Source organism: Xenopus tropicalis, chromosome 1 (assembly GCF_000004195.4).
Source record: "Xenopus tropicalis strain Nigerian chromosome 1, UCB_Xtro_10.0, whole genome shotgun sequence".
NCBI classification, from domain to species: Eukaryota; Metazoa; Chordata; class Amphibia; order Anura; family Pipidae; genus Xenopus; species Xenopus tropicalis.
This window is the reverse complement of record NC_030677.2, coordinates 70,266,159-70,516,788: the sequence shown is the minus strand read 5'-3', so window position 1 is coordinate 70,516,788 and position 250,630 is coordinate 70,266,159. Positions and strand designations below refer to the sequence as shown.

General features: G+C 37.4%; 2 protein-coding genes, 1 long non-coding RNA gene and 2 other non-coding genes across 5 annotated transcripts; 1 reads left to right on the top strand and 4 right to left on the bottom strand.

Annotated features, from left to right (window-relative positions):
• Positions 1-24,323: 24,323 nt before the first annotated feature.
• Positions 24,324-102,534, top strand: prss12 (serine protease 12). Its single transcript, XM_002934254.5, has 13 exons — positions 24,324-25,849; positions 36,857-36,998; positions 38,963-39,141; positions 45,884-46,040; positions 50,053-50,231; positions 51,271-51,412; positions 56,534-56,730; positions 70,194-70,335; positions 74,363-74,568; positions 79,966-80,044; positions 81,827-81,949; positions 98,735-99,015; positions 100,540-102,534. Exons 1-13 carry the CDS (start codon positions 25,429-25,431, stop codon positions 100,845-100,847), a joined length of 2,556 nt encoding a protein of 851 aa, XP_002934300.3. The 5' UTR covers positions 24,324-25,428; the 3' UTR covers positions 100,848-102,534.
• An 8,600-nt stretch (positions 102,535-111,134) lies between these two features.
• Positions 111,135-115,097, bottom strand: LOC101732926. Its single transcript, XR_001169740.3, has 4 exons — positions 114,757-115,097; positions 114,469-114,535; positions 112,460-112,579; positions 111,135-111,480 (listed from the first exon to the last, which is right to left on the bottom strand). It is a non-coding gene; the product is annotated as an uncharacterized LOC101732926 (long non-coding RNA).
• LOC116408501 lies at positions 111,899-112,021 on the bottom strand. The gene has a single exon (XR_004221004.1). It is a non-coding gene; the product is annotated as a small nucleolar RNA SNORA24 (small nucleolar RNA).
• LOC116408502 lies at positions 114,078-114,151 on the bottom strand. The gene has a single exon (XR_004221005.1). It is a non-coding gene; the product is annotated as a small nucleolar RNA SNORA24 (small nucleolar RNA).
• Positions 115,098-123,345: 8,248 nt separating the features above from the next.
• Positions 123,346-243,088, bottom strand: ndst3 (N-deacetylase/N-sulfotransferase (heparan glucosaminyl) 3). Its single transcript, NM_001127047.1, is given in 14 exon segments — positions 123,346-123,760; positions 124,083-124,185; positions 125,574-125,683; positions 129,306-129,476; positions 138,881-139,055; positions 140,383-140,506; positions 143,256-143,352; positions 152,962-153,144; positions 174,043-174,171; positions 181,396-181,581; positions 184,963-185,117; positions 186,569-186,656; positions 218,362-219,476; positions 242,698-243,088. Coding segments are annotated over 13 exon segments (2,622 nt in total). The 5' UTR covers positions 219,343-219,476; positions 242,698-243,088; the 3' UTR covers positions 123,346-123,640.
• Positions 243,089-250,630: the final 7,542 nt, after the last annotated feature.

Below are 250,630 nucleotides of genomic sequence, written 5' to 3'. Positions count from 1 at the left end.
ATGATGAAGGAAAAGTACCAGTAGAAAGTGTATCAGAAATTGGGTGAAGGAGGTGAGCAGGTTGTGGGGTTCGAGCAGGCTAGAAGTTTGCTGACTTCATCTAATGTTGCAGGGCTGAAAGAATATAGAGGGAATGTGAGTGAACAACAAACTCACAATTTAAATAAAAAGTGGTAATCATGCCTCAGTTTTGTCTATTACTCAATACACATGTTCACAAGGGCAAGGCAGGGTTTTTGTTTTTAATAATGGTGTATAATGTTTTTTGCTTGGGGCAAGTAGGGGGCATAATGGAAAAACTACCTACTTTAGCCAAAATGTTCTGTATTTGATTGGTTGGTATGGGCAATTCACGCCATATCCACAGAAGCCTTAGCAAAAGTAGATGGCCATCCTGATAACTGTAGGAGGATCTAATCATATTTGGACACTAGGGATACGGTATACCTTGCTTACCTACAGAACAAACACACTCATGCAGTAAAGCTTTTAACTTCTATAATGAAAGCATTAAGGGTATAGTGTTGCCACCAGTAAGAGTTGTATGGGTGCAGAATTTTGTGATTGTGGCAATTAATTAGTTATAGGGAGAGAGATTTCTAGTAAATGTTTGTGCACCCTGTGAATCCTAAATGTCTAGAATTCATATATTCTTGTTAGGGATACTTAGACGATATTATAACTTCCTCCTGTATCAACTTTAGATTTTCTGGCCATGGCACTTACTGACCAAAGCAGTGTCATGTAGCAGTACAGCTGCTAAAACTTCCTGACTGGACTCACATAGGTTTCTTTCTTAGTTTGCCTTGTGATTATATAGGGGAATCCTGGCATCGTCTCTGATTTCATAATGTCAAAGTGAGTCAGACCTGTTAATCTGGGCAGCTGCTCTACTGGAAAACCATTGATGTTAGCATGAAAATCATAAACCCTAGAAAAGCTATCCATAGGGATTTCATATATTATATTTAATACTAAGTTAGTATAACTTAAAGACCTGCTCCTTAAATAAGCTTGCACTTTGCTTGTACACTGTACTTACTGACAGGCTCACATTGAAGATTTTTTTTTTTAAAAAGGTGAACTAAAATCTTTGTAGTAGAAAGTAGACTTCTGTACAGAGTATGCTATTTTTAAGTAGCATGCTGTTTTTTGGTATTCTACTAGTGGAACTATTTAATTATCAACCAAGGGGTTGGTGGGACCCTAAATTAGCATTGCGTGAACAGGGGTCTGTCTTAAGCTTTAGCGACAAAGGGGTCCTAATATGATGATATAGCATTAAAAGTAGAAGTAAACCCTAAAAAAGAGAGATGAATAGAAATGCCTTATTTTATATACTTACCGTACTTAGGTCTTCAAACTTGTGCACGGGCCTTGGATCTTGGATTCAGTTAGGAGTGTCAGGGACACTGCACATGCTCAGTGGGCTCTGGGCAGCTGTCGTGAAGCTAAGCTTAGGGGTTGTCACAAGTTATCATGCAGAAAATGAGGTTCGCATGTTCTAGAAGCTCATAGCCCCTAACTGTCCTGATTTTTGCAGGACAGTCCCTCTTTTAACAGCTCAACCCACTGTCCCGGATTCTTACTGAAAAATCCCTCATTTTCCTTTGAATCTCCTGCACTGAATCCTAAAAAAGATACAAAGTTTCTCAATATTAATTAAAAAGTAGCTTTTGGAAGAGAGCCCAGAAATCTTAATGAGCTTCACCTGCACTTTGAAACATTGTTTCTCGCATTTAAATACGTAGCTTTTGGTAGAGAGCCCAGAACGTTAATAAGCCACACCTGCACTGAGATACAATTGTAACTAATAAGCTAAACAGGTCTCTAGGGGGAACTGAGACTTGCAGCTTAAAGGAGAACTAAACCCTAAAAATGAATATTGCTAGACATGCCATATTTTATATAATGAACTTATTGAACCAGTCTAAAGGTTCAACATCTCTCTAGTAGTAATAATCCAGTCCTTTAAAGCTGTCACAGGGGGTGACCATAATGGACACTTTTGTTAGAAGTGTCTGCAACACTTACATGCTCAGTGCGCTCTGAGCAGTTGTCGAGAAGCGGAGCATAGAGGTCGTCGGAAATTATCAAGCAAAGAAAATGATGTTTGTCTGTCATATAAGCTGATCCTAACGGGCTGATGATTAAAGTATGATGCTAATAGCACTGGTTTGGAGCTGCCATGCAGTAATTATCTGTGTTAATTACTAATCAGCCTTATATTGTAACATTTATATACAATATATTGTGAGTCAGTCCCTAAGCTCAGTAACTGACAGCAGCACTGAGCATGTGCAGTGAATCAGCAGAAGATGGGGAGCTACTGGGGCATCTTTGGGGTCACAGATCTTCATTGCTATAGGTCTGTGGTTGCATTGGGCTGGTACAGAAGCACAAAACATAATTTACAAAATTTCTAGCCTACGTCTTTACTTAGGCTTTAGTTCTCCTTTAAAGGGCAACCTCAGCTTTTTTTAACAAAACTGTAAAAACACATAAAACAAGACCCCAAAACCCCCAGAAATGTGTTCAAACTTTAAATAACCTGCCAAATTCAGTCAAATTGGAGTGGTATTTAGGGGGTGTGGTCAAAATTTTGTTGCCGCACTACGCACGCCATTTTTTTTTCTTTTTGTCCCTCTTTCCATTTTTAAAATGGAGGTATGGAAGTTGATGGTACAGGGCTGATTATTACATTCTTATGCTAACTGCACTGGTTTCAGAGCAGTCATGTAATGAGAATCTGCATTAATTACTAATCAGCCTTATATTGAGATAATTATATTCTATATATACAGTATTTTGTGAGTGAGTCCCTAAGCTCAGTAACTGACAGCAGCAGAGAGCATGGGCAGGGAATCAGCAGAAAATAAGATGGTAAGCTACTGGGGAGGCACAGATTGGAGGCACAGATCTTCCCTGCTAAACAGCTGTGGATGCCTTGGGCTGGTACAGAAGCACAAAACATATTGTGCATAATTTCAACTCCTTTGTTAGGCTTTAGTTCTCCTTTAGGCTTCTGTAAACTATACAGGGCCATTAGGTTGTATGCAGCTGGTAGTGTTGGTTAGTGCCAGGCAGGCTGCTTACTTGGGGTTTTTCAGTGCATCACTTGTTTCAGTTTTGGCCATTGACATTTTATATTATTTTGTGAAATTCCCCTGAGTTATATCTCTCATGGTTAAAAAATACTGGTAATTAAAGATTTCAAAACAATCCAATCCAACGGTTTAGTATTACATTGCTAACTATCTGGCAAAGATAATAACAAGACTACATTATCTCCGTGAAATTTTCAGCAGATAATTAAGTTGAGTCTATTACAAATGCAATGGCCAGAAGTTTAGGTTTCACATTACTGTCTCTGAAAAATGATCATATGTTTTGTATTGGCGTCCCTCCTCTGGTGCTTCTGGTATTCAATTTATTAACTTCCTTAAGATTATGTGTTAAATAAACATATGCATTATAAGAATACTTTTTTTTTTTAATATGAAGCATAAACTATCTTGCAGGGTAATTTACCACCTGAATAAACAGTGACATAGGGGACTGTTATTTGCCAGTGAGTTCCTTATGGCTTGGAATGTATTTATTGTTCTTACTAGACTTTTCTTTTCATATAATTTTGGCTAATTGTGAACATTAGACACACAAGTCCATCTTTTGGTTAGCTCACCGTGGAGCAAGTGAATGACAGACGTGTTTTCAAGGCCCTGGATTTCGAAGATGACATCCCATGATGTTTGACTGATGATTCGAAAGATGAAAGGACATTGCTGCTCCGGTCTCTGTTATACTCGCCCTGGGTGCATAACAGCACAAGCAGCTGTAGTCAGAAGGAATGCTGCTCTACCACAAGATAAATCACAACTGCGAATGGAAAGGCCTTTGTATTGTTATTTCAGTGATACTGCAGGGAGCTTTGTGGGCGATTATTCTTGAGATAGTGTCTAGGAAACAGATGTGGCAATTTTATATGGCTCTAGCAGAAAATAGTGATAACTACCAGTAGAGGAAATAAGGTCTCAAAAATATGCAAGTGCTCACTAATGGTATTTCAGTTTCTTCTTGGATTGATTAACTGTATATAGAGGGTAGTTTTTTAAAGGAGAACTCGACCCAAACACACCTTAAGCGTTTTGAAAAGTACACAATTTCAAGCAACTTTGCAATATACAGCAATAAAGAAAAAATATGCAGCCTTGTCATGATTTTAATATAATATATAATAATAATAATGGGGTTTAAAGCAGTTACCTAAGCCAAAATGTTAGGCACCCCCCAGTGATTGTTACCTTTCCTTCTCCTTTAAAAAGACAATGGTAATGTGACACTGAAAATTAAGGGATTCCTTGGGTCCAAGAACCGCACAACATTTAGAATATGTATGGAGGAAATTACTGTACTTACAGCTCAGCTTACTGATTGGATCTAAAAATCCATCCACCCTCTGTTCTACCAACATTTAAATGCCCCTTTTTAAAATATGTAAAGTAACATTATTTGACATTTTTTCAGCACAATCCTGAATGATTCCCAGCAGTTACAATGTTATCACATATAGGGGCACATTCATCAATGTATGATTGAGTCCGAATACAAAAAAATCGTTTTAGAACTGTGTGTATATTTCTGCGATTTTTTTCATTAATTTGCACTACTTTTTCGTACTTTGCGTCAATTTGTGCAACAAAATCGTATTTGTCGCAATGAGTACGAAGGTTTCGGAATTCATTCAAGCTCCGGTATCATGACTTTCCTTGGGCCAGGTTGGAGCTGCCATTGAGTCCTATGGGAGGCTTGCAAAAACATGCATAGAAGTTTCAAAGTCAGAAAGTTTTTTGTGCCGTTTACGATTGTTCGGATATGAAAACTTTGTGACTTATGGATTGGACCACAATATTTTCGTACAAGCATGACGTGACTTTTCGCAAAATTAACGCACATCAGAAATTTTTGTATTTAATGCGAATTGTCGCAAATCATACTCATTATTCGTACTTTAATGAATCGGCCCCATAGTGTGTCAAGCCAGTTGCCTGGAAGTTTTTCCTGAGAGCTCGGAGAGTGTTTTAATTAAATGACACATTTATCAAAGCAGACCAGGGTGTCCATTCATCAGAATGTATTTGACTGTTTTTCAGCTTTTACTGTTATGTTCTATGGGGTGTTAGAGGTCCGTGGCAGTACTGAGCTCTTACACTCCCCACTGAAACTTACATTTCATTCCATTACAGAAAAGAACTTGTTAAATGAACAGTAACACAAAAAAAAGTGTTTTAAAGTAATTAAAACATTTCTCTGTATTTTTCATCTTGACCTTTGATTAATTAGTCTTTAAAATATTCTTATTCCAATTCTGCTATAATGGAACTGTTTTATTACCTCAACAGTATACTAAAGAGGAAAACAATACTTTTATGTTTCACTGTGGGTTTTAAAAAAAAATCTGTTGGAAACTACGACTGAAATACTGGGGAGGGCATTTACTAACGTTCATATTTTTTTTTCACAATTCATATTTTTGTGAGAAAAAACAGTTTTCTAGTGGAGAAAAACAATTTTTTTGCCATTTATTATGTGTCAGAACTGACAAATGGAAGTAAAAATAAATCTATATCACTTGTGCGACAATACGAAAAATTCTTGTTTTTGCTTTGTATTTCGTGCTTTTTTTTTTTAAAAAAGGCTGTTTTAGTAAATCACTTGACATTTGTCGTTTTAGAGAAAATGTGTTTTTTTTGTGGTTTCAAAGACCTAATCCATGAGGATAAGAACGTTGATAAATGGACCTCCCCATCTTCCCAGTTTTCTGTAGCATAAACATTACGGGGGTGATTTATCAACCGGTGAGTTTAATTTTTTTTCTCGATTCAAGTTTTTTGTGCTTAAAAAAACTTGAATTTGAGCTATAGTTCGATAACTCGAATGTGCAAAAACCCGAACTCAAATGTAAAAATTCGCCATGAAAAAGCTTGCCAGTTTCTATAGTCAAAGGGAATTTACTCCCAGTGGCTAATTGCTGCCTGGCTGTAATCAGCTTCTCAGTTACATTATTGAAATGGTTTCTGCCTGTGTTACTGCACAAGCCTTGTGGGTGCCTGTAACTTCCTGTTCTGCAGAACATGCATTTCTTTCTGGCTCCTATTTTTACATTAATGTTAAACACAGCAGGGCATTAGTCACAATGCAGTAGAAGGCAGCATTAAATAGAGCACCTGTATTTCAAATATATTTTGTTTCAAAGGCACACATTTTTGTAAATGATAACAATGTTACAAAACCATCCCCAGCTAACCAATGTTTCACTTTAATACTATTTACCGGCAGCTGTTTTTACTTTTTTGTTCTACATTTTACCATTATTTTTGGCCTATGATGTAACTCAGATGAGCATTCGCTTCAGCACTTAAGTTTAAATTAACTGCTTGCTTTTTCCTGTACCATGTGTAGGCTTCGGTGTGACAAGTGTTAAAGGCAATGTATTTAAAGCCACTTTACTACCTGTGCTTGATGCTAGGTTTCAGTGGAAATTAACTGATTTGCCTTTAGGGTTTCAGGTTTTCATCACTATTGTGCAGTACAGAAATAACAAAACTATGCTGAATTGTATCTCAGTGGCATAACTATAGGGCAGACCCACACAAAACACGCAAAATCATGGGTGAGAACAAATTTTGCTGGGGGCCACAAGGTCATGCCACTGGTAAAACTCCCAGCACCTTAACATGTTTTGTGCCTATCCGGCTATCATCAAAAGAATGTAAGTAGTAGCAAATTACTTATTTTTATAGGGCCCCTTAATCCTATAGTGTCATTGCATACAGTAAATATAAAAAAAAAAATCTGTATTACAATACAACAGTTAATAGCCATGATGATCCACAGTTTCAGGTCCCTATATATAACCTTGTTACTGCCACAGTATATATGGGACATGTAGCCTTGGCAATGGCAATTTTATTATTATTTTTATTATCTCATATATGGAAATATAAACCTTTTGGCCACTGTTAAATCTGCCTAAAACTTGGTTTTGGTACCATTACATTTTTTTCATGCATCTGAGCAGTCAAAAATGTGACTAGCATTAATGTTCAGTAAGACTTTATGTACTCAAACTACCCTGAAAACTAGAGTGGCCCATTTAGCAAGGGTTGAGTTTGATTTTTTTTTCTCAATGCCAATCCTTTTGCACTTAAAATAATAAAATTTCAGTTATGGTTCGAAAAACTTGAATGTCTTGTATGTATTAAGTGCAAAAAACCTGAAAACTTGAATGTAAAACTTTGCCATCTAAAAGCTTGTGAGTTTCTATTGAAGTCAAAGGAAATTTTCCTACACGAAGTTAAGCAAACTTTAATTTTTTGAGTTTTTCAAGTTTGTAAACTCAAAATATTTGAGATATTTGAGTTTTCTTATTAATAAATAAGCAAGCATAAGCGAGAACTTGAAAATTGATAAATAAGCCCATTGGAGTGTCAGTTCTGTTTGCAACCCCCAATACAGGATGCAGTGATATTCCCCATTGGGCCATGCCACAGAACCTACTTAAAGTGCTGGAAAGAATGCAGGTGCCTTTAAAGTGTAAAGTGGTAAACATGTTACTTACCGTATATACTCGAGAATAAGCCGATCCGAATATAAGCCGAGGTACCTAATTTTACCTAAGAAAACTGGAAAAACTGATTGACTCGAGTATAAGCCCCTCAATGGTGCAGCATGAAAAGCATCCATATACCGGTATAAAAAAATCTTTAATCCCATAACTAAATATGGCATACACAATGAGATAGCAGACATGGATACATACAATACTATAGGGGTAATTTACCAAAAAGTATAAAAAACAGGTATAAGCCCTGAGCACATACAAATGCAGGTCTTTTACACAGTAGCCATGTTTCCCAATTATAATTTCACAGTATTAATCTTTAGTTTATATTTTTTAATCTTTAGTTTATATTGTTCAGTAGAAGCATTACAGTCCCTTCCTTTTTTTTTTTTTTTTATAAAACATAACATAACCTCATTATTTTCAACTGTAAAATACACAGCTTTCCAACTGATACTCCTCAAGCACATTGTATTGTACAAGACTTGTAAATAACATAAACAGAAGTCCATGTGACATTCTGCAATTACTCACTGTGTCCCGTATCAACATGCTGCTTAGGGAGGGTGGGGGCTTGGGGGTGCTCCTCATGGCCGCGCCGCTCCCTATGTGCAGCGGCGCCGCACACTCTATACTGCTGCTCAAGGCCGACGAATGGTCATCCAGGAGGGGGGCTAGGGGGTGCTCCTCATGGCCGCGCAGCTCCCTAATGTCGCGCGCACGCTGCGTATACATGCCGCTCAAGTCGCGCGCAAGACCGTATTACCTGTAGTTTGAGTGCAATTACCGTATATACCCAAGTATAAGCCGAGGGTGACTTTTTAAGCACATTTTTAGGGCTGAAAAACTCGGCTTATACTCGAGTATATACGGTACACTTCTGTATTGCTGTGCTAAGCTACAGACTAGACACTAAGGCATTTTTGACTTGTATGCTGGAAGTAATGCAATACCCATTTTGAACCTGATTCATGAAAATGCACAAGAGTGTTCGTTTTAACTGCATGCAATTAGAGCAGATGCAATTATAAATGCTGGAATTCATGAAAAAAAATCTGCATTTTGGGAAAAAAACATTGCAAATTGTGTCTGAAAATTGTGTTTCGTACACTACGGGGCCCATTTATCTGAATTTCAGATATTTAAAAGTACAATTGAAAAAATTTAATTAAATCTGATAATTTCTGATGTGCATTAAAATAGTTGCAAAGTACAAAAAAGTTGCGGAAATTAACGAAAAAATCCCTGAAAATACACACAGTTCTACAACTTAGAAAGAATACAAATTTTTAGTATTCAGACTCAATCGTACTTTAATGAATAGGCCACTACATCTTGTAAGTAAATGTGCCTTTGTGTCTTTGGGAGGCATGACTGCAGCTTTCAGATGGCTTTTCTCATGACAATTTCACATAAGGGCAGATTTATCAAAATGTGAGTTTAGAGTTTTTATATATAAAAACTCACCCACATTTTATTTATTACTATGGGATTTTTAGAAGCACATTTATCAAATGTTGAGTTATAACCCATTGGTAAATATGCTTTAAAAAATCCCATAGGAAGTGGGTGAGTTTTCATGTATTGAGCTCTAAATTCACATGATCTGCCCCTAGGTGTTGGTGAAAAAGAGCCACAAGGAGCTTCTATATGTCAATGGGAGGCATGATTTTTTTTATGCAGTTGATTTGTAAAAATGATCAGAACAATATGATCGGACTTATATGAATATAAAAATAATTGAATAATGATGTAATGATCCGGATATTTGATGCCACATTTGAGTTGTGTTTCTTGAGAAAGGTCTGAATATGGGACCAAAACATTGATCTTACCATTACTTACCACCAGAGTAATATGTATATATATATATATACTCATGTAGAAGTGCCAGTTTTTATATAGGTCTCACAATGTGTTCACTCCTGGCTTTCATTATCAGTGCCTTAGTTGGGTTTAAAACTGCACAGTGTCTGATTAACAGAAATTAGCCAGGAAGTCTGAATTCTGGATTTAGACTCTAATTACTCTGAAATGTAAAATGCTGTGAATGATTATCCTGTTCTATATGATCAAAATGTGTTCTTCATTTTAAAAAGCATACTTTTTCTTACTTTCTCTAAAGCCAACAGTTGTTATATCCTCATAAAATAAAATGATTGACTGCATGGCAATTAGTTCAGTTGGTCTGGATAAAGAATTTATTAAAAACACCAGAAAGTGGTTTAAATATCCTCAGTGAACCTTGGATAGATGCTTACAGACACCGGAGGAGAAATTAGGCAAAGACTAATTCATCTTACTTTATATTAAGTTAGCAAAGGAGATTTTCCTCCAGTGCTAACTGATTAATCTGCCATTGCAATTAGTGAAAGGCATCATGGTTAAAGAAAAATAAGCCATATTGCGTATGTTTTGAGAAAATCCAGACCAGGCCTTTTAAAATAAATAGGAAAATAGGAAGAAAGCAGGATACCTCAAAACATGTTGTTCCAGCTGCTGGCCAGATACAGTTTACTCTATCTTAAACTCCTGGCTTTCCGATAAGTGAGACACCATATGTGTCTTTATTTTGCCTAGAGCCTAAGCTCTTTATTTGTCTAACTATAGTTTAGAAAAGGTCCTACTTATAAGGTGGCAGATTACTGTCTGTTATTCTTCCTTTCCTGCAAGGCTTCTTAGTCCTCTACATATACTGAGAAAATAACCTGCCAAATATTAATACGAGGTGTTACTAGATGACAATAGTCCTCTGTTGGAACAATGTCCACATTTATGGACCCAAAGCGGGAAACACTAGTGAAACACAGCCATATAGCTGGCTTCAGCTGCAGCAGTAAACGGCTCTTCAGATTTTTATCCTTTCAGGCATTTCACTGTTTTGCAGAAGCTGTGTTCTATGCCATAAATCAATATAATCCTTACAGCTGTGCTACTAGATGTAGTTCAGCTGCTGGAAAGTTTCAGGTTGTACTCAGCCTATTTACCTGTAAACACAAATATGAAAAATGTATTTCAGTTACAAAACAAAGAATTGCAAAGCAAAATCTATGGCACAGAATGGGTTAGGCAGTTCAAAGTGCAAAAATGGATGTGGTGCTCCTGTTTTATGCACTTTGCACTCTGCCTTCTGCTATAGCAATATTGCAGGGAACTGGCAATGACCATTGGTAGATATCACTTTGAATAGGTATAGCTGCTGGGTTTGCAACTTCAGGCCAAAATTATAATATAAAATGGAACTGAAAAGCTCCATGTGCCAATATTTACCATCCTAAATACTGGTAATATGTAATAACAGTCAACAATCGGTAGAATTATGTATTATGTATTTACATTTTTAGCAGTCATCCTCAGTAGTGAAGTTTTAACCCTGCAATTTAAAAAAGGCCTGAAATCCCCATGAATTTACCTCCGATAAAGGTAGCGTAGGTTATAGCTGGGAGTATGATGGTGGGCATGTATAGGATGTGGCCAAAATACTCCACAAACAAAGGTTCAACTGGGTCTCTGTGTTAGAAGGCACAACAACAGATAGTGTGAGCAGGCTACCATGCAGGCCGCTGCTTTCCTCTGTGTAGAAATGACAGAAATTGGGTTAAGGATTTTTAGTGATGAGATATACATCAAATTCAACATCAAAAGATAAGTAAGTAGAAAGGAGCTGGTGTGAGCTGAGTGATATGGGTCAACTACTGTATTCTGTGCTAATGTTCTGTTACTGATACTTTTGAAATGTTTTGTTCTCCATAGAAATGAATGAACTGCTGCGTTTTCTTGATTCATCTACAGTATGTCAAAAGTCCACATTGCTGGACTGCGTTAACCTTTCGTAAGTCAAGAATCTTTAAAGGCTGAAATGTTTAGCCCTACTTATTAAAAAGTAACTGCCACTTACCAACGACTGTGACCATTGTCACTGCTGAATTATGTTATCTTTTTTACTTAGCTATGTGTCATACTGCGATTATGTGCTAATCAAGTGTTCATTCTGCTTTGCTGTCGGAGTCATTTGTGCCAATAGCACACCAGTGCACACAGCTAAGGGTTTATTTATCATTTTTTAATTTTTTTGTTGTTGCTATAAATTGAAAATCCTATGTGATTATTTGTTTCTCTGTTTCCAAGCTGCTCAGCATTGCAAGGTCAAAAGCAAGACTCACTGTAGCTGGGGAGTCAAGCCTGGAAGAAAAATTAGTCTGGAGAACTGTGTTGTGTTTGAGTAGGATAGATTACAGAGAGTGCTAAGGTTTTATCTGACCGTAGCAGGCATTTTCCTGCTGTCCTGCTAAATGGAAGGTTGATATTTCCACTGTTCTAGAAAAGCTTTAAACTTTGTGTAAATGCAGATATTTTATCCTCTCTGCCTTAGGGCTCTGGCACACGGGGAGATTAGTCGCCCGCGACAAAACTCCCTGTTCGCGGGCGACTAATCTCCCCGGATTGCCATCCCACAGGCGAAAATGTAAATCGCCGGTGGGATGGCATACGCGGTGGCGCGATTTCAATGAAGTACAATAATATGCAAAATAAAGCCACAATAGCAGGTGATACATACAGAGAATAATAGGCGGCGCTTTATACAGGCTATACATTATCATTATCACATATTTATAAAGCGCTAACAATGGCATAAAATAAAATGGGTATTATCATAGAACACACAGATTTACATACAAAACAGCCAGCCATTCACATCAGTCCCTGTCCAGTGAAGCTTGCAATCTAAGTTACTACATTTATTCAACACACAGACACAAGGGTCAGTTTCATCAGGAGTCAAATAACCTGCCTGTATGTTTTTGCAATGTAAAAGAAAACCCATGGCAGACAAGGTGAAAACACTGCGGCTGAGTGGTTGGACTGATGCCTTGCAGCTCCGAATCCTAATTCCAATCCCTGGGCACTATGTGAAAGGAGTTTGTATATACTTCATGTGTCTGTGTGGGTTTCCTCTCACACTCTAAAACCATAAAGGTAGGTTATTGGACTCCTTATAAAACTGGCCCTAGCATATAATAAGGAACTTAGGGGGAGTTAAATCTGAAAAAAAATTTGCAGTGCAAAAATGTATTCCTTTCAGAATTTAATATAGATTTGCAATTCTGGAAAGTGACAATATGTAAAAAAAAAAAAAAAAAAGGTCATTTTGGCCACCATTAAACAGTGTTTAAAAATGGTCTATGTGCAGTTAAAGTTTGCAGTACAATAATTGTCTAATGAAAATATTTACAAAATGCTAATTTGTGCTCTTATATGTGTCCATTGTTTTTCCAATAATCACTTCAACTAATAATCTTTGTATCCTAAATAGATGAATCTGCTCCTATGAGTAGGAAGTAAGATTCGATTGTTGGTGTCTTTAGGCCAGATATAGCCTTGCCGATGTAATAACCATTATTCTCACAAGTTCCATGTCAATTTATTAAATACATTGTCATATTTTAAACCTAGGTATAAACATAATATATATACAGTATATATATATATATATATATGCATAGGTCCCACAAAGTCATAAATTATAATTGATTATTTTTGTTTTACTCTATTTTTTACATTTTCTTAGCTTATTTCTTGTTATAGTTCGAGGAGGGATATTGCTGAGAAGGTGTTGCCTTCTTCCTACATTATATCATGGAGGGTTTTAATGGCTAAACATTTGCATAAGAACATTTGCATTGCAAATGTATGCTCCTCACTTGGATTGTTAGTGCGTACAGGATTCACACGGACTATTTATGTATCTGGAATGTGACTTGATCTTAAGTTACAGTGAAAGCTTGTGGCACATATCCTACCGGATGTCTGCATGACCTTATGTCACTGTTTCCAGTAGCATGAGTGTAACCCAAGCCTTTCCTTGATATGAGACTGGAAGTGGCTCTTTAGGACTTCCTTCTAAACACTTGTGTAGGTAAGGAATGAATGAGTTTATAGCTAATTCTGTACAGTGTGTGACATTACAAAATGTTTACAGTAAGTAAATTATATAAAAAAAAATTTATTAGTGGCAATCTAGAAGAGTAAGACCCTTGCACAATATCAGGGTGGACAGTGTTATATAAATTTTGTTACAAATGAGCTAATTTTTCTGTTTTAATAACCAAAATGCCAGAGATTTTGAACAGACATTTTGCAGTACAGGTACGAAATGTGAATACGTACCATAAATACTGACTGGACTTACAGGCTAAGCAAATCCTTTCATGTTTTAGTAATGCAGTCTCCCAAATTAACAAGTTCCCCATCATTAGAGGTAGTTTGTACACTTACGTATCTTCTGCCTCTACATGTCATATGCCTGCATTTTAGAGAGGTTTGCCATAGAAAATGTAAAACATATATTCTATCTCTGCAGTGGGTAAAGAGTCAGGTGTTTGCAATTCCAAAACAAATGGCAAGATTATAAGATGCTTTCATCTGATACATGCTGGTTGTAAGATGTCATGGATACTCAGCAAAATTTAAATTTTATTGGTTTTCTAAACCTGCGCAAGCAGCAAAAGAACTTATAGAATCTTTAGGGAAGATTACTGCTCCTTGGCACCAGTTACTGAGCTATATCCATTCTTTTTGTAGTTATTCAAAAGTGAAATTCTACTTACCTACTACAGTGGTTCAAATAAAAAATAGATTTCCTACTTATCTTAAAATGTAATGCAAAATGGTAGTCATAGAACTCAAAAGGCAAAGTCCATATTTCAGTCTTTATTTCTTTTTTTAGCAGTCTATCTAGAGGTTAGCTATCCAGTGTGAACCGTTAATTGCAGAGTATGATGAATTAATGGAAATCAAGCTTATTCAGAAAGGTTACAAGAAAAAAGACAGATTTCTTTGTGCTGTTACTAGACACTGGGCAGGTTGAAAAGTTGGCTTTGAAATTCCTAAGTGGTGCTTGAACAAACTAGGAATGATATATGGATTGTTCTGCTTTTAGGTCGCTTTTACTATTTCTTTATTTTGTTTTACCCAGTGATAAAAAGGTAATGTGCTGCATAACACATATACAACATTCCCTGCCTCTAGTACTTGCACCCCATGAACATGAGCACAAATAGATTTCTAAAATGTAAATTAGGGCAATGAAGCACTAGGGTTGATTCACTAAAGTGCGATAAAACGAGCGCTATTTATAGCATGCGTTAAAAATTTTATTGCGTCTTATTTTTTTGCGTATTAACGAACGATTCACAAAAAGGATATTTGCGTTAATTTAGAGGCGATGCTGTTTGCGTTATTTAAGTCGCAAAGACTATTTTCGTGCGGTATTTGACACAAGGTGCGCTAATTTAACGTAGCACGCTACTTGTCACGCACGCTAATTAACACACGTGCGCTACTTATCGCGCGCACGCCATATTAGCCATACACACCATTACATTTGTAAAACTACTTTTTTTGAAAGTGACCATTTCCCTGCAAACTGGAGGCTACATCACTCTAGGGCCAACACAGACTTGAATAAACCACACTGCAAAGTCCATATTGTGTTGCCAAAAGCTCATGAACTGTACTTTTCTATAATTACCGCCTGCCCCAAGTAGGTGTTAATTTTCGCATAGACTAATGCGATATTTATTGCATCCAAGTGTTTGTGAATCATGCGTTAGTATTATTTCTGTGCGAGAATTAACGCAATGCGGTTGCGCGCTATTTAATGCACTCGATATGTGACTTAACGCATGCGATAATACTTTAGCAAATCACGCGTTTTTCTTCACGTCAATTTTAATGCAAAAAAGCATGCGATAAGCGTTATTGCACCTTAGTGAATCAACCCTACTTTGTTTTATTTAGGGATGCACCGAATCCAGCATTCAAGATTCGTCAGGATTCGAATTCAGCCAAATCCTTGGTCCTGGCCGACTGAACTCAAATCCTTAGAATCTTTTTAACGCTTCTGTGACTTGATTTGCATATGCGAATTAGGATTCAATTCGATATTTCCCAAATATTTCACAAAGGATTTGGGGTTCGGCCGAATTCCAAAATAGTGGATTCCGTGCATCCCTAGTTTTATTTGCCCTTTGTCAGTTGCATTTTTTAGCAGTTACGTGATTTGAGCATTTTAGCAGAGGCAATTGTCAGTATACCCTTTAGCAAAGTATTTTCAGTTTTTAGACGTGACAGTACATCCACCATGTTGCCTTTATGTAACCCATGTAAACAGAGCCCACTATATTACATACTGACCACATGAAGATGTAGTTGTGGCTTTATTTTAAAGCAACAGTCACATCATGTGTTTGAGATCTTTATGCCTACTTGATATATTTGGCCAGTACAGGCATTGGCTTCCCATTTTCCCCTTCTCAACCCCATCATTTATATGCCAGCAGAGCACAGTGCAAGGAAGCCTTATCCTTCCAATCTGCTCTGTTGCAGGGGGAAAAGGACAGGGCTACACCAGATTGTTATTTCAGACACAAGTACAGGTTTAATAAGCACAAAGAGACTTTTTTTTAAAATGCATATATGATTTCCTCCATAAATACTTCTTCTCCAGCTTCTTCTATTTATCAAACTTTTCAGATTTTTTCAGAATATTTGCTGACACATGCAAGCACTTATCTGTACTAAGAATTCACTGGAGAGTACACTTAAATCCACCAGACTTCTCATATGAAGGGGAAAGTTGGATAGGTTTTGACTTTGGTTTCCTTCAATGTCTGGAGCACGAAACCCACAGTTTGTTCTGTCTTTCAGTATTTTAAACCACCTCACTGTGCTTTAGCTCCAGGGGGATTTGTGGGTTTCCTACATCCTTGAAACTTGTGAATTATTCCCTAGGGTGAACAAGGGCAAATTGGGTCAGACTGTACTTATAACAACAGCTCTCTGCTTAAATAGCTTCCACTAATATGTTATACTTATTCTAACACAGTACATGCTGTTTAATAAAATGACAAGGTTGTGTAGGGTGCACACATAGACCTACATGCTTAAAAACTTTGCACGGGTCTTGCACTCAAGATACCGTACCAGTAGATATCGAAATTACCACAGATTGGGAACCTATGATGCTGTATATTTAAATTTGTTTTTTTTTTTGTAAGAGCAGGAACAACAAAGTCAAATAAATGTTCAAAATCCTTAGTAGTAGATGGGTTAACACATAGGAATGTAATGATTTAATGAACTGCATTATCAGTTGTCTTGCCAGATCTTGCTTTTCCACTTACTTAACATTCTAAAGCAATTTGCACTGGTAAAGATTATTTTTTAATGAGGTCCAATCCATCTTCACATTAGAATGGAAACAATACAGAGAGACATGTACTCTTTTTCCCATCATATTTGCAATACAAATTTAGCAGTTTAGCAGTATGTTTGGTCTTTGTTTAAGAAATGACAGCTGATTAATTTTATAGATTAAGTTACTGCAACTACCATTACGAGTATTGTGTAAGTTAAATAGCAGTAGAGTTGTGCTTTACAAGGAGCCATTACTTCCACTGGGCACCAGGGGCTCCATAAAACAATTGGGCCCTTAATAATGGGACTGTAGGTGGTTCAGTCACTGCTTTGCAAAATATATAGAAGAAACTGATTGCTATAATTAACTGGAATTGAGCACATAAATGTATTTGGGTATAGTTTTCGAGATACATAGTTACATAATTAATTTGGGTTAAAAAAAAGTTCATCAACGTCCATCAAGTTTAACCCCTCCAGCCACACCTGTCGATACACTCACATATATAAACGATATATACAGATACCTATACTAACTAGCTGTAGATCCTAAGATCACAATAACATTTATATTACACAAATGATTTAATCCCCCTTTAAAGACATTAACAGAATCTGCTATTACAACATCACTAGCAAGGTCATTCCCCAACCTCACTGCCCTCACCGTGAAAAACCACCTACGCTGCTTCAAATGGAAGTTCTGCTCCTATAATCCAAAGGGGTGGCCTCTGGTGCATTGATCGTTCTTATGGGGAAAAAAGATCCCTGCTATCTATCTAAAAAGTTTTCTATTATACTTGTAAAGAGTAATATCCCCTCGCAAGTGCTTTTTTTCCAGAGAAAACAACTCCAACCCTGACAGTCTAACCTCATACCTTAAAGCTTCCATCCCCTTAACCAGTTTAGTTGCAGTCTCTGTACTCCCTCCAGCTCATTAATCTCCTTCTTAAGGACTGAAGCCCAAAACTGCATACTTAAGGTGAGTAATTCTTTATTAAGTTTCAACATTTAACAGGAGAAATGAGATAATATACTCTCAGGGGAAAAGATGAGAAAAAGGAAAATAGAAAAGTTAAAGAAAAGAAAGAAACACAAATATAGAAAGGAAAAATAGAATTTTAGAAAAGGGAAAAAGAGGAAAGGGGTAGATGTGTTATTTCAGTAAAGCAAGTCAGGAAATGTACCATTTTGCTTTGACATTAAACATACAACATACCAGCTTACAAACAAAATGCCAGAGGCAGTTATACGACTTCTAGAGAGATTTAAGGCAATAGGTTAGTCAGGTGTAGAGTGCAGGGGAAAAAGGAGCTCCATGGCTGATTCAATGCCCTTTCAAACAAGACATTACTTTATTTGCTTTAGTAGCCATTGAGTGATGCTGCCTACAGCTTGTCTGCAAAAATCCCCAAAACTTTCTAAAGTGAAGGGCACCTTTTTAGCTCTGTGTTAAAGGTAAAGTTTACCTTAATATTAGAATTAAGTATGATATGATAGAATTCTAAAATAATTTACATTTGGGGCAGATTTATCAAAAATTGAGTTTAGAGCTCAATACATAAAAACTCACCAACGTTTTATTAATTCCTATGGGATTTTCAGAAGCGTTATTATCAATGTGTGAAAGTTAGAACTCATCATTTGACAAGTACCCTCCTAAAAATCCTATAGGAATGTATAGAATGTGGGTTTTTATGTATTAAGCTCTAAAAATCACATTTTCTAATTTTTTTTTTGTTTTAAAATTAGAATAAACTTGTTTCCACAAATACATTTACTAAAAAGTCTGGACTGAAAAAAGCAGCACCGGAAAAGTTGTGAAAACTCCGAAGGAAAGGGATATCCACTGACTTCTTCATGATCTAGGCAAGTTGTAGCTGGCGAATTGTTGGATTCAGCTTTTTAGCCATTTGGACGCACAGTAAATCTAGGACTTTTAGCGCTAAAAATCAGGGAAAGAAAAAATCAGACCGTAAATGGCCCCCTTAGTCCCCCTTTATTTTTTTAAATGATTTACACTCTCAAACTTTGAACTTTATTGTTATTTATTTATTAGCAACAGGCAGCAATTTGGAAGTCAGAATGGAATATAAATAGAAAAGGGCCTTAACAGAAAGTTATGTAATGTCACAGTTAAGGTTTTTTGTTTTTTTTAGTTGCTGAGGACAGTAACCCTGACAACAAAAGAGCATTTTCCAGTTGCAGGCTGTAATGAATAAGAATATAAAAAAAACAAACTAACTAATGAGGATCCACTGAAAAGTTGCTTAAAACACATCTATCTAGAACATACTAAAACTTAATTTAATGGTTAACTGTCTCTTTTAAGATTTAATTAAAAAATGGTTTCTGTCCTATAATTTCTGAAACAATGATTTGAGTATTTTTCTCTGTTTACTGCTGAATCTGCAGATGGTTCATGAAGGTGTCATTACTTACCTGGCATCTAGTTAAGCATGTTGGCCTGTTGGACGGGGAGGTATTCGCATACTTTTGGCCATGATGTATTTTAGAGAGCCATGGGTACCCAGGGCAGGCAGGATTTGCACTGTAGAATTCTTTTAGATCACATGGGTTTGGAAAATTTATACCCTAGCATCATTAGGTGTTGAAGTATTATTGTCTGATATAAGTCTCAGTAACAGAAAACAGGGCTCCTTTTTAGCACATGCGAAATCCGGGTGTGTGTACTGAAAACAAAGAGCCATCTCTGTAGATGTTAAAACCAGTATTATTCAGTAAATGGACATCTGAGCAGGGGTACTATATTCTACAGTCTATTGAGTGAGTGATTAAATTAGTCATGTGGTGAAAACGTTGCATTCCAACGTGTTTTAATGGAAAAGCCTAGTTAATAATTAAACTTATTAAATCTGCAGTATGGCCATGCCTTCTACAGCATCTCTATAAGATGTCCAGTGCCAGATATAAATGTTTTTTATCCCGTGCCGCCTTGAGGAAGGATATTCTCCCCTAAGCCTTCTTGATCTCCTTGCCAACCCAATCTATGAGCATTAATTACCTCATAGGAAGGCTTGCATTTCTAAATAATTTGGTAAGCATCATTTAAATATTGTAGCATAAGCATTTGCTACACTTTGTACAAGATTGCATTTAGCTGTTTAGCTCAACATTCAGTGCCTCAGTGACTCCAAAACACCCAGAGGCGAGATGGTTTAAGTTTAAAGCCCAAACCACCATTTTGATGCTAATATGCAAAACTATTACTTCCATGTGAATTACTTGTGTTCAAATAAATTCTAAAATACCCAAAGTCATTTATATCAGAACTTCATTTGACTTACATTTACCTGACCCCATAATATTGGTAAAATATAAAATAAAGTAGCTTGATCATAATATATATTTATTTTTACATAATTTGTAAAAATATTTGCAAGAGAACAATTGTTCTTTTGCCATGACGGCCTATACCTGCATATTTGTGTTTTGTTTCAATGTGTGGTGAAACGAAGAGTACTGTATAAATCTCCATTTATTAGTATGTTCATTTAGATGCTGCAAGGGTCATTCTCAAATGGCATAATGCCATTTTTTATATATTGCACACTGCTTTTCCCTGTTGCTGAATTTCCCCCCTTACCCCCTACCTGTAATTCAGACATGCAAGTTAGGGTAAACTGGCATATATAAACACATATATAAACGCTACCTTCTGCACTGATCTGGTGTGAGGTACAGACCACAGCCTGACCCGGGAAAAAGTTCCCCCCTGAAAAAGCACCAAGGGGCACATTCTTGCAGGATAGGAGGGGGAGCATTCAAATAGGAGCAGGTCATTGGGGCTGGACTGCAACCGCCAGTGCTGTACCTCTTGTCAGATTTTTTTTATCCAGTGAGGTGCAGAGCGCAGCCAGACCCCTTCCCTACAATAAACTCCATAACTTTCTGATCATGTTAGGGTAGGATGTACCTTTTCATTGCAGCATTATTATCCACAGTGAATCCACATATACTGTTAATGAACATAGCAAAGACCTCAAACTTGACCTCAAACAGACTAGAACAGGTATGGGAAACCAATTGCTCTCCAGATGTGGCAGGACCAGACCTGTCCATGCTCACAGATTTTTCAGAAGGCATCTGTTTAAATATCCCCAGTAAGGTGGAGCATTGGCATAGTCTGGAGGTAATGGGGTGTGAATGGGGCATAATGTGACACAGTCTGGTGTGACATAGGCATGGCAAAAAAAAAGATTTGGTTCCCCGGAGGTTGATGTCTCTGCTGCACTACAACAAACATATCTGGAATTTCTTCTGGTATGTACTTAAAAGAAGTCATGCTGTTTTCTAGCATCAAACTGAAGTATGACCATATGAATGTTGTTAGAACTGCAACACACACCAATATTATTATAACAGTTTAATATTGAATTGCTAAATTATTCAGTGGTACTGTTAGATGCATTAAGGGTAAATCCATGCTATGAGACACAGAAACAACAAAGCAAGCAATACAAACATGCTCTGAGGAGTCTGCTATTAGACAATCTAGGCCAAAGCTGACTGGCACTTTGTCTTACTGTGGGATCATTTTCTACTATACTACATGCTGAGAAATATATTAATACAAACTAATAATGTTATGCAAATATGTTAATGGAACTTGGAGGCAATAAAACCTCCTGAATGGCCACATATCACCAGCAACCCTTCTGATTTAGGGTGATGGGGATGAAGTGATAAATAAGCTGTTTGTTTATGTCATTGTGTGGGGGCAGAATGGAAACCAGTTTTAGTCAGTGGAGGGCAGAGATGGGCAATATTGTGCTATAAATGGGTAAGTGTATTAAAAACAAAAAAATATGTACAATGCAAAAATGGTTACTCTAGGTAAGGTTTTCTTTTACACATATTAATTGTTAATGTAGTACACGTAATGATATCTAACAACTCATCTGCAAGTAGAGAAAAAGATTGCACATTTTATAGTTTGTGCTGTGTAGTATGTACAATAAATCTTACTGAAAAATCCCTTGTTTGTAGGAAAATAACAGTTTAAAGGCTCTATGTTCCAAAAATCTGCTATTCAGAAAATGACACAAAGTTTTTGTTCCCATAGTGTGCGCTTTAAAAAAATACCTCTTTTTTTTCCTGTTTATTTTTCTTTCTTTGTATTTGATGGTAAGTAAGGCATGGAGCTTCACATTACAGAGACCCCAACAGAGGGTTTAATAAGTTTGTGGGTGTGTATTGATTTATTAGGCCAAAATAATACGTTAAGCAAATATTGTGATGAAGATTTTTTTTTAAAAATTACTCCAAATGAGTTAATGCTCTCAACATTGCCTTCCAGTTTGCATCTGTGAAGAACTATGTCTGATCAATGCTCCTCATGGAAGATGTAAACATATAAAAATTAAGAAAATATTGGGCTTTTATAAATATATTGTAAAGATCTATGTTTTATTTTAAGTAATGCTTGTTGCTTTTCAAAAGCTACTAAACCACAACTTTTATTATTACAACATCTTTAGCCTTTGTGACACTTAGGGGCTGATTTACTAAGACACGAATTCGAATCCGAATTGGAAAAATTCCATTTTGCGACTTTTTCGTATTTTTTGCGATTTTTTCGGCGCCTTTACGACTTTTCGAAAATTATTGCGACTTTTTCGTTACCAATACGATTTGCGCAAAAAAACGCGAGTTTTTCGTAGCCATTACGACTTGCGCGAAAAAACGCTAGTTTTTCGTAGCCATTCCGAAAGTTGCGCAAAATCTGGCGATTTTTCGTAGCGTTAAAACTTGCGCGAAAAGTCGCCCCTTTTTCGTAGCGTTAAAACTTAAAAGGCGCAACGTTTTAACTCTACAAAAAAATCGCGACTTTTCGCGCAAGTTTTAACGCTACGAAAAAATCGCCAGATTTTGCGCAACTTTCGGAATGGCTACGAAAAACTCGCGTTTTTTCGCAAAAATCGTATTGGTAACGAAAAAGTCGCAATAATTTCAGAAAAAATCGCAAAATACCGATCATTACGAAAAAAACGCAATCGGACGCATTCGGCCCGTTCGTGGGTTAGTAAATGTGCCCCTAAAAGTGGCATCAGGTCTCAATTCTGGCCCCTCACTCACTGCATTTAATAAACATTTATGCACTCAGGCTGGGTGAGACCTGCGCTGCTTTGGGTTATAGTTTCCCCTCTAACTGTAAGTAGAATTTGCTTTTGCCACTGGTGTAACTACTGTATGGTGGAAGCAGGGGGATACTGGGAATGCCATGGGGGAAGCAGGCAGGGGACGGGGAGTTGGTTGGTGGGCAGGTTGGGGGGTGGCACAGACTGGTTACACCACTGGCTAATACTTTATTTTCCCTTAAGTGTTGGAATAAAATATTTAGTAAAGTGAGACTATGCAGTATTACTTAGGATAAGCATCTCTCAGGCATGATATTGCATAGTATAGTGTATTTTCAGGTTTAGTCCAGTGGATTTTTGTGACACTCTCTGCTCGTCCATTCACAATAAGCTCTTAATTGACATTGATTTATTTTGCTTATTTTGGGGAATACCTCTTTTCAATATGGTTTTATTGCACCAAGACTCTTGACAGATATAGGATTTTGTTCATGCTGATGCTTTGCTTGCTATTTTTGGATATTGTCCCATCTATGTCTCTAAGATGCCAGGCCATGCCCTCAGCAGCATTTTAATAATCACGCTTATAGGAAGGAAGGCAACAAGACATAAATCTTTTGAACTTTACAGTAAGGAACTATCTGTAACAACAAGTGGTAACCCAAAGAAGCAGTATGATGGTGCTTTATCTTTTACATTTTCCATTAGGCATACTTAGTGGAAATTTTAAAAAATAATTTCAATAAAACCTGGAAATTCAACCAATGGCTTATAGACTTATAGCTGCCCTTTTATTATAGCCACTGAAGAGAGAGAAAACATGGTTGTACTACATTTTCACTGAAACATCTCTGGCCAGCATGGATCTTACCATCACAGTCTGTGTCCAGTGTATAAATACGGTCTCCGTAATGCATGTCTGTGACTGACAGGCAAAAGTGATTTTTGACACTAGTTTGTCCATGATAGACTTTAACCCCTTATGAAGGCTTAAGCTATCTGTAGTTAGTGTGTCAGCCTTGACCTGCCTGCTAAAAATTAAAAACATTTTTCTTACAGCTCTCATATGAATAGGGCAATTTCAGTGAGCTATGGAATTTAAGATTTGAAAAGAAATTACCTAAAAGGCACAAAAGGGAAAGAAGGCGAGATAAGGTGAGACACTAAAAATGAATGTATGGGCTTCATGAATTGAGTAGAAAAATAGACTACTACGGTATGTAAAGCTTGTTTAGCATAAGAAAACCAGAAGCTGTGACTAAGGATTCAGCTTTATTTTTGTCACTTGCAGCACATTAGGAGCTGATTGAAATCCTATCTCCATTGCCAGCAGCAGGATCATCTGACCGACTGACAAGCTGTGCGAAGCCTGGGTGCATGCTCTTTAAAACAGCTGGCAATGGCAGACCCAGAGGAAAGGCATAGTCCTCTTGCTTTATTCCAGTAAATGGACTAAAATCCCCTCAATCAATAAACTCAGAAGAGGCACGTTCTTTAGAAACGGCCACATTAGCAGCAGGAGGAGCACGTATGAACAGGACGCAGACTTCATCTTCAGCTTACTTGGATATTTAAACCGTTTTGACAGCTTTCCCCACCTGCGGCTATTTCACTGACATTTCTTCTGGGCTTCATGTGAGCAGGGAATGCATAGACATGAATAGGTAATGTGCATTTTGTCTGTGTTTCTTGGAGCACTGCAGCAAAGAAAATACTGCTCAGAAATTGCTCACACGACTTCTTTTTCTCTCTTCTAGTTTTATAGGTGACATACTTTTTGCAGGCAGTTCAGCTGTCACCCTTCAGGAAACTTGGTTGATCAAATTTTTTCTGCATTGAGGCTTTATTCCCTGGAATGCTAGACTTTGACTGAGAATAGTTAGTGTGACTGATAGTCCCTCTCTTCTGTTGCTGAAGGTTCTTTAAAAAAACACACACGTTTGGGCCATCTGTCTCTAATTCTCATTCTTACAGGCTGACGTCTAAAAGTGCATCCAAAAATGCAAGGATTTAAGTGTATAATTGGTGCACCGTAACATTCAGATACTACGAGTTGGCAGTCAGTCTCTTGGGATGCTATCAAACTGATCTATTGACAAAATCCAAAAATAAAACTTGTAACAGAAAAGGAATTTAGGAAAGAGAAGATATTTATCTGTAAAAAAGCCTTAGCGCATAAACTTGAGTAAACAGAGTTTGTGTCTTCAGGGGAATTACTTTGGCCATCTCAAAGAACTTGTTTCTCTTTCAATAAGTAACCAAGCCCACAGATTTCCCTCCTCCTTCCTCTGCTTTTCCCTTTGCCTTAGCTGTCGATTGGTCTCTCCCTCTCTTTTTCACAATTGTTTTACTCAGCCGACTTATGCACTGAAGAGCTGCATTTCTGCCTGCATAAATATGAAATGGGCTGGATGGGATTAGGGGGAAGTGGCAACTCCGCCTCTCCCATCAGACACAGGACTAGATTAGTGGTGGAGATGGAACAAAACACAGAGTACTGGCAGCATGACAATAACCAACTTTGCTGTGGCCCTAATGCTAGGGAGCATCCTTATCGTGGGTTGCTTTGACAAGTCATCCAGTACATCTATTTACCATCGTATCCATCATCAGCAATCTCTTCACCTGCCTCTACCCACCTCCCAGAATCATCAGCCTCACCATCCTTTGCCCGCTCATGGCCATCACACAGGTTGCCCAAAATACGCAGGCAAAAGTGGCTCTATTGGAGACTTTGTGAATGTCACTGAGTTTGGTGCGGATTGTTTAAACTGGGTGGAAGTGCCCACTTTTTTGGAGAGGACCCCAGGTAAAGGGCTTGGTGATCACAACTTCTGCAGAAACCCAGATGGGAGGAGTAAACCCTGGTGCTTCTTCAGGAACAACCATGGGAGGATAGACTGGGGCTACTGTGACTGCAAACAAGGTGGGTGAATACAAACTGAATCCATCAAATTCTAGTGTATGTAAATAACAATGTGCATTTAACTAGCACTGGCATTGCCGCTCAATCTAAAAAACATGGCGGCAATATTAAAAAGAAATGCACTTCAGTCTCTCTTGCAGCTGATGTTGTACTGGTTCTATCAAGTTTTTTGAATAGAAATAAAAATTTGAGATGTTACAAAATTTTTGCTGAACTTTTTTAAAAGTAGGATAGTATCAAAATATATCCATTTCTATATACGAAGTTATACCCATTTCTATAATGACAATTACCAAAATTGTATTAAAAAACATGCAAGGGTTAAGTTTAAGCAGTGCTTTATAAAAAAGAAGAATATCCTATTAAATTACAGGATTTGTGTATTCACAACTTTTGCCTCATAAAATCTGGCAATAGGATTTATTTAGAGTGGGAGTGTCCTACCTGCACCATCCAGCTGTTAGGGGATGCTGGGCTTTGTAGTTTAAGAGCAGCTGCAAGGACACAGGCAGGGCATTTGTGAGTTATAGCCTAGTTACTTTACTGTATGCACTCAGGCACTAGCATGCTCCCACCAGGTGGTTAATGCCCTACACAGCATCTTCTTTTCCTCTTCTGAGTTAGCTTCAAGCCCCCACAAGATTTATTAACTGGCTACATTTTCTCTGTCCGAAATGGAATCCACTTTAACCTTCACAACACAACATTAAAAATCTAGAATTGTCAGTTTCTCAGCATATTATGCAATGCTTCATTTGGTTTCATGGTGTGGACTGGGATTGCTAACACCATCTGCATCACATTAAGGGCTACGTTTGTGTTCTAAACATATGTAAAAGACAGCTATGGAATTTCAGAACACAAGACATTAAGCAATTTTTTTAAAATAGGCAAATTAAATAAGCTTTATATCAAAATAAACTGTCTAACAGTGGCATAACTAGATGTTACTGGGCCCACAGCAAATTCAATTTGGGGTCCCTATAGTTGACCTTTTCTATCAAGGTATGTTGAAATTACTCTATAAATATATATATATACTCTATAATTATTGGACCCCCTACACTCATGCCCCCCCTGCAACTGCAGGTTCTGCTTCCTCTGTAGTTAATGTGTAAGCACATTAAAGAGGCAGAACTATTTTGACCCAGCATATTCTATATAATATAATGCATTCTAGTAATACATCCGCTTGCACCTTTTAAGCTGGCTGGTTTCTGCATTGGTTTCCATTTCTATTTTCCATTTTTCCATTTTATATATACCAGTCCTATTAATGTTTCACAATATAATTAGTTCATTTCACTTGTATATTTAGATCAACAAACGCTGATTATCAATTTTATAAACACTTGTTATACTGGCATCTTAATATAACATTAAAATTTAGATGCTATTTTCCTATAAGCAATATAACATTTAAATAATAGCAATAATATGAGGGCAATTGCTAATGAGGACTTCTGGTATAATAAAAGTCAATCCTTTGACAAGCATTTGCAAAATAATGCTTGATTGGTAGTTTATGAACCAATCACTGGAAAGTTGCTGGCATTATAGGTCCTAAAGATCAACATAGTATAGCAATACTTTCATAGCATTACATTTATTAGTTGCATTATGCCGCTACAGCTTCAATATCTTTTGTGATACCCAATGCTACATTCAGTTAGCAGTTACTTTTTCTATTTATACTATTTTGTTACTAGGGACCTATACAGAGATATAACCTAATCATGTGAACTTTTCTGTGCAGGACCCAATTAGCACTGGGGCTGCACCAAATTCATAATTTTTTGTGATTGACTTAAAACTCAATTTCCAGCAGTCTTATTGTTTTGGAATAAATATGTGTGAATGTAGAGAATATGAAGCAAAATAATAAGTATCATTTAGCTACAGTATCCTGTATTGCAATTTGCCTTCTTATAGGCAAGGCAGCTTTCTAAACTGACATTTTTCTTTGCTGAGTCCTATTAGACATCTCCCTGGAGGCTTTCTCATTGCAAAGTGAGGAGGACTTGTTTAAACTTCTTTCTGTCAACTAAGTTTGTGCCAGTGAAATACGAAATGCTTGAAATTTCTGACATGAAGCCTAAAGCACACAAAATGGTCAGTGTATATGTTTTATAACATTTTTTTATACTGTTTGTAGAACTGTATATAATCACATAAAGACACACATTTTATATGTATACATATTTGTGTGTATAGCTTTTTTTTCATGGTACAAAGAAATGTATGTGTTATATTATATGTGTTTTATATTCAAGTTAACTTTAGAAAATACGTTATAGACCATATACACTGACAATTTTGTTTGCTTAAGGTTGCTGGTAAAAAATGTCAATCATTTTTTATATATATATATTGTGGGAATTTAGTCAAATGGCAGAATTGGTAGAATATTTTCCATAATCAAAGAGGGTGACAGGTAAACAGAAATGTGCCTGTTTTATTCACAGCAGGTTTCTTTTTCACAAAGTTAGTGATGCATACAACATATGCAACAACCAACTCACAGTAAATCGTCTGCCTATATAGGACTCTCAACTCTTAACTTTGTCAATTCTCCCGGTTTATTCTTTCTTTACTCGATTCAGACATCAACCCTGGCATAGTTTCAACTCCAGTGGCTTAACTACCATACAGCGGGGGGGGGGGGGGGGGCTGGGTATAAGGGGGCCTAGATTGCGGGGTCTGCTGTTTCGTAGTTTCCCCTCCTCAGACTTCAAACCTGCCTTCCACTTGCTCTCTTACTGCAGTTTGTGGGCAGCAGATGGCAATGACGATGAAAGAGGGATAGTGGTAGGGGGTCCAGGGCAACCAGCTTCTTGTAACTGTATTGCAGCCCCCAGTTTTTTAAACATTCCCTGTCTTAAGTGAAACGTCTATCTATCTATCTATCTATCTATCTATCTATCTATCATCTATCTATCATCTATCATCTATCTATCTATCTATCTATCTATCTATCGATTGATCGATCTATCTATCATCTATCTGTCTGTCTGTCTATCATCTATCTATCTATCTATCATCTATCCGACTATAAGCAATATGACATTATTCATGTTTTTTTTGTTATGCCCAGTGAATTTTTTTTCTTTTATAAATTCCATAGTCACATTCCAGGACCAATATGTTTTCATTCAGGTAGAAGAGTATACTGTATTTTCTAACCTCCTGTGGGGGCAAGACTTTTTGATGTGGATTTGCATGGTCTATTTTTTCACACAGTGGCAGAATGTTATATGAGTCTCACAAAGTACAAGGTTTGTAACTGACTTCCCCACACACACACTTGGGACTGACTCCTTTCCCACGTTTCATATGCTACAGTAAATTTTCCATCTGTGATGACTGATAAAGCTGGTAATGGCAGAGTTTTCTGCTATCTTATAGTCCAAGCTCAGTAAACATATAAGTTAGCAAGGCATGTTTCTGAACATAACATTAGCAAGCATGTTTCTGAACATAACATGGCAGATGTAGAATTTGTTATTCTCCTCATCTATATACACACTTGCTCCTGTCTCTTGTATGCTCAGCCCTTTCCCTTTTTGGGATATCTGGATAATCCTTTTCTTAATTTCTGTAAGAGTGTCCCATGTAGGGTTTCATAGAACACTGAGCATTACCAGGTACATACCATCTTCTCTGTGTGGATATATTTATTGCAGAGAATGGTTAGTAGTGGAGCCAGAAAGACAGTTGTTTCTAATGATCTGCATATCTTTTTGATTAATACTCAGATAAACACAATGGATTCTTCATGTGTCTATTCCAGCAATCTCTGTCTGTTACTGATACTAGAAAAGATTGAAGTAACAAGCATGAAGTTTTATATATGAAATAAAACAACAATTTGTTCAGCCAACTGACCACTCATTTACAAATCAGAAACTAGGTGTCGGGGGCGCATATTTATTCTGCCTACCTATCCCAAGAACCACCCAACTAGTCACCGCTCCACCCTGCTTTTCCCCCACGTGCTGGTATTTGAGCAGTAGGGGAAATTTCAGAAACAAGGGAGATGGAGAGGGAAGGGTAAGAAGCAGGGGTCCTGCCTTTTGGCCCAGCACTGCATATTATGAAAAGTTTAAGTATGCTGGCAGCTTTAGTCAAGCAATATTAAGGAATATAAGAAATATTGCTTAATAAAACTTCAGCTGGACTGGGCAAATGACCAGAGAAATTCAATGAATGATTTTCTGATGATCTGTTCACAGTCAGCTACTTGTTATTTTTAATTTTTTTAAACAGTCCTATAAGTGCCCTTTTAGGCAACCCGGTCGGCCAACTCCGCCCACCTCCCCGCCCCCCCGAATGGCGCATGCGCGCCAATGCACAGGAGGAGGTGCAGGGGGGGCGGGGCGGTTAGATCGGTCATTGCCTCTGCCGCTAATGACAAGCTAATGCCTCCTGCCTTTGTCCCCCCATCATTGTGCTCTAGGCAGGTGCCTCTTCTGCCTACCCCTAGTTTTGGCCCTGCATGCTTCTGTTTTGCAAGGGGGGAGCTGTTTCCTTTTCCAGGTCAGGTGGTACCTGGCAAATCTGTAGTTGGCCAGGGGTGTCAGGTTACCCTAGTCTTTTTGGACCCCATCTGTTGGAGGTTGTGGTTGGTGGAGGTAGGCTAAAGTATCCATAGTCATTGTCAGGAAAGTCCTGTAATGACTGTGAGAGACAGGATAATAGTAGTTAGTAGAGTAGCCTGAGGCTTTAGTGAGAAACACAGAAGAGTTAGTACCCTGCAGTGTGAAGACAAATGATATTCATCACCACACTTGGCAGCAGCATCTTGTTTAGTTTGCTAGACCTGGGAAGACACATAGAAAGCCAAGTACTGTTCTTAAAAAGAAACATTGCCTACAAAAGTAACCAGTTTCCACAGAATGCATTGGAAGTGTTCCTCTGAGCCTATTTATAGCTGTAAAACTAACACTGCAATAGTTATGACACACAAACCTCAGAAAGCCTTAAATAAGACTCAGTGAAAACAGTTTCTTCAATAGTATAGTGTAGGCAAAGTTTGTTGTTTGAGAGGGGTGCTCAACCTGCAGGAATGACCCCTGCAGGAATGACCCCTGCAGCCCAGCCAGCTACTCATGTGCAGTGTTAATATGGAAAATATGTTATACTTATAACAGGTATGAGATTCCTTATCTGGAAATCCATTATCCATAAAGTTCCAAATTACAGAAAAGCCATCTCCCATAGAGTCAATGTTCAGCCAATATTAATTTTTAAAATGTTTTCCTTTTTCTCTATAATAATAAAGTTTCAAGTTTCAAGTTTTATTGTCATATACAAATAACAATGAAGCATCATTACCGTAATGAAAATTTTTTGACCCATGTTCCTCCCAACTTTACATAGACAAAAAAAAATACAAATATTAAATATAATAAAAGTGTGCAATAAAGGTACAAGTATTTACAATAAAAAATGGGCAATGAAATATTTGAAATTGGGCAGTGAGGATTTAAAGTGGCTTTGCTTAAAGTGACACTGCGAAGAGTCCAGTAGTTATAGGGAGTGTGTGTTGGTTTGTGCAGAATGTCAGCAGTTCAGAAGCCTGATGGCTTGTGGGTAGAAACTGTCTCTGTATCTGCTGGTGCGGGTCTGGATGCTCCTGTACCGCCTGCCTGATGGTAGGAGCGTGAAAAGTCTGTGGCTGGGGTGGCTGGGGTCAGAGAGGATCCGCTGCATCTTCCTCCTACAGCGCTGTCTGTACAGGTCCTGCATGGCCGGCAGTTCAGTCCTAGTGATGCGCTTTGCTGATCTCACCACCCTCTGCAGAGCTTTGTGCTCCAAAGCATTACAGCTGCCATACCAGGGGGAGATACAGCCGGACAGAATACTCTCAATGGTGCATCGATAGAAGTTTGTGAGTATTCTGGAGTCCATGCAAAACAACTTATCTGCGTGAATCCATATTGCTGGCAATACAATCCTGTTGGGTTTATTTCTTGTTTTATCTTTAGCAGACTTAAGGAATATGAATTAATAATAATAAATAATAAAACAGTAACTTGTACCTTATGGTAACTTATCTGCAGAATCCATATTGGTTGCAATAACATCCTGTTGGGTTCATTTCTCATGTAAGTAATCTTAAGCTTAAGGAATTCTGATCCAATTTACAAAAAGATCCCTTTTCTAGAAAAACCCAGGTCCCAAGCATTTCAGATAATTGATCCTAGACTACTTTTAAATGCTGCATAGTTATTTCAAATGCCAGGGTCACTTTAGTCATAGCTGAGTAGATCAATATGCAGACTGCAGTTAAGCTTTTCCCGAAAAATGCTGGATGAAGCAGTTTTACTTTTGAATTTCCAGCTTTGTTGGTTCAGACCTTGACTGTGGTTTCCCAGAAAGCTTATTGCTTCCTCCGTAATGCTCACGGTCTGTAAGTGAGTGATTTGAAGCGCCACAGCTTTCCATGCCTAGGATATCACATGCTCTTTCATTTTCAATAGTAAATTGGAATCTCTGCTACACTTTCATGCTTTAATAGTACTGTTCTGGCCAAGGAGAACCTAAAATGCTGTTTTCTTAAAAGCACAATTGGAAACCATCTTGCTTTTATCCTTGTGCTTTAACATCTCACAACATTTTTATTTTAAGTGAATGTTATGCTTGCATTTCCATCGAGAATCATGTATGGCCAGGCATTCAGCCAGATACATTGTCAAACATTCAATAATTCTGTTTTAAAACATATTAAATCATTGTAAAATTGTTGTGCAATATCTTACTGACCCCTTACAAGTTGGAGTTTCCTTATGCTTTAGGCACAAAATACCTTGCAACATGCAGATGCAGCATGCCATGCCATCATGTAGTGTCAATTATCTCCTGTCAGATTTGGACTTTACCCTAAGTTATTGCCCACAGTGCCAAAGGCCAGATAGACTTGCCCCTTACTGATTTATTTACATTCCAGCAATTCATCTCAGCAGTGTGGTCTCACTAGACAAACCTGTTGCCAAGCCCCCTATGCATCTATTTCCTAGAATGCCTTGCTTGTCTTTCTATTATCTCTATGCTCCGTTAATGTGGTGAGTTCAAATGTTGTTGTTTTTTCCTGATTAAATTGCCCATAGGAACTTCATGCACTTCATATGCATCTACATTTTTAGTATTGGAAAACTGTGTTTTTGTGTATTGTTTCCTTGAAAGTGTTCCAGGCCACAGGCTTGTAAAAGTAATTCAGGGTGGGTTTGTCCCCACTAATGGGATAGTTTAATATGTGTTATTAAAACAGGAAAAAGAGCACCCATGTTTTAAATTATTTCATATAATCATGCCAAAACATGACAGGCTGCCCAAAAGCTATCAGTACAGCTATGTACAGTCCTGAGCCTGGTGTGACAGCCTCATATTTAGTTTAGCAGTGTGGGGAGAAAAAAAATCTGTCACTGTCAGATGCCAGGGGGCTAGGAGAGGGCAAGGGCTTTTAAAATTTAATATGCAGAGAATGCAATTGGTTCAAATAATCAGAATGTAAATAATAGGAAAAAACCTAAATCATGTCTAAGAAGTATTGCCACACCTAGGGGGCCATTTACTAACCGACATATTTTTTCCCCTCGATTCTGATTTTTAGTAAAGAAAAAAAAAAGTTTTGACTTTTTTGAGATTCACTTTTGTGGAAATGAGTTTTATCGAATTTTTCAAAAGAAATAAATGAGAAATGTTAGAGTTTTAGTTAATCGGCCCTCATATCTTAATCTATTCCTCCCATCTCATCAGTTCCTTCACTTCAGTTTCTTTCCCAAGTGTGTCCCACTGAACTATCTATTTGTATCCCCTTATATAAATAATACAAATAAAAGCCACATGCATGGCAGTCTCTTTCGTCTTGGCTTTGTATTAAACACATTCTTGGCTCCCAAAGACTTTTTCTCACATTACCTCTTATAACCTTGTAGGTTTCCACAGAGCTATATTTATCAACAAACAACATACTGATGAGGGTGCCATGCCTTACACATCAAAAACCAAATGTACCCAATCTCCAGACTAATTGTTCTATTTCTTCTTACACAGGAAGTGAACCTACCTTTTCAATAACTTACAATGGTGGTCCTTTCATAACTACCATCCGATTCGTGGTCTGTGTCTGTAACTTTGCTGTAAAGCACCAAAACAGTGTTGTGAGCTATACAGCACCTTTTCATATACAGTTGTAAATGAAAAGTGACATTTCTAGGGTGGTTGCTGTTTAACTACCATACATCAGTATGCAACACTGTATCAATACTTATATTTAAGTCTATTTAAATACCTTTGCCTTTTTATAGTACCTCTCACATGAATCATACAGTTTCATGCGGTGCATTTCTTTCATTATAGGAGTTGAGTTTCAATATATATTAAGGGTTCATGACTATATTATGGTTTCCCACCATGTTGGTGGATGCTGTCTTAATATCTGTTAATATCTCTCTCTCTGTCTAAACTACTAATGGCTAACTATAACCATGGTTGCCTCTGGATTAGTCTTCTGATGTTTGTGTAAATGATAACCTATAGGCATGTACTAATAAAGTTTTGCTTTTTAATAGACAGAGTTCTAGTAATATAGCTACTGATGCATGGGTCACTTAGGAGGAAATTCAAAAGATACTTGAACATGTAAAGGTAAACAAAGGTCCAGGACAGCATGGTATTCATCCCAGGGTATTAAATGAGCTTAGCGCTGTGATTACCAAACCTCTTCACTTAATTTCTCAGGATTCTCGGAGGTCTGGCATGGTGCCGAGAGACTGGTGAATTGCTAATATGGTACCGTTATTCAAAAAGGGATCCCGTTCTCAGCCTGAAAACTATAGGCCTGTTAGCAGGACAGCTTTTGGAAGGGTTAATAAGAGATAGTATTCTTTAATACATTACGAATCGCAATACTGTGAGTTTGTGCCAGCATACGAAATTGTGCAAAACTATAAGTTCCATGCGGGATGCTGCCACTTTGAGCGATTTGACAAAATTGGAAAACAATTGGATAGCAAAATGGAAAATGAGGTTCCGTGTTGAACAGGGCAAAGTTATACACTTTGGTAGAAATAATATAAATGTGAGTTATTCACTAAACGGTAGTGTGTTGGGGGGATCCTTAAAGGGGAAGGAAAGGCTAAGTCACTTGGGGGTGCTAAAATGTTAGGCACCCCCAAGTGACTTGAATCGCTTACCTCGTACCCCGGGCTGGTGCCCCTATTAGGAGAAAACCGCACCAGCCTGGGGCACCTGGGGCGATTCGCTTCCTCCTTCCGCCTGTTTTAGACTTAATTCTACTAGATACTGTATATCATGACCTGGATGAATGAGAATCTTCATAGACCTTCCGCCTTCCTTTCCCCTAGACTCCGAGTCCGGCGCATGCGCAGTAGAGTGAAAAAGCCGACCTCTCTGTTAAAGTTCGGCTTTTCACTCTACTGAGCATGCGCGCGCAGCGAGAGAGGAAGGAGGAAGCGATCGCTGCTACCCCGGGCTGGTGCTGTTTTCTCCTAACAGGGGCACCAGCCCGGGGTAGAAGGTAAGCGATCTAAGTCACTTGGGGGTACCTAACATTTTGGCACCCCCAAGTGACTTAGCCTTTCCTTCTTCTTTAATTGAGAAGGATCTGGGGATTTTTGTAGATAACAAGTTGTCTAATTCCAGGCAGTGTCATTCTGTGGCTACTAAAGCAAATAAAGTGCTGTCTTGTATAAAAACGGCATTGACTCAAGGAATGAAAACAAAATGTTTTTATAGGTCCTTAAGAAGGATATTAATGAGCTGGAAAGTCTGCAACTAAACTGGTAAAGGAGCTGGAAGATTTAAACTATGAGGTTAGACAGGGTTGGGGTTGTTTTGTCACATGATGGGGCATGATTACCCTGTACAAGTACATTAGAGGGGATTATAGACAGATAGAGGGTGTTCTTTTTTTCCATAAAAATGATAAGTGCACAAGAGGCCACCCCTTTAGATTAGAGGAACGGAGCTTCCATTTGAAGCAGCGTAGGTGGTTTTTCACGGTGAGGGCAGTGAGGTTGTGGAATGCCCTTCCTAGAGATGTGGTAATGGCAGATTCTGTTAATGCCTTTAAGAGGGGCCTGGATGAGTTCTTGAACAATCAGAATATCCAAGGCTATTGTGATACTAATATCTACAGTTAGTATTAATGTTGGTATATAAGGTTTATGTATGTGAGTGTATAAATAGCTCAGTATGGGTCTATGTGTGCACGTTGGGGTTTGCTTGGAAGGGTTGAACTTGATGGACTTTGGTCTTATTTCAACCCAACTTAACTTAAATGTAATTATGTTTTTAATCTTTAGGCATAATAAGCCAGATTCAATCTGATGAGAAAAACGTATTCCCTACTTCAGTCCCACATTTTCTCATACACTTTAATGCACTTTTTAAATAATAAACCACAAGATAAGTTTTTCTCATCAAATTGAATCTGACTCAATATTTCTTAATTAGAAAATTACAGAAGGAAATCTTTCCAGCTGTAGATAGTTCATACAGTGGGAAAATGAACTCTATATACACTTCAACATAAATTACAAGCATTCTCAATTTTCAATAATGACTTCCTTTTAGTTTCAGAATTAGGTGGGCAGTTTATAGGGCAAAGGTACAATAAAATGAATTGCATTAATTTGCTCATTAGTATAACTGACCTAATGTTTACTTCAGATGTGATGCTAATGTCTACAGAGATATATTAGCAAAAGGTTAAGGGCCCAGGCTTTGATGTTGCAATGGATAAAGAATACAAATGTTGCCTCAGACGAGGAGAAAGACAAAATCATTGATTGCTATCATTCTGCACTTTCTAGGCTAGAATGTAATTCTTGCTGAAATAAGTGTCATGAACTTACATTTATGACTTTGCCTTTGAAGATAATTGTTAGCAAAATATTTGCCTTCAAGCAGAGCATTGATATCTAGGGAATAGCATGAGTCCACACAGCTATGAGCTAAAATGCATTTTCCAACAATTAACAGGGTCAGTGCGTCTTCGAGGGAGCAAAAGCAAGTCAGAGGGAAGTGTTGTAGAAGTATATGTAAATGGTGCCTGGGGAACAATCTGTAGTGGCCAATGGGATGATAATGATGCTTCAGTTATATGCCGTCAACTTGAGCTTGGGTAAGTTATTATTTATTTATTATCTTTCATTTGAACAGCATTTACAGAGATTGCTCATCATTTCTATCAGTCCCTGCTTCTGAGCTTTAGGCACAATCAATATGTTCATAGCGAACACTTCTAAATCGATACATTATTAGTAACATTTACATACAAGACAGCTGACAAAGATATTTCAAACCCAAAATTGGGCTATAGAACAAAAACACTGACTCCATGGTCGGGTGGCACAGTGGCCCTAATGCTGCTGCAAAGACAATAAGCTGCTAACATGGTATTTAAACAGAGTAAACATATGTTACCATAGGAGACAAAGTGCATCACGTATTCACCTGAAGAAGTAACTGCATATCTAAACCAGGCATTTGTAGCATCAGTTATACAGAATTCCTCCCAGCATTGTTTACCAGCCAAAGGTTGCAGGTGCAGCCAGAGGGCTACAGTTTTGACATCCCTGTCATAGGTTTTTATCTTGTTTGTCATTTCCTTTGAGGTATCACATTGGTGGAACTGTTCACAAGAAGCCTTAGCACATGCTATTACAGAACAAGACAACTCTTTGTATTGTTACAGATACAGTACTTGTGCGATGAGCACAGTAATAAACTAGGCTGTCTGTTGCTAGCTTCTTGGCATATTTTCAATGACCCCTTCAAAGTTCTCAGTTTCATGACACGATAAAGATGTCAAAATAATGCTTACTTTATCTAGTAATTTATAGCCATGTCCTAAAGTATAAATCTCACCCAATAAATGGTCTCTGTGGGACTAAGCTAAGCAGTTTGTACGCTGTATCCTATTGCGTTACACAGTTGAAAAAAACATGCAAATGCCTTGTTTTATTATTACAGAAAAGCAATAATAATATCTTAATAACTTAGTCTTTGGCTGCAGTGTGGGTCCCCCCTTGTCCTTTTTTCCTATCCACAGGGCAGGATATGATCATACAGAATTCCATAGGAACATTGAATTCACAGAAAGACTGTAAGACACCATCCTTGCAGTGTGTAGTATTAGTATTAATTTCCATAGTTTCCATCAGTTGGTTGGCTGCACTAAAACATTTATCCAATTTCCCCTGTTTGTGATTTTGCTGTATCTCTATCTTAAGACAATCTGGCCATTTCAATAAACATCAAATCTGCTTGTCATTCATACATAAATGTGTTTCAATTTTTTTTATTTGTTCTGTTCAATTTTAGCTACATTGTACTTAATTATGAAAAGTGTTTTGTGCTGACACAAATGAACTTCCAGTACAATATAGCCTAGTAGTGCCTGTAGCCTTTCAGTTTTTGAGAATGGCTTTGAGCTTCTGAATAGCATAATTTGTATAATTTCAGACTGCAATTCAATTTAAATACCTGATAATTGGGGCATGCCACTAATGTTCACTTATTTCTTTAAAGTTCCATTCCCCTTCTTCTTACTGCAGGTGGCAAAATACAGATGACCTTGAAATCCTATGAATCATTGTGGATTGCGAACTTTGTTAATTATTAATCCAATATGAACAGTATATTTTGATGTTGTGCTTACAGTCTAATATAAAAGATGTCTTCAAGGCTACATCATTGAACTTCAAAGGCACAACTAAAATTGAAATAAAAATATAGGCATTTTGTCATCAAGCAAATTATATTAGGGTTAAGAGTACTTGTACGAATTGGCGGGATATCATGTTGCAGAATAAGTAGTTCATAAAAGTCATAGAGCCAGTCATAAAAAGGGCAATTAAGCAGTCTCTCCAGTGATCCTCAGGCTCCACTGAACTTCTACCCTTTTTGTTAGCACTAACAAATGGACTGCGCTGCTGCACAGCAACATACTGTACATAAGTGTGCAACAAGGGCAAAGCTTTTCTATTCATTCTAGTTTAAAAATCAAACTACTGGTACTAACACAAAATAAAACTCTGTAGTGTAACACATTTAAGTTTTACAATGTACTGTATCATTTAACAGAGATAAAGGAACGGCTAAGAAAATTGTATTATCTGGAGTGGGCCAAATTTCTGCTTTCTGGACTGATGTGCAATGTCGTGGCAATGAAGAAAATATACTTCAGTGTGCAAAAGACATCTGGCGCAGTGGTGCATGCCCACAGGATACAGCAGCAGCAATCACATGTAGCGTTATACAAGGTAAAACATTATATATATATCGTATGGTATGCACTGCACCTACCAAATATATTCCTTAAACTTAAACAACCAAAGAACTGTCACTAATAAGATTCATCAAGAGTCACATCTTACTACGTTGCCCTGATACTATAACCTATATCACAGACAGCAATTTGATTAGCCGGCCTGGTCACCAGACCTCACTATAAAGGCCATGGTAAAGCTTTTACATAAAGCTCTGAGATGCACAGTGGTGAACCGTTGCTTTTTCTCTGTGGCCTGTAGATTGTACAGTGGAGACGATTTTAAAATGGAAGCAAACCTAAAACCATAAACTCCATAGCTAAACGATGTGGCTTTTGCTGTGGGTCGTGTTAAATGGTAAATAGTTTAATATTCTGGAACTGAAAAGCCTCACCCACAACTCATTTGTAACACAAAGTGGAATAAATCCCAAAACATACTTTATGAATAAGTATTTAGGCACAGTTGTAGGCACAGTTTCTGTTTATTCAGTAATCCATGATTACCAGTTGGTCTGCTTTTATAATTCACTGTTGGGTAATATAATAAAATTTGCAAAGTTGGCACCAGGTATCATAAATCATTGCAACCAATCAGTAGGAAACATGTACTGGTCACTGCTTTGAAAGCCAACATATGATTGGTATCAGTGGGTTACTGGACCTGCTTTAAAGGCAACTTTAACCAACTGTATTGTTTTTAAACTGTGGAGAGCATCTTTTTTATTTTTTGCATTTGTTTCTATTTCCAGATACAACCTTATGTGGCTGGAAAACATACTTTTTGTCTGAAATTGATTCAAACCAATAAAAATCTATCATTTATACTGAGTTACATTCTTTGGCAGAACAGAGCAGACAGAAAATGTGGTAAAATGATTTCCTTAACATTTGAAAAACAACTTGCAGTAGTGCAATCATTTCTTAAGATGAACCTAATTACACATTTAAGCATTGTTTGTTTTAAATAGAAACATGTTTTGCAAAATATTAAAGGTAGAATATACTCCTCTATTTGACATTTGCTCATTCAGTCTGGATTTTTTTATGCAGACATATCTGATTCTACAGATTGAAAGGAAACAATAAAAGTCCATCAAGTTCTACCCTTCCAAGTAACCCAGCACCCACAACCTATACTGATCTATCTATACACTCACATACATAAACTATATATACCAACATCAATACTAACTGTAGATTTTAGTATCACAATAGCCTTGGATGCTATGCTTGTTCAAGAACTCATCCAGGCCCCTCTTAAAGGCATTAACAGAATCTGCCATTACCACATCACTAGGAAGGGCATTCCACAACCTCACTGCCCTCACCGTGAAAAAAACACCTACGCTGCTTCAAATGAAAGTTCCATTCCTCTAATCTAAAGGGGTGACCTCTGGTGCATTGATCGTTTTTATAGGAAAAAAGAACATCCCCTATCTGCCTATAATCCCCTCTAATGTACTTGTACAGAGTAATCATGTCCCCTCGCAAGCGCCTCTTTTCCAGAGAAAACAACCCCAACCATGACAGTCTCACCTCATAGCTTAAATCTTCCATCCCATTTACCAGTTTAGTTGCAGTCTCTGCACTCTCTCCAGCTCATTAATATCCTTCTTAAGGACTGGAGCCCAAAACTGCATTGCATACTCAAGGTGAGTATCTATCATCTAGTCCCTCTGTTTCCAAAGACTCTGAGCACCACCACTTATTAAAAGCAGAGGGACTTCAAGTCCCTGAATAGATCACTTTGCAATGGAACAATGTGAACAGGGTCGGACTGGGGGGTGCAGGGCCCACCGGGGCTGCCGCCCCATGGGCCCAACACCCCCCTAGGGTGCCCTGGCTGTGTCTCCCCACTCCCCCCAGGGGCCCCTACTGTTTCCCCCTAGCCACCTGCCCGATGTCCTCCCCTGAGTGCGATTAAGTGACGCATCACGGCAGGGACACTGGCAGCCGGGGGAGCACTGACAGGGATCAGGTCTGGGCTGCTGGGGTCCACAAGGGCCGGAGCCCACCAGGTTTTTTCCTGGTGCCCCAGCGGACTAGTCCCACCTTGAATGTGAAGGAGGGTTTGCACTATCCAAGGGGTCCAAGGGGGTTGAAAACCAGTGTCCCAGTGAGCACACAGATTATGATGATTTCCTTTCAATCCGTGGAAACATTAGCACGAGTATGAGGCATGAGTATCCTGAGAGACAACTTTTTACTCATTTTCTTTTTCTGTAGTCTCTGAGCGAGAGTAGCCATTATTTGTTTGGTGATTGAATCTCATCTGCAAACTCTAACAAATCATTGCTCTCTTCTGGCTAAATATCATATTAAAATTATGAAATTATATATTATGTATATAATCATTTGCAGTTATTTATGATGCTTTAACATGTCCACAGCTCTATAGAATACAAGGGTACATGCATTAAACATATAGATTACATACATAAAAATGACCACTGCAAGAGGTAAAGAGGACCTTGTTGATTGTAGATTAGATCTAAAATCAATTTTTTTGGGGAAAAAAAAATCTTGCCTACATTCTCCCCACAACAAAATGTAATTTAATTGCTACAGTATATTGGCACAGCAAGGCCTCTGGCATACTACTATTATTGATTGCTTGCTGTGTGTTACTTGATCTGAAAATAGAAAATTCACTTCAGAAAGCCCTTTTTTATGGTATCCAAGCAAATGTGTGCGTATATTTTTTTATTTTTATAATCAGTTATATACAACATATTTTGTTTGTGGGTTAGTACATTAACCCTTACTGTAAAGTTTACATTAAGGGGTCCAGTCTCCATATAATAAAGAACTCCTTTAGTGCAGAACATCATGAATGTTGGTTATGTGTAATCCTAAAGCACCAAACATAAGGTTTCTACATATTTATATTTCTGTATTGTACAAGGCATCATAGAAATTTATACTGGAAGAATATTAGAGGTTAGCGGAATTCTCTGACCATATAAAGTCAAGAGGCTACAGATACAAGGTGTGCATATAGAAGTTGAATGGATATATTATACAATTGTTGTGCATCTGTGGTTTATAACAGCCCATTAGTAGTAGTTCTCCCATGACACCAGTAGGACATCTGTTAAGAACTATCTAACCAGTCAGAACATGGTATATTCCTTGTCCAGTTGACATAGATTGAAGGGTTATGTGTCATGTATATCTCTCCATCAATTACATCACTGGTTAAGTACTATAAGGCTATATTTCAGCTGTTTTCTCATTGTATGCACTTTTATGTGGATTTTACGGACACCGTAAAAATGTGATTACACAGAGAACTAATCAAAACAATGTGTTTTATTAACGCTAACATGTGTTATAAATCATCAACAATGTAAAAAAACTGAGGATAAACTACAACAATGGTCATAATATAAACCAATATACCCACAGGGGTATGACAAGAGAGACTAGAATGTCTATTAATCCTCCGTGATTAAAAAAAAGCAAAAAAAAAATATTTTTTTTACATGATTTGCCAAAGAAAAATAAGAAGACTGGAATTTCAGCACAAAAACATGTCAAATGGAGAATGATATATTAAGGACATGAAGCTTAGGGTGAGACAGTAATGCATATGGTCTTATTTTATTTGCATATTTGTAAGATGGTAAAGTTTCTCCTAGTAATAGTCTCATTCATACTTACACCTGGAAATCCAGCCATTAAATTCTCTGCTTTGCGCTATATGTGCATTCTCTATGTGACATGATTTTGTTAGTTTTCTTCTATGTATCTTCAGTGGTAGAAAAGATCTGTGCATTTCTTTTGTTTATTTAAACATTCTTCTTTAATATATTTTCTGTGCCTACTGTAGCAGCACGGAGGAAAGTTAAACCACCACAGGGATACTCAACTGTCACAGGAGGCAGTGAAAAAGAAAGATGTTTTGTCCCAGCAAGCTACTTGCTAATGCATCAAACAGATCAATTAGGCACGGGGAGTGGAAGCCAGTTTTGCCCATGACAAGTGCTATGCTGCAATCTCATTTATAATTCAGCACTTAAAGCAAAGCTTCAGGTTTATGCCATTAAGTAACACATCACAAGGGGAAGACTAAGAGGGTTCTAACACTTAGATTTCTGCTGCTGCTTCTTTAGAAGTATTAGATGAAATGATTACAGGTAATGTCCCACTTATACCCTGCTGTGCTGCTGCGCTTGCTTACGATGCAGCAACATTAAAAGCAGAGATTTTGCTCAGAAGATCTACAGTTTGGGACAATGTGGCTTTGGTAATGCAGGGGCCTTAAACTGAGAGAGAAGAAATACATTTCCAATGTTGTTGGACCCAGAACCTTAAGGAGGCAACTATTGCAGATTGGAATAATATACATTTCTAAGATATAGTGAATCCTGGTTTCTCTTCAGAAAAAAAATAATTAAACATAACAGGGCTTATTTCCATCTGTAAGTGCAGTGAGCAACTTGCATTTTTCCCTACAGTCAGTAAGGGTTCTGGCATCAAAATGTGCTTCTTGTGCCTTCCTATAGTTGCATTTGGCACTGCTCAGTCCTTGACAAGGGGACTCCTCAACTGACCCTTTGCCTTGAAGCATCCCACTGAACCCCCTTGTTACATACCTTAATGAAACACCAGGAGACAGAGGTGGAGAAAATGGCCACAGCATTTATTCACATTTTATCAAATAAATTGGACCTTGCCAGCCTAACCCAAGGCAATATTCTAAAGCCATAATTCCATAGGAGGTCGCTAATATGCTCTGCCGTTCCTCGCTGCAGACTTGAATAAGTATTAGACTGCCTCTACCTACAGAGAGGATGGCCCCAAACTGGCCGGTCCTGGGTCTGCAGTGTCGCGATGATAGGAAATCCAAGCAGGCTGTCATCTAGCATAAGCAGTAGTAGCGTCTGTATCTATCAATCCACCGTGCAGTCACAGGAAAGAACCTCCTTTCTCTCTCTGCTAAAATTACCTGTGCAGTACTCTGGCAAGGTCCTACCGCTGCTGTAACAAATAAAACTTATTATTTATCATATATCCACGGTTTTGATCCAGAGGAAGGCAAAAAGCCCAACCTGAAGCTAGTGCCAATTATGCCTCAAAAGGTCCTTCCTGACCCCCATGGAAATTGGAAACATTCCCTGGATCAAGCAATCGTAGTTAACATGAATTCCCTGGATCAAGCAATCGTAGTTAACATGAATTAAATACAATACTGACTCTCAAGTTTATATTGTATAAAGATACAGAAAGCACAATATACAGCATTCAGGAAAACATTCACATTCAGGTATTAATAGATAATATATGAACAAAAAGAAGAGATACTCCTGACATTTTGCAAAATTTACAAAAAGGGGGATGGAGGGTGGGATGTTTCTACCTGCTCAGAAGATAAGGAAGCGAGTGCTTCTTTTTCTGACATTACATCCCTCTCTTTCTCCGCCCCCCAAGACAGCTTTCTCCTGGCTTAACACTTTTCTTCTCACCTAATCACAGTTCAGCCAATCTCTAAACATAAATCAGTGTAATCTGGCTGCTAGTCATTTGGATCCCTTGTCATGCAGCCCCTGCACTTATAGCACCTGGAGCTACCTCCACCTTCGGACCAGGTAGTAGTTTCAGGGTTCATTCAGCACCCTGTGTGCACATTTGCGCCAAAAGACAGAATAGGGTGCACACATCACTAGCATGCCAAACATTGGAAATGATGCCAGACTGACTGAAAACTATTCAGTGCTATGGCACCAGATTTGCAACTGATTTCACTTAATTTTTTATCTAATTCAAAATAAAAATCAAATTAAAAGTAATAATTTATTATTGTTAATGCTAACAGATTGTAATGCATTTATTCAAAAACTATCAAGGAAAGACATTTTTGTAGCAATAGAAAACAGCAAGGAAGGGGAAATTATAAAAAAGGAACACAACACAGGTCAAAGATAATAATGGGGACACCTCCTGTGTTCATACAGAGAATACGTATAAACTTTGGGGTAAAGGCTAACCTAATCGCACCTTGAAGCATCCACTGCTTTTCCAGTTCATAAATGGCACTCTCACCCCTAAAACTTGGCCCCTTTCCCAATAGAAAGCTCTGCTTTTAAAGCAGCAGGCCATATGCTGTAATCCATTTAAATTTAAGGGCCTGTATTTAAATGTGGCAGAGTAATGACTACTGCTTCACCAAGCCACTTTGGTTTCCAGGGTAGTCATAAAGCTTCCAAATTTCTAGCAAAATCAATTGGCAGCGAAGACATCAAAGCAGTCAAAGAAATGTCAACAGTAGTAAACTGTCTTAAAAATCCTATTATTTGAGCGGCATTTTAATTACTTCACTCAGACTATTGCTAGGTAGTAAAACATAGATGAGTTATTTCAGTTTTTCACTTAGAAGTGCTTCATCGTCCAGTGGAGAATATGGCAAAGGGATCAGAAGTGTGAAGTACAATTTAATAGAACATGAATGGAAGTTTGTTTTTTACTTATGAATAAGTGTGAGACACGAAATGCATCAAGATGAATTTGAACCCATGATCTGATAAAAATCATCATTTTAATTTGATATTACTGATCAGCTGTATTAAGCAGCATGGGAAAGGAGTAAAATGGGAGATAAAGCTCATATAACATTTTCATGTTTGTTTCCCTTTAACTATGACTAAGTAAAACCTGCCTAACTACCAGTAGTTAATGAAGCAATTTAATGATTTTCACAACTAAATCTATTAAATTGCTATTTTCTTTTATAGCAAAAGACTCTGTTTTCATCCCTGCACGTTTGGTTGGTGGGAGCTCTCCCTATGAGGGACGGATAGAGGTCTATCATTCGGGCCACTGGGGCACAGTGTGTGATGATCAGTGGGATGATGCTGATGCCGAAGTTGTTTGCAGACAGTTGGGTTATGGGTAAGTTTATGTATTAATTCATTTGTTTTCATTAATGTATTTGTGTTTATAGAAAACCATGCAATAGAATGATGAGCACCACAAGGTGGAAACATTTTTTGTATTTTGTAAGTGTGTCTGGAGCACTGGGATTGATGTTTAAAGTACAGCAAATGTGCTAGTGTTGACAGAGTTGGGCTTTAAAGGGGACCTGTAACCCTAAGTAGGGTGCATGGGAATCCAGTTGGGTCTCTGGTAAAATGTATACACTAATAAAGGATAAAAGAGATAAAGAGAAAGGAAGTTAAAGTAAAGCTTTTTTAATGAACAGTGTCAATTTATGCAATGAAGTTTTGCACATCTACAACTGTGATTGTGGCTTGTAAATGAGCCCTATAATCATTCAAAATGTTTGAAGGTGCTACTACTAACACAACTTTTTTTGGTGTTGCTGGGAGGTATAATAGATTATTATTTTACATCCCAACACCTCTTTGTTGAATGTTGCTTTATCAAAAAAACTGTATAGGCACAATATAAAAAGTAAGAGATGGAAAGAACTGGTTAATAAAAGGAAAAAAGAGCTATAATGAAACTGAAGCAGCCATTCTGCTATATCCTTTTACATTTCTCTACAGAGGAAAGGTTTTTTTCCCTGAATTCTGGGCCAAAATGTATACTCTGTGTGGCCCTGTCCCACTTACACCTCAGCCATCACCCTGCCAGTAGAGTTGTCACCTGGCCAGTAAAAATGTTGCCTGATGCCAATGTTATTAATAGGGGAAAAAACATAGGATAAAAAAATATAGGAAGACCATTTAACCTACCTGTCAGCTGCACCCCTTGTGCCTCTCACACCCTTTATATATACACACACACACACAGTATGTATATATAATTATATAACTTGATTGCTGATTTCTGTGTGCTAGCCTGGGCTACTAACCTTAGTATTCATAACTTTAATGGTAATACTCTCTGCTAGCCTGGGCTAATGAGCTATGTTATCATAACTTTCTATTTTATAGTCAGTGCTTAATGCTAATCTGGGCTAATAAGTTAGGTTTTCATAACTTAATAGCTGACTCCCTTTGCAATCTGGGCTAATAAGCTAAGACATCATACATTTTGTGGCTGATACTCTCTGCTAGCATGGACTAGCACTTACTAATTTCAGACTGCTTATTCAGATAAATTAAAATTCTGGTGTATTCTCAGGGGTACGTTTATTCTAACCTAATTGCTACAAAATCTAAAAATTGCCAGTGAATACCCCAAGCAACTAAAATCATATTTTATTAAATTGAAATTATAGTCATGGATATTTTCTTTGAATGTCTTTTTTCAGTCCAATACAAAGAAAATAAAAAGCTCGAAGGTATACAGCGAGCTTGACTGTTTCCGAAGATATTACTGCGCATCCCATAAACATGCTTACATTTCCTTGTCACATTTTCTTCACTATAACAAGGGCTAATGTGACCTGAATTATTTTAGCAGTTCTAAAAAAGAATGTAGCTTTCCCACACAGCAGCTTTTATCACAGCCGCTGTCACAAATGGCTGTAAATGTGATGTGCTAAGTGCTAAGTGTCCTAGTTCGCATGCAGCAGCCCTTTTCAAGTTTTGGCAGATGAGCGCTACTGTCTGACAGGATCTGTCTGTAATTAATGCCTTCTTAGAAGGTTTGCAAGCAGAGACACAAGGAGGGTTAGCTTTTTAAAGGGAAATTATTATAAATATAGAAGATGGCTGCACTGTAAAAGTAAACAAGATTACTATACACTTACAAAACACATACACATGTATACAAATATGTGCAAAAGTTACTGTGCTTCTATATTTGGAAGTAAAACTCTGGAGCCCAATTGGTTACACATAAGTCTATTCCCAGTAGTACATCTCCTATCTCCCATAAGCAGCAATTCCCATTTTACAGCTTTCACAGTTATAGAATAAAAGCACAACTTGGCATCATGTCCAAAACCCTGCAGCACCTTCTTCATTTTTATCTTCTTCCAATAAAAACCAACAGTTAAGGGATCATTTATAAACACAGCCACAAGTGCAGTCACAGTAAAAAAGACCCTGGAGCTAATGCACCCATGAACATGCTGGTAATTGCTGTAGTTTCCTCCTACAATAGGTGCAGCCGACTTGCATCAAAATACCACTTAAATGCCAAGTGCCAAAAAACTTGAACTGAATGAAAAAAAATGTTTTCTCCTCAAATTAAAACTTTTTCTTACTGAATTGAATCTGGCCAATGGGTGAATTTGCAGAAAGGGAAAATCTTTTCAGTTTATAATGTAAAACCCATCTTATAAAGGACCTTGTCAGGCTTCCCTGATAGAGGAATTGGCCTATAATACTCAAACTCTCATGCCTCTCTGGTCTGAACTGAGAGTTTTCAAATAGCATTATATCCATTAGTAAGGCACACAATAGTATTCACTTAAAGGAACAGTAACACCAAAAAATGAAAGTGTTTTAAAGTAATTAAAATATAATGTACAGTTGCCCTGCACTGGTAAAACTGGTAAGTTTGCAACAGAACACTACTATAGTTTATATAAAATGAGCTGCTATGTCTACACGGGGGCAGCCATTGAAGCTGGGAAAAAGGAGAAAAGGCACAGGCACATAGCAGATAACAGATAAGCTTCGAATATAATGGGGTTTTATCTGTTATCTGCTAGGTAACCTGTGCCTTTTCTCCTGTATATGGCTGCCCCCGTGGCTACACAGAAGCTTCATTATATGAACTATAGTAGTCTTTCTAAGGGACACACACCAGTTGTACCAGTGCAGGGCAGCATTACATTATATAGTAATTACTTTTATACGCTTTCATTTTTTGGTGTTACTGTCCCTTTAATACTTTGGGCTAATGAAGCTATGTAACACATTGGGCTAATTAGGAGTATATATACAAATGATAACTAAATACAATATGTAGCCCTAGATACAATATTTTTCACCTTATTGGCTAACTCTAAAGTGTACTATACACAAGACAATCTGTTGCCACAGTTTGTATGTATGTTTACCAAAATGTATTAGGTTTAGTGGTTTCCTCCGGTGCATATTAACTGAACTAAGTTTGATTCAGTCATCTATAAGCCCTTCATTTGTTTCTTATCCTATTTGTCATATTTTTATTCAAATTAGGGTGTAATTTGGCTCGTGTATACCTACTTTTTGTTTCTAATTTATGCAAACCTTCATTGTTAATTATACATATCTTGTCCCATACGTAACCTCCTTCAAGCATTCAAGTCTATGCTGAAACTCAGCCAACCTGAACATGTGTCTCCACCTTTACCTCTGTAATATTTTGCCTAATTTTGTACTTTACAAAACCAGCATTTGCTGGTCTGTGCCTAGGGCTCTGGTCATATAACACAAAAGGGGCAGCTCCTAGAGAAGGGTTAGCAACTGATTATAACTTTTACTAGGTTTGATGATCTGACCTGAAATGGATCTTACTGCATAAAATAAAAAGTATGGGCAAGGTTTAATCTGAGGAGAAATAACTTTTCTCCCTATTCAGTTCCAGTCTTTCTCATAGACTTGGGGTTTTCAAGTGATAAGCAGCAAGATACGTTTTCTCACTGAATTGCATTGCAATCTGAAATTGAATTAGATATAAACTTATCTCATCACATTGAATCTGGCCCATACTTAGAAAGCGTTTAGAAGAAAATCTTAAATACTCTAATACTAAAAGCTTCCTGTTCCTGTCCAACAAAAACCAGCATAAAAAAAATCCAAAAGTTTTGAGTCAAAAGAAGGATCTTTCAGGAAAGGGAAGGGACATCTACCACTGACTTCTACATGATTCGGATTTTTAGCCATTTGGACGGATAGTAAATCTCAAAAAAGTTGCAAACTTTTTTTGCACCTACATAATATGCACAATATGGGGCTTAGGGTATTACAGAGCCTTGAGGCACAAAGCTTAGGAGCTATAATTATATATTATATACAGTACAAATGCAAATAAAAATAAATACTTTGTTTTTCTCTGGCAGTGGTGTTGCAAAGGCATGGAGTCAAGCTCACTTCGGAGAAGGAGTGGGCTTTATTTTACTGGATGAGGTACAATGCACGGGGAATGAACTTTCTATAGAAGAATGTCAGAGAAGCCCGTGGGGTGAACATAACTGTGGCCACAAGGAGGACGCAGGAGTATCCTGTACCCCACTGGCAGGTATCCAGCCCAAGTTCATATAAAAAAGTATACAACATAGAAATAACTGCTATGCATTTTACAGTAAGCAACTGTGTTCTGTAGTCTCATATATGAGCAGTTATTTACCAATTGGGCTAAAAAGTTGCTTCCAGGAGTAACTCTTTGCATCTCTGGTATGGAGCACAGAGAGTTATTAACACCTGCCATGTAAGGTGAGCAGCTCAATGGCATCCAAATGTATGCCTTAATGTGTCCATCATGATATTGCTTGGGTGACAAAATGCCCTAAACTACCCACCATTGTTGTCTTTAGAATAATGGTACACTGGAAGATTTTTCACCAGCGGTCAAATCAGGGCTACTGGGAGCTTCATTTTCTAAAGTCAGAAGAAGTTTCAAGGAGATTTGTCAAATGTGGTAACCCAAAATTAACCGTGGGTGACAAATCTCCCCATGTACCATTCGCCTTACCAACCTCCCAAAAAATTAGGAGGATAACTGATTAGAACATAAAACAGTAAAAAACAAATTTAACCAAAATATTGTTTAAAAAAACGTATAATATAAACATATAAATCAATGAAAACATTACAGTGTAAGGTTTTAAATCACATATTCATTGGGCTAATGTACCAAAGAAAAGTGGGATTGTTTTATTCTAAAGTTTCTGCCAGTTTAAAAAGTTACAAACATGTGCAAAGTTTACTTTAGTTCCAGTAACCCACTGCAAAGCTTTGGTATCTGAAAGCAATATTCTGCATTGATACTAGGGGTTATTTGACCTTTAACGTACCCTTGGCTTGAATTTCTGTAAATGTAATTTTACTTTACTACATACCCTCAAATAGCTTTTATTGGTTTACACAAATTTGCATGGATTAAGCAATTTATAAAAAGTATGCCATACATACTACATCATATATTATTATATCAATAAGTACATGGATAGTAATATAGCTGCCTGATTGAGGGATTTCACCATAATGTGCATTTTTATAAAATTACCAGTGGAAGAGAAATGTCATTCTGATGGAATGCTTTAATCTTATTCATCCAGATGGTGCAATTAGACTAGCAGGTGGGAAAGGTAGCCATGAAGGGCGTCTGGAAGTGTTCCACAAGGCACGGTGGGGAACTGTGTGTGATGATGGCTGGACAGATCTGAATACACAGGTGGTGTGTCGCCAACTTGGATACAAGTAAGATTAATTTTCTGTTAATCATGCAAAACATTATAATGAATGCATTTAAATACTATAATCTGGCCTTTCATAGTTCTTTGTCCTGTGTTCTCCCAAGGTATTTCTGTATTGATCAGAAATTGATGGGAAAATGAAGAATGCCTACCATGCTTATCATGCAGTAAATTTGTTTTAAATAATAATGAACAAATATGACTCATTTTGCAAAACAACAACAATCAAGGAAACACATCAAAGTCTATGGGCATTTTTTACCAGCAATTTCTGCACAAAATACGGGGATGTTTTTCCACACTGACTTTATCCGTGCAGAATACTTCACTGATGATTAAAAGCTTAACATGGCCACGAATCCATGCCTGGTGAAACCTTTCGCCCATCACTAGTTTTAAATGAAATGGTAAAAAAAAAGTCATTGAACATTACTGGGTTCCTTACAGTAATGGCACAATGGGCAATTTTTTGCAGTTTATCATCCCAGGTTTTTTGTTGCTCCAGGATTTTGTTTCTTCATGAGAAAGGGACAAAATACTAGATACTTTTCCCACAGAATGACTCTGCCTGGAATTAGACAACTTATCTACAAAAATCCCCAGATCCTTCTCAATTAAGGATACCCCCAACACACTACCATTCAGTAGATAGTTCGCGCTTATATTATTTCTACCAAAGTACATAACTTTGCACTTGTCAACATTGAACCTCATTTTCCATTTTGCTGCCCAATATTCCAATTTTGTCATATCGCTCTGCAAAGTGGCAGCATCCTGCATGGAACTTATAGTTTGGCACAATTTAGTATCATCATTTTTTTTAAAATTCAAGTTAATTTGATTTAGAAGAAAACTCTCGAAATCACAAACTCAGAAATTAATAAATAAGCCCATTAAAGACCATGAGGAGGGCGGGGGAAATGTGAGAAGTACAGAGACATCTAGGAAGTGCTGAATGGAAAGTATAGGTGTAGAGGTATAGAGATGGGGCAGGTAATACAGTATATGATTGACAGCTAAGATTTTTAAATAAACAGGTATTGATGCTTTTATAAAAAAATAAAATAAAAGGGGTTCATGTTTTATATGCAGAGGACTTTTATTATACGGCTTTTTACGTCTATGTGACAGGTCCCCTTTAAAGTTTACTACATCTTTGGCTTATTTTGTTTGCAGTAGTGTTGCCAGATTTCACACAGAGATCCACAGTGCAAGACAGAATATATTGGACTGCAACTCTGTGCTCCCTTAAAAGTACACTTTATTCAGTCCATTTAAAATCGCACAAAACTAGTACAATTAGCCTGCAGGAAGAAAAAGGGAGTTCATGGGCATTACCATTTAAAGATGAATAATTTTCTACATTTTTTGTTGTGCAGAATATTTTACTTCAATGCAGCACATCAGTAAGGCTGAAACCAAAGCAACTATCCTGCATGGCTCGCTAAAGTGTTATTGCTCTTGCATAGTATGAAGGAATGATATACAGTACAGGTATAGGATCCCTAATCCAGAAAGCTCAGAATTACAAAAAGCCCATCTGCTAAAAATTAATTTAAACATTAAATACACCCAATAGGTTTGTTTTGCCTCCAATAAGGATTAATTATATCTTAGTTTGGATCAAGTACAAGGTACTGTTTTATTATTACAGAGAAAAGGGAATCATTTTTAAAAATGTGATTTGCATAAAATAGAGTCTATGGGAGATGGACTTTCTGTAATTCTGAGTTTTCTGAGTAACAGGTTTCTGGATTACTGATCCTATACCTGTATATGTACAGTATATGATTACCATCATACTATGCAAAACTATGCATCATACTATGCAAGTAAGAGAGAGGCTTTCTGTTAATACTATGGTTTAATTGTCTCATTTCTAGAAACCCCATGCTTCCTTTATGGGGAACACATTTCTATATTGCTTGCACTACACATGGTCAATGAATAATAATCTCTGGAATGCTCCTGTTTGTTTGGGCAGAGAATTGCAGTAATAATAGAGAATTCTATTTTACTGGCAGCTTTCCTGGTGCTAATAAAGCAGGAGAACAACCAGATCAAATCAGAAATGTGTAATATGAATCTGATGATTGTTTGTGGATTGAATGGTACAGAATTCCTTTAGCTTATAAAACAATCAATTGTAAAGAAATCAAAGTACAGATGTTAGGTTTGTTATACATAGCATTTTAGTATTTACTGTATATGAATATGCACATTAATCTTTATATAGTACTTGCATACACAAAGCTGTATATATCTAACAATACATAATTACAACAGCTCAGAGGGACAGTCAGATAAATGATAAATATCTATAAACTATCTATTAATAACTATTAAGTACCAAGAGGCACAGGAAAGGCATCTGGTCCATGTTAGGCATAAAAGAAATAAGACCAAACTCACACACCCTGGCGCTTCAGGGTTAAAGTGCTTTGGTGCACAGTAATGGAGGGATCAGCACCCTCCTAATCCAAGTACAAAGCAACAGAATGCTGGCACATGAAGTACAAGCAGGGCAAGCCCTTGCAATTTATAGCAAAAGTGCAATGTTTCAGGGTGGACAATTGCTTGACAAAGGGGGTCCATCCTGAAACATTGTACTTCAGCATTAAATTGTAAGGGCTTGCCCTGCTTGTACTTCATGTGCCAGCGTTCTGTTCCCATGTAAAGCATATACATAACTGTAAGTTTGGTAGGTTACCCTCACGATTCTAATAATCAGTACCATTTCTAATAAAGCAAAATTATCACAAGGTAAATGAAGAAAAAATGGTTATCAATTAAGCAAACACCACTCACTTCTTTGGATCTAATTTAAATGGACACAATCACTTTTTATTTAAGAGCTGAAAGGTATATCATTCATTTAACATTATGGGGGGAATTTAATAAACCTCATTTTTTTCGGATTTAAATTTGTTTGAAACCACAAAAAACTAATTTCCACGAAAAATCTGAACTGAAAAAGCAACCACAACTTTTTCGACTTCTTTCAGATTTTCTTTCCTCAATGAAAGCAACATGTCAGTTTTTATCTTTTATGCTTTACTGATCTTTCAGTTCACTATCATAATAACATATTTCTCTCTAGCTAGCCATCTCCTTTCCTTTGATATTATGCTGTAGTTGGTATGATCCAAAAACACAACTTTAAAAATCACCAGTATCTCATTTACTATTATATGAATGGAAGAGATGTGGCGTTATAAAGAATAAGAATATTTTCCTTACCCTTACACACCCCCTTTCACAGAAACATCCTTATTGTGAATATCAGCTGCTTCTTTGAAAATCACTATTTTTTTTTCCTTTACTCCCTCCATAATGAATGAAACTGTGGAGGTTTTCAGGTCCTTTGCCGTATGCCTTAAAACGACACCACCCACGTTGTCTTCTTGTATATTCATCATAAACAATGTTGCCTTCACATCTCACATTCCTAGATTGGTGTCTGGAAGCCCACACTCGTAGACTTGTACATTCCCTGCATCTCTTGCCTTTCTATTTTATCTTATGTGTTAATTCATAGCTGAAGTATTTTTTACACCATAAACTGGATCTTTCCAACTGTTCCTGAACCATAAAAACCTCTTTGTTTTGCCAGGAAATGAATCACACAATGCAGGTCAGGCACCACAAATATACATACTACATGCCAGCAAGAGCCATAGACCAACTTATCCTATTAACTGAGGGGATCCCATATAAGATGTTGTTATTGAAATTATAAGTTTAACACTGTTTAAATATAGTTCAAATAAAGATTGTCTTGGAATATTCTTCCGCTATCTTTTGGAAAGGCTCCGGCTATCACAACCATCATGGGCTGTCTCAAAATACAGTTTTTTATCAGTATTTCTTAACATTAATATACTTTAACCTTAGCCAATTCATTAGTTAAGACTGAAAAAGAGATAGATAAGATAGAAAAAGAGATAAATAGATGATAGACAGACAAACAAACAAACAGGCAAATAGGAGTTGCAAAGGATTAAATGCATAAACACAAGGTTTCACACTTCATCTATAGTAGATAGATAGATTAGATAGCTAGATAGACAGACAGATAGATAGACAAATAGATAAGATAGAAAAACAGATAGGTGATAGACAGATAGATAGATAGACAGAGAGGAGTTACAAAGGATTCAATGCATAAACACAAGGCTTCAAACTTCAGCTTTTGTGGTTAAGACAGTAATTGTATTTAAAATATGCCGGGGCTGTAACACACTTTGTGGCCATAGTGTTTGTTTTAACATGGGGGAAATCCCCTACTGACAACTCATTTTAAAGATGTTGTCAATATAATAACTTACACAAGTGAAATGTTTAGGAGAAATAAGGAATAAACAGATTCCACAGCTTGCAAGCAAACTGAATCATAAACATTTTAGCATCTGGGAAAATATACAAAATGGCTTTCATCACGTAGGGAAAACTGGCAGACATGAAAAGTAACCCACAGAGCTTGCAACAAACAGGAAATAAACAAGAGCATGTGTTTTCAGACCGGTGGGTGACATAAGCAAACGACAACATAAACACTTCAGAAACTACATGCAGATACAAGGGATGGTTCTGGACATCTCAGTTGTGGTCAGATAAATTCGTTCAATACTATTTTTGTCTTTTCTGATAAACTGGAAAATATATATACATTGCAAAGTAATCTGGCTGTTGGTCGGTGATGTTTGCTCAGTATGTTACTGAAACTTTAATTGGCCCATAACTAAAACCAACCAATTCCTACTTAGGCTTTCCTCTCTTCTAATAAAGGCCCCTCTCCATGCTGTTTTGCAGTGCAGGATAGGATGGAGACTGGCAAAGAAACTCTGCTGTACATAACATCATATGGCTTATTTACCTCCGCAGCACTACTGGGCAACTTGTGATTCTCCCCTCAATGAGTTTTGCGTAAAACCACTTTCATTGAAGGTACTTGTGTCAAAATATAGTATAGTTGCACCTTTTGATCTGGTGGTAGTTCCAGGGTTCCCTTTGTGCACTGCGTCAATAAGTGTAATGCACTTGTGCCTAAATAATCAGGAGCAGATGTAACTCGCACACCAAACACTGGAAATGAATATACATTTATCTCTAATTCATTTCTTAGGAATGGAAAAATTCTGTTGGAAAACCACTATGCAGGCAGTGCTGGTGTGATCTGGTTGGATGACATAAGCTGCACAGGAAAGGAGTCCATGATAAGCCAGTGCTCTAGGAGAGACTGGGGGAAACATGACTGCAGCCACCAAGAGGATGTCCACATAGCTTGTCACCCAGACAATGAGACTCATCGGCCTCTTAGTGGTAAGTACATGAAAAACATTGTTTTGAGTAATTTAAGAAAGATCTAAGCCCTTTTGGAACTTGACCAAAAACACTACACTATTTAAACTATTTTTCATAATATCAGAAGTTGTTCACTGCACTGCGGAATATGTTGGCGCTTTATAAATAAATATTAATAATAATAATTATAATAACTGCTAATACACATTTATGAACGTGAGATGGGGGCACCCTCTGCGGTTCTGTTTGAGAAGAGGCTGGAGAAAATAGCAAAAGCTTAATTGACTGAGGCAGTAAGCATCTCCTGATATCTCTATGTACATAATATGACAAAAGCATTGAATTTAGCAGAGAAACATCCTGAGATGCTTCCTGCATCAGTACATGAAGCATTTGCAGTTCTGTCCAGTCCCTGTCCCAAAGGACCAGCAGGGGGAACTCTTGTTACACATTTATGCACAGCTGAACTCATGAAATCCAGAAGAAAACGAATAATATATTATGTAATCTGAAATAGCACTCTTAAAGTTTCAAAATTGTAAATAATGAACTATTTCAATAGAAATATAATTTTGTCTAAGTTTCGTGCAATTTTTTATTCTAAGGATGATAATTATTATTAAAGGAAGCATTACCACTAATGTTAAAAAATTACTGGTACTCACACTGCATTGTAATAGAAACAATGTATCGTCAATAACCATTTTATCTAAATTGATTATTAATTGCTATTTGTTATTACACAAACATATGCTCAAACATGATTTAGTTACTGTATAATGCCCGGTCTGACTTCACTGTTCTATATTGCACAAGACAACTTCAGTTAAAAACTACACAGCATGAAAACTGCTTAGCAATGTCTAAATATGGAATAAATAGAGAAATCAGATCTACTGGAATGTTTATTTATTTTTTTGCTTTCGCAACTGGTCTGGAGACTGACAGCCTTTTGTAAATAGTTGTGTTTATTAGATTTTAACTTCTGTGCTCTGTATATACATTGCTGCACAGTTGGACTGGTTTGTGGAGAGTAAATACATGCATTGCTGCAGTTTTGCTTAAATGCCAATCACTCTACACCAGGGCCAGAACTAGGGGTAGGCAGAAGAGGCACTTGGCTAGGGTGCAACGATTAGGGGAGCCAGGCAGGAACCTCTCGTTCCTACCCGTAGTCCACGCACCCCTGTTACTGCTTCCGCCGCTTGTCATTACGCGGTGGGGGCAATGACCCCCCCGCGCTTGACGGAACTGCGCATATGCGCTGAAGCACACACGAGGGGGGAAAGGTGCAGGGGTGAGGTAGCCGACCTGGTTGCCTAGGGCGCCTGGATGGCTTGGCCTGCCCCTGCTCTACACCCTGAATTACAGTCACTGTTTATTGCTTAGACCCATCCAATTTGATCAAGTCTCCCTAATGTAGGTCTCCCTAATGTATGCCTGAGTCTACAGATTCCCACGACTGAATATTCTACACTTTTAGATATAACCATATTCTGATTATGACTCTTGTTCTTTTCAAAAGAGCTGAGGGAACTGGTTATGTCTTGGTTTGTAGGACAGTTAGTAAATGTAAAAACGAATTTAAACAATTCCATTCCAGCACATAAAACAGACACATAACCAACAAAAACTTGCTTCAATTACAGGATGCCAGTTTGTCAAGTGCTACTTAAATGGGAACTTAAATGGGAAAACGTATTCAGGTTGTGTCTATGAGCACTTTTGCAATTTATATTCATTTTTTTTTTAAATATAATATATTTTTTCTGAGATATTCACATTTATAGACTAATAGCAGGCTTGAAGGGGTGGTTCGCCTATCGGTTAAATTTTAGAGTATCATAGGCCAGTTATATGCAACTTTTCAATTGGTCTTTGTTATTTATTTTTGATTTTTAAATTATTTGCTTTCTCCTTCTGACTCTTTCCAACTTTCAAATGGGGGTCACTGACACCAGCAGCCAAACAACAATTGCCCTGTTAGTTTTCATTATTTTTCTTTCTGTTTAGGTCCTCTCCTATACATATTGCTGTCTCTTATTCAAACTAATGCCTGGTTGCTAAGGTAATTTGTACCTTAGCAACCAGATAACTGCTGAACAAAAAGTGAAATAATAACAAAACCATAAATAATAAAAAATGATGACCAATTGCAAATTGTTTCAGTATATCACTCTCTACATTATACTAAAAGTTATGGAAGTCAGCAACTCTAGGGTTGAATCCAAGAAGTGCATAGACAGTTAGGGGCCTATTTGTTATGCTATGTAAAAAAAATTCATGGAAAAAAACGGTGTAAATATCTGTGTAAAATAAATGCCAAATTTATCAAGGAGTGTTTTATTTTACACGATTCAAATGCCCTATTTGACATAGTTATTTTATGCCGCTTTAGACTTTGTGTAAGCAAGTTGTGGTGGAAGTCAGTCTAAGAAAAAATGCATAAACATTTGTATAGACATTCTAGAGTGAAAAATATTTGGTTAGACTCAAGTCAGACAAACGATAAATGTATATATAGGTGGCCCATTTCATAAAGATGTTGCTCAAGCATTTACACAGTCACTTGGCCAAAGTGAGTGAATTAGGACAGATTATATATCATTGCAAGAAAACATTTATAATGCTGTTCTGACCTTTAACGTTTATGCTGAGCTCTAACCATCATAAAAATCATGCCATTGACATTTGCTTCAATAATGAATCTAGCAAAGTTTGCCTCATTAAGACAAAGCGGCCATTGCACGCAGATCTGGCTTGTGATAAGAATATAATTATGTTTGTTTAGCATCTGCACAGGCAGTGCCTAGGGATTTCTGTTAAACTACAACAGGGTAACCTAATGCTTTCCTGAAATTCTAAAGCAGGGTTCCTCAAGCTTTTTAAACAGGGGGCCAGTTCATGGTCCCTCAGACTTTTGGGGGGGGGGGCGGACTATAGTTTGAAAAAAAACAATACAAAAACATCAACGATTTCCCAAGGACACTGCACATATCTTATTTGTAGTGCAAAAAAAAACATTAAAGAGAGAAGTGTAAAGCACAGGGTCCAACCATACTGCAGAGCAGACACTAAGGGCCACAGATTTAGGTTTTAATTCATTAAATATATGACCACAATGTTGTTAGTAAATCAGCCCCAAATTATCAGACCTATGGATTACTCTAAGCTCTTTGCCAAGGGGTTTTTTTTCTAAACAAAGTTTTGTCCCAAGATCGTGAACATGATCCATGAATACCACAGGAGAAATAAGGCTCCGGTATTTTGAGACTTTATTATTGTAAACTTTAGGGAAGACCGATACTTGGCCATAGCCCAGAAATGGAGCAAATTCTAAATCTTAACAAAATCATTTTAGCTCTTTCTGGCTGTTCCTCATTGATGATGAGCGAATCTGTCCCATTTCGCTTTGCCATAAAATTTGCGAAACGGCAAGAAAATTCGTTTAACAGTGAAAAATTTGCTTAATGCATTTGTTGCACAATTTTTTTTTTTTGTCACCCGCGTCTTATTTGTCGCTCGCTTTTTTTGTCGTCTGGCGTTTTTTGACATGGCCGCGCCAATTTGAAGTGCGACAAATTTTTCACGGAAGTGTAGCGAAACAATTCACCAATGGCGAAATGTGGAAATTCGCTGCAAATCCATGCCTGGCGAAAAAATTCATTCATCACTATTCCTCATGACTAATCATAGTTCATGAGTAACAGCCAAAAAAAGAGCTAAAACACTGCAGTGCAATTAGTTAATTTGACTTTCTGTACCCACATCAGTGTTCTGCTCTGCCCCAGTCCTTGCTTAACATGATGACGTCACCACATTACGCAGCGTTACGTGGTCAATTCAGATTTTGGACTGGTGATGGATTGTATGTCTGAATTGCAATTTAGTATGATGACTATTATTCTGGTGTATAACTGGTTTTTACTTTTTGTGTTTTTTTTTAATTATTTGACTTTTAGCTGAGCTGCTCTCTAGTTTGGAATTTCAGCAATCTGGCCACTGGGGTAAAATGTAAGCTTGCAACCAGACAGTAGTCTGGATTAGAAAATGAAATATGTATAGGAGAGGGCTGAATAGAAAGATAAGTAATAAAAAGTAACAGTAAAATTACAGCCTCACACACACAGCAATTGTTATTTAGTTTCTGGGGTCAAGCGACCCCCACTTGAAGGCTGGAAAGAGGCAGAAAAGGAAGGCGAAGTATTCAAAAATGATAAAAACCAGAAAAGTTGCTAAGAACAAAACATTCTATAACAAACTAAAAGTTAACTTACAGTTGAACTACCTCTCTAGATTTAATTAAGTTACTACAGGTATGGATCCTGTCATCCAGATTGCTCAGAACCTGGGGTTTTCCTGATAAAGGATCTTTCCTAGTGATAAGTGAAAAAATTCACAGCGGAAAATAAAAAAATTACAGAAAAAAAAGCTTATTAGCTTCAATCAGGGTCGGACTGGGGGGTGCAGGGCCCACCGGGGCTCCCACCCCAGGGGCCCTGCAGGTGCCCCAGCCGCGTCCCCTAACCCCCCCAAGGGCCCCCCTAACCCCCCCGAAGGGCCCCCGCCTGACGTCCTCCCCGAGCGCGTATAAATTGAACGCGTCGGGGAGGAACAGTCAGTAGCGGGGAGCGCCGGCAAAGGTCGGACTGGGCCGCTGGGGCCCACCGGGATTTTTCCCGGTGTCCCGGCGGCCCAGTCCGACCCTGGCTTCAATGCATTTGCAGTGAGAAACATACTTGACAAAAATGTCCGTTGACTTTAATGCATTTGGAATGAGAACGACTTCAGTGCATTTTGCTAATGTTTTACTGTTTCACAAATTTTTTGCCAAAGTGAAACAGGATACATTTGCTCATCACTAGTCTTTCCATAATTTGGATCTCAATATCTTAGGCCTACTAAAAAAAAATCATTAAAATTTTATATAAACCCAATAGGGTTGTTTTGCCTCCAATAAAGATTAATTATATCTTAGTTAGGATCAAGTACTACTGTTCTATTGTTAATATTATCATTTTTAAAAATTCTATGGGAGATGGCTTTCCCATAATTTGGAGCTTTCTGGGAAACAGGTTTCTGAATAACAGATCCAATACTTGGAGGTGTTGTCAGAAACCTTATCATTTGGTTCCTTCTGAAACCACTCTTTGGTGCATTGAACCATGTTTTGGACAACAACCTTGGTGGGAGGATGTAAAAATAGATTGTCAGCTTTGCAGCATTGTATTGTATTTGAATATATATATATATTGTATTGAATTTCTTTATTTTGTTGTGATTGGATAGTTCTATAACATTCACTTTTGTTCACTTCTTTCAATTGCTCCAGAGAAGTTGAATTGCGTGTATATTAATTTCATTTGGCTTTCATTTAGGAAACCTAATCATGGGTGGATGGATTTGAAAGCTTACTTTACTAATGATGGTAGTTACGTGGGAGTAGGCTAGAAAGGCTGAAGGTAATAAAACATCTGTTAGGAGTTTAAGGAACCACAGTTCCCAAATGATTGACATCTCGTCATCAGACCCACAGGATTTACTGCCTGCCAGTTCTCTGCCTGACTGAGCATCTTCGATTGATTTACACAATTCAAGAACGCTGTCAAGCTTAACATAGTCAAAAACTGCCAGAAATCAGGGCACAATAAATATCATGCTTCATTTTTTTATTTATAGGCAGATATTCTTTATTTTGACATAGAAATTAATAGCATATACTGAACCAAACAGCATTACTTAACAGAAGACTGCATGTGCTCTTATTCCATATATGTTGATGCCATAACCAATAGATCTCAAAAAGTTTCCTATTTCCTGATTTTCAATTAAATTAGCTGTATAAGGACAACTAGCTGGATTCCTATTTTGCAGCAGACTGCAGCTGGCTCCGTAAAATAGAACAGTATTCCATTAGTGCAACAGATAAAAAATGCAGATGTCTTTTTTTTTAACATGTCTGCATTACTAGCGGTTTTGATTCAAGCAGGAATAATATCTTTAGCCCAGGGAATAATATAGGCAATAATTATGTGTGACTCTGATTGATAAGTCTCACTTGCTGAACCCGTCTATTCAATCAAAAAAAAAAAAATGCCTAATAATACAGTACATGAACTGGCTACAAAGATACAAACCATCTGTGCTACCCAAACCAGGTTCCTGTAATACGCACTATTTAATGTCCTTGAAAAACCAAAAGCCCTCATATTTCACAATTTCATTACCTCAATTTTCCTAGGACTGGTATCAGTTACAGAAGTTGGAGAATTAACTTCAACTGCAGGGTATTAGAAAACATATGTTTTTCCTATAGGCCTCCTATAAACTTTCCACATTATTACTGTGGTTTCCTTTTTTATGTAAGTATGTAAAAGTACTTTACTACTATGTTTTATATACATTCGAAGAATGAGATTTGAATTTGGTTTTGCATTCAGTTTTTTTATGTCAAGCCTCATTTAGGGTGACATTGATACATGACCTTCCTGAGCAATGTTTTTTGCATTTGTCAAATCCCCTAAAGCTCTAGCTTTCAGCTTTTCCAACTAGAGTAGGCATAAAAAGACATGGCCCATGCCTGGCTGCACCTGGGTAATTATTATGTTGGGTTAAAAACCCCAACATACTGTTCTTCGACTTTGTCTTATTCTTCCGCTTCTTATTATTATTCTTAGCGCCCCCTATTTTCTAAACACTCCTCCTCCTACAGTTTTATGGGTACAACACTCAAACTCTCCACACTTCTTCGCCCAATAGCGGAGCAGGTTGCTTGTGCTTTTCTAAGAGATCCCGCCCCCGTCTTTTTGTGGCGCCGCTCTGAACCCCCCAATTTTCCCATAGACTTTGACAGGGAAGATTTTCAAACTGCTGCCACACTTACAGCTTTGAAGCTGCATCCCCCAAACTTGAATAGCATACTAATGGGGTCACCCTGAATGAAACAGCGACTTTTGCTGGATGACCCCAAAGTGGGAGTGGCCAACAACAGCCAATCAAATTTCACTCATTGACTTTCAGTGGGGAAATTGAAACTGCTGCCAATCTTACAGCTTTGAGGCTACACTCCCCAAACTTGAATCACATAGTCATGGGGTCAGCCTGAATGAAAATATGATTGTTGGATGCCATTCAGACACTATTAAAAACAGGGTCCCCAAACTTTGCACAGTGGTTTTTAGTATATGGTACAGTCCAACCACCCCGTACAAAAAAATGGTACGGTCCCACCCCCCTCCAATAAAATGGTACAGTCCAACCCTCCATCCACCAAAATGGTACGGTCCGACCCCCCTCCCCTCCAAAAAAATGGTACGGTCCAAACCCCCCTCTAATAAAGTGGTATAGTCCAACCCCCCGTCCACCAAAATGGTCCGATCTTTAGTTATAGGGGCTGTCATGAAACGGTATCATTGTGTTGGGTTAAAAAACCCAACCTACTGTTCTTCGACTTATTCTTCCTCTTTTTCTTATTCGTTGTCTTAGGGCCCCGTATTTTCTAAACGCTACTCCTCCTACAGTTTTAGGGGTGCAACACCCAAACTCCCCACACTTCTTCGCCCTATAGCAGAGCAGGTTGCTTGTGCTTTTCTAAGTCATCCCGCCCCCCCGTCTTTTTGTGGCGTTGCTCCGAACACCCCAATTTTCCCATTGACTTTGACAGGGAAGATTCTCAAACGGCTGCCGCACTTACAGCTTTGAAGCTGCACCCCCAAACTTGAATAACATAATAATGGGGTCACCACGAATGAAACAGCGACATTTGATGGATGACCCTAAAGTGGGAGGGGCCAACAGATCAGATGTCACTCATTGACTTTCAGTGGGGAAATTGACACTGCTGCCAATCTTATAGCTTTGAGGCTACACTCCCCAAACTTGAATCACATAGTCATGGGGTCAGCCTGAATGAAAATATGATGATTGTTGATGCCATTCAGACACTATTAAAAACCGGGTCCCCAAACTTTGCACAGTGGTTTTTAGTATATAAAAAAATGGTTTGGTCCAACCTCCCCTCCAACAAAATGGTACATTCTGACCCCCCCAAAAAATGGTACGATCCAACCCCCCCTACAAAAAAATTGGTATGGTCCGACCCCCCCCTCTAAAAAAAATGGTACAGTCCAACCCCCCTCCAATAAAATGGTACAGTCCAACCCCCCCTCCAATAAAATGGTACATTCTGACCCCCCCCCCCGTACAAAAAATTGGTATGGTCCGACCCCCCTCCCTCCAAAAAAATGGTACGGTCCGACCCCCCATCCACCAAAATGGTACGGTCCGACCCCCCCTCTAATAAAATAGTATAGTCCAACCCCCCCCGTCCACCAAAATGCTATGGTCCGATCTTTAGTTATAGGGGCTGTCATGAAACCGTATCATTATGTTTTGTTGAAAAACCAACCTACTGTTCTTCAACTGTTTCAGCTTATTCTTCCTCTTTTTCTTCTTCGTCGTCTTAGCGCCCCCCATTTTCTAAACGCTACTCTTCCTACAGTTTTAGGGGTACAACACCCAAACTCTCCACACTTCTTCGCCCTATAGCAGAGCATGTTGCTTGTGCTTTTCTAAGTGATCCCGCCCCCCCGTCTTTTTGTGGCGCCGCTCTGAACCCCCCAATTTTCCCATTGACTTTGACAGGGAAGATTTTCAAACTGCTGCCGCACTTACAGCTTTGAAGCTGCACCCCCCAAACTTGAATAACATAATCATGGGGTCACCCTGAATGAAACAGCGACATTTGTTGGATGACCCCAAAGTGGGAGGGGCCAACAACAGCCAATCAAATTTCAGCCATTGACTTTTATGGGGAAATTGAAACTGCTGCCAATCTTACAGCTTTGAGGCTACACTCCCCAAACTTGAATCACATAGTCATGGGGTCAGTCTGAATGAAAATATGATGATTGTTGGATGCCCAAAAGTGGGCGGAGCTGTGAACAGCCAATCAGATTTTACCTATTGACTTGGCAGAAATCCAACCTGCTGCCATTCTCACAGTAATAACACCGGGGTCCCCAAACTTTGCAGAGTTAGGCACCAGGTGACTGTGATTCAAGGTTAGAAAAAGTGGGTGGAGCCACCAACAGCCAATCAGATTTTACTTATTGACTTTCAATGTAGAAAAGTCAACCTGCTGTGATTCTAACAGTATTAACACCAGGATCCCCAAACTTTTCACAGTTAGTCACTAGGGGACTGCAGTTTTAGTTTTGAAAAAGTGGGTGGAGCCAACAACAGCCAATCAGATTTCACCTATTGAATTTTATTGGTTTGATGTCAGGGTCCCCAAACTTTGTTTGTCACTGGGTGACTATGTTCAAGTTTCGAAAAGTGGGCAGGGCCAACAACAGCCAATCAGATTTTACCTATAGACTTCATATGTTTAAATTTAAACTGCCATTCTTTAAATATTAATACTAAGGTCCCCAAACTTTGCAAAGCAGAGCCACCAACAGCCAATCCATTTCCACCCATTAAATTTCATCCAATCAGATTTCATACATTGAATTTTATTGGTTTAAATGTAAAATGCTGTCATTCTCACATTATTTATGCCAGGGTGCCCACTGTTTGTCACTGGGTGACTTCGACTCAAGGTTAGAGAAAGTGGGCGGAGCCACCAACCACAATTTACCTATTGACTTTTATTGGTTTAAATTTAAACTGCTGCCGTTCTTTAACTATTAATCCTAGTGTCCCTAAACTTTGCAGAGTTAGTCACTGGGTAACTGCAGTTCCAGGTTAGAAAAAGTGGGCGGAGCCACCAGATGTCACTCTTTGACTTTCAGTGGGGAAATTTAAATTGCTGCCATTCAGACACTATTAAAACCAGGGTCCCCAAACTTTGCACAGTGGTTTTTACTATATAACTGTCATCCAAGGTTAGAAAAAGTGGGCAGAGCCAACAACAGATCAGATTTAATTCAGTGAAAACCATCAGTGACAACGTTTTTCAACCCAACATGAAGTTTGTTCTCAAACTTCCCTTTCTAGTTATTATATGTATTTATAAAGCACTGTATACATATCTTTATATTTGTATCTCTTATATTTATATTGCACTACTTTTATACAGTGTACTTTTTACAATACATTAGGGGCGTATTTATTATGCTGTGTAAAACTAATTCGCCAAAAAAATGGAAGTAAAAAGCTGTGTAAAATAAATGGAAAAGATCGCTATCTGAACGCCGGATATTACGCCGTTATTTTCCATAAGTCTTGGTGGAAGAAAAACCACATAAAACAATTACGCCGATTTTACTCCGTTTTTACGCCATTTTTATACACCGATGCCTGGCGATGTGTGGCGAATTTTCTCCCCATTTTTACACAGCATAATAAATATGCCCCTAATAGTACAGGTGGGGGAACAAACATTGCAATAAATAAATATTTACAGCTGAGACACCAAAGGAAAGAGGGGCATACCCAAAAATTTTGTAATTTAAGTGGCTGGTTAATTTACAAATAGGAGGGCAATATGTGCTACAGTGCATAATGGCTGCACTGTAGCAAATATGCACAAGAAGTAGGATTTAAGGCAGCATTGACCACGGTAACCTGAAGCCACCAGCTTTGAAAGTGGCGGCTGTAAGTGAGTAGTTAGCAGGAGGAGCCTGGGGTCTGGAACCCAGCAGGACCAGGACACATCTGGATCTTTCTCAATATCCCTGAACACCAGTTCAACCCTGTTTATAGTGGGGACAGGAAAGAAGAGGTGGGTGTCTAGGAGGCAGGCTAATTGTATGTTGCAGTATTTTTAGTAGAATAAGGTGGCATGGATTAGTGTTTTAGTAGATTCTTGAAAGAAAAAGGGATGGATATCTGCAATATTGTTAAGTTTAAATGACAGTCTTTGGCATTGATTTTGATGATTTAAGGAGAACTAAACTTTAAATCCAAAATATTAGGCACCTTCAGCAATTAAAATTGCTTACCTGGGCCATTGCTCTAGTTCAGTGGAGTAACTATAGGAAGCAGATCCCGAGCCCTGCACCTCCCCGCAGCTGGGGCTCTTCTATCATCCAGCCCCCTGTGACCTTGGGATAATTCTCCTCTCCCCAGCTGCTCTCCTACCTTCTGGCCAGAGGGAAAATGCAGGCAAGTGGGAGACATGAGTGGGAGTGGGGCAGATTGGGGTATTGACCTCTGTGTGCTGGGCCAATCAGAAGATTTTTTGTGGGGGGGGGGGCGCTGCTCTTGTTCACTAAAAACTTCACTGGCTCAGCATATTTCCGCAGAAGATCTTTATTGCCATAGTCTTCGGTTTCTCCTGTCTTTTTGCTTCAGTCTGGGCTGGCACATGCCCAGGAACTTAAAAAACAAAAAGCCAGCCTTTTCACTCTAGTGTGCATGTCCACGCCCTATGAAAATAAGAGAAAAGAGGAAGAAAGATTGTGCCCAAAAACTTCTGCAAAAGTTCTTAGTTGGGTCCTGGTCCTGCTGGCTTTAGTTTTCTGGAGAAGCCCTGGCACAGGGTACCAGGTAATCTATTACAATCACCAGGCCCGGATTTGTGGAGAGGCCACAAAGGCCCGGGCCTAGGGCGGCAGAAACCTGGGGGCGGCATGCCGCCCCGCTGCACAAAGATCTAAAAATTTGTGTTCCCATACGGAGCAATAGAGACTTCTCCCCACTGCTCCGTATGCAAGTCAAATTTGGCCTATGGCGCATGCGCGCTTGCAACCCCCCCGCTGTTCGCGCATGCGCGTGCACCCCCCTCGCTGTTCACGCACGCGCACTCGGGGGGGGGGGGGCCTCGGGGCGGCAAATTTGTAAATCCGGCCCTGACAATCACAGGGGGGAAGTGCTTAACACTTGGCACCCCTCAGTGAGACTTTAGTTCTCCATTTAAGAATTATTTAGGGAGCCATACTGAACTAGATTAATGAGATTGCTATTAGTGGTAATTGTAAAAGGCAAGGTAAACACCAGACTGCATATAGTCCAGCAGATGTGTGTTTGAAGAATGTTAGTTATACTTGACAAGACTTTCCAGAAGTTTAGAAGCTAAAGGGATGACTCATTAAAAAGAATATGTGAGTCCAGTATGACCTGTGTGAATAAAGAGGGAAAAAGCTCAGAATTTCTAAATAGAGGAACGAAATATATGTATAAGAGCTAGATAAGGGCAGGAGCACAGTGTAAGAAAGTTAGTCACTGGGTAACTGCAGTTCCAGGTTAGAAAAAGTGGGCGGAGCCACCAGATGTCACTCTTTGACTTTCAGTGGGGAAATTTAAATTGCTGCCATTCAGACACTATTAAAACCAGGGTCCCCAAACTTTGCACAGTGGTTTTTACTATATAACTGTCATCCAAGGTTAGAAAAAGTGGGCAGAGCCAACAACAGATCAGATTTCATTCAGTGAAAACCATCAGTGACAACGTTTTTCAACCCAACATGAAGCTTGTTCTCAAACTTCCCTTTCTAGTTATTATATGTATTTATAAAGCACTGTATACATATCTTTATATTTGTATCGCTTATATTTATATTGCACTACTTTTATACAGTGTACTTTTTACAATACATTAGGGGCGTATTTATTATGCTGTGTAAAACTAATTGGCCAAAAAAATGGAAGTAAAACCTACCCATACTTGGGGGTATATTTATCATGCTGTGTAAAAAGTGGAGTAAAACAATCAGATGCTTTGCTTTGGTTTTCTAACTGTTGAAATCAGTCACCATTTTAACGTATATGGTAAAATCCATTTTCTGTCACTCATGTAACTGTTTCTTTTTTCTTTCTGGTAAACAGGGGGTTAGTTTTACACTGCTCTGGATGCAAGTGAGTAGTAGTGAGAGTACTATGGGGCACAAAATTACTACGCACTTGCTTCAGGGTCATAGCTACACTATGCTGAGCACAGTGCTTCCCAGTCAGGAGACAGGCAGGAAAAGGAAGGGATACACTTTCGGCATCAGAACCACTGTCCCCCATGATCAATTATTATTAACCTGATAGGCTTACTAATATTTACGGTAAAACTTTTGATTAGCTGCCATGTGTTACTAGACCTTGTGTAAACATTGTGACTTTTATTACATATATCAGTTATTACCTACTATATACAGGTATGGGATCCCTTATCCTAATCCTGTTGGGTTTATTCAATATTCAATATTAGCAGACTTAAGTTATGGAGATCCAAATTACGGGAAGATCCCTGGTCCCGAGCATTCTGGATAACAGGTCCCATACCTGTACAATTATTATGCAACAAAATTGTCACTGTTTGCCACCAAACCCTTTGCACATCTTTCGCACAGTGTGTTGCCATTTTAGTATCAGCAAGGAATAGATCAAAGATTTTATGTTTCGTAATGCTAAAAAGTTACAACACAAAAAAAACCCTTTTTATTGTCTTTTGCAATATATTTTATGTAGAATGTTTATAATAACTTTTTGATGCTTATCTCTGTTTGACAATTTTCTTTTTCTCTTTCTGGTATTGCAATTTGTTTCAGGTCCCCCTTTGAGGTTAATGGATGGCGAGACAAAGAAAGAAGGGCGTGTAGAGATTTATCTCAATGGCCAGTGGGGAACTATCTGTGATGATGGATGGACTGATAAGGACGCCTCTGTAGTTTGTCGGCAGCTTGGCTACAAGTGAGTCTTTAGTAAATCGAATTTTTTAGTACCAAAATTATAGAAAACAAAGAAACATCCACAAATAAATGTATTTATTTGTGATACACTCTGCACATCTGAACAATCTGCAATCTATTATATCTTTAGATCATTAGGGATATACAAGCTGAATGGGCAGATCTAAAATACAGTTCAGTAAAATAATCAGGGCTTTTACACCAAAGAAAACATTTTTAGAAGTAATGGATATTCCTGAAAATGTATATTTTCGTTTTAAAGTCAGTTGTTAATAGCCAATTAGAGAACAATGAAAATTAAAAACACTGAGGTCTTCCAATTTTTCAGGCAATCCAAAGGGACTAAAATTGCTGACCTCTCCTCCCAGGCTTATCTTCTGTTTAAATAACTATTAAAGGAAAGGGAAAGGTAAAAACTAAGTAAGCTTTTTTAGAAGGCTAATGTAAATACAGCCATAAGCACTCACAGAAACGCTGCACAGGGTTTCTTTTCTTCCTTTGTGTACACATGTTCTTTGGTATCAGACTTCCTTCTCTCAGAAAAATCCTTCAGAGCATAGTGTGAGTCTGCTCAGTTTGCTCCTCTCCCTCTCCCATCATCTCTCTCACCCCCTCCCAAATGTGCTGTGTAATCTGAGCTACCAGCAGCTAGAGCTGCAGCATGGATGCTACTGAAACCAAGCTAAAATGGCAGCTGCTAGAGGAAGTTTCTAGGACTTTTTTCTCAGGTATGGTAAAGCTTTCTGCGGACCAAATATAGCATTCTAGGTGGCACTAATGTGGCGAATCTATTGGCAGTAAAATGCCAAAATGCCTTTCCTTGGTGGTTTTGGGGGATGTTGGAAGTTGTACTAATAAAGTAAGTTAGGTAATCTCTAAATTGTCTGACCACTTTGCAAGGCTTTTTGAACAGTGTACCCCTTCATCATTGGGTTATTATGGACTTAATTGTATACTCTATTACAATATCAGTCAATGAAAGAAAGCACAAATGAACAACCAAAATTCTATGAAAAACTTGTTTTCTAAATTAGAACTGTACTGTTAGAAACTTAAATAAATATAGGTATCCAATCACAAAGCACTCAAGCATTACATGAAATCAGACAAACTCGTTATCTATTCTATTACACAATGTCTGGCTGCAATCTGGATAGCTGTAGTCAGTTCATGGAAGAAACAGAACCTTTGTTTCTCAAATCTGTCATCTAATAAATACATACATTTGCAAGGCTTATATTTCAATCATTCATTTATACCATTGCTAAGCAGTTTGTAAGGAGTTTGATAACCAGTTATCTATCTCTTCTTAGGTTGCTTTAAAAATGAATATGTGTAGAAATGCCATATTTTACATGCTGACATTTTTGCACAAGCCTAAATGTTCACCATCTCTACGGTAGTAATAATCCAGGCCTTCAAAGTTGCCACAAAAGCTTCTGATCTTGGATTCTGTTAGAAGTGTCAGTGACAATGCACATGCTCAGTGTCTTGCAAAAACATCATGCAGAAAAATCAGGCAGGTCTGTCATATAAGCTGATGCTGCAGGGTTCATTTATTAAATGTATTAAATTAAATAACTGCATGGTTTTCAGAACTACCATACACCAATTATCTGTATTATTTACTATCCTTGTATCATGACATTTATATTCTGTATATACAGTAAATTGCTAGTTGGTTTCTAAGCTCAGGTAAGTGACAGCAGCACAGAGCATGTGCAGTGAATCAGCAGAAAAGAAGATGGAGGGGCGGCTTTTAGGGAGTATTTGGAGTCATAGACCTTCCCTGCTAAAGGGTGGTGGTTGTCTTAGGCTGGTACAGAAGTACAAAGCATAGTGTACAACATTTCTACCCTAGTTAGGCTTTAGATTGTACTTAGGCTTTAGTTAGGCTTTAAATGTACTTGTAATGAAAGACATAAAACTGGTGATCTATACAGGATGATACCAGTACATTCCAACATGCAATGGGAGATAGAGTTTAGCACTACATATACAAATTAAACTTTTAGTTTTCCTTTTGCAAATTGATCTTTCAGATATGAGTATGTGCTATGAATTTAGAAGGTGAAAAGGCAGATGAATGATAGCTCTTAAGCTGGCCATACACTATAAGATCTACTTGTGTGGCGAGGTTGCCAAACAATCTTTTCCCCAATATGCCCACCTAAGGTGGCTGATATTGGGCTAATCCAATCATTTGGACCTAGGGCCAAACAATCATATTACAACAACAGGAATACAATCCACTGGAGCGAGGACTGCATCAATGAGCCGATGCGATCCTCAATCCGATGGAAAAATCAAACCTGGCCAATTTCAGCCAGATAAGAGTTGGCTAGGCCCTTCAAAGGGCCTCATACATGGACAGATAAGATGCCTAATCTGCAGCTTAAATCTGCTTGTGTATGGCTACCTTTAGTGCCTTACCAAGCAACTTTATATGCTTTACGCAGGTGTGTGTTGTAAGGCTTACTGCTACCTGCTACTTTATGAGACAATGTCATTCTTTATGACAAGGGTGCAGACAATTGATATATAGAAGGCAGGGTTGAAGGTACATAAAAATGATAAATTGTTCCATCTTTTTTCAATTTGAACCTTGACTTTCACTATGTTAATGACCCCTAATAAGAGTATAAAGGCATAAAAGCAAAGCTGAACCTTTCTGTTAGATTCTTTTGAAAGTTCTATTGTTCTGTACGAGCATCTGTTTTACATTAAGTCTATGTCCTCTCTTTAATGATTTAACACAAAGTAATACTGAGATTCTGCTATGAATGTGCAAGTGTCATTCTCTTATATAAAACACTCAGAAATGAGCCAAATGCATGATCCAAAGTAATAAATATATAATAAATAATATGGAAAAAAAGAACAGATTGATATAATGAAATAGCTGACATAAAAGCCCTTTGACAACAGCAAACACTAAAGGGTGAATAGGTGAGGAAAGTCCACGTCCTACTTATGAAATGTATGCATTCAATAAGATAAATTGAAAACTTAAGCCATTTCAATAAAAACAGATGTGGGAAAGCTTGCCTTACCTAAATAGCATTCTGGGTGTCTTAAATATTCACTCACAATCTGGCACCCTACTTAAATCTAGAACCTCACCCTCCCCTCGCTGAACCAAACAAAGCAACATTCCCATGACAATGATTAATAACCGGTAGCTAGTGGGATGAAGTATACTCAGTAAGGATCAGGCCCTGCGGATCTCTTGCCAGTGCATAAAGTGCTGCTTAGTTTGCCAAGAGACGGAAAACAGGAGTGAGCTGACAAATGACATTGTCTGGCTCATGAATCTCAGCATTGTTTTTCACATCCCATTTTATATCAGTAATTATTACACACAGCTGTACAATAGGAAAATAGCACTTGCAAACAAATGACTTAAAAATGAAAACAGAGCAGGGGCTTGATTTGTTTATGTTCTAAGTGGATATATTGATGAATAACTTTCTAGTTAGTATTAGCCAAAATATAGAATTGGTGAGTTGGTCAATTGGCCCTGGTTCAAATGTATGAAAAACAGCAAATATCTGTAGTAAATGTGAGCTAACTCTGGGAAGTACAGCTAGTTGTCTATTCTCTGAGCTAATTATCATATTATTAATCATATTACTTAACACTAACATGCACAAACTTGCACCCTATAAGGCCCATGCACTTACATGCTGTGCCTGGGGGAAATGGCTTCTGCAGACTGTTTAGCAGAAAGCAGAAAAGTCAGGTTAAGGAAGTGGTAAGTACAGGGCTTCATAGCACCTTGCATCCATTGGAGATTCCTAGATTGCCTATAGCGCAGACTAGGGGCAGCAGGCTTCCATAATGACCCCAGGATGCCCCTCATAAATAAAAATTCCTGAAAGCTGACAGCACTGTAAATCATGTGCTTAAGAGCACAACCAGAAGAAAAGGGTGTAAAGTCCTAAAAACATTGCATTTTGCCTTGGGCATTGTAAGGGAGGCCCTATATTTTGAATATACTGACTCTGATTTTCTGATTGAACATTTAGGGGTCCAGCAAAAGCAAGGACCATGGCTTATTTTGGAGAAGGAAAGGGGCCTATTCATGTTGATAATGTGAGGTGCACAGGATATGAAAGGTCTTTGGCAGACTGTATCAAGCAAGATATTGGCACACACAACTGCCGCCATAGTGAAGATGCTGGTGTGATATGTGATTACATTATTAAAAAGTCAACGTTTGCTGCAAATAAAGGTATGTACTACATTATGAACTAAACACTGCAGGCAGAAGCAACTACTTGTGGAAGGGGAGGACCATGGAAGCCTTTGTATTCCCATCCTTCACCGATACTTGACATTTCAGTCAAGGCCTCACATTTTTATAATTAATGAGCATTGAACAACCATGTGTACATTTACAGCTGTGTGCCAGAAAATGACAGTGAACAGCCTTGGCATAAACAAAAGAGTGCTAGTTAGATCCTTTAGGTTTGCCATGCCAAAAAAATAACTACTAGTAATGAGCAAATGTGGCCCGTTTCGGCAAAAAAATTGCGAAACTGTTAAAAACTTTTTTTCACGCGGCCACAACTTTTTTCACTTTTTCCTCACTGCCAGTTTTTTCTGTGGCAAGTTTTTGCAGCCGTTTCGCAAAAAAATCCGCCAATGGCAAAATGCAAATCCACGCCTGCTGAAAAATTTTGCTTATCACTAATAACTACATATCTAGCAAATTGTAATAAAAAAGCTATAGAGATTTGGGGCATAATAAGACCATCAGTTGTAGCAGGGCTTACTGTAAACCATCTGTTAAATGACCCACTCAATTTATTAAGTACTACTGTCCATGTTTCACTTCACCATATGCACTGTTCTTCTGCCCCCTCTGGAACCTGTTCTTTATACTCCTTCTTGGTTAAGTAATACTGCAGCTGAAGTCTATTGTTTTTCCTCTCTGCACCCTCTACTTAAAAGAGAAAACAGCCTTTTGCATAAAATTTTGACCCTCTAGATCAGTGCTGTCCAACTTCTGTGGTAGCGAGGGCAGGAATTTTTCTGGCCTATGTGCTGGAGGGCCAAACATAGAAGCCAGTTTTGACCACTCCCTTTTTTAAATCATGCGCACAGTATCACAAGAGCTTTTAAGACCATACTCACATTAAAAGTGGTAGCACAACCAAAAACCCAAATGGTTGGAGTTCACTACAGGGATATTTCCCCCATCACTTATATGTAAAAGAAGAGGATAGCGCAGCAACCCCTAGCACATAAATAAACCCCTTTGGGACCCCCTAACAACTATTTTCAAATGCTCACAAAATCCCAAAACAGACCGCTGCCAGGTTCACCTCCCAATTCCTGCACTGCTTCTATAGCAGTGATCCCCAACCAGTGGCTAGTGAGCAACATGTTGCTCCCCAACCCTTTGGATGTTGCTCCCAGTGGCCTCAAAGCAGATGCTTATTTTTAAATACCTGGCTTTTGGGCAAGTTTTGGTTGCATAAAAACCAGGTGTACTGCAAAACAGAATCTCCTGTAGGCTGTTAGTCCATATAGGGGTTCCCAAATCACCAATCAGAGCGCCTATTTGTAACCCCAGGAACATTTTTCATGCTTGTGTTGCTTTGTGTTGCTCCCCAACTCTTTTTGCATTTGAATGTGGCTCACAGGTAAAATAAGGTTGGGGATCCCTGTTCTATAGTCTGTCTGAGGTGTGAACAGTTCAGGGGCTTACAGCTGTGAACAATGCAGGTTCAGGTTCATAGATTAAAGGGAGGAGAGGTTCATTTGTCCCCATTTCACAGAGCTCTGGTAAGGCCCCATCTAGAAGAAAGGTTTAGATTTTTTTAGAAGGTGAGCAAATACAGGGCCAGAAAAATAGCTGGGAACTGTTCTACTTTGCTCTGGATAACTAGCAGCTAGGCAAGTTTCACTTAAAAGGTTTAACTCAATGGACAAATGTTTTCAAACTATGTTACTATGTCACCTTGTGCTCAGTCAATAGAAACATTAATGCCAGGTGCAAAAAAAACCCTTATGTTTAGAGTACAGTTTGTGTAAACAAAATTTGATTGGTATTTGTACCCAGTTATACACCTAATAATAGTAAATATTATTAGTCCAAATGTGTAACAAGGAAATGTAGAGGGTTTTTATGTTTGTTTATTAAAAGCTTCACAAGAAAGAATTAACATAACTTAGACCGACATGCCGGCCAATAATTTCAAATTACAACCAAAATTCACCCCCCCCAGTCCACTGGCCAAAAGTCCTGATGAAGAACCTGACAATTTGACAAAAGCTGTCTCAGTCCTAGGAAGAGGGCTTGAAAGGATGGTTCACTAAGTAACAGGGTCACAAAATCTCTATGCTAGAAAAAATGTTTTAAACTTAACTATTTTCTCTTCCAAGTACTATACACTGACATTTCTAGTGATCGATGAGAAGGAGATACCCTATGCTCTAAACCTACACGTATATGATTTATATGCTACAAGACCCGTACAATTTCTAATTTTCTGCAGATTTCTTTTTACTTATCACAGCCATTATACTTTTTAGAGGTTGAACAAATATATAACCCGTCTAAGTGTACCTTACAAAGACTTTATGAATTTTCATTTTTAGATCTTGTATCTCATTACAAGCCTGACTAAACAAAAATAAGCAAGAGGAGGATCTGTAACCTAGGACCATGGTACTCTAAAAACTCATCAGAAAAACCATTTAAATGCAAAATGTGAATTCTAGTACAACAAAGAAAGACTGAGATTAGATAATATGTAACACTGTGTTACTTTTGCCTCTTGTTTTTATTAACATAATATTTATTCTTATGTAGTGCTACTAATTATATAAGGTAATGTACCATGTATTTTTATGGTAAAGGCACATCTTTTAAACCCGGGAGAGTGCTTGTTGATTTAATGCATAGGCAGTAGATGTAACTTGTGGAAGGCCACCTAGGGGTCAGAGGAGTTGTTATCTAAATATGATAATAAATTGGGGTGCTATGATGTTTTCAATAGTACCGCTTGGTAGTGTACCCTAAGGGGCGTATTTATTATGCTGTGTAAAACTAATTCGCCGAGTAAGAGAGAGTAAAAAGCTGTGTAAAATAAATGGAAAAGATCGCCATCTGAACGCCGGATATTACGCCCGATATTACGCCATTATTTTCCATAAGTTCCGGTGGAAGAAAAAACGCGTAAAACAATTATGCCGATTTTACGCAGTTTTTACGCCATTTTTACACGGCGAAGCCTGGCGATGTGTGGCGAATTTTCTCACCATTTTTTACACAGCATAATAAATATGCCCCTTGTCGACATGGCAACCTGGTACACACTCTGCCAAATAAGTCTGAATGGATTAACAGTGTACAAGGCACCACACATGGTATGCACAAAAGATCAGAATAGAAGGAAGTAAAAAGAAACTGCATCTCCTCTATTCTTCCTCATCTGCCGATGCAAAATCAACTGGCCAGCATGGTGCATTTGCAGATGAAATTTCCAACATGCCCTTTTCCTAAACTGACCAACATCCATAGTACATGGACATATTCAGAATCAGTGGCAATCTACCATACATGTACCACCGATGATATGAAACTTTGGTTTGTACAATATTATTGGTATGTTGGAACACCTCTACTCATGCTTGAATCCCGAGGACCATATCAAAGGAATATGGAAGGAAAGTATGGCTATTATAAGTGGCAGCTCTAACTGTAAGGGGCTAGTGACTGTAATAGGTGCCATAGCAGCTTCATGTTGTAATACTTAAAACAAAAAAAACCTAAACAACAAAAAACTAAATTTAAAATCAGCCTTTACTTGTCCTTTAAAGATGAGTCATATAAGTAATAGGAATTGTCTGCTGCAGTGCAACTTCCAACATCTCCTCAATAGTCAACCTAGAGGTGAGGATAGGATTCTGAGTGCTGTAGTTCTACAACAGCTAGAAAGTGAGATGGTACCTATTCTCCATATGGACAATATATCCTTTCATCAAGCTTAAAAAAAAAATACACACTATGTAAGTAAAATGTGTAATATGATGACTGTCTAATGAAAATATTACATTAAGATATTCTATTTTGTACCTGTTTATGACTTTTATTACATTGCCTCAAATTATTTTTAAAATGTTTAACAAGGGAGCAGTGTTGCTGAAGATGATGTAATTACCCATGGTACAGTGTGCCTTTGCGGGGTCAAGGATTATCTAAATGAGGCACACCAGGACAGCGGATGGGCTGTAGATTTTGTTTACCATCACTGAACAGCGCAGTAAATCCTCTCCAGTAATGGAAGCGCACAATATGCTAGGTAGCTCCAACTGGGCCGGCATGTTTTCTGCTTTATTTGGTAATTACATACACAAATGCCTTGCACAGTACAGATGGAAAGTACTATAAAAATGAATAATAAAAGACCATAGAGAGCAGGTTTACCTTACACTGGGTATTATTACAACACCAAAATAGAGCTGTAAAGTAAAAAAATGTGTTAATGAACATATCTTTTACACCACATGTGGCAAAGTGCCAGCAGGGCTTCATTCTGGCTCAGTAATAAAAAATCAGCCTCGGAGCTTGCTGCTAAACCAGCATGCAAAATATACTGCTTTATATTGGTTTCTGGTGCTCAGGGAAGTTGGTTTTTCTCTTTATTCTTTGTGTCAAATGGGCTGGATAGTGAACAAAGCTCATTTACTGAACCTGTGAACCTCACAGAAAATACAAGAGTTAATATGTTTCTACTATCAAATGCACTTGCTAGTGGTAATGCACTTTAATGTTAATACTGAACCAACAGCAAACAAATCAGCCATATTTTATTTAACTAGAAACAGCATTCAAGCAACCATATCTGTGTTTTTGGGGATCGCTGTCTGCACCTGGCATAAACCTAATGCCCTAATTTTCCCATAAGATTCTCCCACTGTTGCCCATTTTGGTTTGCTACTAGTGGTGTGGTATATGTTAAACCTGAAAGGATCATGAATACTACCAATTATCCAATATTAAGATACTAAGATAATGTACTGTAAATTGTTTCTTGTCTTAATAGAGGGGCACACACATAGGAGGGGTAATTAAGGGGAGGTAAGGTGCAAATACCTGGTGAAATTTCCCATATTTTTTGTTTGTGCACAATACCCCACCTTTTTCAAAATCTAACAATGTCAGGCCAACTCCTGAATCAGGCATTCTTTGAGCCCTCTATTTTTCCTCCTAATGTAAGTAGGAGTAGCTCCATCCCAAGGCAACACATTTGGCTTTGGGTTCAAAATTCCCCATTAAGCAAACCAATGAAAATTTTAAGGCCAGGAGAAGTCACTATCAAGCAGGCACTAACAAAATGGCCACTGGACAGAAGGTGTAGTAGAGGAGAATATGCTAGATGTAACCACAGAATACAAAGATTCTTCAGGTCTTTTTATCCCATATTTTTTGCTCATAGTCAAGTGCATATGTACCTTGAATATTAGTGTCTCTACATGTGTAGTAATCGGTCTTTTTATGGTCAGGACTTTTTCAGTTGTGTTGCATTGGTGCCAGGTTTCATTAGCTGGGTACAATCTTTCTGTATCTTAAACATATTTGACATTGATATTTATTATTGCATTGTCATCATTGCAGAACTGTCACCACTTGTCTGTGGTTCAAGATTACAACATCGTCGGCCAAAACGTATTATCGGTGGGAAGAACTCTGTAAGGTATGCATGATTTCAATGTGTGTGTGTGTTGGCGGGGTTATAGGAACAGGCTACATATAAATGTTCACAGTCTAGTGTACTATAAGCACACACATATTTATGGGTATATTTATCATTCTGTTTAAAAAGTGGAGTGAAGCATTACCGGTGATGTTGCCCAGGGCAACCAATCAGCAATTATATTTCAACAGTTAAAAACCAAAGCAAAGCATCTCATTGGCAACATCACCGGTAATGTTTTACTCCACTTTTTACACAGCATGATAAATATAACCCCTAGGGGTATATTCATCATGCTGTGTAAAAAGTGGAGTAAAACATTACCGGTGATGTTGCTCATAGCAGCCAATCAGATGCTTTGCTTTGGTTTTCTAACTGTTGAAATCTAATTGCTGATTGGTTGCCCTGGGCAACATCACTGGTAATGCTTCACTCCACTTTTTACTCTGCATGATAAATATACACCCAAGTGTACTAAAAGCACACATGTATGGCACACATAAGGTATATTTAATATAGTGTGTAAGCCAACATCACTGATGATGTTGCCCATAGTAACAAAAAAGCAATTAGATTTGAATGGTCGCTTACAAGTTAAAAAACCAAAGCAAAGATATGATTGGTTGCTATGGGCAGCATCACCAGTGATGTTGGCTTACATACTGGTGTTAGCTCAGTATGATAGAAGCAGTGTCCAATATGTGTGAAGAATGATTAGTAGGCCAAGCAATTACTCATATTAGAAAGTACTCCAGTTAAGTAGAGGTAGTGTCTATGCTTACCACCATAAACAGTGGGTCCAGGTGCACAAAAGTAGACCGGACCTTAAAGTAGAAGTTTTAGGCAGCTTATTGTTTAAAAAAAAGTCTAGTTTATTTTACATCTTAATCAGAAAAATTTAATTTTTTTTTGTGATTATTTAAGAAGTAAAATACGCAAGAATTCTTTTAAAACAATGAGATGCTTAATGTCTTCTACATTTGGGTCCAGATCAGTGCAAGCCTTTCTTACATCTGTTCAAGCAATTACTCAGTCAAGCATTATTGTATTGAATTTACATTAAAACATTTTAGAAAGGCTTAATAGCTGGTCATTTTAAAAGGGGGCCACACCTCAGCACAGGGGTGACACCTTTTGCACATTATTGATTTGTGTTAAAGTGTACTGAAAGGAAAAGGAGAGCAAATTAAATGTATTTACAATGCGGAATAAGTACACCTGGGAAACTGCATTCTCTATGGGATCGGTGCTCACATTTGTGTAGGCTAGATGTTAAACAACACCCATTCTGAGAATTATAAATTATTGGAATTTTTCCCCAAGGAAGAAAGTGGTTGGTTTTTTTCAAGTTATTCAGTACCTTAATTCATAAACAGGAGCATGAAAGATAAAGATGCTTAAAAACAATTTGTATAGAGAAAAACAAAATAAATATATTTCAGATGCAGGTGTTCCATATAATTACATTCTAAAATGCAAAACAATGCATTTGGGACATGCAGGGCTATGGCAGGATATATGTAGGATTAATGGCTCTTTTTCCTGAGGGCACCAACAGAGAAAAGACATCTAGGAATGATTATTTCAGCTCACTTGTAGTAAGTAAACAAAATAATATAGCAGATGTATTTATACCTCATTTCTGCAGATAAATTAGCAAACTATCTGGACTGAGCTTGCATACATACATTACTTGTAGTGTACGATACATGTATGATATGTATCAAGCAAGAACATTTTTCCACTAATGAGCACAAGTGACCTGGATTTCTTTCCTCTCAGAGGGGGCTGGCCATGGCAGGTGGCTTTGCGGCTGAAGTCTTCTCACGGTGATGGAAGATTGTTATGTGGTGCAACTCTGATCAGTAGCTGCTGGGTGCTTACAGCTGCTCACTGCTTTAAGAGGTAAGTCGCCATAGCTAAACAAAATAAAATCTGTTATATCAGAAGAAGAATTCACTTTTATATTTATTTACTGCACTAAATAGAACTTATTATGGTAGTCATACTATGACTGGGTTACTGAGCTGTACCAAGGCTATTCAACTGATGATCAGTTATTTGGTATTAACCCAGAATTCCTGATTCGCTTTTGGGCCCACTTGTGGGCACATTTTGGATCAATGTAACAGAAAATGCCAATATTATCCTGGACTGTTCCAGATTTAGTTAAACTTTTCACCTGGCATATCTCAAAACAACAGTATCGTTGAATATATATGGGGAAATAGAGAAATATATCTGGCAAATGTCACAATAGAATACATAAATCAGACTTAAAGGAAAACTAGACCCCCCAGAATGAATACTTAACCAACAGATAGTTGATACTATGTTAAGTGGCCTATTAAAGAATCTTGACAAACTAGACTATATACAGTATATCAGTAAATATTGTCCTTTTGCATCTTTTCTCTTGAACCACCATTTTGTGATGGGCTGTGTGCTCTCCAAGAGATTACATGACCAGAAATAATGCAGCTCTAACTGTAACAGGAAGTAGTGTGGGAGCAAAAGGCAGAACTATGTCCATTAATTGGCTGATGAGGCCTAGCATGTATGTGTGGCTTTGCTTGTTTGCGTGCACTGTGAATCCTATGATCCCAGGAGGTGGCCCTTAATTCTTAAAATGCCAATTTTCTATTTAGGATTACCCAGTGACATATACTTCTAAAACAGTATTTATACGAAAATGGTTTATTATTGAAGAAGGGTTTTACATATGAGGTGGTTTATGTGATATATTTTTATATAGACCTACATAACATATACCTCATAACATACACCTCTAGTATTACTAGAAAACTTACACACCTGATGTGAGCTGCTTTATACTAGCATATGCCTGCACGCTGCTTTTAGAATATAAAAGGTGCAGTGCCAAGTTTCAGGAGGAGTATAATTCCCCAGTACTGACCCGCACCCAACCTGAACCCACAATGGTTGCCCAAATTTCAAACTGAACCCATCCAACCCTTGGGTCCTGTCACTAACAATCACGCAAGCACATCTATAATGTATGCATATATTTTTCTTTATTCCTGTTTATTTATGCATTCTGAATTTATGCATTCTGAAGAAACTTTGCTAAAATGTTAGGAAAATGGCATTGCTTCTGCCATCTTATTACTGCCCTTCTAGGTATACTTCATTACCTTGGAGAAGATTAGTTATAACTGTAACACCAAGATAATACAACCTGATAATACAACATATCACGGCCATCTTTACCTGTTTTTTAAACAAAAGCCACCCAATCAATTGTGTTCAGGTAAGCCTTAGATAATAAATACAGTATGGATGAGCTGCTCTCTTTAGCATTGAAAGTGGAGGTCTGTCTGTCACCCTGACATTCCCATTGCTCAAATACTGTAATAATCTCTTATTCATGTTATTATTGTACCAGCTAATGCAGTTGGTCTGTAATGCCTTTATGTAAAAGTTTTTACCCCAGTTTTAAGGCTTAAGTCTCTAATATAAAACTAAATGTTTGCTCCGCCACAAATCCTTTCTGTCATTACATTGCCAAACCTGCCCTAATCCAATATGGCACACACTCAGGCTCATTTATCAGCACAGGGCACATTTACGCCTGTGCAGTAACCCCCTACCCCTTGCAACCAATAATATTTTAGCTTTCGTTGTTCTACCTGTACCTAGTTGGAAAATAATACTCATTGATTAAGCCCTGCAAGTAAATCTTGCTCCACAATACAACAGTGCACTGCCACAATCTATATCAGACTTCTAACTTTTATAAAGGCACCTTTAGCTGTAACTCCTATGGGGCCGTATAAAATAAACTTGTTAGATGGTGCCTTTTCAATGTTATGGATAAACTGGTTTGGCCAAGATCAGATCATCAGCACCCAGTAGAATTTCAATTCTTCTTGGGAAGCAGCACATGATGATGCCCCCTCCTGTACATGAGAGATAGGCTTAGTCAAGTATTCTCCAAGTAGTAAAGGTGGGAAGACCCGTGTTATAAGTTTAAATTAAACCACATGCGGTACATTACTGTTCTTCTATTAAATCCATCTTTGTATCCATTTCAGCTTTGTATCCATTTCTTTGTATCCATTCCATTACAAAATGTCACATTTTTGTTCTGATTCTGATAAAGCTAAAAGGCACCTCAGATTTAAAATCTGTACATTAATAAACAGGAAACTGAACAGATTCTGAAGCACACCCTGCCTCCACCATGTATTATTCTTTATTTATAGTATATAGCAGCACCATAATGAGCTACAAGTTCCACTGCTTCAGCAAGTGAGTTGACCTTTATTTTTTTAGTTTTATGATAAAATTATATAGTCTTTTCTGTTGTCAGTGTGTCATTCTGTGTATCTGTATACTGTATGGCATCCTGTATTTGTTATTGTGTGGCTCTGTGTGGGTGTAACGCTGTTTCCACTTGTCAGTTTGTATTCATAATGAAAACAGCAGTTCTAATTAAGTACATGCAGACATGTACTCTAATGAATATCCATGTACAAAACTGTACAGCTCTAAAACCTGTTGCTGTGTTATCCATTATCCTGTGCTTGTTACTATGGATACTGCAATTTACAATAGGGAATGTGTGACATTTGCTTTGTGAGCGTGAATGTGAGCCAAAAAATTGGTAAACCATATGGAAATAGGTAATGACTTCAAACTGCCCAGAATACCAATGTTTTGAGCCAGTTAAAAAATGCAAAAGACTTTTTATGCTAATATATATTTGTTACAGCACTTTAAGACTCTTTTTTTCTAATGATTTTTAAAATGTCCCTTTTTTCTAAAGCAAGTGTCTCTTAAATTGGGAACGGATACCGAGTAGAGTAAACAAGAAATAAACCCCCTGAAGTAGTCCCCAGTATACCTGAGTTCTGACCAGTATGAAAATGGGAGGGCTCATATACATCTGCAAGTGTAGTCGCAGTCCCCACTATTTTACCACAGTCAGTTACATGTAAAACCACTTTCATTAAAGGCACTTTTGGCAAAATGTTATTTATACACTTCTGTATAATTACTCTCAGCACTGCTCCTTCCTGCCTTCTGTTCCGAATGCTGCTGTGCCTCTTGGTGCAGGGGAGCCCTGGAGCCACTGCCGCCTCCTTAATCCAGGTTAAGTTCCAGGGTTCCCTTACCATCCAGCATTAATAGGCACAGCACACTTGCGCCTAAAGAACATCAATCGAACACCAAAAATAATGCCAAACTGACTTTTGTGCAATTTGACACAAAATGCACGTGCAGTTGCGGTTATTTTACAGAATATGACAAAGTTGTGTCAAGTGCATCACACCTTTGCAACCACAATGGCCCTGGGAAATGGGAAAAAAAACACTGCACTGTGGGAGAAAACATGGCAAAAACATGTGCTTGAAATTGCACTTTGCTCTCTGCGCTTGCAGACGTACATGAGCCCTGAATTGTTTGAATTGGTCTCATCACAGATTTGGAATTACAGTAGCATAGCTGTCATGGTGAAGATAGATTATATATTGCATGGTTATTTTCAGTTCTGAGACCTTAAAACCTGAGACCTTCACCTTCAATAATGAGAATGACAGGGCACTAATTTTAACTTTGAAAATATTCTGAAAAAAGACCATAGTCCATGCTTCCTTTTTTTATTTCCCCTGTGGCAGTAGTTGTGCATTTATTAGCAAGATGCTTTAGAGAAATATGAATTATTATTTATTATGAGTAGTATTATCATGGGATGTGTTATCTGGAAACCTGCTACCCAGAAATCTTTTAAAAGTGTCAATCCCATTTCTCATACTGTCCTATTTAACCAAGGCATTCTGCCTTTTTTGATTTACTATTTCTGTGTAATAAGATAGAACCTTGTCCTTGATGTAAGCTATAATCCATTACGTAAAGGATCATTATGGAAAGATTTCTTATCCAGAAAACCCCAGGCTACAAACATTCTGGATAACAGATCTCAAGACCATACGAATAGTAATAATTATAATCATCATCAAAATAATGAAAATTGCATTTAACCAATGTAAATGTTAGCTGGAGATACATTCAGTATGCAGTATTTGTTTAATGTAAACTGTACCTCTGGGAAACAGAAAGGGCCAAAGAAAACTGACGTCCTCCTACTCTTCCTGAATAATGATGAACTGAAAATGTGCTATTGTCAATCTGTTAGTGGTTGTAAGGCAAATAAATATGTCTAATTTACACCTGTAAGCAAGGAGTATAAAGCTAATGATAATTGACTGGAATATGTTTGCTGTTCCTGAAGATGATTGTTGAGGTAATAATTCATTGTTATTAGACCAGTGTGCTTTTCATACACAAGAATATAGTCTAGTTGAATGTTCTATCCAAGATTGGGCATGACAAATAGGGACAAGCTAAGGAGCTAATTTGTTAAAAGTGTTTGACACAATTCCAGAAAATTGAGGCAAGCGTATGTCTCTGTAATTGTTTTTAAGAGGCATTGTAAATGGACTTAAATGTAATTTGTGCATATTTTCAATTCTTTTGTTACCAAAGAGAGATTTGCACACTGATGGGGTCAGCAAAGTGAAATTTTAATAAAGATAAAGATAAACTGAATACCTGAGTAACAGGTGTCTGTTTACCATAAATGACACCAAATAATTTAGGCACATTTAAGGCCACAATAGGGCACTGACCTGAAGCATAACAATTAGACAGAAGTTTGAGCAAGAAAAAACAATTTCAGTGCACCTAGAAAAAAGTATAGAATCATAAATGAAATGCTGAATCCTTATGGGTTGAGCTTCTCACAGATAGTAAGGAATCTACCAAACTAATTGTAGGGGTATGCTATAGACCCCCTAATGTAAGCGAAGAGGAGGAGGCCCAGCTCCTGTTGCAAATAGAAAAGGCTGCTAGTTTGGGGCAAGTGATAATAATGGGGGATTTTAATTACCCTGATATTGACTGGGGCAATAGTACTGCCAGGACAGTAAATGGGAACAAGTTTATAAACTTGCTGCACGACAACTTTATGTCACAGGTTGTTGAGGAGCCAACCAGGAACAATGCTATACTAGATCTAGTGATCTCTAATGACCCAGAACGTATAGCAAATGTGCAAGTGGTTGAACCCCTGGGTAATAGTGACCATAATGTTATTTCATTTGATGTTTGGTGCAGGAAACAAATTTACACGGGGGCAACAAAGACACTGAATTTTAGGAAGGCAAATTTTAGCTCCTTAAGGGCAGCGCTTCAGGGCATAGATTGGGGCATTATGTTTTCTGATAAAAACACAGAGCAGAAATGGTTGTCATTTAAAATGATATTAAATCATTACTGTTCTCAATTCATTCCATTAATAAGAAAAAGTAGAAGTGTTAAGAATCACCCCATGTGGCTTAACTCTGAGGTAAAGAAGTTAATAGGGAAAAAAAGGAAAGCTTTTAAGAAATATAAGTCAGAGGGGACAGTAGCTGCGTTTAATGAATATAAACACTATAACAAGTGTTGTAAAACAGCAATCCGGAAGGCAAAGATAGAAAATGAGGAGCGCATCGCGGCCGAGGCCAAGACTAACCCCAAAAAGTTTTTTAAGTATATTAATAGTAAAAAGATGCAGGTTGAGGGTGTGGCCCCATTGAGTTATAATAACAATATGGTTACAGCGGATACAGAAAAGGCAGATGTGCTTAACCAGTTCTTTTCTTCTGTGTATACAGTAGAGGAGCCAGTGGGCCAAGTCTCACCCAATAGCTTCACTGTTGCCTCAGCTCCAACTACACAGTGGTTGGCACAGGATATGGTGCTTAAAGGGTTACACACGATAAATGTAAACAAGGCACCTGGGCCAGATGGAATACACCCTCGGGTACTGAGAGAGCTAGGGGCAGAATTGCAGTGGCCCTTGTTTCTGATATTCTCAGACTCTCTTTCATCAGGTATGGTACCTAGTGATTGGAAGAAGGCGAATGTCACTCCCATATTTAAAAAGGGAATAAGATCTCAGCCTGGCAATTATAGGCCTGTAAGTTTGACATCCGTGGTGGGCAAGTTATTTGAAGGCTTGTTAAGGGATCACATTCAAAATTATGTAGTGGAGAATGGCATTATGAGCAGTAATCAGCATGGCTTTATGAAGGACAGGTCATGTCAGACCAATTTAATTGCTTTTTATGATGAGGTAAGTAAGAAGCTGGACAGTGGGGATGCAGTAGATATAATCTATTTGGATTTTGCCAAAGCATTTGATACCGTTCCCCACAAACGACTGCTTTCTAAGCTAAGGTCTATTGGTCTTAGTGAAGTCGTTTGCACATGGATAGAAAACTGGCTACAGGATCGGGTACAGAGGGTGGTTGTTAATGGCACATTCTCTACTTGGAGTAAGGTTCTCAGTGGGGTCCCTCAGGGTTCTGTACTGGGTCCACTTTTGTTTAATTTGTTCATAAATGACTTAGGGGAGGGTATTATGAGTAATGTATCAGTGTTTGCAGATGACACAAAACTCTGCAGACCAGTCAATTCTATCCAGGATGTGACATCCCTGCAGCAGGATCTTGACCAACTGGCAATCTGGGCAGCTAAGTGGCAGATGAGATTTAATGTGGATAAATGTAAGGTCATGCACCTGGGATGTAAAAATATGCAAGCCCCGTATAACCTTAATGGGACTGCACTAGGCAAATCCATAATGGAGAAGGATCTTGGAGTCCTTGTAGATAATAAACTTGGCTGTAGCAAGCAATGCCAGGCAGCAGCTGCAAGGGCAAACAAGGTTCTGAGCTGTATTAAAAGGGGTATAGATTCACGGGAGAAGGGGGTTATTCTTCCCCTTTACAGAGCACTGGTAAGGCCCCATCTAGAATATGCTGTTCAGTTTTGGTCTCCAGTGCTCAAACGGGACATTATTGAGCTAGAGAGGGTCCAGAGAAGGGCAACTAAGCTGGTAAAGGGTATGGAAAGTCTCGGTTATGAAGAAAGACTGGCCAAGTTGGGTCTGTTTACACTGGAGAAGAGGCGCTTAAGAGGTGACATGATAACTATGTATAAATATATAAAGGGATCATATAATAACCTCTCTAATGTTTTATTTACCAGTAGGTCCTTCCAACGGACACGAGGGCACCCACTCCGTTTAGAAGAAGGGAGGTTCCATTTAAATATTCGGAAAGGATTTTTTACAGTGAGAGCTGTAAAGTTGTGGAATTCCCTCCCCGAATCAGTCGTACTGGCTGATACATTATATAGCTTTAAGAAGGGGCTGGATGGATTCTTAGCAAGTGAGGGAATACACGGTTATGGGAGATAGCTCTTAGTACAAGTTGATACAGGGACTGGTCCGATTGCCATCTTGGAGTCAGGAAGGAATTTTTTCCCCTCTGAGGCAAATTAGAGAGGCTTCAGATGGGGTTTTTTGCCTTCCTCTGGATCAACTTGTAGTTAGGCAGGTTAGGTATAGGCATTATGGTTGAACTTGATGGACGTATGTCTTTTTTCAACCCAACTTACTATGTTACTATGTTACTATGTATGCATAAATGAGGTCAGAAGTCCATGGACCTAACCTAAAGTGCTCAGGTGTAGTTGCTAGTGGCAACCAATAAGATATTTTCTTTCATTTTCTAATTTGTAGCAAATCTATCAAAACTAAATGCTGATTTGTTGATATTGGCAACTGCACTTGAGCAATTTAGTAATTAGTAAATGGGCCCTTTAGTGTTTAATCAGCAAAAGGTTTTTATAAACAAAATGTATGTATGACTAAAACCTATAGTGTATAGTATCCTATGTTCCAAAGGGCAAGCAGGGTTATAGGGGCAAGAAAATGTAAGATGTAGCCAAGTTGCATATTATAATATTAATTCTCTGTTCTCCAAAAAAGGGAAATTATTAAAAAAAAAATAGGTGAAACATTGAAGTTGAGTTCTTCCCAGGGATTTATCTAAAAGATATTACTTGTGCCACACACTATGTTAGGAAGGCAAAGGAGCTAGGGTAGATTAATGTGTGGCTAAGAGATTGGTGTAGGGAAAGGGGATTTGGGATTGTAGAGAACTGGGCTGATCAGGCTCTTTGCCAGGAATGGGCTGAATCTTAATGATTAAGGTGTAGTTGTTTTGGGGGAGAGGATGGTTATAGAGTTTTAGTCAATCTGTAGTGGTATGCTGCAGATCCTCTCATATAAGTGAAAAGGAAGAGACTCAGTTCCTGTTTCAAACAGAAAGGGCTGTAAGGGTTGGGGGATTTTTATTAAATACCTAGATTTTTATTGGAGAAATAATACTGCTAACATAGTTAATGGAAACAAATTTATAAATGTGGTGCCTGGCAATTTAATGTCACAGATTTCGGAGGACCCAGCTAGAAAGGATGCTATTTTGGATCTAGTGATCTTTAACACCCAAGAGTGAATTACAGATGTGCAAGTACTAGTACATCTGGGTATTAGTGACCATATTATCATCTTATTTAATGAGTGATGCTAAAAAAAAAGACCTAAAATTTAAGGAGAGAAAATTTTAGCACCCTAAAAACATTAATTAAGTAGGTAGATTCCGACGGGAGGTTTCTATTTCATTTTTAGGATCATTACTGTTCTTATAGTATTACCTTAGGAAAAAAACTCAAAATGTATTAAGGACCACCCTATGTGGCTTAACTTATTTGTATTTAATAGAAATATACCAAAAAACTTTTAAGTTTAAAGATGGCATTAAAACTAGTTATCAGCATGACTTTTTGAAGCAGGATAATTTCAGACACATTTAATAGCTTTTTATGATAAGGTAATTAGGAGCTTGGATAGTGGTTGTGGTCTACTTTGATTTTGCCAAAAACTTTTGTTACAGTACAACATAAATGTTTGATCTTTAATGCCATTTGTATGTAGATTTGGTTCAAAGTGGTTGTTAGGGGAACATATTCTCTATTTGGAGAAGGGTTCTTATTCAGGTTCTACAGGGTTGCATTTGGGAGAGGGCATTGTAAGCAATGTATCTGTATTTGCCAATGACACAATACTATGCAGTAATAGAGACTGCACTCAAGCAAAATTTCAGCTGGGGAGCTTACCCCATTTATTATGCCAATGTACAACAAAACAAAATCATTGCTTCGGGGGGCACTCCCTCCCTTCGTCACCACAGAAAATTGTGGGGTGTCAGGGAGGTTCCAGTAAGGAACTGAAACGTTGGACCAATAAACCACACCTGATTGCATCCTAAACATGACTTATTGCCTGTGAGTATTATCGTGCCGACATTCTTTACTTTTATTCTGTGCTTGCTGCTCTGACACCCAGGTATTGCACTTGAAATTTTGGTGTGCTCTTCATCCTGTATTCTGTATATATATATATATATATATACAGTGGAGGAAATAATTATTTGACCCCTCACTGATTTTGTAAGTTTGTCCAATGACAAAGAAATGAAAAGTCTCAGAACAGTATCATTTCAATGGTAGGTTTATTTTAACAGTGGCAGATAGCACATCAAAAGGAAAATCGAAAAAATAACTTTAAATAAAAGATAGCAACTGATTTGCATTTCATTGAGTGAAATAAGTTTTTGAACCCTCTAACAAAAAAAGACTTAATACTTAGTGGAAAAACCCTTGTTTGCAAGCACAGAGGTCAAACGTTTCTTGTAATTGATGACCAAGTTTGCGCACATTTTAGGAGGAATGTTGGTCCACTCCTCTTTGCAGATCATCTCTAAATCCCTAAGGTTTCGAGGCTGTCTCTGTGCAACTCTGAGCTTGAGCTCCCTCCATAGGTTTTCTATTGGATTAAGGTCCGGAGACTGACTAGGCCACTCCATGACCTTAATGTGCTTCTTCTTGAGCCACTCCTTTGATGCCTTTGCTGTATGTTTTGGGTCATTGTCGTGCTGGAACACCCATCCACGACCCATTTTCAGTTTCCTGGCAGAGGGAAGGAGGTTGTCGTTCAGGATTTCACGATACATGGCTCCGTCCATTTTCCCGTTAATGCGAATAAGTTGTCCTGTGCCCTTAGCAGAAAAACACCCCCAAAGCAAAATGTTTCCACCCCCATGCTTGACGGTGGGGACGGTGTTTTGGGGGTCATAGGCAGCATTTTTCTTCCTCCAAACACAGCGAGTTGAGTTAATGCCAAAGAGCTCTATTTTGGTCTCATCAGACCACAGCACCTTCTCCCAGTCACTCACAGAATCATTCAGGTGTTCATTGGCAAACTTCAGACGGGCCTGCACATGTGCCTTCTTGAGCAGGGGGACCTTGCGAGCCCTGCAGGATTTTAATCCATTGCGGTGTAATGTGTTTCCAATGGTTTTCTTGGTGACTGTGGTCCCTGCTAATTTGAGGTCATTAACTAACTCCTCCCGTGTAGTTCTAGGATGCTTTTTCACCTTTCTCAGAATCATTGACACCCCACGAGGTGAGATCTTGCGTGGAGCCCCAGAGCGAGGTCGATTGATGGTCGTTTTGTGCTCCTTCCATTTTCGAACAATTGCACCAACAGTTGTCACCTTCTCTCCCAGCTTCTTGCTAATGGTTTTATAGCCCATTCCAGCCTTGTGCAGGTCTACAATTTTGTCTCTGACATCCTTGGACAGCTCTTTGGTCTTTCCCATGTTGGAGAGTTTGGAGTCTGCTTGATTGATTGATTCTGTGGACAGGTGTCTTTTATACAGGTGACTAGTTAAGACAGGTGTCCTTAATGAGGTTGACTAATTGAGTAGAAGTGTCTAACCACTCTGTGGGAGCCAGAACTCTTAATGGTTGGTAGGGGTTCAAAAACTTATTTCACTCAATGAAATGCAAATCAGTTGCTATCTTTTATTTAAAGTTATTTTTTCGATTTTCCTTTTGATGTGCTATCTGCCACTGTTAAAATAAACCTACCATTGAAATGATACTGTTCTGAGACTTTTCATTTCTTTGTCATTGGACAAACTTACAAAATCAGTGAGGGGTCAAATAATTATTTCCTCCACTGTATATACAGATTCTGATTCTTTATCCACCAGTAGGTAAGCAAGCTATGACAGATTCTGATTCTTTATCCACCAGTAGGTACTTCCAGCCAACAAAAGAACATCCATTCAGATTTGAAGACAGGAAGTTTCCTTACAAGATGTTAAAAAGGGTTTTTTCACAGTGAGAGCTGTGAAGTTGTATCCCTGAGACTGTTGTACTGGCCCATACATTAGGGAGTTTCAAAAAAGATTGGATTTCTTCTTAGAAAATACATATTTACTGCAATTAACTTGTAGTTCAAAGTTGATCCAAGGACTGGTCTGATTGCCCTTTTGGAGTCAGGAAAAATCACCCCGCAAATTTAAGAAGCTTCAGATGGTTTTTTTTTCCTTCCTCTGGATCAACTAGCGGTTAGGAAGGCATTAATTAGGCAACAAAAAAAGTTTGAACTTAATGGATGTGTCTAATTTTTAATGTTATCTACTATGTTATGGACAATGTTTTAAACATTTTATTTTTCCAGTAGATTTTATCAGTATTGAAATTGATCTAGTTTTCTGGAAGCATAAATGCACTTCCCTAGGTGAATGATACAATTAGATTGATGGATTGTTCTATGGCTCCTTGCTTTCACATTCACAGTTTACCTTCTTTCAGTAAAGTTATTGCTTTCCCAAGGCAAAAACCCCCATTATTAGCATTATTCTTTTTTACCCTGCAGCTGTGACCTCAGCCCACATTTTGGGCTGCATTAAAAAATGGCCAACATGCCTATTAGTAATGCCTATAAGTGACTTTTTAGTCAACCATCACCCGACCCAAACACGCCCGCTCCCAACCGGCAAGTCCCTTCTATTTATAGACTTCCCATCTCTGAACTCATGAAAGGGTTGTGGCGGAGAGCCGGAAGCTGGCAGTCCAAGGTCACAGGCACCAAAACTGGAAGGAAGAGCTCAACCCAAACCCGCCCGCGACCTACAAATTTTTGGGCAAACCCGCAGGTCCCGTGGGTTTTGGGCTGTGCCACACATCACTAATGCCTACGTAAAAGTCAGTGTTATTTTCTCCTACTCTCCTCCACTTTCAGTCTAGCTAGCACATGAAGGTAGCAGGTCACAGGACCACATTAACAACAATGTCAATAAACAATCAATAATTTGCTATGTCAGCTATGGTACATTTCCCCAGAAAGGTCAGAAACAACTTTTACTCTAAGTAGGGTTATGGGGTCAGTCCTCCTGGGTAAATGGAAGCTTGATTAATCCTGCATATTAGCTTTTCTTTGACTTAATACAAGCTACCAACCCGGTAGTGATTACATGAAATACATTTATTCTATAAAGAATGTGATTGCTTGCTGACAGTAGTAGTTTCACATCAGCAGCAAATTGATGTTAATAATTATATTGGTATGTTTTGTCTATTATCCCATTGTGATCAATATCCGAGTCACAGTGATGGATTTATTGATTAGGCTGCAGAATGAATGTGTTGAGCAGTTTTGAGAATGCCCTGTCATTTTGTTTTCTCTCTACATTAGAAAGCAGTGTAAAATAGCCTTCACAACCATTACCCGGTTTTTATCACATTCACGGACATACAAAGTAACTACCAGTTTCTCTTATAATGACAAATATATATGTGCAACACTTTGATAAAGCACTATATTAACAACTAAAAAACAAAAAAAAGAGTTACCTTGCAGAATGTAAAGTGGCTTCTATGATTAAATCTGGTCTCCCTTGCCATTCCTTCCCGGAAAATTTCTCAAAAATATAACATTACATATCACGTCTGTTCTTATCACTTAGCCAAGTAAAAATCACTCGTGCCAGAACTGGGAATGGTTCTTATAATTAGAAACAGAATATGGATGGTGTAAAATTGTGCCAAGATAAAAATTAAGCCATGGATAATTATTTTTTATCCGGTGCAGTAAGCATCATAGTCCTCTCAAATTCATTTTAAAAAGCACTTTTTATGATCATTGACATGGGGTTTGTATTTACAACTAATCATAATATATTAACAAGAAAATTACATAGTGTGAAATTAATTCAAATTATGATGATCAAAACACTGCATATGACATGTGCCATGACTCTCAAACATAGACAAACAACAGTAAAAATATTGAATAAATATTACGGTAACATTTCCCATATTTAAACCTGCTACATTTTCTGGCTTGAATGTAGAGAATATACTATTTGCATTAACAAATTATATTATCAATATAATTAGGTTAATTGGCTTCTGATGAAATTGCCCTAGCATATATATTTGCCTGTGGGATTGGATATGAATGATGAGTCTCACTGGAGGTGGTGCAAAATTAAATTTTTACCCACAATGCAAAAATCCTAACCAGAATTCCAGTGTAATTGTATCCACAACAGCCAGATGCAAATATTTTAGCCAAAAACACCCTGCCCTGGTTAGAATGGGCCACAAATAGGCATATTCCTACATGCCCTTCAGCTGCATCTCATTTAATCAAGCACCTTTAGGTACAATGGAGCTCTTTTCATTTACCACCTCTCTGAATAAATGAATTAAACTTGCTCTACTTTGGCACTTATGCACCACTGTAGGCACAACTGGCAAACTGGGGCACTGTATAAATGACCACCGAGTACAGCAGGGGGTCAGGTAACTGCGGGTTACCCACAAAAACAAAAAGAAAACAGGTACCCTGCGGTTGTGGGTAGAATTTTCAGATATGGGTAGATGCGGGTCTGCAGGTCTTGGGTCTTGTCTTTATTCCTTACCCTATACTATATTATCTATATTTTTCCCAATACTGATGATGTCACTTTCAGTTTGCAGCAACAGCACTTTCTGTTTAATGGTGATTAATGGGTCGAGGATCGGGTCAGATAGTGGGTCCAAGCAGGTTAAAATGTGGGTTGTGGGTCACAGGATGTGGGCCGTGGGGCCAGGACAAATCCGTGTCTCAAAAAATTGGTTCCACGCAGGACTCTATCACAAGGGATACATGTATAGGGATGTGTATGGCTCTTTTTTGCTTCCAGTGCTGTGCTCATTTGTTGTTTGTTTGTATTGAGGGATGTTGCCATTAGTTTGTTTTTTTACTGCAGCAAGGCTTCTTGGGTTGAAATTAATTTTTTCTGGTTTATTGAAGTATTCTCATATTGCACTCAGTAGTTAATATCCATTGTTTACAGTGTTTATCATAGAGTTCCATTTGAGCATACTGCAATCTGCAGTCATGCTGTGTGTGTACCGTATCTGGACCAGCTGTACAACTGTACCATAAATCAAAATAGAAATGGACAGTTTTATTAAAAAAAAAAAAAACAGAAAATGCTCTGATTTATAATAAAGTAATTCTCCAGATGCCCAAATAACTGAACTTGCAGGTTTGGTACAATGCACACTAGAGAACAGAATACAAGCATTTCTGCAAATGAAGCAAATCCCATACAACTGGCTGCATGTAAGCTGAGTGATGACATGAAATTATTGTAGTCATTAAAATTACCAAACAAATCTGATGACCTGATCTACAATGTTTATTTAATTTAAATAATACAATGAGCCAGGTGTAAGGCGCATTGGCCACAGATGAAAGTTTAAATCTATCTGTATCAGATAATTTGGTATATGGACTGCATACATACAGCAGAATAAAGTGGCATTTACAACTCCAAACATACTGTAGTTTCATCATTATACCAAACTTTACTACCAGTCCATTAGTTGGATCTGATTTTGGCAGTGTTTTTTAGTTGTAATATTGGTGTGTAGACAACCATCTTCAGAAGGAGCCAGCGCTACACATTAGAACTGCTTTCAGATAACCTATTGTTTCTCAATCCCAAGCCGCACTTGCATTTCTTACTATTGAGTGCTATTCTGATACCTTCTGGGAGCTTCTATCTTGCTACCTTCCCGTGGTAGATGGGGAGATTAGTCGCCCACAACAAATCTCCCTTGTTGCGTGTGACTAATCTCCCCGATATGCCATCTCACCGGCTTGAATGTAAATCGCCAGTGGGATGGCATATGCAGCACGGCGATTTCCCGAAATTGCCAAGTTGCCTTGAGAGGCAACTACGGCAATCCTGGCGCTGTGTATGTCATCCCACTGGCGGGATGGCATTTCGGGAAGATTGGTCGCCCGCAACAAGGGAGATTTGTCAGGGGCGACTAATCTCCCCGTCTACCACAGCCCTTAAGCCACTATCTAAAATGTAAACATATACAAAAAGGAAAATAATAAAGAATGGTGTGGTGGCAGCCAGCACCCCATCTTTGCCCCCCAGAAAACCAATAACAGAACAGAGGACTCCTGAATTCAATTTTAACTGGAGGTGCCATGCTTCATGTGCATAAGTGAAAATCTGTGAGGTTCCCCAGAGACCCCTTACACAATTCCGGTGCAGGGGTTGGTGAGGGAATTTAAACAAACAGCACATACAGGTATGGCATCAGGAAATCTGTTATCCAGAAATCTCTGAAATATGGGAAGGCTTTCCTTCAACTTTTCTTGGGGTAAATTCCCAGTACCCATGGGACATGCCAAGGCCGGGACTCATTAAAAAAAGGGGCACATTCAAAATAGGCCTTGGCATTTCAAGTACACAGAGGCCCAAACAGCCCCCACCAGCTCACTGGTGGTGACTATCTATGGCATCTTATAGCAGGCCATTTGCATTTGTAAAATCTACAGATTGTCAGTTGGGGCCTGGACATGTCAATACCGAAGAGTACGCATCCTTATACTTCTCTTACTATGTGCTGTATAAGGTCCTAGGGCAACTCTCACCAGGAGTTTTAGGTGGAGGGCTTAAACCCTTTCAAATGAAGAATAAACTAATTCTGGTCAAAGCCTTGCACAACATAGTAAAACCTAGCTTTAGGCCCTCTTTTTAAACTTGTTATGCTGCAATGGAAAGGCAGCTGGTAACAACACTGCTTTTATAAGAAAAAGACAGGCTAGGCCAGACAGATGACTGTAAGCTAATTATTGAGATAGGTTAAAGCTAGGCTATAACTTACTGGGCAGACAATTGCAAGCCTTAAAAAAAAGGATAAATGTGTTTGATAGCTATTAGGTTTGGAACTGACTTCTTGATTTCACAGTGGGTGGTTTTCTAATCATAACAGTTAAAACAATTTGGGAGTATGAATATATTTCTCCCAACATTTTTATTGATTTCAATTGAATCAGCTTTCTCTTATGCTGTTATCCTGTGCTGGGCTTTTTGTCTTTTAAAACCCATACATTCTATTTAAATATATAAACTAGAGTTCTTAAGCCGCCCCTTTCCATATGTAAATCTACAGTTTTACCATCATCTCCCTTACTGCCACATTAATTTGTAATATACTTAATGTAAGCCACGTGTGATGACTGACAGGAAACAATGTGGATGGTTATGAGATCTAGTCAAGAAACTTTTATATTTTAAATTTGAGTTCAGTAGACCTGTATCTTTTTGTCTTCATTATTTACCTGCCTGTGTAGTAATATTCATCCAGGTCACTGAAGTGTGAAATACGTCTACAAGATCTCTTCAACGTGTTAATAAGTAAAACAGATGAATTTATATCTCCACAATAACTACATATACTATCCAGTGTTATTTGTTTATGTCATGTACCTGTTGTATAAAGATCTAGCTATATACAGTATCTAGTAGAATTAAATCTAGCTATATGCTATTTGTTTATCTTGTTATATGAGCATCAATATATTTCCATATTGTTTTCCAAAGTTATTTTCTGATCTATTTTTAGGTATGGTAATAACACACGCAGCTATGTGATACGTGTCGGGGACTACCATACACTCGTACCAGAGGAATATGAAGAGGATATGACCATCCAACAGATAATAATACATAACGATTACAGACCTGATGGCAATGACTATGACATTGCTCTGATTAGATTGCATGGAACAGCAGAGCAGTGTGTACAACTAAGCACCCATGTATTACCAGCTTGTTTACCACTTAGGCGAGAAAGACCCCAAAAAACTGCATCAAACTGCTATATTACTGGATGGGGTGACACTGGTAAGTAAACTTCTGAAGTGGATAGAGTGCCGCTGATAATTTATAGTCCACAGTATTACATGGAAAAACCAGTAGACATGGTTCTATAAGGTAATCAATGACAGAGTCTCTAGGTAAAATGCAGAAACATAGCAAGCTCGATTCATATTGTTTAAAAACAAAGACAAAACAAGTCATTTATGGCCCACACATGCACAATGCACACAATTCAGCCAGTTTGATAAAATGTGCAAAATTGCAGCTGCGCAATTGCTTCACTTCCAGCATTCAGCGTGAGAATGATGTGTACATCCGATTCTTTAGGCCCAAGTGTGCTGTGGCAATTTACCCAGGCTGCTGTGGAACCCTGCAGCTACTGCCAGCTTTGGAGGTGGTGAACGTATTTCCCTGCATCAATTCATAAAAGGAGGCATTAGTGCTTTCTACAACTATATGGAAGATTCAGGCGCAACTTTTAATGCAAGTGCTTTTACCCAAGAAGTTCGACTAGTAAATGACCCCTAATGTATATGTCCAGGAGCCAACTCCAGGCATTGAGTTGATATGTCCCATTTTGCTCTGATACAACAACACATTTAAGGACACAGTGAGTGATTATCACAATACAGTGCTGCTGGTGCCAAGAATTGTTTTTATTCCATTCCAAATCTTTGGAGCATTCAGTGCCAAGAGGGACACCAAGAAAGGTGGAATGTATATAGTGTAGTATTTCCTTTACTACGTGCATGGCATATCCTTGCGCAAAAAAAACATTTAAACGGCACAGGTGAAATAATATGTGTTAAACAATAACAGTTAATAATGAACTGTGATAATCCATGATACCAGTGGTGTAAGTAACAGGCCCTGCAAAAAAAAAAATCTTTGGAGGGGCCATGCACTCACACCAATCCTGCGCCCCCTCTTATGCGTGAATTCAGACCCCCCCTGCTTCCTCTATAGTCATGTGGCTGCATAACACCCTAGCGCATCCACCAATCCAAAATGGGATAAACTCTGAGGAAGGTGGCTTCTCAGAATTCTCAGTAGGTGTGGTAAAAACCACCAAAACTGACACCACAAGAACTAATATTAATTTCCAGGATACTCTTACTTTTTTGAAGGTGGGGGGCCCATATATAACTTGGGTTTATTGGTATATGGGTAGTAGTGTCTTGTCTATTGTCCCTAGATTTTCCAGTAAGTTATTTACTTGGAGTTATTTATTTCTGTACCTAAACTTAGTAAAGTTGTAGGGCCTAAAATATCAGCCCAGCAAAGGTACCTGCTGATAAAAGACAAAAGCTGGGCAAAGCCAGGCAGCTATTTGGGGTAACACAAGGTCTGAACAATGCAGAACATCAAAAGGTTGGGATATCTTATACTGTTGTTTTCATTTATTCTTTTACTTAACATTCTGTATTGATAATATGTGTGTTACTAAAGTTACTGTATATACTGTAGATTTATGAAAAAGTAATTGTAGTATAGAAATCTGTTAATTAAACAGGATTCATTGTTTTATTTTTATTATTCACTTTTAAGGTCGGGCATATTCTAGAACTTTACAACAAGCTACAGTAACATTACTTCCAAAGCGTGTCTGTGAAGAACGCTACAGGAGTCAGTTTACTGGAAGGATGCTCTGTGCCGGAAGTGTTAAAACACAGAAGCACGTAGACAGTTGTCAAGGTGACAGTGGAGGTCCTCTGGTATGTGAACGTTCAGGGGGAAGCTGGATCGTTTATGGGGTAACCTCTTGGGGATATGGCTGTGGTGTCAAAGACTCTCCTGGAGTTTATACAAAAGTGTCTGCTTTTATACCATGGATTAAAAGTGTGACCAATTTATAAACATTGAAAGTACTCAACAAATGAAGACAAAGCCAAGTCATATATATGTTACAACATCAGAAAATTGACTGTCAGAATGCCTAATCTTAGGTGGATGCCATAAGTAAGTTATTACTTCAATTTGCGTTTTAATGTTTACATGGAACCTGGGCACTTTGAAGAAGCCAGTGCAACAGGACTGAGAAGTTTATCCGACTATTTGGACATCTTGCTTTGATGTTTTGTTGGTTATTAAATGGAGACATGTGTGTGTGAAAAATAAAGCCAAAGACGCTGGAGCAAAATGTTGGAAAGTATCTTCAGATATGCCAATGTTTGCTCAGGGATCTAGACAGAGAGTGTATATACTTAATACTCAATGCAGTTCGGGTTAGAGTTAGAGTATACTGTAAATCCAAGATACATGTTTTTATTCCAGAATTGTTTTTATTCTGTATATCAGCAACAGTACTTCATTGAACTATTGCCTTTCTGTATTGAAGTTAGTAATCTAATGAATTATTTTCAGCAGAAGAATCCAATGACCTAGTTTACAAGCAGTGTAATTTAAACAAATGTATGTAAAGTGAATTAGGTGGCTAAGTCAGACTAATGAAATTTAGTTGCAAATATAAAAAAAATTAAATTCGTCTTATTTTTCTCTACATGAATATGCTTATGGACAGCCATTAAAGGGTTGTAAGAGTGTATTAAAGCTATATAAATTGTTCTTATAAAGTACTTTCCTGGGAAGTTAAAATGACTATGGCCTAAAAGCTACTAGCTAGCTTCAAAAAACTTCCATGGCAAACACTGTAATCGCCTGACAAACTCATGCCAGATGCCTGTAAAAAGTTTAAAGGAGAACTAAACCCTAAAGATGAATATGGCTAGAAATGCTAATTTCTATATACTAAACTGACTGCACCAGCCTAAAGTTTCAGCATCTCTATAGTAGTAATGATATAGGTCTTTACAGTTGTCACAGTGGGTTCCTATCTTGGATTCCATTAGAACTGTTTAGGACAGTGCACATGCTCAGTGGGCTCTGGGCAGCTGTTGAGAAGCTGAGTTTAGGGGTCTGAGCAAATCATCAAGCAGAAAATGAGGCTGACCTGTCATATAAACTGATGCTAGGGGGCTGATTATTAAATTCTGATGCTAGTTGCACTGGTTGCTGATCTTCAATTTAGTAATTATCAGTATTCATTTATAATCAGCCTTATATTATACAGTATATATATATATATATTGTGAGTCGGTCCCTAAGCTCAGTAACTGACAGCAGCACAGAGCATGTGCAGTGAATCAGCAGAAAAGAAGATGGGGAGCTACTGGGGCATCTCTAGGGACACAGATCTTCCATTCTAAACGGCTGTGGTTGCCTTGGGCTGGTACAGAACCCCAAAACATAATGTCCAACATTTCTGCCCTACATCTTTAGTTACACTTTAGGCTTTTTTTAGGAAAATGCTAACAAACCAACATTAGCACAAGTGCTTATCAGATTTTAGTGTTAGTATAGTGAATGTGTGTATCTAACCTTCCATCCATTATAGGTACAGGAGTAGGATCCTTTATCTGGAAACCTGTTATCCAGAAAGCTATGAATTATAGGAAGGTCATCTCCAGTAGACTCAATTTTAATGAAATAAATGATTTCTTTTTTCTCTGTAATAATAAAACTGTACCTTGTAATTGATCCAAACTAAGATATAATTAATCCTTTTTGGTTGTAAAACAATCCTATTGGGTATATTTAATGTTTAACTGATTTTTAGTAGACTTAAGGTATGGTGATCCATATTATGGGAAGATCCCTTACCCAGATAATCCAAGGCCCCAAGCATTCTGGATAACAGGTCTCATACCGGTATATACAGTATAAAAGCCATAAAATCAGAGGCTTTATGAAGCGCCTGTACATTTATGTGGCTTCCTCTTCCTGCCCCTCACACTACAGTATTGACTACATTATCACTTTGTGGGCAAAGTAATAGGATCTGCAGCAAAAAATGCCTGATTGTGGCCTTTTTTGGCTCTTTGCACTCTGTGTTCTGTTTTGTGAATGGCCCCTTAGGTTTGGGGATGAAATGTTAGTATCAATTTAAGGCAAGGACAGCCTATCTCAAATTGCAGCTTTTGGTGAACGACACCACCCAGCACTTGTAATCAGCTTTTCTTGCATAGCCCTGTCCCACATTTGCTTTGCATATTTAAAAAAAATAAATGTGAATTGATGTGAGTGCTTGAAAGATTACAGAAAGCTGAATCACAATGGGGAGTCTACAGCAGAGTATTTCTGGTGCAGTCATAGCCGGCGGAGTGGTTCTTGGCATATTATTTAGAAGGTACTGAGTACCCCAGGGTATAGAAATGTCAGCTAGCTTTGACCCTTCCTGTCTATTACTAACTGTACATTGCCCCAGTGTGGTAGAGACTGTTCTCCTTCATTGTCATTCCATATTTTGTGCCTTTTTAAAAGACTTGAGATTGTGTTAGGGTAATGGAAGAAAAAGATGTGCATAGTATGCTTCTAGTTTAGTTACTCAAATCAACCAATCAGATCTTTGCTTTCCTAATAATTGGTTGCTGTGGGTTTCCAGAATTGGGGTGAACTTTGCAATTATTACCCATATGTGTCTTTCCTGAAGACTCTATTAATGGTGCTAGTTATTTTTTGTAAATTAGCTTTCATTGTGCATACTTCATACAAACTTGTATCTACTTACATGACAGGAGAACATTTTACCGTACTCATTGAGCATAATAAATAATTTTTTCAATTGTAGATGGCTACTGTTTGTTTTTCAAAATTAAATAGGTGCAGTGTTCCTTCATTGCTATGTTGTGCCAGTTTTTCTCCTTGTTACATTTGAAGTAATAACATGACAATTGCTAAGGCAGCTACCACAGGCATTCCTATTAAAGGAACAGTAACACCAAAAAATGAAAGTGTATAAAAATAATTAATATATTATGTACTGTTGCCCTGCACTGGTAAAAGCTGTGTGTTTGCTTCATAAACACTACTACAGTTTAAATAAATACCCTGCTTTGTAGCCATGGGGGCAGCCATTTAAATTGAAAAAAGGAGAAAAGGCACAGGTTACTAAGCAGATAACAGATAAGTAGCATAGATTCCCATTGTATTCTACACAGTTATCTGTTATCTTCTTATGTAACCTGTGCCTTTTCTCCTTTTTTCAATTTAAATGGCTGCCCCCATGGCTACACAACAGCTATTTCTATTAACTATAGTAGTCTTTCTGAAGCAAACACACAATTTTTACGAGTGCAGGGCAACAGTACATTATATTTTAATTATTTTAAAACATTTTTATTTTTTAGTGTTACTGTTCCTTTAAGTGGACTGTAAGTTAGCAGTAATTGTTAGCTACAAATGGGTTCTGTTGATCAACATTTTCAGTTCAAAATCTAAAAGAGGCCAAAATATGTGGAAAAATGTATTAGCAAAGAGGCACAGTGGTCAAAACCTCTCTGACATACATAAACAAACCATTTATAATTTGCTAAATACAACAGAATCATTACCTCTGTGACCCAGTCAGTTTATAGAAGGGCTGCCATTTGAAAACTATTTCTCATCCAAAAGTATTACATCAGTACAACTTATTAGAGGTAAGGAGCACACAATTTGGTTCCTGAGCAATGGACACAGAATAACATGGTCTGATGGTATAACAAAACTCAATGGTCTCCACAAAAAAATTTTTAAGCCCCCCTCCCCAACTTTGGGAATAATAAATTTTTCATAAATATATATTAAAACCACTCACTAGTCAGTGACCCACTCTGCTTCCTCTGAAGTTACACCCATAAAGTCCTTATTTCATAAAGTTATTAAATGCTGTGGTATAGGTAGCCATTAAAGATCCCATTCTGACCTATTAATCAGCCACATAATACAAAGGCATTTTACAGGCATTTTATTATGTAAATAGCTTTCCCTCATATAAGCCACAATTTTAATGCCTACCATGCACACTGCTAAAATAATTTGAGTGGTTTTATGAGCACCAGAATCAAGTCTAAAATTATCCATGGCCTTCCAAACACCAGATCTAAACTTCAATTAGCCTGTATGGGAACTTCTGGAGCATACAATACAAAGTAAACATCCATCTACTTTATACCTCAAAAACTGGAGGCGTTTCTTCTTGAGAAACAGTCCAATATGCTACTACATAAAGTTCAAACTGCATTTCAATAATGACAGAAGCTGATCTGAAGTTACGAATTGGCCTAAACCTTGTAAGTACTTGATATACAATAAAGGAGACAGCAAGATGGAGTTAGCTTTTCCAAATTTAACATGGTGCAGCATCACTAAAAGATTTTTGTCAGAAACCCAAAAATCATAGGTTTTTATAGCAATGGGATTCTGGGTGAATTAGAAACAGCACATTTAACTCACTTTTCTTGTGATAATGCCATGAAACCATGTTTGTAATATACCGTATATACTCGAGTATAAGCCGATCCGAATATAAGCCGAGGTACCTAATTTTACCTAAGAAAACTGGAAAAACTTATTGACTCGAGTATAAGCCTAGGGTGGTAGTGATTTTTTTTTTTACATCTATACCGTACTGTACTGTATGTGTGTAACTTTAAATTATGGTAATTAATAATAATTAACAGTATTCACCTGTATTAGTAATGCTGATTATGTGATATGGATATACCTGATCAGCATTGCTAATAATGGGAAATACTGTAATTAGGTACTAATTAATAATAGAGAGCCAGGTGAGATGTGGTACTGAGAACCAATAGCCTCTCGGAGCAATAGTTTTTGGCTGCCTGAAAGCATAAAAAGGCAGAAGAGGGCAGCAAATAATTAAAAAATAAATAAATAAAAATGAAGACCAATGGCACATATGCTAAAAATAGGATATTTAAAAACACACTTTATTCTTTAAAGTTTTATTCCACAAAACATTAGCACTACCTTCACCATACCCTGAATTGTGCGGCCAGTTAACTACCAGAAGGTTCACAGTTATTCATGTACCCCCCTACTCACTTTAGTAAGATGCTGGTCACCTGAGACTTGAGCTGTATGATTTCAGGATGCAAGGTCTCAGAACACATTGCTGATAAGTGTAACTCCCCACTCTCACTAAGGGCACAGCACCGATACTAATTAAGCAGCCACTTTTCTAGGGAAGTGCAGCGCTGAGAGAATCTGAGCAATCTAAAGAAAAAAGATCTTAGAATAAAGTCTTACATACTGGCACTCTCTTCCCTCAGTCCCGCTCACGTTCTATGCCAGCTCCCAGAACATTATCCTTCTGACTGTGCGCTCTTCTGCGCACCGCAGGGGCGCGTGATGTCACTTCCGTCCCGAATAAATTCTTACATACTGGCCCTCGCGTCTTCCCTCAGTCCCGCTCTCGCCTCACTTCTGCCCCAAATAAATTCTTACACACTAGCCCTCGCGTCTTCCCTCAGTCCCGCTCTTGTTCTATGCCAGCTTCCCAGAACATTATCCTGCTGACTGCGCGCGTGTGACATCACTTCCGCCCCGACAGTGGCGTTGGGGCGGAAGTGATGTCACGCGCCCCTGCGGTGCACAGTCAGCAGGATAATGTTCTGGGAAGCTGGCATAGAACAAGAGCGGGACTGAGGGAAGACGCAAGTGCCAGTGTGTAAGGTCTGTGACTCGAGTATAAGCCGAGGGTGATTTTTTCAGCTCATTTTATGTGCTGAAAAACTCGGCTTATACTCGAGTATATACGGTAGGTGTCTAAGGCAGGATAATACAGATTATAGATTATATTATAAATGACAGTTTATAAGCAACTAGGCAGCTTTCTAGGCAAAGCCATTCTACCTTGAGCAACTTTTGTAACCAGAATGCTTGATTTGCAACCCCAACCTGAGGATTTACTCTGGTACCATGCTACTCTAGGACCAGGCCCAGGCAAAATTCTATAGCAGGGGTCCCCAACCTTTCTTACTCGTGAGCTACAGTCAAATCTAAAAAGACTTAAAGAGTAACACAAGCATCATTACAGTTCATGGAGGTGCCAAATAAGGGCTAAGATTGGCTATTAGGCAGCCTCTATGCACACTATCAGCTTACAGGAGGCTTTATTTGGTAGTAAATCTTGATTTTATTCAACCAAAACTTGCCACCAAGTCAGGAATTCAAAAATAACTCTCTGGTTTGGGGGCACTGGGAGCAACATCCAAGGAGTTGCTTGGGGATCACTGTTCTATAGCATAGAATAGATCTATAGCATGCCAAAGATACCAGTTTGTTCCTAATAAATTATTGTTTAGTTAAGGAGGAGCTCCATATTACAACCTCCTTACTTTAAAATATTATAACTCTTAGAACCACTTTCACTGATAAGAAGCTTAATAATTAAAAGGCTCCCATGAGTAAATGAAGTAAATGCTTTCATTGCATTTAACATACCAATGAGATGACAGATTGAAACATCCAGTTAATTTATATTCAATCTTTTCCACTTCTAGAAACTTAATATTTATGTTGAAAATCGATTTCTCTTCCTGATCAATTTAAATCTCATTAGCCTTAGGCAATCATTCTGTCAAAGCGTCTCTGCTAGTTGTAAATAACGAAGGGATCTATTTCAGGTTTGTCCATTTTGTTCTTTTCAAATCAGATTAAGCAATTTAGCCACTTTTATATTTGGCTCTAATCTTTGAACTCCAACAGCACAAAACAAGAAAATATATTGTTGAGGTGTTCGGTTGTTCTAAGTAACTCACAAGATCCATATGAAGAAATAAATGTCCTGCCTCATCTCATTTATTTATAAAGTGCCAGCATAATAAACCTGACTGCTTACAGCTGGGAGAAATAATGATTCAAACAAACTGCCAAGCGCATACTTACTCAAGCAGGCTGAAGTGGGACATGATAGAATAAGTTTACAAAATAGCAGCACCACTGGCTGAGACACCACCAACAGTGCCCATTTGTCATAATATCCTATCAGAGGTTCTGTCAGAATTACTCCTCCACTTTCATCTGTGTGATTGTGAGGGGTAGCTTTCAAGCACAGAGTTATTGCCTGTCAAAATCCATGTTCTGTATTGGGAACCACTGGATAGAGTAAAAGAACACAAACACAATGGGGGGAATTCACAAAAAATGTCCGTAAAGGAAAATGTCATAAAAAAGTGTGCTGACGTAATCACATACAAATTTTTACATAATTTTTCCGCCTCAACTGACTAAAATGTTATTAAAAAGTGGGCGTAGCTATCGTTTACGACTGTTTTGAGAATTGGTCATACCCACAACATTGTTTATGCCATAATGTCTCAACAAAAATGCCAGGAAAAATAGTCAACATTTTTTTGACGCATACATTTTCATAGCGCAGTAACAAATTTTTTTACCGTGTATACAACACTTTTTAAAATTTGGTGGCACTGCAACATATCCATAAAACTATAAGATTCCTTCTGGGAATTTGTCAGACTTTTTTAACACTGGAAGGTTAAAAAAATGTATTGAGGGCCTCCTTAATTTGGGGATTATTGTGGATAACAAACTAAACGTGTCAGTCAGTGAACAGTGAAGCAAATTAATTACTGTCTTGCACAAAAAGAGCATGAAACCATCATTTTGCCTCTTTATAGGTCCCTGGTAAGGCCTCACCTTGAGTATGCAGAGCTTCTTTGGACTCAATTCCTTTAGTATATTAATGAGCTGGAGAGAGTGCAAAGATGTGCAACTAAACTGGTAAAGGGGATGGAAGATCTAAACTGAGGGTAGATTGTAAGGCTGGGGTTCTCTGAATAAAAAGAACTTGCGAGGGGACATAACTCTTTACAGGTACATGAAAGGGGATTATAGACAGATGGGGGTGATCTTTGTTCATGTACAAAAGAACGAGTCTACCTTTTTACACTTGATAAACTGAACTTTTATTTGAAGCACAGAAAATAGTTATTCATAGTGAGGGCGGTGAAGTTGTGGAATACCTTCCAGATGATAGTAATGGAAGATTCTATTAGTGCTTCTAAGAGTGGCTTGGATGACCTTAGACAAATATAGTATCCAAGGCTATAGCATGCTTAAGATCTAATTAGTTTAGTTATGCATACATATATTTACTGTATATATGGGAGAGTATTGATAGGTTGTATTGATGTTTATATATACACCTGAAAGAAGATCAGTAACCATCACATGAATGTAGTGTTTTTATTTCCGATCACTGTATTGCAAAGTTCTCAAATCTTGCTGGAAACGTTATCCTTAATGACTGAAACATTGGAATGCAGTGATTGGAAATAAAAACACTATATTCATGTGATGGTGTGCTGATCTTCTAGTAGGTATCTATTTGAGCAAACATTTTATTACAGTGGCTTTGAGTGTGGACACACCAAGTTGTTTCATGACAATATCATGTTATTTATGCTTTTATATGGGTCATGGATTTTACAACAGGGGGTACATTTATAATATTTGTTTCAATGACTCATGCCACTTACATCACTCGGCACATAATTTCAGCATTTTCATGGCTCATGTGTATTAAATATGGCATTATGTATGTATTTATGTGCACTAAGGTTAATTGGAGGGGCTGAACATGTAAAAAGCATCATTAAAGCACAAAAATAGTAAAACACAGATGCACAGCGTATGTAATACTATAATGATAATTACCAATAACAACTGTTTGTGTCATAAATGACTGATACCTGCTTTGTCTAATAAGACTTCTCTTTTGATGTCCTGATTCCTGAAAATTTTGTCTGTAATCTGTCCCTCAATAAAACTCTATGGTTAAAAAAAAAAAGGCAAATAAATGGAAATAGAAGAGAGAAACCATTGAGAGGTAAACAGACAATTAAAGGTGAAGAGCAAAAATGTAAAGACATAAGGAAATAGTTTAAAATAGAAAGGTAAGGAATCAATAAGGGATAAAATAGGGGATACATTAAGATGGGAAAAAGAAATAATGGAATATCACTTTTCAATGGAGTCTAAAAAGGGTAGAAGATTAGTGTGTAATTGTAAGTGGGAAGTAGAAGAAAAATGTAGATGCATGCAATGTGTATTGAAAAGCAAAATAGAGCAGGGAGAAAAAAAATGGGTTGAAGTAGACTGAGAAAGGAACTGTGAGGAAATGCCACTATTAAAAAATGACAAGGAAATCCATTCTTTGCACCTGCAAATGAAAATAGATCAGTTCTGTACAAACATAAGCTGGCACCTGACAGTGAGAACTATAGTACCAATTCACATGTTGAGCATAGCTTCTTAAAGAAACAGTAACACCAGAAAATGGTTTAAAATAATGAAAATAGAATGTAATGTTGCCCTGCACTGGTAAAATGTTTGCATCACAAAGATTGCTATAGTTTTTAAAAATAAGCTGCTGTGTAGCCATGACGGCAGCCATTCAAGAAAAACTGAGACAAGGTACAGGTTACATAGCAGATAACCTCTGTAGAATACAATGGGAATCTACGCAGCTTATTTTTTTCCATTTGCTATGTAACCTAAGCTTTTTTTCTGTTTGAATAGCTGCCCCTGTTTATATAAACTATAGCAGGGTTTTTGAAGCAAACACACAACTTTTACCAGTGTGGAGCAACAGTACATTTTAATTACTTTTAAACATTTTATTTTTTGGTGTCTATAGACCCTAAGAACGCCTTCTTGCAAAATGGTTTTAATAAAGAAATCCCTGAAGCAACTGTAATAATGTTAACAGTGTGACTGCGAATCTCACAAAGGTTTTTTCAAAGCTTCCGTAACAGGAATACAAGCAACTAATGCATAAATATAACTTACGGTGTAACCCTAGAATGCTTTCTTAGCAAGCTTTTTAGATAGCAAGTTTTACAATCAGTTTCAGGTTTTTTGCACTTAAATTCAAAATATACTTTAAAAACATTAGTCTGGTATTGAGTTTTTTTTAGAGCATAAAAGAAAACTTGAATCTGCAAGACATTGGAGAAAAGATTGCTACATTACATATAAGCCAGGATATTGAAGGCTATGGCAGTGTTTTGTTCACCACTACATGAAGCAGCAAAATGTTCACTAGCTGTTGCAAGTCACTTACAATGACATCAATTGAAGTATCATGAGTTATCTTGCAAGTGCAGTTTCTGCCAAACTAAATGTTACCTTCGCCCTAATACATAGCCTAGCCTGTGTGGCTTAAAACAGTATATACATTGAGGTGGAAAAGAGATGTTTTAAAAAGGTGATTTGTAGGTAATGAAGAACAAAGTTGTCTGTTTATGGCTGGAGACAAAAAAATTGAATCAATGAAATAGAGAATGGATATTAATTTTATTTCACAGAATCCTTTGCAAATTTAATGTATTTAACACTTGTGAAAAGGTTATAAGAACACTGAACACTTCATGATAAAAGAGGTTGCATATTTTAACTCATGCAACGAGCTACACAGCGTGGATGTTTGACAAATGCAAACACATTTCCAATAAAACCTGCAACAGGTTATTTCCATAGGTTACATTTTACTGTGATCATCAAGAATATGATCTGGCTCATTTTTTCCCCAAAGAAAAAATGCAAGAAGCCATGTTTTATTCTAACCATTTCTAGAGATCAGCAGGATATGTTGTTCCACAGAGCAATGTTTCTTCACTTTCCCTGTAAAACAAAAAATATGTCAGATGCAACAGATATACAAAGCATCATGTCCCCTCTCATTCAACATATGGTAGATGCAGTTTTCCACATAAATTAACTTAATTGGGTAAAAATTTGCATTAAGAGATAATTTATCATCAAAGCCTTGTTTATAAAAAAAATAATGGAGTAAACAGATCCAGTAAAGCTCACTGCATGAAATTCATCAGTTAAGCCGGCCACATGTGGGCCGATCAGGTACGCTCTCTGTCCGACTGGCCTGAGGCCAAACAAGCCATGGCACCTTTCTTCTGTTCTGATCATTAGTGCAAAAACAGGAAGCGTATAGGTGCTGCAGCTCCTCATCTGCCGGTACACCCTACACGGTGCATTGGGATGAAATTCGGAAACATGCATTTTATTTTTGGTCTCAAACATTGTTCCTTACTTTTAAAGAGGTGAAACCAACTTGTTGGAAACAACATGTTAAAAGCAAGTACATATACTCTACCATGACTAGGAAGGGAGGATGCCACAAGACACATCCCATGGAATCATGGAAAACAACCCTTGAAGACTTTTGGTAAGGTTGAATACTGAGTAAATCAGGGATGTCCCAGCAACTTATCACATTGCTAAGAGCTATAGCACATGGGCAATTCTTTTGCCATTTTTTGGTACACAAACATGGTATGTTTAAATCTTCCCCATAACTACTCCCACTGTGCTTAATGGAAATATCGAGCAAGCACCTTCATCTATGTATTTCAGGCAGTGGCTACCAAAATGCAAATAGTTATCTTTAGACATCTCTAAAGATAACTAAACATAATTTAGGGCAGTGTGGGAAGTTCTGAGCGTATGTAAGCAGCTTTTGTGGTGGAAAATGTAAATGACAAAATGGTTCAAAAATACCCCATGTGCCACATGCATAAATTATACCACACGATGGGTTAGCATGCATGCGAGTTTAGCCTATCCACACTCCAGATTTTGTTACCTAGAAAAACAGCTACTTGGACAGCCAGTGCCTCCTCAGTCAAAATGCAATACCTTGGGACCAGAAAGATCAAAAGATCATCTTGTTTTCACAGTGCCGCTTCAACTCAGTAGCAAAATCCTAAAAAAAAAATAAAAAAAAAATAAAAAAATATATTATATATATATATATATAATGGAAAGTTGTGCTAATTTTTTTTTGCTTATTGCAATTCATGTGTTACAGGAAAAGGATCCATTATCCACAATGCTTGGGACCTTTGGTTTTCCAGATAAGAGATCTTTCTGTAATTTGGATCACCATACCTTAAAGGAAAACTATACCCCCAACAAATGTAGGTCATTATAAAAATATAAACAAGTTTTTGTAAAATGCTGCTTCATCTAAATAAACAATTTTCATAAAAATATACTTTTTTTAGTAGTAGTATGTGCTATTGGGCACTCCTAAATAGAAAATTGTCATTTTAAGAATTAAGGGCCGCCTCCTGGGATAATAGGATTGACAGTGCACACAAACAAGCCAAGGCACACATACATGCTAGGCCCTATCAGCCAATGAATACACAGTTCTGCCTTTTGCTTCCACACTACTTTCTGTTACAGATAGAGCTGCATTATTTCTGGTCATGTAATCTCTGAGGGTGGATAAAGGGAAAGGAAGGGAAAGGATGAAAAAGGGCAATATTTACATGTATATTCCAGTTTGGGTGGATTCTTATGTTATGTTCTCTTTATATAGCTTAATTGTGTTAAAAGGTTTTGGGGTTTAACACTGTGAATAAGGTCCCAGACCAGGACCGAAATGTTGATGTTTTTTTAACCATGAAGTAAAAGATCAATAAAGTGAATTGAAGGATGCAGGAGTGCGCATAATCTTCGGGAATAGATACAAGTTACAACCAAATGCAGCACCTGTGTGAATTGAGACTATAAACTGAACAAGGTAGTGCGACCCTTATGGTGTAACTGTGTGTGTGTGTGTATATATATACATAAACACACAGTCCACAAAATTTTCAGCACACCAAACCCGTAATATAAATCACCTGGGTGCTACCTCCATGTGTCTAATTATCCAGAAGTCCAAGAATTGGGTGCACACCAGGATATTTTTTAAAAATTAAAACGTTACTTTTATTTAAACATGCTGTTAAAACAGGCCAACGTTTCGGTCTCCTCCTAAGACCATTATCAAGACCCTCTTATATATTATATATTCCAGTTTGGCAAGATTCTTTAATAGGTCACTTAAAATATAAACTGTTGGTTAAAATATTCATTCTGGGGGTATAGCTTTCCTTTAAGTCTACTAAAATACTTAAAAATTAAATAAACCCAACAGGCTTGTTTTGGCACCAATATGGAATCATGCAGTTTAGTTACCACCGAGTAACTAAGCTGCTGTTTTATTATTACAGAGAACAAGTTAATCGTTTTTGAGAACTAGAATAACTTGCTCATACGGACTGTGAGAGATGGCTATCCCATTATTGGTTTCTGAATAACAGGTTTGCAGATAAGGGATCCCCATTCCTTTATTACTTTGCAGTACAAATTTCACAAGTGGCTGTTTCTCATCTTCCAATGCAAGCCTTCAGACAAGCCAGCAAGTGCAGGAAGAGTGAGGTGTTCTATTCCATGGCTAGGAAGGGAGTCAGCTACAAGCAGCAGGTCCCACGGATTCATGGAAACATATAGAAGGAGATTTATCATTGTTCGAGTTTGATTTTTTCACAATGAGTTTTCATTGCACAAAAAAAATCTAAAAATTTAAAAAACTTGAATGTCTGGAAACAAACCCAAATGTAAAAATTTGCTATCTAAAAGCTTACGAGTTTGTATAGAAATCATATTCGAGTTTTATTTGAATGAGTTTCCTTATTAATAAATAATAACATTCAATGTGTGAGTTTAGTCAGAAACACTTGAACTCACAAACTCGAAAATGGATAAATAAGCCCAGCAGAGAATGCAGGATTCCTTTCAGTTTTTGTTTAGGACGATTACCTGAATATGGATACTTCATGGTTCCAATGAAACAGAGGTGCTTTGTCAACTGCAGTAGAGAATGTACCTAAAATGTTAGACAAAATAAATTGAGTTGCAGCTAGCGTAGAACCATGAATATGCCAGAGTTCAGTAATATAGTTTTTAAAATGGGCCAAAATCGCGGCGACAAATAAGCGCGCAATGAAAGCCAGAGCTACACGTGTATACGGGACACGCATGGAATTATGGGGGAAAAAACCAAACTAGTATTTACCGGGTCGAGTAACTTCGCTTTCACTAACATACCTTTGCCGTCCTTGTATGCCTTTGATTAACACGTTTTAGTTATTCAAAGCATAATTTCCCTAAATTTTCCAGGTAGGATGGGATGGTTTTTTTTATCGCAAAAATCTGTATCGAACTCCGCGCCCGCAAACCGCGCACCCCATCTACTTGCCGACATTGCGATTATCTGTTTGGGGGGCGTCTTCCATAGCCGGAGAATCGGGCTTTGCGCAGAGAGAGAAGCAGGCCGCGCAGTTCCCCAGCCATGACGAATCGCTGCACATCGCCTCTCACTCTCTTCCGCAATGAAAGAAGCCTCTGAAGTTAACGCGCACCAATGCCAAGATAGCAGGGAATAACCAATCAACAGCGAGGAAAAGGTGACCAATGAGATGAGTATACGCACATACTGAAGAACATTTGAAAAGGCAATAGGTTGATGTTCTGTGGAATTCCACATGTCGCCATGGGAAAATGTTGTGCAACTACTCATGCCTACAGGAGGGATCGGGGTTTTCTTAACGAACATTAAATAGTAAAGAATATACATCTATGGAATGCAGTGAAGTGTTGTGAAATGTGTGCAATAAAATGTTATTATTGATATAACTAAGGATTTGACGAAAAGGTATATACTTGCCTGTGGTTTAAGTGAAGGCTGCATGGTTCTGTGGTGATTTTTTTCATACATGTCAACTAACAGGATTTAGTCAGGCATTTCCCTATTTTGTGTTTTCTTTATACCAGTGATCCTCAACCAGTGGCTCTAAGGAACATGTTGCTCACCAACTCTTTGGATGTTGCTCCCAGTTGCCTCAAAGCAGGTGCCCATTTTTGAATTTCTGGTAAGGCGGCAAGTTTTGGTTGCATAAAAACCAAATATATTGACAAACAGAGCCTTCTGCAAGCTGCCAGTTCACATAGGGGCTATTAAGTAGCCAATATAGCTCTTTTTTGCACCCCAAGGAACATGTTTCATGCTTGTGTTGCTCCCCGACACTTTCTCCATTTAAATGTGGCTCATGGGTATAAAAGGTTGGGGATCCCTGCTTTACACTATCATCTTCAATAATAGGCCAGTCTGCTGATCCCCACAGTTTAAACTCATATTACTTTTAAACTGCTATTGAAAGGGCCTAAATCCCACCTGAAAATACCTTTCAAACAGGCAGTGCTGGGCAAAACGTGAAGAATGGCCTGGGCATGGATGTGGCTAAAACATTGGCCTGTCAGTTTGAATTCTCTGTGGGTCTAGTGCAACTGTGCAGCCATCTTCTTAGCTGGTAAATATGATAATGAATGCTAAAAAGTAGAAAAATAGAGACAAGAAGGATGATCTTACCATAAAAGCTGGAATCCAGGTCGCTTAGAATTGGCCAAACACTCTACATCAGGGCTGTCCCACTGGTCAGGTATGTATGGCCAAGAGATATTTATAGTTCTTAGTCTGCTTAGGGGCTCTGTAGACTTATTTGTATGATTTCATAATTTTAAGACCATATGGTTTTCAAACATGCTGTTTATTGAATCCTCCCCAATAACCTTACTGGTATTTCCATGAGACATTAGATGAAGGTGCATTTTTTAGCTAACTGGCGCATTGGTCCAGGGATTCAGGTAAGCGATTATAACCCAATCATTGCCTATGATTAAGTGCCCATGTGCACGAAACGCGTTAGGCCTCTGTGTTTTTAAATGGAACGAATAAAGGTTTCTTTTAAATACCATGGCCGTTCCGAGTGCTGATGAAGCCGTTTTTGCTTTGAAGCGATTATAACCCACTAAGGGCTGTATAATGTTTTGCCACCCCCAGTAATTTTACTTTTCCTTCTGTCCATTCCACATTATTTAGGCTTATGTTGAGACTAAATTGGTTTGCAACAGATTTGCGTTGCACAATTAAAGGAGAAGTAAAGGTATAATCACTGGGGAGTGCCATAATCATAAGCACCCCCCAGTAATTGTAACCACTTACATGATACCTCGGGCTGGTGCCATTGGTGAATATTTCTATTCAGCTCCTCTTCTATTCATATACCAGACTCTCATTCAAACCACACCCTGGTTGCTAAGTAAACTTGAACCCTAACAACAAGATAACAGCTAAAATTCCAAATTGGAGAGTTGCTGAACAAAAACTGAATTAATTAAAAAAACAAAAATAAAAAATGAAGACCAATTGCAAATTGTCTCTCTACATCATACTTAAAGTTAACTCAAAGATGAACAACCCTTATAAACTAGCTAACCAGTCGCAATAGTGTCTTGCTAATTACTTCAACACTACTGCCTGACTTTTCTGCTTTGTGTATCGTGTAATTCTGTGTCGAGCCACATGCAAACACTTTCCTTTGTAAGGTGGGAAACCTCAAAATAAGCAGAGATGCTATACCTTGTTTGTGTTTTCCTTAATCCATCCGCAGATTACAGAAACACAGGGGAAGTAAACACAAATCCAAGATATATTTTTAGAAAAAGATGAAATGGGAACAAATGTGTTACTTGCAAGTTTAATACCTGTCTCAAGGCAGGGATTTATTCCAGGGGTTATATATACATATGTGGGCCCTCTCTTTGTATAATTCAGCAAAATAGACCATGCAAAAAGAAGCGCAAAGCTTAGCAATAATATCTCCCACACATAAACATAACTCTTTGCTGTTTCAGAAAACAGCAGTGGTCATTTCTACATGTGCTCATTAAGTTTGTAATTGCCTATCCTTCGGCACACTATTACAAGGCTCCCTTTTACCTGTGTGGTGCATCTTGTGCCATACTTTTAAATCTGGCACAGAGAACAGCTTCCATTTTCCAAAGGTACTACTTTAGGAGGTATCGTTTTATGCCCATCTTATACTCATACAAACTGGTTGTTGTTTTAAATTGTTGGGCTTTATATAAGTGTATAATGCAGTGGTCATTTTTGCTGGCATCGTTACATTTGGAATTAATTATAGGTCAGTGCACACAGTGTGTTACCTTTAACAATTCACAAGTTAAGATCCATCTTCTGCAGTTTTATCCCACAGATAAACAGTGGGTGAGTGATCATAAGAAATCAGGGCATGTCCACCAAAGCAATAATCCTTGCCTAATTTCTGTACCCTCTACCAGGATTGTGACCCACATTTAAAGGGGATCTAAATCCAAACAAATGAATAGATGTAATCTTACTCTGAGCACTTCTGCAAGTTACATTAATGTTCTATATGTAGAAATTCCAGAGATTTGCAGTTTTAGACCAGGCTTTCAACTCACAACTGTTTTTGAAAGTCAATGATCCTAACTATCTTTGCACTTTGTATGCACAGTTTCTTGTATAGTCATTTCATTCTATGGTCGGTAACTCTCTGCTGAGCCTGGTATAGCAGTTTAAAACATATATCTCAGAAACAGCTAGAAAATAAAGAATGCTAATTGTTAAAGTGCTCAGAGAAGGATGCTAAGTAATTAAAATGAGTTAGGTTTTTTGGTCCGTGGCCCCCTGAGCTAGAAGGGAATCCAGGTCCCAAAAACCTGCCCAAAACCCTGAAATTATATTTTTATTTTAGCAGAGTTTTGCTGCAAGAAGGCACGCTATGGGGCACATTCATCAATGTACGATTGAGTCCGAATACTATAAATTTGTATTTTCATTAATTTGCGCTACTTTTTCGTACTTTTCGACAATTTGTGTGACAAAATTATATTTGTTGCAACGAGTACGAAAGTTTCAGAATTCATTCAAGCTTCGGTATCGGTATTCCTTGGGCCAGGTTGGAGCTGCAGAGTGCCATTGAGCCTATGGGAGGCTTCCACAATCATGCACACAAGGATCAAAGTCAGAAAGTTTTTTGCGCTGTTTACGATAGTTCAGATATAAAAATTTCTGAACTTTCGGATCGTACGACAATATTTTCAGATCGTAACAATGCGATATTTCGTAACATTTACGCACATCAGAAATTTTTGTTAATAATACAAATTTTTTGTACTAGTACTATTTAAGGTCCGAAATTCGGACTTTGATAAATAAGCCATTTAAAGGAACAGTAACACCTAAAAATTCAAGTGTATAAAAGAAATTCCAATATAATGTACTGCTGCCCTGCACTGGTACAACTGGTGTGTTTGCCTCAGAAACACTACTATGGTTTATATAAAGAATGCAGCTGTGTAGCCATGGGGGCAGCCATTCAAAGGAGAAAAGGCACAGGCACTTAGCAGATAACAGATAAAACACTATTGTATTCTACAGAGCTTATCCGTTATTTGCTATGTAACCTGTGCCTTTTCTCCTTTTTTCCAGCTTGAATGGCTGCCCCTGGGGGTACACAGCAGCTTATTATATATAAACTATAGTAGAGTTACTGTAGCAAACACACAACTTTTACCAGTGCAAGGCAACAGTACATTATATTTAATTTACTTTAAAACTCTTTAATTTTTTGGTGTTACTGTTCCTTTAAATGTCTGTATAGTACAAGCCCTGCAATCAACCCCAACTGAGATCATAGTATAAATTACACCTATATTTAAAGCTGTATTAAGATAGGACCAATGCAAATACCAGAAAATACTTTCTGAAGAAAATAATGCTATTCAAAGAAAACCTACATTGTAACATATTACAGGTATGGGACCTGTTATCCAGAATGCGCAAGACCTGGGGTTTTCTGGATAAGGGATCGTTCCCTAATTTTGAATCTCCATAACTTAAGCTCTACTAAAAAATATTTAAATATTGAATAAACCCAATAGGATTGTTTTTCCTCCAATAAGGATTAATTAAATCTTAGTTGGGATCAAGTACAAGGTTCTGTTTAATAATTATAGAAAAAAAGGAAATCAGTTTTAAAAATTAGAATTATTTGCTTATAATGGAGTCTATGGGAGATGGCCTTTCCGTAATTTGGAACTTTCTGGATAATGGGTTTCCGGATAAGGGATCCCATACCTGTACCATGACCATTCAGTAAATGTGCAATTAAAAGGTAGATTGCAATTGGTATTTTTATATTTTGCTTGTTGTTTTTTTAAATGTGCCTCAGTTCCATGACCATTTAAATAAGGAAAAAGATATTACAGACATTTGGGTAAAGCATAGACTGTCGTGTAAACAGCACATTAAAGTCCATTAATGTTAGTGAAGATACATTGCAGTAAAATCTTAACCAACTCTCTGACCTAGTTACTTATGGAAAATGATAAGAAATTGAAAGGGAAATAAGGATTATTTAATCTGGTAGTTTTTATCATATATAGTGTCTGTTGGTTAATTTTTATTAATGTATCCAAAATGTCTTAAATAGAGTAGGATATTTATTTAATGAAAATGTCAGCAGGAAAACTTGTAATAGCCATATTTATCTATTGCTTTCATGGTTTTGGTCCTACAAACTGTCCTTTATTCTTAGCGAAGCATTCAATTAAACATTAAGAACCCATCTATTCTCTTCTCTGGAATCACTTTCAAATTAGGAAAATGCCTGCCCCAGTTAAGATTCATATACTCTGACATCTACTTACTCATTGAATTGAATACATTTGCATTTTTTAGCTCTGAGAAGAGCGGATATATCTAGCTATATTCAAACATTTGTATTTAATCTGCAGGCTTAAAAAAAGTCAAATGGATTCACACTTTGCTTTAATTTTGTCACTGATTCATTCTGACCATCAGAAAACTACCCAGCACTAATTAGACATGAATAAGAATTAAATTAAATGAAAAAAATGAAATTTTAGACTGGCCGTGTCCCTTTTTCTTAGTATGAACTTAGTTTCTTGCTGAGCTTGTAGAATTCCTTAATTATATATCTGATTTCTCCATCAAACTCATTTTCCCATTATATTCCTCATTTAATATGGTTCATTGTCTGTTCTTTAAACAGAAAACAGGAGCAATGAGTGAAGATTATGAAAAAACTGCAAACATGTCACTTTTAATCCATCACCAGGTGTCTAAAATAACACGATTAGAAATGTCAGTGGGGTGGTATTTGTATAGCATAACAGTTCCACAGACAGTAAGATTACAGCTCCAAATGAGACCCCTCTCTGTGGTGTTATCTCACGTAGGCATTCCCTTCACAGCTATGTAGATGAAGTACCACATTTTAATGAGCATGAATTCACTAGCGCCAGCTCTTCAGTTCAGCATTCGGTAATGCATTATATTCTCTATAGACTCATTGTCAACGTTTATTCTTAGCATAATGAGCAAATTCACTGCAGTTCATTATTACAAAATTATACTCTAAATTGATTTTTCTTGTCCAATGAGAGCAAGGGGATTTAAGTGAAAAACTTTTGATTTTGCCTTTGATTTATAACTATGCAGTTGCACAGTGATGATATTAATAATGCCTTTCTATTTCTTTCCATTGTCAGAATAGTTTGATTACAGCAAAACTGATCTGAAGGAAGCCTGGTAATGTTTATGTTTAAGATAATTTATAAAGGTGCAACAGGCCAAATGTTATCCAACCCTTGGCCCTTGTTCTTACCACAACTAGGGCTTTGGGGTTACTTAACTCTTTAATTTGACCAGCTGGTAAAAGCAGTATATTCTACAATGTATGTATGTATGTATACCTTTATTTATAAAGTGCTACTTAGGTATGCAGCGCTGTACAGTAGAATTTAATAGTATGCTGTGCTATAATATTATTTGGTGTTATTTGACTGCTGTTAAAAACCATAATCTTTTCCACTTATTTTGTGTTTTACATATTACCTGTACAGTTGTCCTGGTTCTTCTTATGGGAACATGGATTTATTAAAACCCATATCTGCAATGTGGGTAGGAACTGCACTAAATTACTCATAGAGGCTGATTTACTAACCCATGAATCCGAATCCCAAATGGGAAAAAATCGGATTGGAAAGAAACATTTTGTGATTTTTTCGTTTTTTGCGATTTTTTTCGTCGCCGTCGCGACTTTTTCGTGAATTGTCGCAACTTTTTCGTAGCCGTTACGACTTGCACGAATTGTCGCGACATTTTCGTATTGAGCGCTAGTAAACGGCGGGCAAACCTTTCCGATTTTTTCGCGACGGCTACGAAAAAGTCGCAACAATTCGTGCAAGTAATAGCGGCTACGAAAAAGTCGCGACAATTTACAAAAAAAACCCATTCGGCCACTTTCGATCCATTCGTGGATTAGTAAATCGGCCCCATAATCTTTTTCATCAGATTCTCCTTGTTCCAAAAAATATAAATCTCATTGACATGTCAGAAACTATAGCTCTAAAATATTTCCAACATTTTGAATATGATCTTATGATTCTCGAATAATGGATCCTTATGACTATTAATAAAATAATAGGGGTAATTTACAACTGCAAGTTCAGTTGTGCTCCTCCTTCTTTCCCTGCAGTGAGTTGCACATTAAACTCATTCTTTAAAGTTACTTTCATCAAAATGAGCTCTTTGCACTTCTGTACAGTGTCTGATTTATGATGAATGAAAGCACAACTGGTGCTAAACGGATGCAATTGAGTCAGGCACAGCACAGTTGCATCAGGTGCAACACCCATTTGGGACAGCAATAACATTGAAATTCTGGGAGAAAGTACTACATTGTGGGTAAAAAACATGGTAAGGTTTTGCACAATTCTACACTCTCAGAATTATGTATTAAATATTCAGGTGGTTAAAGGAACAGTAACACTAAAAATAGCTGCCAGTAGATCTAAATTGCTTTACAATTATGTTTAATATATAAACCAACAAAAAAAAAGGAAGTAAAGATTACTTTTCATCCAAAAGTCTAAACAAAGTACAAACAGGCATTTCATAATGGGGAGCTAATTACTAATTTATGATATCGTGTTCACACCTCATCAAGCTCTTATGTAAACTCCTCAGCACTCACAAGTGAAAGAGAAAACCAGAAGATTTCAGAGCCACTAAACAAAGCTGTAACATTCTATATATATATCTGTTCTAACAAAGAATATGAATATGAAAGAACAAAAAATATGATTATGAAACAAAATGAATAACCAGGATACAACACTGCATACAATTTGTGCAGTAAATGAAAAATACAGCTTATGCTGTTTCTCACAATGGCTTTGTTTTATGCTCTCTGTTTCCACTTTATCTTTATCACTTCTCTCTTGATGACAGTTCCTGAGAAAGTGCAAGTTACTTGCTTTGGTCACTCCATGATGTCTGAGACTGACTTATAGAAGGATACATTTCATAGCTTCTCACTCCCTTCACACAGTCACCCTGGAACAAATCTTAATTGCACAAATGGACCAACCAATAGATAAGGCATTTTACTCTGAAGAGTGGGAAGCAGACAATTAATAAATAGTACATAGGGTGCTAATTAAAAAAAAAAAAAAAAAAAATAATATTTACAAAAATAGCCTAAAATCAACTCCTTATGTCTGTCTCGTTTTTTTATATGTAGGTGAGTTAGAGAAAACTTTCTAGAAATTGTGTAAAATTGTGAAACCCTTCAGATACACATACCTCCACCTTCCTCTGACTGACAGTTTGAACACACCAGTTAATCTTGTGTGTGCTTTGTGTGTAGAATGCAAAATTGCCACAAATGATGATTAAGCAACCATAATCTCTATAAATATACAAAGCAAAGAGTGACCACTTAATAACATAAAAAAATATTTATTTTGAAAATTAGGTGTCCAAGCTATTTAACATTTTGGATATGTTTAAATGTTCAATGTGTTCCTTTATGCATCTGCCAAACACAATCCATTACAGACACCAAAAAGTTTGGAGAGAAAGGCCACAGTTTGATATTTTTGAAGAAAATGTAGTTTCCATCCACATGCCAGCATATGGAATATGAAGCTTCTCAAGTGCAGTTGTTGCATTTGTCAAGAAATATAATGCTGAAGGAATTTTCATGGTAAGGACTGAAAAGTTTAATCTTTAATGGTGCTATCTGACTTTTTGGAGCTCTTGCCGCAACCAGGATGGTAGTGGTTGACCCAATTTGTGCAAAAGTTTTGACAGTTCCACATTGTGATCTTGATAATAACTTGATAGAAATGCTCTGCACTGCATACACATAGAAGGCAAAAAAAGAAAGATCATTGTTAAAAGCCAAATAAAATGGACTTTCTTTATAAAGCTATGATGTCTGAAAACATCAATTACATTTGTTTTGGTTACTCTTTTTGATGGAAGTACATGCCAATTTCACATGTTAATATCTGTACAGTATACCATTTATTGCCAGTAATGTGTGAGGCCATAGATTTTGAGCAGTGTTTCCTGTTATCTCCATGTATAAAAATTCATGCGTTGTTTGAAATAAGAAAAACACATTTCTGTATCTCTTTGTTGGTTACTGACAAAAAAGTCCCATGGCAAAACTCACCTCTGGATCCATTGGAGGGTATTTTCTGCCTTTGCTCTTTCCAAGACATTTTGTTTTTCCTTCTTCCAAAAGCTGGCACCAAAATCCTTTTTGGGAATCAAATCTAAAGGCACAAAAGTCACTTGTCTGATAAATAAGAAGAAGCTACTTATGATGGCAAATAGGTACTTGTCTTGCTCTAAAATACCATAAAGCAAAAGCGAGCAGTTAATATTTCCTAAAGGAATATCTCTTAATCATATGTTCTCTTTTTATTCGCATTTCCCCAATTAAAGGCTATATGAAAATAATCTCAAAGAGCTTCATATATACAATATACAAAATATATTCTTATGTTTAGGACGCTAATGTGGCAGAGAGAACTATAAGGGCATATTTCAATCATACTTCTCTCACCTCTCCTCCCACACAGACATCCCTACTGGAGATACTCATTATCTTCCCTTTTTAAAAATAGACCAGCCAGTAATTGGTGTAACTAATCAAGAGCAGAAGTTGAGACCCAAACTACTTAATGCTTGTTTTCATATAGACATATCACTAACTATTTTAAAGGAGTTGGTTGTATTGTGATATCAATTAATTTATGTATACTTCCCAGGTATATAAAGCTATTCATACCTCTACATTCCTCTGATCCTTCATATGCTAGCCCTCTACATACATCATAAAATCTTATCTATTATAATGAAATATATAATCCCTGCTCAAATGGAATTAAAAGTAATCCCTATAACATCTTTTAAAGAAGAATAAAAATGTAGAATCACTGAGGGTGCCAAGTTCTTTCTCTTTCTCCAGTCTGGCATTTCTCTTGTTTAAAAAATGCTCAGAGAACTTTTTCTATGAGAATATCACCTCCATTGTGTTCAATGTCCCATGTTTTCATTGTACCTATAGCAGCACTTCTTCAAGATAATGCATCTTTTTATGCCAGAATTTTAGACCCCATTGCATATATTCCAGAATTCATTACAAAGATGTATAACTATGTGATTTTAGATGTTAGTGTACTTTGGCATCAATGTGATGATAATGATGATGATGATGGGGGTATTTTAACACTGTTTTCCACATAACTTTCTAAATATGGTCTCAGGTAACTTTGGTGGTTCATCCTTATTAAGGTCTGTTGGCCAGTAGTTACTGTAAACTATGGGTTCATACCTCTGTATTGGTTTATTACATTATTAATCATTAGTTTATACATCTATATAAATATCTGGAAAATAGAATAATATGGTAGTTCTTGGTGACCCATCTGTCATCAAAATGTCTACATGCATTTTGCAACATTTGTCAGCACAAATGTGTCCCAGCATAGTAAACTATAGACACTGTCAGTATTTACTATCGTCAATCTAACTTCAGTAGGCTAACTCTGGCCATTGCTGATTGGCTGCAATAGTTTACTGTATGGGCCAAAATTACACTAAATGAGCATTTGTATTAGCTAGCGACAGTCTATTCTGAAATGTGTCTTAAACTTACGCCAGTGCGTCAGAATAGTTATAATGTGGAGAAACGCCTAAAAACTTTTGAACTTCCTCCATGACATTTGCAGGATCAGACCGGAGTTGTTGTCCGTCAACAATATGCAACTACAAAACAAAAACAGTTAAACCCCAATTTTAATGTCTACATAATGTAACAGTGTGCATGCAATCTAAGTGCATTTGAAGAACTGACTTTATTTGCACTAGTATACATATTAACAAAAGTAATACAAATGGCTTCATTATTTGACATAGTTTTTGCCCAAGAGAACATTGACAATGTTGCATGAGTAACACAGAAACCTTTAATTTTCTGAAATTGTAGCATGATTTTAGCATCTGGGCTATATTGCTATATTATAATTGTATGCAAGACCTGGGCTATCATGGTTGCAGTAAGGAGCACTAAAGATCAATGGCTCTTAATTACTTTGCATAACATTTAGATTTAAATGGGATTGTTCCCATCAGTATTTCAGTGAGTCACAAATATTAGACTTCCTATAGTGTTTAAACTGCATTGGTTTTACATTTTCCTGAAGAAACAATTATTCATCTCTAAAGGTTGTGCAGATTGTTTTCATTGGCATTATTACTGTCTTACCTAACTGACAAATTTATGGCTATACTTCGTCATATGGAAATGGGGACACTATTATATTCATATATTTAAAACCATTTAATTGAAAAGGTATGGGACACATCCTCTTAATTGTGGACAATTAGAAAAGCTGAATGCCTGATATTTCATACAATATATCTTGGCTACACTGGGGGTTTGTCATTCACTTGAATAAGATTTGCAGTCACTAGTATACGGGCCTCTTCAATTCTGTTATAGGGCCAAGGCACACTAATAACTCTCTATATAAATTATTATTATTAACTTCCTGCTGCAGCTATGCTTGTATATCTCCATTGCTGTTCACTTTGAATGGCCAGATAATAACACCAAATCATTTCCCATTGGTTGCTAAGTTAAACCTCTGCTGACTTCCACTATCATTCTAGACAAAGTCAATATTTTAAACAGAAAGTCTAGACAAAGTCAATATGCTAGATGGAAACTGCAAGCAAATCAAAATCATAATTGAAGAAGTTAATGCATTAATACATTTTGTATACATCTGTTTTGTTTTTATTGGTAACTGATGCAATTTACAATGTGTTAGTAATTTAGCCCCTTTATGTCTGTGTTTACACTGCAGTGTTGCTCTTTATACAGAGATTTAAATTATTTGTGGCAGCAATTTATTACTCGATAAAATAGGATATAATAGGATAAAATGTGTGATTTTTCTAACTTTTTTTTTCTAGATGTAATGCAGTTTTGTACAAACTGACATAAGAGCATGCCAATTTTGTAGCAAAATGTTTACATTTTTTAAATGTATATTTATATCTCTAAATGTGAATGCAGCATAGATAGATAGAGATTCACCTAGCAGTATGTGACCAAAGTGATTAGACAGATATACAAACACAGAATGGAGCTGTCATCTTGGCTTGCGTTGTCTGTCTCTAGATGTGTCGTAGAGTCAAAATGATATATTACCTCCAAGCACCGCTTCTGACATATTGTTGAGAACTACTAGATGTCTGAAAACTTTTTTCACCTTAGTTTATTGATTTTGATAGGTATCTGCTACTTTTCTAAACCCTGTCATTGGAATTAAATGTAGTTTCCTTAAAGTTTTTTTGTTGAAGAACTAGTTAACAATTATACAGCTGCTTAGATATAAAATTATACATTGTGCATACATTATACATATATATATATTCGCTCCATAGAAGGCACTCACGGCATATAGGCTGTGAAGAGATTCTTTATTGGTTCTCCAAATCTATGCGTTTCGACCCAATGGGGATCGTCGTATATATATATATATATTTAGGAATTATGTTTTTGCACATAAGTAACCTTATTTTTCATGATATATACTATATAAAAGGCTGTCATGCCACTAACTGGCTAAAACCAATTTCCTAACTCTAGGGGGCCGATTCATTAAAACACAAGTTCGAATCCCGAATGGGAAAAATTCGGATTGGATACGATAATTTCTGAAGATCGCAAATATCACGAAAATGCTTACGAAAAAATCGTATTAGTCACGATAATATCGTATTGGCGATCCGAAAGTCACAAAATTTTCGTACCGAACAATTGTAAACAGCGGCAGAACCTTTCCGAATTTTTTGCGCAATCGTACAAAAAAGTCACGCGGGTGTACGAAAAAGTCATGCAAGCACGAAAAAATCTGCGAAACTACGCTCGGAGCGTTTGAATGAACGCTCCAAGCGTTTGTGTCTTAATAAATCTCCCCCTAGATCTCTATGCTAGTACAATTAAATGTCTTTTAAATCTTGGAACAGGCTCTAATAAAATTAACTAAAGGTTGTGCTTTTTTACAAGTATGAGATCCGTTATCCCAACCTGTTATCTACAAATCACCAAATTATGGTAAGGCCATCTCTCATAGACTCCATTTTAATCAAATAATTCACTTTTTTAAAAATTATTCCTTTTTCTCTGTAATAATAAAACGATACCTCATACTGGATCCTAACTAAGATATAATCAATCCTTACTGAAGGCAAAACATTCCATTTGGGTTAAATTAAGGTTTAAATGATTTATTAGTAGATTTAAGGCATAGAGGTCCAAATTGCAGAAAGACCCCTAATTTGGAAAACACCAGGTCCTGGATGTTATAAATACAGTGTTGCCTTCCTGAGAAACATGTTAGTATATCATAACAAGTACAAGATGTTTAATGTCTAGTTTTTAAATTCTTCGGTAAAGAATGTATAGTCTACATGTGGAGGGAGATTTACTAAAACACAAATTTTTCTAATTTTTTTCTTTTTAAATATTCGAATAAACTCATTTCCTTGAATGTCCGACATTTATCAAAAAATCTGAACTGAAAAAGCATGTACGGGAAAGAGTTGCAAGTCAGAAAAATCTTTATTTTTTGACTTGCCGTACGTTAACTGTGACTTTTTCGAATTGTCGCACACAAATCCAGGAAAGGGCTGGGACACCTGCCATTGACTTCTACATGATCTCGGCAAGTTTTAGATGGAATATTGCCAGATTCAGAATTGACAAAGTTTTGTCGCATAGTAAACCACAAAAAAAGTCACAGCTTTTTTTGGCGATTTTTAGTATTGGAAAGAAAAAAATCTGATGGCTCCCTTAATGATCCAAAACCGGATAGTTATGGATGTTGGCAAGGTACAGAATAGGATTTTGATCAATGTTTTTAGCAATAATTAATCTTTTTACATGTATGGCATCCCTTGTTTGTAAAACCATGATCCAAAAGGTCAGAACTATAGGAAGGCCACCCCCCATAGAGTCTGTTTTCAGCAAATAATTCAAATTTTTAAAAATAATTTTTTTCTTTGTAATAATAAAACATTACTTGTACTTGATGGTAATTAAGCTGCATGAATCCATATTGGTGACAAAACATCCTTTTAAGTTTATTTAATGTTTAAATGCTTTTTAGATCTAAGGTAAAGAGTTAGAAATTAATTATTTTTTTTCTAAGCTTATATCGATATATTTGATAATATCTGTGTATCTTGGGTCTGTCCATTGTTTACAGATATTTTTTTTTCTTTTTATGCAGTACACATAGATCCTGCCTATAAAAATGAGTATTATTTCATGATTATTTCCAGCCACTGAAACAGTTAACTTTGCAGCTTAACATACCTGTGAAGGAGGGAAATACTCCAGCCATTGCCCTATATGGATTGCGTACCAACCAGGAACCAAGCATTTTCTTTGCAGCAACTTAAGATGGGCCGGAGCATGGGATCCAGCAGTTATTACTTCATAGAAACTGAATTTTAGAGCAGTAGAATCCTGATGCGCTCTTTGGTGCTGCAAAAAATATTTTTGAACGTTAACATCTTTTAATACATTTCATAAATAACATAAAAAAACAAAGCACAATCTTATAATATGTGACCCTTCCTTTGTATGTCTTGTTTGTTCCTCTCTGCACCTTTTCTGATGGTTACAATAGAAGGTTTGACCATGTTTTATTTCTACAGTTTTTTTTCTGAAAGCATCATGGCAACAAAAATGTGTTTAATAGGTGTGTCCTGGTTCATACTGCAGAAATTAAAAAAAAAAAAAAAATAGATTTCCAGAGATTTCCATCGTTTGCATTATCTTCTGATTTACAGTATCCAGCAGGCATTATTTCCAGGACATGCAATTGGATAATTTTTCAGACATTAACATGAATTACAGTTTCCAGAACTCTTTTGGTTAGTAAGGGCACAAAAAATGAGAAGAACAACAGCTATGAGAACTTGATCAAATGGTGATTAAAAAGTGTTGCTTTACTACAGTATATTGCTCTATGTTGGCATTGTACTCCACACAAGTGCTATTGCACAATTGTGTGCAGACTTATTCTTGGATATACAGCCTATACTCTTCATCATCATAATATTATGAAGACAGTATTACAGTCAGCATTAAGAGACTGTTTTCACATTTTTGCAACAAGAATTGCAAATTCAAATGTGATTTTTATTTATTAAGCACAGAAAACCAACCATTTTTTTATTAACACATCTATACCCATTATATAAGCATTTAAAAGTCCCAGCTGTCAATCATATATTGCCTGACCCACCTTAGGCATAGGGGTGGGGCAGACAGTTACTTTCACTTTCAATTCAGAACTTAGATGTCACTGCACTCCTCTTATTCCCCCTCCCTCCTTACCATCTAATTTTGTAACCAGTGCATGGATATGGGTATCAGGTCCCCCCATACTGACACAGAAACAAGATTTTGGCAGGATGCACAGCTTGCCTTAATAACAGTGCCCACAAAATGGAGCCTGCCTGTTTTCTGCAATGGTGAATTCCAGGGCTAAAGGAAATAAGTTTAAAAAAAATTATATAGTGTAATTGAAGTTTATTTTGCTTGACAAACACAATAGAAAACAATTTGTAATTATTTCTTAGGGTGACAGGTCACATTGCTAAAAATAAGTTGCTAAGACTAGGCCGTTCTATAACATACTAAAGTATGAAAGTGTTTACTTACTACCTATCACAGAAAATTATTTGATATCCAAGGGAAGCCAGGTTAACTGAGATGCAACTTCTGATAACAATGTTATGTATTGTATACATGCAAGTAATTTGCACACCCTGGGTAAAAAAAATGCACCGTCTGGGTTAACATTTTGAATCTTCACTTTCCCATCACTGTTTGCATACATGCAACTTCACTGCTGCTAAATGGTACATCCCACAGTACTTTCAAGTGTAAATACACAACCCCTCTGGCACAGAAATGAAAGTTGGCTCCATAGAACAAGCACCAAATAGTTGTTCACCTCATGCAGTGTTACCCCAAAATCCCTTTCCTAATGATTAAGCCACAATGCCATATTTGTTTTCAGTTGGGCCCATTGTGATCAAACTGAAACAGAAAGATTATACTGTCAATTTGGCTATGAAACATACTGTTTAGAACTTGTGTTTCAGATTTATATACTTCTCTTTTTATGGAGCTTTAAACAAATTAAGTATAATTACAGTTTTTCATAGACTATTTAACAAAAAAAAAATAACATATGTACAAATTAGAGCCTTTCAAATAAGAGCCATTGTAACACCTACATAACCAAAGAGTTTTTAGCAAGAGCATGTGTAACAATGTGTTGTCCTACAACGCTTGGCTTAGCATAAAATTGAAAATGTGCGTTACTTTCTTCACAACAACAGTACATAATGAGGTTTTATATGTCTCTAGCATTCCTTAGACAGATTTACACCTTCTCATTAAGCGCAACTTGAGAGCTTGACCTGCATTTCTCACATTAATGATCATAAATCTACAAATGTTATACTAGGTTAGGTGGTAAACAAGGCATCTGAATTCAGAGCATGATCATTACATTAAATCAGAGCTGTCTTTTTTAATAGAAACAAGCACAAGGAATCCCGCAGTCTTTTCAGTTTTTACCTGTCACACTTAGACCAACCTTGCAATTAATGATCCACTTCAGTTTGGCCATTTCATAACAGAACACTCCTGTCCTTTAACAGTACTGTTGTCATTGTGAACAACAATTTGTAACTTTCACAGATGTGTATCTACATCTCCATAGAAACAGTATATATGCTATTTGCCAGAAGGATGCCAGAAGCACTTTGCAGTGTTCTCTTCCTAGTTATAAAATGTTGCACTTTGCAGTGTTCTCTTCCTAGTTATAAAATTTAAAGCTATTACAGAAAAAAAAACAAAGACTCCAAAAAACATTCGGGCTCATTTACTTATTTACTCAGGCTCATTTACTTTACTGCCGGAGCATTTACCATTTGCACGCCTGGTCATGGTCCATGCTGCTGCATTCTGTCTTATGGACCAGAATAAAATGCAGTATAAAGTACAACACTGACAGTGTTCTCTTAATAGATTGCCTTACTCCTCCAGAGTTCATTAAATCTGAATGATTCTTTAATATCACTTCCTTGATTGAAAACTAAAAGATCTTTAAGATCTTTACTTAGAATAATTTCTAACATAAACTTTTGTGAATGCAAAGGAATATATGTTTTCAGGGAGTTCTTTTAGGCTGATTATATCAAACAAATAGTTATTTTACTAACAGACAGGTAGAAAAGAGGAGAGGTACTGAATGAAGAAAATAATGAAAAAGGTGAGGCCTTAGCAGGCATTTATAAAGAGGCAAAATTATGTTTTCAATTCAACACACTTTTTTATACAAATGAGCACTTTATTAGCTTTAGCAGATATTGAATGACACTGCCTAGAGTTGAAAGTATGTTATCCACACAAATCTCCTAATTCTTATGCCTTAAAGGAACAGTAACACCAAAAAAGGAAAGCGTATAAAAGTAATTACAATATAATGTACTGTTGCCCTGCATTGCTACAACTGGTGTGTTTGCCTCAGAAAGACTACTATAGTTTATATAAGTAAGCTGCTGTGTAGCCCCGGGGGCAGCCATTCAAAGGAGAAAAGGCACAGGTTACTTAGCAGATAACAGACAAACCCCCATTATATGGGGCTTATCTACTAGTTATCTGCTATGTAACCTGTGCCTTTTCTCCTTTTTTCCAGCTTGAATGGCTGCCCCCATGGCTACACAGCAGCTTATTTATATAGTAGATTTCTGTAGCAAAAACACAATTTTTTTGCAGAGCAACAGCAACAACATTATATTTTAATTACTTCAAAACACTTTAATTTTTTAATGTCCTTCAGGCCTCATATCCAATCACTTATCAAATCATGTCACTTTCACCTAAGAAATATCTCCAAAATACGAAAATTTATCACCCAAGATGCTGCCAAAATTCTTATTCACTCTCTTATAATATCTCGCCTGGACTACTGTAACTCCCTATTAATTGGCCTTCCCCTCCAAAGACTGTCCCCTCTCCAGCCCATAATGAATACTGCTGCCAGGCTCATACACCTCTCCAACCGCTCCTCCTCTGCCGTGCCGCTCTGCCAATCCCTGCATTGGCTTCCCCTACCATCCAGGATAAAATTCAAACTAATGACTCTCACATTTAAAGCAGTTCATAACTCTGCCCCACCCTACATCTCTGAACTCATCTCTAGGTACCATCCAACCCGCTTGTTACGCTCCTCTACTGGCCTCTACTGGCCTGCTCCTCAACTCCTCTCTCATTCCCTCCTCACACACTCGCATTCAAGACTTTGCAAGGGCTGCCCCCTTCTCTGGAATTCGCTCCCACAATCTGTCAGACTTTCTCCCAATCTCTCTGCCTTCAAGAGATCTCTAAAAACACATTTATTTAGAGAAGCTTACCCTAATCTAGTTTAGCAATACCCTGTGCCACACCTCTCACAACTCTGGTCATGCCCATTCCCACACCTTGTGTCTCAACCCTTTCTCCTTGTAGATTGTAAGCTCTTTGTATCTTTGCACCTCTTGTATCGGTTATTGATTGATTTATATGTTACTCTGTATGTCCAATGTATGAAACCCACTTATTGTACAGCGCTGCGGAATATGTTGACGCTATATAAATAAATGTTAATAATAATAATAATAATTTATATTATTATTGAACAAATCCATATCCTTGCTTTTATCATCATTGAACCTCATTTGCCACTTTGGTGCTCAATTCTCCAAGTTACTTAAATCTTTCTTTGTAAAGTGGCAACATCCTGTATGTAACTTATAGTTTTGCAAAATAAATATCATCATCAAAACCAGGCAGTACTAATACCAACCTCAGGGTCATTTTTAAACAAAATAAAAAACAAAGGACCATGTTTTGTTAGGTACACCACTAACAAAACTGATTCAGTTAGAAAGTCTTCAATTCTGTATCACCACTCTGATTAACCTATCTTTCAGTCAGTTCTCTAACGAAGTACAAATACAATGTTCAAAGCCAATATTATTCATTTAATCATTAATTTTCTCTGTGGTATTGTATCAAATGCTTTAGCAAAGTCTAAACAACTCACGTCCATTGCAACCTCAATATTTATACTTCTGCTCGGCTCCTTATAGAAGGCAATTCAAATTATCTGGCAAGATATGTTGTTCATAAAACCACAAACTCATAACATTGTGATATTTTATGAATTGCAGTATCTTATTAACCTTTCAAAAGCTTTCCAATCACAGGCAAACTCATAGGAATATCAAACTTGCAGGTTTATAGTTATCAGGCTGAGAATGGGATCCCTTTTTGAATAATCGTACCACATTAGCAATTGGCCAATCTCTCGCCACTATGCCAGACATAAAAGAATCCTGGAAAATTAGGTTAAGTGGCTTGGTAGTCACCAAACTGAGCTTCTCCCATGGAATGAAAACAATATTTTTCTAAACCTTTAGTTAAATTAATTGATAAGGTATGCTTGTGTCCTCTCTGCTTATTGTACTATATATTGCTAAATTCTTGTTGTTCTACTATTACACTATTCTGCATATGCTATTTATTTTTTGGTATGTGGCTATTCTAAATAGCCACAAATCCTTAATAAAGTAAAATACTTGCATTCTATTGTGAGCCTTGTGTAGCAGTCTCTTTCTGCAATACAACAGAAGATTTCAGCTATGCCCAAGTTCCACAAAAGAGTGTATGAAGGTGAGTGTAAAAATGATATTTTGAGATGCAGCTCCAATGAGTTACTTTATCTTAAAGAACCCCATACCTTATTTTGGGTATAAAACACCCTGTTCTTATCTTGAATGTATTTTCTTTATTAGTTGTATCAAGTTCAGTTTAAATGCTATTTTAATAAGCTTTAGTTCCCCATACTTTTAAAAAGCTTAGGTGCCCATTTTATTTCTAGAAAAAATGTGTTTCCTAGCATAGCCACAATGGCTGGCACAACTTAAAGTGATACTGACACGAAAAAACTACTTTTCAAAATATTATTATACATAAAAAGCTACCTATAGGTTGTGTTGACAGTTTTTCGCTGACAAGTTTGGTTTTGTAAGTAATTGTTACTGGAAGTTCCTAAACCTGACTGTTTTGCCAACCTGACTGTCCCTTCTCAACCTGTCAGTTATAGCTTCTAATGCTAACAGACAAATATGGCTGCCCCCTCATAAAGGAACACAGGAGATCAGACAGGTAATGTAAACGCATCAGGCAAATATTTGTATGGCAAAATTATAAAGTTCTTGCAAAGACAATGTTATGATAGATATAAAAAAAAGATTTACTTTCTGGTGTCAGTGTCTCTTTAAGTATATATCCAAGAGATAAATAGCTGATGCCAATATGTTTTGATAAACATTTGCAATTAAAAAGCTGATAAACAGTCTACATATTCCTTTGGAAGTATCTTTGTGTATACCTGGCCAGAAACTGAACCACTTATTCAGGGTAGCTTTTTAAATGTATTAAATGCACTTGCCAATTCTTTTCACAGGTTTTACCCTTAAAAATTGAATCCAGCATGATAAGGGAACAGCTTTGTCAAGGGGGGTTAGTGTCAGTGAGGTTAACAAAGCAACTTTAATGCACAGCATGGCCATATGCTGGGAATCAAGATGTGTCTATAGTGTTAATGAGGTTAACAAAGCAACTGCAATGCACAGCATGGCCATATGCTAGGATTCAGGATTTGTCTGTCTTTAAAGCATGGGCATAGCCTGGCATGTGACACTTGGCAAATAATGTAAATGCTTATGCTTAGTACATGATAAATTAACGTGGGGTGATAGTTTCATGTACTTTTTTCCTCATTTTAATAGAAAAACATTCATTAACTCATAGAGACATTTTTGCAAGAAACAATTTTGATGTCAATATAATGTAAATCTAATTCCACTGAATCACAGTACATTAGGCTGCTTATTTATCACATCAGTCCTCCATGCGAAGTTGAATGTTCAGATGCACATTGCCATGTTTTTTTACACACAACATTTAAAATGCCTAAATTGTTTAATATCAGTATGGGTTTTCCCTAGTAGGATATGCTGTATCTTGTGCAGGATTCTTCAGTGCATATGCAAGTTAGTTAGTTACTTAGTAAATCCTGTGCATGTTGCATTGCAAATGTTTCTTAATGGGGATTATGCTAATGGAGGGATTTACTGGATAAAAGTTAGAGTTAGTTGCATGTGTAGGCACATTAAAGTAGGTGCTAAATACCAGTGTTCTCTTGCACACTTGGGTCCTGTGTTTTGCAGATTTTGCGCAGTTTATCAGAGCAGGCTGAACCAGTATATTGGTGCCTGCTTCTTGGTGTTAAGGGTGTGTGTTTAGGTGCAAATACCTTTATTAGTGGTGTATCAAGGTTTGCCCTAGTAGGCAGGGTGTGAGCATGCTAGGGAGTACCTCTGTGTGCAAGGTGGAGCAATAGCCCTGTACATTCTGCTTCCTTATGACAGGTGTATTACAGGGCTGCCTTCTGGCATAAAACTTGGGGACATCCATGGGGGTACCCAATTGCCACTAAAGGTTGTGCTGTGTGTAGGTGCAGCTCTGGATCCAAATGGTTATAGGCAGCACTCCATTATGTCATTAAAATTCTTTTATTATCACGGTGATATCAAAATGCAGTGACCTGAATTAGGGTGCAACAACACACACATGGCATGGAGGAAAGCACATAAATACAGAGACATCAACCTTCTTGCTTAGGAATAGAGGAATCTGGAAAAAATGGTCAGGGTGGTGGGTGTGGCCTAGTATGACATCACAAATAATGCCACTGCACATGAGCACATCCTAAAACCATTTTCCTGTCATTAATAGTTCATTTTGCATGCACACGGGAAACACAGCATGGCAATTGAATACTGGGGGACTAGACTAGAATCCTGGAGAGTTGATTTGTATGAAGATATGATGCCTTTTTTTGCACACTGCCCCACATTTTGTAAATAAATAACCCCTCTGATCTGTAAACAAAAGAAGAGGCAACAATAAAGTAAAGTTGGAAGTGGAAGTTGGAATAAGGTGGAGGCACTAAGGGTAAAAAAGCAAACCATAACCTGTTATAACAAAAAAATTAGAACAATTTAATAACTGAAATTAAAAGATATGGCAGAAAATAGTTTTTAATAAGAGACTGATTTATTTGATTCATGTTGAAAATAAGAATATATTGTATTTGTTAAATGGGAAAAACAAATGTTTCTAATATGAATCTGTACTATTATTTTATTCAGGCAGAATTATTTTAAAATCATATTGGCATGATTACAAAACCCTCAGTGCAGAAATATCCAGAGATAAGAATTATGTGTAGAAGAAATATTTCATTTTTTTATGATAATATATGTTATGCTGAACTGGCGTTTTCTATATGCTCTTGGTTCTGTTTAAACATAAATGAGGCTATTTTTAAAAACATGCCAAGTAACTGTTCTGCAAGCCCCAGATAATCACTGCAGCTTTGCTTGCAGAACATCCACTAATTATTTAAGTGATATTAATGTTGCAACCTCACTTGTTCCTGTAGTTCAGTTTTTAAATTCTCTTACTAATTATTCTCAGTACTGTTCCTACTTATTACTGCTGCTATTTGTTCTGCTCCCAGAGTGCTGTTTTTTCCTACCTGGTTTGGTTTTCTCCACCGATTGCTACCCAGTTGCTTGGCTTCTGGATATTTATCGACCTCTAATGATCGGTGGTATCATTTATTACTTTGTGGTTCTAGTGATTCATGTACTGCTCTGCTGCTTAAGTGAACATCAGATGGGCTAATATGGGTTAAAACAAATGAAGCAAACTGATATCTGTGTATAAATACAGCGTAGAGGTGGTTGTGTGTGCAGATAGTTGAGAAGTGTCAAGAAACAGCAAAAGAAGAAGTTTCCCATTTATCAGTTGAATTTACTGAAATCTGCAGGGGGTGAGCCTTATGAAGTACTTTTAATTTGCTGTTGAACAGATTTCAGTGCTAATCTGAATTATAGAATATTAGACACATGTGTATTTATAAATCCACGCATGTCTTTACACAGAAATGGCAAAAAAAGTCTGCTCAATCATGGTGCTCAATCGTGTGGTGCCAAATGATGTGCTTATAGGTAGAAATCATGATATTTTTTTAAAAACATTTTTATTAGTGTTACTCAAGCTGCAATGTACCCATTCCAAAATCTAGCCATGGGTTGTGCTAAAAGTACAAATGCCACTAGGTATTGTAAAATCTTTACTTACAGCATGGCAGAAGTAGGAGGTAAGGTTGCCATGCACTGCTATTAAAAGCTGCCAACGGTCAGAGTTAGAAGTTTATTGGCTCGTGTATGGGGCCCTCAGACAAGCCTATCTAGCCAAAAATCGGGCAGAAGTTGATCAGGCAGGTTCAAAAGCCCTTTGGGACAAGGAGTGCATTTGCGCATTCATGTGGTCCTCAACCCTGACTGTGTGTATCCCATCAGCGTGATCAGAATTTTTCGGTTGCATCCGATATAACCCACCTCAAGGTGGGAATATCAAGGAAAGATCAAAGCATTTAGTGACCTCGCCAAATGAGTGGATATTTCAATGTTCAATGCAATTAAGTTTTTAAACAAGGTTTGTAGTATGTGAAGTGGTTATACAGATAAATGGATCAACAGTTCCTTCAAATCTCTGCACTCTTTAAAGTCAGGGAGTAACCATTTATAAGGTTATAAATAACGAGAAGTTATAGAAACACTAATGACTCGTATATTAACAAAACATTATATCCTCATATTATACTTATTCATTTTGTATAAAAGAAAATGCATGCATTAAAACATATACTTAAAACACTGCATAGAATATGTTTTGTGCACACATACCTGGTACCAGGAATATGCCCTATCTGAAGGATCAATGAGAATGGTAATAATTTTTGCCTTGGGGACTAGAGCAGCCACTCTCTTTGGAGCTTCTTCTGAATGGAAATAGTTGGCACTTTTCTCAAACAGAAAGTCAGTGGAAAGATTGGATGGAACAGGAAAGAAATCCATATACCTAAAAAAAAAAATGTGATGAAGGGAAATACATTGCTTTAAAGTATAGCTAATTGCTTGCGCTATTGTTCTCGCTATGGTTTTCCCTTAAGTGCTTTTAATATGCTATATGTTGTTGCCCTACAAAAATAGACTCTATTTTATAGTTAAAGCCAGTGTGCAGTATATGTATTAAAGTGGAAAAGCCATTATCCTGCAATATAACTTCTTCCAATGCTTTTAGGGGTTGTATGTTTGTAAGTCTTTTTGAAAAGGGTAACACTATTTTGTTGCTTTGTTCGACAGGAGCTAGAGCAGAGTTTAATCCCACTGGGCTATAAATCAATGTATCCTAAAATAATTTGGTAATAATGCATTTGCCTAGGACAAGCTTAACTTGCCTTTAATTGACTGCAAATTGTATATAATGTCACAATCCCATTATTTGTTTTTATTTTAAAGCAGTCAGTGTAGGCTTAGTGCAGCTGCTGTTTATGAATTACATTACCGTATTCTATTCCATATATTTGTATTTTTGTGGTAAAGCAAAACACCTACATGCTTGGCATTAGGCTATATAAAATAATAATCTATGAATACTTGGCTTGCAACATATCTCATGTGTGCTGTAATTTAACTTCAGATGTAAAGAGCTGAGTGGAGAAAAGCAAGTTATTAGATGTCAGCTAAGAATAGCTGAGGTAATGATTAAACTCCTGCTTATAATTCAGCACAAGGCAGCAGTGCCTTGCACTCGTTTTAGTTCCCGGGGTTAGCAAAAGTTAGGTTTTATAGAGAACAGTAATCAATGTGCAGCAGAAGTAAAATAAATTGACTTAATGGAATAAAGTTCAGACTTGTGAAAGTTGCTGAAATGACCTATAAAAGAAAGCCATGATAAATATGATTGACTTGGTAGCCTGAATACCTTCTCTCGCTGTTCATTTTTTTTTATAAATAATATCTGAACATTAGTTTGCTGAAACACAACAGCAGTCTGCTGGGAGTCAGCTTTATATTTGGTTAGTTATGATCTTGCAGCCACAAGAGAGGGAAATGAGAGAACGGATTTCTGCTGGAGACAGAGAGCACACATCCTTTTTTATTGTGGTTATAATAATGTAGCGTATTGGTTTGCTCAAGAGAGCGTCTGTTTTTGAGAAACACAGTTGTGACTTGATTATTGTTTAAGTCCCCTGCCCTTAGCTGTTTTATAAAGATTTTTTTTTGTATTGTTTTGTGTTGTTCTTTCGGTCAATTATTCCCTAATCTGGCCTTTTATGTAGGCGTATGGAATATTATTGGGTACAATTATTAACAGAGTCTCAACATATTACATTCACACTTACCAGTCCACGCCTTTATGGTAGTTATTTCCATTAAAAAACTGCATTTCTTCAAATGTTTTGGGGTTTGGCGAATTACTGATTATTGAAGGATGCATAACAAGGAATAAATACAAAGCTGTTGTCCCTGAGGGCAGAAGAGACAAGGTTAAAAAGCACATTATTTATTGCAGAAAGTAATGAAAGCATCCATGTAAATATTATTTTGTACAGAATATTTATATAACTAGTTCAGATTTCAACGTCATGTTTAGAAGATATACAAGTATGGGATCCCTTTTTTGAAACCCAATATCTAAAAAGCTCCAAATTATGAAAGCGTCATCTCTAATAGTCTAAAGTCCATATTGAGCAAATCTATTTTTATAATTGTGATGGGAGGCATTATCTAAAGGTTGCATTTTTCTTCCAATTAATTGTTTTGCACAGGAAAAAGATTTTTTGTGGAAAAAAATATGATTTTTCACCATTAATTAAACATCAAAACTGCAACAAATCTAAAAGAATTACACCATATAAAAGCTGTCAAGATAATTAAGAAGTCAGTGGTGGGTGTCCTTTTTACAAATGGAAGATCTTTCTTTGCTTTGTGGTTTTAGAGGTTTTCTGTTGGTTTTAGAAGTTTTTGAAACCACAAAAAAAAACCAATGAAAATCAGAATATTGATAAATAAGCCCCTTAATTTTTCTCTGTAATAATAAAACAGTGCCTTGTACATGGGTTTCCTACCTTCCTACTGGGTTTATTAAATGTTTAAAATGTCATGATTTAGATTATTTACTATGAATTTATTTTACATTCCGTGCACCTTTAAAGGAATACTGTCATGGAAAAACATGGGAAAATGCATCAGTTAATAGAGCTTCTCCAGCAGAATCCTGCATTAAAATCCATTTCTCAAAAACACAAACAGATTTTTTATAATTAATTTTGGAATTTCACATGGGCTAGCCATGTTCTTCATTTCCCAGGGTGCCACAGCCATGTGATAAACTCTGCTCTGATAAACTTCAGTCACATTTTACTGCTGAGCTGCAATTTGACGTGATATCACCCCCCTTCCTTCCCCCTCAGCAGCCAATCAGCAGAACAATGGGAAGGGAGCAAGATAGCAGCTCTCAGTAGATACCAGAATAGCACTGAATAGTTAGAAACCCAAGTCTTGCTTGGGACTCCTCCAGTTACATGTGAGTAGGAGAAAAAATAGGTTACCTGAAAGCAGTTCTAATGTGTAGCGCTGGCTCCTTCTGAAAGCTCAGACTCAGGCACAATGCACTGAGGTGACTGCCTACATACCAATATTACAGCTACAAATATACATTTGTTGGTTGAAGAATACAATTTTAAATAGTAAGAGAATTATTTGCTATGTAACAGTGTAATTTAGAAATAAAAAGTACACCATAAAAATCATTACAAAATCACTTTAAGCAGGAGCTAATTGTATATAACTTTAACATAGGAAGGTTGATTCATAGATTTTTCAAGATCTAAATTAGGGAAAAGAACTAAAGCTTCAGAAATTGTACCAAAGTTGCTTTCTTTTGCAGAGACCATAATTGTTGTGTCACATTATTAAGTTTCACACAGTTTTTTTTCTATAGAATATAGAAGCAGATTTTTCCTAAACTTAGAAAACAAAAAACTCACAATTCTCTTGTTTTAAATAGTATTAAAAAAACCTTGATCACACTAAAAAAAACATTCTAACTTTATTTTTAGTCTGAAAAGTCTGAAAAAGCTTCAATTTTTAACAATTTTTAAACCACCACTTTACTTCTACAGATACTCACCAGCTTTTATATGAGCTTTTATAAGTTTTAATAATCTAAAACATTTAAGTTCGGAAATTCAATTATTAGAAAACAATCCCAATTATGGCTTTTGCCGTGTGATATTTTAAAAAAGAGTTTTTTGTACTCCTGTGGGTTTTGATCTAGGATCTTCATAAAGATATAACTGTTTGGGACTTGGGGACCTTTCTGTAATTTAGATCACCTTAAGCCTGCTAAAAATCCAGATGATGATGAGGGATCCCATACTTATATTTGCTATTGTTTTATTGGGGGGTGGGGGTGGGACCTTTAAAATCAGTTGTGCTTTCACACATACGTAAAGAATATGTTTATGTTAAATTACTCTATATCGGGGATCCCCAACCTTTTATACCCGTGAGCCACATTCAAATGGAAAAAGTGTTGGGGAGCAACACAAGCATGAAAATAAGATGCAAATAAGAGCTATAATTGGCTATTTGGTAGCCCCTATGTGGACTGGAAGCCTATAGAAGGCTCTGTTTGGCTTTACACTGGGTTTTATGCAAACAACCTTGCCTCCAAGCCAGAAATTCAAGAATGAGCACCTATTTTGAGGCCGCTGGGAGCAACATCCAAGGGGTTGGGGAGCAACATGTTGCTCACGAACCACTGGTTGGGGATCACTGCTCTATATAATAGTTTTTTTAAATTTCTATTAATTTAAAACATATATTTTATAGTGAAAGCAAATTAAGCTTTCCTAAATAAGCTAAAAGCTGCACCCAGGGAAAGTTCCTACATTTAAACAGGTTCAAAATGTGCTTGCCAACTGTTGTGTACAGAATATTAGAGCTGACACTGAAAGGTTTAAAAGCTCCTTGGGGGTCAAAAGTAGCTTATTGCTAACCTCCCCAAACAAAATATTCACTCTCTGCCTCCCCAATCTTCTAATTATTTCAAATGCCTCTACTTCCACGCTTGTTCTAAACTATCCAGAATGTGAATACACTGAAAACAGATTATTAAACCTTCACTCTTATATAAGCATGTGGTATTATTACTCTTTATACTAATTTTTAAATTCCCCAAATAACAAGATTTAACAATTTAACCCCTCACCTGTTTTTTGGGGTCCAATTACTAAAAATTTGGGCAAACGATCACACGTTTTTTCTTTGGACCAGATATCTCGATGGCGCTTGTCATCACATGGATTCTAAAAAACACAAAACATTTAAGGTGATATGCTGAAATTTGTGCTGTAACCACTCCAAGGGCTATGACACACAGAGCTACTTGTTGCGGCTTCAAAACACCAGAAAATACTCTGCCATAGACAATATTTAGAATTGTCTCTGCTAAAACACACACATAGATACAAGACAAGTAGCTCTATGTGTCATTGGCCCAATTCTTCGACATTTATCTCAGAGAGAGTTCTTAATTAGGGATGTAGCGAACCTCAAAAAAAAAGTTCCCGAGCGTGTTCGCGAACTTACGCCAAAAAGTGCGAATATTCGCGAACTTTGCGAACCCCACAGACTTCAAAGGGAAGGCGAATTTTAAAACCTAGAAAAGTAATTTCTGGCCAGAAAACTGATTTTAAAGTTGTTTAAAGGGTGCCACGACCTGGACAGTGGCATGCAGGAGGGGGATGAAGGGCAAAAATTTCTCTGAAAAATACTTTGTTGACACAGCGTTGCGTAAAATTGCAAAGGCAGCTGGCAGACCTACCGGAAATACGCAGCGTTTTTTTGCTATTTCGCGCTATTACCACCATTGAAACTGGATTTGCTGAAAAACGCCATGTGTGGCTTGTGCGGTGTTTTTAGGCCGAGAAAAAACGCAGCGGAAAAACGCCACGCGAACCCAAATTGCGAACATACGCGAAAAGTTCGCGAACTTGCGAACACCCGATGTTCGCGCGAATTAGTTCGCTACATCTCTATTCTTAATATATGGTATGTGCCATAACGTAAAATGCCTTTTGTCCTGTTAGTCTTACCAACTACTTTTCTGCAGGCTTTATATTTATTAACATTGGGGAATTACATTATATATATTTAGAGAATGCCAGGCCAACTGTTAGTAAGCCCATTTTGGTGGGTGTTTACCATTTGTTTTGTTCTGTGGGCTGAGAGTCTTTGTGCTGTTGTAAGTGTCCTCTTACAGTAAGGAAAGTGAAGGTGAGAAGAGCGTTGACCCATTAGATCATATTAATACCACTGCCAAAGCTAACTGTTTCCTCTAAAATATTGCCAAGATATGCACCTTTCTTTCTAAAACAACTGCTAAAATACTAATCCACACCCTAGTTTATCCTATCTAGATTATTGCAATCTTCCTCTAAACAGTCTTCCAGACTCCTATCATTTTTTCCTGCAATCAGTTTTAAATTGAGGAGTGAACAAAAGGATTCTAGTTCCAAAAAGGCAATGTGTAAAAATCTGGTAAAATCTTTATCATGGCTGCTTGTTAAGCAATGGATAACACACAAAATCCTTCTGGTCCTCTTCTCTGCTTTTCTCAGAGCCACCATCTTTTTACACCATCAACACCTACTACCAACTCTCATCTTGCTGCTCCTTATCTCTGAAATTCTATCCCTGAATTCCTCTGTAGGAAACAGAGGTTTTTTTTAAAAAAGAAAAGGTGCTACCTTTTGGAATGTTATCTGGTCCAGTCTTGGAACTTAAAGGCCTATGCCCAAATCATTGCGCACTTTTACCTTCCTATTTGTGTGTGTTTGCCCAGGCAGACTCTGTTAATGCCTTTAAGAGGGGCCTGGATGAGTTTTTGAACAAGCAGAATATCCAGGGCTATTGTGATACTAATATCTACAGTTAGTATTACTGGTTGTATATATATATAGTTTATGTATGTGAGTGTATAGATTGGTTAGTATAGGTTGTGTGCTGGGTTTACTCGGATGGGTTGAACTTGATGGACAATGGTCTTTTTTCAACCCTATGTAACTATGTAACTGTAAGCTGTACCGGGCAGGGAACCCCTCATACCAAACTGCACCTATTTATTACCTTACCATAATACTGTATCCTCCTTCTGTGTACTTTTCTATATTGTAAAATTGTGTAGCACTGGGTATTCTAGTAGGGTCCATGGGTGGAAAATTCTGTAGGGGGGGCTGGGCCCCCAAAGTTATGCCACTGCTCGCTAAGTACAGTGTTATGTGCACAATGTGTTAATGCACGAGGAGAAGACAGCACTAGTGATGAGTGAATTTTTTCGGCAGGCATGGATTTGGAGCTAATTTTCACATCGCGCCATTGGCAAATTGTTTTGCGAAAAGTTGTGGTCATGTAAAAAAAAAAAAAAAGACTTGGGAGACAAAAACCAGACACGGGCGACAAAAAAGTCGATCGACAAATGCATTTCACGTTTTTTTTCCGTTGTTTCTCGAATTTTCTTGTTTTGCAAATTTTATGGCGAAGCCATCAAACAGGACAGATTCTTTAATCACTAGACAGAATTTGTGAAAAACAAAAAAATCTATGTACAGTATTTGGCTGTAATTAATGTTTTGATCAGGACAGGGACCTTTTAATATAGACCTTTTTGGCTACATTCTGACTGAAACCTTGATCACGCTACAATAAATTGATGTTTTGTTTTTCACAAATCAAAAAGTTTTTTCGCTAAAATATATATACATATATTTTTCCATGTGACTTATATGTTTCATATGATAAAAAAAAATCCAATATCCAAGTCTAACATATACTGCTCTAGTCAAACTTTAACTTTGGCACAGTTGACATTTACTGCATCAGTACTGCAAATTAAACATGCCTTTTTAATCCAATAATTATCCTGTGGTGATATATTCATGTTTCCCATGTATCCCATCATTGATTGCAACAGAGGGAGGCATAGCTCTGTAAACCACATTAAAGATCCCATAGCAGGGTGCATTTATTATAATAACTTGCACTACATTTGTCTTTCACATATAGTTTAATTGTTAAAAAATACATTTAATAGCAGGTGAGAAAGAAACAATGTTAGTCTTAAATACAATTTTGAAATGAAAAGAGTTTAACAGCTGTTGCACACTAATCAATAAATATATATATATATATATATATATATATATATATATATATATATATATATATGAGTGTGTTTGGAGCACTTAAAGCTCTCATTTCTAGTATTATATATTTTTTTTACTATTTTCAAAGCTATTTATTATTTTGATGTATTTTAAGTAATGCAGTACCTTTAATGAATGCTCATTAAAAAGTTATAATCATTTCTCTTATATAAAGATAAAAAATATATTTTTGAACCCATCTTGACAAAGATAAACAAAGTCCCGGTATGTATTCTAAATTGAACTGAAATTTACCTAGTTTTGATATCACTAACTAAATTAAGGTTACAGATGTCTAAAAACATTACTGTTTTCTGTCTTCATAGAACATGTAGTTTTCAGGATATTTATAGAATCTTTATAAAGTAGCAGCCATCACTGTGCAGCAGTGTCTAATAGGTTCACCAAGTATGGCTGCCCTCAAAGCCAGAGAAACGCTGTACTATATTATCCAGGTGATCTCTACTATACTACAACTGTGCTTTGTTTGTTTGCAGTTTACTTCTGAGGCCATCTTATATAAAAAGGCTGCATTATGGTGGCACATACCGCTGTGATTCAAGCCAGCCATATTCTTATACCCTAGTTATATCCATGCAACTAGTGCTGACCTAGTCAGAACCTGTTACCCGGTGCAGCAAATCAAGTGGATGTTACCCACACTGTTTCTTGCTTACACGGACAAAGGACATTTGATCATGGAAATAAATTTGGTTGACTAGGTTTGAATTCTGTACCGATTGTTGAAACTTTCTTAGAAAAGTGAAACTTGGCTGTCTTAAGTTCATATGAACATAAATAGCTACACACATTGGTGGTGCTCAGAAGACTAAAATATATATAAAATTATAATTTATTATATATTATTTATTATATAAATACTAAAGTATTGCATTCTAACAATGCGTAAATCACTCAACTTAATAAAGGTTCCATGCTTTCCATTTCTATGCTACTGGTATAGGCAAAATGCTTAGTCTATAAACTGAATACCATGCTGATGGCTCTAAGCCAGGGGTCCCCCTTACTTACTCGTGAGCCACAGTCAAATGTAAAAAGACTTGGAGAGCAACACAAGCATCATAAAAGTTCATGGAGGTGCCAAATAAGGGCTAAGATTGGCTATTAGGCAGCCTTTATGCACACTATCAGCTTACAGGAGACTTTATTTGGTAGGAAATCTTGTTTTTATTCAACCAAAACTTGCCACCAAGTCAGGAATTCAAAAATAACTCTCTGGTTTGGAGGCACTGAGAGCAACATCCAAGGGGTTGGTGAGCAACATGTTGCCCCTGAGCCACTGGTTGGGGATCACTGCTCTAAGCCATACTATCAGAACAGTGCTGATGTCCTAGTTACTATACCTGACAAACAGAAAGGCGTGGCAGAATACAATAAAAAAAAGCACAAAGCACACTACTGAAATACAGGTATGCATCCCTTATCCGGAAACCCGTTACCCAGAAAGTTCCAAATTACGGAAAGGCCATCTGCCATAGCCTCCATTATAAGCAAATAATTCTTATTTTGAAAAATTATTTCCTTTTTCTTTGTAATTAGAAACCAGTACCATGTACTTGATCCCAACTAAGATATAATTAATTTGGAGGCAAAACCATGCTATTGGGTTTATTCAATATTCAAAATGATTTTTAGCAGACTTAAGTTATGGAGATCCACATTGCGGAAAGATCCCTCATCTGGAAAACCCCAGGTCCCGAGTATTCTGGATAAGATGTCCCATACCTGTATATTTAAGGGGACATTGGAAAGTACAGGTATGAGACCTATTATCCAGAATGCTTGCGACCTAGGATTTTCCATATAAGGGGTATTTCCGTTATTGTGTACTAAAAAATAATTTAAACATAAAATGAACAATAGGATTGTTTTGCTTCCAATAAGGATTAATTATATCTTATTTGGGATAAATTACAAGGTGCTGTTTTATTGTTACAGAAAAAAAGCAAATCATTTTTCAAAGTTTGAATTATTTGCTTAAAATAGAGTCCATGGTATCTGTCTTTTCCATAATTTGGAGCTTTCTGGATAATGGGTTTCCAGATAATGGATCCCATGCCCGTACTTCATACTGTCATAGTTTTTGTATTTGAGCTCTAAAGTGTACTCTGTTTGTTCATAATGCATCTTCTTAGTATTTTATCTATGCACACATCAACGATCGATTCATTCACAGTTTTTTCAAAAAATGTTCTGACAGCCAATTCATTTTTAATAAATGGGATTTCCTAGGGTTCCCCAATTTGATGATTAATAAATGTGCCCCAAATGTTGCTGTTTATGGATTTGTCCTATACCCACATTCTGTATAATATTGTTATGTTTCTGTATAAATTTGGTGCCTTGTCAGAAACAGCTTTCTGTAAATTCGTGGCATGAATCACCTGACAATCACAACTTTTCTGTTGTCACTAGCTCATCTTTCCATATGCTTCTCACATTCAAATGCTGGATCCCTAGTAAGATGTAGAATTATTATGATAATGACGACAAACAAAGGGAGACAGGTATGACAAGCAAGTACTCAACAAGAAAATACATTCTACAACTATATTGGCATTTCAAATGGGCGTCATTTGTATTACATCCTCTTTCCGCAGTAAACAAGTACAAAATATGTATGTAAAACATGTTTATAAAATAGCATAGCAAATGATCCCAGACATGGGACATATTATCCAGAATGCTATGAAATATGGAATAAACATTTACTGAACAGTGTTTTTTTGTCATTGGACAGTGCCTTGTTAATGTTGATAACCAGCCTGGCATGTCCACTCCACTTCCACCAGTTGCTCAATATTTCAGCACTTGGAGTGCCCCATAAATTGAAATGAAACGCTCATGTCTCTAGGGCTTGTTCTAGTACTGCCTAAAAGCCATTTTCACTCATCTTAGCCATCAGGCACCAGGTCCTGGAATATATGTCATGTTAAATAAAATGTTCTTCCTGAGATATCTTAATAAATTGATCACTCACACTGAGCTTTTTAATACACTATTAAGTATGCTAATAAGAATAAGAACTGATAACTTTATTAGCCATCTGAATTGGTCTTGATTCTGTCCACCTTTGGTTGCCAATACAACAAAATATCCTGCCCATTAATATGATTTCCAAAGCAATATTTATTTACCTAGAAGCCACTTAAGCAGTTTTAATGCCAATTTTTTGTAATATTGATTATGCCTTGAAGGTTGTGTTTCCAGTGTCACAGGAAATATTGTGGGTGTAGAGGGAGAGTAATGGATTCCACTAAGTATCAGCAAATTTTGAATGCCGTTTTAAAACAGTCTGCCAAGATAAACATATAGATATAAACACGAATATCGTTGCCTAATTGCATTTTATAACTTGGTTGCGTAGGCAACTGCAATGGGAGAAGTAAATCTAAATTACAGGGCTCAGGGGAGGCAGAAATAGATTTATTAAATCACAAGTGCAGTTATAAAATCACAATATATGCTATCTTAAAAGCGCATATGAAAAAGTAAAAGTTAGGGTATATTCTGCCTGTGTTTGCATGGATTTCTTCCCACACTCCAAAAACATACAGGCAGGTTATTGGCTCCTGATAAACTTACTGTGTGTGAATGTGATAGGCTCCATTACTCCATTGGGGCAGGGACTGATGTAGAATCCATATAAATAATAAAAAATAACAGTAAATCTGTCTGCAGAATAATAAACTGATGAAGTCAAACTATGACAACCACACTTCTAAAGTGTTACTAGAGTAAAAAACTTACTTTATATGGCTACATTTTATGTATTAATCATTCAGCACGTTTAGTACTTTTGTATTATCTTTCTAATTGATAATGTATTCACAAAAAGAATGGGGATTGTTCTAAAGCTTCCTGACCCCATTTACTCATCAACTTAAGGACTACAGCAAGGACTACTCAACGACTATGTTGTCTTTCAGAATAAGATCATTTATAGTTTTGTAGAGAACACTGAAAAATCAAAGTGACCGGTTAAGATGAGGGACATTGAATTAGATTAAAATGTGTATAAATCGTAAATCCTTATGAAACAAAATATACTTCTTACAATATTCTCTTGAAAAAGTTATGGCCCGAGGAGGAATACTTATACTATATCATAAGCTAACTAAGCATAGCCTTGGTTTTGATTGCTTTCTGATAAAATGTGTTTGGTTCCTCCTACTCGTTTAAGTGCAGAGAAGGTGACATTTTATAGACATGTTCTCAAAGAGGAATGTGTATTCAACCATTGATATGATCTAAGGTTTAACAGTGCAGCTGCTTACAGATGAAACACTGTATAAATAGAGAATCAAATGATGAGATGGAGAATAATATTTCATAAAACACAGGCTAAACAAATTAATCCATGTCTGAACCTTTGTACCATAAGGAATACATGTGTTTGATATAAGAAATTATGCAGGCAAAGGGCAAGTTGTCCTAAAATACCGCAGTATTAATCATTAAAAGTTAGTATAAAGGGAAAACTGTGATCCGTAACAAGGAAGTGTAGTTATAAAACTGTGTAAAATTATTTATAGGTAAGTGGTATAAATAAAAGACTCCACTGCTGCCATGGCATGTTAATTACTGCCATGCAATCACAGAAATAACCCATTACATAGCAAATCAAGTTATTTATGTAAGGTTTACATTTTGTTACGCCAGACTAAGGTCTAAAACTTTCTGGCCTGAAAGCTGTATAAAAAGCTGCAAAATTAAATGGCCATGTAAAATGTGGCATATTTAATATATAAGGGGTTATTTACTATTGCTCAATCTTTTCTGGTTTCATTTTTTTTGTCATCTAAAACCCACATTTTTGTTGTGATAAAACACCATTTTCTTTCGCAATTTCGAAAGCAAAAATATACTATAAGACATGTAAACATCTGTAGCTAGTACAATTGTGCAGATACAAGTATGACAAAGATATGAATGCAAAAGATGAATGCTATTCAAAAAGGTAGTTTGATCCCAAGCACCTGATCAGCCTTCTCTAGTCAATAGCTTGTGTGAAAGTGTGTATCCACTCAGACATAAGGGGGCCCTAAGTAACACGTACCTTGAGGCTTAGTTGTACAACTGACTTGTACCTAGCGAATTGCACACCAATAGGAGCATATATTAACACTGGAGGCAAACATAGCCAGTGATGTTGCCCATTGCAACTAATAAGCATTAGATTTTAACGGTTACCTAGTTACAAAACAAAAGCAAAAATCAAATTGGTTGCTTTGAGCAACATCGCTGGTAATTTTTGTCTTCAGTGCTAATAAATACACCCTTAAAGCTGCTATTTACACTAGGTGGTAGAAGCAATGCCATTTGTACACAAATTCAGTAAAATAAGTTACACTACGACCTACATGAGATTTACCAAAACAGGTGCTAAGTTGTGCGCACGTTGGTGAATCCAGTTTCAGGGCACAGTATCTTGAGGTTGCCTTCAGGGACATTTGAATCCTGGGGAAGATTACTGCATTGTAGGTAAAAGACATAACACTTTGGGCAGATTTAGAAATTAGAGCTCACCAAAGTAAAATTCCACCATTCTCTGTTTATTCCTATGGGAGGCAAATTTATGAAGTGGGCGACTTCAACTTTTACCCATTGATAAATACACCTTCCATAAAAAATGAATAGAGAGTGTTGGAATTTTCCTGCGGTGAGCTATAGTTTCACACTGATAAATCTGCCCCTTTGTGTCCATTTTAGGTCTTTAAAATGGACATACGTACCTTAAAATGAATGGCATCAGTATGCACAACATTTGAATCCATTTTAGCCAACAAATACAATAATATGAAAGTATTGTGCTGCTAAGTAATAAGGAATTAAACTGAACATGCTGTATGTGGGTAAGCACATATCCCTCCATTTAGAGTGGCCACTATATAGATACTGTAAGTAGTAATGCATGAGATGGCAAAACCCTGCAGCCTATGTTAACTCTCCTTCATCCAACCCAACTCTGTGAGCCATCATTATTACTATACCCACCCATCTTTGATGTCACCAAAAGAAGCAGGCAGGCCGGAGCAAATAGATATAGGTAGCCAGTAGAGGCTTTTGGGACACAAATATAATAGAAAAGGCAGGCTGTGAGCAGAGTTTGGCCCACATCCCATTTAAGATGCTTTGCCGTACCGAATGTTCTTGCCTTGTGGGCCCTATGGGTTTTGGCAGACCTACAAATTACTAACTGTAAATTCTAATGTGCTGTGCCCTCTTTACCTAATTTATCAGTATTTGTATGTAATATGTGCATCATATTTGATCAGTGTACCCTTCCGTTATACAGTTTTGTGGAATATGTTGGCATTTTTTATTATAATAATAATAACAATAATAATAATCCATGTATTGTAAGATTTCCTCAAGTGCTGTTTTTACAAGTTGAAAACCTTTTTTTCCATTATTTTTATGCAGTTGGTAACAGTAAATGTTGCCTCTTTTGAGTGAGTATAATCACAATGAACTCCTTTTCCAGTCCTGTATATTTTCTCAAAGGATCCTGAGATTGTAGAACATTGTTATGTGGAATTTATTCAAATATTTCTGTTCTGCAGTAGTTATACAATACATATTGTATTCTTCCAGAAAGCCTGCACAAAGTAACTGGAGGAAAATAATAGTTCTGCGAAACCTCTTCTCAACAGTTCATACAACATTGGATTTTATTTATTCCCTTACCTGCCAAATAGGATCCCTCTGCTCAGGGAAAAGCTGAAAGTATTTTTGTGCCAGCTGTACAGGAGGAAGTGTTAGCAGCTTTAAATTGGTCCAGGACTCTACAAATTTGGCCAGATTAACGAATGTGTATAAACCAAGTCGGTCATTCCCATAGTTAGATAAGTGGGTCATGAAGATGCTGATCTGAAAAACAAAACAAAATCTATGTTCTGAAATGTATTTGTTATCTGTTTTACCACTAGGGGGCAATATGGCTACACACCAGATTTCTGTTTAACTACATTTTCCCTATACTTCTTGCAAGCAATTTTATTAATCTACACATTTTTAAAGCTTTTGGAATTACAAGCAAGTCTAATGGCATTGAAGCATATTAGCCCATTATAAGTGTTTTAGTGTTTATTACTGTATCCGTTAATACCTTCTGACACTTTTTTTTACAATCCCCTAATACACATAGCCTGACTTGCTTCTGGGCTGCCTGTTACCCGTGTCAGGAATATGAAATTGTATAACTATTATTACCATATAATTGAATGACTAAAGCTGTACTCTACTTGGAATGTGGTATTATTATTTAGGTGCATATATGATGCCTCAACAACTCTAAAGATGATGTGTCGCACCTGTGAAATATGCCTACTTGCGAATGAAAAATCTCCAGGATAATTGCATGTAAAGTGTTTTACATATAGAGATTCTAATTAATCTGGCAAGTTATTTGTCTCCCATAGTGCCAGTGATTTCCAGTGGGCAGAAGGGAAAGACTACTTTATAGGTGAAGTTGAAATATCCTTAGACTGTAACATGCAGTTTTGCATAACTACCCAAACAATGTTTTGCAAAATATGATTTATTGTATTTTCATGGGCCACTGTATTAGAAGACACGTAGAGACCACAAGCAGGCCATGACCAATAAAAAATCTTTAGCAGTGCTACATTCTATCTGTGGGCCTCCAGTTTGACATATTAGATGAACATATTCCGGTCTTCACACTGACTTTTAGTAGACTGCAAGAAGTGTGCTGTCCTGTTGCAAAAAATGAGCTGTTTTTTTTCCCTATTTTACCTTGCAGTAATTCCAGTCAGATGCCCCCTCACCCATTGCTGTCAGTGCAGTAGCTATTTCAGATCCCTAAAGCATTTTTAGAGTCTACTTTTCATTAAAAGTGAGCCTTTTTTCCATTTATATCTGTTCTGTTTCTTAGTAGCTAGACTAACCCTAGCAACTGGATTGATTTTTCTTATTTTAGGTTGAAGAGAAGCAGAATAGAAAAGCAACTAATTAGTAACATTATACCTTCAAAGTCATAAACTAATATTAATTGCGAATTTGATTCAGATATTTATATCAACAAAAATGTTAATCGCAATAGGAAGTTTTTCCTACTTAAGGGAAAAAAATGGGCAGGGGATAGAATGTCTCTTTTGGGCATTGGGGCCTATATGTACAGGTATGTAACAGGTATGTTATCCGGAAACCCGTTATTCAGAAAGCTCCGAATTACCAGAAAGCCTGTCTGCCATAAAGACTCCATTTTAATCAAATAATTCATATTTTTAAAATTGATTTCCTTGTACAGGGTACAAAACTGTAACCTGTATTTTATCCCAACTAAAATATAATGAATCCTTACTGGATGCAAGACAATACTATTGAATTTAATCAATGTTTTATTGATTGGAGATTGATATGGAGATCCAAATTACAGAAAGACCCCTTATCCGGAATACCCTTGGTCCCAAGCATTCTGGATAACGGGTCTTATACTGTAGTATACAAGAGTAGGCAAGTCTGACTCTTGTAGCTCCCATTCCTCCATGAAAGTGCTGAAAGTCATTGTTGCCAATGCAGGTCTGGATGCTGCCATAACCTGTAACTTAAATCAGGTGATGCTTGAACAAACTGAGACTGCTTTTATTAAAAAAATTCAAACTGCAATAAATGCATACAGTTGTTCTATTCTCTATACTTTCTGGAGCAGGATAATGGCAGAGAATTACTTGAAAAGTTGGATGGAAAAGACCTTAATTGCTTTTAAAATAGAAGAAAAGATTTTAGCAGGAGGAGGAGCATGAGTAATTTGCCCTTTGATTAATATGTCCTTTGATGTCCTTAATGACAGAATAACCTTCATCTGTTTCACATGTTCTCTGACTGCCACCACTTATAGCCACCACCAATCATTAAATATCATATCCCAACTGGCTTGCAGCTAATTAAAATATAGTTTAATTACTATAAAAAGTACACAATAGAAGCAATTGCAATTAAAGGCACGGGACCAGCTCTCAAAGATTCAAAATGAACAGCTTGCATTTTTTTTTCATCAGTTCATCAGTTTCATTGTGTCCATAACTACGTCAGTGCTCTAAATGCCTTTGCCACAGTATTGAGAAGCTACTCATAATCTAACTGACATAAAATGAACTTGTTCTTGTTCATATAGTTTTTATGTCAGGTATTTTGATGATATCTATTGTATAGAGGCATTTACATTTCTTTCTTTTAGGACCGCAACCTCTTTGTTTACTACAGGTATGGGACCCATTATCCAGAATGCTTGGGACCTGGGATTTTTCATATAAGGGATTTTTCCATAATTTGGATCTCCATACCTTAAGTCTGCTAAAAAATCATTTAAACATTAATTAAACCCAGTAGTACCATTTTGCCTCCAGTGAGGATTCGTTATTCTTAGTGAGGATTAAGTACAAGGTTCTGTTTTATTATTACAGAGAAAAAGGAAATCATTTTTAAAAATTTGAATTAATTGGTGGAGTCCTTGGGATATGACCTTTCCATAATTTGGAGCACTCTTGATAATGAGTTAACGGATAACAAATCCCATACCTTTACAAATATGGTTTTGTTTGCTCTACATTCATGGCATATTTTTTCCACCTGTTGCTATCATATTATATGGAGTTACTTTTTTCCCCTTGGAAGAACACAAAACCTCACTTGTATCAGCACATGACGTTCACAGGTGCCCTTCTCAGGGATGTTCAGACTCCCAAATCAAGTAAGTATTTGTTGTAAAGACAGAACTCTCTTTAAAATGCCTTTACTTGTCACATTTCAGGGCAGCATATCAGCTCATGCAACATACTGAGTGGCACTCTAGTCTTTACTAAGCAGAGTTCTGTCTTTAATTGAGTCGCTTTTTTTCCTTACGTTTGGAGAACAAGCAAACTGCTGTTTAATATACTACTGACTTGGAGTCTAAGATTGTTTCTCCTTAGGAGAATCTTTCTTCAAGATGTGTTTCTTTATACATGGCCCTAAACCTTCAGATTGACTGTGGCTCTTGTCTTCAAACACTTTGTTTCTTTTCTGGCTTCTCCTTTCACCTGAATATATATAGTAAAGAACTCAGATGAGCTACTAAGACGGACATACACACCAATTACCAAAAGGGTTGTTTGTATCTGAAGGTAGATAAAAGCAGGGGAAAAGAAAGAAAGGAGTTCTAGATCATTGTTTTCTAAAACACAAGATGATGTTTGCTTATAATCTGTTAGTAAGTGATACAGACACTAAAAACTCTTAATACTTTAAAAATTACCTATAGGTCACGTTGACCGTTTATCATGATAGGTCTGCTTTTGTTAGTAATTATCCAAGAGTTTAATGGACTCCTGCAGCACAAATATGGCAGCCCCCACATAGAGGAAAACTTTACAAAGATTACAAAACTTTTCAAATTGGTGGCAGAGAATTACCACCATCTTACCTGTATTTCCCAGGGATTCTTTGTGGGTTTTTTCAGACTTACAGACATGCTCACAAGCACTACAGTAACACTGAAAAATGTTACTATTGTGCACATGTACAAATCAAGATAGCAACAAGGGGGCCTTAAAATACTAAAAAGATGGTGGTGTGGCACTTAGATAAAAAAAAAAAATTCCAGGACTGGTGCAATTTTTTTCCAAGTAGGAACACTAGTCCAGGTAAAAAAGGTAGTAGCTAACATATTTCAATCTTCTTCCTGTGTATTACACTTTCCTTGTCCTTTACATAATAAATATACAAGGTGTAAAAGCAAATCAATCTGTTACAATTTCAGTAACAGTATGTGCAACACTTATTTTTGCAGATGCCTCAATTCTTAACTTTATTTTTACAAGTGATAGTTTGCATGCATGAAGTCCTGGTGGTAATTATGATAAGCATGTGAATCTTTGGTAACACTAAAAAAACTGTTAGACCAACAGATAAATAGAGAGACACTACACTAATCTCAAAGTTCTGCCTGTATCAAAATGTATTTACAATATTGCAAAACAAACCCCAAAACCTTTCAATTGAAATATGGTACTTTTGTTTGGACAAGATGTTGTTGCTTGCATAAATATATCTATCTATATATAAGTATCGGTCCTATTCCTAAGTCCTATTCATCCAGCTGCCATATATGCTGATGCTGATATTTCTGTCTTTACCAGGCACAATATGTGATGACTGAATCTTTCAGCATTGGCAGTAGGTTTAAAATTCTTAAATACATTTTTCTGTAGAAATTTAGAGTTTGTTCTCTCTTTTTATTTTTTAAGAACCAATTTATATGGGAAAGTACCTGAACTTTGGGGAGGTCAGAAGAACAACTCTATCGTACTGCAAGGCAGGGAAAAATATTCTGCCCTTATTTTTCAGCTCTGTAGACTAACAAGAGCTCCCTGCAGGGAAGAAAATAAGATTTAGGAGCAGATTTCTATCACTTGCACTGTAACCTTGTGCATCAGATATTATTGATCTGCAATTGTTTACCAACTGCAGCTTTCTGTAACTGACTAACTGACTAAGTGAAAATAATGGTAACAGGAAAGAGATATAATGATTTAAAAAACATGATTTATAAATATATTTGCAAAGTGATATGAGAAGGATTGGGGGGCTGAAGAGTGCAGGTGCAGTGTGCAAAGTGCAATTTCTGGTGCAAATTGCTATGTTTTTTACCCCAGCAAGTTCAATTGCAGTGCAATATTAGCCAATGTGATAATATATACAATTGCATGTATGCTTTAATGCAAAAAAACTCAAAATGGCATCTCTGCCTGTCTGTGATGTGCATATCCCTTTAAAGAACTATTTACGAATGCTAGCACAAATAAAAAGTGAAAAATCATGTATCCCAAAGTTATTTGCACTTCATTAATACCCCATGCAAGTACCTAGTTTCTGCTTTGATGAATTGCACATAATTGCACACAAGGTGCAAATTACATGATTCCAGGGCTCCTTTGCACTCATGCACCAACACCTGTTTGGGGAGACATTATTTCCAATATCATGTGCACTTACACCCAACTTGCTGCAATTTACCAACACTTAGGGGCTGATTTACTAAGACACGATTTCGAATCCGAATTGGAAAAATTCCGATTGGAAACGAACATTTTGCGACTTTTTCGTATTTTTTGCGATTTTTTCGGCGTCTTTACGATTTTTGCGTAAAAACGCGAGTTTTTCGGCGTCTTTACGATTTTTGCGTAAAAACGCAAGTTTTTCGTAGCCATTACGAAAGTTGCGCAAAGTCGCGATTTTTTCGTAGCGTTAACACTTGTGCGCAAAGTCGCGCCTTTTTCGTAGCGTTAAAACTTAAAAGGCGCGACGTTTCGCGCAAGTTTTAACGCTACGAAAAAATCGCGACTTTGCACAACTTTCGTAATGGCTACGAAAAACTCGCGTTTTTACGCAAAAATCGTAAAGACGCCGAAAAACTTGCGTTTTTACGCAAAAAACGTAAAGACGCCGAAAAAAATCGCAAAATTACCGATCATTACGAAAAAAACGCAATCGGACGCATTCGGCCCGTTCGTGGGTTAGTAAATGTGCCCCTTAGGGGCAGGTTTACTAAAAATCCATTTTTTTCTGGTCTTGAAAGTCGTATAAACTTAACATGGTATAAATATGAATTAAATTTGATCATGTCACATATGTCACATACTGGTGCACATAGCAATGAATAAGGCATTGAAAGTTACAACTTGTTTTTTTCTTTTTCACTTATTTCTTAAGCCTTGCATTAAAAAAAAAAAAAAATTGCATGGGTTTTACTAGAGCTAAAATGTTATCACTGTTATCAGTGCTTTTTCTAGTGAAAACATGATTATAACTACATCTGGTGTTATTGTTTTGCCAAGAAAATAAGCAAGTGCTGCTTCAACAACTGGCTGATATTGTCAGTAGAAAACAGAGTTGTAATTACAGGCAAGTGCCTCTACAACTCCCATATACTCCACAAGAATAATTTGGCTGGCCAAGGATGAAATAAGCCACTATTCAACAACAGACACAGAGGGCGTAAAACTTTCTCCTAATATATTAACAATGACTGAAGCTTGAATTAACTGCAGTCTATCAGTACCCAGGATGGATTATTAAAACAACATTTTTAAACAAACCCTCTCAGTGTTCTTTGTTCATTTGATCATCACTGGAGACCTTATAGAAAATAATTTACACCATATAAATCTAATAAATTGTTTGGAAAATGCGAAATCTCTTCCTCCTAATATATGAACCGGAGCAGAACGGAGACAAAGGTCAGAAACCCTTAGTGCTCATTCCCCAAGTACTTGTGTCAGCACCTGGGACCATATTAATAATCTAGAATGAAGTGCAGAACTTGTTGGTGGGTGCAAGGCAGCCCTGTCCTTACTATTTGACATATTTGGAGCTCACTGTCCAGTGTGCCTCCCCTGAGGCCTCATAAATACAATGCTGGCAAATGTGCTTTTGGGCACTCACACATATAGCCATTAAGTAGTGTCCTGGAGGTTGCAATTAAGTGCTTAGTATAATCTGCCTATATCAACCATCTAAAATTTAATTTGAAAATGATAATGGCATAAATACAAGAACAAAACTCTATCCATATAATGTAACCAAACAAGAGCTACTAGGTCTAAGAATGCAGACACAGCTATAAGAGATCTAGACAGAATGGTCGGGACAGATTCCAGATTGGAGCTCTACCAAAATTCCAGGCTGAAATTGGGATTAGATTTACTGGTCTATTAAGTCAGAATGCTATTACTAGAAAACTGTAAAATGTATTTCAGGGCAACAAATTTACTAGGCTACAGGACTTGGACAAGAAAAGGCAAATCAAAGCACAGAGCTCAGCAGACAATGAATGAGACTGAGTATCTCTAAGGATATGCTGCAAATTAAACTTTGAATTTTGTACTACAGCTGTAAGTTATTATTATATCAAAATGGTACATTTCAAAGAAACAGTAGTACTGTCTCCGTAGAGATTATTCAAGGTGGCAATTTCTTTTAAGGGGAAAGGGTTGAACAGCTAGTAAAAGTGTGTTCTCGTGATACACATAATAACAATTAATAGGGTTACAAAAAGACAACTTTCCATTAAGTTCAACCCTTCTGTGTATCTTTTAGTCCAGGAAATAATTACTACTGGAAAAGACAGGAAAAATCTGGAAAGACAGATGCAGCTGCAGTACTAAGAAAGTTGGGTAGACATATACTCTACTCTCTAATCTAACTGATTAGACAAAGGCTTGGAAAATTCAGGTAAATATCTGAATATTTCATAAAGTTAGCCACAGAATCTTTTTATTCTGGAAAAAAATTGGGATGATACCCTCTTTGCAATATCTCAAAATGGAGTTTAGTTTACAGCACAATACACAGTGTTTTACTGACAATTTGCATACTGAGAAATAGGAACTTTTTGAAATCAGAGTCTATTGCCTACAATGGTTGAGACATGATATAGTGATGTAACACGGCATTTACAAATTTGCAACTTCTCCCTATCTATAGCAAGAACCACCAAGTATGTGGATATGGTAGAAGCCGACACAAAACTGACTTTGGAAGACACTAAGGGGCTGATTTACTAACCCACGAATCCGAATCCGAATTGGAAAAATTTCGATTGGTAAACTAACATTTTGCGACTTTTTTGTATTTTTTGCGATTTTTTCGTCGCCGTTACGACTTTTCGTAAATTGTTGCGACTTTTTCGTAGCCATTACGATTTGCTCGTATCTTGTCGCGACTTTTTTGTATTGAGCGCTCGTAAACTGCGGGCAAAACTTTCAGACTTAGCATGATTTTGGAAGCCTCCCATAGGACTCAATGGCACCCTGCAGCTCCAACCTGGCCCAAGAAAAGTCACCATACTGAAGCTTGAATGAATCCGAAACTTTCGTACTCGGCGCGAAGGCTACGAAAAAGTCGCGACAATTCGCGCAAGTCGTAACACTACGAAAAAGTCGCGACATTTTGCGAAACAGTCGTAATGGCTACAAAAAAGTCGCAACAATTTACGAAAAAAATCGCAAAATACCAATCATTACGAAAAAAACGCATTCGGATGCCTTCGGACTGTTCGTGGATTAGTAAATCAGCCCCTAGCACTGAGATTCTTTAGGAAACTGCAAATAAATATGCACCTATATCTTGTCTGCTTTACAAGGCAGTATACCCCCTTGCTCAATATGAGCTTAAAGAAAAGGGCTTGTTCCGAGCATACATTTTGCATATTATTTTCATTACAAATCTGTGATTTGTGTTATTTATTCAGCTAAACAGGGCACAGCGGAAATTAAGGTTACTCCATGTCTGGTCTTTTCGAGATAGATAATTAGATTATCAGTTCACGTGTAAGGGCTATGGCACACGGGGAGATTAGTCACCCGCGACAAATCTCCCTTGTCATGGGCGACTAATCTCCCCGAACTACCATCCCACAAAAAAAATGTAAGTCGCCGGTGGGATGGCACATGCTGCCAAAATTGCCTGCGCAGCGCGTGCCATCCCACCGGCGACTTACATTTTTGCTGGTGGGATGGTAGTTCGGGGAGATTAGTCGCCCGCGAACAGGGAGATTTGTCGCGGGCAACTAATCTCCCTGTGTGCCAGAGCCCTAAACAGAAGTCTATTATGTAGGGGGTTATCTACTCTGGTAGTCTATTTATCTACAAAACCAAACATATAGTAGCATCAAAAAAGGGAAAGTTGTGCTCAACCAATACATTTTAAACCATTAGGCGGGGGTGCAACCTCATTACACCCCGGCGTAATGGTTTAAAATGTAATGGTTGAGCACAACTTTCCATTTTTGCTATAGTTTATACAGGAGCAGTGACCAGCTCCATGTTGTAGCTCCCACCCTCCCCAGCTTCCCAATCAGGTGATCCCAGTTGAGTCAAAAAAAAGACCAACCATTTGGGGGTTTTAACCATAAAAGCAAGTAAGTTGCACTCAGTCCCTTTGTTAAATGTATATTGAAGCAGTAGAATTCTTAATGAATCAGATAAAAGTGAGTGTAAGACTGGCCAGATGGAATGACTTTGACGTAGTAGGCCAGCTTGAAATATATTACAATATATGGACAAAAAATCCTTGTTTTGCTTAAAGGACAAGGAAAGGCTAAGTCACTTGGGGGTGCCAAAATGTTAGGCACCCCCAAGTGACTTAAATCGCTTACCTAGTATCCTGGGCTGGTGCCCCTGTCAGGAGAAAACAGCACCACCCGGGGTACCTGTAGCGCAGCGCTTCCTCCTTCCGCCTTCGCTTTTGGAAGGACTAAGGACAGGCGCATGCGCAGTTCGGCTTTTCACTCTACTGCGCATGCGTGCACAAACAAAGCAGGAAGGAGGAAGCGCTGCAGGTAAAAAGGTAAGCGATTTAAGTCACTTGGGGGTGCCTAACATTTTGGCACCCCCAAGTGACTTTGCCTTTCCTTCTCCTTTAAGAAGGAGGGTATTGCTTTGTAGCTTGATGCATAGAATGTCTTAGTGGCCTATATATATTGATAATGGGTCTGTGCTGGGGAGTGCAGTGCCACCAATCTTTCTTAATTTCCCAGCTATTCCTTGCACAGGATTGGAATGGGTGCAGCAAATTAAGGCTTCAACCTGTTAAATGTATCAAGTGGGTCTGGTGCACCAAAATAAAAGTCACAAGTAACACTTTTTATGCCTATGTTACGTTACTACTTGATCACGATGATTAATTTGTAATGACCTATGATCATTTTTTCTTTTTCTGGGTCTTTTAATATCTGATCTTAACTTGGAATAATGATGGATTATTGCAAGTATATAATTCTTTTTTTTTTTTTTTTTTGCAGCTCCATCCAAAATATTGAATATATGTCCTAAAGCAGTTACAAATCTAACAAAGGATAGTTAATATTCATTTTTCTACAAAATGAGTTTTTTTTGCTTAGAACTAAATATGGCTTGCAGTCACCCAACCAGTGAATAGAAATGATTAATGTAACGTCTTTAGAGAATGACGATGGGGGTGTGTGCCCCAGGGTACACTTTGTTCTCTTTTTTTCTTGCTGTCTGTACAGTACACATTTGAATAGCCTCCCAGGACACATCTGTCACGAACAGGAAATTTCAGAGCGCTTTAGCATTTCTGAAATGGGACCAAATTAGATCTGAAGGCATGCAAATATTGTCTGCCACATATTTTTTAATATCATTTTCAACAGCTATCAGATCTGTTGAATGAGACAAATTAAGCATTAGCAATCACATTTTTGTATAGTCATTCGCATGTTTTGAAAGCGCTGACTTCCATACTGCTGAGGGGGCTTAATATGCATTTCTCTAGGGTGCTTTGTTGTGCACCGAAGCAATGAAATGTGTACAAATGTTTAATTCAAATTGATAAGAGAATAGATACATTATGCTCTGATTGATGCAACCATCAATGATCACAAATATAGCAGTAAGAAGAGGGAGCTGAGTGTATTAGTGACTGACTACGTCCCTGTGATTCTATACAAGTAGCTGCACAAATGTTTACAGGTCTCTGGAGTTCATTTGATTCCCAGACCACCAATTTTCCAATTAATTTTCCATTGTGTACACTACATGTGCAGTTATGATACCAATTTTATATTACCCTGAAGGGCTCTGTTTTTAGTACCTTGAAAGTTCATAACAGCTGTTCATGCTACATTAGACTCATAAAATGACAAATTAATGAATAAGCCTGCAATATATGTATAGTTTAAAATAGTGCTGTCCAACTTCTGTGGGCTGGAATTTTTCTGACCTACGTGCAGGAGGGCCGAAAATGGAACTCAGTTTTGGCCACTCCCTTACAAACCACAACTACATTAAGCCACACCCATATTAACACAAACATTTTTAAGACCATATCTACATTAATGATAGTAGCACACCATAATGGCAAACACAGGCAGCATAGGGCAGGCAGAGTATGGCACACATTGGCAGCATAGGGCAGTCAGTGTATGGCACATATAGGCAGCATAGGACAGTCAGAGTATGGCACACACAGGTAAGCAGAGCAGCATAGGGCAGGCAGAATGTGGCACACACAGGAAAGGTAGTGCAGGCAGAGTATGGAACACACATGTAGCATAGGGCAGGGAGAGTATGGCACACACAGGCAGCATAGGGCAGGCAGAATATGGAACACACATGTAGCATAGGGCAGGCAGAGTATGGTACTCACAGGCAGCATAGGGCAGGCAGAGTATGGCACACGGATGTAAACAATGCAAGGGCTGACAGCCTGAATCTGAGGTGTGGACAAAACAGGCGGGCAGTGAATCTTAGTATTGATATCATTTATAGCTTAAATAAGGTAAGCAGTCACAGCAGCCAAACAGGTGAGGGGCCGCATGGCAAATTATGAAAGGACCCCTTATCTGAAAAACCTCAGGTCCCCAGCAGGTCTCATAGCTGTGTATATATATATATACAGTAACCAATAAAGTGTCGGCACTCATAGGATTTAATCATCAAAGCAAAAAGACAATAAAGGCTTAATCAGATGCAGTCGGTGAGATTTTATTTCCAACGTTTCAGTCCCTACCTAGGACTTTCGTCAGGGAATACAAGTGTGCAAATGCCTCGGCGTTTTAAAGGAAATACTTTGGCGCCAAGATAGTGTTGCTAGGCAACAGAGAATAAACAGAAACGAAATCACATAAGGAAAAGAAAAAGAGAATGGAAAAGTGCTAATCAATAAAACATAAGCAAGTGTGTCAAGCGTGTGTCGGGTATCCTTTACCTGTCCCTTTCCCCAAATGAGTTATCGTATAGAGGAGACTTACTGCCCGTTACTACGTGATCGTCGGATAGAGATCCGTTCCTACCAAGCAGGACGTCCTTCCATGCACATACGCACTAGGCGGCAGGGGGCTGGGCGTTGCTAGGTAGTGGCGGCTATTAGAAACGCCGTACCCGCACCAGTAAGTGCCCGATCCTTGGGCAGATATTAATGATAACGCAGGCCCAGCTAGCCTGCACCGCACCGGAGAAGGACCCAGGGGAGTGCACACGCTCGGTAGTAGCCGAGTGACTGTGCCGGTTCCCTTATCCTATGTAGCGGAGGTACCATGGAGATATACTCACATATACAAAGTTGCTTGCCTGGCGCTGCCCAATGCAGGGCCAATCTCATATTTAAAGAAAGGCTTGTCTGGCCTGGCGTAGCCCTCTAGGGGGCAAGATCCGTATAGTGCAAGTCCCCTTTAGTAGTTTCTACCCCCCGCGGGGTAGGTCTATAGTAGGATCAAAATCTCAGTGATCAACCTCATGCGCATGAGGTACCTTGTGAGGGCATCCAGGGGTACACCTGCTACCCACTGGGGTAGTTCTCAAGAGGGGTCACAGGGCATGAGTAATGTCAATGACACACATCAAGGAAGAAAGACAGATAAGGAGGCAAATGAAAATGAAAATTAAAAAAACGGGAAGTCAATCAATGTTACAGTTCCGAGACAGACTGAGGGAAACAAAGTTGCAATAGCAAAATAGAGTTACAAAGTAATAAATGTGCCATTCGGCGGTAGAGTTGCAACATAATTACATGGATTTAGAAAAATAGTAGCTAAGTTGACTAAACAGTGGAGGGCACAACCTCCTAATGCTAGAAGCTACTGTAGAGACAGGATGACAGAATGTGGATAATATAGAAGGGGGTGGCAAAGTCAAATAAAACATCCCAGTGGCAGTGTCTCGTTGAGGCCCTTTGGGAATACACAGTCCAACTTGTGAATCCATCTGGATTCTCTTTGTAGTAAGGCCCGGTCCCTGTTACCCCCTCGTGATAGAGGGGGTTGGAAGTCTATGGCCATACATTTGAATGTTGGTAAAGAATGTCTCATTTTCAAAAAATGTTTGGCTACCGGCTGGTCAGCCTTGCCTTCCTTAAGAGCCCTGCTCACTGCAGACCGGTGGTTCCCTATGCGCTCACGTAGGGTAGTAATAGTTTTACCTACGTAATAGAGGCCACATGGGCAAGTGATAAAATATATAACATAGGTTGAAGTGCATGTTAGTCTGTAGTTGATCCTGAGCCTCTTGCCTGTAGACGGATGGGGAAAATCTGGGCCTGTGAGCAAACATCTGCATGTAGTGCAGTCAGGACATTTGTAACAGCCTAGTTTCTTTTGTGTGGAAAGCCAGTCTGTCTGGGTCTTTGGTGGCCCGTTGAAGTCAGTTTTGACTAGTAAATCTCTTAGACTGTTGCTCCTCTTGTAGCCAAGCATGGGTTTTTTGGAGAGATGCAGGGATAGAGTCTCATCCTGGTTGATCATTGGCCAGTTTTTGTGAATGCTTTTAGACAGGAATGATGAGGTGGAGCTATAGGTAGTAGTAAAGATCAGGGGGGTTGTCTGGGTTACTTCAGGCTTTCTTTTGTAAATCAAGTCATTCTGGGTGTGCAGGAGTGCTCTTTGCATCTGCTGGTCCAACTGGCAATTGGTGTAACCTCGTTCGAGGAACCTGTTATACATTTCTTCAAGCTGGACCTTTGCCGTATCTGGTGAGCTGTTGTTCCTGATTGCCCGTAGAAACTGTGAATAGGGAATACCCCTGATAGTGGCTGGAGGGTGATGGCTGGTAGCATGTAATATGGAATTACGATCCGTAGGCTTACGGAAAAGCCTGGTACCCAATACTGATCCTGACTTATAGATATTTAAGTCTAAAAAATCAACATTATCCTTGTGATAGTTCAAGGTTAATTTAACAGGATTGTCCAGGGAGTTCAAGTCCTGGTGGAACTTGAGCATACTGTCCGTCCCATCTGTCCAAATCAGAAAGAGATCGTCGATATAGCGAAAATACGTGAGGATACTTTTGCCCAACAGGGGGAGGATATGTGCAGTCTCAAAGTCAAGCATATAGAGGTTAGCATAAGAGGGTGCCAGTGCACTACCCATTGCCGTGCCGGAGGTCTGAAGGTAGTAGGAGGTTTCAAAGCGGAAGTAGTTTCTGGTCAAGGTGAGTTCTAAGAGTTGTAGCAGAAACTCTATAGGAGTATTGGTAGGGGGGTTTCTTGTCAGTGCATTGCGAGTTGCCCACATCCCTTGCTCATGCGGTATAATTGTGTATAGGCTCTTAACATCCATGGTAACTAGAAGGCTATTCACAGGAATGTCCTTCAGATCTTTAAGTCTTTGGATCACATGTGTGGAATCCCGTGTATAGGATTGCATGGATTTAACCAGAGGTTGTAGGTATGAGTCTATATATGTGGCGACAGGCTGATACAAAGAGCCTACAGCGGAGATAATGGGTCTACCTGGGGGTGCTGAGAGTGATTTGTGTATCTTGGGTAGCGTATAAATGATGGGTATGCGTGGATATTCTGTATTCATATACTGGGCAATGTCCTGGTCTACCCACCCTGCATTAAGGGCTGAGGAAATAAGGGAATCCAATTCCCTTTTAAATTTACAAGTGGGATCCCCTGGGAGGAGTCTGTAGGTATCCAGGTCTCTTAATTGGCCTAACAATTCTTCCCTGTAGTAGGTGTAGTCCAGTAGTACAATGGACCCCCCCTTATCAGCAGGCCTAATTACCAAGCTAAGGTCATCCTTAAGGGATTTAATCGCCTGGCGTTCTGATACCGACAAATTAGGATAGGACCGTGCCATTTTTGTATTTGCTTTGGCCTCTAGGCTAAGGACTTTACCAAATGTCCGAACTGCTGCTGGGGTGTTGGGGGGCTCAAAGCAGCTTTTAGCCCTAAATGTGGGTTGTTTGTCCCTGGGCGTGTTTTTAAAGTGTTCTTTCAGTTTTAGTTTCCTCTGAAATTTATGAATGTCTACTAAGGTATTGAAAGTGTTAGGTATAGTGCTGGGTACAAATGAGAGCCCTTTGCGGAGTAGTGAGGTCTCTCCTGGTGTTAGGATATGTCTGCTGAGATTGAAGATTATGTTTTCTTCCCCCTTGGTGGTTTCCCCCTTAGGTTTGTGGCCCCCTCTCCTAGTGGGTCTCCTCCTTCTTTCCTTGATCTTGTTCTTACTCCTAAAAAAGGCTTGTTACCAGAGTTAACAGTAGTGCCTGTTTCAGAATCAGTGGACTGATCTGAGCTATCTACAGTAGTAAGGGATCTGGGGAGTCTTTTACGTCTAATTGGTCTTCTTCCCTGATTATATATATACAGTATATATATATATATATATATATATATATATATATATATATATATATATATATATAACATGAAGGACAAACCATGCTTGGTTGCATTAAATATAGACAGAAACGAGGTCCTCTCTAGCAAATATGTCTTATTTCACTTTGGCGTAAAAAAAATTTTTAGACACAATTTTTTTTTCTTATGCCCGCCAATTTAACTGTCCATTGTTTATCACTCCTACAAGGCGATGGGTGCATCAGTATCAATGTCTGGCCAGTCCTACACTCACTTTCATCTGTTTCTATATTTACTTTCATCTTGTTCATTAAGAATTCTACAGCTTCGTTATACATTTTACATAGGGACTGAGTTTTACCTGCAACTTGCTTGCTTTCAAGGTTAAAACATGAAGCAAATGGAACACACTGATTAGGTTTATATCAATTAATTTTTTTGGTTTATATCCCCTTTAAGAAGTTATATGGTTTGAAATGCATCTGGTGATGTCAGACCTGGCTTTACTCTGTTTAAATGTATAGCCTATAATAAAATGAAATGTAGCTGTTATTTTGTAAAATATAGTATAACCGATGCTGTCAATCCTGCAGTCCTTATAAACTTCATACACTTATACACTGCAGTCCTTATTCACCCTGAGTGAGAGCAGAGAATAATGAGTGAGGCCTTCTTTTCAGTATAACCAATATTGCTCCATCACACTCTATTCATTTGTTACAGCATCATTTAACGTTATAAAGGTTTAGTATTAAGGATTACTCCAGGAACATCATGGTTGTACTCCTATAGTAATATTGCTTGATACAATTGCTCAACATCATTTAAATCATCTAAATTCTGCTACTGGAGCTAGAATCATAATTTTTCTATCTCAGCCAGCAGCATATCCCTTTTTCTGATGTTTGATTACAGTATAAGATCCCTAATTTAAAATTATGCTGGAGATCTGTGACCTTTATAAAAGCACTCAGACTGTCACTTCATGCTTTTATATGGTCATGGAGTGCCTTGATGACTTCTAATAGCCTTAAAATGACAGTAGGGGGTACATTATCCTCTTTACAGTATATAAACTTCATATCATGGATATTGTCTATCATAGTTTAGTGTCCATCTTTGTTCAGTGTCCCTCATATTAAAGCTTTACTTCAGTTTTTGTTGTTTTAGGAGTATTATTTACAAAACTCCTGAATTCTATATAGAAAAGCAAGCTTTAGTCATAATTTGATTCTTTGTTCTTGAGTACAGATCCATGTGGGACTCTTTACAATAGTAGTGACAAATTGTCAAGATTTAACCCACAATGCAGGCATTTTTTCCCCAGAATTCTAGCATAATTTCACTAGAGCAAAACACAAAACATGCATCCACACGGTAAAGCTAGAGTTAACTGTGGCAGCATAAGTGTAGGTGTGCCAGGGCATACAACATAAATAATGCTGTTTGGGTGTGATTAATTTGGGGCTTCAAGTAGGAGTCTCTGTTGGCCCAATATGCCAAGAGAACCCTGGAATTACTGTCTGCTCAAGGCAGGTGTATTGTGCAGGGCTCCATTTTGCCCTCATTTGTAATACCTTTCACTCTGCATTTTATTATTTTTCTTATGAATGTTTCCCTGACAAAGGGATCAAAATGTGTTGGGTCCATTTGTGATTATATGAAATATTTTTTTTTTTGTATTTTCTATATATTGGTGTACCCTGTTCCTCTACTATATTGATTGATTACCTGGGGGCTTTCAGTGTGCACCCAGCCCTGTGTATTTAATATATTTTTGGTGTGCCAACCTAATATACAAATACTATTCTACAAAGCAGGTGCAATGAGTATATTAATACAAGCATCTTATTAAATGCCACAAATCTGTGCAGATATTTGTACCTAGAGCAGCATCTTGCAATCATATGAGCCTTAGTAGCTCTGTCAATATTTAATTTAAAATTGCTTCTTTCATGTTGTCTTGTTTACCTATAATTTATTTCTTTGGGGATATTAAAATTCCTAATCCTGCCTTACACTGATATCTCAATGATTCCCCTAGCTAACAATCAGTATTATTTCATTATTTCAGTGGGGGCTAATGTATTAAACCTTTGCAAACAATATCCATGTTTCCCAAACAGGTAATACCTGCCATACAAATATTAAGTCAAAAGAGAATGAAATTTGCAGAAATATGTTTACATTTTATCATGAGTAACATCATAGCAAGATCCACCATGCTGCTAGCTGTGACTTGTATGAGAGGATACATAGTTCAACCATTCCAAGTGAACCCAGTACACCCAAAGCTATACTGACCTATCTATACACTCACAGTATCACAATAGCCTTGGATACTATGCTTGTTCCAGAACTCATCCAAGCCCCTCTTAAAGGCATTGACAGAATCTGCCAGGTTGTTGGTTAAACTATGAACATTTGTATACAAACCACTTAAGAACTTAATCTGTAAGTTTTATTCAAGCTTCTGTTCATGTTTTGTGGCAACAAATGCAGCTATACTATTGTAATTAGAGTAACCATTGATGTATTATGTGAATACATCACTGAGTATGGCCAAGTTCTATTTCTAGAGAACCCTCTCTTGACATCAGTCTTAGAGCTTTTCTGCTGCAGCCCCCTAAACCTCCAACAACTCAAGCTGCATGGTATTACAGCCTTATTTATTTCTTTAGCATGCATTTTCTAAGAGTAACATTTACCTTTTGGGGCTTTATACAAGGGACAGGTATATGTTGTGTAAGCAATATAATGTTTGGAGTTGCTGGTTTCTTTGGCGCAGGGCGCTGTGGGCAGGTTAATAAACTGTGTATAATTAGGCACAATATACTGTAACTTGCCTGCTAAATTTTAAGTGGACATTGTCGCATGAAGCTTTGTACACTGATCATGTAATTTTTAATGAAAATTAAACAAATAAATAAATCTTTCCTAGATATAACTTTAAATAATAACTTTAATATTACAGCTAGCAATAACTGTTAATTCCTTTCTTCCTTTCTATTGGAAATTTGCTAATCATACATGTGTATGCACTTCCTACATTCAATGCTTGAATAATAGGTCCCATACCTGTATAGAGCCTTAGTATTGTTTCTCCCACAGTGCTTCTCAGGGCTTATTAAAAAAAACAAGTGCGGTCTTTCAAGTTGTCCACAAAATGCCAGTGTTATTGTGCTCACTGCAAATACTGTGCAGAGCACTTCTTGCACCTGATTTGTCAATATGGACACAGCAGGTTGCAGCATTGAAGGTGTACCAAGGTGTGTAGCATCAATTCTGGAGTTTGGTTGCAAGTAAGAATGCAAAATAAGTTCTGGAAATACCTACTACTCAGGGAGGCTGTAATTCCAGAACTTGCTTGAACGTATGCACCTCAGAGCTTGCACTGAGCATTCTATGCATCAGTACAGGGGAATCAGCAAATCAGTGCTGGACACAAGCTTAAAGAAGTGTATATACTGTAGGTACAAGCAACTTTGTATGGACCTTTTTGCTTGACACTATCTTGCATTTACTGCACTGGTACATGAAAAGAAAAAAGAGAAATAATAGAAACCAAACATTGACTTTCCTCAGTACTAAACACAATTTAGTAAAGGTAATTTCTAATTGATATATAAAGTCCCTTTACAGTTAGCATTAACTTTCTGTATTAATCTAATTGCTAGTACTTCTTGTCAGTACTTTAAAAAAAAAAAAAAAAAAATATTCATACACACTCACATATATGCACTTGCATAATTTAAACAATAAAAAGCCATACAAACCAGGGGTTTGCTATGCAGATCTAATTTTTAATTCTCTAATTTGTTTAAAGTCATCGTAAATCTTTAGCATTTATTTTTTGCCCTCTGCAGTATTTTTTTCACTTTGCTATGTATCAAATTCTACGCTGTCATTAAGGCCTGGGGAATCTATATATTCTCAAGTGTCATCTCTGAATATACAAGTCTATATAGCACCAATCAAATATCAAAGTCATGTTCAAATTGGCATTCCATATAAAATTCGACAAGCACTGTATTGCAAAACAACTTGTTGCCGAAGCCATTTAAGCTGTAAAGAATTTACTGGTCTGATGAGCAGAAGTAATCAGAATTCATGAGATTGGCAAAGACCCTGATGAAATTGTGTAAATCTCCCTTTATAGCTCTTTTTAGATTAGCACATTTGATTTGTGAGATGTGTAAGTGTCAGTGAATATACAAGTGTTGTACATAATTTATGCCCTAGTAAAGCTGCCATTGCACAGTGCATCTCTGATGTGAACAGATCCATGTTCTTGCTGTTTCTCAGGTTACTTCTAATATGTAAAGAGAGTAAAAAGCAAATACAACACATGTGCTGACAATGTGAATATTTTATATTTCAATTTGAAAGCACACCATTATCATACTAAATCCCCAAAACAAATCACTGGGGGAAGGTATTATTTACCATGATGTGAGATCAGTGCTATTTCAGTAGCATTTTGAGTGCCCCCATATGACTTTGAGTGCATTATCATGACTTATGTGCCCCATGCACATATCAAAATGTCAGTACCAAAACCTTGCCATAAAATGTAGGCTTGTACTTGGCAGTAGTATGTCTCCATTTATATAGAGTCAAAGTGTATAATGAAGTTGCCTTGGCAATACATACTTTATTGTCTTATGCTTGAAGGGAGATTTAGTTGTAACCCCCTGTACAGGTTACTGTACCAACAGGGTATATTTATGACGGTATACAATTGCATTAAATGTTATATTGATTACAAAGGATGAGCACATCTTTTGACTGATACAGATATGTGGTGAAATGTACCAATTAATGGATGAGTGGCGCAAAATGTTTGTAAATCTGTGCTAAAATTTCATCATGTGCTTTGTGCACTTAGCTTCTTGCTGGTCCAGAGGAGAAACCCATCTGGCACTATCTACTTTTCAGAATGTTATTTATTGATGTTTTGAGATAAACAGTGCTTAGTGGTCATCTGTAAAAAGTGATGCTTTTGTGTTATGACTAATGATATTATAAAATATGAGAATATTAGCAATTATCTCAGAGTCCCATGAACTATATTAAAGGCAAGCTTTACAAAGTGCTTCTTGGAGGTTTGGAGCCAAGGCTACACTCCTTTTCTGACCCTCCAACAAACAGGTGTGGGCTTAAGCAAGCATTCACTAATCTATTTTTTCTAAATACACCGTCAAAAAGTTAAAATGATGAAACAAATAGTATTTTCTACCCTTCTGAACCAACCCTTACAATACTATTTATTTGCCAATAGAGCTAAAAGAGTTCCATTAAAAAAGGACCATTGAATTGTGCCTCCGGCTATACATGTTTGTATCAGTGTTTTAATCTCTACAAGTCATCAATAACACATTGGTCTCAGGGTTTTTCAGGCTGACTTATTTACTCATTTTAAATGTACATTATTGACAAGAGTTCAAGATTTGAAGATCTCAAATTAGTTTTTTTTTTTGCAACAAAGCCATTATAGTTTGTAAACTTGCACAGAGATCATGTATTTAATATCCATAAAGACTTATATATCCTACAGAATTTTTACTACAACTCCAGTTTGTAATATATATAATATATACTGTTTGTGTGTTTCTGTTTTATGTGTGTGTATCTGTTGTATATGTGTAAGACACTTACTGGGTTGAGGACAAGTGTGAAAAAAAGTTCTCCTCCTTGAATACTTCTGTCAAGTTCACTTGGACCTCCAGGATATTCCTTATAGAAAATAGTGTGTGTGAAAAGACCACATGTTTGCCTTGGAAGAACCTAGCAGAAAACAAAAAGATAAAGATATTGTGAAAAAGTCCAATTGTAATTTATGAGTAGCTACATAATATTTGTACCACACCCTCATGAAGGGTTTTCTACTAACAATGATATTCCATAGAGTCCATTTTAAGCAAATAATACTCTTTTTTTAGTACAGGTATGGGACCCGTTATCCAGAATGCTCGGGACCTGGGGTTTTCCGGATAAGGGATCTTTCTGTAATTTGGATCTCCATAACTTAAATCCACCAAAAAATTATTAAAACATTAATTAAACCCAATAGGATTGTTGTGGGAGATGGCCTTTCTGTAATTCGGAACTTTCTGGATAATGGGTTTCCGGATAAGGGATCCTATACCTGTACTGATTTCCCTTTTCTCTGTAATAATGATAAAGCAGTACCTTGTTCTTGATCCCAATTAATCTGCATGAATCCATATTGGTGACAAAAAGGTCCTGTTGGGTTTATTTAATATTTAAATTATTTTTTTTTACATGGGGAGGAGGATATACTAATTTGTGGTTGAGGGGAAAAATGATTATGGGTCATAGAAGCTTGCCTGACTTTTTGCTGCAATAGTGCTTTTATTCCCTTAAGCAACAATATTTTTAGTTCTGTTTTTCCACAGGAAAGAAAAACTCACACAAGAAAATCATGTTCCAATCAAGGCTAAAAATCTTGAACGTTTCAATAAACTGGGAAATACATGAATAAAGCTATTAGAGACAATTCCCATTGACTGCTATAGAAGGTTTTACTTGCTGGGGTTTTTTTCTGGCAATTTCTAGCATTTATTTGAGGTTTCAGAAAATATTCTCATTCATGTTATTTCTCAAATCGCAAAAAAAGTTGAATTTAGAAAAATCGGCCCCTAAACATGATCCGTCCAAAGATCCCTTATCTGCAAAAGTGTTCTGGATAATAGATCCTATACCTGCACTTAAAATGTAAAAGCAAGAAAAGTGAAGTCCTTCCAGCTTTTTTGAAGTACAAGTCTGATTCAGACAGCCAATAAATGGCAAGATATTTAATTACATGCAATAGAAGGCTAGAAATGTGGGAGTTAAACAGCATGTTAAACAAGAAGATTAGACAATGGCTGTGAGCATTGGGCTGAAGACATGGAGTTTATTTTTTTTACTGCAGAGCTTTGACTCCAGGCATCAGAAATATTTTTAATAAACTTTATATAACTAAGGGACATGTGCTCATGTATGGCAATAAACATGTAAAGACTATAGCCAATAAATGAAAACATTGCCACAAAATTTTGATATTGCTTTAGTGCTCTATGCGTTGGCCCATCTATTTTTCTACGTAATTAGATATGCATACTTTTGATATTTTCTTAATGGCTGAATTGCTACTTACAGGAAAGAATGGTTCTATTGACTGTAAAATTAAGCATTTTTAAAAGTTTTCAAAAGTGGAAGAGAAAATTATAAGAATTGATGGGATAAAGACAAGCACAATTTCATTCCAATTATCTCTGTACAAAGCTCTTATTCTAATTCTTTCCATTGTAGAAAATGATAGAAAATTGAATTACATAGAAAAACATACAGTCACCTTGATGCTAGGAAACATGATTTTCCTATAAGATGTCTGTCTTACTGCTTGATGGCTGCATATGATTCACTAAATGACTGGTTCATAATGTAAAATTTCCTAGTACACCGAGATTAGTTTAACGTTTGCTTCTATAAAATCATTTTAATGTGGCTTCATTTTACCAAATAAAACATATAAATAAGTACAGAAAACAGCCTCAACAAATTTAAAGATAATGTTTATATATATAAAAAAAAAAAATTGATACAAGACATAAATATCAGCTTTGATAGCCCTTGGGGAAAACAAGTTTAATCTGCCATAGGGTTTGTTATTACTTTCCCTCATTAGTGTTTTTAACTGGGGCAATACGCACCAACTGTAATCTTTGTGTGTCTGTAGCTTTCTAGTGGGCTGCGATAGGGCAAACCTTTAACCTATATTAAAGGTTTGGATATAGATTGTAAGCTCAATGGGGACTTTTTGGGGTCATTTTGTCTCTTTAAGTCCAGTGGTTCTCAACCTTCCTAATGCCGCTACCCTTTAATAAAGTTCCTTATTTTGTGTTTACCCCTAGCCATAAAATTATTCCTAACACCATCGGAAATATGTGTTTTCCGATGGTCTTAGGCAACCCTTGTGAAAGGTCGTTCGACCGGTCCCGACTGCTTTAAGTACTTAGCAATGAAAATTGAATGTAACTTTATTTTGTATTTATCTACTGGATAAATACATGCATATACTGTACATCCATATGTATTAATAGTAGGAGAAGCTGCAGAAGTTTATGCATTCAACAGCTTTATGTCTTGCTGCATCTCGGGGAGGCTTTTTTTTTACTTCGAATATCATTGCAATTTTAAAATTACAAATGTTACCTCATTTAATAAAAAAATCAGACTAAAAAAAACGCAACTAGTGATGAGCAAATCTTTTCATGAAGCACAGACTCATGGTGAAAATCTGCATTTTGGAATTGGCAATTGTTTTTAATGAAATGGCAATAAAAGAGAAATAACACCCCCCCCCCCCAAAAAAAAAGGCCATTCACTTGCATTTGGAGTGAGAAATACATCCATTGATTTAATGCAGTGATCCCCAACCAGTGGCTATGGGGCAACATGTTGCTCACCAACCCCTTGGATGTTGCTCTCAGTGCCCCCAAACCAGGTAGTTATTTTTGAATTCCTGACTTGGTGGCAAGTTTTGGTTGCGTAAAAACAAAATTTACCACCAAATAAAGCCCCCTGTAAGCTGATAGTGTGCATAGAGGCTGCCTAATAGCCAATCTTAGCCCTTAATTGGCACCTCCATGAACTTTTATGGTGCTTGTGTTGCTCTCCAAGTCTTTTTACATTTGACTGTAAGAAAGGTTGGTTTAATGTATTTAGGGGCATATTTATTATGCTGTGTAAAAACCGGCAAGAACATCGCCAGGCTTCGCCGTGTAAAAATGGCGTAAAAACGGCGTAAAATCAGCATAATTGTTTTACGTGTTTTTTCTTCCACCGGAACTTATGGAAAATAACGGCGTAATATCCGGCGTTCAGATGGCGATCTTTTCCATTTATTTTACACAGCGTTTTACTCCGTTTTTTCAGCGAATTAGTTTTACACAGCATAATAAATACGCCCCTTAATGTATTAAATAAATGATTTAATGTATGAGCAGAACATCAGAAAAACGTCCATTAATATATCACAAACTTTTCAGTTGTTTTGCAATTTTTTCAGCAGAGCAAAATGGGACAGAATTGCAAATCTCTAAACGCAACCAAATAAAAAAAGTTAAAACTCAAATACCTCAAATTTCTATTTTACTCACCATTTTTAATGATCAACAAGCTAAAATATGTAAAAAACTCAAATTAAATAAATAGTTTGAAGGGGACGAAAAGGTGATATAACTGGGGGATACCAAAAGTTAGCCACCACCCCCAGTGATTGTATTTACTTACCTGGACTGCCTTGAGCTGAGGTTCTTCTCAGTGAACTTCATGAAGCGACAATTTTACATTAAACTTTTTCTCTTTTTTGTCTAATAATTATAATTAATCTTGTTTTTTTTAACCATAATTTAAGTTCAAAAAATTGAATTGCAGAAAAAATAAAAATAGGAACGTTGATAAATAACTCCCTAATTATCAATAGTAAGTCTACTATTAGTCAATAAACTATTTTTAACTTTTATGAACATACAGAATTCATCTTTAAAACTGTAAAATTAAACAGAGTACTAACACAAAATCTAATTCATTCTTTCTCCCCTTATAAATGGCTATATATCACCCCCCCTGTTTTTTGTAGAAATCAATTATCCGGTTTGTAATCTCTAGCTGTTCATTTATGAACAAACTCATAATTTTGGTCCCCGGTATACTGTAAATAAGCAATGAATAACATTGGATAATTAAAGGAAATATGATAGGTACTGATTGCATTCTACAAAGGAATGCCATTTCTAAACACAGTTAGCAAGTTACTTAAAAACATGTTCCATTTAAAAAATATTTTATTTCCATAAAAAATAACTAGCTAGCATATGAATGAGAAGTGATTTTATTCAGTATTAGTAACTCCATGGGAATCATTTTCTTTCCTATAGAATATGCACCAAATCCAGCATGTCTATTAAAGTGTGAAATAGCGATAAAAGCTAAAATCCCTTAATCCAAATTTGTATAAAATAAATGTAACCTTATAGGAATTGCATCTCATGCAAGCACCTTTATTGTGTTATGATTTAAACATTCAGGGATCATGAAAGCCTACCTTCTATTTCATTGTGAGTTGCATAGATGCTATTATGCTACATACACTTTTCTCTTAAAGTTATTGTTCTTTTTCTTATGGTTTTCCTGATTAAATACTACTGCATTTATATTTCAAAGACACAGAGGACAGAAGCATGGAATGGAAATGTTCCCAGTAAAGCTTACATAATGAATTTATTATAAGCTCTTCTGCCCAACTCTAAAGTTGTAGAAAATGAAAGCATTTCAAATGAAGATTTGGTAGCCTAGGATTTCAAAGATAGAAGGTTTTGAAAATGGTTTTCTGTAAATTGGTTTCTGACACTTCTTTCCTATATCTTGGAGCTTATGATAAACCTTACAAAATACAAGCCTTGAAAAGATGTATTTTGCTGAAATTATAAAAGGAATATTTTATAGTGAACCTTATTAGAATTCAGGCCATTCTTTGTGAGATCTGAGAATCCAGTGCTATGGTAATTGTAGACAATACCATAATGCTTCTGCTACTTTGATCTATAACCAGAATGGGCAGCAGATTAAGTAAGCAAATTACTTTGGTGGCTGAAGAACCTAAACCAGTTTTAGATAATATTTTGTTGACTGCAAAATAGCCTATTAATATAATGTGTTTAATAGTAGCAAATATTGAAGACAATAACAATAGAAACATACATATTCAAAAAGGGACATAAAGCTTTTCTCCTACTTACCCTTTTGCACCTTCAAAGAAAGCACATATAAAACTTAAGGACATTAATTTTATAAATACAGCTTGTGCTCAACATACTTTTTGTCTGTTGATTAAATTAAGAAATATTTCTTGCTCAAAGCAGGGCAACAAATGAAACTGAAAGTAAATGCCATTAGAGATGTAGCGAACCTCACAAAAAAAGTTTGCGAACCCGTTCGCGAACTTCTGCCAAAAAGTGCGAACTTTTGCGAACTTTGCGAACCCCATAGACTTCAATGAGAAGGCAAACATTAAAAGCTAGAAAAGCCATTTCTGGCCAGAAAACTGATTTTAAAGTTGTTTAAAGGGTGCCACGACCTGGACAGTGGCATGCAGGAGGGGAATCAAGGTCAAAAATTTCTCTGAAAAATACGTTGTTGACACAGCATTGCGTTTTGTGCTGTAAAGGGCAGAAATCACACTACATTTCTAAACTTGTGTAATAAACTGCTTTTACAAGGACTATTGGGTTACAGCAGATGAGATCAGCAGGACAGCTGTCCCCAGCAGCTACATACAGAGCAGTAGAAAGTAGATTACCTAACTGCCCCTCAAACCCCTGCACAGCTCTCTCCCTATGCTAACTCAACAAGCACACACAGACAGAATGTAAAATGGCTGCTGGGCTTCGGTTTATATATGGAAGGGAGTGGTCCGGGGGTGGTCCAGGAGGGAGAGCTGCCTGATTGGCTGCCATGTATCTGCTGGCTCTGGGGTGAGAGGTCAAAATTTGGCTCCAGCTAAGGCGAACCCAAAATAGCTAAAAGTTTGCGAACTTGCGAACACCCGATTTTCGTGCGAATTAGTTCGCCGGCGAACAGTTCGCTACATCTCTAAATGCCATTACAGAAGCCTTGATAGCTGCTGCATTGTAAAGTTGTTGGATTGCTGTGAGAAACTGTCTGTCAAAATGTTTTGGTGCCAAACAAGAAAAGGAAGAAGGGGGCCTGAAATCTGTAGGATGTATTGCTTTGCATATATTCTCAGCAGCTTGCCTCCACTGGCCTACGTGATATTTGTAAACCAGAAACCTGGCTTTATCTGTTAGTCTATCATTGCCACTTGTACATGTTTAAGTGGTATTCACTTTATAAAAGATTGGAACAAATTTGGAGAAACAGACCTTGACACAAGGATTTTTCTCCATCCAAATATTAATTAAGGCACTAATTTTCAATTCATTGGCCTGGTATTGTGTTTTGAAAAAATGTTTGTGTGGTGCTTTTTCTTTGTAGATTTCTTTTTTGTTGTTCTGTTGTTCAACACTGTATTACAATCTGCTCTTATATTGCCAATGGGAGCTGTTGAAAAACATTTACAAAAAAGGAGTGTTTACTTGTGTCAGAAGTATGGACTTGGCCAGTATTACATACTCATTGTGGAGAAGGCCTGTAACTTGCAAAAGGTGTTCTTTTTGGTTATTGTGCATCTGATGTATTTAAAATTGTTATAATTTGTTTATAAATAGTAAAAAGCCAATCTGTCCCATTTCGCTTCAGTGAAAAATTTGCAAAACAGCGAAAATGCCATGCCGCAAAAAAAAAAATTTTTTTTGTTACGTGCATCATTGTTACGTGCATCATTTTTTTAATGTATGCGACAATTTATTTTTGACGCAGGCGACAATTTTTTTACACACAGCAAATTTTTCTGCTGCAAATTTTGTTGCCAGTTTCATGAATCCATTTATTTTTATAAATATTACTACCCTTTCTGTTTTGGACTCCGAGCCAGTAAGATAACCCTCACAATAATGACTGCAGATGTATTCTGGGAAAGCTTTTTGGTAAATAAATTTACTGCTGTAAGGAAAGGCTATTTAGACCATTCTAATGTATTAAAATTAATATTTGTGTAATTTTTGTATTTTTTTCTACCTAAAAATAACCATGAATTTGTGTAATTTTAATGGACTCAAAACTCAAATTGAATAAATCTTCCACAAGCCTACATTTACAATAAGTGAAAAAAGCATTATATATAAATAAATATATATGTATATATATATATATATATATATGTATGCACAAGAGTATATTTACACATCTAGTTATCACTTGAGGACTTCTAGAAAGGGAAGATTAGTTTAGTAAGTGCTAGTGTAATCTACTGTTGCAGCTTTAGTTTTGGAATGGAATGAACAGATTATCTGATTAAACTAATAATATTCCATAAAAACTCACCATGATATTTTTGTGTATAAACCCCTGTCTGTAGCGTGCTGGTTTCAGATGGGGGTATTCTTCAGTACTTGTTACTTTTATACCCCAGATCTTTTTCCAGGCTTCATAGAGCTGCATGTGTACAGGGTAGACACCTGAGTGATGTGGAGCCACTGCATAACCCATATCAGTGGGAATCCCATGCTCCTACAAAATGCAATAAAGTATTACATATTTAATTTATACATATTTATATACACCCACATTATAGCTGTATTTTGTCCTCACTGGTAAAATAAAAAAAAGGGCAAACATGTAGCTTCAAAGTGTGGTCTAAACAGCCCAAATTAAACATATTCTAGATTTGCAATTTGTCTAAATGGCATGCTAGCTTTTTTGTGCTATGAACAATAGGAACAAGGTAGTGTGGCTTTTTATTTGGTTCTTTTAACTTTATGAATAGATTAGTACATCTTCTTTAATGTAATCCTAATCTCCTCTTGTGTACACTGCCATAAAAGAAAAATTATACAAAGTATAATATTTATATTTAATTTCTAAAAGTTTACAAATATACTTTCTTAATCCATTAATGTCAATTAGGGCAGGTTTTTATTATCTGAACATAATCAGGTGTTAAAATATATAAGATCTATGCAATTTTATTATGCAAGTCTGTGTCTATGAAATGTGTAATCGAGAGTGAAGAGAACAGCAATTATAACTCCGTGGAGAATCAATTGGGAAGATTTTTGGTTTAGGTTCCAATAACTTCAAGTTTTACCTTTGAAACTGTTCATTTATTTGAAACAGGGTAGCCGCATGGATTTTTCTGAGAAAGTCTCAATGACAAGATTTAAGTAATCAACAAAGGTTGCCTCCAATAAATGTCAATGAGAATTGTCTGTATATATGGTATATAGGCAAATAGACATTCAGCTAGTGAGAGCTGGGGAATAGAGGTGTATAGAGTGGACAGGGAAGCAAGGAATACAATGTCAGATATTCAAGCCCCTTTCAAAAAAGTGTTGGAATACTGTGTAAATTGAGAATAAATAAAAAGAGAATGGCATGATCTGCAAATCATTTAAACCCTATATTTAATTGCAAATCGTACAAAGACAACATATCAATTGCTGAAACTGAGAAATGTTATTGTTTTCTGAAATCTATATGCCTATTTAAAATTTGATGCCAGCAATGTATTCCAAAAAAGTTTGGTTGGGGCATGTTTCCCACGGTGTTTCATCATCTCTTCTACAACACTTTGTAACTGTTTGGGATCTGAGACCAACTGCTTATTTAAAAAAAGTGAAATGTTGTCCCATTCTTGCCTGATATAAGATTTCAGCTGCACAATAGTTCGGGTCTCCTTTGTTGCATGTTTCTATTCATAATGCGCCAAATGTTTTCAGTGGGTGACAGGTCTGGACTGCAGCCAAGCCAGTTTAGCACCCATATTCTATCACTAGGGAGCCATGCTGTTGTATTATGTGTAGAAATCAGTTTGGCATTGTATTGCTGACATAAGAAAGGCCTTCCCTGAAAAACATGGATGGCAGCAAATGTTGCCTGTATATATTTTTCAGTGTCCCGACTTATTTAGAAACAGGGTTGTATATGTTGGGGACTGGTAAAATGGCTACTGGTAAAAGAGGAAAGTAGAGTGTATGATGACAAAACAAATCTAAGGGTATATATGTTAATATTTGTGTCTTTGCATCCTCATTGAAATCCACTTTCAGCTCTGTTTAAGATTACACCCTTATGCATAGGAGGTGACAAACCATCTCCTTACTTATTTAAGCACTTTGTTTCCCTACCACTTCAATTCAGTAGAAGCCCTGATTTCCCTCTTACTTATGGCCTCACTATCTGGGAAACAGTATACCAGCTTCTGTGACTGGCAGCTTTTGTCAGTATATGTGGCTATACCAAAAGACACAGATTTATTGCAATCGGTGAAATATACATAATTAATGGGGAAACCTGGAAGGAGCAGAGCTTTTGTGACCTTCAAATGAGCAAGCATTTTCAATGTTTTCCATTCTGAACTGACAGTTTTATAGAACAGAATTTACATATACCTAAGATTGTTACACCTTTATGGTCATTCATTTTAATAATGTCTAACTTATAAATGATGCACCTATTTGTTCTCCATCTTGTATTTGCTGTCACAGTAAAGCTCCAAGGACTTGGTCTTGCTGCATAAATATACATAAAATCTTGAATGTACTGCATTTGCCTTACTAAATAAAAAGTGCTGAATAAATACCTTTTATGCAGGACACAGCTTAAATCTTCCTAAAAGAGTTTTTGATCAGAGGGCTCATTTAGTGGGCTAATATACAGTCTTAGTACATATGTGTACTTCTTGTAATTTTTACAAGTTACTGGGCATCACAGCAAATGTATGGGCGAATATAGATTTGTTTTAGTACTTTGCTTTAGTATAATTCTTTAAACATTACAGTGCATTTTCTGAAGGGTCATATCATGCACATATAAACTTTGAAAAACACATTTTTTATTCTGAACCCCTCAAAAAAAACAAAAACCCCAAACTAGTATAGCACCCCCCCCCCCCCCCAGATGTGCTCTTCACACAGGGACTGTAGTCATATAGTAATACTGACAGCTTGTGCTTTTTACATTTGTAGTACATTGTACATCAGAAAGAATAATATTTGTTAGCTATTTAGTGCAAAACCCATGAAACAATGGTTATAATTATTATATCCATTAAACAATGCGCTTTACATGTTTCACACTATAAGCCTTTCTCACTTTAGGGGAATGATGAGTGTGGGCTGGTGGCTTACATCAGCATGCAGAAACTGACATGACATTGACAGCATTGATATGATTGACTATCAGATGTTATAGTGGTGAACCAGGGTGTTTTTTTGCATTCATGATAATGGGAACATTATTGTGCCACAATTTACAGGAATCAAATCATATAAACTTTTCTTGATTGCAGTTTTTTAACTGCCCTCTGCAACAAAACACCCAAAAATACCTCGTAATGCAGAATGGGGTTTATTGCATGTAAAACATCCAGCTTTATTGTGATAAAATGCAGAAAGCGGCTTGATCTGTAAACTGCTGTCTGTCATTGTCCTAAGGATAAAACTGCACAAACCTGAATTTCAGTGCACTTAATATATAAGCTGACAAGTTTAGGGAGTTTAATAGTCTTTAGATAAGAATCATGGCAAGTTTCCAGGGCAGTGAATAACAGTTTATTTAAAACAGCTAAATTGAGGTGTGAATGATCATGAAGCATAAGAAAAATCAACAAAACGGGATTTGTTTTTTTATGATTTTTCTTTTTTACTTCAGTTTGCACACAAAACAGCTAAGATTAATGAAATATTTTGAACAATATGAGTAGGTATATGCAGGAAAACCCTAAAAAAAAATCCTGAAAAAGTCAATCAGTATAAAGGAATGATATACAGTATTATCTTCAAAGGATTGTCTTTACTGTGATAAAATCATATTTGCCTAGTCTGATTGAATAAGAACACAATGGCAATCAGATCTTTGTATGACAATGTCAGTAGTAGGTAAAGTGCTTACCAAAGCAAATTTTTTGTTGAGCATCATTTGTTCCACCAGTGAAGACTCATTGTGAAAGAGATGAGGTTGCATGTGACTCCACATGTGGGGAAACCACCAAAACTCATCCACTGAGCCCAGCAAAAGATCATCTCCTTGATCTTCCTTTTCAGTACCTGAGCAGCACATCAAATGAAAGATCAGTCATCTGAATGACAGTAAGCTTATCAAGCTGCATATGCAGTTCATGGTTCATTACAAGTACCTGTCTTTTTGTTTTTTTCATTTACGAACTGACTGCAAAATACATAAATATAAGTAAGACATTATGTAGAGCATAAACAAAGGGGTAGTTATTCATACTTGTGAAACAGGCTATTTGTTTAGCAGATGGAAAAAGTTTTAACTTTCCCTTCGAAAAAACATTATAAGAACTTACTGCAACATTTTGTAGCTTTAAAGAGCAATTGTAAAGAGACCACTCAGTATACAGTACAGCATTTATATGCTAAAGAAGGCATAATGGTAACATAGACATAAAGTTTTCTAACATACAGTTCATTTTTTATATCACACTTCAAACAAAACAAAATAAACAGAAAATTCTTCATATTTGCACTAATTTGCTTTTTCTCTGTTATAAGATGGGACCTTTTACTAGATGGTAACTAAGCCAGTATATATACATGTTGATGACAAAACAATCCTGTTGGGTTTTAACATTTTTTTGTGGTTGTGATAAACATACTTTTGTTATTTTATTTAATAAATATCTTTGGTTCTTGCTATTTCCTGTACTAAACTGGGTATCAATTAAAATTGAAATCTCTTTCATTTTCCAATTGCCCTTGATTCGTACAAGCTCATTGTTCTATTTAAGCAAACTCTCATCATTAAGGGGGGAGGAATTATAAGACTAGAAAAAAAGTAGAAGTGGAAATTGTAGAATTTTTAATATGTAGAATACAGTTACATTTAGTGTGTTCATGTTAAACATATAGGTGTTTACTTCCCCTTTAATTCATGATTCTCAACTTTATTGAAAGAGTTTACAACCGAAAGCACAGTTACGCTCCTGCACTTTTTTCTGTGTGTGTTGAACCCCATTCATTAAAGGTACTTGCATCAAAAACTGCTCTTTGTGCTTTCATACAGCTGAACTTGATTCTGCTCACTCCTTCTTGCCTTCTGTTCCAAATCAAGTGCTGCTACGCCTATTGACATAGGGGAAACCTGGAGCTACAGCTGCCTCAGGACCAGGCTATAGTTCCCAGGTTCCCTTCATGCCCAGCATCATTAAGTGCAGCGCATTGTGCCTAAAGAATCAGATGCAGACATCACTAACATGCTGAGCACAGGAAATTAAGCCAGACAGACTCCTGCACAATTGAATACAATTTGTGATGAAATGCACACACAGTTGCATTCATTGTGCTGAATCATATTCAATACTGGCAGGCACTATGCAATTGCATCAGGCGCAATGCCCCCTTTCAACTGCAATAACACTGGAATGCTGGGAAAAATGCTGCATTGTGGGAAAAAGAGCAAGGCACTTTAAATGTGTGTATGTATATATATATTTATATATATATTCTGTGTAAGTAATAATTATTTAAATGCATACCTGTGTGGTAGAATTTTCCAGAGAATCCCAGATTAAAAGTAAAATTTGTAACTTTAGTTCTGAGTAACATTTGAGTTTCAAGCAAAGCCTGAAAAAAATATATAAAATACAAAACATAGTTAAATAGGAAATATACTTGTTTACCTTAAACTGAAATGAACATCAATATGAACGTCAATATAGATGCAAGTTTCATACAGGGAAAAGGTTAAGCCAACATGGGCTCACCGAAGATTAATGACCACCAAAAAACATTTGCTAATGGTGTCTAACAAAAGCCCCAAAAATATGAGATCATAGATATATAACAACCCAAAGGGAACTTGATAACCCTTTCTCCAACTTATTAGTGAAATTCAGAAACACAGAACTGCTGTGGGAACTCATTTGTGCCAATCATCGAGTTCATATAAATATTGAAAATTGCAATGGTTATATTAACATATTACACCACACTTTACCTTTTAAAACTAAAGATATGACATTCATTTTTTACTTTTCAGCTTGATGTCTGAACATTTGATTCTCCATGAAACTAAACTGATGTAATCAAAGAGTGAGTAACTGTAGGTAATAATAAACAAATGTTGATTGGGCATGCTTGTAAGGTGTTTGTGTGTTTTCCCTGTGTCTGAGGGGGGTTTCCTCCAGGCACTCTGGTTTCATCCCACATTCTAAAAGGATACAGGCAGATTAAATAGCTCCTCAGGAGACTGGCTCTAATGTGTTATTTGATAGGGAACTTTGACTGGGTTCTGTGTAACATGACAGCACTATATAAATAAAAGATAACAATCATATCTGTGGGGCAAGTTGAATGGTAGCTTTGACTGAAAGCTCAAGGGGTTAGTTAGTTAGCTACACTCTGAAATAAAGCATATAATCTACATTATTCATTCATAGTTCAAGTTCAAAAGAATACAGTATGTATGCCTTACAGGCATGGATAAAGATGTATAAGAGAGTACTTTATTCACAAACATTTCTAAATGAATGATTTTCTCGTACACAAAATGGAATGAAACGTCAGCATATGCCATAGCCACTTAAGGGCCTGCTACCTGATCTACATGCATATTGTTAGTAATTTGCCCCATTTAGGGTCACTTTTTTTCAAAGGTTAATTAAAAAGTCTCAACATTGTAATACAGAATATATGAGTAACATACAGGATGGGCTGAAACGTCGGTTATAGTAATTGCATAATAAAACTACAGCTTGGATACCAATGAGCTATGTAATTTGGAAGGGTCTTGAGGTTGGAGAGGTGGAAAGGAGCAGTAATTGAGAAGAAGTCAGGAAGAAGCAAGAAAGAAGACAGACAGACTGAAGAGTAGAAGGAAGTATGTAGGGGTAGAGAGAGGTGGTGCTGTGAATTAATGGGGTCATGTCATCCTATGCGATAGCTTTCTAGGTATCTGTATTCTTAAAGGAACGATACCACCAAATAATTAAAAAGTGTTTTAAAGTAATTAAAATAAAATGTACTGTTCTGAAGCAAACACACAACTAGTAGGTAAGACTACTATATTTTATATAAATGATCTGCCGTGTAGCCATGGGGAATACACAGATAAGAGACAAGTTCTGTAGAATACAAAGATGTTTTACAGAGCTTTTATCTGCAATGTAACCAGTGCCATTTTGCCCTATTTTAGTTTGAATGGCTGCCCCCATGGCTACACAGCAGCTTTGTTTATATAAAATATAGTAGTGTTTCTGAGGCAAACCCCCAATTTTACCAGTACAAGGTCCTATAAATGAGAGAACTAATCACAACTAATAGTTCAGAAGTCGAAAACATTAAAAACACCTGTGAAACACTTGGAGGCAGATTTATCAAAGTGAGAAATAAAACAGAAAAGCTCACTCACTTTCTATTAATTCATATGGGATTTTTAGACGCGTATAAAATGGTGAACTCTAGATTTCACCCATTGATAAATATACTTAAACCCCATAGGTCTAATGGACCATACAACTTGTATTGCCTTTTATCTGTTTTTAGAAAAGGAAGCCTTATGATCTGAGTGCATTTTGACCAACATGTCTACAAACCATTTCCTTTTTATCCCAGAATTGTTTGATTGGTTTTACGTTTTTTTATCTCTGTATCCATCATTTCTCTTTAGTTTTCCTTGTTACCTTTGATTATTGTCTGGAACTCTGCATCTCTGCACTTTATCTTTTATCTTGTGTATACAGAACAGATATAGAGAGTACTAAAGCAACGAAAGAACCTTTATTGTACAAAGAAAAAAAATCCCATAGGAGTAAGCTAGGTTAGTATCTGTACCTGCATTCTGACATGCCTGTGAATGCAAAGACATTTTCATCTGTTAAACTGGGCAAATACTTCATGACAATTTGAGTAATAGTTTTGCTTTTATATATTTAAAATAATCTACACGTGGCAGTGACATTCTTAAAAAATAAATTTTATGTACTTTTTATAAAATAGAAAAAAACGACTGATTGAAAAACAAGGCAAAAAAACAAACCAACAAAACATTGTTCCCCTTCACACAAGAAAATGCTGTCAACCTACTGAGACCAAACAATTGTAGACTCCCTACAGCAGTAAAATGGCATACTAAACTGCAGATGGCAGATGCTGGAAATATCCACAAGTATATATGGAATGCTATAGCTTCTCATAGCTAAAGATATGACTGTCATAATAATTTCTTTCTCTTATGTCTATTCAAAGGCATGATCTGGGTTTCTAATAGCCACCAATAGCAGTACGTTCTTTCAATTTCAAAGATTTGCAGCGTTTAAACAGTGGATATGGAATTTAAAATAAAAAAAAAGTTGATGTTATCATCTAAATATGTACTGTTGCATTTCTTTGATTTTCTGCTCTGAGAATCTATTTGATTTATTTTCAAGTCTAAGCGCAGATAATATAAACAGTATACAGGAAGAAGACCTTTATATATTGACAGCTCTTAAAATTATCATTGATTCCTCACAGTGTGTTGAGGATAAAGAAAATAATAATTGAAGTATGTTAATGTTCAGAAGAGTAGATAATGATTACCTCTGTCCCACAAAGGCAGTGCCATTTCTGCCGTGAGGGAAGGTAAGAAGCTTGCTTTAGGCAGCACATTACCAGGGGCAGTAGAAAGCCACAATAAATCTCAATAAATAGTAAGTATAATGATTCTAACTGTAATAACTACACATATTAAGCAGACAAATAAGGTCTACAGGGAACATTAAATAAATCGTTTTCAAGGAAGTTGATGCATATATTATTCCAATGCCTTAAAAATGAAAGGGCAAAAAAAACAAATCAGAATATGTACACATAGCAATGTAGTGTATATCACCATATAATAATAAAACAGTTCATTCAATGAAGGGGGATGCTACATGTAGCTAGTGTCTTTCATTAAATCTGGCATTGGCTTATAGTCTGTAGAGTCGCAGTAATGAATAAATAAAAAAAAATACTTAGACATCACATGAAAACTGGATAACTTTCTATTCTGGTGGCAGATGACAGCAATGTATTAAAAAGCTGTATGGTAAGCAATAGAAAGAGGACCTTCCATGGCATCCTGCATGCCACACTGACGTCTCTCTCCCACACAAGCTTCTTTTTGGTGCCTGTATTTATCTCTACACTGGAATCTTATGCCAACATTAACCAGAAGAAAAGCAAAGTATCTGACAAAATGTTACCAGAACATCCCTTGGCACACATTACACATTGCATGATTATTTCAGTGTAGTTTTACTCATCACTCAAATTATATTTAAGTAACATAATTTATCAGAATATCATTATCTAAATAGATTAAATTCTTAAATTGTAGTTCAAAATTCACAGAGCATTACCAAACACATACATTAAGGAGTCTGCAATCAATGATTGTATAAGTATTTCAATATTATAAGGGAGAAATATTCTTAATCAAAACTATCATAGCTTATTAAATAGGTTATACCTAGGGGCTGATTTACCAAGACACGAATTCCGACCGAATTGGAAAAATTCCGATTGGAAAACGAACATTTTGCGACTTTTTCGTATTTTTTGCGATTTTTTTGGCGCCTTTACGACTTTTCGGAAATGATCGCGACTTTTTTGTTACCAATACGATTTGCGCGAAAAAACGCGAGTTTTTCGTAGCCATTCCGAAAGTTGCGATTTTTTCGTAGCGTTAAAACTTGCGCAAAAAGTTGCGATTTTTTCGTAGTGTTAAAACTTGCGCAAAACGTCACGCCTTTTAAGTTTTAACGCTACGAAAAAAGCGCAACTTTTCGCGCAAGTTTTAACGCTACGAAAAAATCGCAACTTTCGGAATGGCTACGAAAAACTCGCGTTTTTCCGCAAAAATCGTATTGGTAACGAAAAAGTCGCGATAATTTTCCGAAAAAATCGCAAAATACCGATCATTATGAAAAAAACGCAATCAGACGCATTCGGCCCGTTCGTGAGTAAGTAAATGGGCCCCCTAGCCATGACTACAATCTCCCCAAAAAATCACCACCCACTTAGGAAAGATTATGTTTAAGTGATATTGCAATAAAACTTGCTCTTCTTTTTTCTGCGATCACATTTATTTATTTTTGAGCACTAGAATATTTTAGAAAAATATAAACTTAGATAGTTGCTGTTTGTCGTGGTAAAAGGTCAACTGCAGACAAAAATTACAATGATCCATTAATTTTTAACAAGGCTGCAGAATCTTTAAAGTTCTTTAAAAAAATTAAAAAACAATGTTTTAATAATTAAGCTGTTTTTTCATTAACTGAGTTTTTGCAGTTTGTTTCTTTAATAAATACTGGCTATAGAAAATTATATTTGCATCTATTTGCCACATTTTTCTTGACTTGGAAAAACTAGACCTCAAATTCCAATACCTTTGCCCTATGATGTTGTATGATCTACTAATGAGCTGTCCGGCTACTGTTTCTAAATTCATTTATGTGCTCCAGCAATCAATCCTTGAGCTCCAAGCCTTACCCACATATTTTTTTCAAAAATGGGGACTTGATTGCATGATGTTTGATAAATTGTTGATACATTACCACTGAACACACCTGGCACACCTTTGAATTTCTTTAGTGCAAAAAAAAAGTAATTTCACAATGTGTAATTTGAGCCCTACATTGAGCTTGATTAACGCATGTCTGGTCATAATTCCTGGCTCTTAAAGGAACAGTAACACCAAAAAATGAAAGTGTATAAAAATAATTACGATATTATGTACTGTTGCCCTGTGCTGGTACAGCTTGTGTGTTTGCCTCAGAAAGACTGCTATAGTTTATATATAACAAAGCTGCTGTGTAGCCATGGAGGCAGCCATTCAAAGGAAAAAAGGCACAGGCACATAGCAGATAACAGATAAAGCCCCATTATATTCTACAGAGCTTATCTGTTATCTGCTATGTAACCTGTGCCTTTTCTCCTTTTTTCCAGGTTGAATGGCTGCCCCCATGGCTACACAGCAGCTTATTTATGTAAGCTATAGTACTGTTACTTTAGCAAATACACAACTTTACCTGTGCAGGGTAACAGTACATTATATTTTAAATACTTTAATACACTTTCATTTTTGGCATTACTGTTCCTTTAAACTCTAGGACAATTCCATGGCAAAACATTCAAAACCCTTCTGAAGGCAACACTTTCTCCAGAGAAACTGGCCTGCAGTAACAGCTGAAGGTGCATACTGGTGGCATGGAGGAGAGTGTTTCTACAGGTTTTCGTCCATAAGAAAACCTGTCCTCCAACAAGGAACCACAAATAGTGTAATCTGGTGTAATGGTGTGGGTCTGCCATAGGCACGTCCAGAAATGCCACTTGATCAAGGAATTCATCCATGAATGTCAAATGTTAAACAAGTACTACTGGATAATGTTATTCCTAAAGCTATATTGCATAATACTCTACCTATAATACCTTGAATTTGCTTGTTTTATCCTACTAAGTTTTCTTTTCATTGCTTGTTAATCCTTAAAATCCTGCAGTGGTTTTGGACCGCTGTGGTCTGAATTCTGTGTTATAAAAAGTTACACAGTATGACTGGACTGCTGCTTTGTGAAAAAAGGAATTGGGAGGAACTTTTCCTATGCAAGCAATAAGTGACTATAACTATACGAATCAATGTCTTTCTAGGAACAAATGAAAGCTTTATTTTCTGAAGATAGTGGCCCTAAACATAATGCAAAGCAATCATATTATGCTAAGAATGGTATGCACTTTATAATATGTTATACTAGTCCTAATTCCATGTAGAGCAAATAATACTGGACATTAAACACTGGATTGGTGTTTTTGGTATCTTAATGAGGGCCAACCTCCTCTTTCAGTTTATATATATTGAATCACTGATCCTCTTTTGTATTTAGGGTTGCCCAAGGTCTCCGAAAGCACTACAGCAAAGGTCAAAAGTCAGTATGTTACAGATCAGAAGACATTGCTTAACTTAATGAATTTGTGACACACAAAAACATGCCACTGTCTGCGCATGGGGTATTAAAACTGTACCTGTTACAAAAAGAAGGGCAAGAAAGCTACAGAATGTCTTTACTTTTTTCTGCAGCTGATGCTAATAATAGCTCTGTCAGCTATTATACCAAAAAGATTGAGGACAGAACACAGTAAAAATATAAATTCCAGCATCTTTGTTAGACAATTGAATGGTCTTGGCAGGTCTAGTAATTGTGCAGTGAAATGATGCAGAAGCACAGAAACACAGAGCTGACAGCAGTTTGGTTATAGAGGAGAGAGTTTTCTGGTATTGATTTTAGATTCTAGATGTGCCTGAATATTTGCTTCAGTAACTATATTTCTTCCCTCTTTATATCTCTTTATATTGTATTATTATTATGCTGCCAATGAACATAGCAATTACAAAAAATGCTATTAGCAATAAAAATATTTCAGGCATGTTTGAACCCTATAGAGGAACTCAAAGGGCAAATTAAATGCTTCTCTTTTTCTATTAACCCACAGCAACCCAACAGCAAGCAGGCAAATTATCTGGTTGCTATGGGGTTACTAGGCCTAGAGGAAACATTGTGGCTGCAATTACACTACCATGTAACACTGGTGAAAACTGGTGGTTTAGAAGAAAAAATAGCAAGGATTATGATTATGCTTGGATTAGCAGATTTGATTGTAAGAATCAGAAGGGTTAGTACCTGCCTCCTACTCTCTTCATACAGAAAGGTTAAGTTGTTCCAGATAAAGGGATTCTAGTGTACTGTATGTGATAGGTTTCCCAGAACTGTGCATTACAAGCAACACTGGTCGGTGTTCCTTGATTAGGAGAGATGTAAGAAAAGTAAGCAGTAAGTCTCATACATTTTATATAACTAGAGAGAGAGACAGAGTATCGATATGTTTTATATAAATATATATATATATATATATATATTAAAAATAAAAATATATATATTAGATATCTTGAAATAATTATGACATAAAATCATGACATATATTTATAGTCTTTTGCTTGTCATGATTTTATTTCCTAAATCAAGTGAAGTTGCATTTTTAAATAGCTGTTCCTGTTCCTGCTTACTACAACAAGCATAAATGATTCCTTTCTCCTATTATCTCTCTGTAAACTGCCATGCTCTTACAGTTAAATTGATTGCTTCAGGGCTGAGCAATTTCTTTATGGGATTGTTACATCTGTATATTTGATGTGCTCAGAGTAAGTACATTTCATCTTTGATTCAAAGGAATTGTATGCATTTTATGCTTTTTCAAGCTGTTATAAATAACCATGTTTGGCTTTTTACACTGGATATACTTTAGTACATGTTAAATAAAACTCCATCATTGGGAACAGAAGTGTAATGTTTTAGACATATCTATTTATCATAATAAATTATGTTTTATATGATGTTTATTTACTCATGAATAAAAATAAATCCACTGGATGCCCTAGGAAACTTTTTAGGGGTCATTTATGGTCACTAGGGACCTAGCGGGCACAATAAAATGTAGTATGCAATTTACTTCTGCTTACTGGTACTAAGCACATTACAGGGGCAACATTAATTTGATGGGCTCCTCCCAACAACAACAACAACAAGTTCCTCCCCCCTTAAGGCCCCTTCTGCCACGACTCCATACTTGTACCACTCCTACCCCTTTGCTCTGGGGAGGGCGGGTGGGTAAAAAGGAAAAGAGAACATCCCCTTCACTTCCTTCCTTTTTTAACCCCTTGTGTCTCCACCCTTCCTTACAGGCATCCCAACAAACTACAACCCCCATAATTCCTAACACATATTTACCTCCTTCCTAGCCCTGTCATGGCCCTGTCATTCCACAGTTCCTGGTTCACTCCCATTGGGCATTCTATTTGCCAATTGCTCCAACTTTGAAGCATAAGGCACAAAGTGCAAGGTGCCCCAAACTCTTTTGTCATGACCATTTTGCAAGTACTGGCCTCCCTTTGCACTTTGCACCTAATATGCCAGCTGAATTGTATATATGAATACTGTATACCCATTTTCTGCTTGTGTGCTGTCTATTTAGTGCACTTGTATTCTTCAAGTGCATTTTCTATTTAACTTATTTTGGTAATCTAACTACATGTACTGTATACAAGCAAATATAAAAAAATTGTACACCATTTATTTTTATTTTTTTATATTTAAGGAAAATAAGAGGAATATCAATAGGAATAGGTAATTTTCCCGTGAAATTACCCTTTAAGCTCTGCCCCAGCTGCATTTATAAATCATGAAAAAATACAAATGCTGATAAAGAAAAAAATAATCATACGGGGATAGTCCAGTTTTAGCAATGAATTACCATGTTACATGGTTTAATGCCTCAGATTACAGTGCAGCCACCAGAACTGACACTGGCTAAACTCTGTTCATACAAGTGTTGTACACTACATACTGTGCTTAAGTAAAACTGGGGGTCATTTGATTTGCAATTCAGCAGAAATTTCTGAAGGTTAACAGGTTTCATTGATGTATTGATTCTCATAATCCCATGGCAATCTCATCCCAGATTAAATAGATTATGCGTGTCCTTCAGATAACTCATCTTTTAAATGAAATGAAGCCTTTGTACTGATGGCATCACTTCTGAATGGCAACAAATCGACAAAGGATGAGTTGCATAGGGAGATTAACAGAAGCAAGGGTTGACAACTACTGATTGCATGATTAACTTGGGATTCTTCTTCAAGACATGCACATTTAACATGTCAGGATGTAAGCAGCCAAGGAAAATCCCGCAATACAAACAATTATTTATAACATTGATGCATTATAAGCATTTACACATTACAAATACTATTAAAGGACAATCCAGTACATCCGTTGTAATGGTAGTTATGCAACGAGATGATTTGGTGAGGTTCATTCTTTAGGATGCTCGCAGACAAAAACCTATAGTGTTTCTTGGCACTATTACATGAATGTAGCATTAGCAATTAACATGTATCATCTGTAAATTAAAAAAACCACTTGAAAGGGGCCTTTGCTCTTAAATTACCCCTCCATACTGGATTTTGTACAGAGAATACTTGTGCTTAAATAGTGTGCTGAGATATCTCTGTACTGGTTATAAGCAAGTTGAATCAGTTCTTCATTCTTCATCCTCTTGTACTTTTCCCATTCCCTGCAATTTTGGTGGCTGATCATGTCTCTAATTACATTAAATCATTATGGCATGACATAACCCCTTGTGGCTTTAAACAAGTGACTTATAGCATTTCTGAAGGCCCATGTGGGGTAATAAATCTGCCTCTCTGAGTTTAAGGCAGACTGGGGTGTAAATCACATAGGCCTCATGTCGTATGTTGATATTATCTGTGTTAATGTCTATATAAAATATATTAGGGTGAAACCGATTAGGTGGTTCTAGCTTTTTTAGGATAGTATGCCCCATTTATAAGTTGGTTTTATCTTCTATTTTATTCCAGAACATTATATAGGAGCTTGCCTCGTCAGCTACTTGTGTGCAAGATCATTTCTTCAAGGGGTATCTCTATTTATGCTAGCTTAGCTCAGTCAATTTTACCTTGATATTCTCTGAAAAAAGACTTCAGTGAGCAATATTGCCACCCTTACTCATGCATAAATGTATATATGAGGGGAAAGCTTGTTCTCTGCACAAAATGATATTCAATGATATCCAGTGATTTCAGATTTACCTCGTTATAACTATTACTAGCAGTCTATATTTTCACTTTTGAGGACTTGTGGTTTTATAGGGGTGGAAATTTCTAAGCTGCATGATTTTCACATTATTATAACCTTTCCAGCTATTTTTTGCACTTGTGCACACTGGTTGATAAGCACATTTTTAATATTTTGTGCTCTTTTACTTTAGGGATAGTTCCTGTGGTCAGCGTTTACTTATCCTAAAACCAACCAATCAATTGGTATCAAATTTGGGATTTACCATTTTAAATATCAATTCTGATCACATTTGTTCTGATGTTAATCAACCTGCAAGGAAAACATTAATTTGGCAATCATCTATCAATATCGAAGTGAACAACTAGTCATCAGGTCCTTGGGATGAAGTATGGATAGGTCTTTTAAAGTGTCTGTATCCCTTTAAAGGGGGACTGCCCTCTAGCATGGGTTTAGCTCTGTGGGATTGTCAGGATACCCAAAGGGTATATATATCATGCTGTGTAAAAAGTGGTTTTTGCTCATAGCGATTTTGCTCATAGCAGCCTCACTCCACTTTTTTCACAGCATGATAAATATCCGTGTTCCCAAGTATTGTACCACTTTAAGTTAAAAATGAAGATAGACTATTTCTAGAGATCTATTTATATTATTGTATTAATATGAACTATTGCAGCATAATTCTCCAGTTTATTTTAAGGTTGGATTAGTCAGTTTAGAAAACTTCAACAAATTTGTCACAAAGCCGAAGGGATGCTGAAATAACTGCCAGTGTAGTGATTAATAAAGCAATATTGTTATCGTAAGGGATGTATGCTATTAAATATATATGTTATCCTCTATCTTTGCTTATTTAATACTTTCATTAGAATGTAAATATGTAAACATAGGACATTTTGCATTTATATATCAAATATTTATATTGTAATAATAGTGTTTCAGCTTTTTAGTTATATACCGTATATAGGAGTTTTAGCTTGGCTGCAAGTTTAATGTACACAGTATGTATGTTAATCTGAGCTTTTGGTGACCTGAAGAAATACACTACACACATCCTTCAATTGCTGATTTCTGAGCAGAGATGAGTTGGTGATAGATGCCCTGCTGTGGGCTCTGCTTACACATGTCAGTTTGTCAGATGCACTTGTTGGAGTCTATTGTGGCCTTTGCAATACACAGAGTAAGGTCAGTAAAGGTTTATTTTCTAAATGGAGTCCAAATGTAAGCATTTGTCAAAATGGGGAGATACATAATTATATGTTTGGCTTGAATGGAATAAAGTGCTAACATGTTCCTCTACAATGCCCTGCTAGCAATACAAGGCATGGTATTATCTTAAATGGCTACCTACATGGGTGTAGTATACATGGTTTGTATTCAGGGACAATTGTGAGAAATATTGCAGATATTCTGTAGTCAAAGGACCAGTAATGTATTAACAGCATTGCTTCCCCATGTTTACATTGGAAATGTATGGGAATCAATAGAAGGCAAAATTACGTAGTAGTTAAGGTGTTTTTGGTGCACTGTGTTTAGCACAGACATCCTGCTCTCTCTGATTCACAGTTGTGCAGATGGCATATTGATACCTCTCATGTGTTGATCCTGATGCAGGGATATCAGTTGCGTTGATCACAGCAGATGTGCCAATCTTGCTCTTACTTTATTTAAGTGAAATAAACTGTATGGCAGTAGAGGAGGCTTGTGGACAATCTTTAAATTGTGTTTTGACTGTGTATGTTAAATTATAAAGTGAAATTTAATTATTGTGCATTTCAAGTTATGATGCCCTATTTTATAGATCTAGTTCCTTTTTTTAGTTTAAGTTGATTTTAGCCAAGTTACTTATTCAGCTCTAATGTTATATTCATGCTTATACACCATCTGCAAGGATTCTTTAGAGCTCATTTACGAGCACAAGTGTGCATATGCAGTTTCCCACAGTGCAGCATTTTGCCACTATCCCACAATTTATTTACATAGGGCTTCTAAAATAATACATTAATAGACCTGAGAGGATGCAATACAAAAATAAAACATAAATAACTACAAAATAAAGTTACAGTTAAGATTTGTGAGAGACAAAAGGAAGATGAGCTCTGCCCTGTAGATCTTGCAATTTAAAGGGCTTATTTATGAGCTCAAGTATAGTGTGCCATGTCTTACACACAAGGCAGCTTTTCCCCCCACAATTCTGGTGCAATTGGTCACTCGGGGCAGTAATGCACCTGACAGGTGTAAAGACATTATGTAATTGTGTATCTGCTTTGCCATGTGAGAACCCTTGAGCTTTGAGGGTTCCCCTGTGTCAATGGACTTACTGCGTGTAATTCACAAGAAGATCTATCTAAGATAATCTATTTTGAACTGCAGGGCTTTGCTTTAGGTTCAAGTATCTTTAGTCAATGTCATTTTTTGCACAACTTCAGCTGCACAATTTGCACCACTGCACCTGTGGTAGCACTTTGTAAATTGCACTTTTTTTCTAATTTCTTGTCATCACATAATGGAATGTTATTTAACTACCCTTAAGGGTTTAAATGCTGTGGAATTCCCTAACAGTCATTTGAACTGAAGAAGCCACTCAGATGAGTGGTGAAACATTTTCAAGAAAAACTCAGAAAAGTCCAGTTGTTTTAGATTTAATTCTACGAGATACTGTAACTCAGGAACCAAAGATCTATTGGTGAACCTTCTTATATATTGTGCAATTCACTTTTTACTTTTGTGAAAGTTTTAGTCACTGTACTTGTATTCCTTGTATGTACGCAGGAACTGACCTTTTAGTCTCAGCCCAAAGTAGCCTTTATGTGGAAGCAAGCTTTCTAAAATGACCTATCAGTGTCTGATTCTCACATCTCTAGCTGTTAAATACTGGGCACCAAACTACTGTGTGTGCTGATGCTTCTACAGTGTTACATAATTGCTGTATGTCTGCTTTCAGGTTGAGCAGATAATGGCTGAACTTTACTTTCACTAATTCATAGCAGATACAGAAGGCTGAGAAATTATGGATTATCTATTATAGTCAAACAATTAAAAACATGTATTTGATGGTAGACATATACAATAGACATTTACAGTAAGCATTCTTTCACACAGGGAGATTAGTGGCTGCTAGTATTTGTCTCCTATAAAACCAGACTACTTATTCTATTATTTCTAGTAATCGCAATGATAATGGTGGTGGAAAAAATGTTTGAAATGCAATACAATGTTTTTTTTACTAAGATTATATGATATTTTTTATTAAATCACTTACAACTTGGATCCGTTGTTTTTTTTATTTTATCGTGCAAACGGAGCTAACATTTTGGATGTAATACCTATAATTTTTCTACATGACCTGACATTTTGCTTAGCATTTAAGATCTCAAAACAAGATGTTGGATCTCATAAAAGATATATTGCAGCAGATGGCAAGAGTTTCTTTAGTGCAGCAGCGTGTATGGGAAATCTGGATTGATGGAAAAGAAATGTCACACAGAAATTGTTTTATGTTATTTAATTAAGTTGCCAATAGAAATGTTATTAATGAAGGGACAATATGTAAAAAAATGTTGTTTTCCTGTGTATTTTTTTTTATATTAGCAGGGATGTGCTGGCCAGATTTTGTAAACAAGTATTATTTTACTTTCTGCACAGGTAGCTAATCCAAATACTGTATAATATCTAGCCTCATAAATTTCATTTTCTTCTTATATATAGATCATGGATGTATAACTTATCAATGAAGTACTTTTCTGTTTGCATTAAGACTTTAAACTGGCCAAGTGATAACCTAAGGGGCTCATATATCAACCCTCAGTAAAACATTAACAAGGGTTTTAGATTTAACAATGATTTATTCAAGAATGAAAAATAATTGTCCTAATTCTTTCTCCCCATACATGATATACATCAGGGAGCACGAATTTGGACATCTGATAGATCAGAATGACTTCCAACTGCTCAAAGCAGTCAAACATATTCTGATGAGCTGACAAAGGTATCAGGTTTGATAAATGTTTCGATTCATTAAAAACTTTGCAGGCTATCAGTAAAATGTTCGCAACAGGAAAGTTTTGATAAATGAGGAAAATATCGAACAGCTGAGAATCCTTTGGGATTCCCCAGTTCAATATTTGACAAATCACCCCCCTGTAAGTTGTTAACTTGGCACAAGTATTAAGTGGGAAATCTCTGACAGTGTCAGCAATGTCACCCTTGGTCTGATTGGCTTGGCAATGAATTGCCCATAAGGAATAAGGAGCACAATAAATGCAAGAAAAGGTTTCAGTTTACATTTTGCCTACAGCAATCTAAAGTAAGCAGCTAGTAAGTAAATACTTGACATGGTGTGTAGTGTTGTGTGTTCACCACATGCATTCATAATGTCTGCTCTAAATTGTACCTTGATTAGTGAACCCACCAATGATTACTTGTTTAATTATTGTAGAGGTATAGGATCTATTATCCAGAAAGTTAAGAATCACAGGACAGCCATCTCCCATTGACTCCATTATAATCAAATCATTCAAATTTTAAAAAATAATTTAATTTTTCCCTGTAATAATAAAACAGTACCTTGTACTTGATCCCAGCTGAGATGTAATTAATCCTTATTGGAAGCAAAACAATCCTATTGGGTTTATTTAATGTTTCAATATATTTTTTAGTAGATTTGAGGTATGGAGATTCAAATTACTGAAAATTACTGGCCCCTTATCTGGAAAACCTCAGGTCCCAAGCATTCTGGATAACAGGTCTACTACCGGTAGTTTTAATAAGACAACCAATTTATAACCATTTTGCACAGGCAGCACCACAATTTTCCTTGAACATCAGAATTTTCTGCTTTGATGTGAATGCATTTCACGCTGTGCCTTTGTATATACATGATTCCAATCATGCAGCAGCAGATCTGCAGTAATCTCAGATATTTCTAGAAGTAGGACTAGTATCAGCATTACTAAAAAAGATGCCTGGCAGTATTTTATCTTTCTAGCTAGTTATCATTTTTTACCTTAATACCAGAGCTGAAATGCATGGCCATACACGTTACAATTATGGTCTTTCCCGCGACCATTGATTTTGTTCATTTTCTCTAATAGCCTTAAGAGCTGAATCATCAAATATGCAGGTAGAAACAAAAAATCCTTCCTCTATATAACAATTTAGCATGATGCCCAATAGGCAAGACGACCAATATACAAGGTTTTTGCCAATACCGGTTGCCTTCTCTCCCATGTCAAATATCATTGTGTTGAGTATCGTTTCGGCCAACTATGTATGGCCAACTTTGGTGTGGGTCTAAGCATCTTACTGTATCCCATTAAAGGACTGCATATTCCCTCTCTTTGATGCAGTGATGGAAGGATGTGCTGCTCTAGCAACAAAATATATCACTGTAGAGGGAGTATTTAAAAATGAAATGCATGATCCAGTAAATCAGAGACAAAACAGGCAATAAATTACTGACAAAAGGATACGTTATGTGATTGAATCATTTTTGTTCCCTAGCTGAATCCTTTTGTTCATGCAAGTTGGTTTTAATAGCAAACTGGGGTGCTCTTTGCCTTTAGAAAAGTTTCAGTCCTCTGGTAAATACTTTTATACATATTATGGATTTTTTCTAATGATTTATTGGATTAAATTTGAAGAAGTAAAGCCTGCTATTCAGAGATAAAAAGTGCACACTTTGCTTATCAGAACTTTTAAGAAACCGTAAATGATTTTTGGAGCTAATGAATGTTAAGGCTGTGGAAAGTATCTGACTTCATTGTGGTTCCCATTAAGTCTGATAGATGTTATTATCTTCAAACCAGGAAACCTTTTTGGATACAGTACTTAATAACTACTGAACCTAGCCATCTGTACCATAAATAGCCACCACCAGTGCTGCAATTGTCTATAAAAGGCTTGGTTTTCTCCAATCTTAAACTCATTTATATATTTGGATTGTTCCATTGTTAAGAAGTCCAGCTTGCTTGACTTTATTGTGGTGCCCATTAAGACAACTTGGAACTTCAAGCTATCTCATAAAAAATTTGATTGGATGAAATACTGAATAATAACTGAAGCATCTATGAGTTGGCCACCATAAAATATCCACCTCCATGGTTAACAGTTGCTACTGTTGGTTAAATGCTTGGTTTTTTTTTAGGCTTTGTTGAATGCTTTGTTTTCTCCAATCTTAACGTCATTTATATGTTTGGATTATATATGTTTGCTTGTATTACATTTTTCCTATGGTCAGAAGTTCAATTTGTATACTTAATATTGTGGCCTAGGCCTTATAAGCAATTTATAAATAGCAGCAATGTTTTTGCAACTATCCTGTTAATAGGATAGTTATTATAAGTAACAAATAAATATACTAGTAAGTCAAGTGACTTAGCAGATGTTATTATTTTTTTCCTTTATTGTTGTCAGTAACTTAATTTATTTGTACACCTTAAAACAGTGTAAATTTAAATTTCTGCATATACACAAATTAGCTGGATGCAAAGATGTACACCAAAGCAGCTCACTTCTTGTGTACTATGGCTTAGACCATGGGGACCATGATGGAAGATCCCCAGAATGTAAGTTCTGGCATGCCTTGGCTTGGACCATGGGGGCCATGATGGAAGATCCCCAGAATGTAAGTTCTGGCATGCCTTAATGTGGGATGTATCTTGTATGGAATATGTAAGCTGGCTGAAGAGAGCTGTACTTCAGCCCAATACTTTAGAATTATCTGGCATAGTTACATCTTAACATCATGTGTAATAAGTGTCACCCCAATTTGCATATCTGAGTATTAACCATGCACCTACAACACATATGGTTTCAGATTGTCCTTATAAAATATTTGACTCCTACTTAGGTACAGTATTTATCATCACAGCAAAATTTCTAGGTAAAATTGTTGACAGGCAAGAATGGTTTAAGTGCATTCTCACTTGTATACGGCTAAAGTTAATAGAGCTCATTTACATCTGCAAGTAGTGAGTTGTGCCTTAAACCACTTTCATTAAAGTTACTTGGGTCAAATGCACTCCTTGCACTTCCCTATAATTTCCCTCTGTACCTCTTTTCTGCCTTTTGTTCCAAATCAGGTGCTGCTGCACATATTGATGCTGGGTAACCCTGGAGCTACTGCCACTTTCTGCCTTGGCTCCCTGCATCAATTGGCACTGTTCACTTGTGCCTAAAGAATTGGGATGTCATTCACACAACTGCAGTAGACACAGTTGCCTCAAGAGAATGGCCTGTTTACGTCTACAATGATGCTGGAATTCTGGGAACACCTGTGCTTTGTGGAAAAGAAATGCCGATTGCACTTAAAATTGCACTTTGCACACTGCCTCAAGGTGAGTGAATGCACTCCAATGTCAGGTCATCAGAAGGAAATTTCAATCACCCCCAATTATCTACTAATTCCTTTACTAATTTGTAATTATTAATTATACAAAGAGAATGATTGCAAACTCAATGATTTATCACCTTTGCAAATACATTAATACTTTGAAAAAATACAAACATCTTGTATATTAAAAAAAACCTGTAAATGGTTAGGATGTTTATTATATTGTTGCTCTCTTATTTGGTTTCTAGGTTTTTGACCTGCAATTAAAGCAAAAAGAAAAGAAATGTATCTTTCTTCATGGCACAATAATAGAATCACTAGGTGGAAATAATTGGGTTTTAAGCAAAGCAATGTTTTACCAATTGCTAATGATGCAGGGTCCCCAGCTTTAGCACACATGGATTAAACTGCTAATTGCATTACCTTGTTAGAATCCTCATAATGAGACATGCATAAAGAGCTTCTGAAATCATTTGAATATCCAAAACAATTCTTTATCCTAAAATAAATGGCAGTGGTGCATGTTCTTATTCCTATGCATTTTATCCCTGTATATACCTATACAAACAATAATTATTCAGATTTATGAAATTATTATTGTGTCTAATATGTTTATATGGATATGTACAGTATATAGTAACACAGAATATAATACATTTATTCAGGACTGGCCCCCTACAGTACACATAAGTGGAATTAAAAAAGATTAAATAGAACCTAAAAAATTATTAGAGTACAAATAAGGGGTAGCAGCAATACAAGAACTGAAACGGAGATGAATAGCATTATATCTTCAAAGCTACATATTCTGTTTTACAGCTGTTGTTGAAGGGGATTAGGAGATACTGGTTTCTTACTGATAAAGATATAAAGCCACTATATTAAAGGGATTCTGTCATGATTTTTATGGTATACTTTTTATTTCTAAATTATACTGTTTACATATAATTTACTCTACCATTTAACATTTTATTCTTGAAACAACAAAGGTATTTTTTTTTATTGTAATATTGGTGTGTAGGCAGCCATCTCAGAGTCTGAGCTTTCAGAAGGAGCCAACCCTGCACAACAGAACTGCTTTCAGATTTCTCCTACTCCATGTAACTAAAGGAGTCATGAGCCAAACTTGGATTTTTTACGGTTGAGTGCTATTCTGTTATCTACCACTTTTAGTAATAAAGGTGTCAGGTAGCTGCTATCTTGCTACCTTCCCATTGTTCTGCTGATTGACTGCTGGGCGGAGGGGGAGGAACCAAGGGGGGTGATATCACTCCAACTTGCAGCTTAGCAGTAAAGAGTGACTGAAGTTTATCAGAGCACAGGTCAAATGACTGTGGCACCCTGGGAAATGAAGGACATAGTTAACCCCATTTGAAATTTCAAAATTTAATATAAATAAATCTGTTTGCACTTTTGAAAAAATGGATTTCAATGCTGTAGATTCTGCTGTAGAAGCTCAATTAACTCTTTACCTGCCAATAACGTAGGTACTACGTTGTTGCAGGAGAAGGCTTTACCTGCCAAGAACATAGTATCTACATTATTTGCAGTAAAGGCTTTTTCTCTGCACTGGCATGTTTTGCTGCTGGTGGAGTGAGTCAGATATGCCCCCAGCCCCCTCGGCAACAACCCAACTTCTAACAGCAGACACATGGGCAATTTTGGTTTCTGGGGGGTCTCTGTACAGTTAGTAGGTCTCTTTTTCAGAAGCTAAGTTGGCAGCCAAGGAAATTCATATGCACTATTTTCAGTAGACCTCTGGTATTGTCAGGACAAGCCGGGCGCGTCACTGGAAGAACTCGTAGAGGAAGGACCTCTCCTACACCTCCCACTAAGGATCACAGCCACTGAGGATGAAACAGGACTTGAACCAAGTGGAGGAGTGGCAGGAGTGCCGAACCGGAACGTCAGAGCAAAATCGGCAGGCAAAAGCGAGGTCGGACAGGTGGGAAGTCGGTACAGGCAGCAGGTTTCAAGATCGAGAGTCAGGCCGGGTCAGAGAATCGAATAGGCAATCACAGGAAACAAGCTTGGCGTCTTTCACAAGGAAACAATCACTTCGCAATGCTGGTAGGCCTTTGGCGTCCTTTTGAGCGCAATGCGCCTGCGCCAGCGTCAAGACGCACGCCGGCGTCATGACGCGCGCCGGCGTTAATGCGCGCGCGGGCGTCAAGACGCATGCCGGCGTTAATACGTGCGCGAGCGACGGAGCGCGCGTGGCCGTTGGAACGTGCGCTGGCGATCGCGCGCGTGCCTACCTTAGGTACCTGACAGGTATTCATATTTAGGGGGATGTGTCATTGTATGTAAGAAATTCTGTAAGATAAATGCGTCCAATTGCATTTGTAAGCGGTTTTCAGAAAAGTCATAAAAACAACTAAGGAAAGATTTGCAGATTAGTACTTTGGTGTTGAAAGGCTACAAAAAATGTGGGGCTCTCTAAGTGCAATGTACTTTGATAAACCTATGCTCATTGGGCATAAACATTTTCGGCGGACCCCTGGCATTCATATTTAGGATTTTTTATCTTGGTACCTAATATGTGGTAGGTAAGATGCTGCAAAGTGAAAGCTTGAAGGTGTTTTTTGAAAATTTCATCAAAATCAACGATTTTAGGAAAGCTTTGCAACTTGATGCATTAGAGTAGAAAGACATGTGTACCCATTTTGGATTTGGGGGGGTTGTGTACTTTCTGAGAATATATGGCTTTCTGGAGTGAGCATACTTTACCCCACATAAAATTATTTCAGGACATCAAGTTGATATCAGGTTTCAGGACATCTGTATGTTTGGAAAGATTTAGCTATGAGTTAATCATTTAACTAATTTTAGGGTGAGGTGCCATGCTTTTCTATATTGACCGTTGATCATAATAGCTAATAGGGGTCATTGAGCCTAAGCTAAAAAAATATGGATAAAATTCAATGATCATATATATGGGCACCTTCAGTATAAGCTAGCAATAAAACAGCTCATCCAGTCCTGCAATGTAGACTTTTAACTAGTAAGTCTTCTTGCTGGTACTGCTGCATGTTGTCATTAGCATAAATGTATATATATTTTTTTTAATTAACCATTTTAACCTCATGCAGATAAAGAAACTTCAATTTGGAGCCAGTATGCCGAGATGTATATCGTATGGGTCACTTCATCAAAATGCTATGTAGTTAAAATTGCATAGCCAAATCTAATTTTGATTCTACAAAGAACAAACCATGCAAACGCCCTTCTCTGCATATACCTGTCCTTAGGCATATATGTACAGGCTATTTGCCATCACATTAGCAGAGAAATAATGTTACCATTGCTTGCATATGTCTTGCAGTCAAATACATTACAAAGTGGCCACACATCTTTGTTCCGTACTAATCTCACTCCTCATGTTTCTGTTCAATTACAAATTAACATTTAATAGTGTTGAATTAAAAGATACATTATATACAGTATTTCTAGACAGACCATAAAATTGTCAGGTTTATGACAGAATTATGAAAAAAAAAATATTCATTCTGCTTTCTTTCTTACTTTTTTTAATGTGTCTTTGCAGCCAATCACTTATGTGTAATGGGTGGTTGTCCCATTAACCTTATTTTCACTCCTGATTTTTTTCAGGCATCAGGGGAAGAATTTTTGTTTGGACATTGTTTATTACAAAGTGTTTTAAAATGTTACTTCTACAGGGGGCGCAGTTTATGTTTAAAAATGAGCAAACAAATTGGGCTGAATCTCAATTTTGGTCAGAATCCCCTCCCTATTTTATTTATGTCTGTCTCATTTTTCTCATAGATTGTAAGCTCTTCAGGACAGAGTTCTCATTCCAGCTGTGTGAATCTCCTAGAACTTTTTTTCACAGTTTAATTTAATATAACTGTACCCCTGTTCATGTTTACACCTTGTAAAGCACTGCGTATATGTGTTGTGGTATATAAATAAATACATTATTTTTGCAGCACTGCTACTGCAGTAATAAGCATACCTCGTAATTAAGACTTGCCCCAAACTTGCAACTTTTTCTGCAGGAGCTAAGCCTTTTTATCGCATAAATTTGACTGTTGCTTTACAACCTGTAAACAGTTCTAACTGCAACTGATTCAAACAACAATAGCGCAATTTAATAAACTCAACCATTTTACTAGGCAGGCTTCTTGTCTCAGTGAATATACATTTAATACTGTTACCAATCTTTACACTTTTACATGTGTCATTCCTACAACTTTAGCCTCTTTCTCTCTATTATGTGAGCTAACATTCACCTCTCCACCCCCATTCTCCTACTCTGTCCATGTTCCTATCTTCCACAGCATTTTCCCTACTCCCTGTCAGCGGGGGCCTTCGCAACCCACGGGGAGGGTGAAGTCATGATCAAGGAGGAAGGCCGCTTCCAGCGAGTCCGAGCGAAGTACAGATGCAGGGTAATCCAAAAACAAGGTCAGGTCCAGGCAAAGGTCACTTAAGGCAGGCAGCAAGGTTCAAGGTCAGGAACAGGCAAATAAACAGCAACAGGAAGGCAGACGAGACAAATAGAGACCCAGGAACACAATAGGTAAATTGAGCTATACTCGGGCATTGAACCTGGGTCTCTGGCGTCCTTTTAAGTTTGAATTTGGCGCCATAGCGCGTGACGTCGTCGCGCCGGCGTCCTTGCGCCCACGTGGAGCCCTGGGCGCCGCCATCTTGGATTCGCCGCGCCGGGAGGAAGGACGCCGCCGCACAGGAGCAGGTAGGGAGCGTCGCCGATCCATGACAGTACCCCCCCCCCCCCACGGGGGGCCACTGGACCACTAGGCCGAGGCTTCTGAGGAAATTGATCATGGAATGCCTTCACAAGACGAGGAGCATGTACATCAGAGTCTTTCTCCCAGGAGCATTCCTCAGGGCCGAATCCCTTCCATTGGACGAGGTATTGGAGTGATCCCCTGGAGAGCCTAGAATCGAGAATCTTCTCAACTTCGTACTCTTGCTGACCATCCACGAGGACGGCAGAAGGAGGGGACTGAGCAGAGGAGAAGTGATTGAGCACCACTGGTTTCAACAGGGAGACGTGGAACACGTTAGGAATCCGCATCTCTGGGGGAAGTTGTAGCCGGACTGCTACGGGATTGATCACCTCAGAGATGGAGAAGGGACCCAGGAACTTGGGACCCAGTTTCGGAGATGGTACATATAGTTACATAGTTACATAGGGTTGAAAAAAGACCAGTGTCCATCAAGTTCAACCCATCCAAGTAAACCCAGCACACCTAACCCACACCTACCAATCTATACACTCACATACATAAACTATAAATACAACCACTAGTACTAACTGTAGATATTAGTATCACAATAGCCTTTGATATTCTGATTGATCAAGAACTCATCCAGGCCCCTCTTAAGCGGATGTTCCTGGAAGAAAGCCAGACTTTTTCACCAACCTTGTATGGAGGGGAAGGCTTTCTCCGACGATCAGCGAAGGTTTTGTGTACCAAGGAACTTTTTTCCAAATTAGACTTGGTGGCAGCCCAGATAACAGACATGTGAGCCGCCAGGTCATCTGCAGCGGGAACTTCGGAGAGAAGCAAATCTTGAGGGAAGGCCAAAGGATGTTGACCATACACCGACAAGAAAGGAGATCTTCCAGTGGAGGAGTGACTGGCATTGTTGTGAGCGAACTCTGCCCACGGGAGTAAATCCGACCAGTCGTCTTGGCAAAGGGAAACATGGTTTCGCAGAAACTGTTCAAGAGCTTGGTTTACACGCTCTGCTGCCCCATTGGTCTGAGGATGATAGGCCGAGGAAAACTGAAGAGATACTCCCAGAGACTTGCACAAGGAGCGCCAAAATCTGGAAACAAACTGGGACCCTCTATCGGAGACAATTTCCACAGGGAAACCATGTAAACGAAAGATATGCTGTATGAAGAGATGAGCCAGTTCTACAGCCGAGGGGAGTTTCCTCAAGGGTATGAAGTGTGCCATCTTGCTGAAGCGGTCTATCACTACCCAAATGATAGTGTTACCACAGGAGGGCGGCAGCTCCACAATAAAGTCCATACCCAAATGCGTCCATGGGCGAGAGGGTATTGGCAATGGATGCAGAAGACCGCAGGGTCGAGAGTGGCTGGCTTTAGTGGTGGCACATACTGTACAAGCTGCGACAAAGTCTCGGACATCCTTGCGGATGGTCGGCCACCAAACTAGGCGTCGAAGAAGCTCAAGAGTTTTTTCAGAACCCGGGTGGCCAGCTTGTTTGGAGCTATGAGTCTGCTGGAGAATAGGAAGGCGTAACTCGGGAGGTACAAATGCCATTCCTATGGGAGTATCGGAAGGAGCGGCAGACTGGCTTAGCAAAATTTGTTCAGCAAATTGGGGCAATACAGAGGCAATGATCCTGAAAGGAGGAATGATAGGCTCTTGCTCTATAGGTAGACGATCTTCGGGGGAGAAACTTCGAGACAGAGCGTCTGCCTTCCGATTCTTGGTCCCAGGACGATACGTCAGGACAAAATTGTAACGGGAGAAGAAAAGCGACCACCTCGCCTGACGGGGATTCTGTCTCTTGAGAGACTGAAGAAATTCTAGGTTCTTATGATCAGTATAGATCGTGACCGGATGAGATGCTCCCTCTAAGAGGTGTCGCCATTCCTCGAGGGCGAGTTTGACAGCCAGGAGTTCACGATTCCCAATGTCGTAATTCTGCTCAGCGGAGGAAAACTTCTTGGAGAAGTATGCACATGGATGGAGCTTACCATCAGCAGAATGTCTCTGAGAAAGAATAGCACCTGCCCCTACATCAGAGGCGTCGACTTCAATAAAGAAGGGTAAATGAGGCTCTGGGTGTCGAAGAACAGAGGCCGAAATGAAGGCATCCTTCAGGGACTGGAAGGCTTCAAGGGCCACAGGAGGCCAACAATCGGGTCTCCCTCCTTTGCAGATGAGGGAAAGGATAGGAGCAATGCGGGAAGAAAAGCCTTTAATGAATTGGCGATAATAGTTCGCAAATCCTATAAACCTCTGGATTGCTTTAGTACTCTGGGGAAGTGGCCACTTCTGGATAGCAGATACTTTGGCAGGATCCATTTCGAAGCCCCTAGACGAGATAATGTAGCCCAGGAAGGAGATCTTTGGTACTTCGAAAGTGCATTTCTCCAACTTGGCGAAAAGGAAATTTTCTCTAAGGCGAGAAAGGGCTTCTTTGAGCGATGGGTCTCCAAATCTTGAGAGAAGATGAGGATGTCATCCAGGTACACGACAACAGACTTCCCCAGGAGGTCCCGAAAAATATCGTTAACGAACTCTTGGAAGACGGCTGGAGCGTTGCAGAGGCCGAAGGGCATCACGAGGTACTCGTAATGCCCATCACGGGTATTGAAAGCCGTCTTCCACTCATCGCCCTCTCGGATCCTGATGAGATTATAGGCCCCGCGGAGATCCAACTTAGAGAAAATCTTGGCCCCTTTAAGTTGGTCAAAAAGTTCTGAAATAAGGGGTAATGGATATCTGTTCTTAACAGTTATTTTATTGAGACCCCGGTAGTCAATACAGGGGCGGAGTCCACCGTCCTTCTTTTCGACAAAAAAGAAGCCAGCTCCTGCTGGGGAGGTAGAAGGACGGATAAATCCACGCTGGAGATTCTCAGAGATATACTCCTTCATGGCAGCCGTCTCTGCAGGGGATAAAGGATAGGTCCGCCCACGGGGTGGCATGGTTCCAGGAAGGAGATCAATAGGGCAGTCATACCGCCGATGCGGGGGAAGATACTCTGCTGACTTTTTACAAAAAACATCAGAGAAGTCCCTGTAGACGGAGGGTAGAGCTGAAAAACTCGTAGAGGAGACTGTAACCCACTGGAGTGGCTGAGGAATTAAACAATGTCTTTGGCAGTACTGACTCCAACGGGAGATTTGACCCGATGACCAGTCAATGGAGGGGTTATGGAGTCGTAGCCATGGCAACCCCAGCACAACAGGAGACGAAGGACATTGGATGATCAGGAATGACATCTTTTCCAGATGTAGTGCTCCAATCTGGACAGATAGTTCACCGGTGGTTAAAGTGATGGTGTCCGTGGAGAGAGGTCTGTCATCGATGGCGAAGACCCGAATAGGAGGAGCCACTGGAAAGAGGGAAATGCCAACCTTTTTTGCGAATGCCAGGTCCATAAAGTTTCCTGCAGCTCCGGAATCAAGGAAGGCTGAGACTGGAATTGCCTGGGAGGACAACCGGATCTGCACAGGAACATGAAATTGGTGAGATTGTTCCACTGACTTAGGAACAATACTACCAGCAAAAGAAACAACAGTCTTACTTGAAGCAGGAGTATTCCCCAGCTTGGCAGGGCAGGAAACCGCTAAGTGAGATTGTCCGCCGCAGTACAGACATAGGCCGGAAAGGCGTCTCCGAAGCTTCTCTTGTGCGGATAGTCGAGCCTTCCCAAGTTGCATGGGTTCCTCCGAAGGGGAAGTGGTAAACTGCGGAGAAGACGGGGGTATCATAGGGTTCTGGAAGCGCGGAGCCAGGACTGGATGAGACTTTTTACTCCGTTCTTTATCAGCCTGATGTTCTTTAAGGCGAGTGTCCACCTTAATAGCGAGAGCAATCAAATCTTCAAGGGAGTCAGGTAGATCTCTGGATACCAGGTCATCCTTCAGATGGGACGATAGGCCTTGGTAGAAGACTGCCTTATACGCCTCCTCATTCCAGGAAGTTTCCGCCATGAGGGTTCTAAAGTCTATGGCATACTCACTGGCACCAAGATTGCCCTGACGGATTTGCAGCAGGCGGGAAGAGGCAGTAGCGACCCGACCAGGAGCATCAAAGATGGTTCTGAACATCTGTAGAAATTCCTTCACATCAAATGTCAGGGGTGACTGGCTCTCCCAGAGAGAAGTTGCCCATTCCAGCGGTTTGCCCTCCAGACGAGACATAACGTAGCCCACCTTCGCTCGCTCACAGGAGAATTGGGAAGGTTGGAACTCAAACTGAATCTGGCATTGAGTCACGAATCCCCAGCAAGCCTGCGGATTGCCACTGTAGCGCGGAGGAGGAGGTATTCGTGGCTCACGAGCTGGCGACATCGCTGGCAGAGGAACCACCACAGCAGGAGGAATTTCCGCGACAGCGGGAGTAGCGGGCAAACGGGACAAAATGGAATCAAGTACTTGCCCAATTCTGACTTGCTGGGATTCATACGCCTCCATACGGGACGCCAGCCCGCGAAGGGCTCTTCCGACGTCCGGTACCGCTTCCTCGGGATCCATGGCCCGAGTATAATGTCAGCGGGGGCCTTCGGCACCCACGGGGAGGGTGAAGTCAGGATCAAGGAGGAAGGCCGCTTCCAGCGAGTCCGAGCGAAGTACAGATGCAGGGTAATCCAAAAACAAGGTCAGGTCCAGGCAAAGGTCACTTAAGGCAGGCAGCAAGGTTCAAGGTCAGGAACAGGCAAATAAACAGCAACAGGAAGGCAGACGAGACAAATAGAGACCCAGGAACACAATAGGTAAATTGAGCTATACTCGGGCATTGAACCTGGGTCTCTGGCGTCCTTTTAAGTTTGAATTTGGCGCCATAGCACGTGACGTCGTCGCGCCGGCGTCCTTGCGCCCACGTGGAGCCCTGGGCGCCGCCATCTTGGATTCGCCGCGCCGGGAGGAAGGACGCCGCCGCACAGGAGCAGGTAGGGAGCGTCGCCGATCCATGACACTCCCTGACCCCATATTTAGTATAAAATCTATTCCAACAATCCAGCCATTCTCTCAAAATACTGCACCATGATTATTGAGGTGCAGCCATTACTGCAAAAGGCCCACAGGTAGAAGTTCACTACAACCTAAAACCCTTTTCTTTAGGCCAATTTACTCACACTGCTTCTAGCCTTTCTAAGTTGCTCTTACAGAGGTTAACAACAATAATTCCTCAGTTTCCTCTTTTCATATTGTTTTCTAAAATTATCCTTGAGGACTTTCCCTCTTCCTTCAGATTTTTCATTGGCTTTAGTGTATGCCATAATTACTGGGCCCCTCTAATTGCCCCTGGAGACTAATTACTTTGCCCACCATTCAAAAAATAAAGTCCAATATTACCACAATCCGATTTGTGGTACAGTTCAAAACTGTACTCCCCATACACACTTAAAACATAAAATATAATATAAAATATAATAATTTAAAAGAATGTAAATTATTTTATTAAATTGTAGCCTATGGGAGGTGGCTTTCACGCAATTCAAAACTTTCTGAATAAACCGTTTTCCAGAATATGGATCCCGTATCTGTAGTTAAGTCATTGTGCATTGATGTAGATGGAAACTGCGTCCTCTGGATTTCATAACTAGTGCATTGCCTGCATCCAGTGCATTATGTGGCTGCACAAAAATAATTTGTTTTTTGTGAATAATTTGCTTGTATAAGTTAAGTGCAGATAAAGTTTAATTTCTTCAACATGATCAAATACCCTCAGCACTTGAAATTTTTAACACGTAAGCTACCTAACCTTTCTGGCTGTGAGGCACAAGCTAAGAGTCTCTTGGCAGCACATCTGAACATTTCAGTCCACTTTGAATGCAGCGTCTCTCAAAAGCAAGATCTTAAGAACGTTTTAACTAATTATCCTATAAAGAGCTATCTTTCCCCTCTCCTTAACTTCAGGTTTGCTTCTCTTTTTTTTTTTTTCTTCTGTTTTTGTATCTACTGTTCTTATTCTACTGTTTCTTATCATTTATAAAACATACTTATCATTTATAAACATACTATGGTCCTAGTCAGGCTGCTCCAACAGTGTTCTCATATTATTGACTCTAGGCACTGCTATTCTGCCATGTCTTAAGTCTGCAGCAGCACTAATACGAGGAGGATCAACTAATCTACTTGATTCTCCTAAATATTACTTGTTATTCCCCTTTACTGTTTGACATTTGCCAAGCCAAGCTACACAATCCACCCATCTATGAGCCTATGAATGTGTACACAATGCCCTGTTTGTGTGCATATATTGCAGTTTGGCTAGTGTGCGTCACAGAAACATTCAGTTGTGCACTTTGAATCAAATTATCTGAAGACAAAATTGAATAAATTGTCACGTTTATAAAGAAAGGCAGGGTAAGTTCAGTGATAATATGTCAGCTTTGAAATTAGAGCTTTATAATGGCAAAAAATAAAATAAAAAAAATAATAGACAAAATGGGATTTAAACAACACAAGTCATATTGTTTGTGTTAATTTTTATTAGGGATGCACCAAATCCAGGATTCGGTTCGGTATTTGGCCTTTTTTCGCCGAATCCAAATCCTAAAAATCACGTGACTTTTTGTCACATAAACAGAAAAGTTGAAAATGTAACCCTTCCAATCCTTTAGGAAGGATTTGGGGGTACGACCGAATCCGAAAAAAAGGATTTGGTGCATCGCTAATTTATAGCAATGTGTTTTAGGTGCATGCTGTCTCTTTAAAGGAGAAGGAAAAGCTAAGTCACTTGGGGGTGCCAAAATGTTAGGCACCCCCAAGTGACTTGAATCTCTTACCTTTTACCGGAAGGAGGAAGCACTGCAGGTACCCCGGGCTGTTCTCTCCATACAGGGGCACCAGCCTGGGGTACCTGCAGCGCTTCCTCCTTCCTTCTTCGTCGCGCGCGCATGTGCAGTAGAGTGAAAAGCCGAACTTTAACAGAGAAGTCGGCTTTTTCACTCTACTGCGCATGCGCCTAACTCATAGTCACAGCTTAACGAAGGTGGAAGGAGGAAGCGCATCGCTACAGGAAGCGCATCGCTACAGGTGCATCGCTACTGGTGCGGTTTTCTCCTAATAGGGGCACCAGCCTGGGGTATGAGGTAAGCGATTCAAGTCACTTGGGGGTGCTTAACATTTTGGCACCCCCAAGTGACTTAGCCTTTCCTTCCCCTTTAAGAAGCTATTAGTCACTTTGGAGCTCTGTTACCTGTATAAAAGCACTTGTTATTGTGCTTTTCTATGGTCACCCTTGGTGTCATCCTTATATCAACCTTATAAATAACAATAGGATGTACATTATCCTCTATATAAATCTACTTAAACCTAGTAAAAGCTTTTTCTTAATGTTATGGTGTCCCTAGATATTAAATATTTTTGCAATATTACCCGATGTGTAACAGCCCTTTATTGCTTTCATTTCACACACTCAGGAGCAATGCATTTCCCAGTATCCTACATAAGTTCATGTACTAAGCCATAGGTGCATTGTACAATCTTCCTGGTTTTACATCTATTTGCCCTGTTCCCTTTCTGCTATAGGATAAATGGGACCTGTTATCCAGAATGCTTGGGACCTAGAGTCTTCCGGATAAGGGATCTTACTGTAATTTGGATCCCCATTCTAAGAAATCATTTAAACATCAAATAAACCCAATAGGATTGCTTGGCTTTGAATGAGTATTTATTTTAGCTTAATTGGGATCAAGTACAAGGTACTGTTTTATTACAGAAAAAAATAATTTGCATTATTTGATAAAATGAAGTCTATGGGAGATGTCCTTCACCTAATTCAGAGCTTTCTGGATAAAGGATCCCATACCTGTACTATATATGCAGTTCAATAGCTAGGCTTCTTAAATGCTTAGAAAACAATTCTAAAAATATTTTTTTTTTAAAGAAAAATATTTCCTCACTCCCCTCCTACCAATTGAAATAAATGCACATTTGCTTACTTGTTTCTGTGGCATTGTTTATATGTCAAGTATTCTATCCTTCAGATGCACAGAATATGTATTTGAGCATTTTATAAAACTGTATTTTTTTTAGTGGTAGTCATCTCTGATTTTACACTGCCTGTCTGCATACCTTTCTGCTGCTTTCAATGGTAAATACATAAAGGCACTTTACCTTGTGTTCCCCTTGTGGTGGATCTCTGATGTGTTCCACTACAAGGTAAGAAATGCAGCCCATTCTTAAAGATATGACTACTCATTCAGGCTCATGTAAGCACTGAATGCAAGTAAAACACAACAAATTGAGTTTGGGAGCTACAGTAGTATCCCTGGGCTGGTGCAATTTTTAGCAAACAGGAGTGCCAGTCTTAGGTAAGCATTCATAATCCCTGGGAGTGCCTAACATTTTGTCTTCAAACCACAGAAATAGGGCAACAAACTCTTTAAAGCGGACCTGTCACCCTAAGAAATAAGTCCAAATTATTGTCTATATTGTTAGTTGAGCAAAATAAACTTTACTTACTCTATATAAATAATATAAACCTTGTTTCCTTCCGTCTTGGAATTACTCAATCAAAGCAAGCAGGCAGGCACCATTTTGGGGACACTGTTATTAAGACAAGCTTTGTATCATGCCAAAATTTTGTTTATGTGCCAGAATGGGAGACCAGATGCCCAGGCCCATGCACTGGCTACACAATTAGATGAGGAGGAGGGAGGGGAAAAGTGAGATGTGCAGTGACATCTAGGAAGTGCTGAATGGAAAGCTAAAGTTATTGTCTGCCCCGCCTCTATGCCTAAGGCATAGAGGCGGGGCAAGCAATATATGATTGACAGCTGTGATTTTTAAATCACTTTATAATGGGTTTGGATGTGTTAATATAAAAATGAATTTGGGTTTCATGTTTAATTTGCACAGGACTTTTATTATACAGATTTTCATGTCTGGGTGACAGGTCCACTTTAAAAGGAAATGTACCCCATCAGGCACAAAATGCTTAAGCTATGTCCTAATAAAAGATTTAACTTTTAAAACTAATGCTTATCCTCTTACCGAGAGGTTGACTTTATTTTCTTTTTACATGTACTCTCAAACAGAAACTAGCGTCAAAACACAAAACCTTGAACTAAAAAGGTCATGAACCAGAAATGATTTATCCATCAAATCCAAGCCTTTTTTTGCAGTATTTGGGTTTGACAGAATACTAAGTTCTGGCAGAACGAAATCTGACCCATGAATATCATGTGATTTTAGACCACATGACAACTAAATGTAATGATCATTTTCAAATGCTGGCATTTTTATTAAAAATGAGTATCCAGCAAGACAACACCATTAACATGAGCATACTGGTTGATGCAAATACAATCTGTTTAGCCATGGAGGTGTATCCCAGATGCTTTAATTAAATATGCTGCACCTGTATGCCAGTTATCTTAAATTATGGTTATTATATTATCTTATAGAATTGGATTTTGATCTCTTAAAATAATTGGCAGTGGTGCCTCACACCAAGCAAGGAATCTACAATTATGGCCAAAATGGTCAAACGTCTCCCACTATGTGAGGTCAGTTAACATAGGAATTGCGAGAGGAAGAAAAGCCAAATTAATTAATGTCATACTGTGTCAGAATAGAATTGTAAATTAGTTTTGAATCTGAAATCACACTTACCTTTACATCATTGGCTTTCATCCTTGTTCCCTCTTTCCCTACAAATATATCATCTATGTCCACAAGAATATACCTTTTCAAAGGCAGCATTAACTTCTTCTTTGTTAGAAAGGAAATAGCATCGACAAAAATTAGCTTGTGCAACCAAAAGTTCAAGTTATTGCCAAAAAATACTCTTTGAATCCCATCATGAAGACCCAAATCATAAATTACTGTAGCAAACATAGAGAGCTTAGATAGCTGAGGAGGTCCTCCAGCAGGCATTTTTACTTTTGTAAATACTACAGGTTGATAGAAGGAGTTATTGACTTCAAAAACTGTCCAGTCACTTCCTAATAACGGCCCTTTTCCAGTGTTTGAGGATTTTGTTATATGAAGAAGGGGTGTATGAGGATTAATACAACAGGTTTTGACAGCCATGTTGCTTTTGACTCTAAATGAAAAACCTTTTGGATGGAAGCTCTGAATGTTATTTTCATTGCCCTTAAGGAAGCCAATGATGCCAATTCCATATTGAAGACAGTATTTATCTAGAAGGTCTTTGTTCCACAGATCCATGTTTACATATTTCATAAAGTTCTCATATATTATAAGTGCATATTTTCCAATGTGGTTTTCTGTAAGGTGAGGAAGGTCTCCTTTTCCTGGAGCAATTTCTGTATGGAATTTAAATCTGCTGGATTCTAAAACACTTATGATGTCTTGTCCAAGTTGAGAGTATTGGCTTTCTATAAACAGTAGAATAAAGGGCTCTGTCCTTAATGAAACTGAGGGTCGTCCAGTTTGCCCTTCCATTAGTTTATATGGCATTGAGTCAAAATCTCCACAGTCTACTTCCACTGATACTTCTGACAGTTCATTGTCCTGTTTATAACCACTGTACAAATAATATGCTGAAATCACAATGCTTACCATGCAAAAAGTGGCAAGCAGAAGGACTGTTCTCTGAAAATGCTTGCGAATTTTCATAATAGAATTCATTGTTGAAAAGGCTGTTGCCAGGAATGGCCAGTGAATAAACAGGTCTTAAAAACCCAATCCAGTGCAGGTAAATAATTTATGTAACCATTGCAGCACCACTGTTGATTCCCAAATCACTTCAAAGAATGTGAAAACTAAAATAGAGAGGGAAAAAAGTCTCATGTTAGTAACATTAATGACATGGTTGAGTTGATTAATTTGATCAAAATGCAATAACTCAACAGTATTTGGACCAAAAATACTTGGCAAAAAGTCTCATGCTAATATAACATACTTAGTTCCGAATAAAGGGTTAAAAATAAATAATTTTTCTTTGCATTGGCTGTATAAAGTTTATGTACTGTATGTGTGTATAGATAGGTTGGTATGAGTGTATTATATATGTGCACTGGGGTTTGCTTGGAAGGGTTGAACTTAATGGGTTTTTGTCTTTTTTTAACCCAACTTAACTATGTAACTATGTAACTATGCATTGGAGATGAGGGACTTGCTATGGCCACAAGTTTACTTTACAAGACCCAAGAGGAGTAGAATTCTACTACCTGTGAAAATCTGAATAGTTTTCTACTGTTCTACTTTTTTTTCAAGTGGTCGCTATAATTAATGCTTTGAATTAAAACTACTAGAGTGTATATGGCCCTTCTTCATCTGGACTAGGGATGAGATATGTTTTTGCCTCGTACAGTTGTGCGGCAAAATTCATGGTGGCAGTCCAGCACCTTCTGTAGCATAAAAGTATAATCTATCATTTTCATTTTCTTACTGAAAACCATAAGAAAGATTTTATGTATTATTAGTTTAATAATTATTTTGCTGTTTGCATCTTATTGTACTTTGGATACTTTCTATAAGGGTGCAGTTACTAGACATGCTTGGGGGTTTCAATGTCATATAGTTTCTATCCATTTCTATTATCTATCTGTTTATCTATCTATGACCAAATTAAATATAATTGGAAACAGAGAAGCAAATCAAAGAAAATTGGTTTCTATAGAAACTCACTAAACAACATATTTTCACTGTGAAATTGACCTTTTCAGTGTGCATCTCATCTTAACGGTTTATTACCATATTTTGTGCCCACAACATGCACAGTATAAACACATTTCTGAGTACTGGCAAACAGAGAAGCAACAATGAAGCAGGACAAAAAAATCAAAGCCTAGGAAACAATCTTAGGCTCAGAGTTGCTCCATATGATAGAATGATCCCAATGTCAAACACAACACTGCTAGAATTGAGGAAACATTTATTACAGACAAAGCCTATGCAGAAATACATGGGGGACAATCAATTTATTAACCAGCATATAGGGAAAGCCATCTACTATATGTGTGGGCTCAATGCCCTAAATATATTACAAACAGAAAGCAAAACATATCAGTTCCACCCATAAAAATGTATTTAGTGCATATAATAAATGAAACACCATAGGCGTGGTAGTGCTCCATGATCCCTAAGCTCCTCCCTCATAATGTCACACCATTGTGTGATCTATCAGAGGAGAGGTAACTAGCTGACAGATTTATTAACATTAAAATTCAACTTTTTACTGTTATTCAAATTTGCATTTTCTGCTTGAATGTGAGTTTCTGAAACTCAAAATTTCAAAGCTTATTAAGCTGTCAAGTTTATGTAGAGCACAATGGGAGCTTTATTACCAAAATTCAAGCTATTTTTCAATTCAAGTTTTCAAAAATAATTCAAAATTATTATTATTATAATGGATAGAATGTTATTGCACTGTATTTGAGTTTTTCTCTATGTTCTTACATGATCACATTTTTAAGAGTTTGTTTCTTAATAAATAAGTGCAGTTTTTTTTTTTTTAATCAATTGAAAATTTTAATTTTGATAAATCTCCCTCCTTGTCATTTGGTATATTTGTTAAAATTTGCTTTCTTTTTTCAATGAACACATTTTTCAAATTAAAATAACTAAAAATAATTCTACATAATTCTGCCTCCTGAATATGCCTCTCATTTGGAATGGTATAAACTTTTGTCCTTATTGAATATAAGCACCAAATTACTGGTTATTTTTCTCAAATAAACATTTGTTTATCCTGAGAGAAAGTGACATTACTTGGTGAGGTTTCATAAAGACATAAACAATTACTATTCTTCTTGCTTATTATTTTTAAAACCTGGCATAAATCTCAACAAGATATTACCCGTGATAATTTCACTATTAGGGTTTTAAGTATTATGCATAGTTTGGGAAGTGTTTATAATTTAAAAGAAGAATCTCCCATGTGGAAGTGGCCAGCTAGAGGTTAAAAGCAGAATATTTTTTATGGTAAAATATTAGCATAATGAAATAGCTCTGCTTAAAATGAGGGTCCCTAGGAACCACAATGAACAAACACACAAACCCCAACTGAATGGCGTAAACACCTTCAATAAAATTGATTTTTGAAATCCACTCCTATGCGTATTTTGGAATTATCTGTGAATAACTAAACAAGACCAGTAACTTAGTTTTAAAAAAAGCCTGTGAATTTAGGTAATTTTCTTCTCCCTTTGATAAAAACTCCCTATAGGCTCTGAGAAATGAAGTATGAAAAAATAAAGGCATGTCTCCTAATTACACAGTGCATTTCAGGGCACCATTTCACCTTGTAAAATGAAAGCAAATTAATACTGCAGCATCTCACTAGCAGATTTTAATGTAAGTGGATAGTAAAAATGCTTTACTTACTTTATGTAGGCAGCGTGTAGCTATAAGAATTAACAAGCCACAGAATGGGTAAAGTATTGCTTTCTAAGGGGCAGATTTGTCAAAGTGTTATATTAGGGCTCACCACAGTCAAATTCTGCGCCTAAATTTCAATAGGATTTTTAGAGGCATATGTATCGATGGGTAAAAGAGTTCACAATAATTTAAGCATGGAAATAAATAGAAAGTAGGGGAATTTTACTGTGGTGAGCTCTAATTTCACCCTTTGATAAATCTGTCCCTTGTTTATGATTAAAGTTTGCCTTTGTAAAATCCTCAATTTGGATGCTGTTAACTTTTAAAATGTTACTCCACCCCATCCTGTATCCTGACTCTGAAAATCACTTTTCTGATCCTGACTCTTTTCTGATGGTTCTGCTTCTGCTGTATGACTGCCTAATTGTCCTGTCTGCATTCCTGATCTTGCCTCAATCCCCTTAGTGACTTTGTGTTAATTCCATGAACTTGTGTATGTTGCCCTTCCCTATCCTGGCTGTGGCTCTAATTGTTTCCTCTGGGATTAAAGGACAGAAAGCTGTGAACTTTAGATTTGAGCAAACTAGTTTTTTTTTGTTTTCTAGACAGCACTGAAACATTTCTTTTTTTTTTGTTTAGAAAGACTACCAGTTAATGGAGCTAAAAGTGTTATATTAAATTTAAACTCCCTGGACCATGCACAATATCCTCCAGGCCACATGTAAATGTTCAGAAATTGCAACATATCTCAGTAATGTGGATGCTGTTTCTATTGCAGTTTTTATTCTGACAATTTCAGTTGTAGAATTTGTAGGAACCCATACTGTTAAGTGGCCCCTACGGTTCAGGCCCCTTATTTGCTGGGCAGAAGGGATTGTACCTAGGTAAGTTTATTTACATATGTATGCTATTGGTTAGAAGGTAGGGTGACCACTACTTGTCTCACTTTGATATAGTGCTGTGAAAAGAGTGGCACTTCCTTTTAGCTTCCACTTGAGCCTGGGCATGGACGCAGTCGGGGAACAGGGCCCCTTGAATGAGGCATTAGATAGTGGCCATGTAGCTCCTGCACCAGTACACTCTAAGAATTTAAATTAAATTTAGTTTTTAAAATTAAAACTTCACTGGATACAAGAGCAGTTCTGAGCCCCAACATAGGAGGGGCAGTTTTGGAGGTCTCTCTCTCCCAGGCGATATTGCCTGTAGTATAGGGATCCTAGTGGATAGGGAATCAGGATAGAGAATTCCTTGAGGTGATCCAGGCCACTATGGGGTGTCGCAGAGGTTTAGTGAGTTTGCTGCCAGGTCTGTCCTCAGGGGAGTGTCAGCCTGTATTACACTCTGCATGTGATGTTGCCTGTTCCACTTGCCTCAGAGAAACTGTTAAGTGAGTAAACCCTATGGATGTTCAATAAACTTGTTCTATTTTGTTGTTTACAAAAAAATCTGGCATCCTTTGTCTTTATTTTTCTGTATAGCAGGAAGAGAGGTATAGTTGCGCAACACCCTCACCTTCCACTTAGCGAAGGCCCATTCTGGGTGAGAGGGTCCAGTGTAACCCATGCTCTACTGGTACTAGTTCAGGAAGGCAGCTATTGAGCCGAAATAGAGGTTACAAAAGTATCACATATCTCCTTGTTTTGCTCCTACAATATAGTAACAAATGCATACATTATACATGGACTTTTTGACATTACTGCTCAGACCAACAAAGCTAGCAATCAGCCTCAAATCACACCCGCTATATTTCACAAATGCACATGGATTAACATATGTATATATGTTACCGAAGAGAGTGCAGACACACAATTTGACTATATATATATTTATTTATTTATTTATTTTTAAATTGACATATAGAAATCCAGAAAAGCTTAATCTAGGCATACAATGTACTGAAAATAAGCCCCCTGTGTACTTACTCTGTATTCATTGTATCAAAGTAGGACCACGATAACACAAATCCCTACATTCCTCTCCATAATAAAATCTAAATGAATGAAGAGAATTTTTAATGCACTGTAATATAAATATATTTATAGACCCGATCATGGCTCTAGTTCTTTATTACACAGCTCCTTTTCCCCTGTGGCTCTTGCTACATACTGTACAAAGTACACAATTAGGTACAAAAATCTACAACATCTATTTCTGTTAATCTGGATTTATCTGAAGCCATTGCTGTTGGTCACACACTGTGCAGCCTCCTTTGGTGAGATAACAGATGAGGAGCTATTGTGGGTTACCATGGCAGTGCAACTCTGATGAAACGTAGCCTACTCACCACATCAAGGTTTTCAGGAGCAGCAAAGGTGCCAGCCTGAGTGAAAACTAATACAGAATTTTATAGCAATCATTGGCTGCAGCATTATAATGACCAGTCATTGGCTTTGAAAACAGTATATTTCAATGCAGAGTGAAACAAGGATATTGTCATGTTCCACCGCTTGCAGAAATTTTCAATTTTTCTTGTGGCTGCTCTAACAGTTCATTGCATTTTCTGGGCTGCTATTAAAAATGGTCCTGCAATTTTTAAGCAAATTAAATACAATAGGCCTACAGTAAATGAGCTTATATGCTATAGAATTGCCTAATAAAATGTAATTTACTCATAGTTAAAGTGCAGGTATTTTACATTGTTGGTGTGATCTTTGGCTGGGGAATCTATTTTTATTAAATCTTTAACTTTTATATTACAGTAGCTTCTTCTTTATTTGAGGAATTGATTTGTCTGTGTATATGTGCAGATTCATCAATGTATATGTGCAGGCTTGCTATCTGCTTATCAATATAATGGATTTCTCTTGTTTCCATGGTTATCCACAACTGCAATGACTTTCAGTGTAAGTATCTTAATTTTCTTTCCCATGTGGAATATAGTATGGTAACATGACAGCTGTGATGACTGATAATCATATGCTACTGTAGGTCAAAATTACTTTTTAAGCACATGTTCTCTCCTAATACAAATATTATTGTATTTATACTGCTTAAAGGCAGTGTACAATAAGCTGTTCTGTTGGTTGAAGCCCAGCCATTCATCCATTGCTGTAAGAGAAATAGGGAATTAGGATTGAACATACAATAAACAGGGGAAAAATAATAATTTTTTACTTGCATTGCAATCCTAGCCATACTTTTCATGTACTAGGTGCTAGGAGAATAGAAAAATTACTAATGAAGATGGTATCCTATCCACATTCTTATACTCAATCCCTGATAAAATGTATGCCCATTTATCAACACAGGGCAAATTTGCACCTCTGCAGTAACCCTGTCACGGTCGGCACCCTAAACCAGAACTGATGCCAAGTTCCTTGGTCTCGGCTCGGCTTCACCAGTAGTGTGACTGCCTTTGGCTTCGGGAGGAGCCCTCAGCTACTCAGATGCCACCTGGACTTAACGAGAGGAACAAGGCGAGGAGTTCTGGCAAGCAAAGGGGCACGACTGTAGATAAAGTCAGTTAGGCCGAAGATCACGATACAAAAGGATTAGGCAAGTTCGTAGTCAGGCAGGCTGGGTCGAGGCAGGCAGTAATCAAGGATAGTCAGACAGGCAATGATCGCAGGATGAGACAAAATCGGAGTCAAAGTACAAGCCGGGGTCAGGTTACGGATATCAGAATAGTCAGGAGCAGGCCGGGTCAAAAACAGGAAAACACTAGCAGGAAATACAGGAACAAAACGCACAAGGCTCAGGAAGGCACCAGGAATCAAATCCTATCACAGGCAATGAAAAAGTGTCAAAAGTCCCTTTAAATACTTTTGAATTTCGCGCCATTGCGCGCACTAGGAGGAAGCCGGCGCAGGGAGAGGACAGTGCGGCGGGCGTCCCCGCCGTGCCGGTAAGGCTTTTTTTTATTACAAACCCATAGCAAGTATTTGAAATTAGCTTTGCTCAGCCAACTGCAGGTAAAGCACTAAAAGAAAACAAAATGTATTGGTTGCCATGAGTTACTGTACTAGTCCACATTTACACAGCATACGTACATAAGCCTAAGTAAGTCATTAGTATATGACTGTGATAGGTCATTTTGGGAAACTCTTCGCCCCCGATCTTTCGTGTTGTTGCAGGAAATAGTTTTTGTAATAGTTTTAACAGTAATTATAGACTGGTTCCACTATGCACTACCTATGCATTACATAGTTAATTTAGGTTGAAAAAAGACCAGGTCCATCAAGTTCAACCCCTTCAAGTAAACCTCAAAGTGCATACTCTGTATATATATATATATATATATAGCGAACCCATGGTGGCACTCTGCTTCAGCTCTTAGCTCGGGTGCAAGGTAAATGATTTAAATATCCAAAAAAGACCAGCAACACCGAGTTATATTCCAAAAACAATCAATTGTGTATTAAAAACGCATGAACAGGCTGTTTTTGGAATATAACTCGGTGTTGCTGGTCTTTTTTGGATATATATATATATATATACTCAAACTGACTTATCTATTCACTCACATATATATCATATACATACCTAAAAATATCTAATATTTAATTGTAGATTTTAGTATCACAATAGCCTTTGATATTATGCTTGCTCACATTAGGTTAGATTCCATGTTTTTACTCAAACATTATGTTTAAATGTTTTTAGAAAAATGATCATTATCTGGTGTTAATGCACAGCATTAAAATGCAATTGGAAGTGATATGGGATGCAAGCACGGCAATAGTAACCCCTGTATAATAGTGCAAATAAAGCATAATTTGCAAATAAACAAGCAATTGTTGCTATTTTTTGCTTGTATTTGTGTTCAAATTGTGTTGCTTTCACTTTAATAAAGGCATTAAATACATAATTAAGTTGTAATAAAAAAAGACCATCAAGTTCAACCCATCCAAACAAACCCCAGTGCACACACACATACTGACTCTTCTATACGCTAACATATATATATAGAACAAGTCACTAGTGTCTATTGATGTAACAACTCATTAGTGAAGTCCAGGAACTACTGCCAAACATGTTTTTCAGAGTTCCCTAGCATCAATGTGTGCAATTTTCAGGTGGGTGGGTGCTTTGTTTCTTAGGGATGTATGTGGGATGTATATGGGATATGTATATGTGCCTTTGGTGTGAAAGAGCGCTTCGTCTTACATCCAAGTGCTTTGCTGCTGTGCTTGGTAATGAGGCTCACTGCATTCTTCTACACTAGGGATAGCTATGTTTTTCTAGCAGAAAGTTAATAATATATTTATTAATCTTTTGTGTGGATGGGCCACCAGCTCGCTCAGGTAACACATATGGAGAAACAGCCTCTGCAGCATAAGGACTGTATACCGCAACCCAAGGAATCAGAGATAATTTAAAGGCACTCATGTGCACAGAACATATGCTTTTAGTGGGAAAAACATAAATGATCTTGTCTTACAAAGTAAGAAATACATGGGTAAATTAGCAAAAATATATCTATAAAATATTACATTTTATGGTGCCTTCAAGGGTTTAATTGCCCTGGGTCAATGGCCACAGTAATGTTGCTGCTTGCATATAATTATAGGTGCTCTTCTAGCATTCAGCTGATGCTGTAATTACAGAAGCTAAATTATATATTAAAGGGTGCTAAATTACTGATAATTAACATGTACAGGTCTAAAGCAAGCAGATACCGGTGGCCCCATAAAAAGATTTCCCATTTAAAGAATTTATAATTCAGCAGCTTTATATTTAGCACAAGCCATTATGTTGTGAAAAAATGTGATGTCCCGTGCATTTTAGCATAAAAATCTGCTTTGGTTGCAAAGCTACAAATTGACTCATGAACATCTTCATGCTTATTATTTATTAACATGAAACATAGCATCGTTTTCCAACATCTAAAAATTGATTTCAAATAATGGCAGCATCTCAATGAGGTACACTATAACATAATGTTTATAACATTCACAAATGCAATTAGCAAATTATGAGCTATATTTTACTCAGCACTTCAGCAGGCATAGGCCTTTTAGTATATTTAATATACTGGAGATCTTCTTGGTTTCAAGCATTTAAAAAGTACCTCTTAATTGCACCATATATTTTTAATGAAAAATTGTTTTAAAGACTTGGTTTTACTAGAAATAAATGTAGCAGCTGGATTAATCTGTAATGACTTTAGTGAATAAAGGTAAAAGAGAGGAGTTATGTTTATCATTTTCCCTATCCCAGATGCCTGTTGAATCGGGCAGTAAAAATATGTAAGGCACAAACAATCAATAGTGTATTTCTGTAAATAACAGAAACTTTGGGGCGTGGCAGACTTGATGCTGCCTCCGTACCTGGCACCTTCAAAGCTTGGACTAGGACACTTTCAACAGATGCATTTTTAGTAAAGAACAGAAATTTGGCTCTTATTCTTAAAGTTACCATGGAGGTTTTTCCATGGTACTTCCTACAACTAAATCCTGTTATGGCAAATGGCCATAGACTACTGTTATGGTACAATGGACAGTGTGAATCTTAAAAAAGGGCTCTGTTCAAGTACAGTTTGGAGACCTCAGTTGCCTTTTACTGGGTTCCACACCGGCTTGGCTGGTGACTGTGAATCCAAGCATTAAAACCTGCAGTCTCCTGCATGTTCATCTACTCAGAGTGAATGAGCTCCTCCCCTTGAGGGGGGAGTGCAGCACATAAAGCAGACTAGGGGTTGGCAACAGAGGTACCTGCCTAGCGCCCCCTCACTGACAGGTGCCTCTACTGCCTACCCCTAGTTCCTGCTCTGAGTTAATGTAGGCTGAGCTATAAAATAATCTTCCAAAAAAGTCAAAGGAATGATTTTCCTTAATAAATTAGGAGAATCTACATTGCACATAGTAGCTGAGACTGAAAAAAAAACATCAAGTTCAACCTTTTGTCAAAATAAATCCTGCCTTGAAATCATGGATGACCAGTATTGTGCACAAAATTGCACTTTACCAGCAATTTATGTTAGCCCCCAATACCCTCTCCCCCCCGGACCCTTGATTCATCCCTTATAGTTATACCATTGGATAAAATTATATGATTGTAAGTACGTCTATGCTGCCTGGATGACCACAACCAATATATATGTACTATGGATATACAGTAGGTTGGTTTGTCAGTTGTAAATGTTTGAACATTTTATCTGCTTATAGACCACAATGGTCTAAACCTGGGATCTCCAACCTTTTATACCCATGAGCCACATTTAAATGGAAAAAGTGTTGGGGAGCAACACAAGCATGAAAAATGTTCCTGGGGGTAGGAATAAGAGCTATAATTGGCTACTTAATAGCCCCTATGTGGACTAGCAGCCAACAGAAGGCTCTGTTTGGCATTATACTTGGTTTTTATGCAACCAAAACTAACCTCCTTAGCAGAAATTAAAAAATGAGCACCTGCTTTGAGGCCATGGGGAGCAACATCCGGGGGGTTGGGGAGCAACATGTTGCTCACTGGTTGGGGATCACTGGTCTAAACAAATGGAACAATTGAAAAGTGACCATGTCATGTACGGCCTCTCTGAAGATTCCTGCCCCTTTGGCCCTTGGCCTAATTGGTTGTATACTGTACAGGACTGGCAGGTAGTGATGAGCGAATTTTTTCACCAGGCATGGATTTGCCACGAATTTCTGCCTTTCGCCATTGGCGAATCGTTCTGCGAAAAAATTTGGCACACATCAAAAATTGGGCGTGGTAGTGTCACAAAAAGTTACAGGCAACAAAATTAAGACACAGGCGACAAAAAAAGACACGGGTGACAAATGTGTTTTGCGGGTTTTTTGTTGTTTCGCGAATTTTATGGGACAGATTCGCTCATCACTACTGGCAGGATTAAATGAAATCTCCAGTTTGCAGTTGTGATTGATTGTGGGTAAATACTTTATTTGTGTGCAGGTCAGCTCTTTGATATTTCGTTCCATTTGTCAGGGAAACAATGCCATTCTATATACAGTATTAAAGAGCCAGTTGGAAACACAGAATATACTGCCCTGGCACTATTATCCTTTTACTGTATGCCAGTGACATGGACCCTATATTCCTAGGCATCAATGTCATCCATGATTCATATTACTTTAAGGTTTAAATGCAATCCATGTGTATTTGCCACAACATTTCATTTTTTTATTTTTTTCAGGGGAACCCACTTGCTCATTGCCCCTTCTAAAAGCAGACAGCCCCACATTCAGAATGAGCCACAGTTGTGCTGTGTGCAGGGCAAGGTGCCTCTGTGCTTATTTTTTGCACTTTGTGCAAATTATTAGCATTGGTAAATGAGCCCTAAAATATTTATTGACTTCTATTAACTAACTGATGGTCCTATTTATTCTAGGAGCTGCAAATGAAGCTGAGGTGCTTGTATTTTAGTACCTACACGTAGCACTTGAATGAACTCAGGGTAATGATTTCTGAGCAGTCAAATGCTGATATAAATATTAATACACATTCTAATTGCTGCTTTTTTATATACAACTTCATTTACAATCTGGCAAGGAAAGTCTCCAGAAATACTTGTGTAAATTATCTTTTCATTTAAGCCAAAGGCATGATGTTTAAATCACAACATATTTATTTTTCTGCAGAATAGTACATCTAGGCAGCAATGTCTAATTTTTGCTTGGGAGATCTGATTTGCTATTACAGGTAGAGGATCCATTATCCAGAAAGCTCCAAAGTAGAGGGGTGAGGCCATCTCCCATAGACTCCATTGTAATCAAATTGTTCAAAATGTTAAAACATATCTCCTTTTTCTTTGTGCGGGGGGGGGGGCGATGACAAATGGGGCGGTTCATGATGGGGGGGTGGGATTATTACTGAAGGGGGTTGATTAATGACGTCACAGGAGGATTGGGGATGGAAAACAAGGAAGAGGAAGGGTAAGTTTGGGGCAAGTTCTGTGCAGATCGAAGGCATAAGGGGGCTTAAGAGGGCGGATTGGGGGCTTAAAAGTGTGGGCCAGGGGCTGAAGTTCAGGGTATTGCAGATTTACTGGCAATTACATTACCAGTAAATTTGTAATAGTGGCCCCAGTAAAATACTGGCTATGTGGCAACCCTAATTGTGAGGCAACACAATGCTTTTGAGACTATTGTTTAATATTTTAAGATTTTTAGTACACTTTAGGGCTCATTTATGTCTGCAAGCACCAACATGTGCTTTCCCAAGCGCTTAAAACCACTTTTATTTAAGGTACTTGCATCAAAATGCACTCTTTGCACTTCTTTTTAGTTGTGCTCAGTGCCGCTCAATCCTCCACGTCTCACATTTCTAATTGGGAGCTGCTGCGCCTATTGATGCAGGAAACCCTGGAGCTCCTCCACCTGTTCCCCTTGCACCATGCGTCAATAGGTGCAGCACACTTACGTCTAAAGAGTCTCATACCTATACACTGATGTTGTACAGAATTTATGCTTTCCCTATGTTTAAAGAGTATGTTTTTTAAATCACACGCATGCATGACTGTCTCATAGTTGCCTGTGTGACACTTGCCTAAATCAAGGGGATTCCACTGGGTAAACATGGAATTAGTGTGACACTATGAATCTGAATATATGGAAAAAAAACCAAGCTTAATTAGGCTTTAATAGAATATATGGAACTTAGTCCAGTCAATTAAACCCTAGAAAGCTGCTTATAGATATAGTGGTCACAGGATACAGTAATTAGGGAAAGGTTATTACTAAGGTATTTCATTTTGAGAGCTAAGTTGAACGACAAGTAATTTATAGTAAAGATTTCCATTAGATGATGGGCTTTCAGTGTATTGCAGGGCATGTGGCGGTCAGCTATAGCACTGCAGGGATAATCATTAATTTACAGAGAAATCACAACAGAGATTATCTTTGCATAATGAAGAAAACCTCATATTCACTTTCTGTAAACCATTTGCTTGTAAATGTGATCTAACTAAAGGCAAAATGCAGACACCAGTTGGATAGCACATAAGCTCCTGTTGAAATGATTACAGCATTCTAAGTTCTTTGTTATAAAATCATTAAACCACCACTCCAAATCAATTGATTGCTTTGAATCGCAAGATGTTAATACTAAAGATGTTCAATCTCCGGTATCCATGTTGTGAGAGGTGTTAGTTTCTAATGCAGTCAAATACTGGTAATTTTAAGAGCTATTTTTGTTTCTTTTTTTTTACCAAATAATTCAGAGAAGAGGTTTTTAGATTGAAACTCGCCTTTATGTTTTGTTATGTCATTATGTTAGGTTATGTTCTCCTTACCATCAAGAGATAATGTGTTAAAGGAGAAGGAAAGGTTAAAACTAAGTCACTGTCAAAATAAACACGCCATTCCTTTGCTTCTACTGTGTACACATGGGGTTCTGTATCCGATATCCCTATCTCAGCTTAAACATCCAAGGCATGGGCGTGAGCCTGCGTAGCTTGCTCCTCTTTACTTTCTACCCCACCCTCCTCCCCTCCCTGCTGTAATCTGAGCCCAGCAGCAAGCAGGAGAGGGAAGTGATATCACCAAGATAATGGCAGTTTACTTCTTCAACAAATAGAGAGAACTTTTAGGGCTGTTTACTTAGGTATGGTAAAGCAATCTTACTGTACTGTATAAATATAATGTTCCAACTTGCCCTATTGTGTCAAATCTATTGGGAAGAAACTGCATCAGTAGCTTTCCTTCTCCTTTAAAATTACCCAGTGTACCTTACGTCTAACAAAGGGGTTGCAATACTGATCTCATTGTTTTGCATGAATAAATAGCTACTGTAATTACATGTTCAGCATAATCTATGCCTATATATTTTTAAAAAATATCTATGAAAAAAGCTATAAACTGAATCAAGAAATAGAATATATATTTCCCTTGGCTGAAGGCATATGTGGCTCACCACCCCCTTTGATGTTGCTCCCAGTGGCCTTAAAGTAGTTGTCTATTTTCAAATGTCTGTTTTAGAAGCATAAAAGTGCAGTTTTGCTCCAAACAGAGCATCCTGCTGGCTATCAGTCCACATGATGCTACCAAATAGCCAATCACCATCCTTATTTGGTATCTCCAATTAACTTTTTTCATGCTTGTTTGGCTCACCAAAACTTTTTATATTTGGCTCAGGAGTACAAAAAGATTTGGAATCCCTGTTAGACCCTGCCTTGCCCGAATTTGCAGGTGCAAATGAAGGTTTGGATTTGTTTTGGGATTCAGCTGAATCATTTATGAAAGATTTGGGACTTGCCCAAATCCCAAAATAGTGGGATAGGAAATACGAATGGCGATTTGCTGTATTGCGCTTATTGCTTGCTAATTTTCTCCACCTGGGTAAAAAGTGCAGGCAAAGGAAAGACGGACGATCTGCTTTATGTGCCCCTGCCCTTAAATAATAGAAACTTATTGATTTACATAAAGTTTGGTGCTATGTTTTACAGCTGTAATGCTCATCTATTTGACTGTCAAGATCTGCATTATTATTTTTACATAACTGCACAAATGGTTTAACGACCAGATTTATTCAAAAGCCTTAGTGATCATTTTTATTCTATTTGTCGATATCTTTCAGTGCATAAAATTGATACTGTTAAACTGCACATTTTCCTCCACAGATATGCCACCCACAAAATCATTTTCTATTTTATTCTCATGATTGGATGACTCACTAGCTGGATTGCATAAATAAACCATATGGGAACACGAGAACATAAAATGGGTGAATGCTAATGAAACGGGCAAAGGTAACTGAAAATTTATTGTACAGCTGTTGCAGACATAAAAAGTATAAGTTAAAGAAATATATATATATATAATTATAAACTTATATAATGCTGTCACCGCACTCATCCATAATGCGAACCCCGGTGCTCCGCAACTTCAGGACGCCGTTACGTCCCTCCACCATACAAAATTTGAAAAAGATGCAGCACACGGGTTATTTGCAAAAAAAGTGTTTTTTTGCAAATAACCCGTGTGCTGCATCTTTTTCAAATTTTATATATAATTATATAAATATATCAAGTTAATTACTAGCAACAGGGCCCTGTTGGTATGTGATGTGACTGGACCTACTCTCAGTATAAAGAGAACACTCACAGGACTTTGGATAGCCAAAAAATATATAAATGCAAAAAAAAAAAGGTTTATTACTATTAGGTTTATTATGGTAGCCAGCATACTATCTTCATGCACTCTAGCTATGACATATGGGTGACAGTTCCATTTCTGGGGCCATGCCATAGGGTTGGGTGACGGTAGGAGGTCCTACAGACCTCAATTCATCCCATGCAGCTTGCTTTTTTGTTACCCTTACTTTAATTCCCATGGGGTGGGGCCCTTTTGGCTGGAAGGTGAGCACCACATTCATTTTTTTTTAAATTACACTAACCCTTAAGTAATCAATAGAAGAAGAATAAGGTAAGGGCAAGCCATTTTTGAGAGTGTCAGAGCCTGATTTTCCCCACCAGCTTTTCTGACAGGTACTTACTGAATTATAGTAAAAACAATTCTTAGGTAAACCCCCATTACCACTTGCAAATGCCCTTATAGACCAGATTTGAATCAAACAAGCACATAATAAGCCAAGATTTAACTTTTTGTGCTAAACTGTATATAAAGATAATCATAGCCCCTATTTTACTAAATACGAATGTTAGAGGTTACCTCAGACCCCAAGCCAAATTCTTATAAAGGCCATGGAACGCTGTAATGACTTCATTATTTATACCTTAATTAAAAGGGTACATTTACTTTGTCAATGGGTCATGTGGCAAAGTGACATCCCCAAACACCGTGTATAAATAATGACATTACTAAGAACTGTTTATATGGATATAATACAAAACATTCGGGGATTCTATGTATTATAAAAGTATAGGAAAGTATAATCAGGGAAATAGTATTGTATATGTATGAAAAAGTCAACATATATTTTGTATGTACTGTATATTTGAATATATATTCTTATTTATATAAAGCTACTTATGTGCACAGCAATGTACAGCAGAACAATACATTAATTAACAGGGGGTCATTACAATAATATATACATAAAAACATAGGACAATAATAAATACAAATACAGTGAATACAAAGTACAGTTGAATTAAAAATTCCAAAGAGCTAAGTGGCAAAGAAACAGGAACATTGCGGCCCCTGCCTTGTAGAGCTTACAGTCTAAATGGGAGGGTGCTATGAGTGCCCCAAGAGGTAGTCTTTGAGTTTAGTTCTGAGGAGACTGAGCAAGGATTCTCTCCAGAGGAATTCAGGTAAGGCATTCCAAATTTAAGGAACAGCAAGGCAGAAAAGTTTAAGGCGGGAACAGCAGTGGTAGTAGGGGGTGCAACCAAGCAGTTGCTCTAAGAGGAGCAGTGGAATTGGCCAGGAACATATAAAGACCAAGAGAAGATATGTAGTGAGGGACAGTGGAATGAATGGATTTCAAATTTTTGAGAAGGAGTTTGTAAATTATTTACTTCATAAGAACTGCATTGCAATCAATGAGGATAATTTGCTTTTCAAGACAAACTGAATCTGGTCCAATAGATCTTCAGTTAACAGCTGAGCTCACAGCTGAGATATGAGTGATTTAAAGAATGAAATAATATATCCCAATTAAAATGCATAAGGAATTTGTATGGCACCAATGGATTTATGGGTTTTAACCTGTTAAGTGAAGAAGGGACTGTAGGGCTTTTTAAAAAGGTTATATTTAAAATATTTCTTAAAAGGACATTAGCTTCATCATCATGGGATTGTTTAGGGGGAAGATGCAGTCCCAACTGACAGCCAGAGGGTTAGTAGGTACAGTAGCAAAAATGTCGTTTACCTAAACTAAATCAGCTCTTACAATGTTAGCCGAATCTTGTGACCTGTATAAAGGCAAAAGGCTGAATGGGACCAGTAATGCACTCCCTTCTGAAAATGTATATATATATATTCTTAATATGGCCTAGATTATTCTAATGAATATTTTTCAGTATATTATTATACAGTATATGCCATTTGTCATTTCAGAAAGGCAATTGTAAAAGTATAATTTTCTTATTAGTAAAAAATAATGGCATGCTGTCATTTTATAATACAATTGATTAAGTTTTAACTAAAATGCAGCTTCTTTGGACAAAAATGCTAGGGAGGGACAGTCAAATGTCATTTTGAAAAATTCCATTTATCAAGGCAGCATCTGGGAAGTGATAGAAATAACTAGGCAGCACAGAAAGAAACTCATAATTAACCTGCCAGAATCTTGTTGGGATTGTAGGATGATTCTGCCAATGGCAGATTCTTTTTTTTTCACAAGCCATCACAAGCCTGCTGCTGTAGACACATGTGCTTCTTATCTCTAGTACCAGTAAGAAATATTGTTTAGACAGCTAGCAATCAATCAAAGTTAGAATAGACTATGTTCTCCAGAACAGCAGTGATTAAAGTCAAATTATAACAATGTGTATTAATTCTGTGGATTTAATTGTCTGAAATGCTGACAGGTAACGCCGCAACCCGTCAACAGAATGAGAGATTTACATAATATGCTTAGAAATTATTAATGTGTTTTTATATAATTATTTCTTTATAAAAGGCATTTTACCTTCATTAAACAATATTACATAAAATGATTTCTTAAAAAAACATAACAAATTCTCAGTCTCTATCTATCTATCTCATCTATCTATCTATCATCACTGTAAGGAGTTTAGGGCATGTCTGTGCCTGTTGGGGGGGTACAAAGTCAAACTAATTTCCTGGTGGGCCCTGGCTCTAGGGGCACCCTAGTTTGAGAAATGGCCATTAGTCCTCTTTTCTGATCAATGTAATCTATATATCATCTATACCATTTGTCACTGTCTCAGTCTAGTTGTTGTGAGAGTAGGCCCCGGATGGCAGGTTCTCTAAGAGACCTAGTCTGACACTGTGGGGGGCCCAGATATCTTTCTTTCCTAGCAAGGGTTCCTCGACCCTCCCAGTCCTGGGCAGACAAGGCAATATTGAGGCCTGCTACTCTGGTCAGACATAAAGTTGCAGTCATAAGACTTCTGATAGGGACTCCTCGTATACAGATTGCTTTTATTAGTTATAAGGAAAAAATATTAGCTTGATTAATGTTATATATTACTTGTCTTATATTAAATCTATCTAAAGTAGCTATCAAATGTTTAATACTGTATCTCGAATGAACTTGATTAAATTTGGCTCTGGGATGCAAATAGCTGTAGGCTACCTTACTGGTAACTGAAAGAAATTTTAATGGGTTCTATTATTGCTACAGACATGCACCCATTTTTGAGCTATAAATGGTTAATTAGGGTGCTTCCTGTACTTGGCATTTGTTCTTCTGCCAACAACCCAAGCATTTTTCTTGTTAGTGGCCGTTTACAAATCAATAAGTTAGAGCAGGTGAAGTCTGTCAGTGACTCACTAAATATCTTGGGTTACGTCATTAGATATATTAAAAGTGTAACAGATAAACAGATTTATCCTATAGTGGATTTAGTGGACTTACTGTAATAAAAAATGAAACGGTTATATTCCTATCTCTAAGCAAAAGGAAAAAAAAGCATCTAAGCAATTTTTTTGTATAAAAGCTGAAAGTGACATTTTAATAATTCAGCAGTGAAATGCACCTATCACATTGTAAACATGTTTCTATTGGAAGGAGATTAAATAATGTCACTAGAGCCCATCCATGAGACAAAAGTATTGTGCTTTACTTATTGACTAATGTGCTGTAGGGGCAGCTTTTATATCATTTATACAAAGGCATCACACTTTTTTCTTCAAATCTGATCTCTTTTCAGAGAGAGTGTATAATAATGTATGCGCAGATCCATACCAGGTCCTCAGCTTTATACACACTGGCAAAGCAATATAGAGTTACAGTTGCCTTTAATTGTTTAAGTGCTTGTGCAACTAGCTTCATGAAAGTGCTGCTGATTTTGCTACTAATTAACCATTTTTAGCCTGATTTCTGTAACTCTGGTTAGGCACAAGCCTTTCCTGTGTTTACAAATATGTGCATATGTTTCTTTGGTCTTCCACACCTCGTATTTATTAACATTGGAGACAAACATCAGTGGTGATGCTGCCCATAGCAACTAATCAGATCTTTGCTTTTGCTAGCTTACACTGTTTACAAATAATATACTCTACCATTTAAAATATTGTTCTTCAAACAACAAATGTATTTTGAAGTTGTAATGTGCTTGATTCTGAGCTTTCAGAAGGAGCCAGCACTACACAATAGAACTGCTTTCAGATAAGTTATTGTTTGTCCTACTCAATTTAACTGGAATCATGGCTTGGGTGAGCCGGACTTGTATATTTATTATTGCATGCTATTCTCATATCTACTGAGGGCATGGAAGCATTTTAGCAATACAGGTGTCAGGGAGCTGTTGTCTTACTACCTTCTCATTGTTCTGCTGATTGGCTGCTGAAGAAAAGGGAGGGGGGTGATATCACTTCAACTTGCAGTGCAGCAGCAAAGAGTGACTGGAGTTTATCAGAGCACAAGTCACATACCTGAGGGCACCTGGTAAACTAAAAAAAAGTCTAGCCCCATGTCAAATTTCAAAATTAAATATAAAAAAAAATGTATTTGCTTTTTATAAAACAGATTTCAGTGCAGAATTCTGCTAGAGCAGCTCCATTAACTGATATGTTTTGAAAAAAAACATGTTTTCCTGTAACAGTATTCCTTTAAAGGAGATGTTAAGGCTAAGTTTTAAATTAAGCCTAACGCCAAGGGCGCCTTACCCCCACTCTAACCGCATACATACTGCTCCCCCCACCTGCTACCCGCACCGTGGCATTATTCTTTTCGCCGTTTAGTGTTTCACCCGGCGGCCATTTTGATGGGTGACCTCATCGAGAGCGCGTGTGTATGTTACAAATACAAAGGCAGACTTAGCAGACGATAGCAACTGCCAATGCGATTGGCTCATTGGAGGATTGACTGAAGTGGGCACGGCTAAAGAGGTCAATCGTCTGCTGTGTAGAGAAGAGATTCATCTCATACGAATTAAAACGGCTTGGAAGTGCGCATGTGCACCACACCCGGCAGACAAGGAGATTCTGAAGGGAGGGGGGAGAGGGAGTTACACAGCTCTGCAGTGAGAGAAACTCAAAGGGATCACTGCAGCTTCAGTGTTTGCTTCTGAGGGACAGGAGTGGCAGGTATTTAAACAGTGCTGTGAGGCTTTTCTCTGCTAAAACTTTTGGTTGGGGGGTTGACATGTCCTTTAAGTTTATATAATCAACCCAGAGCAGTATCAGTTCTTTTGGTTATCTTACATAGGATTCAAGTAATATCATATTTGCCCCATCGTCATTATCGGCCTACCCTTCTTTTCTAGTGTCAGGAAGTCAAGTTTTCAAATATTCATCACATGCTGCTAGATTGGTATAGGTGTTAATTCTTACAGAACGTTCAAAAGATCCTTCAAAAGGTGCCAAAAAGTTATCAAAGATTAATGACATGTTCCCAGATTTTAATAGGTTCACCTTCTCCTTAGTGGCATAGAACATATACAGGGTAAGGTGCTTCCCCAGTTTGTGTGGGATTGAGAAATGAGGTGAAAGCCAGAGACAAATACTGTCCACAATGGTCGGAGATAACTTAAATATCCTCAATTTACCTGCAGAAATAAGAAACTAATAAGTATCATTAAAAAGTGTGTAATACCTGCAGAAAAAACAAAATGATTTTCTTAATTTTGTGGGATTCCCTTATGAAGAAACAGCAGAACATTTTGAAAGGTTAAGTTGCTAAATAGTAGCTAAACCAGAAGTTTTCTAACGAGTAAAAAATCATTCAAATTAATTGTACCTCATCTCTACTCATGACGAAGGTCAATGTACTATAATCACTGCACCATCAGCTATAGTTTTTTTATTCAAATGGCTTACAATATTGAGAATTTTCTTTTCTATATATACATATATAATTTTTTAGCATTGGAAGTGTTGCTACCAGGGAAATTTATGGAAGAAGACTCAGCAGTAAAAACATGGCAACCTCCTACAATGTGAACAATGTGTAACAAAGGGAACTAAAGGAGAAACTAAAATATGCATTGAGAGGTGATTATTTATTACAATGTATTGAATTGTAAATTTAATTTTTTTAAAGGTTAAATCTCCTATTTTTAAATGGGCAAGCTCTATTATATATATATAATATCAAAACTACAACATTCTCTTCAAATCAGAGCAAAAGGTTTGCTCCTAAATAAAAGAAAAGACGTGGTGCTCTGAACCATTGACAGAAAAGAAAACAAGTAACAATATCATTTACTAAAAGGCTAGACACTGACACTTAATAGTCAAGAGTTCATCCATCCATTATCTATAGAAAGTACACAGTAAGGCTGCTGCCTAGCGAGATTCATGAAACCAGGCAAAAATACAGCCATTGAAAATTATTAACAAAAAACCTGAAGAGCATCTTCTCTGTACAATAGGTAGAACATTCTAAAAGTACCACTACTACAGGCTAACGCTTTCTTGCTAAATTGTACTAAGGGAAATTATGACATATTTTGTACTGGATATAAGAAAACCTAGGGGGGTTGTAACTTATACAGTTACACTTGGCAAAAGCAATTTTTGTTTTGGCTGAACATACTTTCAATGTTAAGCTGCTAAATGAAAAATTAATTGCAGACCTCTGGTTTGATATGTTGCTGGAATTGGGGTCCTTCAAGTATCTCTTTATTCAACAAGTGCTACAAGGCAAGAGGCTACGCCTTTTAAACTATCCATGTATGAGGTCTTACTATGGTAAGGCTGAGTGACTGAACACTGATTTATGAAAGCTCCTATGATATTAGGCCATGTCCATCTAGTTGACATTCTAAACCCCATCCCATTTTTTTCTGAGAGAGGTTGTAACAGTGCAGGAAGCCTATAGCAAGAAAAATTGTAGATATTGCCAGAAACAGAACTCAATCATGTCAGTTAATAGCAATCATGTCAGTTAATAGCATATTTATTAAGGGGTTAAAGAAAAATTCCTGCAAAATTGTCTAAAAATTACTTCATCGGCCAATTTAATTAGGCTTTTGGAGTATCATTAGGGTGATTGAAGAGAGGATATCTCCATTCAGCTAAGTTCCAAAAAGCCAGATGAACCACCTGATGAGAAAAAGGTTGTGACATCTATTGAAACAAGTGTTTGGTACTGTATGAAACCTGTAATATACTACACATAGCATAGCAACTTATGAGAATAGCCTTGTATTACTTGGGACCCATAAGAAGAACTTACTGTACTGCACATGCTTAGATATGAGAATTGATCATATTTTTATAGGGAGAAAGTGGTTTATAAAGTTACCATGCAGCAGGGCACCACTGTTTATAAATAAACTCATCTCTTCTGAATATCACAGCCCTGACAAGAACCCACTCACTGACAAAGACTGTGAAAAATCCCAAGACATTCCAGCACTATTTACAGCCGCATTGTGAATCACAAATTGGATTCTAACAACCTCTTGTGGATTTATGACAGTAAATTTGACAAGTATAAACCACCTGTTCAACTTATCTGACAACTTGGCAATGTTAAACTACTCACCTCTGGAAATCTACAGTTCCCATCAAACTTAAGAAAAATGATAAAGGTTAGGAATATCATGATGTTTCTCCGTTTCAGAATGATTCATTTCTCTTCACATTATAATAATGAAAACATTTTCTTTTTACTCAAATAAGAGAAAAACTGCTGGCCTAGATATCTGGAAAAATTACAGAATTTTATATATTTTTCTTTTATCTTTTGCAATAGGACAACACATTGCTGGCCTGTATTGATTCTCTAACATTCATTTCCTGAGTTGCAAGGTGTAATGTCAGAAAAATCATCCTTAACAGCAGTGAATTATTTTATTTCCTTCTGCAATTGCCTCCCAACCAACAACGACTACCCTGCCTGCAATAAATCACTCTTATAATTATCAAGTGTAGAAAGCATTCTTAAGACATCTCCCATATTTTCTCGCAATTTTATTTTCTGTCGCCCTCATATGCCCAATCCCTCTTCAAAATGGGACTTTCTATTGATTGCTTGATTGATTTGCAAGATTTAAGGCACATTTTTGGTCCATCAAGTCTGATATCTCAATTCTGTAACCCTACCAGTCACGGAAAATTGTAGTTTCACTAAGCAGTGGACATTTATATAAAAATGCATTTATGTGCACTGACATAGACATAGACCAGAGAGTAATGTACTACATATCATTCAGAATAAATAAAATATAGATGTAAACCACAAAACACAAGAGGGCAATCATGCTACACATACAATACATGATACATGATGTTCGTAGAAAATTTCAACATTATAACATTATAGCAGAAGTAATGTTAATGCTTGAGCAATGAGAAAAAAAACACTCCAAATTATATATATGTATATATATATATATATATATATATATATATATATACTCTACATAATACCATTAACTCTAATTCTAACACACCAAATAAAGTTATTTCAGTATCTCGAAATAAATATTTTATGCACCAAAAAATATGTTTTAGCATTGATATTCATATACTGTTATTTTAATATTTGGATAACAGTCTGTGTCATTACACCAGGATAAATGCAATTTTACAAGCTGTATAGCAGAGATAGTTAAATAAAAGATGCAGAAATATGCAGAACTTCAGAAAGGAACTTTTTCCTGTTTTGGAACAAAATATCTGGACATTTGAGTTGGTAGAGACATTTTATGAGTGCTAGCAATACCTGGAAATTCTCTGGGTCAGCATGTCAAGCATAAATGTTTGTCGATGACGATCCCCTTCCTCAGAAATGTGTTAAGTGCTGTTGGTCGTTCCCGTCTTCCTTGGGACCATCCAACCTGCTAAGAGAGACCTTCAGTCAGCACCAGGGTCAGCGCCTGGAAATTGAAAGTAGGGAGGGGCTGGCAGAAGCCTGCCTTCAATCACTGCAATCCTTTCACTTTAATGGGCACTAAAACAATGTGAAGCAGAAACGCGTGGTTCCTTGTAAGGAAATTATTCATTCATAGTAATAAAAAGAGAGAGAAAAAAGAGCAGAAGGTGTGATTTACCACCTTCCCTGGTAAGTGAATAAAAAGCATTAAACAGAGAGGAGCAGAGATGATACCTCACAGCTATGAGAAAATAATGAACAGCAAATAAATTGGCTGCTGCTGTTTTCAGCCTACTCAAGCCCGTGCATTCTTTGTACCTTCAGCAGCCTCTCCTCGGCTGCTCTCCCTCTCACTCTCTCCTCCTTCTGTCAAGAGTCCGTGCAGAGGGGGAAGGGAGAAGCTGTATCCAACACTGCAGCTCTGTTTGGCTGACTAGTAATGACAGACACTTTTTTGTCTAGTCTATTCTTGCCAGGAGGCAAGGGGCCCGGGGAGGAAGGATTGTGCTTTTTGTAAGGGTTTGAGATGTTGTTAACAACTCTCTGCCCCTGGAAGGAGTCAGGCACAATGACCCAGGCAGAGCAAGAAGAGCAATCTCAGGTCAGCGTTCCATGCTCCTCAGTTCACCTTCCCTAAAGGACATTTGGAATTTTCATGGTCAGGGTTTCTTTTATTTTGTTCATGCAAAGTTGGGAAGTGACTTAATGACTCGAATAGAATCAGACATAAAGCTAAGACTAGTTCACTAAAATAAGAGAAAAATTTAAGAACAGTTCACTGCGATATAATAGATATTATTATAATAATAAATAAAGTGTGGTTTACTGTAAGATACATCTCATAAACAACCATTTGAGAAAACAGGTTGTGAAACCCTTAGACCTCCAGATGTTGTTGAACTTTATCACTTAGCAGCTCCAGGTTGCTCTATCTTCGTCTAATAGGTTCTGCTTTACTGCTAAGCTTCACAATATGGCATTTTTTGCCAGGGATGGATTTGCAGTGAATTTCCGCATTTTGCCATTGGCGTATTTTTTCTCAAAATGGATGCAAAAATTTGAAGCAGAAAAAAGATTGCAACAGTCAAAAAAATTGGCAATAAGAGTTAGCAAATTGAACTTATGAATTATCTGCTGGCATAAACTACAAGCCGACCTACATAGTTCCATACCTTAAGTTAGTTAGGGGACTACTCATTTGAGAGCTCTTTAATAATTGTTATAAAAAATGAACATGCAGATTGTAGAAGGGAGTACTATAAGTGTTTTTAGGCAGTGGAACATCCTTGGTAGATAGTATATATTTACAATTAATAGTCATAACTATGACCAGATTAATAAACAAATCCAGAGCAGGATACCCAAACTCCATTCTGCACCCAAAGGTTCACTTATGAACACAAAAGCAAGTGCAAAGCCCCCAATTGGATTCAAAATGGAGTGCTCCATTCAGAAAGGTTCTCGTGCCGTTACATGCTCCTTCTCCTTCTAATGAATTTCATGCAAGTGAACTCTTTGACTTAAGGGAACTATAGAATAATCATCAACCTGGTGGTAATTACAGAGTTCCCTTAGCACAGTGGTTAACAAACTTTTTAAGTTCAAATCCCTAGTAAGGTTTCAACCTTTGGCCAGTTCCCCCATTTAGATCCAACCTTTGGCCACTTTAGCTCATAAAATAGGTACAGATACAGGAAAATATACATGTTTCATTTAGCCACATTGCCAAGAATATCTAGGACAACAAATCATATTCTTCCCAATTCTCACCCTATGTGACTTTCAAGTAGGACTTTCAGATGTCTCTAGTAGATGATTAAGCCTTTATTCTTAATTCTGTACCTAACTGTCATTTAGTTTGAGGCCCCCTTGCAGTTACTGACTTGTTCCAAGTGAATTGGACACTATTGCCATAATGAATGGCACAAGCCAAAAGTGGTGCCACTAGAACCAAACCAAAACACTAATTGATATCTATGTGGGAGCGGTGTGGCAGAGGCAAATGTAACCTTTAATCACACAGTAATTCTGGGAAAAGGCACTGCATTTCTGCCCTACTTAACTATAGCTCCCCAATTTCTTTTCTACAGATTCAATGCACATGTTCTGTTCTACTGTAACATACCTGAGCTTAGGGACCAACATAATATGCTGTAAATATAGAAAATAAGTGTCACAATCTAAGGCTGATTAGTAATACAGGTTATGAGTACATGGCAGGTCTGAAACCAGTTCAATTAGCATCACAATGCAATATTTAACCTTGTAGGAACAGCCGATATGACAGACAAGCCTCATTTTCTGCTTGATGATTTGCAACAACCCCTAAGCTTAGCTTCCAACAGCTGCTCAGAGCTCATTGAGAATGTGAGTGTCACTGACACTAACAAAATCCAAGAAGAGGAGCTCCTGTGACAAATTTGAAGGCCTGGATCATTACTGCTGTACCTGCTATACTGCTGAACCTTTAGGTTGGTACAATAAGTCCAGCATATAAAATATGGCATTTCTACCCATTTTCATTTTTAGGATTTAGTTCACATGTAATTAACCAATTAGACAGCTAGTCAAATAGTACAGTTGGTAAATTGTGGGTAGGTATTGGTATTTATAAATATATTTTGCATTACTGGTATGAGTATTTAAAAGTTCACACTGTAGATCATTTGTAGGCAAGTGATGAGAGGCAGTGTAATGCTGCTTTATAAGTACATACTATGGTTTAATTGCACAGTTGTGGAGTCAGAAACCAGGTTATTAGTAACATTAACAAGCAATGGTTGCTAACCCCATATCTTTTTTTACTTAATTAGCTGTTTCATACTGGATGCACATTAAACTAGTGATAAGCATAGAATTTCAAAAGAAAACACCTGCTCCCTCAGTATCAAAAGCAAGCTGAACAATTATGTCCCATGTGGCCCCCCTTCAAGTCGCTGACTGAGTAACAGGTAAGAGAGCTGCAAGGGAGGAAGTTGAGTTACAGATTACATTTTTGCCTAAACATATTTAATCTTACAGTGTTTTTTACAAATTTTACACGGTCTATCTATTTTGCCAGTTTTATTTTTACAGTTCCTTTCAAATTTTGGTCATTTCCCAACACTTTCCCTGTTTTCCACAACCACTTTAATTGGTTGTTGTAAGTGTTGTTAACAGTAAGTATTATACAGACTAGTTTTCTGGCTGTGTTCCAGAAGTGCTTCTTTGAATTCGATTGATATTTGTAATAGGATAGGAACCTTGATTTAGAAAGGCGATCCTTAGGGAATGCTGTTACATGTCACCCTCCTTATTGTTTGAACACAAACCTTTATTGCTGCCTAAGCTTGTTCCATTTCATGTCCAGAATGCAATGCTTTTTGGTTAACTGTTCCTATCTGGCATTGTGTTACTGGTCTACAGTTTCACTGGCAAACATTTATGTTATAGGACTATTATATACATTTATATTTCTACAGTTGAAATATTATATTATAATTAGTGATAGGCGAAAAGTTTCGGCAGGCATGGATTCGCGGCAAATTTCTGCGTTTCGCCATTGGCGGATTGTTTCGCGAAACGGATAAAAAATTTTGCCGCGGAAAAATTCGCCGCACGTCCAAAAATTGTCGCTGGCGTCAAAAAAGAATAGTCGCGGGCGACAAAATAATAGCCGCGGGCGACAAAACAATAGCCGCGCGACAAAATAATAGCCGCGTGCGACAAAACAATAGCCGCGCAACGAAATAATAGCCGCGCGACAAAATAATAGCCGCGTGCGACGAAACAATAGCCGTGCGACAAAACAATAGCCGCGGGCGACGAAACAATAGCCGCGCGACAAAATAATAGCCGCGGGCGGCGAAACAATAGCCGCGCAACAAAATAATAGCCGCGGGCGACGGAACAATAGCCGCGCGACAAAATAATAGCCGTGGGCGACAATTTTTTTTGTCGCACAACATTTTTGCCGTTTTGCGAATTTTTTGCCGTTTCGCGGATCTTTTGAAAGATTCGCGAATTTTTCGGCGAAACGGAACAGATTCGCTCATCACTAATTATAATATTATAACATTGCAGATGTCAATTATTTTTGGTTGTGTATAAATGTTTAATATCTAACATATCCAAGCTATTCATTTAGAGCTTCATGATTTCCAAATTCTATATTTTAGAACATATTTTAGAACATTAAATCAGTCCCAAAAAAAAAAAAAAAGAATCTTGGATGTCTTCATTCATCATGTAGATGGTCATAAAGCTATTTCATAATTCCCTGGAAGAAACCCAGTGGTATATTAAAACTGCAGTTATCTAGTCATTAAAAGGTGTTAGAAATATATAGTAGCCAAATGTATCTAAATTATCCCCAGTTATGCTGCAAATGGCTTCACATGGATTTATGAATCAGTGCTAATAGACATAAAGGTTCATTTACCAACAGGGAAAAGTACAAAGAAAAGGTGCTAAACATCATTTTATTTGCCCACAATGCACCTGGCACATCATACCAGAGGCAGTAATATACCTGATCAAGGCAGCCATTAAAAGGGACATTTTTAAAAATCACCATTATCATGTAGACAGTTAAAAGCAGCCTATTTATTAAAAAATCAACCGAGGAACTGACATTCAGGGAAGTGTTGTTAAAAGGAAATAAAGCTAAACTGCTTTATGGATTCCCCAGTTTGATCTTTAATAAATATGCCCCTTCTAAATGCCTACATGATGAGAGTGACACTTTATTCCAAGCTGCTAGATATTTTAAGTTTGTCAGAATGCGTTAAAACACTTTGAGCAGACAAAACAAATTGATAAATCTGCCCCTTTTTGTTCCTAAGGTTCTGCCCTTTTTTCTTACCTTTTTCAGACCTCTTCAGAATTAGACTTGCATGTGTGCATTAGAGTAATTTTTGTTTTCTACTTATGTCTCACACTGCTGCCAGTGATGCATGATATTAAGTTGGCGCTGCAATATATATTCTCCCAGTACAGTGCATTTTGTTTCCTAAAATAAGCACTAGGCCAGGGAAAAAAAAACTTGGCAAAGGTGGTGCCAATATGTTAGGAACCCCCAGGAAATTCAGCTTTTCTTGCCATTTAAACAATTCTGAGATTTAGTTTCCATCCTGCAGCAACTAGTTTGAGTTTGAAAAATATATTCAATAAATAACTCCAAAGTGCCCTCTTCTGCTTTAGACTTAGCGATGAGGTCTTATGAGGACAAGAAGGAAAAAAAAAAAAAAAAAAAAAAAAAAAAAATATCTTATGAGGACAAGAAGAAAAAAAAAAAAAAAAAAAAAATATCTTATGAGGACAAGAAGAAAAAAAAAAAAATATATAAAGCAGAAGAGGGCACTTTGGAGTTATTTATTGAATTTTATTTGACCTGGGACACGAGGTATCTGAAGTGAGGAGCATACACTGAGAATTGCACTTATTTATATTTGTAAAAGTTGAAAAATATATTGTTTGACAGGAGAAAGTTTGGTGTTGTGTGCCAGTAGGGTTGACACATATCTAGTTTTGATCCTGACAGTCTTGGTTTTCATATGGAATCTCTGGTTCAAAACTGCCTGTCCAGGACTTCAGAGGGTTGATTCACTAAAGTGCGTTAAAACGTGCGATATTTATCGCGTCAAATTTTTTGCGTTTTAACGCTCAATTCACTAAAATTATATTTGCATTAATTTAGACGTGATGCTGTTTGCATTATTTAAGTCGTGAAGACGAAAAAACGCATGCCATATTAGCCCTACACGGCATTACTTTGTAAAATTACTTGTATGTATGTATGTATGGATAACTTTATTTATAAAGCGCCACAAGGGTACGCATCGCTGTACAGTCTTACAGAATACAAAATTACACACAGGGAGGACGAGTGATATAATAAATAAATACAATAAATACATATATGTATATATATATATATAAGTGCCATGTGGTATGAGACACAGTAGGAAGGAGGTCCCTGCCCCGTAGAGCTTACAATCTGAGTTGTATGAAAATGACCATTTCCCTGCAAACTGGAGGCTACATCACTCTAGGGCCAACACATACTTGAATAAATCACACTGCAAAGTCCATATTTTATTGCCAAAGTTCATGAACTGTACTTTTCTATAATTACCGCCTGCTTCAAGTAGGTGTTAATTTTCGCACAGACAAATGCGATATTTAGCGCGTCTAAGTGTTTGTGAAACATGCGTTAGTATTATTTCGCGTCAATTTTAAGGCATGCAATAAAACTTATCGACCTTTAGTGAATCAACCCTCAGAGGTCTAAAACCAGACAGACAGACTGCTGCTAGACTGACTGAAAATTCATCTCCACATTCCACAAAAAATTGCCACGCCAAAAGTTAAGTGAATGAAGAAATAGTCACGTTTGTGTCATAAAAGTCGGAGCCGCACTAAAAAAAATTGCAGGTGCATGAAAAAAAGTTGCGTCAAAAAAACTCAGGGTCACATCAAAAAAGTCTTGTGTATCAAAAAAAGTTGTGCGGTGTCCACATCTTGCAAATTGTTCAACCCTTCCAATTAAACCCAGCACACACAAACCTGTAGTGACCTATCTTTACACTCACATAAACCATATATACCAACATCAATACTAACCGTAGATTTTAGTATCACAATTTAGTTTTTTTTGTTTTTTTGTGCTAATAAAAAACCCCATTTTTTTAAAATTTATGTCGGCATTTTTTAAAGTCATATTTTTTAATAAGTAAGTAATCATGCATTTTAAAAATGTGAATTTGGTCAAGGTTAAAAAAAACTTGAAAATTACACAAATACACATTTTGATAAACCTGGTCTTGGCACCATCTACATGTGCCTGTTCTTTGGTGGGCCCAAGGACATGCAGTCCAACACTGCATTATGCAGTCTAAGGGGGCCAGTTACTAACATTTAGATTTTTTTTTTTTTCACAATTCTGATTTTTAGCGTTAAAACTCAAAACAATTACATGAAAAAAGCAGGGCTGTGGAGTCGGAGTCGGAGTCGAGGAGTCGGAGTCAGAGTCAATTTTGGGTGCCTGGAGTCGGAGTCGGCAAAAAATGAACCGACTCCGACTCCGACTCCTACTAAATTTAAATGGGAATAAAAAAAAAAATAATAAAGCAAGTTTAAATGTCCCAATTCACAAACAGTCATAATTAATTACTTCTCTGCTATAAGAATAAAGCCCAATGCACGTAGTGCATAAACGAACACATTGAGTGACCATGAAGCTTTTCATTGGCTGTATGCTTCACTAAATGGGACGTAACGCACAGTTACGGTGCGGCAGCTCCACTGCGTCGTGTTCCTCTGTTACAGGGAACACAATGCCCACTGGGAACCCAGCCTAACTCTCACTGATAACTAGAAATACCTGTATACGTGAAGGGAATGGATAGTCCATAGTTTAAGACTGAAGCTTTAAAACATTTGAAAAACTGCTGTAATTCAGCTGTAATGTTAGCTTAAACTTTAAACATGACTATGGGATTCTAGGGAAATCATTAGAAGTAGGAGTATAGATAAAATTGTCTATCAGTTTATTATCAGTTCAGTCGTGTTTTAAGTGCCCCTTCCCACCTGCCCCTTCCTGGATGTATAAAATACATTAGCACAGTGCTGTCAAACTTTCTCGTGCATACATGGTGGAGGGCCGCTAATGGAAGCCAGTTTTGACCACCCCCCCTTTTAAACCACACCCACTTCAAACCACTTTTATCACAATGGTGGTAGTGCAGTAAAAACCCAAAGGCTTGGTCCTCACTGCAGGGATATCAACCATCATTCATATGTG

Excerpts from the sequence above, each read along its gene's own strand:
- prss12 (XM_002934254.5), top strand. The coding sequence starts at position 25,429 with ATGACAATAACCAACTTTGCTGTGGCCCTAATGCTAGGGAGCATCCTT. Across the intron at positions 50,232-51,270 it reads ATCCTGTACCCCACTGGCAG|ATGGTGCAATTAGACTAGCA; the intron begins GTATCCAGCCCA and ends TTATTCATCCAG. Across the intron at positions 99,016-100,539 it reads TACTGGATGGGGTGACACTG|GTCGGGCATATTCTAGAACT; the intron begins GTAAGTAAACTT and ends TTCACTTTTAAG.